This window comes from Netta rufina (assembly GCF_964035555.1).
Source record: "Netta rufina genome assembly, chromosome: 23".
Classification (NCBI taxonomy): Eukaryota; Metazoa; Chordata; class Aves; order Anseriformes; family Anatidae; genus Netta; species Netta rufina.
The window spans coordinates 7211820-7500177 of record NC_140147.1 but is presented as its reverse complement, the minus strand read 5'-3'; the positions used below and the strand labels follow the sequence as shown (position 1 = coordinate 7500177).

Genomic DNA, 288358 nt, shown 5'->3' with positions numbered 1-288358 from the left:
TTCTGACTTACAGACAGTTCCAGATACAGATGGACCCCAAGGTCCCCAGATATACTTGTGGTACTAACCACAAAGTATATACCAAATACTGTCCTGCAGAAGTCACCTTCCGACTTACTGGACAGTCCCAGATGACCGGTCTACCAGAAAACCAAACCAGAATAAAGAATATACTCACTTACAATGATGGGGTCCTTGTCTGCCTCCGCAGTGATCCGGTGAGTCGAGGAGTCCCTCCGGGAAATCCCGGGGGTACCCTAGGGAGTCCTGTTCCCAGCGGGTCCTGCGGTCCGGCAGAGAGGTTGTCCCATCTGGGGTGCCAGATTGATTCAAAGATCGAAGCCGAAATTCCTTTAAGTGGTATATTCTTTATTGCAGCGCTGGATGCACGGGGGATCTCTCCACCTATCGTGCATACCCAAAGCAAAAAGCAGTCTTGAATTTATACAATCAATCTATCAATATTCTACAAGCACCTATACATATGCATTACCTATCCCCGCCTTCCCTCGCTTCTCATGCTAATTAGCCTTTTGGCACCTTGCGCCTGCGTAGAGCCTTCCAAGAATTGTGGGCAGGGGTCTTTGGGACGTGGGCAGGGGTCTCTGGGAGGAAGACCCCGAGTCTTCCTCACAGTGTACTTTTCACCTTTGGTCAGGAATCTGCTGAATTGGCATGTTTCTTAATTGCGAGAGCTGGTTGTTGCCAATTCTTCCGTTTGTTGTATCTTTATAATGAATTCCAATGTCCAGTTTTGAGATTTATAGTCCTTACGTTTGTTTCTCTGTCCGTCTGCCGCTTCCTTATCATGAGTTTCAGTGTCTTGTTTCGAGATATACAGTCCATGTCTGGGGATTGTCCTTGCCTCCCCAATGCCTCCCCAATACCTCCTTAATCAAAACACAGAGAACCAGCATTCACTAGCCCTAACCCTAACCCCTAACTGTAACCCCAACCCTCACCCTAAACCCTAACCCTAGCCCCAGCCATAGCTCCTAACTCCAACCCTAGTTCCCGAGAACTTCATTACTCGGCATGCTCTGGGCACTCAACATGGCGTCCCGGAAGTCCGGAGTCCCAGAACTTCATTTCCCGGTATGCTCTGGGCACCCAACATGGCCTCTTCGAAGCATGGTGTCGGAAAACTACACCTACCAGCATTCCCTGGAGAGCTGGCACGGCCAATCAGAGAACCCTAGCCCTTACCGCCCTTACACAAAAAAGCCTCAAGCCCTAGCCCTAAAAATCCTCGAAACCCCTACAGACCTAACCCAAACTATTTACCACACTAAACCCCTGAAGACCTATGCCTAAAACCCGTAACCCAATAAATTAACACACTCAAATCCCAAACCCAAAAAAATAGGACGCTCAAAACCCAAACCCAAAAAATGAGGATGCTCCAAACACTAACCCAAAATATTAGGATGCTCCAAACCCTAACCCAAAACATTAGGACACTCAAAACCCAAACCCAACCCAAAAAAATAGGACACTCAAAACCCTAACCCTGGAGAACCTAACCTGAAAACAAAAATTAAGATCTTAAAACCCTAACCCTAAATAACTGACCAAAAATAAAACCCTAAGACCCTAACCCTAAAAAACCTATCAACACTACAACACAAAAAAAAACTCTAAAACCCTAACATGCTAACCCTGAAACCCTTAAAACCCTAACCCCCAAATCCCTAAAATCCTAACTGTTAAAACTCCAACCCTAAAAACCTTAAAATCCTAAACATAAACTCTGAGAACGCTTACCCTGAAACGCAACCCTAGTGCCCTATCTCTAAAACCTTAAAATCAATCATCAATCTGTAGCCAATAACATAGGCTCAGGAGAGGTCTCAGTACAGGAGCATTTTTATTCGAGATTACAATGGCGGGCATCCCGCAAGCAGGAGGGCGCCTACTAATTCCATACACGGTTTATATACTTTTTTTTTTCCTTCCCAAGGACCGGGACCCTCCCCTGTTTCCCCATTAACTGTGCAATCCAGGTTCATGCTCTATCTGGTGCTTCACAGAAAATACACAGCTGCTGGCCTGTTACAAGTCATATTTCTTTTGAGGCTTTTACTCTTTGAGGTGGTAATATTTCTTACACCATTATTTCCACCTAATGGCGGTAAGGATTCTGGTTGTCTGCATTTTACAAGGTTGTCTGTTGTAATAAATGACTAAGTCCCAAATAGGATTACAATCAAAGTTTACAATATTAAATGAATAGAGGTAAGCAAACAGCGCTGGGTGCGCCAGGAGTCTCTGCTCCACCAAGACGAACACAAGTTACATCAGGCAGCTGTTTTTTATGCTCCTAGGCTAATACATATTCATTACTACTTCTAGAAAAGGAGGGTTATTATAATTAGTTCCTGGAAATCCGAACCCGCCCACTGGCGCATGCGTTATCAGTCTCTGGTGGTCTCTCTGGGGGTCTCTCGTACTGAAGGCTCATAGTCTTCCTCCCAGGCTTTTCCCTTGTCCTTCTCCTTTGTCCATCTTGGCTGGATGTCAGAGGCTTGCATAGTGCCCCATGCAATAGTCATAACAGTTAGCAGTTATTCTGAAACCCCTTTGTTCTCTTATCCCCTATTGACCCGAATTGCTGGACCATTCCTTTGCAAGATGAGAAGAAGCAAAGAGAGCAGGAGGAACAGCAGCCCTGTTTTTGGTCTGGCTTAGTTCAACAGGGTGCAGCACAAGCAACCAGGCTGTTTCTCTTCAAAGACTTGCCTTAGCATTGGTGAAGCAAACTGAGTGGGCTGACAACCCTCTCACCTTTTTGCACCACTCTACAACATGGGGACTTCACCTCTCCAAGGCTGCATGAGGGAAGGGCGGAAACAAGAAAAAAAGCACATCCTGAGCCACCTCATAACCACAGCCTACCTACTGCAACACTTATATCTCTCTTCCCAGCTGCTTTACCTCTGCCGCTCTCCATCTCCAAACCACATTCTTTTTAACTGCCATGCAGAGTGGCAGTCCTCTGGGCACCATAGAGCAGCACCATATTTATTTTTTTATTATTATTATTTTTTAATTTCAAAACAGCAGTCCGCTTCCCTTTGGAGATGGACAGTAGGTCCAGCCAGTCACTGAGTTGCCAACACAGATCTTCACAGTTCCAGAAGGCACTCTTTCCTTTGACCGATTCCTTATAAATGTTATCTACCACTGGCAAAAGCAATAAACAGACTGCAAACATGCACTGCCATGTTTGACAAACTTTATGTTTTTAATTTTATTATTTCAAAAGAGCAGTCCACTTGCCTCTACACCTGTGAAGTAGATCAAACCAGTCACTAAGTTGCTGAACAAGAACTTGATGGTTCCAGAAAGCACTGTTTCCTTTGACCGGTTCCTCCTAATGTTTACCTACTGCTGGAAAAAAAGCAAAAAGACTCTGTGCCAGCTGCCCTCGAGTACTCGCCCAGAGCTTGAGTATTCGCCCACAGACAGACCAGATGTCTTTTCCAAAACAGTCAGGACAATGTATTATTGCACTGATGAAACACCACTTTAGCTACCATCACTAATTGCCAGGCAGGACAGCTCCAGGCCAAACACACACATAAAGAGGCACACTACAAACATCATGAATAAAACATGGGAAAAGAATTACTTATGCTATAAGAATTACTCACCTGAAGAAGAGCTGCATGCAATAAGGGCACCTACTACTACATAGATTAATTTACTTTAAATGATCCTACTACATGTCACCTTAAATAGATGTACTTATCTCTTTCAACTTGGAAACACATCAACCCGTAGACTTTGACCCACCACCAGGCAGGGACTAGGAATACTAAGTAGAGGAGAAAACGAGTGTTGTGAGCCTGAAGTGTGTACAACCATAGTAAAGACAGCTCCTGACAGGCTGGGGAAACAAAGAGAAAGCTGCTTACCTCTGAGAAGTTGTCCTTGATCTTTGTGCCATGGACATTTGTCTTGAATGCTCGGCGCATGAGTTTAGGGGTCCCCGTCCATTGAAGGCTTACCTCGGGGAAGTCCTACATGGCTCCACCCACATTACTGATTTTTTCTGCCAGCAGGCAGTGGCAGAAAATCCTGAGAAACGGCAGACACATCTTCCCAAACCATTTTCTCAATGACGAAAGCAGTGCGAACCACGCTGAAAACCACAAGTGAAAACAGCAGAAAAACACACCCCACGTTGTCTCAGGTAGGAAATAACTGCCCTGAGCAACATGCCCTTCCCATGGTGAACCCAATATACCCAAGGCCTTAGGGGGAAGGCAGAAAAGGAACCCAAGACTCTTAGTATGTCTCCTGAGAATCGCAATTTCCATTTACTCCATGTCTTCTGGTCTCACAGGATGAGGCAGAGGTATAATTAATTCCTTCTCCATCTCTCTGCAAAGAGCTTTTCTCATATCTGTGACAAAGGAGAAAAATGTTATGATTGTGGGAGTCATTCCACAAAGCTACACATGGTGAATTCACTACTACAGATAAGATCATTTTTAATCAAAAACACCTCAGCCACAACGTTACCACTGCAAACATAGCACTGCACAAAAATTCAACTCAAGATATAGGAAAAGGCGATCTAAGAAGACGAATGAAGTTGACCAAAAGCATCTGCAACAATCATCTGGTAGATGGTTGTCCACAGCCATCCGATTTCATGGTGGTCTTTCCTGACAAATGAATCCTGGAAGAACAGATAAGATACATAGCATGTCCACAACAACTTCTGAGGAGACTATTGAACAGAAAAAAAAAAAAAATAGAAACAGCAAGCATCAGTTTTGTTAACAAAGTAACATTAACATACTAAAAATTTCCACGTTCTATGTAGCCCCAAGGCGGTGCTGGGTACATCCACTGATATTATTGAGGTGGCACAATGTCAGAGATAGTTAACAGACAAGGTACACCCGAGGTGCACCCAGTTTGGATCAGCTTGCACATGAGTCTGCTGATACATCAGTACTGTTCTTCCAGAAGCAGACAGTTCATTCCTCGGTGGAGCTGAGGCTCTGTAAGGCTTTTCTTTTTTTCCCTTCCCTCACTCCCCCTCTATTTCCAAGCTTAAACTTACACCCAGCAGCAACCTGCACCTTCCGGCACGCACAGCCCAGCCCCAGCCTGGGGAAAGACTAGCCGCCACCCCCGCCTGGACTTGCCTTGCTCTGACCTCCTCAGCACCCTCTCCTGCCCTGGGGGGTCCAGCCAGTAACCCCCAGTCCCCCCACACACTTGCACAACCACAAGCAGCCCCGGCCACGCTCGCCCACTGCTGCACTCTGCCTGCACAGAGCAGCACCCCCCCGGGCCAGGGAGCAAAGACAGCACAGGCCTGCCCCCCGGTCCTGCAATAGGCAGCCCCCCACCCCACCCAGCAGGGCTGCCCCCACACTCCTAGTGGCCAGCAGCTGACAGACATGGGGACAACCCACCCCCCAGCCCCTGCCCCTGCCCCCTCCACACCCAGCCAGCTGCGGAACCTAGACCCACGGACACACGGCAACTCCCCTTCCCCTGGCAGGCAATGCATCAAGCGGTGTCCTTCTGCCTGTCCATCCATCCCTGCTTGAGAAATGGATGCTGGAAGTGGGCTTTTCACTATCGCTGCTGCTTTGGGTAGTTGTGGAGTAATTGCCTTAACCGTTTCCTCATTGATGGAAACGGTTAAGCCGACCAAAATTAGAACAAACGATGGGGATTCTCCCCTCTGAAGACAGGCCAAGAGAGCTGGAGTTGTTCACCATGGAGAAGAAAAAGCTCCAGGGAGAGCCGATTGCCGCCTTTCAGTGCCTAAAGGCAGCTAATAAAAAAAGTTGGAGAGCAACTTTTTGCTCAGACAGATAATGACAGGGCAAGGGAGTTTTTAAACTAAAAGAGGGGAGTTAGATTAGATGTCATGAGAACAGGGGAAAGGATAGAGGAAGACAGACACAGAGAAGGGCAGAGGAATCAAAAAGACCAAGAGACGAGTGGGACAGAGGAAGGAGTAACAGCGGTAGCTGGACAGAGGAATTGCAGGGAATGCTACTGCAGGCGTACAAACCTGGGTGCAGTGCTTTTGTCACTGATGGGCAGTACCAGTTGTGGTTGCAATGCTGTGCAGGTTCAGCACAAGCAGTTGTCACAAAGTCTCAGGAGAGCATCGAAGCACAAGAGGATTGTGGGGCATAATGGGTTTCTCAGGGTTTCAGAGTAGAGTGCAATGGTCCAAAATGGGTGAGTGAGGGTAACATGGCTACCCAGCAGACACCCAGATGCCTAGACAAGCCCTGTGTGCCACTATGTCAGCTCCTGAGGACCACACACATGCCAGCAGTCAACAAAGCATGCAGAGGCAAGTTAGCAGCAAGAAACGGATGCACAGGAGAGGATGTCCCCGTGCAGCCTGCACACATCCCTCTCCCTGCCCTGCCAGCATTTGCAGCATGGCACCATTCCACTCCCTCCCCACCCACCTTGACACTCCAACCACCCTGACCTATGGAGGGCTGCACTGAGCCCCCCACTGCAGCATGCACATGTGAGTTCACTTCTTCCAGTATGCAAAAGGAAGCATTTATTCAGGGCCTATTTTAAACTTCGAAGTAGAGGGATTACATTTCATATAAAACCCACGAGAAATAAATGTCTGGTAGATATAGATAACAATATTCACACTATACACACTTGCGCTATTTATCTACAGTTGTCAAAAATACAGAGAAATTAGATAAAAAAGGTTGCTTGGTCAAAACATTAATGAAATACGTGTTTCAAATGCATAGGGATCACAGAGCGATCAAAGACAGTAAGTGTCTTAAAGCTTTAGAGCTTTCAAGAGCTGCCATGATCACACGAGCAAAGAAAGGCTACCAAGTTTGTTCACCAAGACAGATGTTCAAAGTAAAGATAGGGAAAAAAAACTTACACTCTACCACCAGGCATCTTTGCTGGCGGGGAGCAAAGGGAGGAAAAGAATGCAGCATGTGTTTAAACTTCTCCTTATGGTATCTGTATGTTTTGAAGTAACCTCTCTGGCAAAAGCAAGGTCAGTTTGCTATCAGATGCTATCTAAGGAAACAGCAACAAATAATGTTTGTCACGGATAGGATCACTTCATATTCATTGTACTGCACAGTGACCAAGAACAATGCCCCCGGAGAGGAAAAACAAATCTCTCCCCACAGGGAGCACCCTGAAGCCCGAACGTCTTCAATAAACATTTTACCCCTGCGTTTTCTCAAAAAGTACTCAGTTGGTACTTCCCTGAGGCTCTCATGGGGGCACTTCATGCTCCCATGCTCTGAAAAGTCAGAAACAACATGATTGTCCCCTCTCAGTAACCTCTTTGTAGTGAAGAGTCCTTCAATTCCCACTGGTCCTCGTGCATGGATACGAGAAGTACTAACACCAACTTCAGTATCTGTAGAAAACACACAAGGTAAAGGTAGTTGATCCTCAGAAGATATTCAACTTTGCACTATAAAGCTCTGCATCTTTATGCAGAAGCAGTCATTCAGCATGACCTCCTTTCCTTCGCTCCTCCCCAGGTGTCAGAAGTGATTTTTATCTGTTCTAGAGGAAATTAACTATTATAAATTGCAGTGTTTATACTTCTGTCTTACAGCTTCACTTTTAAAGAGAAAAGTGAGCCAGAAAGGTACGCATGTCTTACATGTATCATGCATTCGTTTGAGGGTTTACCCTTTGAACCATAAGAACTTAATTAATCAAGATCGCAATCTTATGTCCTTCCCCCCCCATCTTTTTAAAAGGACCACTGCATGATCTTATAAAACCCTAATTACATTTTTTTTAGCACATAGAGCACTGCGTGTTCGAGCTTGCTACAGAGATTTCTAGTAGTTTCTCCCTCAGGAATTAATGTTTCCCTTGTCTTCTGCAATTCCTAGTACGTGCACCTGTTTACTTAGGTAACTGAAACTCAGTTTTGTTCCAGTCTTTCCTTCCTCTCACACTCCCAAACAGCTTTGTGATGCTTAGCTGCCTGCACACCACAGGCACTTACCGAGTCCAAATCTATATCCATCAGAGAATCAGGTACTGGCATTCCAGAAAACACAAGCACTGTCCACATGCTGGAGGAAGAACTCCGCTGTTTTCTCTGAAAAAGAGGCAGAGCAGAAAATAGGATACAGTACATACAGCATGATCATGCAGGCCAATAGGCACAGCCTCATACCCTGAACAGATGTAATAGCAGAACTTTCACCTGCAACATTATCAGACAGCATTTAACAGCCTGGATTAAAACATGTTCATGCACACCTTCTTCAGAGTACATTTAGCACATAGACACAGCTGTAAATATTACAAGGAGCTTGCGAAGACAAGAAGAAAGTGAAAAGATGTCCAATTCTTACTACAGTCTAGACCTCGCAAACAGGGATAGTCATATGACCGGGGAGAAGTGACAGCAGCCCCAAGCTACAGAAGTTCGCAGCATCAAAGAAGCAAGAAACTGGGAACTGAGATACACGCAGCTTTTACGCTACAGATGTGGAACTGGGAAGTAAAGGACTGGGAGAGATGGGGAAAAACGCTTATGGTCCTTGTTTGCAGGACTTAAAAGTGACATGAGAAGACAAAGCGTATATAGTCTGATCTTTCTCACAACCCATATTCCCTCTATAGAAGCTCACCTCTTCCTCCTTCAGAGGCCTAAAGATATCTCCAGGATTCAGGAGACGTCTCTGCAAAACTGTCTGATGTGGTAAGTCTGCACAACACAAGAACACAAAGCAGTCTGCCTGACAAGAGCATGCGTTGACTTGCCGTTGGCCAGTTGCTCAAACACAGGCCTTCACCTCCTGGAATAAGGGCACACAACATGTTTTCCTTCAATTAAACAGAACTATAGATAGATGTAGCTCCTAGGGTTCCGGTTGATTATGCTTACTACAGAACCAAGATAATTACTTGCAATGCAAGTAGTTATGCTAATAACAAGATCACACAGTGAAACCAAAGCAGAAGCTTAAGGGAACAGATTGGTCACAAACCATTCTCTGTGACAGTAACGTCCGTGTGAGAACTTCCGTACTTGTGGGTATGTTCAACAGCCTCTTGTACACTGTCCACAACCTCAGTGCAGCACTCCAGGTCCCCATATTCAGTGCGGAGAGATTTCACTTCTGAGGGGTTGAACGTCAAGTAAGCGGCCAACTTTGGGCCAGCATGAATCTTCATCTGCAATACCAGAAGTATTTTGTGCTGTAGATTTTACCAATGCTTAACTAACAGGTGAAAAGTGCAGCTTGTTGTTCTGGGCATAGCTAGGATGGAGTTTATTTCTTTCATAGCAGTCCCTATACTGCCACCTTTTGGATTTGTGCCTTAAACAAACCACTGCTTTGGCCGTTGCTAAACAGTGCTCACGCAGTTTCAAGGCTCTCTCTTTTCCCCCCACAGTGAGAAGGCCGAGGGTCTGCTAAAAGTTAGGAGGGGACATAACCACAACTGATTCAAACTTAACCAAAGGGATTGTCTATGCCATAAAAAAATATAGCCTCAGTATTCAGAGGCAGCAGATCGGTGAAGTAGCAATAAGGCACAATAGCTGAAATGCTACGTTGGCTATCTATCATGACATGCTCCTAGTTCAGGGTTCATTTTAAATTATTTAAAGCAATTATGTCATTTCAAGAAAGACATCTGGCTAGGAAACAGTACAACACTAGTAGTGGGAAAACAGCTACACACTGCACCTAGCCCTCGTAGCTATGTTTTTAGAAAGTATGTGGTCTGTAAGTAGTTGTAGCAAGCAACTTATTTCCAGGTCCCATCACTGGAATTCCCTTAGCAGCTTTCTGGATATTCCTGACTAGCTGGGATGAACCATGTGGAATGATTAGATCTATCAGCTTATCCAAACGGCAGAGATCTTCTACTTCCTCTCTTGTATTCACCTGCAAAAGTTGTGACACAAACAGTCAATCGCCTGAATTCTCAAGCTCTGCCTGTGCTTTTTATACATGCCACAGCTAAAAAGTTGTTGATTTAATTCTAGACACTTACAAGTTGCACTGCAACTTTGACTCCATGAATGGAGAGTGCTTCTTGGGTCAGACGATGAAGGATTTGATTGCTGTATGCAGCATCTTTCCCTCCTTTGAGTAGCAAGCCATTTCCACTAGCTATGGCCAAAGCAGACACCTGTCAGAACGGAATTAAAAAAAAAAAAAAACGATCTGACTCCTCTGTGAGGATAACATCTGCAAAATAGAGTAAGAACAGGATTTTGAATTCCGCTGACTTACTCAGTATTAATATACAGCACCAAGAAATTCTTCCAAGTCAGAACAAGTAACTCCAGAAATGAAGTAATCTTAACATTTCAGGAACAAACTTGAGCTTCAGGGTACTACTGGCAAAGGGAGACTGCAATGAGTAAGCCAAAGGAAACCCTGAGCATAGTCTCTGGCTCAAATTCGGTAGCTGTATAAAACTATTTCAGATACAAGAGCTCTTACCCCTCATCATCCTGGCCAGAATTAGCTAATAAGCTCTTCCTATGAAGAACATTTTTGTTGTGCTGGCTAGAATAGAAGCCTTTTATTTTATCACATTGATTTCATGTTTATAACCAGAAGGTGTCCTTGCCTATGGCAGGTGGGGGGGGGGGGGGGTTGATGACCTTTAAGTTCCTTTCCAGCCCAAACCATTCCATGATTCTACGACACCTCCCACTAGACCAGATTGCTCAAACCCCCGTCCAGCCTGGCCTTAAACACTTCCAGGGATGGGGCATCCACAACTTCCCCAGGCAGCCTTTTTCAGTGCCTCACCACCCTCATAAGAAAAGGATTTCTTCCTTTTATCTAATCTAAATCTACACTTTTTTAGTTTAAAGCCATTACTCATTGTCCTGTCACTACACTCCCTGACAAAAAGTCCCTCCCCAGCTTTCCCAAAGCCCGCTTTAGGTACTAGAGGGCCACTGTAAGGTCTCCTCAGAGCCCTCTCTAGGGTGAACCCCTGTTCTCTCAGCCTGTCTTGATAGGAGAGCTCCTCCAGCCCTCATCAACTTCGTGGCCCTCCTCTGGACCTGCTCTAACAGACTCAAACCCTAGAACTTCTACTTTGTGCTATTTTTTTTTTTTAGCATATATTCTTAACAGTTGCAATTTGTTATTAACAATCTATATTAAACATTTGATGTTGAATCGTAGCCTGCAGTTCAGCTGCATTTGGCATGGACAGCAAAGTGCTCATTGGTAGGAACCTTGTAAGTTGCAAGTTAAGCAGGGAACCTACCTTATAAGACACATGCAGAAACTGCACCACCTGAATGTAAGCTAACTCCTTCTCTATGTTGGGTATCAAAAACCAACCCTGAGTAATGCTCAGCATTGCAGAAGCAAGTCCCAAGAATGTGTCTGTAGAAAAAAAAAATTGGGATGACAACAAAATTAATTTCAGAAGAACACAAGCAAAAGTCTTTTGAGGCTAGACTTCCTGCAGCCTTCCAATAACTCGCCAATAGAAATACACTTTTGTTATCAAAGATCTCTCCGCCCTTCTCACGTACCTGTGGAAGACAGACAGGATGGGACTCAAAAAAAAATCACAAGAAGGACCCCAACAGGCACTGTCACTTGCTCCAACTCTAGATCTTTTGCTATTTGTGTTCTCCGAATTATGCAGCCGACGCTGCCCTGTGAAGATGCTGCAATCTGTCGTAGCTCAATAGCTAAGCTGTTCTGCTTTGATGTAGACAGACTTAGACGTTTCAACAAAGGAAGTGTCAATCTTCCTAGAAGAAAGAAAAAAATGTGCTCAAGATAGATTTATCCGTCTAGTTTCAAGAAAAAGTGACCTAAGGGTCAAACCGGGAAAAAAAAAATCAGCTGTTTCCCATACCACAGCAAGAAACCTACCTAAGATGAACAATGTAAAGCATCAAGTTTAGTAGCTACAATAAAACTGCGCAAATTTGACAATGATTTCACCTACCATCACATATACACTTAATATGATATAAATGATTTGCATATGAAGTAACATCCGCAAAGACAAAGTTTGTCCCATTTCTAGTACTGTTAAACAACCGTGTACCTTTTTTTCTCACCATGGATATCAAAGAATCTGTCTCCAACTGAAATGATACAGAACAAGTTTTGAAACAGAAGTAATGCGTCAAAAGGTGTAGGAAGCAATTCACTAAGGAGTTCCCCAGTAGCTCATGGATAAGCTATGTTTTCATTTTTAACTCTCTTGAAATTGTCTGTAGAACAGATGACTTGAATTGTGACTAATATGCCTGGACTTCTACTGAAGAACTGTCCTACAGAAACTGCCAGAGCAGGAATTCCCATGTTAAGGAAAATAACAGGAGGTATAGCGGGAAGTGTAAGAAAAGAACTAGCGGACACTTGATTAATAAGACTTAATTTAGGAGTGTTCAAAGAGCTTTTTAAAGGAAGGTCATACTTTATAAAGTAGATTGTATTTTCTTGTTCTTTGAAAGAAAGTGACACGTGGAAGGAGATAAGAGTTTATTTTACAAAAAGTTACCTGAATATTTAAATTGTGTTTTGGAAGATAGCAGACAAAGAAAGAATGGGAGTAACCACATTCCATGGTAGAGGAAGGGTCGCAGTAAAAGTTTCACATTTACTTTTGCTGTTCACCATATTTGTAGTTGTCTGAGAACTGGGACTAAAAGATGAAAAGCTTTATAACTGATGCAAAATTTACTGCAGTAGGACAAAGTGAAAACCGGCATCACCCATTTTCCTAGAAATGAAAATGACAGAAAAGGAGCTAAGTTTCCTGGTGGACACCAACCTGAACATGAAATAACAATGTGCCTTTGCTGCAAAAGCAGCTAATGGTACCCTGGGTGACATTAGATAAAATATTGCCAGCAGGTCAAGAAAGGTGATCCTCCCCCTCTAGTCAGGAATGGTGAGGCCACACCTGGAGTGCAGGGTCTGGGCCTCCCAGTACAAGAGAAACCTGGACACACTGGAAAGAGTCCAATGGAGGGCCACGAGGATGATAAGGGACTGAAGCACCTTTCCTATGAGGACAGGCTAGGAGAGCTGGGACTGTTCAGCCTGGAGAAGAGAAGGCTTGGAGGGGATCTCATTGATGTCTGTAAAAAAGGCAAAAACAGGCAAAAGGGGAAACCAGGCCTTGGTACTACACATAATCCTATGAAAATATCAATGCTCATCAGCATCGAATAGCAACTTACCTGTTTAAGCTTTTGGAAAAGGCCTAGGAAAGGCAACAAAAACCATCACCAATCTAATCAAAACTCAAAGTTAGCCTTGCTATCTCATAAACTGAAGGTTCATTTGCCTCTTGGATGCTACACAAAATTTTATTTTTGCCCATCTTAAAAAGGTCACAGTAGAATAAAAACAATTTCAGCCAAGAGAAACAGGGATTGCCAAACTTTTGGAACAGTTTCTGTAGAAAAGGACTAAGAAAAAAAGACGATGTCTCATATCATAGAAGTTGAACAGAGATCGATCACCCATGTGCTTTCCATACAGAAGGCAGGGGCATCAAAAGCTAGCAGGAAGCAAACTTCAACTCTCCTCCTGCCCACAAACAAACACAAAATTAGGGAAGCAGTTCTTCACATAGTGCTAGCTCCAGAGTTTACACACAATACCTAGTTAAGGCTCATGACTGCTGTGACCCATGGATGCAAAGTGTTTACAGGGGTTCAAAGGATATGGCCAATTTTTACAATAAATCCATTAAGTATTTTTATACTCCAAGGCATTTGCTTGTCTTAAAGTGCAAGTCACAAGTAGCACTCTACACTCCTTCTGTTCTGCTAGGATCACAGATCTTTGGTCTGACTTTCTGTGGCCATTGTTACATTGTCACAGCAACACAGAAGCAGGAAGACATTCCTACATAGAGTAACAAAAGACCAAGTCATAAAAAGAACTTACAATGAAGATAAAACTACACAGTATCTTAGTTCAGCAGTACATTCTACATGCAGGTTTTCACCCTGAATTCATCAATAATAGATGATAACCTCTAAGACTAAAAACACTACAAATTCTACTTAGTTCTTTGAATGCAAGTCTGATGCAGCAAGTCATCAGCTAGAAGGAACCCGAGCGGAGGATTCAAGATGTTCCCTTCCAACACTAAAAATTACCTTTCAAAAGCCATTTGTCAAGCATAGCATAGTTTCCCGTTTGTTGAACAGGCAGGCGTAGCCAAATTTCAACCCTAAACTTTCAGGAAATGTCTACAGCTCCCAATGCACGTTACTTCTGTACTCACCTGCAGGTTTACCTCTGAAAAAGAAGTTCCAACTTTCTTCCCTGCCACAATCTGCAATGACGTGACCTAAGTTCTTTGGGTGGATTCCATTTGCAATCACTACAGAGGTGCCTCCTTGGAGGGCCCACAGAGCTGCTTTCACCTACAATGAAGGATAGAGCCAGTTCCCGAAAATGCACTTGTTATTTGAATCCCCATTCTCAACAAGAATTCTTGCTCCACTTTGATCACTTATGTTGGAAAAGACCCTTAAGACCATCAAGTCCAACCATCAACCTAATGCTACCACTAAATCATATCCCTAAGTGCTATGTCTCTTAAATACTTTTAAGGATGGGGACTCTATCACTTCCCGTTTCTAATGTCTAACCACCCCTTCCATGAAGAAATGCTTCTTGATGTCCAACCTAAACCTCCCTTGGCACAACTTGAGGCCATTCCCTCACACCCTATCACTTGTCACTTGAGAAAAGAGACCAACACCTTGCTACAACCTCCTTTCAGTAGCTGTAGAGGTCAATGTCTCCTCCCCACTGCCACCTTCTTTCCAGACTTAAATCCCAGTTCCCTTAGCTGTTCCTCATGTCATTTTCTAGTTCCCTCACCAGCTTTGCTACTCTTCTCCGAGTGTATTCCCAGAAACTCACTATCTTTATTGTAGTGAGGTGTACTGGGTCTGTTAACTTTCCCTGCAGCAGCCCATACAGTGCTGTGCTCTGTTCTGCACTTGTAGCTAGAACAGCACTGGTACCACACCGATATCGTGTTTGCTGCTAAGCAATACTGGCACAGCATCAGGACTCCTTCTAACACCTCCCAGAGCTAGAAAGCAGGGGTGGGCAAAAGGTGAGGAAGGAACATCACCAGGGCAGCTGACCTAAACCAGCCAAAGAGATATTCCATACCATCTGATGTCACACTCGGCAATACAAGATGGGAAAAAGAAAAAGAGGGAGGGGAGGGGAGGGGTGGGTTCTCGTTGCGAAAACATCTGTCCTCCAGAACAACGGCCAAGTGTGTTGAGGCCCTGCTTCAAGGACGTGGTCAAGCATCGCTCGTTTGTGAGAAGCAGAGAGTAATTTCTTTCCTCTGCACTTCCACACAGCCTTTGCTTGTTTTTATTTTTCCCCTTTAGTCAAACTAAGTAATTAATAACTTTTCCTGAATAATTATTTTTTCCTTGAGTTAAATTGTCCTTATCTCAACCTGTGAGTTGTTTCTTTCCTTTTCTTCTTCCCCTTCTCTTCTGAGAGAGCAGTTGTGGTGGAGTTCAGCTGCCTAGCAAGGTAAAACCATCACACGAGGGGGACCAACACCGAGCACAGTACTCAAGGTGTGGTCTCACCAGTGCCAAGTACAGACGGACCATCACTTCCGTTGTACTGCTGGCCATGCTATTTCTGATACAAGCCAGGATGTTACTGGCCATCTTGGCCTCCTGGGCATACTGCTGGCTCCTGCTCAACAAGCTGTTGACCAACACAACACCCCCAAGTCCTTTTCTGCCAGGCAACTTTCTAGAATGATGCCTGTGACCAGCTGCCATCTGGATTGAACGCCAGAGACCTTTTGCACCCAGCCATATAACCACCAGTGCTGGTGAATACAGTTGTCCCTCCCAAGGGGTAAGGCTTGGCATTTCCCTCTACTGCACTTCAAAAGGTTCCTGCCTGCCCTCACCTGCAGCCTGTCCAGGTTCCTCTGAATTCGTCACCCCCGCCCCACACAAGGGCCATTTCCTCAGAAGCTGTTGACCACATGGCACCCCGACTGCCCACTGCCTCCTGGCCCAGCCCAGCCTGCCCCACCCCGGGGCAGCACCAACCACCAATGACCAACCTCCTTGCAGCACCACGCCTCGGCATCCCAGCCCCACCCGACAGCTTGCGCCCATAGTGGCAGCAAGTCACTATGGCAGACAAAACGTCTCTTCCGCCCTCAGGTTCCCAACCAATCAGCAAGGGTTTCCACCCTCAGTGAAGGCAAGCCCTGCCATCGCTTCCGCCCTGGGTTGCAAGCCAATCATAAAGTGCTTCTGCCCTAACTGAAGGCACACTTTATGTCACTTCCACCCTCGGTTCCCACTCAATCACGGAGTGCTTCTGCCCTCAGTGAAGGTTCACCCTACCAACACTACCGCCCTGGGTTCCCAGCCAATGATGGGTTGTTTCTGCCCTCAGCAAAGGTTTGGTGTGACACCACATCCGCCCTCAAGGTCCAGCCAGCCACAGAGCATCTTGGGCCCTCACTGAAGGCACACCCTGATGTCAGTTCCACCCTCAGTTCCCTGCCACTCACATAACCACTTCTGTCCTCAGTGGCTGCTGAGAAGACCTGAGAGCCAGCCTCCCCCTCCCCCCTTCCGAAAAAGAAAAAGAAAATAAGAGAAAATAAGAAAACAAAACAAAACAAAACAAAACAAAAAAAAAAGGGGGGTAGACCTGGTGGCATCTGTCCTGTAACCCTACAAAAATCACGAGGGACCTAGAACGACAAAGCAAACACACAAAATAACATTGACATCCTATCCATAAATGTGCAACAACAATTAATCACCTCCAAAGAGCTTCATGTAATAAATGCACATACTACTAGATTGGTTTCCTCTAAGAGATCCTACTAGACTCTGACCCACCAAAAAAACCCTGCATGTAGCTAACTGAAAAATAAACAAAGCACTGACCCCAAAGAGCAGACCAGGCAGAAGGAGCTCTCTGATAGCATGCCTAGGGCTCATATAACATTTGGCCCCAACCAGCATCCAAACCCAATGACCTGGAAAAGGGGAGGGGGTAAACCACAAGAAAGAGAGCAGGAGCAGCAGCAGCTGTGTTCTTTTATTTATTTATTTTTATTTTTTACCCTTCCCATAGTTTACAGCATGTGCAGTGCAGACAAAAGTACTGGGGTGTTTCTAGAAGCAAAAATCTAGTCAGTCCAGTGTAAAAAACTAGGAGGATATCAGGACCCGAGAAGCACAGAACAGATGCTGCAGAAGCAACACTACAGGACAGATGAACAGAAGGAAACTGTCCTGCCTGGCGCACGCACTCCCACTACAAAATAATCCCGCTTCTTCTATTAGCCTGGTGACCCAGCCACAAGCAGCCTGAACATGACCCAGCCTGAACCACCCTCACAGTGGCACCAAGTATCTTCAGCCATCTGGCTCCATGCTGCTCTGGCTCCCAGCTCCCATTAGCCACCCCAGATATGCAAATACCAGGTGCCCCCCAGTTTAGCTCTCAGATTGCTGGATGGTCACTTCCCTCCGCCTCAAGAAGTGCACAGGCACTGATTGTCATCTTACTCAATTGCCAGGCTCATCATCAGCTGCAAAAACAGAGTACCAGCATTCACTAGCAGGCCAGCCCTGATGCCCACCTTCTCCACAATGCTGACTACTACCGATGCAACATACGATTGTGCTCACCTGTTCCTCTCCGAGTCCAAGCTCCAACAGTGCAGCCAGTATCATCCACACTACCTGGGAAAACAAAGGGATTAAATGATCGTTGCATTCACAACACATCACCCAATGGTGTTTGGTTGTTGTTTTTAGTGTTTTTTTTTTTTTTTTTTTTTAAATCTGCTTTTTCTCAACAGAATGCAGAGTGCAGACAAGAGACCTGGGGTGTTTCTAGAAGCAGAAATCCCCATGCTTTTGCTGCAGCTTTGAATATTAAAAGGACAATACGACCTAGCAAGTAACTGGAACTTTCTTAACTGGAATTAGCTCAAACTTTTCTTTACATTGAAAGAAAAATCTAGGAGCAGAACAGATTATACACCAACAAAATCAATTCCACTCCACCCGCAGGAAAAAATCACGTACTCTCATCCCCTACTGTACCTCAGCCGCTCGCCTGCCCCACGTGGCAAATGCTTCCATCTGTTCTCTTTACCCTCTTATAGCACCTCTAAAAGGTAAACTGGAATTTTACTCTATTGGATGTAGGAAAATAACTGCAGTGACAACCACACCCCCAAAATTAACAGCTACATCTGCTCACCACACACCAGAGTCACTCCAGAGGCAGCTTGGGTCGAGACGTCCTGCACTGCGCAGTGCATTTCAGACTGAACAAAGGAGAAACACAGGCAGAAGATAAACATTCAGCTGACAGCAGTAGCACCCATCCCTCAACAACATAAGCGACCCCATCTTTAGTTTTATCCTTTCAAAACAGCAGGCCACTTGCCTCTGTACCTGCAAATTAGGTCCAAGCTTGAAAGGAGCAGCCAGCATCACCCACACTACCTGGGAACACAAAAGGACAAAATGACCACTGTGCTTGCAAGCACCCACCTGCCACACTGCTCCTCTATCCCAAAAAGCCTCACCTCGGACCCTCAGAGGGAAACACCTGAGCGTCTTCCCTTCGCTTTGGATAAGGGATGACCAGGCTGACAACACTCACCTTCCCTCAGAGCTTCGTGACATGAGGATTTCCCTTCCCTGTCCACGACTGCACAAAGCACCTGGAAAGACAAGAGAAAAGAACATTCTGAGGCACCTCACAGCCACAGCGTACCTGCTGCAGTACCTCTCTCTTCCCAGCTCCAGTACTTCAGCTGCTCACCAGCTCTAACTGAGATTCTTCGCTCACAGCGCCACAGCAAACTCTGCCCAGGCCAAACACCACACACTACACAAGCTACATTGCTCAAAACACAGGAGCTGAAACGTTCCTGCCCAACGATCAGTCGCATCGCACAGGAAGGATGCCGCACACTCCCAGAAACAAAACCTACCAGTCCTGAGCAGCTCCCCACCTCCTCCTGCCAACCATGCTCAGTACACACACTATTCGCCTCTCAAAAAAAAAAAAAAAAAAAGTTAGAACATAAACACACACAAAGAAAAACAACTGAGCTCCACAAAATCCAAAGAGACATGCACACAGCAGCCCCGGCAGGGGTAGTCACAGACTCACCCTTGGCAGATGAAAGAGGTGACTGATACAACCCTGCTCAGTCTCTTGGTAATGCTGCATCTATGCTGTTAAGCCACATGTACCATGCAATCAAGCTGGTTTTAGTCCCCTGGAGAGTTACACAAGTGGGTTGATCCATCTAGAGATTCTAGTATAGCTCAAAAACAGAAGAGTGTGAGAAACACTCCGTAGCCAATAACTTAGGCTCAGGCGAGGATCACAGTGAAGTAGTAATTTATTCGCGATTGCAATGGCGGGCGCCCCACAAGCAGGACAGAGCGCATCTACTAGTTCCAAAACACAGTTTATATACCTTTTGATGGCAGGACCCTCCCCTGTTTCCCCACTGAGTGGGTAATCCAGATTCACAATCTATCTGATGCTTCACAAACAATGCATGGCCTTCAGTCGCCGGCCTGTTAAATTTCAAATTTCTTTTGACATTTTTACTGCTTGAAGTGGTAATGTTTCTTCACTTATCTGACTTGACTTGACACCATGATTTTCACCTAATTGTCCTAAGGAGTCTGATTGTCTGCATTTTACAAGGTCGCCTGCTAAACTTTCTTATCACTGTAAGCATATCTCAGTACCACATTCCCTCCTTCTAAACAATGTAACTCTGCAAAAACAACATTTCTATTCCCACAAGAGTATCCCACCATCCCAAAAAACAGTGTTTTTTTGGGGTGTTTCTAGAAGCAACAATCCCCATGCTTTAGCTGCAGCTTTGAATGTTAAAAGGACAATACAACCAAGCAAGTAACTGAAATATTTTCAGTGGGAATTAGCTCAAACCTTTCATTTACATATGAAGAAAAATCTAGGAGCATAGGAAATTACACATCAAAAAAAAACAACGAAGTAACAAGTACTGCGCACCCGCGACGCCCGGCCGCCTGCAGTACCTCGTTCCCACCAGCAGTTGGCGGCAGAGGGCGCCGCGGGCGCCCGACCAGGGGACCCGGTGCCTGAGTCCCGGTATGAAATGGGGACCTGGGCCGGGGACCTGACCCCACCCGGGAACTTGGGCTGGGAACATGATCTGACCCTAGGAACCGGGGCCAGGGACCCGAACTGACCTGGGGATCTGGGACGGGGACCCGACCCGCGGACCTGTGGCCGGGACCTGACCTGAACCGGGGATCCTGGCCGGGAACCCGGTCTGGGTACCTGACCTGACCCTGTGATCCGGGTCTGGGATGCGAGCCAGGGATCCGGGCCAACCCAGGGACCCGGGCCAGGTACACGACACAGGCGGCGGACCCGGGCCGGGGTCCCGACCAGACCCGGGGACGTGCGCTGGTGATCCGACCCAACCCAGGGACCTGGGCTGGTGACCCAACCTGACCCGGGGACCTGAGCTGGGGTCCCGACCCGACCTGCGAACCTGGGCTGGGGACCCAACCCTCCCGGGGAACTGGGCCGGGGACCCGACCTGACCCGGGGACCTGAGCCAGGATCCCGACCCTACCCGGTGACCCAGGGTTGGAGACTCGACCCGACAAGGGGATCCGGGCTGGGGACCTGACCCGAACTGGGGACCGGGGCCAGGGACTCGACCCAAACCGGGGACCTTGGTCAGGGACATGACCCGACCCAGGGACCCGTGATGGGGACACAACCCAGGCCGGGGACCAGGGCCAGGGACACAACCCCACCCAGTGACCTGGGCTGGGAACCCAACCTGACCTGGGGACCTTAGGCCAGGGACCCAACCCGACCCGGCGACTCAGGCCGGGGACACGACCCGACCCAGGGACCTGGGCCATAGACCAGACCCAACCCGGGGACCCAGGCCCGGATACCCAACCCCACACGGGGACCTGGGGCCGGAGACCTGACCCGACAAGGGACCCGTGCTGGGGACCTGATCCAACCTGGGGACGTGTGCCGGGGAACTGACCTGACCCGGGGACCTGGGCCGGGGACACGACCCAGGCTGGGGACCCGGGCTAGGGACCCGACCTGCCCCGGGAACCTGGGCCGGGGACCCGACCTGACCCGGGGACCTGGGCCAGGGTCCCGACCTGACCTGGAGATCTGGGCCGGGGACACAACCCCAGATGGGGACCTGGGCCAGGGACCCGACCCGACCCGGGGACCCGGGGCCAAGGACCCGACCTGACCCGACCCGGGGCCGGGGACCCGACCCGACCCGGGGACCTGGGCCGGGGAGCCGACCTGACCAGGGGACCTGGGGCTGGGGACCCGACCCAACCCAGGGACCCGGGCGGGGAACAGACCAGACCTGTGGACCTGGTTGGGAGACCCGACCCGACCTGGGGACCCAGGGCTGGGGACCTGACCCGACCCGGGACCGTAGACCCAACTGGACCCGGGGACCTACCAGGCATACACCTATCTCTAAAATTGGCCCAATTTCTCGTGTCCCTACCCTGAAGGGCTTTGCAGCTGCTACCCAGAACTAAATGTCTCTCACGAAGAATCCCCAATGTTATAAGTTAGACCACACAATTTACTGGTCTATTGAAATTATTTTATTAATCAAGTAAGCAGACACAAGCAAAACAGCACTGGGCGGCTGGGGAGTCTCCGCTCCGCCACGGCACGCAACTTCCCCTTTCCAGTGTCGCTGTTTTATAGCATTGAAGTTCCGGCTTGTCGAGACCTGTTGACTTGTCGACTTGTCAAGACTTGTTCTGAGGCTGCGCAGTCTGTTGTTGGGGGTCATTATTCTTCCTCCAGTGATCACGCGTTGTGCTTGTGTTCAGGTGGGGGCAAAACAGGATGTCTTGCGGTGGGTGGGTGGTATCTTACAGAATCTTTGTTTTAACAAGGATGTTTACCCAACCCCCCCTTCCCCATTTGTCCCCATGTTACAATGCCGTGAGTTGTGAAACCTTATCTCTTCAGTAGATTCTTTATATTCTCAAGGACAATGAACAAACCCCTACTAATTTATCACACCCAACCTTTGCAGAAGCTTCCCTGGAGGAGGCAATGGTAGCTCCCAGGCCTGCAGCTACCTCCAAAGTAGGACCAAAATTCATAGAGACCTAACCCGTAGGGGTCTTCAGCTGCCACTGACCAGCAATTCTCTCTTTGCAGCTAAACACAATGTTTTATAAAACATGATTTGCTAAGGGAAGAGAAGGCACCAGTCAGGTACCGCCCTCCAAAGCTGGCCAAAGGTCTCGGGAGCCTAGCCTGAAGGGACTGCGCACTCAATCTCAATCTCTCTCTGGACGTGGCCAAACAATTTCACAAAGTATGCCTGGGAGGAGGCATGGGTAGCTACTGCGCTTGCACCTAATTCCCAATTTGGACAAAATTATCCTAGCTTCCCTCACCGGGCAAGATGCTTTGGACCAGAACTAAGGCAGGTATGCCTGAGTTTGAACTTAGTTTGAACTTTTTCCTAAGTACAAACTGCTGGCAGGAAAGGGAGCTCCCGAGCATACAGCAGGCTCCAAACTTGACTACAATTCTTGGGGACCTCCACTAGAGGTTTCCAAGTTTAGCATCCGCAATAGAAAAAATCTCTCTTGGAGGAAGCCCAAATTTTGGAAAGGCATGCCAAGGTGAGAAAGCAAGGGTAGCTACCAGGCATAAACCTCTCTCTACAATTGGCCCAACTTCTCATGTCCCTACCTTGAAGGGCTTTGCAGCTGCTACCCAGAACTAAATGTCTCTCACGAAGAATCCCCAACCTTTGCAGAAGCTTCCCTGGAGGAGGCAATGGTAGCTCCCAGGCCCGCAGCTACCTCCAAAGTAGGACCAAAATTCTTAGGGACCTAACCTGCAGGAGTCTTCAGCTGGTATTCACAAGCAATTCTTTATTTGGTGTTGTAGGTATGTGATGGAGTGGAAATAGGAGAGCAGAGTTTCAGAGAGATGAGGTGACATGATAGAAGATGAGATGAGGTGAGGGGAGCTGAGATGTTGTAGATGATAGGAGATGGAGTGGGATTAGGTGAGCAGATCTTTGGAGAGATGAGGCAAGGGGAGGGGAAGGGAGGGGATGGGAGATGATATTTGATAAAATAATCTGTTGAAGTGATACATGGTCAGTGAAGTTTAGGTAAGATAGATGTGTTCAGTTAAGGTGAGATGTGGTGTGGTGAGATTATGTGAGCTGAGTTTAGATGAGGTGGTATATATGAGCAGTGATTAGGAGAGATTGAGGAGTGAGATTAGGAGAGCAGAGTTTTGGAGAAACAAGGTGTTGGAATATAAGGTGAGGTGAGTTTACATGTGGTGAGGTGAGGTTTGTGAGATCATGTGAGATATGGGGAAGTTAATTTAGGTGACATGGTATGACATCAGCTTAACTGACCATAGGTACAGAGAGATTAGGTAAAGTGATGTGATGTGAACTGGCCTGAGGTGATCTGAAGGGAGTTGAGGTAAATTGATATAAAGTGTGGTAACATGAGGTGAGGCGAGAGGGGGAATGAGGTGAAGTGAGTTGATACGAGATAGATGAGGCGAGGTGAATTGAGCTGAGATGCCCAGAACTGAGGAGAGTATAGGTGAGGTGAGGTTACTTGAGGTAAAGTGAGATGATGTGAGATTGGTTGAGGTGAGGTAGATGAGGCAAACTGGAGTTAGATTAGGAGAGGTGAGGTGAGAGGAGATGTGACAAGGTATGGTGAGGTGATATAAGATGGTGTGAGGTTACATGAGCTGAGAAGGTGTCACATGTGGTGAGTTGTTGTAAGGTGAGGTGAGATGAGATTTGATGAAACAAGATCACATGAAGTAATGTGCATTCTGGTGACATGAACTGAGCTGAGCAGAGAGGAGGTGGTGTGACCTGAGATGAGGTGAGAAGAAATGAGGTTAAGTGATGTGACCTGAGCCAAGCCAATCAGAGGAAAGGAGAGATTAGCTGAGGTGAGACAAGGTTTGGTGAAAAGAATTGAGCTTCACCTGACCTCCCTTCCCCTCACCTCTCATCACTTCATCTCTCTTCACATCACTTCATCTCACATTAATCTTATCTCAGGCATCTGCACTGGATGGAGTTTTCCAGGACTGAGAAATGGACTGACAAAACCCTCATGATGCTCACCATGGAGAGATTGCAGAGCCCTTCCCCCTTGTTAGAAACAAACCCAGCATGAGGACATGCTGGGTGCACCCAGCATTGAAGTAAACTGGATGGAAGGGCCTTGCTGGGCAACAAGCTGACCATGAAGCAGTAATCCAATAGTAAAAGATAAATAGTATGGATCAAAGGCATCTCAAAGGGGATTCCTTGAGAAGTCATGGACAGATTACTACTTACAACCTGGGAAGTTTGGTGAAAGGCTGGAAATCGTGCTTTTGATTGTTGAGAGGATCAAGAACATGTCTGGACACACTGTAACCTGCACAGCAGGAAGGGATTGATCAGAACAGAGACACTCAATTTCACACCTTGCAGGCACTGGTGAACCCCAGAGATGGCCGAGAGACTGCTGTCACTTGTTGGTCAAGCTGTGTCCCAGGGGCAGCTGCTACCCCAGCATTACCATTACTGATCCAAGCCATTCTGTGAAAACATCAGCATCCAGTCAGCAGCAATGGGCGTGTGCTGAACTTGGGTTCAGCTCACGCACAGCACTGCTTGCAACTGGGAGTGGTCAAGGCAGGAAGGACATCCCAAGCAGTGCTGGTTGCCTCATGAGCCGGCAGACCCAGTCACTGCAGGGGAGAGCACCGCTGGGCAGCAGAGGGAAGGCACATTTGGATCATCAGCTGGGATCAGAGCAGCCCTGCCTAACCCTCTTGTTCTCTTTGATGACTGAGGATTCTCAGTGACAGCCTGTAGGCAGGAATGAGTTCAAGCTGCACATGCAGCTTGAGGCTGGACCCCTAACTTGAAGGCGGTTGAAAGGAAAAGCACTTAAGTCAGTCTTGGCTAATTTAGCTGTCCATTTCTAGTTGTGTTTCAAATGACTTGGCTGTGATTTCCCTCTTGTTTGGGGACTGCAGGCTCTTTCTGGCTGCTTGTGACTCTGTCCAGAATATGGTTCAAGAGTTTGCAGCTCAGCCCAACGTGTATCTGTTTCTCTTCCTGTGGGACACAGTCAGCATGATAGAATGGACGTGCTTCTCAGAAGAACTGTTCCTGCCTCTGAACTGGCTGCAGCTTTTTCTTGTCATCTTTGAAGGAAGGAATTGAGCATCATCTTGCAGTTTGCAAAAAATGCACTACATGCAATGTGAACCAGAAGATCTCCTGCAATCTTCTAGTCTCACATCATGACAGATTTTGCTGTCTGTGCTGGTAAACCACCAAGAGTCAAGCACTTAGATTTTTCTTTGTGAATGACATGTTGTTTGGAGTAGTGAGTAGCTCCCCATAAAGCCCAAGCTTTAGCTTCTAAATTTTAGGGATGTCTTTTGAGAAGCACTGTCTTCCAAAGATACCATCTTCCCAAAGAGGAGCAGTTACTTATAGTCACACTGTCCTGCTTTCTTTCTAAAGGGACAGACAGAGAGACTGTGCAGAAGGATGCGCTTTGGCAAGGAAGTGGTCACACACTACCAATCTCAGACAAAGGGACAGAGGCAATGCAGGCAAATGTCATACCAAGTAAAGGCTGTTTCTTAGTCATTCACTGTCACCAAGCAGAATCAGCATGCATGTGCAGGTTCTTGCCCTGGTACCTGCTCTTGCACAGAAGAGACAAAGACAGAAGATAATATAAATTGGCCTGAGAGGGGACGTTAGGGAAGGTACCAACATTAGGGAAGATACCACCATCAGGGGAGATATGGTCACGAGAGAATACACCATCCTGAGGACCTCCTGACTCGACGGGCTGAGCCTCTCTTCTCCTCCCTTCCCTCCCTCCCTCCCTCCCCTCCCCCCCCCCCACATTGGGATGCCTTTGGTTGAGATCTGAACACTTAGTTATACCATTTGTCTCTGAGGAAACTTAGAAACCTCTATAGAGTCTTTGTGCCTTTTAGCGCGTTGATTTCCAGGCTGCATACCTGTGTATTTCATGCATGCTACCTTGCTTTTGCAGACAGTAACTATCACCGGCAATCCAAAGAACCTGTGTACTTGTTGCTGGAATAAATTGCACTTAACTGCATTGTTCCTAGCCGTGATAGTTCTCATTGAATGCAACTAGAGTTAGGACAGTTATATGTTATTGGTGAATCTGTGACCATGGTAGTTCAATGCTCTGAATCCGACCAGACCCATATCGGTTAATGTGTTATTGGTGAATCTGTGATTGTGATAGTTCAGTACCCTCAATCTGACCAGACCCATAACAGTTAATTAGCTACACCCCTTAACGCGACAGTCTGAAATGCTGGAGGTCAGCCAGACTGTGCCCACCATACAGGGAATGCAGGGGAAGGGAGCTGGGGAGCAACAAAGCAGGAGCAGACAAAAGGGCTGTGAGCACAGCAGTGACCCTGCACAGTGCTCACCTGAGAACCCCCCTGTTCAAACTGGCTGTGCCACAGCCACACACAAGACCTTTCCCTTCCTGATCCTGGACAGAGCCCAGGCTCTGCAAAGCCAGCCTTCCTCAGGTCCTGATGATTCATGGAAGAACTCTACAAGTCAAAAGCAAATGAGTCATAGAGTAGGTATGTTATAAATGAAGTCTCAACTCAATTTGAATTTAGTAATATTTATAAAAGACAAGTAAACAGTGCTGGGTGCGCGGGGAGTCTACGCTCCACCAACATGCACACACAAACATCAGACATTCTAAATATACAGAACACTGCTTTTACATAGTAAACCCAAGTACACCTATACATATGTACAATCAGAAAAGGTAACAAACAATCTTTTAAGTCTATTACTATTAATGTCCATGTCTCAGGGAGCATAGTTGAAGTTGGTAATCCTGACAGAAGTGCTCCCATATCTTCCATGACTTAACAGTCTCCATTTTCCATTCATTTTCTTAATTAAAAACACCAGAGAATTCCAGGGCTAGTCGTGGGAGCAATATGTCTCACTTTAAGTTGTTAAGCAACTCAGTCTTCGGGCCTTATGTATCCTGATCTTCCCAGATTGAAGAAAAGCATATCCATCTCCTTTTCAAGGCCAATGAGGCCTGGGTCAAAAGGCATGTCCAGGTCAGCAGGGGGCGTAACAGCAAAAGCCTTCGATGGCTGTAGCAGCAGAGGGGCCCATGGTGTAGCAGTCAGATCAGTAAATGAGCCCGCAGCTCCCTCACTGTCTGGCAAACCACACATTTCTGACTGTGGTCCCACACGGCTCTTTAAGGCCTCAGAGACTGCTCGCCAGGTGCCGAGCAATCCCACTGCAACCTTGCCATTTTTAGTTGCAGAGTCCCACACCTTGACCTCAACTTGGTCCCATATTTCAGGCTCATAAACTGTACCTCTGCCTTCTCCACATCTGTTGTTACCTGTTCTCCTTCATTTGTCAGAGGCGATACACTCTCCTTGGTCTTTCTTTTGTGGTCAATGTACCTGTAGAACCCCTTCTTGGTATTCTTTGCATCCCTCATCAAGTTTAGTTCTGTCAGTGCCTTGGCTTTCCTGATCTTAACCCTGCACACTCGCATAGCATTTCTGTACTCTTCCCAGGGCACATGGCCCTGTTTCCACCGTCTGTGCATTTCCTTCTTTTGCTCAAGTTTAACCAGTAGGTCCTTGTTCAACCATGCCAGTTCCTACCTTCCCTGCTTGATTTATTACATATGGGAATAAAGAGCTCTTGTGCTCTAATGAAAATATCCTTAAAGAGTTGCCAGCTCTGATCATATCCTGTGTCCCCAAGGACCATGTTCCATGGGATCTCATCCACTCCTTCGAACAGTTGGAAGTTGGCTCTTCTGAAGGTCAGGGACCTAACTTTGTTCTTAGCCAAGCCCATATTCCTTGAGATTAGAAACTCAACCAGAGCGTGAATCTTGGGTAATTCCCTATTTTCATCAGTGTTCTGCCCGTCCTACCAAATAAATATTCAAGCTTGCATTTTAGATGTCATTTATATGAACTTCTCCATTGCGTTGTCCACATTCATGCTTTTGCCATAAAAACAACTGAAATGGTAGCCCAAGAGGTCAATTACACAAAAATGTCTGAAAAAAACTTTCTTAAACCTTCTGGTTTCACATAACTGATAAACTTCTTGTTACACCCACCTAAAAAATGAAGACTTTCTCATGTCATATTGATCAAATATATTTGCCTAAGAAGAAACACAGGAATTGTTTAGATTTACACTATGACTCATAAGTACATGCAGAGTTGCATTTAGCCATCTGATTTTTAAAATGACTTTTGTTTCTGCCAGTTGTCTTTTACTAATTCTTTAACTTTTGTTGTTAAAACCTTTACACTTTTCCACACATGGAATCATAGAATGGCCTGGGTTGGATGGGATGTTAAAGACCATTGTGGGAATAGAAATGTTGTTTTTGCAGAGTTACATTGTTTAGAAGGAGGGAATGTGGTACTGAGATATGCTTACAGTGATAAGAAAGTTTAGCAGGCGACCTTGTAAAATGCAGACAATCAGACTCCTTAGGACAATTAGGTGAAAATCATGGTGTCAAGTCAAGTCAGATAAGTGAAGAAACATTACCACTTCAAGCAGTAAAAATGTCAAAAGAAATTTGAAATTTAACAGGCCGGCGACTGAAGGCCATGCATTGTTTGTGAAGCATCAGATAGATTGTGAATCTGGATTACCCACTCAGTGGGGAAACAGGGGAGGGTCCTGCCATCAAAAGGTATATAAACTGTGTTTTGGAACTAGTAGATGCGCTCTGTCCTGCTTGTGGGGCGCCCGCCATTGCAATCGCGAATAAATTACTACTTCACTGTGATCCTCGCCTGAGCCTAAGTTATTGGCTACGGAGTGTTTCTCACACCATCAAGTTCCAAGCCCCCCTGACATAGGCAGAAACACCTCCCACTAGATCAGGTTGATCAAATCCCTACCCACCCTGGCCTTGTGCACATCCACAGCTTCTCTGAGCAACCTGTTCCAGTGCCTCACCACCCTCTGAGTAAAGAATTTCCTCTGAATATCTAATCTAAACCTACCTTCTTCTAGTTTAAACCTTTGCACCTTGTCCTATCACTACACTCTTTGATAAAGGGAGTCTTTCCTGTAGGCCCTCTTTAGGTACTGGAAGGCCACTATAAGGTTGCCCCAGAGCCTTCTCTCCTTTAGGCTGAACAACCCCAGCTCTTTCAGCCTGTCTTCGTAGGAATCATAGAATAATTAAGGTTTGAAGAGACCTTCAAGATCTGGTCCAACCATCATCCTACTACCAATGTCACCCACTAAACCATGTCCGTAAGCACCAGGTGCAACCTTTCCTTAAACACTCTCAGGGATTGTGATGCCATCACTTCCCTGGGAAACCCGTTCCAATGCCTGACTACTCTTTCTGAGAAGATATGTCTCCTAATTTCTAACTTAAACCTCCCTTGGCGCAACTTGAAGCCATTTCCTCTGGTCCTATCATGAGTTACCTGTGAGAAGAGGCTGACCCCGAGCTCCCCACACCTGCCTTTCAGGCAGTTGTAGAGAGCAATGAGGCCTCCCCTGAGCCTTCTCTTCTCCAAAATAAACAATCCCAGTTCCCTCAGCTGCTCTGCACAGGACTTGTGTTCCAGGCCCCTCATCAGCTTCATAGCCCTTCTCTGGACATGTACCAGGATCTCAATGTACTTTTTTACTGAGGGGCCCAAAGCTGTACACAGTACTCAGGGTGCAGCCTCACCAGAGCTAAGTACAAAAGGTGGAAATAATAGCTTTGACTCGAGCATTGGAACTTTCCAAAGGCAAGAAAATTAACATCTGGATAGACTCCAAATACGCTTTTGGGGTAGTCCATGATCATGGGGCTGTATGGAAGGAGAGAGGACTCTTATCTACTCAAGGGAAACATATAAAGCACACTGAAGAGATTCTAAAGCTCCTAGAAGCAGTACAGCTACCTGCAAAGATGGCTATAATATATTGCAAAGCTCACCAAAAGGGAAATACCGCTCAGGAGTTGGGCAATGCTATCACAGACCGGGAGGCCTAAAGAGTGGCTGAAAAAAATGACTTAGGAATACAGTCCTTGGTCCCAGATGGTAAGGTACATATTGATTGTGAACCCAGGTATTCCAAAGAAGATCAGAAATTAATTGAAAATCTAGGGGGAAAAATAGGGCAAGGTAGATGAGCAAAAACACCAGAGGATAAAATAATAATACCTTTTGCATTGTTATGGGCCATAGTTATGGCAGAGCATAGAAAATCCCATTGGGGAACAGAAGCCATATATAGGTATCTGAGCCAGTTGATATTTGCCCGGAATCTGTATACTACCATCAAGCAAGTAACAACAGTGTGAGGTTTGTTTACAGAATAATCCCAAATTGGGGCCTAAAGCCCAGTTTGGGCAAACAGGGAGAGGAAATTATCCAGGACAGCAATGGCAAATTGATTTATCAGAACTCCCATGAAAAGGGAGGTTTCAGTATCTGTTGGTCTTGATGGATACCTTTTCAGGGTGGCTGGGAGCATTCCCTTGCTGAACTAACAAGGCTAAGGAGGTACCCAAGGCATTGTTACAAGAAATAATACCGAGATTTGGTGTTCCTGTGGTAATTTCATCAGATCGAGGATCACACTTTGTTGCAAAGGTCATAAGCATCTGGGAATAGATTGGCAACTACATACCCCACATAACCTTCAATCCAGTGGTCAAGTAGAGAAAATGAACCACCTAATTCAGATATAGATTGCAAAATTAGGACAGGAGGCCCATTTGTCCTGGCCTCAATCATTGCCTTTAGCACTTCTGAGAACCAGGACTAAGTCCAGGACCAAGAAGGGGTCGAGTTCTTTTGAAATAGTGAACAGAAAGCCCTATATCGTACAGTTTGGAATATCAACTCAGACCAGCAGCAAGATATTGAGGGATTACATAATAAGCCTGCAGAAACAACTTCGGGAAGTCAAGAAGCTGGTCCTAGAACTAGGACCTGAGGTCTTGATGGGCCTGTGCACAATATTGAACCTGGTGATTATGTATACGTTAGATCTCTTTCAGATACACTTTTAGAATCAAAATGGGAAGGCCCATTCCAAGTGTTATTGACTACTTACACAGCAGTCAAGATTAAAGAACAGACATAATGGATACATCACACCAGAATAAAGAGGGCATCTAGACCACAATGGGAGTCAGCACCTACAGGACCGCTGAAACTCCAAATTCAGCAAAAAGATGGACAATGCTGGGTTTATTCAGCCTCCGGTTAGGTCCCACCCTCTCATGGGAAACCAATTATCACTTTAAATTGACACCTATGTGGGTCAATTTGACCAGAGCCAAAGACTGTTGGGTCTGCATGGCCATGCCAAGGGGAGACCTAGAAATACTACTATACAGAGTTATGACCTCAAATTGGACTTTTATCAATAATGCCACAGGTGTCAATATGTGGAAGGCTGGAAAAACGTCTGTTACAATGTAAATAAAATGTGACAAATGACATAAAGGGACCCAGATTTACCCTCCAGCTGGAGGAATATTCCTAGAGGGATGTAAGAATAAGTCAATGGGAACCTGCAGTTTTTCTCCTCAATCTGGAAGTATTAATCTGACCACTATAAATTGTACTATTACAAATCTGCAAGAAGAATCATCCATCCAAACAATATCTAAATTGGAGTTAAAGGTTTTGGATGTAACCCTCAAAGGAATTTACCTTAATCATACAGTTCAGGCAAAGAGTAAGGCCATGAGCACCATATTCATATGCCTAGCCCCTACCGGATTTTGGTGGTTATGTGGGGATGGGTGGGCCTGGAAAATATTGCCCAGATCCTGGAAGGGAACTCATACACTTGGAAGTATAATTTCCCAGCATAAAATTATTAATCAGACTCAGATACCTTGGGGGATCCTACAGAATCCCTGGGTATGAGCTAGGCAAAGTACCAACCCGTTGGTAGAAAGGCATACCTAATTCCATAATTTTGTCTGATGGTTTCTGCTTTGGAAAGGGGTTAGTGAATTAGAAAAGGCAATTGTAAATATTTCTGCCATGAAAGGATGATAGTTCTTGGGGATTTTCAGAACTTTGGGAAAAACTTACTCCTTGGATACCTAATTTTACATGGCTAAAGCAGCTCTCTATTGTAGTCATTATAATTATCATATTAGGATTATTAATATGTTGTATGTTTCAGTGTTTCATATGGATATGTAAACAAACTGTGAACTCATAAGAGGAATGGAAAAAGCATAAGTTGAGACAGAACACTGAAAGTGGCAAGTATTTCACCAAGACCCTCAAAGGGAATGGTGTTATATGGCAAAAGAATTTGCTTAGGATAAAGAAAAGGGGGAACTTGAGACAGGGAACAAGGGAAAGCACGTCAATTTTGCAGGTTTTAGCTAACACAGGGAGTATGTTGTATATCAACCACAATGACAGGACTGCAGTAGGGAGTACAAGGACAGGATGACCCTAAAAGACAAGGGAAGAAAAGACTTCATACACATAGACAATAGAACCAGCAAGAACAGGCTTGGACTGCTGAAGTCTGTAAAAGAAAGGAAGGGTCAAAAGTTTAGCAGCGAGAAAGACTACTAGTGTTCATCAAAAGACCACCAGAGTACACTGGACAACCACCCAAGGACTCTAGCACGCATGCAAATAGGGGCAGGAACCTATGTTAATGATTCTCTGGATACCTAATGAATATGCAAGAGACTTACAGAGGGGGGGTGAAAGGAATATGTATATATGCTATTAATATAAGCACCTTGGGAGTAACCCTTGGTGTGCATACCAGGAGGAGTGATCTCCCTAGCACCCAGCTGCCATAAACATGCCTGCTTCATAATTCTCCTCAAGTTGTGAAGCTTTATTTCCTTGCCTCGATTAGTCAGGCAGGACTTGCCTTCCACAAACCCACACTGGCTGGGCCTTATCCCCCTGGTTGTCCCACATATGCTGTGTGATTGCATCCAAGATGACCTGTTCCATTACCTTTCCTGGCACCACAGTCAGGCTGACAGGCCTGCAGTTCCCCGGGTCCTCCTTACAACCCTTCTTATAGATGGGCGTCACATTAGCAAATCTCCAGTCACCTGGGACCTCTCTGGTTGACCATGACTGCTGATAGATAACGGAAAGTGGCACAGCAATCACATCCTCCAACTCCCTCAGCACCCTCAGGTGGATCCCATCTGGCCCAATGGACTTGTGACAGTCCAGGTGGAGCAGCTGGTCTCTAACTGTTTCCACCTGAACTGTGGGGTATTCTTCTGCGCCTTGTCCCAGACTTCCAGGTCAGGAGGATGAGTACCCTGAGGATAAGTGAGAAAAATCTCAATAATTTTCTTAGTCAGGATATTCTGTGAAGTTATTTTATTCGCAATTGCAATGGCTGGCATCCTGCAAGCATTAGCGCACAGCGAAAGTTTATCATTACCATATATTCCCTATTACCTGACACCTGATTTCTCCCATTTCCTCATTGGCTGAGTACTAGAGGTTCACAACCTATTCAACACAATTCTATACCATATACGTACAATTTAATTTGACCAACTGTTAATTTCTCCTTTTCCTTTTTTTTCTTCTCTCGTGACTAGAGGGCCCATGATTTTTGTTTTTACTCATTTCGTACTGCTCATCCTGTTTTTCTTAGCTATCCTCCTTTTGACAGTGGGACCTTCCCCTTATCTGCTTAACATACTCCCCACTGCTATGCCACGCAAACACTTTTGAATATGCAAGGTTAATGGAATTTTCCCCTGCAAAGACACAACTCTTTCTCACATAAGTGGTCTGGCTAGTAAAGACAGACGCAAAGAAGGTGTTAAGAACCTCAGCCTTTTCCTTACCCTTAGCAGTCATGTTCCCCCCTGCGTCCAATAAAGAATGGAGATTCTCTTTGGCCCTCTTCTTGCCATTAATGTACGTATAAAAACTTTTTGTTACCTTTGACCATAGCAGCCAGGCTGAGCTTGTGCTTGGCTTTGGCCTTCCCGATTTTTTTCTCTGCATATTCTGGCAACTTCCTTGTACTCTCCACAAGCTGCCTGCTCCTTCTTCCACTGGCCATAAAATCTCTTTTTCTCCTGGACACTCATCAAAAGTTCCCTGTTGAGCCATGCCAGTCTTCTTCCCCACCAGCCCATCTGTGTTGTAAATGCCTGAAGTAACTAGGAAAATAAAACTAACATTCACATTTTTAAGGAAAAGGTACAGCATTGAAGAGGTTTTCAGGGTAGGGCATAACTGCATTATCTGAACATTCCCTAGGCTCCCAACCTTAGATGCTATCACGCTGGGGAAACTTGGTGTGCTAGCTCTAAGGAACAGCACGGAGCGTAGAGTGGAGTGGAGACACCACGGCTAGGCTCTGTAATCAGATGGGGCCTCGATTGTTCTTGTGCACAAAGCTGCACTTTTTGCCACCCTAAGCCAAAGGCCTGTCATGTTTTGACAAATGCTGTACCCTAGTGTACTTTTTGCTCATTATAATATCATTATAATACCAAAACACACCTCCATCCCAAAAGCTACCCGCCTCCAAGGTGCGACCACCCCTCACTGAGCATGCGCTCTGAATTCCTCGGAGCCTATTACTTTAAACGGAGACGGGAAAACTTTACACCAATCATAACTAAGATATGCTTGACTAGAGCCACTCAAGCTCCACCTAAAAGATAGAAAATAATATAAATTGGCCCAAGAGAAAGGGGATGTTAGGGAAGATACCACTGTCGGAGATACCATCCCGAGGACAACATCCTTAGGACCTCCTGACTCCTGGGATCAGTCGACAGGCTGAGCCTCTCTTCCCCCCCATTGGGACGCCTTTGGGTGAGATCTGAATACTTGCTTATAAACCTCTATAGAGTCTTTGATCCTTTTAACGCGTTTATTTCTAGGCTTTGCACCTGTAACATCTGTAACACCTGCAACACCTATAACCTCTGTAACACCAGTAACATCTATAACACCTGTAACACCTATAACACCTGTGTATTTTATGCATACTAGCTTGCTTTGCAGACAGTCCCTATCACCGGCAATCCAAAAGAACCTGATTATCTGTTGCTGTAATAAACCATACTTGATTGCATTGTGATAACTCTCATTAAGTGCAACGAGGGTGAGGGTGGTTATCCGTGATAGTTCAGTGTTCTGAATCTAACCAGACCCCCAGGTGGTTAATGCATTTTTGGTGAATGTCCGAACGGACCCCCAGATGGTTAATACGTTTTTGGTGATTGTCTGAACGGACCCCCAGGCCGTTAATGCGTTGATGGTGAATGTCTGACTGGACCCCCAGATGGTTAAGGTGTTTTTGGTGAATGTCCGACTGGTTCAGTACCCTGAATCTGACTGGGCCCGTAACGGTTAATCAGCTACACCCCTTAACGCGACACCATCTTACGGCACAGGGTGACAGCCTGCACCTATACCTTGAAGACTTCCTTTCTTCCTGAGAAACATCCAGCCTTTCTGAACCTCTCTGCTCTTCAGGACTGACTCTCAAGGGACCCTCTCTACCAGTGTCATGAACAATTCAAAGTCTGAAACCTCTGGAAGTCCAAGGTAGTAGCTTTACTAACTTCATCAAGAATAGACAGAGGTGCTCTGTCCCCCCTGGTCACCTTCATGGCCCTCCTCTGGACCTGCTCTAAGAGGTCCATGTCTTTCTTACACTGTAGGCCCCAGAGCTAAATGCAGTTCTCCAGGTGAGGTCTCAAGAGAGCAGAGCTGAAGTGGAGAATCACCTCCCTACTGGCTGCATGCGCTTCTTTTGATACAGCCCAGAATACGGTTGGCTTTTTGGGCTGCTAGTGCACATTTCTGGCTATTTTTGTCTAACTTGACGTTATTCCACAGTTACATGATTTCTCTGCTGTAAGGAAAAGCTTTAGGTAAAAACTATTTGGCATTCTTATTGTTCCTGGATATTGGCTGGGCATGAGACCCTCAAGGGATTTCCTAAATTCATCAGTTTTCTGCTTCCAGTCAAGTGCTTTTAAACAAGAATTAAAACAAATACAATCTAGATTAAAAATTTGGCTCTCACCATTGCCCGTTATTATCTTTCAGATAACCTTACCCTGGAATTACCTAACACTGGGTTTTCTGCTTGTGCTGACTCTGGGGCCAGCAGCAGACGTTTACAGCTTCTCTCTGCGACCTCGTCCCAAAACGCAGAGGAACGCCGGTGCCCACAGAGCTGCCAGCCTACAACGGGCTGGCGTTGCACCCCCGTTTCCAAGCGAGGGCAGAAGAAGCAACAGACGAAGGACAAGCCCCACGACGCGACGCTCCGCGACGCTCCGCTCCCTTCCCTTCCCTTCCCGCCGAGGCAGGCTCCCGTCGCGGCGCGTGACGTCACTCCACAGGAGGCATCCACCCTGCGCCTTATCGGTGTCTAGGTTTCAGATCACGTGGACGGCGAAGAGCGCGTCTTGTCACGTGCGCGTCACGTGACGCCGTCCCGGGACGATGAGGTCAGTGGATGCGGATCACGTGATCCTTGCCTACGCGCTGTGGGGCTGGGTGCAGATGGCGGACGCTGAGGCCGAGGCGGCTCCGCGGCCCGAGATGCAGCGGCTCGTGGCGGCGCTCCGCAACCGCCTCTGGCAGCTGCAGACGGAGCTCTGCGAGCAGGAGGTGTCGGAGGCTTCCTCCCGGGCCTACTGCCGGGGCTTCTGCCAGGTACGGGGCGCGGCGCGGTCTGCAGGCCGCTCGTGGGGCCGTGGGCCCGGGGGCTCCGCTCGTTTCCCTCGCAGCTGTCGCGGCGCAGCGCGGTGCCCGTGGCGGCGCGCGCTGCTGCTGCCCGGGGCCGTGCGCGGTGTGTCTGGCGGCGCCCCGCTGCTCCCGGGGCCGAGTTGGGCTGGTGGGCCGGGAGAGCGCCGCGGTTGGGCCCTGGCAGCGCTTTGGGCCTGGGCAGCATGTAGAGCCCTCGGGCGGTTCTTGCGAGTAAGCGAGCTCTCTCGGGCAGCTGGGCCACATGGCGTTTTCTCGTTATGAGTTTGCTCAGGATCTAGACCTCAGATTTTCTGCACTTTACCTAGCCTGGCATGAAAACTATCCAGGCTTGGCTGAGCACTGCTGTGGAGCAAGCAGCACTTAATGGCTTATGAAAGCCTGCGTTCAACTTAAATCGCTAAATATGTTTATGGGTTCCGGTGATCTTGCCTGCATTTATTTTTTTTTTTACTGTGACTGTGAATAGTGATGTGCAACCATCAGCAATTTCTGAATCAAGCCACTATCTTTAAGGAGAATAATTGCACCTGATTAAAGTATTAGTGATGGAGATGACTTACTCATAAATAAATAATTTAAATGGGCAATTAGTTATTGTTTCTCACACACCATCGTTTACTGTAAGCTCTAAGGTTAAATAATTAAGTTCTGTTAGAGAACCTTTCCTGTTGAAACTGGAGATATTATGTTCTTAAAAAAAAATCTAGTTTTCCCACACCTTAGTTGATACAGCTGTTTGACATCTCTTTCTGAATAGCAAATAGCAAAATCAGATGCTATTTGTGACCAACAGTTTTACTGCTGCATTAGAGAGTGATAGTGTTCCATTTTTACATCTATAGGCTGTATACTTTGCCATACTCTTCTTTTGGGAGAATGTTTAGCTTATTGCTTATCGTGCAACAGACAGGCTTGTTAGGTTTTGGAATTCTTGCTTTGCAAACTGCAGAGTGCTGCTTGTACCTACTGCTGTCTCCCCCATGTCATGTATACTTTTAAGACTTCTGACCTTGTATTTATATGGGACTTCTTAAATGTGTTACTTTTTCTTTGTTTCATGTTTTGCTAAAATTATCTTCAATGCTATTTATTACATGAGAGCATTGAAACAAATATTTGGCAAACATAGGGCACAGGCTGTCAAGATGATCAACACATATAGATACCTCGTCACCCAGATTAGATTGACTGGTGCAGATGAAGCTGTACAGACACTTGATCAATGGAATAAAACGATAATGCTGGCTTTTATAATTAAAAATACCTATAAAAAGTACATTTCTTTACGTCTTTGTACTATTATTGAATGGTAATCTAACTTCAGAACACCATTATAGTATAGATAAAAATGGAAAAGACTTATCCTTGGGTTGTCATCAGTTTTGATTATCATGATTGTACTTGTAAGAGATCCAGAGGAAAATATGAAATTTAGACCTGCCACACTTCAGTGAAGTGTGAATTTGTGATGTCATTGTGCAAACTGCTGTGGGCAGAGTATAATTTTACATCTTGGTTTCTCCTCATAACTGAGGATGCTTGTGGATGTTGTGTGGAGTTCTAATGGTAAAATTTTAAAAATAATCTAAGGTCTTCTCCCTCTAATTGAAACTTAATACAAAGTTAAGTTGAGCTTTTTAACAGCTTTCAGAGTACCATTGATACCATAAGTTTATCATGCTACAGCAGATCTTGCCTAGAAAGAAACTCACTTTCTTTGGTTTAAATATGATCTGGGAATGTAGCTGTGATGAGGGATTGAAAAGAAGTATTTTAGGACAACATGAGATTTTCCATCCTGTGCATACATTTGTGTCATGGTTCTGCAGGGTGCTGTGGAAGTTACTGAGGCTGTCAGAGCACGACACATAAATAGCTTTCTTATGCTTTGAGCTATATGGATACTGTGTTTTGTTACATAGAAATTTGCACAGTCGTGTGCTGCTTGCTTTCTGGGAGTGATATTGGATGATTGTTTCCTCGGATACCTGCTTTTTGAGCAAGAGACTAAGGTGTTACTGTTCAGGATAACACAACTAAGAAACTCATGAAGCCTAAGTAGTGGATTGGCTCCACAACTTTACGTATTACAAATGTGATGCATTGTATGTTCAGATTATAAAGAACATCTCTATTGCATGAGCTCCAGAACAGTCAGCTAATGTGAACAGTTTGTGTTTGAGGTTGCTCTGTCACAAATACGAAGAACGGTTATCAGTAAGACAGAGCTTATAGGTAGGATCTGAAAGAATCTCATCTGCACATATGCAGCACCTATTGGCTTTCCAAAATATTTAAAGCTGACATGGTTGAGGACTGTCAATTGTGATCAGGTATGTTTAAGAAGAGGTTGAATTCTTTTTGTTAAACAGATACTTAAAACAGTAACAAGAAGTTAGGCAACTTGGATATGTTTAAATTAGTTCTGAGCAAGAAATTGGATGCTACACAAGAAATGCAGATAAGCAGGTATTCTACCATTTGAGGACATGGGAATCAATGCAGTATTGAAGATGTAGGCTGGTCTGTGAATTTTGCTGTAGCTGGTTACGTGCAGCCCCTGTTTTTCTCACCTCTCTCCAGTTAGATGGACAATTGTCATTGAAGGAGAGAGCATAAAGTAGCTGTGCATTATTAACTGGACTTGAACGGTTTGAATAATCTCTTTGGATAATAAAATCAGGCTGCAAGGCAGTACCTGCTCTTAAAATTGTTACTTGACTATTTGTTAAGCAAGTGTGTATAGTAAATATTTGACAAGTTAAAACTTTTCCAATTCAATCTTGTGTGTGTACTGCTGGGAAGAGTCCCCAGTGGACTACTAAAATTTCTATTATCTGTGAAATGACAGAAGAACTTCTAAGGGCTGCTGTGATATAATTACTGCATTTTCCTTACTTATCAGTACACTAATAATAATGTTCAAAACTACGTGTCTTTGAATTTCAAACTATTTAGTAAGTCTTTTACCTTGAATATGACTTGATTAATGCTGGTTTCAGTGTATACCTATTCAGGGAGAGCTTTCTGGTAATTGGCTACTCAACTGCTAATTCTAGCTGATAAAGAGAAGATTGCAATTAAGGAAATGTACAGTGTGTTCTAGCAAAAAATATGTAATTTTTTGGAAACATTCTACCCAATTTTATTGTCTGCATATGATCTAAATGTCTATCACAACTTTCAAGTACTAAATTGAGTATTCTTTTAATGGATGTATTTTTAGGAAAGTGAAGAGATTGCTATGTTCTATCTCTGCAGTCACTATGATAGGCTTGCTATTGGGTTTACTAAATAGATGATTTTACGATAGCCATCAACTACTTGAGTATACTAAGGGATCATAGCTTGACTGCCTTTGTAATTTAATGCTTTATATATGTTTATATAACTTGTCATGTTACTAAATCCTTTACAAGTTTGTTAGTGAAGCACTTAGACTAGTAACAAACTACTAGTAGTTCGTTGCTTCTGTTAGTGAGCTTTATGCGGTGTTTAAGGATGGTTTCTGTAAACTTCCAGTCCTCCAACCCCCCACTTCTTTAAAATTTTTACTAATGTGGGTTTGGATAGTTTATACTTTTTATTCATTTAGGAGTTATATTACTGAATTCCAAGAGATTAATCTGCAAAACAGTCCTGATTTTTTTTTTTAAATTACTATCTAGTAATCATTGACTTTTTCATTAAAGATCACACATGGTTGTCCCAGTCATGTGGATGCCTGTGATTATTTTTTCTACCCTAGGACTAGTGCTGCATAGTTAGATCACTGACAGGCATTGGATAGTTGTTTTTTTTTTTTTTTTTTTTTTTTTTTTTTTAAAAAAAAAAAAAAGGCATGTAGCCAGCTGCTTATTTCTTGCTGCTTTGAAAGCAGTGGAGTACTCTGAACTTTTTCCATACAGTCTTGGCCCTAAGACTTACAAAAATAGTCTTTTTGCCTTTTTTTCTGCATTGCAGCTAGCCTTAATTTGCACCTTGTTTGAGTTAGGAAGGGTACAAGGTAAAAGATGAATTGTAATTGGTAAGAACATGAGCTAAATAGTCTGGAGTTAAAGGGTGGCATGCCTACAGGGAAAGGATGTTACTTGTGAAGCAGGCTATTAGTAGAGCTTTGCTGTCCTTGGTCCAGTGCAATGCCTGCTCTCAATATTACTTTATAACTGGTAAGAAAATAGCATGGTGGTGATCGAAATTTTAAAAAGATGGGGAAGTATCATCCCTCTGCTATTTTTTTTTTTAAGTTTGATTTTCTTGAAAATGGCTGGATTTCAGTTTGCTTATTCAAATATGCCTGGGTAGGGTAGTATTGCTATGGTCAAGTACTAAAATCAAGGATAGTCTTGTATTTGGAAAATGACTGTAACAGTATGATCTAGATTCCATATTTCTCTTCTAATACCTTCATGTTTGCTGTAAGAGTAATATATGTATCCTTAAAATGGTACATCTGAGGTCATGTTTTTAATTGCCTCTTTTCTTCTGGATTCTCATTAGTAATAAACAAGTAATGTAGTAGTAATAGTGAGTAGTTTACTACTCAGTAGTAAACAAGTAATAAACAAGTGTTCCAGATGTAGTTCTGTCTTCATGGCAGTTGTACAAAAGAAGCCCTCCTTTGCAGTATAAACTTCTCAGTTCTAAGTTCTTCCATTGTCTATTGTCGATTGCATATTGATGTTTGTATTTTAAATAAGTTTATTATGAGAACTTTTAATGATAACTCATTTTCTTTCAGACACTACTTCAGTATGCTGGCAGTCGGGGTGCATCGGAACACGTTTTACCTTTTTTGGAAGTATATCGAATCTCCATCCAAAGCTTTGCTAATGCACGACCTTACTTGACCACAGAATGTGAAGATGTTCTTTTGGTACTTGGCAGGCTAGTGCTGTAAGTGTTAAGTTGGTACACTAATGCTTTAAAAAAAAACTATATAACAGAACTGTACTTTACAAATGAATGGGCAAGTTAATAAAATATGGAATAATACTTAATTTGACAACTGTGTTTAAGATTTATTGTCTAGTAAATATCTTTAGTATTTTTAATCATTCTACAAAACTGTACCCAAGCATCTTGTAAACTAACCTGAACAAGTGGTAAGGCTTTGTTCTTCTGTACTTGGGTAAATATGATGGCATTGGAAAGACTCTGTCCCATTGTAAATGTTCTGAAAATTACTTTTTTAATAGAAAAGGCTTAGTCTAGTCCAATAAACAGAAGTTTTAATGTTAGAGTTTCATGCGTGTATTAATAAATTATAAACCTATATTGCTTGCTCTGCAGTTGCTTCCTGTGTGTGTCCTCTCACCTGTAATGCAAAGTAGTTCTGAGCAGGTCCCTTTCTGAAAACAGTAAGCTGTTTTGTATTTATGATAGACTAAGTTGGACATGTGGGCTGTTGCTGTGGGATAGCCAAATGTAATTTAACCTGAGTTCTCTGAGTGTCTGTAGACAGATGATTTAAAGCAGAATGATTCTTGGATCAAAGAGGAGAACTGTTTTACTTTCTTTTTTGCAGTCCATCAGCAGAGTTGGGGTATCTTGTACTTCCTCATAGCTCGTTTTAAATGTAGAGATGCTATTCGTGATTGTAAATAGTGTAGCATAAGGTCGTTCAAAAATCATCAGTTACAGCCCTTAGCCTTGTCAGACCTTCCTTGGTAAGATTTCATTCAAAGGCAGGAAGGTGAAGACGCAGAGCCTTGACTATAATGATAATAGCATAAGAGTAATTCTGTCAGTCTTTCAGTGAGTTAATTTTTCTCTTATCAGTAGCTGGTCTGCTTTGTGATTTGAAGTCCAGTGTTCTTTTTGAGAAGGAGTTTGCAATGAACTCCTTGATCATACACTTGTTTTGTAATATACTAACTTCATTTATGTCAGTATTTCATAACCAGGTATCTTCATATAATGCCTAGATCTTTTTATTATTTTTTTTTGGAGTTAAGAGAAGATGTGAACTAGGAGTGATTTGTTATTTGTGATTTTTATTTTTTATTTTTTTTCCTTCTGCCAATGAGAGAAAATGCATGAAATCAGAAAAAAATGGGATCTGGAGGCTTAAGCTGCCAAATCACTTGGCTGATACCCAATACGCATTTTTTGCAAAATACCTTGGTTGTTTTTGCAGACTGTCCCTTTATAGATAGTGTTTTTATCTTATTGTATTATTATTAATTAGCTTGTGTATTCTTTTGGTTCCAATTCTAATTTCAAAAGTTTGTCTTTTGCTATCTCTGTACATAGAGTAATTCATGCCGGAGTAGTTTCTACGTGGTGTTTGTGTGTTTGTTTGTTTTTTTTTGGGGGGGGGGAGGAGGAAGGTGGTATGTGGCAGGAGTCCTAGTTCTGTGTCAGAGCTGCTTAACAAAATTGCTTTTCTCTCATTGAGGAAAAGTCAGAACATTCTGCTTCTGCTGACATGGTTTCTTCCATCTTCCAGTGTAAGGTACTTGTTTATTGCGGCTTGTATATTGTGGTGGAAGAGAGTAGAGGCTGGAATTGTCCATGTTGTTGCTGTGATTATACTTGAGAGGAATCAAAAGAAACTCAATGAGCGAGATCACAGCTGGGTATGCCATTTACCTTGTTTTGAGCTCTCCTGTGGCATTTTTTTAATATAAATTTCTAAGGGAGTGAGAGAGAAGGTAGGGCAGATTAAAGACAAAAAATTAAGTTCCATGGAGGAGGAAGAATATTAACTAGTTAGGGATGTGAAAGCGTATTGTTCTGATCTAAGTAGGAGTTCTGGGAAGCAATTGGGATTAATCTCAGCTGTCACACACATTCTTTTCAGACTTGAACCCTGATAAGAAATAATACAAGTAAGCTTCCCATTTTAAAACAGTGCTCTACTTACTATTGAAATCTTCCTTCTATTCCAACATCCCTCCTGGGTGAGGGAAAGGAACATCTTCCTCCTGACATCCTTTTCAGCTGGGTGAGTCATCAGTGGCAAAACTCAGTATACTGTGGCTTTCTGTGCCACTTGACCAGCTCAGCTTTGTGTTCATAGTAAGTGATGGGGGGCTTCTATGTAATGTAGAAGCTATGCCCCCCATAAGAAAAACGATGCTGATGAAGTGTGAGAACTTCTTGGTCTATTGTCTAACCTTGGGATACACAAGGAAAGCTTGGAGTGGTGACTGCTCTTGTGATTTGCAAATGCGTTAAAGAATTGAGAAGGAATGTTTTTGGTCATGGCTGTGAAGGAACTTGACTCAAATATAACTCAGACTGCTTGTTTCCACTGCTGTAAAGAACAACATGTCTCTGCCCCTAACGTTCTCAAACACTGTAGCATACTCTACTGTTTTTTCATGATGGCTGTGAAGGCACTGGTTTGAAAGGGAGTTTACCATTTCCTCATCTTCAAAAAGGTGTTTTATATTTTTTTCTGTGCTCGAAGTAGTGAAATGGGAGTTGATTAGACCAGTGAGTTTAATACACATTGCTCCCAGAAGGAAAGTCTTTGCTTCTCATAATACCTCCATGAGGAATCACATATGATATTCATATCTTTGTATATTTAACAGAGCATTTGTAATAAACTGTTGTAATCGAACTAATTAACTCAAATTTATCACTCTGCTCTCTATCATTAAGAGTTAATTAAGCTCTCAACAAATGCAGGATAGCTTCTGGCTACAGGTGAACTAGTACTGCTGATAATCTGATGTATAATTAGTCATCTTTTTAACTCTAAGCAGCTTGAGATAAGAGAAGTTTTCTAATACAATTTAAAGATGAACACAATTTTGAAAGCTTCCAAAGTATTTTTTTTTAATTTATCTTTAAATTCTTTAAATTTAAATAAATGGATGAGGTATAAAAGTGGTTACAGAATAATTGTTTACATATAATGTGTTTTGTTTTTTTTTCCTAGTAAAAATACTAGGAATAGTATACAGAATAAAGAAAATGAAATCAAGGAGAGTTTTGACTTAAAAGATATTCTGAAGTTGAATGTTAGAGACGGATGCTTTGTTAATACCAGAAACATTCAGGCACACGTTAATGTTTATTTGCAATAATTATGATTAAAATTTGGAATTAATTTACATGTAGGTAGATAACTGTGGTGGTGCTCGCAGAGTAGGGTAGAAAGGTTTGACTTCATGAAGTGATCCTGGTATTTTGATTTGTGGTCTTAGTTATGATACCTTAATTCCATTGAGATGCATGTAGTGTGTTTACATGGCAGGGTTTTGGTGGCGGGGGGCTGCAGGGGTAACTTCTGTGAGAAGAATTCGGAAGCTGCCCCGTGGTAGATGGAGGCTAGTTTCCACTGGCTCCAATGGGTCCCTGTCCCCGCAGCTGGCCAGAGCTGAGTCAATAAGTGATGTTGTTTGCACCTCTGGGACAGCATATTTAAGAAAGAGAAAAAAACTGCTGCGCAGCAGCGAGGGGAGTTAGAAACAGCCCTGTAGACATCAAGGTCAGTGGAGATGCCCCTGGTGGAGCAGGCTGCCCCCTACAGCCCATCAGTCCCACATTGGAGTAGATCTCCATGCTGCAGCCCGTGGAGCAGGTGGATGTGGCCTGTGGAGGACCACTGCCAGAGCAGATTCCGGGCCGGATCTGTAGCCTGTGGAGAGGGGACCATGCCAGGAGCAGATGACTTAGCAGGAGTTGCTGCCCGTGGGGGACCTATGTTGGAGCAGTTTGCTCCTGATGGATGGACCCACATCTTGTGCAGTTCTTGAAGAGCTGCTGCCTGTGGGAAGCCCCTGCAGGATCAGTTCAGGAAGGACAGCATCCTGTGAGAGGTATCCCATGTGGAGCAGGAGCAGAGTGACTGAGAAGGAGCAGCGGAGATGTGCTGTAGAATGACCACAACCTCCACTCCCTGTTCCCCTGTGCTGCTCGAGCGGAGAAGGTTGAAGAGGGTGGATGGGTAGAAAGTGTTTCTAGTTTCTTTCCTTTGTTTCTCACTTCCCTAGCTTGCTAGTAATAGGCAATAAATTTTACAAATCTCCCTTCTCTGAGTCTGTTTTGCCCATCACAATAATTGTTGAGCAATCTTCCTGTCCTTATCTCAACCCTTGAGCCTTTTGCGTAGTATTTTCTCCCTCTTTCCGTTTGAGGAGGGGGAATGAGAAAGTAGTTGTCAAGGAGCTTGGCTGCCCACCTAAGTAAAATCTCCACAGTGCGTCACAGTAAAGATAGATACAGGATTTGGGGGAGAGAAGTGCACACTGAAGTACTGTATAACAAAAACCCTTTTTTACATTGTTGGTTAGAAAACACGAAGTTGAGGAGAACCCCCAAACCCTTGTTCTTTAAAAACGCAAAGGAAAAAGAAGGTATTTAACCTTTGGTAGAGTAACAAGATGATACCATGCCTTTGAATTGTAGAGTAATGTTAGCTCAAAAGAATGATGCTAGGTTCTTTCTAAAGCCAAAGCTGTTTTGTTCAGTAGCAGTTGATTTCTTCTTTGGGAAGAATGGATGAGAACACAGAAGAGGAGTTACCAAAAGGATTACTCTGAATGGCCATTCCTCACTCTTGCCACTAAGGAAGGCTGAATGGTCTCTTTCCAGTTGAATGAGAGTCAGTTTTTCTAACACAATATTAAGACAATCAACTTGATTTTCTTGGGGGGGGGGGAACAGAAATCTGTAATCAGAATATCCTGGACATTCTTGTGGTTCAGCTGTAAGCTGTTATATGTGGTAGTTGTACTCCTAGAGCTTCAGATTTCTCATGGAGTCACTTTTTTGCATATGTTAAAATAGAGTTCTAAAATAGAGCTCTTGTGAGGCTTGCTATTACTGTTTTTGACACTCAAGTAACAGCAACCTGGGTGTAACTGTCTGGACTGGTGAATGAACTCTTATTGCCAGGCTTGAGTACAGTGGAAAAGTAAGTCCCAATTATTTCATAATATTGAGACAAATGACCTTTAGAATACCTGGCAGTTCTGTTACCCACTTTTTCTTGGGCATGGAAATGACAGGGATTTTAGAGTCTGATTATTTGAATAATGACTGAATGGCCGTGGGGAAGGCTATTCTTTTTTTCTGCCTGTCTGAAAGTGTTTAGAACTTTTTGCAGGTTTAAACTATTATTTAAAGGAACAGTACTGGGGAACTGTGAAAGCAAGCTTCTGAAATGTAAAAAAGGTAAACAAGATGGTAATTAAGTATTTTTGCATTTGATTTTGTTTACCTTATATCATAGAATCAGAATGTCTTGGGTTGGAAGGGACCTTAAAGATCTTCTAACTCCAACCACCCTGCCATGGGCAGGGATGCCACACACTAGATCAAGTTGCCCAGGGCCTCATCTAACCTGGCTTTGAACACCTCCAGGGATGGGGCGGCCTGTTCCAGTGCCTCACCACCCTCTGAGTGAAGAATTTTCTCCTAACATCTAATCTAATGCTCCAGCCCTCTGATCATCTTTGATCAGGCCCTCCTCTGGACCTGCTCTAACAGCCCCACATCCTTCTTGTGCTGGTGGCCCTAGACTTGGCTGCGGTAGTTCAAGTGGGGCCTCACAAGGGCAGAGTAGAGGAGGACAATCACCTCCCTCCACCTGCTGGCCATTCCTCTTTTGATGCAGCCTAGAAGGCCAACTGCCTTCTGGGCTGCAAGTGTGCACTGCTGGCTCAAGTCGAGCTTTTTGTCCACTAGAAATCCCAAGTCTTTCTCTGCTGAGCAGCTCTCAATGAGTTTTTCTCCCATTCTGTACTCATGTCTGGGATTTCCCTGACCCAGGTGCAGCACCTTGCACTTTGACTTGTTGAACCTCATTAGGTCCATGTGCACCCACTTCTCAAGCTTGTCCAGGTTATATGACTGTAGAATGTGGCTGAAAGCTGCTAAGGTATAACATTTTGCAAGTAACTCTTTAATGTCTGTCAAAAGTCAGAGGAGAGGGGGAAAGTCATTGGTTTTGGGTAGTAACCATTTTTGAACTCATGTTTGCTTTGTGAACATCTCTACCTTTTCCCCTTCCTGAAGCTGAGCTCAGGAGTATGTGGGAAGAATGAATGTGTTGTCCTGTTATGTCTTATATGTCATATTTATTATTTGGGACTGGAGGTTTTGAACCAGAATTAGCGTGAGTTGGAACTATTTTACAATGCAGGTGTACCTTAGAAGTTATTCAGTGTATTTGTTATATTTGGAGTCTTAGATTGGTTTTATTTCTTAATGTTGCCATGAGTTGCAAGAACACTTTAGCTGTGTGTCCATCTTGTGGTATCTCTACACATAGTGTCATAGTTGATGCACTTAGTTTGAATAGGTCAAAGTGTTCTGTATGGCAGCTGGATTTTGGGTATTTCATATGCCCAGTACAAGGTTAGATTACTCCCCCGCCCATTCATGAACAGTATAGGCAATAGTCATCCCATTGCTTTCCCACGTAAAAAAGTGATCAGTGTTCTCAATGACATTCCCCTGAAATGAGGAGGATATACTAAATGCAAAGTTGTTTCTCTTTTGTTTCTTAAAAGGGATAGCATTAGCCTGATGGTTTAAATGAAGGAATGTTAAGTAGATCTCACTTCCTCTTTTTTCTGTTTTTGGAAGAGCAGAAATAGTACAACAATCCTGAGCTATATTGAACAGACATTATTTGGTTATAAGACTAGAAGTTATCCTATCCTAGCGAGACTGTGCACGGTAAAAAGGAGTACTCTTTACTATGGCACCTAATGCCTGATTCTGAGGTTGTTGCTGACTTAACTGATTTGTGCAGTCAAAAATATTTGCTGCTGTCACTTCTTATCTGAATGTCAAGTAACATGTGCCACAAATGTTATTTATCATAAAAACAGAATTTGTTCGGGTAGCTTGCTTACTTGCCTCTTACTTTTTCAGGAGTTGTTTTGAGCTACTGCTTTCAATTCCTGAAAGTGAATTGCCACACGAGGTGTGGCTAGGATTCCATCAGTCTATACAGGTAAGTGTTCTAGATTTTTTTCTATTTTATGTGTGTATGTATATGTATTTATGTATTTATTAGGTTTTTAGATCCATATTCAATCTTTATTCAAGTTTAGTATCAAATATTTTAAGAAGAAACACATACAGCACACTTATCTATGTTGATCCCGTTAAGCATGCAATCTGAGATGTATGTGGAAGTGTCCTTTGAAACTGAACGAATAGCTGACTACAATGAAATTTTTGGCAGGTGCTGACTCTGAGCCCAGTTGCCAGCTGATACACTGAAAAGTTCCAGTCCGGGAGCAGTAGTTAACGGGTGCCACAGAGACACTACTGGGGTGACTGATGAGGCTGTATGAGGCTGTACATACATATATGTTGACTGATTAACAGTCACCATGTGCAACATGAAAGGAGGTTCACTGAGATGATTGCCTGAGTTGACTGAAGTGACTGACTGCATTGATCTTCATACTTCAGTTAGAAATAAAAATCAAAGGGCTTTCTGAGATGGCCACTATTATCCTCAGTTGTTAGTGGACTTACACATGATAACATCATAGACAGTAAGACCTGAAACAAGGAAAGCTGTGAATTTTTAGGTCTGTGTTTTTAATAAAATCAGCTACTGTTTTGATGCTTCTCTTCTGCCACTTCCCCTGAATTCCACCTGTTCTACATTGTGCCTTTCTTGACAGCAAAAATCTAAATGGACAGTCTATTTGCAACAACAATATTAGCAGCCTTGGGCTGACTAGCAAATTTGTAACTACACAGCAGCAACTACAGCAAGAGAAGCATAGTAAATCTTGATTTGTTTAATGGTTTTTATGAGAGTACTAGATGGAGTAATGTAACAGCTCTGGAGTACTGTTCTGAAGACTAAAGACTCACAAAAGCCTTTTGTGAAGATCTGAGTAGTAAGTTAGTGTCCATACCTGATGTGAGATTAACATATTAGGATGTATCTGTAATTCAAGTGATTCTCAGTAATGTGTCTTCTAAGGTGGTGGTGAAACAAGCTAATTACTGTTCCTACACTGGAATGAAGATAGTTACAGTAGACGATGTAGGAGGAAGAGATGTTTTCAAGGCTTCGGTCTGAAAGTACTTAAGTGTCTGCAAGGACTTCAGCTCCTTATGGAGCTGAAAGATAGAAATCATAGAATGGCTTGGCTTGGAAGAAACCTCAAAGATCATCTAGTCCCAACCCCCCTGCCACGGGCAGGGATGCCACACACTAGATCAAGTTGCCCAGGGCCTTATCCAACCTGGTCTTGAACACCTCCAAGGATGGGGATCCATAGCTTCTCTAGGCAACCTGTTCCAGTGATGTATTAAGGCCTTCACCTTACAGTGAAGAATTTTCTCCTAACATCTAATCTAAATCTTCCCTCTTTTAGTTTAAAACCATTCCCCCTTGTCCTGTCATTATCTGACTAGGCAAGGAGTTGCTCTCCATCTTTTTTTGTAACTCCCCCTTTAAGTATTGAAATGCTGCATTAAGGTCACCCCAGAGCCTTCTCTTCTTCAGGCTGAACAGCCACAGCTCTCTCAGCCTTTTTTCGTAGAAGAGGTGCTCCAGCCCTCTGATCATCTTTGATCAGGCCCTCCTCTGGACCTGCTCTAACAGCCCCACATCCTTCTTGTGCTGGTGGCCCTAGACTTGGCTGCGGTAGTTCAAGTGGGGCCTCACAAGGGCAGAGTAGAGGAGGACAATCACCTCCCTCCACCTGCTGGCCATTCCTCTTTTGATGCAGCCTAGAAGGCCAACTGCCTTCTGGGCTGCAAGTGTGCACTGCTGGCTCAAGTCGAGCTTTTTGTCCACTAGAAATCCCAAGTCTTTCTCTGCAGGGCTGTTCTCAATTAGTTCTTCTCATTGCTATGTTTATACCAGCAGGTTCCAGGACCAGGTGTTGCTGCTAGTGTCTATTAATCCTAACTGATGAAATTAGAAGCTAGTATTGTCCATGAATACTTCTTCAGTTGGAAGTGAAATTAAACCTTGAAGCAGTCCTTGTGCAGACCTTATCACAAGACCTCTTGCCCCTATGACTGGATATTTACTTGGTCCTTGTGGCTGGGGTGCTGCTGCAGTAGTTCTGAAGATGCTGATGTAGAGATTATGAAGGAGCTTCTACTTGATATTTTAACTGCAGTCAGGGAAATCACAGGTGCAGTAACTCTTCAGTAGACTGAAGATGAATAAACCTGTTACTTCAAACTGAGAGAAACAGACTAGTAGAGCTGTGAAGTTTTGCCTGTAGCAGACAGAGGCGGAGGTGATCTGTGACTGGTGACTTTAGGTGTGGACAGAACTCCTTTTCCTGAAGTGCTATGGAATATTTACGGTCATGGCAACATTAAAAATAGTTGGTAGGGGCACAAACATAGTAGTAGAAAGAAGTGTGGTAGGTAGAGTTTAAATCCCAAGGCTTTATCAATGTTTATTAGCACTCAAAAGAGAAGACACCAATGCTTTAAATTGTGAGATTCTCCTACTGGCTGCTGTAGTTCATAGTGGACACACGTTGCAGCACCCCAAAAGTAATTTTGGAGGTATATCAGTTTATTTTGACAATAGAGTTATGCCATCTGTTATACTTAGTCCATAGTTATTAGCTGTGATGTTGCAGAGGATAGGTCTGTTCCCAGTCCATTTGCTTTTGGGGAGGCCATAAATAAGGTTGGTCAGCAGAGGTTTGTCTTACGTTAGGGCTGGTGGAAGAGGCTTGAAATTTACTATTTCCAACGTAACACTTTGCATCTGTAGAATCCTAGATTAGGGAAGTTGAGGAGCAAGCTTGCCATACACTAAAGTGAGCCTAATAAGTTTGTAAGTGGTGGTCTAGAATCGAAACAAGATGTACTCTTATATTCAGTGTGGGAGGGCAAATATAAGCTTTTCCCTGTTATAACAGAAGTTACTAGTCAAAAGTACTGATTTATATCAGTTTTAAGAATTGTGAGCTTTTGACTAGTAATTTTTAGAGGGAGGGATCTGCAAGAAAAATTTTTGTTTCCAAGCAGAGTAAGTTTTAAGGCGTATTCATGTGTGTTTTCAGATTTCTGACACAAGTGATCAATATTTCTGTCAACAGAAGGGAGACTGTTAGTCAGGACTTTCTTGAGGGTGAATATGTTGGAAGCAAACTATTAAATTCCAGGGGTAGGGTGATGCAAGATGAGATCTTTCATGTCAACTTTTAGAAGTAACAGAAAATTCAAGATGTGCGGCTACTAGGTGTGATAATATACTCGGCCTTTTTATTGAGTTTTTGAAACTGTGGCTTCAGAATTAAATGGTTGCCTAACGTTCCCATGGTTACGATAGTGGGCAACATTTGTGAAACATGTTAGTACTATTAAACCCAGACCTTGCTGAAGAAGTTTCTGCATTCTCACAAAAAGGTATTTGTAATGAAATTTTGAAGTAGCACTCCAGCAGAAACTTGAGAACAAGTACACCAAAAATCACTTTCAGCCTGTCACATTAGAACTTGTAGGGTCACAATCCATGACTGTGTACACGTGCTAATCTCTAGACAAATCCAGTAGCAAAGTAGCACAAAACTGACATGCTAGGACATGCCTCAGATCAGTATATGTTAATTTTCTTATTCTTTCCCTGACAAAAAGGGCAGGTGTGGCTGATGAGGGATGTAACTCCGAATCTTGCACCAGCTGGAGGACAGGTGTTTTCTTTGGATCTGACTGCAGTTACTGTTACAATCTGCACAGGTAGTGAGAGTGTGTGAAACTTTCTCAGGAGTGAAAAAGGTAAAGCCCTGGGTTTCAAAGCAGCAAGATGTAGGGGCTGTCTTCAAGCTGCAAATGGAAACAATGATGTCCAGACTAAAATGCTATCAAAAGTTTTATTTGGTGTCTGAACCTGTTCTTTCTTCCATTCTAAATAACAGCAGCTATGCCCTGCAGTCCCTCATGAGTCCAATTTCCCTTGCTTCTAGGAAAAATTAGAGGCAACCTGTGATTGGTAATGTATGAGCTTGCATAGCAGAAATCTCAACATGGATTTTAAATAGTGACAGCAGTCAAAAGGATGTGGACACAAATGTGCTTTAAAATAAGTCTAAAAAGATTGGAGAGTTGCAACAGGGCCATTGATGAAAGTAATCTGGAAGGGGATAGTGTGAGAAGTACTGTGGGGATGGATGTGATCTGACTAGTTGAGGAAGATAAAGTTAAGAAACTTAAATAATTTTCATAACTGAGATCTGCTAGCTCCATCTTGCATCCTGAAGCCCTCGTACAAGGGAAGAATTGCTGTTGAAAAAACTCTATTTACATTAGTTGTCTGAATCACAGATTGTCATAAATTGGATAGATAGCATTCTTTTCAGTAGTAGCACTTTACTTTTGTCCGAGTTGGTTATTGGGTTGTATGATACTTTTTGTCAACTACACCTTGCTCCAGAGGTGGTGGCAAATAAGTGTGGTATGTTCTTACTCTGAGACAGTGGCTTCTCGCTCATCTAGAATGTGAAACTTGATAACAGAGAGGAGCTTGGGATAAGTATAATTAAGAGACAGCAAATCTCAGCTACTATAATGCGATGTTCAAAAAATGTGCTTGCTTGCTTGCTCTTTGGCACTTGTTGGTTGGAAAGTGCTTGATGGATGTAAGCTTATCCTTAACTTATCCTTTCTCTTGTTTCAAGATAGAACTGTGAGGAACCTGGCACTGCTTGCCTTTTAATTAAAAAGTCATTTCTACCTCATTCCAAGGTCTTACACATGTTAAATGTCTTCATATAGTGCAGTAAAATCTTGCTGGGTTCAGTATACCTGGCAAAATTCAAAGTCATAGGCTGTTTTTTTTGTCTCTGACCTGATCAATGAGTGAACACTTGAGTGATAAAAGATAAAGCTGAAATATTAATATGTGAGATGGTAATGCAAAATGGATGCTATGACAACCTATTGTATAAGAATGCCATACAATAGTTCACCTGGAAAGGACCTTCAAAAAATCAGCTAGTTCAACTGCCTGATATTTTCAGGCTAACCAAAAGTTAAAGTGTATTAATGAGGGCATTTTCCAATTGCCGCTTAAACGCTGCCAGGCATGGGGCATCGGCCACCTCACTAGGAAGCCCGTTCCAGTGTTTGACCACCCTTGTGGTAAAGAAATTTTTCCTAATGTCCAGTCTGAACCTCTCCTGGTGCACCTTTGTGCTATTCCTGTGCATGCTGTGATCAGCTACTGGGGAGAAGAGACCGGCACCTCCTTCTACGTTTCCCTTCCCCAAGGAGTTGCAGAGAGCAAGTAGGTCACCTCTTGGCCAGCTCCTTGTTGCCCTCGTCTGGATGTATTTGAGTATCTTAATATCCTTTTTTAATTGTGGGGCTCAGAACTGCATACAGTATTCAAGGTAAGGCCACGCCAATGCTAGCTACAGCAGGAGAATCACCTCTTTTGACCAGCTGGCTATGCTGTGTTTAATGCACCCCAAAATCAAGTTGCTCTCTTGGCTGCCAGGGCACACTGCTGGCTCTCATTGAGCCTGCTGTCAGCCAGCACTCCCAGATCTCTTTCTGCTGAACTGCTTTCCAGTCACTCATCTGTGTCTGGCCTCACGCTTCCCCAGGTGCAGCACGCATCATTTTCCTTTGTTGAACTTCGTTCTGTTGATGATTGTCCAGTCTATATAGATCCCTGTGCAAGGCTGCCTATCCCTGAAGACAGAATCAACAGCATTTCCCAGGTTAGCAAACATGGTAAGGATGCATTTAACACTTGCGTCTAGATCGCCAATAAAAATGTTGAACAGAACTGGCTCTAGAATTAAGCCTTGGGGATTGTCATTGATGACTGGATGCCTGCCAGTTGTAGCCCATTTGCTATAAACATTTGAGCTTTGCCACTCAGCTGGTTCTTGACACAGTGTAGTATGAACCTGTTTGTCTCACAGTTGGACAGTTTGTCTAGAAGGATGCTGTGAGTTAAGGTATCAAAAGCCTTACTAAAGTCCAGGAAGATTACATCCAATGTCTTCCCTTCATCTGCTAAGCAGGTAGCCTTATCATAGAAGATCAAATTACTAAGGCAGGACTTTTCTTTGATTGATCCATGTTGACTGTGCCTGCCAACAGCTTTGTTATTTAAATATTCTCCGGGACAATGTTCTCTTTATCTTTTCCAGGGACTAAGGTATACACTAAATTTAAACCAAGAGGTCAGTGTTTTCCTGGGTCTTCTGTCATGCCCTTTTTGTAGATGTGTATAACATTGGCCAGTTTCCAGCCAGCAGGGACCTGCCCAGATTCCCAAGACCTTTGGTAAATTGCAGATAGGAGTCCAGGTATAATGTCTGCTAATTCCTTCACTCTGGGATGAACCCTGTCTGGCCACATAGACTTAAGGTGTTGAGCTGATACAACTGTTCCCTTACCAGTCCTGAGATATCCTTAATTGCCTGTAGAATAGCTCATCTGTGCAATCATCCTGGGTGGGTGCTCAATAGTAGACACCTGTGATGACATCTGCTTTTTATCCATCTCCTTAATCTTCACCCAGAGGCTCTCTACTGTGTCATCCCTAATAGCAAGGGATGTTCGGTCTCATCTATCCCTTACGTATTGAAGAGACTGCTTGATGACATACAGTGAGAAAGATGAAAAATGCAATCTTTCAAAACGTGCTTCTATTTGTTTTGTGGATAGGATGCAGGATTTACCTGCACATCTGTAATAGTTTTCTTAGTCACCAAAGTCTGACTCTACAGTGGTGTACACAGACTTCTTATGTTTGTGACTGCCACTTGCAGGAATTCTGGTCTGAGGTTACGCACTTCATAAATATGAATTCAGATCAGTTTGTTACTCACTTCTAAAGCTGCCCTGAGGTTTTAACTTGAACATCTTCTGGCATCAGGGCTGACTTAAGCATTAAATTTGTCATTTATCTATCTGAATCTACTAGCACGCTATCTAGCTGTGTTTATATAAGTGGGGAATTTGTCTTACATTAATTAAAAATAAATAACATCCTCCCTGTGGAGCTCTTTCTGATGAATTTGGTTTCCTGGTCCAAATAGTGCTGGAAAGAAAGACTTCAGAGGAAGAACAGCTGTGTGAGCATAATGATTGCTTTGGTAATGTTTTCATATGCTTAAACACATCCTGAAACCTCTGTGTGCTGTTGCTCTTTTTTAGGCTTAGTGGTGTTGGTTAAGAGCAGTTTGGGCTTTGGTTAGGAGCACACCAGTGGTGTTCCCCAGGGGTCAGTGTTGGGGCCCATCCTCTTTAATATCTTTATTAATGATTTGGATGAGGGAATTGAGTGCACCCTCAGTAAGTTTGCAGATGACACCAAGTTGGGGGGAAATGTCGATCTGCCAGAGAGTAGGAAGGCCCCGCAGAGGGACATGGACAGGTTGGGTCGATGGGCAGAGGCCAAGGGATGAGGTTCTATATGGTTAAGTGCCAAGTCCTGCACTTTGGTCACAACAACCCCATGCAGCACTACAGGCCTCGGGCAGGGTGACTGGAAAGCTGTGCAGAGAAAAAGGATCTGGGGGTGCTAATAGGTGCTCATCTGAACATGAGCTGGCCATGTGCCCAGGTGGCCAAGAAGGCCAATGACATCCTGGCTTGTGTCAGGAATAGTGCAGCCAGCAGGACAAGGAAGGGGATTGCCCCCCATACTCTGTGCTGGCGAGGCCACACCTCGAGTGTTGTGTTCAGCTTTGGGCGCCTCACTGCAAAAAGGACATCAAGGTTCTGGAGTGTGCCCAGAGAAGGGCTGTGAAGCTGGTGAAGGGCCTGGAACACAAGTCCTGTGAGGAGCAGCTGAGGGAACTGGGGCTGTTTAGTCTGGAGTAAGAGGAGGCTCAGGGGAGACCTCATTGCTCTCTACATCTGCCTGAAAGGAAGGTGTAGGGAGCTGGGAGTCAGTCTCTTCTCACAGGTAACTCGTGATAGGACCAAAGGGAATGGCCTCAAGTTGTACTGGGGGAGGTTTAAATTGGAAATCAGGAGATGTTTCTTCTCAGAGTAGTCAGGCATTGGAATGGCCTGCACAGGGAGGTGGTGGAGTCACCATCCCTGGGGATGTTCAAGGAAAGGTTGGACCTGGTGCTTAGGGACATGGTTTAGTGGATGATACTGGTGATATGGTGATGGTTGGACCAGATGACCTTGAAGGTCTCTTCCAACCTTTATGATTCTATTTTGCATTGTTTGCTCTAAGGGTTCACTGCCCATTGATCGTACAGACCCTAACGGCCAGTTGTGCCAAACTGGAATCTGTCCAGTTGGTCAGCAGCTTCTGTTGATGCTTGGTTCTGTGCGAGGTGCAACACTTGCATTTGTCTGTGTGGCACTTCATGAAATCCCTGTCAACTTGTTCCTGCAGCCTGTCAGAGGTCCTTCTCGATGGCTGCTCTGTCCTCCACTATGTCAGCTGTTCTCTAAGTGAGCTGTGGACCAACTGAGATCATGCTCTGTCAGTTATTCAGAACATGAATAAAGATGTGTCAGCCCAGTGTTCTGAGTCACACTGTTGTCTTTCTGGAAACTGCATTCAGCCACGTGAAGAGTCTGCTCCATGGTCTTGCTGGGGATGGTGCTTAATGTTGACTGGCCTGTAGTTCTCTAGAGTATACCTCTTGATCTTGGAAAACTAGTGTGGTGTTTTTTTTGTTTGTTTGTTTATTTTCCATGCACCAGAAACCTTCCCCCAGTGGTCATGACTTTTCAGAGGTAGTATTGGTCTTGCAGTGACATCAGTGAGCTCCATCAGATTTGCAGTGTTCAATGCCATGGACATATGACAAACAATTTAGGGCATACATATCTTGTCCTTGTGCTGCTTCATGGCCCCTAAATCTCTGACTAGGTATATAAGGGACCAGGAAGGCCAGAGGGCAGACCTTAACAGTAAAATCTGAGGCAAAATTATCAAGTACCCCAGCCTGTTCAGCATCCTTTGTCATTTGATGCACTGTTTTACTGATGTGGTCTCACATTTTCCTTGGCCTTCATTTTGCTTTCAGTCTTGCATTTTCCTCAACAAAGTGAAGAAAACCAGCTTGTGCCCCCTTCAGTGTAGTCCCCAGAGCCCTTTATTTACTTTTGATGTGCAGTGTCATTAGTGTGCATACATATGATCAGCAAGTAATGATAGTCTGAGGACAAGTCTTAGCAGCATCTCTGCAATATCTCAGATCCAAGCCAGTGTCAAGCATCAAACCTTATGAGACAATCTGACAGCTGAAGGTAGCCAGTACTTAGATGGGATTTTAACAGTGGTAACTGATTACTGTTAATTTGCTTTTTCTTCCTCCTTTCCTAATTTGCCTATTACATTAAAGATTGATTATAGGTGGAAAGTCTGTTTATTTAAAGGTTCATGGGGATATTGTTCCTTTATATGATGACTGCAGGTTAGGAAAGACGATTAGCCTAGCTCTGGAGTACAATGAATCTAAAGGCGTTAACTTGTGAAAAATCAGATTTTTTCTTAAAGAATAATTATTTTTAGTGCTTGTCCTGGTTTCAGGTAGGACAGTTAATTTTCATCCTAGTAGCTGGTAGGGTGCTGTGTTTGGGATTAGGATGAGAAGAGTGCTGATAACATGCTGATGTTTTAATTGTTGCAGAGCAGTGCTTACGCTAAGCACTAAGCCAAAGACTTTTGAGTTTCTCACTCTGTCCTGCCAAGAGGCAGGCTGGGGGTGCAGCAGGAGCTGGGAGGGGACAGACGCAGGACAGCTGACCCAAACTGGCCAAAGGGGTATTCCATACCATCTGAACAAGGTATGGAGGGGAGGGGAAGAGGGGCGGCTGCTAGGGGTTAGGCTGGGCATTGGTCAGTGGGTGGTAAGCAATTGCATTGTGCATCACTTGTTTTGTACACAGTATTAGTAGTAGTACTGTTATTGTTATTATTATTGTTGTTGTTATTGTTTTCCTGTCTTAATAAACTGTCTTTATCTCAACCCACAGGCTTCACTTTCCCATTTCTCTCTCTCATCCCAGAGAGGGAGGGGGAAGGGTGAGCAAATGGCTGTGTGGTGTTTAGCTGCCGGCCAGGTTAAACCACAACAGTGCTTTCTGCCTGAAATGAGTAGCATTGCTCAAAACTATTGTTTGAGGCTAGTTGGCTACCTCTTTGTTGTACTCACATAGTAAACTGTTCTTAGTTGTAGTCTCTGTAGTTAGGAATATGGAACAGTATAAACTTAATACTGGACACAGACTTTAGTGTTGAAAGAATGGAATACTTGTTTGTTCTGTACTCTATTAGTATGTGATGTTATGCTTTCAGTAGATGTGGATAACTAGGGAGTGGGTGGAAGGAAGCCTGTGGTAGCTCTGTTTCACTTTAATTTGGGTTTTATTAAGTAGCATATCTGGTAGTATAGCTTCGTGGTCATTAGAAGTCCTTTAAGAAGAAAGTTCTGAGACTTAATTATGATAGCTGTGTATCAACATAAATGAAACTTCACTGTGAGAATGTAATTTTCTGCTCTCAGTCCTTTATTAAGAATAAGGTTCCCTCCTTGATACATGGGTACATTGCCCAGCAGTTAAATTAGGGTTTTCCTGTTTAGAGGTTTATGGAATAGTTTGTTGCAGTATTAGAAAGGAATGTAAGAGCGTTAAAGTTGGTCTGAAAATAGCATCTGATCCTAGGGACTCTGCTGAACTTCAATATATTCTGTATTAAAGGGTATCTAACCATGAAATTCAAAGATGCCTTTTACTCTGTATGGTAGTCTTGTGTATTTTCATAGCAGATTTACTTTGTTATAGAAGATAACTCAGTAACTTGAAGAATGCATCTTGTATGTTACAATGTAGAAAGAAGTTCATTGTGTCTTGACAATCCATGGCACAAGACTCCTTGGTTACTCCAGTATTCTGAGTGGTCCTAATGTTAGCACAGTTTAATTCTGTAATCTGGAGAGGTGTAAAAGTAGAGAAGGAAGAGTTGAAGGAAAGTAAAGACTCTATTAATAATCTGTAATAATCACATAATTATGATAGATACAATATAATATATTACAATTATAATTATTAATAAAAGTGATCATATCTATTAGTTCAGAACATGGAACTAATTCCATTATAGATCGAGAATACGACAGGGTATTGGAAGGAAACCTGAGGTTAATAATAGCATTGTACGTAAGCCTATAGGGCCTGATGACATGGCATCCTAGGGCATGAGGGTTAATGTAGTTGCCAAGCCTCTCTCCATCATACTTGAAAAGTCATGGCAGTCAGGTAAAGTCTGCAGTGACTGGAAGAAGGGAAACATCACTCAAATTTTTAAAACATGATAGAAAGGAAGAGCAGAAACTGTAGACAGGCCTCACCTGTGTGCCTGGGAAGATCATGGAATAGATCATCCTTGAAGCTATGTTAAAGCATATGGAAGACAAGGAGGTTATTCAGACTGCGAACCAGGTATTCAGACAACCAAGGGCAAATCTGAACCATCTCCTGGTATTCTGTGGTGCAATAACTATATCAGTGGATAAGGGAAAAGCAATAGATGCATTTACCTGGAATTCTGTAAGGCCTTTGATATGGTCCCATACAGCAGCATCCTTGTCTCTCAATTGGAGAAGTATGGATTTGAGAATTGGGCTATTTCATGGATAAGGAATTAGCTGGATGGCTGCATCCAGAGAATATATCAATATCTCAACCAATATCTCAATGTTCACGTGGAGATCAGTGATATTGGTGGTATCTCTCAGGGGTTTGTATTAGGACTGGTACTTATTAGTATCTTTACTGATGTCATACTCAGTGGGATTGAGTGCATCCTCAGCAAGTTTGCAGATGACACCAAGCTGAGTGGTGACATGACAGAAGGGATGCAATCCAGAGGGACCCACACAAGCTTGAAAAGTGAGCTCACATGAATGTCATGAAGTTCAACGAAGCCAAGTGCAAGGCGCTGCACCTGGGTCAGGGTAATCCCAAACATCAGTACATCCTGGTGAATAAATGGATTGAGATCAGCCCTATGGAGAAGAACTTGGGGATGTTGGAGAAGGAGAAATTGTATGGGAGCCTGTTAGTTGGTGCAGATAGCCAACCATATCCTGGGCTGCACAAAAAGTAGTAGGACCAGGAGGTCCAGAGGGGAACAATTGGCTCCCTATTCTACCCTTGTGATATCCCACCTGGAGTACTGTGCCCAGCTGTGGGATGCCCAGCACAAGAAAAATGTGAATCTGTTGGGACCCTCCTCTGGACCTGATCTAAAGCTGATCAGAGGGCTGGAGCATCTATTCGGTGAAGAGAGGCAGAGAGAGCTGGGGTTGGTCAGCCTGGAGAAAAGAAAGCTCTGGGGAGACCTTGCAGTGGCCTTCTGGTAAATGGGGCATCTATGAAGATGGAGAGGGAGCATTTACAAAAACCTGTAGTTGTAGGCCAAGGAGTAATAGTTTTAAACGAAAAGAGGGTAAATTTAGATTAGAAGTTCTTTGTTGAGGTTGATGAGGTACTGGAACTGAAGTTATGGATGCCCTGTCCATGGAAGTATTCAAGGTTAGGTTGGATGGGGCTGCCCAAGGAAGTGGTGGAGTCACCATTCCTGGAGGTCTTTCAAAGAGGTTTAGATGTTGAACTTAGTGATGTGGTTTAGTGAAGGACTTGTTAGGTCAGAGTTTGGACTCGATGATCTTGAGGTCTCTTCCAACCTAGACAATTCTGTGATTTGAGCAGGTGATTCTTGAGGAAGGTGTCCCTGCCCATGTCAGGTGGGAGAAATGGACTTTAAAGGTCCCTTCCAACTCAAACTATTCTAAGGTTGTATGACTAAAAGTACTGCCAACTCTAAACACAGCTTGTTAGAACCAGTGGATATTGTCATGTATCAAATGCTCTCTCAAACTTAAAACATGACTGATGTCATGTATGACTGATGGAAGGAATGCTTTTACTACATGTGTAGTCACAAATTGACTACAGATAGTTAGGTAGCTTCAGTTTTGTCAGTTCTGGGGAGATCTTGCTCAGTGGTACTGTAACTTCTTCAGTGCAGGTCAACACCGTGTCAGTTTTCCTGCTAGAAACATTAAATGCTGGAATTCAATTCCAGTTAATTTTCTTGTGTGTTGACATAACCTTTTCCCGTGTTACTTCTATTATTCTTCCCTCAGATTTCCAGAATTAAAAATGGTAGGGCTTGATCTCCCTGAGGATAGTACAATGCAAACAGGTTTCATGGATGAACCTCTCTGTTGGAGACCTGCTCAGTGTGCTGTGTCTGAGTCAGTTTTCACAGCATCAAAACTATCAGGATTGGAAATACTTGGATCTTAATTTGTAAATGTGCTATGCATGGATTAGTTTCCAAGGGAGTGGTGTGTCTGTGTAAAGTAGAAATGAGTATTCATCTTGATTAAAGAAGTTGTTCATGATCCACTTTGGTCAGGATTGCAAGTGTTGTACAGCAGTCTCTGCTGTTTATGTTGTGCTCTGTTTTCTCTTTAAGTTCCCTGAGTCTTCTCACATGTGTAACCACCAGGAAATCTACATTTTCTTACGACCCCTCATCTGCCTCACCCTTTTGGCAGATGAGAGTCCTTTCTGAGCCCCTTCTGGTGCATGCTGTTCCTTCCTTAAAGATGTTTTTTTCCTCTCGCTTTTCTCAGACTACTGAGAGACAGCTGAATGCTGGCAGCTCCCCCTTCTTCTGCATTAAATTTTAGGATGATTTTTAATCATTGCTTCACTGTCCATCCAAATCAAATCAGCTAAAATTTGTGTGCTGCTCTCTCAGAACCCTTCTTCTGCAAGAAGGTGAAAACACTTGATGGCACTGGACTGCCCTGTCAGAGGGTACTGATCAGAAGAATGTAACTGTGAATTTGGACTTTGTACCAAACAGCATGCTTTAATATCTCTCAAAGAAATAAGTCTTCTCTCACTATTGCTTACAGTAAATATAAAGTCTGAGGCTCACAATGTTTTTTTATTCATTTTGAGAAGTAATTAGTCTTAATTCCAATTTCTCAGTTGGCATTATATGCTTTATTACAAAACCCTTCATCTTTTATGAAAAAAAAAATATATTTAAAAGCTAGAAAGTAGTGGTAGACTTAAAAATGAGGAAATTGTTACATGCATGCATGAAGAGACATGAAAATTGCAGAAGAGTTACAACTGCAGAACAGTTCTTTTTTTGAGCTGTCATTACAGCTAAGTTTCTTTATATGGCAATTGGGAAGCTTTATTGTAGCATTAGAGAAGCATATATGAGAAAGGATGTGTTGTGAAGACACCAATGCAAGCATGTCAGAACAGTAATGACTTAGAAGAATAGTGTAAAATTATCTGTCCTAGTATTTTATTATATTTTAATAAAATTTCATTAAAATGTTTAGCAAAGATTTCTAATGATTTATTTTTCATGTTGTAGGATTCACATGATGCTTTACTGGAATTTGGGAATAACAACCTCCAAATACTGGTGGATATCACAAGGGAAGGAGTGTGGAAAAATCCAGTTCTTCTTAAAATTCTATCCCAGCAACCCGTAGAAACAGAGGAAGGTAAGCATATGATTTTGGAGATGAGATGGGATTATTAAGAGAGAACTTGGTGCAATTTCGGTGAGGAAACTGATTAAAAGTCAGAAGGGAGTTGCAGTTTAAATTGCTTTGTGCAGTAGTATTCATAGGCTGCTAAATAATACTTATGATTGAAACTGTCTCACTAGCACACTGAATCCTCTCTAACATATCTCCACTTGGGCTATAGCACAAATATTTTAGTCTATTTTTTAAAAGAAGCATTTCTTTTTCATTATTAAAAAAAAAAAAAAAATTTTTACTCCCTAAGGTGCTTTGTTCTGCATAGCTGTGATTTTGAATGATTTCCTGAGTGGTTCACAGGAAGGAATAGTTAATGTCCACATCTTTCAAAGGCAAAGAAGATGCAAGTAAAGTGTGCATTTGAAGGGGAGACATGAGTTTAAAGGTTACCTTTTCTTAAGTTTTGGGCTGGGAATCTGATTGCAGTTAGACTATGGATGTAATATCTTGAATCAAAAAAAAAATGAGGTCAAAAAAAATAACTTTAGTGTAATTTCATGTAACTTTCTAATGTCTTCTCTTAAACTCTACATTTTAACTCACTGAATTTTTTCGTACCTATTAGTGGTATCGAGTACTTACAGATATTTCTTATAGTTGTTCCATTACGAGTACACAAGACCACAGTTTATCTTGGTGATATTCTAAATTAAATTAAAAATAACAGAGGGGGACAAGCTTAAAATATTTTCCTTAAAATTAAGGTACCATAAGCAAGGATTTTTAAATCAAGCTTTCTTCCATATCAGAATCCTTCTTCCTGGCTTTGGGTAGCCTCTCTTTGAGTTGTACTGTATTTGCCAGTCTTCACTTAAAGTATAGCAGAAGCACTCAAACTCCAAAGACTAGTTAATCCCATCTCTAACATGTTTTGAGGAGAATTATCTACCACTAATATTCTGCTTTGGAGCTTTTCATTACTAGTATTTTTAGGACATCCGGTTGCTGCTTTTAGTGGATTTCTGCTCAGACTTGCATTTCAAAATTTGTTCCTCTTACTGAAGATAATTACATCCTGAAAATCTTCAGCTGTTTTGTTCAACTGTTCAACAAGCTTTAGCTGTAGCAAGCCAAGATCTGTTCTGGTGGACTAATGTGAATTCACATGCTTCTGTGTGGACTCCTTTATAGATTTAATTGCATCTTATACACATGACTGATTTTATCAGTGGCTGCTACACTTCATTCCTTTGCAAGAGTACCTTGTTATTTCCTGTGATGTGGTTCAGAGTACCTCATGTCTTCAACAGTAACAGCGTAGTTCAGTCCTTTGTCTTTTAATTTGGAATAAAGTTTCAGCAGACAAGAAATGGATTGATTGACACATCTGTGACTGTTGAATTGGGCTGGGTGTAGGTCCCTCTTCCTGAGAAAGTGCAGCAACCTGGAATTTATTGATTTCATTGAGTTCTTTATTTAATGAATGTTTGTCTATTTAGCTGGAGCTGAATTTGTGGCCAAAAGAGGTGCTCTCATTTGAGTTTTTTTCATGTGATGCAAGCAGAGGCAACAGGACACTGGAGCTATTCTGGAAATTTTGTAGCTGCTGAGATGCATTTTCACATAGTCTAGAGTAGATGCAGACATGCTTAAACAATCTGAATATGACTTCTGAATCATTTTTTTTAGACCAGTCTATCAAAGCAAGGTTTCTCAAGTAAAACGTAAGGTTAAAGAGGTGGCGGTCAGAACTGCCATCTTAAAGGCCAGTTCTAAGAGCCCAAATATCTACCTAAAATGTCTATTCTCACTAGGTGTCTTTCTTCTGTGGTGATCTTGAAAACCTTATTTGTGGGTGGTGGTTTTTTTGTTTTTGTTGTTGTTGGGGGGAAGGGGGATGCTTGCTTGCTTTTGGAATATCTTAGAGTCAACAAAAACATCATCCTTGTGGCCTGTTACACACAACATAGCTTTTTAGACATATCTGAAAGGTCTTTCTACAAGCTTTCCGAACTTACTATCCTTGCATCCAAACAAGGTATTTCAGATACTGAGTGCTTTCAACAGACAATACGTGTAACAGTAAGTAGTAATAGAGCTTGTGTGAAAAGATAAGCACTGAAAAGGCAATGAGTGCTGTTGTCGACGGAAGGAAGACACAGACGCTCAATATGAGTGAACAATGAACTTCAACTTTAATGGATAGCTCAGTCGCCTTTTATCTAGTTTGAACATAATCAACTCATACATATTGCAAAAACTAAGCTCAGGATTGGCTAACATTTTCCCGCTCTTTTCAGGTAGTTTCTCCTTCTTTTAGCTACCTTCCCGCCTTAGGGACTTTCCCCATCGCTCAAGGGCATCATGTCCTTGAGCCTGATTGGCTCTCAGCCAGCTGCGTACGTGCCCAGACTCTTGTGAGTTGAGTACGGTACTTTACTAGCCCATTGCCTCTTAACTGCCCAACATCCTCGTGTCCTATTTCAGTTAACCATTCTTCCACAATTCCCCCGTTTTTATTTTGCGCTACGAACACCCTCTCTGTGAGTTGCTCTAGTCTCTCAGCTAGGCAGCCAAAGACCACACGTGCAACAATCACAATCACTACAATTATAAGTCAACTTGCTCCCAGGGACTGGAGAAAGCGAAGTCCCTCTTTAACTAACAAAACCCATCCACCCATGTTCCCAAAAACAGATTTAAGCCAACCTTCAAACCAACTATCTTGTAACGCAACCAGAATCCCTTGCGCCATTAGATCAGCCATGGTTGCTGTTATCCGTACTTGATGACTTTTCTTCAATGGCTGGTTTAACACATCGACTAGGCACCCAGGTTGGCCCTGTAGGGGAAGAGATACACACATAACCTCGCCCCATATAAATCACGTCAGCAGGCCCCAACCATTGTCCCGTTTTCATATCTCGGTACAGTACTCTCATAATACATTTATTATCATTTTCAGACTTAATGTAATGACGTGCCGCGGGTGGTTCCTCATCATCTCCAAATATACACAAATGATTGAGAACAAATAAAGTTTTATCCACCCTCTCTCTAACATCTGTAATGTCTTTAAACTTTTCCAAGTACTGCTTAACTGTTCCATTAGCCCTTTCTACTATAGCTTGACCAGTTGGTGAATGTGGAATACCAGTTATATGCTTAATGTCCCACAGTTCCATAAATCGCTTAAGTGGCCCACTAACATAGGCTGGACCATTATCTGTCTTTATAGTTTGTGGTACTCCCATTACTGCAAAACAACTGGCAAGATGACGTCGTACATCCCGAACTTTTTCCCCAGGCTGCGGTGTAGCCCAAATCATGTGACTATAAGTGTCTATCGTTACATGCAGATATCTCAATCTGCCAAATGCTGTGACATGAGTGACGTCCATTTGCCACACTTCGTTGGTTTTAATCCCTCTCGGGTTTGTTCCGATTCCGATTCCCACTCCCGAATTGTAATGACTACACGTTGGGCAAGCTTTTACTATCGCCTGCGCATCAGCTCTAGACAGTTTGTAAGCCCGTGCAAGTCCCTTAGCGTTCTGGTGAAAAATAGCATGAGCCTCCCGAGCTCTGCAAAAGGGTGACAGTGGTGCTTCAGTAGCTGTTGCGGCGACTAGTCGGTCCGCTCGAGCGTTGCCTTCTCCCAGGCCTTCTTCCCACTGATGACTCCTTATGTGTATTACTGCGTATGGTTCACTTCTTTGAGCTATGGCGATCTGTAGACTGATTATTAATTCTGACAGCCGTTCATTTTTTAAGTCTCTCAAGCCTGAGTCTTCTATGCGATTTGCTATGCCTACTACATATAAGGAATCAGATACCACATTTAACGGAATATCTTTCCATTTTATAAATGCCCATACTACTGCAAGAAGTTCTAGTGTCTGTAATGAGTCTTTATCTTGGGCTTGTAAAATTTGATGTTTCCAACCATGCTCATCCTTCCAAGTCACTGCAGCAGTTCGAGAACGTTTTCCTGCGTCAGTGAAAACTGTCACTGCATTCTTAAGTGGGATAGACGATCGTTTTGGCTTAGTTATCCATCCCTGGTTTTCCATCCATGTCAGAGCAGTTGATTGTAACGTTTTTGCTACTATAGTAGCGCCATCCTGCAGTAGTGCAGCTTGTAACTCTTCAGAATTTTGTATATACCATTCCAAATCGCCTGGCTTCATGGGTAACCAGATCATATTTGGAGGAACCCCATCCACCTGCAATATTCGATTCCTCCCTTTCTTTACTAATTCTGCTAATGTTGCAATTTTTTCTTGAATTGTTCGTCGAGGTTGTAACGGAGGAGCTATCCACTCTAATACCACAGTTTCTCCTCCCTTCTCCCCCGTTTTTATTTTTTGCTGTGTTATGGCACCCATCAGGTACTGTGAGCCACATAGAATGGTAAGATCGAGTGGCCTGTCAGATATACGTCGGTGCGTGACACTCGTTGTGATCAATGATGCGATTTGTTGTAATATTTCTTGTTGTTTTTCCGATAGTGTCACTTTTGAAGCAGGATCAGTTCCTTTTAATAACGGCCGAAAGGGATTTAATAGTTCATTCGGAATCCCGACTACTGGCCTGATCCATTGTAAATCTCCCAGCAGTTTTTGAACATCATTAAGAGTTTTGATGTCCGATTGGATTGTAAGTTTTTGAGGCTGAATGGTGGAATCTGTAATTTTCCAACCCAAAAACTTCCAGGGGCTTGTCTCCTGAACCTTTTCCGGTGCAAGTATGAGTCCCATTTGTTTTAAGGTCAGTGTTAAGTCATTTTTCTGTTGTAGAGAAAACGGTTCCTTCTGGGCTAACAAAATATCATCCATGTAATGATAGATTATTGTCTCTGGCCATTTTCGTCGAATTGGTTGCAGAGCTGCGTCAACATAAAGCTGACATAACATAGGTGAATTACGCATTCCCTGGGGTAATACAGTCCATTCAAATCTTTGATCCGGACCTTCACGATTTATTGCCGGGAGAGTAAAGGCAAACCTCTGTTTGTCATTTTCATGGAGGGCTATTGTGAAAAAACAGTCTTTCAGATCCACAATCAATAAATGCCAACCCTCTGGTATCATAGCAGGATTAGGTAGACCAGGTTGCAGTGCTCCCATGGCACACATTTGATTATTAACCGCTCGCAGGTCGTGAAGTAAACGATATTTCCCCGATTTCTTGGGAATCACAAAAATTGGAGTGTTCCAAGGGCTTGTTGACAGTCTTAGGTGCCCTTGTTGACACTGCTCTTGTACTAGTCCGTGAGCATGTATTAGACTTTCCCGTTTTAGCGGCCACTGCTCAACCCACACAGGTTCATCAGTTTTCCATTTTAGTGGGATTGGGAAAGTCCAAGCAATGGCCATACCTATAAATGGTGGTCTGACGTAAGAACCATTCCCATCTGAGCAAGAATGTCTCTCCCTATCAGTGCTTGTACTCCATCTGGCAACGGTAAGACAGATACACTGCATTTTACAACTTTGTCACCTATTGTCCATTGCAGTACTGGTGATCGACGAGCAATAGTCATACCTCCTACTCCTGCTACAGTGGTACTGGATTCGAATGTAGGCCAATGCGGTGGCCAAGTTTGCGCACTGATTATTGTCACATCTGCGCCAGTGTCCAACAATGCCTCAATTTGCAGTTTCTCATCCTTTAAGCATACTGTGATTTTCTGTCGTGGTCTCTGCTGCATGCCAAGCGTTAATAACGCTACTTTTCCTGTGGAGCCAAATGCTCCGAGTCCTCGGTCCTTATTGACCATCGGTGGTAGAGATGCCGCCAAGTGTGGCAACGGAATTAATTGAGCTATCTTTGTATCCTTTGGTACATGCATTGGAGGAAACATTGCAGAAACCATAATCTGTATTTCCCCAAAATAGTCTTTATCTATAAGTCCAACCAATATTTGTAATCCATTCAGGGTAGCAGACGATCTTCCGATCAATAAAGCTCCCACAGGATCACCATTAATAGTAACTGGTCCCATAACTCCTGTCTTTACCCTGGTGGGTTTAGAGTCCAATAGCATTACATCTACTGCTGTTGCCAAATCCAAGCCGAGGCTCCCTCTGGTGGCTGGTCGGCAGACATTGGTGACAGAGCCGTTCCGGCTGCTGTCGTAAATGCCGCTTTTTGTGTCGTCGCGGGGCGGTCCTTCCCGCTGCTCCAGCCGTTTCCCGACGCACCATGTCGACAGGTCGCTGTGTTATGCATATTGGATTGGCAGTTCTGACACCACACTGATTTCGTTTTGCACTCTCGTCTCATATGTCCCATGATCCCACAGCGAAAACAACGCGGTCGCGGAGGACGGCCTCCGGGCGTTTGCAAAGGAGCAAGGGCAGCGAGTGCTTGATTCTGCGTTTGCTGCACAGTCTCTCTTAATACCTGTGCCTGTTCTTTCATACTATCCCCTAGCTGTTTTATTACTTCTACCAACATAGCCTGCGGACCCACGGGTACCTGAGCCATCCTTTCTAAACCCTCCTCAATTGTCCAAGTTCCCGGTAACGTAGCTAATATACTACGAGTTGAAGGGTTGCAGTTTTGAATTGCACACTGCTTTAGAATAGTGCCCTTTAGATAATCAGGTACTCCAGCCGCTTGTATTGCGTTTGCTACTCGATCAATAAACAACCCAAATGGTTCCTCCCTTCCTTGCTTGATGCCCATATAGGATGGTATCCCCCCTGGCTCTCTAATTTGGTCCAAGGCTCTCCGAGCCAATCTCATTGATTCTTTAGCTTTGTCTGGACCCATCAATGCTTGTGCTTCTAATCTATAATATGGTCCGAGTCCCATCAATTCCTCCAACGTGACACCATGTAGCGGATCTCCAGGTGCCCTTATCGTAGCTACTGCCTCTTGACAAACACTTTGCCAATGCGCATTAAAAAGAAGCTGTTGATGTTGTGTTAGGATCAGCTTCATTATACTACGTATGTCCCCAGGGAGCAATATATTAGTTCCCCAAATATAATCTAACATTTGCCGAGTAGGTTCCCCCTTTAAGCCAGAATCATTTACAGTAGATCGTAATTGAGTTAATAGTTTCCAGTCTAAATTTGTCATATTAACCGTCACATTCCCCTGTGCATCTGGTGGCGAGTATACTACCGGAAAAGCTTGTGTTAACTGTGTTGCCGTTTCATAATTCCCTTCACGCAGTGCCTCATTTGCTATTTGCCTCCATAGACCTTCTCTCCCCTGCGCCCCCGTTGTGAAGGGATTTGTATTCGATAGAAATAGGCTAGCACTGGTCCTTCCACTTGCTCCTTCCTCACTTTCTATTGGAGCGGTTGGAGCTGCTGGTAGTGAAAGCTTCTCCTCTGCTACAGAGGACATTGTTACAGGCACCTCCGAATTTCCCGAGACCCCCTGTGTAATGGTAAAAGTTCTAACGGAAGGTGGCAACGGGCAATCTGTTCCTTCCATATTTATTTGCTGTGGATTAACCTTATTAACCCTTCCTGGTGGTCCTAACTGCTCTGTTGCAGCAGCGGCAATTCTTTGTTCATCTTTATGTATGCCTAATGCATTAGCCACTGCTCTCCATGGCTTCATTAAGGTTTTTAGCAGACTTAATATCTTTAATAACATCATCAAACAATTTGTCCCCAATTTACACCACTCTGTTTGTTCAAAAAACTGTATCAGGATTTGTAAAAACAACCCTGCGCTACTGCATATGCTAATATCCCTGATAATTCTTTTATCTAAAATGCTCCGCTTTTCTAAAAATCATCTGAGCAAATTATACGCCGCTTGTCTTTCATACCTTTATATATACAGTTGCAGCCTTTGCAAAGACCTCGGCGGCGCTTTTCCGGCGGGACCCTTTATAGGCTCATCCCGGGTGCGGGGACTCCCTTCCACCTTCCGAGCTGCGGGTGCGGGGACTCCTGTCCCTTTCACCTTTCCGACGCGGGTGCGGGGATTCTTGTCCCTTCCACCTCCTGGGCTGCGTTGCAGGACCGGTTCCTCCCTTATTCCGTCCCTCGCAGATTCAACTCCAGCGGAGTCCCTGTTCCCGTTCAGATAGGTCCCTGTTCGGGCGCCAATTGTTGTCGACGGAAGGAAGACACAGACGCTCAATATGAGTGAACAATGAACTTCAACTTTAATGGATAGCTCAGTCGCCTTTTATCTAGTTTGAACATAATCAACTCATACATATTGCAAAAACTAAGCTCAGGATTGGCTAACATTTTCCCGCTCTTTTCAGGTAGTTTCTCCTTCTTTTAGCTACCTTCCCGCCTTAGGGACTTTCCCCATCGCTCAAGGGCATCATGTCCTTGAGCCTGATTGGCTCTCAGCCAGCTGCGTACGTGCCCAGACTCTTGTGAGTTGAGTACGGTACTTTACTAGCCCATTGCCTCTTAACTGCCCAACATCCTCGTGTCCTATTTCAGTTAACCATTCTTCCACAGAGTGCCATGTGAGATCTCTCCTGTTCTTGCTGTTCTAGTTTGCAGCAAATATGCAAAACTGGTAGATGAAAGAAGTAGTGTTATTAGTAATGGAACTGGGAAAATAGTGACAGAGAGGCAATGAGGATATTTAATAACTACAGATACAATAGAGTAATACTGTGGTACTTTAATTATGTAATTCTGTGCGCTTATGTTATGGAGGAGACAGGTTTAAGTTTAGTTGCTTTTGTTAACTTCTTAGAGTATAAGCATGTTGAACAGGTGCTGCAAAGTTGCAGGTTTTTTTGAAGAGTATATAACTGTGGGAAAGACAACATAGGCCATAGGATTCTCCAGAAATTGTAACCAAATATTCAATAACATTTTAAAACAATTTCAGTTTTTTTATGTGTATATGTATATATATATATATGTATATATATATACACATAAAAAATAAATCATAGAGCTCTAAAATCCTATGGGGGGAAAAAAAAGAACTAGATTTGAAGGTATACATATACTTTACTTTTCATCTGAGAGATGAATGTGTCAGATTTGTATACCCAACACAGTGGAGCGAGACAAAATGAAAATTTAAAGAAATCTTGCTGTATGTGCCAATAAATTATGGTGAGGAAAATCTTTTTTAATCTCTTAGACTGTGCTGTTAACATATCTGGTATATCTTTTCATCATCAGACAAGTGTAATTCAGTGACTTCCACTGTTAATACTAAAATATCAACTGATCCATGAAGTTCTACGACACCATGCTTCATAGACTCTTGTCAGTTGTTTTTCACTTTGATTTCTTCCTTCAGTCCCTTCGTTTCTCTGCTTTAGGAGGTCAGATTCTGCTGTAATAGACTTTCTAGAAGTCAAATGATATCTAAGCTGGAATTATTCTTTTTGCCTTGTATAGGACATGATTGGAGCATAGATTAAACAATTATAAATTACCTAGGTATCTGCTGGATTACTTTAATCCATTTTTATCTTCACAATCATTATCAGGTCAACACCTGTATCTGTAATACAAGATGGAAATCACTGATCTGTTACAAATTTTTCTTTCTTCATTTAATTCTGTCACTCCTTTGATCTGTTTGATGTTCTTGTATGGAAACTTAGTATTTTCTGACTGCTGTCTTCTGTTTGATAGAGATAGTGGGAGTGAAAATACACTTCTTACAGGCCACAACAGGAATGACAGGTTTGAGTAAAGGTACAGAAGAAAGAGTTCTAGTACAATGGTTTTTCAGTTGTTTTTAACCATTTTATCCTCTAGTACAGCAGCAGTTTCACGGAATATCTTCTGAAGTGTTGTAAATAGATGCTACTTCAGTCATCTAAAATTAAATTTGTTTAAATACATCTGATTCTTAAGATCTCTGTGATTACATGCAGTGTAAGAACATATCGACTCCTCTTAATTTTCAAGGGTCTTTTGAAATATGTACATATCTGGAGACTGTCAAGGTGCCTTTGTATTAATGCTTTGTATTAATGTTTTTAAAGCTGGGAATAGCCCGTAGCTGTTGAGAAGCATACTGTTTCTTCAGCAAAGGCAAAATACATCTTAAGTACCTGGAAAGAATCAAACTAAATGGTGAGGTTTTCAACCAGATGTCTTGAACTAATATAAAAATGGCTTTAATTCTGAACTCAGCTTTTATTCGGTTTTAAACTTCATTAAATAAATTTTGCTAACCAATTACAAAAATAATTGAATTTCTAATATGGAATTATCTCACAGTCTCTTGTAATAATTAGTTGTTTGGTTGATCTAGAGTATAAGCCTAGCGTGTCTCAGATACTGTTCTTCAAAAGTACCATAAAAACAATATTTTCTCTCTGAAATTCATTCTGCATATTTTGGCAATGTGTTTAACAGATTAGGTGGAAAAGTCTTTGGTTGAAATATTTTTTTTTTTTACTTTTATCTTGTAATATGATGCTACAATTAAAAGTTGAAGACGCTGAATCTCAGCTTAACTAGTGGTATCTTGTTCAAAATACCATATAGTCTGATTAGTGTCCTTCCGTCACTGCCATGGCATAATTCTGTATTGCCTTGATGAATGCAATCATTTGATATGATTTCCACCCCCCATTTTCTATATCCCAGCATTCTGTCCCTACTTATTTGTTCTGAATGTGTGTGGGGAAAAAATACTACATTTATTGCTATGACTTCTTATCACACCCAGTGTTTTTAAGAAAGCTTATAAAAATTTGTAATAAAGTGTGAATGTAGTGAAACAATTTCAGTTAAGTGTTAGTTGTTATATGGTATATTCTCAAAGCTTTTTTTTCTTTTCATAGCTAATAAATTGATTACACGAGAAGGACCTTCCTTTCTGCAGATGCGAATAAAACATTTGATGAAGTCAAACTGCATCCCACAAGCTACTTCCTTGTCAAAATTGTGTGCAGATTCTCCTGAAATTGCAAATGTTTCATCTTTTCGCCAAGCCTACATCACATGTGTGTGTTCTATGCTGCCTAATGAAGACTCCATTAAGGAGGTTAGTAAATCCATAGTCCGTTTTAATGTGTATCTATTAAGTATCTTAGAATTTTGTTCTTTAACTTCAGTTCTCTGTATTGCAGACATAAAGTGTTGCAATGGAGTTGCAAAAGATAAAATGATCTATTAGAGACTGTAGTTGTAAAGAACATTTGTATCAACCGCTAGTGTAGTTATGAATTGTGTTACTTGTCTGTGAGGTTAGATGTATTTGAAGTCTTAAAATAAATCTTGTAACTTCAGTTCCCTTTGTAAGCAAAATACAAATGTAAAGCTGTCCTTTCTGACTCCTACCACTGGATTGTGTCTCTAAGTACCACATCCAGCCTTTTCTTAACCACCTTGTTGTAGTTTAACCCAGACAGCAGCTAAGCACCACACAGCCATTCTCCTACCCTCCATTTCTGGGATGGGGGAAAGAATCAGAAAAAGAAATGAAAGCCTATCAGTTGAGATAAAGACAGTTTATTAGGACAGAAAAGAAAGGAAAACAATGATAGTACTACTAATAGTAACATGTACAAAACAAGTGATGCACAATGCAGTTGCTTACCACCCATATGACAGATGTCCAACCTATTCCCAAGCAGCCAGCCCTCCCCATATTAATTGTTCAGCATGATGTCAGATGTTATGGAATACCCCTTTGGCCAGTTTGGGTCAGCTGTCCTGCGTCTGTCCCCTCCCAGCTCCTGCTGCACCCCCAGCCTGCCTCTTGGCAGGGCAGAGTGAGAAACTCAAAAGTCTTTGGCTTAGTGCTTAGCGTAAGCACTGCTCTGCAACAATTAAAACATCAGCATGTTATCAGCACTCTTCTCATCCTAATCCCAAACACAGCACCCTACCAGCTACTAGGAGGAAAATTAACTATCCTAGCCAAAACCAGGACACACACCCAGGACAGTGACAGTACCACCTCCCTGGGCATCCCATTTCAATGCCTAACCACTGTTTCTGAGAAGAATTTTCTCCTAATATCCAAACTGAACACAACTGGCACAACTTTCATAAACTGGGTTTATGAAAGGCAGATCCTGCTTGACGAACCTGATCTCCTTCTATGACAAAGTGACGCGCTGGGTGGATGAGGGAAAGGCTGTGGATGTGGTCTACCTTGACTTCAGCAAGGCTTTTGACACCGTCTCCCACAGTATTCTCCTCAAGAAACTGGCTGCTCTTGGCTTGGACTGGTGCACGCTTCGTTGGGTTAGAAACTGGCTGGATAGCCGGGCCCAAAGAGTCGTGGTGAATGGAGCCAAGTCCAGTTGGAGGCCAGTCACTAGTGGCGTCCCCCAGGGCTCAGTGCTGGGGCCAGTCCTCTTTAATATCTTCATCGATGATCTGGACGAGGGCATCGAGTGCACCTTCAGTAAGTTTGCAGATGACACCAAGTTAGGTGCGTGTGTCAATCTGCTTGAGGGTAGGAAGGCTCTGCAGGAGGATCTGGATAGGCTGCACCGATGGGCTGAGGTCAACTGCATGAAGTTCAACAAGGCCAAGTGCCGGGTCCTGCACCTGGGGCGCAATAACCCCAAGCAGAGCTACAGGCTGGGAGAAGAATGGTTGGAGAGCTGCCTGGCAGAGAAGGACCTGGGAGTGATGGTGGATAGTCAGCTGAATATGAGCCAGCAGTGTGCTCAGGTGGCCAAGAAGGCCAACGGCATCCTGGCTTGTATCAGGAACAGTGTGACCAGCAGGGCTAGGGAGGTGATCGTCCCCCTGTACTCGGCTCTGGTGAGGCCGCACCTCGAGTACTGTGTTCAGTTTTGGGCCCCTCGCTACAAGAAGGACATCGAGGCGCTTGAGCGGGTCCAGAGAAGGGCGACAAAGCTGGTGAGGGGCCTGGAGAACAAGTCCTACGAGGAGCGGCTGAGGGAGCTGGGCTTGTTCAGCCTGGAGAAGAGGAGGCTCAGGGGCGACCTTATCGCTCTCTATAGGTACCTCAAAGGAGCCTGTAGCGAGGTGGGGGTTGGTCTGTTCTCCCACGTGCCTGGTGACAGGACGAGGGGGAATGGGCTTAAGTTGAGCCAGGGGAGTTTTAGGTTGGATGTTAGGAAGAACTTCTTTACTGAAAGGGTTGTTAGACATTGGAACTGGCTGCCCAGGGAAGTGGTGGAGTCACCATCCCTGGAAGTCTTTAAAAGACGTTTAGATGTAGAGCTTAGGGATATGGTTTAGTGGGGACTGTTAGCGTTAGGTCAGAGGTTGGATTCGATGATCTTGAGGTCTCTTCCAACCTAGAAATTCTGTGATTCTGTAACTTGAGGCTATTCCCTTCTTGTTTTAAAATTATCCCCCTAATGTAATTTCTCTCTTATCCCTTATAACTTATCATAATGTTATATGATATTAAAAAAAAAAAGTGGAAGGCTTAGGTTAGTGGGAGGATGTTTTTTATGATGACATAGGTATTGAAATATCCTTGTAATGTTAAAGCTTCTTCAAACTAAAATGACGTGGTAGACAAAGTCAAGATAATTCTTACATGGTTGTATGTTCTGTATCACAGAATGTTAGAGATTGGAAGGGAACTGGAAAGGTCATCTAGTCCAGTCCCCCTGCCAGAGCAGGAACACCTATTTCAGGTCACACAGGAACACATCCAAGTGGGTTTTGAATGTCTAGAGAAGGAAACTCCACAACCCCCTGGACCAGTGTTCTGTCTGTTCCAGCCTGTTCCAGTGTTCTGTCACCCTTACTGTAAAAAAAAAAAAAAATTCTGTTTCCTATTTAAGCAGAACCTCCTATGTACCATCTTGCACCCATTGTCCTATCATTAGATGTCACTGAGAAGAACCTGGCTCTGTCCTCCTGACACTCCCCCTTTACTTTTTTTTAAATATTAATAAGGTCATCCCTCAGTCTCCTTCTCCAAGCTAAAGAGACCCAGCTCCCTCAGCCTTTCCTTGTAAGGGAGGTGCTCCACTCCCTTACTCCCTTAATCATCCTTGTGGCTCTGCGCTGGACTCTCTCAAGCAGTTCCCTGTCCTTCTTGAACTGAGAGGCCCAGAACTGGACACAGTATTCCAGATGTGGTCTTACTAGGGCAGAGTAGAGGGGGAGGAGAACCTCTCTTGACCTACTACCCACACCCCTTCTGATACACCCCAAATGCCATTGGCCTTCTTGGCCACAAGGGCACAGTTGCTGGCTCATGGTCAACTTGCTGTCCACCAGGACCCTCAGGTCCCTTTCCCCTACGCTGTTCTCCGACAGGTCAGTCCCCAACCTATACTGGTACCTGTTCTTGCCCGGATGCATGACTCTACACTTGCCCTCGTTATATTTTATTAAATTTCTCCCTGCCCAACTCTCCAGCCTGTTCAGATCTCACTGGATGGTAGCACAGCCTTCCAGTGTGTCAGCCGCTCTCAGTTTAGTGTCATCAGCAAACTTGTTAACAGTGCGCTCTATTCCTTTATCCAAGTCATTGATGAATATACTGAAATATATATATTAATATATATGAATATATTGAATGTATATGGGATTATTGGACTAGATGATGTTTGAAGGTCCCTTCCAATCCCTAACATTCTGTGATTGAATAGTACTGATCCCAGTACTGACCCTTGAGGAACTCCGCTAGATGCAGGCCTCCAAGTAGACTCTGTCCCACTGACCACAACTGTTTTCTTTTCACCAGCCAGTTCACAGTCCACCTCACTACCTGATTATCCGGATCCCACTTCCTTAGTTTAGCTGCAAGGATGCTGTGGAAGATGGTGTCAAATGTTTCACTGAAATGATGGTAGACCACATCCACTGCTTTTCCTGGCTCTGTCTTCATAAAAGGCTATCAGGTTGTTCAAACATGATTTTCCCCTTGCTAAAACTGTGTTGACTGCCCCTAATGACCCTTCTATCCTTGATACGACTAGAGACAATGCCACGGATAAGTTGTTCCATCACCTTTCCAGGGATGGAGGTGAGGCTGTCTGGTCTGCAGTTACTTGGGTCCTCCTTCTCGCCCTTTTTGAAGACTGGAGTGACATTTGCTTTCCTCTAGTCCTCAGGCACCTCTCCCGATGCCTTATCAAGGATGATGGAGAATGGCCTAGCACTGACTTCCACTAGCTCCCTCAGCACCTGCAGGTACATCCTATCAAGACCCATAGATTTATGGATGTCCAGATTGCTTAATTGCTCTTAATCCAGTTCTCATCAACTGAGGCAAATTCCTTTATCCTGACTTCCTCTGGGACCTCAGGGATATGGAGCTCCTCAGGACAGCCTCTGGTATTATAGACAGAGACAAAGTAACTTTGCCTTCTCTTTACCTTGTCTTTATCTTCTGTCACCAGGGCACCCACCTCATTCATCAGTGTGCCTACATTGCCTCTAGTGTTAGTTTTATCCACAGTGTATTTGAAGAAGCCCTTTCTGTTGTCCTTGACCCCTCTTGCAAAGTTTAATTCTAAGGAGGCCTTAGCTTTCCTAGTTGCCTCCCTACATCCTCTGACAATAGTCTTATATTCCTCCCAAGTGGCCAGCCCTTCCTTCAATGATTAGACTCTCCTCTTCCACTTGAGTTTGCCCAGCAGTTCCCTGTTTAACCATGAAGGTCTCCTGTCCCCCTTTCTTGACTTCATACCTGTTGGGATGCTCTGATCTTGGGCTTGGAGGAAGCAGTCCTTTTGAATACCAACTATCTTGGGCTCCTGTACCTTCAAGTACCCTGTCCTATGGAATTTCCCCTTTTTCAATTGCTTGAAAAGGCCATAGTTGTCCCTACTGAAGTCCAGTGTTCCGATTCTGCTTGGTATTCTGTTCCTGCCACACGAGATCCTGAACTCCACCATCTCACGGTCACTGCAACCCAGGCTGCCCTCAACCTTCACCACTTCAACAGCCCTTCCCTGTTAGTGAGGACAAGATTCAGCAGCACTTCTCTCCTAGTTGGCACATCTATCATGTGCATCAGGAAGTTATCATCAATACACTGAAGGAATCTCCTAGACTGCAGATGGCTGGCTGAGTAGGCCTTCCAGCAAATAACAGGGTATTTGAAATCCCCCCCCCCGATATCCAAGACCTGTGATTGCGGGGCTGCTATCAGCTGCTTGTAGAAGGCCTCGTCACTTTCTTCATCCTGATCTGACACCCACAACAGTATTCCCCATGCCAGCCTGCCCCTTAATTCTCACCCACAGACTCTCAACTTGCTCCTCATTTGCCCCTGGGCAATACTCAATACAATGTAGTTGCTCTCTCACATAAAGAGCAACTCCGCCACCTTGCCTTTCTAGCGTGTCTTTCCTGAGCAGGACATAACCATCCATGACCACATTCCAGCTATGTGAGCAGTCCTACCATGTCTCTGTTACTGCCACCAAATCATAATCTCCTGACCAAACCACAGATTTGTAACTCCTCCTGCTTATTCCCTTCACTGCATGCATAGGTAGGTGTACAGGCACTTCAGGGAGCGAGCTGAGCATGCCAATTTCACCCTAGGAAGGTGGGAGGCCTCTCAGTCTTCATGAATACTAGAGCACTGCCCCACTGGTTGAAGTCCAGCTACAACTCCATCCCCCTTCAAATCTAGTTTAAAGCTCTCCAAATACAGTAACTTAGACGAATAGCCTGGCATCCTTCTTTACAACAGAATACAGGAAAAATGACAGCATTTTTCAATAGGAGTAACTGATGGCCATTAAAAATGTGTTTTCTGGTGTACTGTAGCCTGATAAACAATAAGTAGGTTTTAAGTTTGTAGTTTTAAAAGTGGCAATGTGTTTTTCAAACTGCCTAAGTTGAGAGATTTGTTTATTTATGGGCTTTTTAGAAACTGAGCTTAGTCTCTCAAGTGATGCATATTCAAGCAGATCACAGGCAGTCATGTCATCTTCACATTTGTCGGAGCAACCTATTCCATATTTGCATGCACTGCCAATATCTGTTTTTCTAAAAATGAAGACCTGGAAGATCATTGATGTATCAGAACACTGCAACCTCTTGGCATTACTTCAGAATGTTTGCTGTGATACTGAGTGGTACAGTGGCAGTATATAATTGTGGAAATCATCAGAGATGAAAGTTGGGGTCATATAACTTCTTCCTAATTTGCATTACAAAATACGCTGATTGAATTTGTGATTTCTAAAGAATAAGAATAACTAAGTGAAGTCGCAAAAGAAGACTATGAGAAAATTGGAGTTATCCAATTGAGACACATTCAGTGACTTTCCAAATGAGCTGAAAATGTGTACCTGTGAGCACCTAACAAGCATGAGAACATAAAAAAGGGTATTGCTTGCAGAGATGAGAATTAAGGGGCTGCATTAACATAATCCCATACATCTTAAAGTACATAGTATATAACAGTTCTCTACAACAAACATGAGAGTGCTGATCAAAGACTAGAGCTGTATTTTTTCTTGAAGTCCTTTTTTCTGCCCTATAGGGCTACTCAGAGTTTTGAATGTAATCTTTTTCTTGGCATTCCTACTGGAAGGAGAAGCAGGGGTTTGGTATTACAATAAGGCAAGAGTCTGCAGTTTGCAATGTTTTTTTGTTTTGTTTTGTTTTGTTTTTTTCTTTCTTTTTTTCCCACTTGCTCTGTAATTGCAGTGTTAGCAGTCTAGGAGATGGCGTTGCTCTTAGCCCTTCAGTTAAGTGTACTTTTGAACAATACAACAAGAACTAAGCAAGGAGCAGTTTTCTGTAGCACTCCCAAGTTTAGGGCTTGGATATAGGACAGAAAATAAAGGGTAGGTTTGTGACTGTGGCTTCGTTAAAGAGAGGCTTGACTGAGAGAAGAGATTGACTCCTTTGAATAGGAGCATCTGTAAATCCAGAACTTCAGTGGGCTTTTCTCTCTCTAAACACTTAAATTTTTAACATCGTGTTTTGGAATGTGATTGTTCAGAATTAATGGTTATGGGCAAAGAGGGCAAGAGACTTGCTTTTTCAGATCTCTTGACCTTTTTAGACCTGGGTTTTAATTGTCAAGAGGAAAACAGAAATGTTTTCAGAGGCAGAGAAGTTGGGAGTTGAGGTAAAGTGTTGCCTTTACGTAAATATTTTGCTGAACTGTCTGAAATAGAAGATGGTCCTGAAGAAAAGTAAAGGATAAGAACTAACGTTTTATACTGTTCCATAGCTTAAAGATGTGTGAACTCTGTATTAAACAGAGACAGTGTTTTGTTCATTTGTGAGACCACTTCCTTTAATAGAGTAAACCTGCATTTCTTTTGTAAACATGTTCAGAAGTGCCTCTTCTACTTTTTTTCAGATTGCAAAGGTGGATTGCAAAGAAGTACTAGACATCATATGTAATCTAGAATCTGAAGGACAAGAAAACACTGCATTTATTCTTTGTACAACATATCTTACTCATCAGCTTCAAACAGCAAACGTGTATTGTTCTTGGTAAGTACTAAGTATTACTGACTTTTTAACTTAACTGTTCTTTTCTTCACTGCTTACTGTCTTTCATACAAAAGAATTGAGCTGGTCAAGTACAAAAAATATGTAGTGAAATGAATGTAAATTTATTTGAGAAGTTCATCAGACTGAAATACTTTCTAGATAACTTATGACAACATAAATAGCTCATCTTTAGCCTTGTTAAGTCATAGTTGCAGGAAGAGAGCAGTTTGTCACCAAATGGCTATCAGACAAAAGTAATGTCAAAATTGTTCAAAAATAAAACAGCACTTGTATTGTTGGCATTGGCAGTAATGTTTTGACAATGTAGTATCTCTGTAAGTAATTGTCGTGGTTTAACCCGGTCAGCAGCTAAACACCACACAGCTGTTCGCACACCCTCCCCCCTCCCTCTCTGGGACGGGGGAGAGAAATGGAAAGTGAAGCCCATGAGTTCAGATAAAGACAGTTTAATAAGACAGGAAAATAATAATAATAATAATAATAATAATAATAATAATAATAATAATAATAATAATAATAATAAATAAAAGTTATTATTATTATTGTTGTTGTTGTTATTATTTATTATTCAATGATGATAATAGTACTACTAATAATAATGTGTACAAACAAGTGATGCACAATGCAATTGCTCACCACCCGCTGACCGATGCCCAGCCTAGCCCCGAGCAGTCCTGCCCCCCTCCCCCGGCTAGCCACCTCTATATATTGTTTAACATGCCATCAGATGGTATGGAATATCCCTTTGGCTAGTTTGGGTCACCTGTCCCCTCTCAGCTCCTGCTGCACCCCCAGCCTGCCTATTGGCAGGACAGAGCAAGAAGCTGAGATGTCCTTGGCTTAGTATAAGCACTGCTCTGCAACAATTAAAACATCGGGGTGTTATCAGCACTCTTCTCATCCTAAGCCAAAACATAGCATTCTACCGGCTACTAGGAAGAAAATTATCTCTGTTCTAACTGAAACCAGGACAGTAATGCTGGAACAGTGCTGTCTGGATTAATATTACACACACAAACTTCGTGGTTCCACAAAGCATGTTGTAATTCAGTTCCATTCTTCACTCTTGAATAAACTCATAGGAGTTTGATACTTTTTTTTCACTTCTTCCACAGAGAGATAAGTAGTAGGAATTGTGAGTCTAAAACTTCTCTACTCCCTTCTCTTTCTAGAGATACAAAACATTTTTGCATCTGTTTCATCTGTGGCAAGCTGATAGAATTAAGTAGGGATGCTGTTTTCTGCCCCTTATAAAATGGGTTTGTAGCTTTGGCTTCTGAAGCATGGCTAAATGTGTTTTTCTCCTCATTAAATTATAATCTCGATAAAGTCTTGCATTATCAAACACCTCAAATGTATCTTGGATATCTGAATGCAGTGAGCTGTGGTATTGTTCATTCACTCACTTCATGTTTTAGAACTATTAAGAAAAGTTTGCATAGCACTTAACTGTGAGTGGGAACAGCTGTTTGTTCAGCCTAGTCCAATCATCTCTACAATAAAGGTAAGAGAGATTTCTGCTTCAGGCCAGAAATATCCATTAGAGCAAAAATCGTACCTTGAAGAGAACAACGTATTATTGGAAAACTCAAAAGAACAGAGAATCTACCACGCTTAGAAGCTCTAAAGGCTGACTGGTTTTTGCTACTTAAATGTGTCATTAGAGATGGCTAGAACAGGGAGCATGCCCAAAGGACGTTGTCATGATTCTCATTAAGCCAGCAGATACAAGGGTGAGATACATCACATGATCTGTTTTTCAAATAAACAAAATGAACATTCTTTCTTTGGACAATAGAACATTTCATCTGAGACTTACTGAACAGTTCTATCTAAAAGCTGCATTCCTAGGTGCAGATTAAGACTCCAGCTTCAGGTATAGCTGAGACTTGTAAACCCTTGCTACTGGAGAATAGACTTCAATGATGTACTGTTTAGAATAACATCCCTTCTTTGTGACAACAGTGTGAGTAGTTTTTTCTTGCAGTAACAAGTCTGAGCTGTAAGTAGCTAGAACTTGAATGAAACTTTTGGGTCCCCTAATTCTAATATACACTTTCTCTTGACTAGCAAGTCAGGAGAGAACACTGCAGACTTCTAATCTCCTTGCCAGTCAGGCCCATGATGGCCCTGACTAAAGATACGTCTACAGCTGTAACATACATACGTAATTCCACATCAGCTTTAAAGTGGTTTAGTCTAAGTGACAAGCAGTAAGTCATGAAGATACAAATATAAGTACAGTCTAGCCACACAAGTACATTCCTACTTAAAGAAGGTGTTAGGCAGCTTTCCTTTCTTGTGGTGAGGTCATATCACTATGTCTTCACTGGTGATAGTAGTTGTTAAAACAAAGGTGTTCTTAGATCCATCCGTTCCACAACTGCCCCTCTGCTGCTGACTGAACATAATCCTTAAGTTCCAGTTCCACCCACCCTTCTTCAGTGACCAGACAGGAGAATGAAAGTGCGCGTAATCTTCTGTGTAATACTGAAATTGTGCAAGGGTATACATTCAAACTGTATGTAGTACTGTGTACAAAAGAGTTGTGCACAACTGATGCAGTCCATACCCATTAAAGAGAAAAACTTCCAGGTTGCTGGAGCCAAGAGTGAAGAAGCCCACCTTCTGATGGACTTCTGTCTTTTGAAAGTGATGTAATGATTTTTGATCATCGTGATACTTTGACCTGCAGGTTGTACCTCTAAGCCCCATTTCAAAGTATGGTTGCATAAAAACACAGATGCTTTGCTGGTATACTGCTGTTGGATGGAGTGGCCTTTTATATTGGTCCCCACCCCATTCCCTTGCAGTATATGCAGATATAATGATTATTTTGACATAACATAGATGAATTCAACTTGCTGATATGGCGGAAAACTTCTAATTTAGATGACTACTTTTCTGTCAGATCAGGCAGCTGAACTGATTAGGGGTCAGACGACACACTATAGTTGTAGTGGATATTACGGCTCACAAACGTGAGGAGGCACTAGCTCCATACAGACTCTGGTGTGCACCAGAATAATTGCAGAGCTGATCTGAATTAGTGTCCTGGAACAGAGATAAGGTAATGTTGCTTTCTAATCGTTAGTAAATTGAATGAGCACAGTCAAAAGCATGCCAAATATCAGAGCTATCTGGAAGGACAGTGTACATTATATGATGCTGCTGTGATATGCATGTTTAGTCTAACTCTACAGCTCAAACTAATGTGGGGGAATGACTTACTAGAGTTTGCTTGCCAGACATTATATAGGCTCATGCATAGTAAAAAGATGCACTTAAAAATACTTGGTAAAAATGAATACATAAGCCGAGATACTCTTTTCTGTGACCAGCTGCTGTTTTCAGGGGGCAGCAATTGCTCAGGTAAATCACTTCAGAGAAGGTCCTGTCTGGTTCAAAAAGATAGGAGTGTAGTTGAAAGGTTATTTAACTCTCTGATGCCTGATCTACTGATGATTGGGACTCATACTTTTTCTATAACTGTCATTAACACCATGTGTATTTTCATTGTTAACAGTAAAATGTAATTTTTTTGTCACATGTATTTAATCATAATTGTGCATGATAGTGTTTCGAGTCAATAAACATTATAAGTTTTGATCAGTTTTCATAGCATATTTCCAGTGCATTATGCAATTTGATAGGACAGAACTGAGTGTTGGTACCTAAAACATTTAATAGATATCTTTGAGAGGGGAGCAGGGAATAAGGAGAGCAGAGGCCCTTTGATACAACATAGTTTTTGTTTCAGTGTTCCCTTTGTGTTGTTACAGATTCAGTCCAACAGATAAGCCCTAGTATATGGTCTTGAAAATGTCCCATGCATCTGTAGAAAATCTTGAAATAAAATTGTTGTTTCCTGCAGAATTTTCTGGAGCACTTCTTGATTTTACAAAGCACCAGCACACTGAAATATTTTCCACTGCCCTCTAGCTGGACTTGCACTGACACTGTAAGGCTTGTATTGCTGTCAAACAAAATCCTGTGTGCTGCCAGCAGCCCATTCCCATTGTCTTTATCCATATCTTGCTTTATGCAGTATGAGAGTGAACCAGCATAAGTGATGCAGATTGGCAGCATTCTGGTTTAGACAGAGGAAAAAAAGGATATGCTGACAGCTGTGAACAGCAGGAGGAAAGTGAGATTACTTTTGATGGTCTATTATTGTGGATGATACTGAGACAAGATTAGTAAACCGTGCATGTGTGTAAATTAATACTGGTAGTGTGAAGCTTCATTTCACAGCTGAAGATGAAGACAGACAGGTTTGTATATGGTCTCCATCATGAAAATTGGGAAATTTTGCAGTGATTGTTGCTGATGATCTTAGAATAATGTGTAATGCTACTTGATTGCTACAAGACACTTGATTTCCATTTCAGTTGGAGGTATCTACTGTGTTTGGAGCTTTGTAATTAATACTGCTGTGGGAAATAGTTCTGAGCTACTTGACTGCCTTATTCTCAAAGGAGTTGGGCAATTCATGAATCCATGAAATAACATAATCTTTAGTGTTAACATGAACAATATTCAATGTGAACTGCAGCTAAGCACAGTTTCAAAATTTTTTCTCTTCAGTCTGATATGCTAGCAAAATTTTATTCGTCAAAGTTCCTAGAGATACCTGTCTGCAGTTCTTTCTATTTCCTGTTGCTTCCCCCACCTCGAATAAATTTTGAAATAGAAAATTGCCCAAATACTGAGTTTTCTTTTTGTGCCTTTCATATATATGAGCTTTCATATATTTGAACACTGAGGAATATTCTAGGTCACCATTCTTAAGGACCCCTTCCAGCAGTCTGCTTTAGCTTTGCAGAAAGCAGGAGCAGGTGAGAAAAGGAAAAGGGCAAACACTGAAAACTTGTTCCTCTGACAGAAACTCTTAGGAGGGATTATCCAGAGTCAGTCCCGTCTTTCGGTATTCTCCCAGCTGAATAAATGCACAAAATGGTCTTTTGATAAAGCATTTCAAGTTGTTTTGTATCAGCTGTGGTAATGCCAAGGTTTTTTGTTGTTTTTGTTTTTGTTTTTGTTTTTGTTTTTGTTTTTTAATACTTTTATTGGATTCTGTGAGTTTCTCAGTCTGGCTTTCCTTCATACAGTTTCCTTCATAAGTTTCATGTAGTAAAAGTCAGTAGAAAAAGTTGCTGATATTTTGGGTGTCAAAACAATGTCTTTTTCTTCTCCAGTTCTGTTTTGGAATTTAGTTAAAACACCTTTAATTTTGCTGCTTACATGCTAGCTCCTTGTAGGCCTATCCATCTACTCTGTTCCCTTTCTAACAGAGAAAGGCTGTTAATGACATTTCTAAGCTTCCTTTTTTAAAAATCTGTGTTACTAGTAAATATTGTGTGATTGTATGCATTAAATATACCTCAGGTCAAATCACTAACAAGGCCTCATTCACTTTTGCTTGGCCTAGTGTTCTAGAGTACAATTGCAGAATTCAAAGAAAAACCCTTGCTAATATTCAAAGTTTGTGTGTGTCTTTGTAATCTTGTTTTGAACTGACCTTTTATCTAGAAACATTTATGTATAATTTGATGCATAGGGAGTTAATTTAGCAAAGGTGAAATTTGCTCCAGTGAAGAACCAGAATAAAAACTTTTTTCAAGTAGTATAAAAGATACAGCTCCTATCACTGTTTAATTTTCCATTTCTGTGGTGCCCATTGTGGTGGGAAAGCAACACAAAGTTGATTGCAATGTGCAAGTGCTGTTGCCTTGATTATAATAAACTGCATAAGAGAACAGCTCTGTCCTTGAATGGTGTGAGCAGTTACACACACAACTACTCAAAGACAGTAGACAAAGCCCTCATCTTAAATATTATCATTTATGTAACACTTCAAAGTGTGTTCTGCTAGAGGTGCCTTGAAGCACTGTATCAGAGTGGTGTCGCTGGAATGCACGTGTCAGCATCTAAGCCATTTGCCCAGTGGAAGAGAACTGGTTACGTTGCATTTCATCTTGCTTATTCTAAATTTCTATCTGGAAAGTTAAGACTTGCAAGTGTGGGTGGTTTGGTTGGTTGGTTGGTTGTTTTTTTTTGTTTTGTTTTGTGACTGAAAAGGGAATCTATGCAGCTGTAGATGTCTGTTAAGCAAGGTATATCCTCTTGTCTTTCCCCATTAGCAGGAGATACACTGTGCTTTGATCTGATGAATGTTTGGAAATAAAGCGTGGTAACTGTTACCATCAGTATTTCTAAGAAGTAGAGATGTGATTGAAGTGTGTACTGTTTTTTAATAACACTTGAACTACTGTGGTGTCAACTCTGAACTGCAGTGTATAGGCTATGGACAGATTGTGCATATCTGTAATGTGCTTATGTTTTGCTTTAAATTCTTTGCAGGGAGCTGACACTTTTCTGGAGCAAATTGCAAAGAAGAATAGATCCTTCTTTAGATTCCTTCTTGGAGAGATGTCGTCAATTTGGCATCATTGCCAAGACACTGCAGCATTTATTTTTCTTAATAAGAGTCATACAATCTGAAGTAAGTTTCAGTCCAGAGGATTTGGACGCAGCCAGAACTGTTTAGATGTATTTACTATTTTATTGATAATTCTGCTGAACTGCTATAAAAAAGAATCTTGTTTATTTTCAATGTTTTGGCTTTCTGCTTAGGTGCCTATTAGTTTTTTAATTAAAAAAAGCTTTCTGATAAAAAAAAAAAAAAATGTTGTCAGTTTAGCACATTGTTGAAGTGACCTTTGATAATTTCAGAATGATTATTACTAATTTGATTATTTTATAATTATAAAATTATTAATAAGTGTGATTTTAGAATGTTTATTACTCTAAAATTACAGTTTCATAGTATTTTGCAGACAAAGCATAACTATATTTTGATCTGATGCCTGTTGGTTGTTGTGCCTCACTCTTGATTTTTGCAGCATCTCTAAGAGATGAAGACTTGAATGAAATGTAACTTTCTTATTCTGAGAAAATATCCTCATCCTCAAAATCTGTGATGCAGTAATATCTGCAGTTCTACCGTCTGTTTTGATACCTATGTTTAGACAGTCACAGAAAGGTTCAACAGAGGTTTAACAGCAATTTTAAAAGCCTCACAAACTCTTTTTGAGAAGCAATGGAAAGACTTAAATTTCTACATCTAGCAGGAGGTCAATCCAGTATTACTGTTCATGAGCATAGTAGGGACAGATATGGTTGCTCAGGAGACTGTTTCTGTCTTCCTTTGGCTGCTCTGATGTTTGAACTGAACCTGCGGCTACTCGCTGTATGAGAGTAGTTTCAAGAGCAATTATGAATGAAAATTAATCAGGAATTTCTTAATATAAATGGAGGAAAAATAAGCCAGCTGGTTTTCAGGTTAAAAAATAAACTAGCTGGTAATACGTCTTTTATCCTTTTAGTAAAGGTATTATACAGATCTTAAATTAGATATGGGATTTTTCCCTTAGTAATGTCACTGTTTCCAAAAGATTTCAGATATTTCATCATGAAAAACAGCATAGCTTGGCACATGTACTGTAGAATTTGTCATGTGAACTTCAGTTGCACGAGTCCTTCAATTAACAATGCATTCCTAAATTTGCCTTAGCCTTTCATTTCCTCAGACTTTTTGCATTATTATGTGGTCATAAGTTAAGTCAGAGTTAAGGCATCAAAATGGATTATGGATAAAGCAGGCAAGGTTCCGTTTTCTAATTAAATTTGTTTGGCGTGAGGTTTGTTTGCCTTGGAGTCTCTTTCATTGACTAGAGTTACTCCTGTGAACCAAATGAGTTACCAAGTGAGATTTGATATGACAAACAAGTATCAAAGCCCTATTTTCGAGTCAAATGAAACAGAAGTCAGAAAGCTTGCATGATAGTCCTTCTGACAGAGCAGAGAGGAGAATATGGAACTCTCATTTGGCAAAGATTAATTCTATTCAGTTAATGAAAGTGCTTTGCACAGAGAAGTCTTTGTTCATAAAGTGGGCCTTTCACACACATTTTAAAAGCAGAGAAAGTGCAGTTATATAAAGTATACTTCATTGTAATACATACAACAGTTTTTCACCTCTTGAGTTTCCTTTTAAATATCGTTAGATTGGGAAAATAACTTTTTACTGCTGTCAAGCAAATAATGATGCTATTGAATTAAATTAGTATTGCATGACTATTGCAATACTATTAGTATTGCGTGCACTGCATAAGCAGTGCATGGTGAGGGTAAGACCTTGCTAATTATTTTCGCTAGTTCTTAACTTTTTTGGCATTTACCAAAGCTCTTTTGGCATTTACTATCTGAGTTGATGTAGGTGTAGTCATGTTAACCACTTGTCATCTCTACGCTATTCATAAATAAGTTTTGTACAATTAATAACTAATTACTTAATGCACTCAGACTTTGTTGTGTTGAAGAGCATGATTTTGTCAGCATTTGGAACAAAATGGCTTTCAATCTTGTCTATGCAGAATTTAAAGTTGTGTTTTTTGTTTTTTTCTTTTAAATCAGCATATGGGTACTGATTTTACATATCCTCCTAATAGTACTGAACAGTATTTCAAAGTTACATAGACTTCTTAGAAAATGTTTGAAGTTGAAATTCCAGTGAACTTCATCAGGAATTTTTTTTGCTCTCATACTGCTTATGCTGTTGAAGGCTGTTTTTTTTCAGGGTGCAAGTGTACATTAATTTCCTTATTACACGTTGACAGATATTGTGAATTAATATCCTGTGTGGATACTGCAGGAGTATCGTATGTGGTAGACTTACACCATTTTTTTAGGCATCTGCCTTCGATACAATTGAGAGACAGGGAGTGAAGAGAGGTATGAATTGTGATTGAGTCAGTCCATGAAGAGAGGCAGGAGTAAAAAAGACGTTTCACATCTAACACCCTGAATTAGTCAATGTGAGTTCTCCACAGAGTACACTAAAGGACGAATCCACTCACTTAAAAAACAGAAGAGGTCACTCACATAAAGTAACTTAAATTTTTTTAAAGCATGCTGAGGTGACTCAGGCACATAAGACTCAGAAACCTGAACATGTTTTGAATGTGCTCTAGTCTTTCATAGTTCTTTCAGAGAACAGTTCAGGAGAGAATGTACTTATCAAAGAAAGGTAACATTTGTGGCTGTTTTTGTTGTTTTTTTTAACAGGCAGAAGAAGCAGGACTTGCTGTGTCTGTTTTGTTGTGTGTGAGAGCCCTTCAGATCAGATCAAGTGGAAGTGATGAAATGAAGACATCAGTATGTAAAACTATTGCATGCCTTTTGCCAGAAGACCTTGAAGTTAGGAGAGCTTGTCAGCTTACTGAGTTCTTGCTTGAGCCAACATTGGGAGGATTTAATATGTTGGAAGAGCTCTATATGCAACCAGATCAGAAATTTGATGAAGAAAATGCACTGGTTCCAAACTCACTCCGTTGTGAGCTACTGCTAGCTTTAAAAGCATACTGGCCATTTGATCCTGAATTTTGGGACTGGAAGACTTTAAAGCGACATTGCCTTAAACTTTTAGGGAAAGTGGGCTCTGATTCTGAGGATGATGCAAGTTTTAATATGTCAATCAATGAAACCGACATGTTAGAAACTTTCTTGAGTGACTATGAAGAGGCAAAAGAACATAAATATTATGATGGAAAAGACACAATTAGCTACCATAAAGAAAAAGCAAGAGTAAAAAAACCTATTGGATCTTCAGAACGATACCAGAGATGGCTTCAGTACAAATTTTTTTGTGTGCTCTGCAAAAGGGAGTGTATAGAGGCTAGAATATTGCATCATTCTAAGATGCATATGGAAGATGGTATTTATACATGTCCTGTGTGTACTAAAAAGTTCAAGAGAAAGGAATTCTTTGTACCACATGTAATGGAACATGTTAAGATGCCACCTAGTAGAACACACAGACCAAAAAAGAAAATAATACTGAAAAAAGAGAGATCACTGCAAAAGACAACAGCCTCTAGCAGTCCCACTCCAGCACTTCAGGAAAAGTTGTATCAGCCAGAGCAGTCTGAAAAATTTGAAAATGATGCACATGAATACGTCACATTTAGCCAACTGGAAAATTGCCAACTACAAGACAGAGACATCTATCCATGTCCTGGAACAGATTGTTCTAGAGTATTTAAACAGTTCAAATACTTAAGTGTACATCTGAAAGCTGAGCATCAAAACAATGATGAGAATGCAAAACACTACTTGGATATGAAAAACAGGAGAGAGAAATGCGCTTTTTGTCGTCGACACTTTATGACATCCTTTCATTTACGGGAACATGAACGTGTGCACTGTGGTCCTCAACCATATATGTGTGTGTCAATGGATTGTTATGCTAGATTTGGGTCAGTTAATGAGCTTCTTAATCACAAACAAACACATGATGATCTGCGTTACAAATGCGAGCTAAACGGATGTAATATTGTTTTCAGTGATTTAGGGCAACTTTACCATCACGAGGCACAGCATTTCAGAGATGCATCATACACCTGCAACTTCTTTGGTTGCAAAAAGTTTTATTATTCAAAAACTGAATTTCAGAATCATCTTGCAGTGCATAATATTGCAGTGTCAAATGGGGAAGTGAAGCAAACAGTAAAACTTGAAGATTCAGTTTCAAAAGACAAATGCAGTTATCTTCCACAGTCTCAGTTGCTTGAACAATCTGAAAATTCCAATCAGAATGAAAACTTGGATCCCACGAGATCACAGGAAATTCCACAGATTAAGGAAGAAGTGCTCTCTGATAGTGAAGATTTAGATGATGAAAGTAATTGCAGTCTTCATTGTGAGAACCATAGTGCAGCTGCTTCAGTAAATCAAGGTCAGGTGTCTCCTTTACTTATGGAAACATTGGCTCACAGTCAAACAGTTCCAGGCTTTCTCATGTCCCAGGAAGGAGTCTTCCATTCAACAGATGTGAAGCAACAGTGTTCTGATGTGGCAGTTTGCTTTGGTGAAAAAAAATTTTCATGTGGTTTTGAAGGCTACTGTTCCACGCACAAGAACTCCAGAGGTATGCAAAAACACCTTCGCAGGACTCATCCATATAACTTCAAAGGTAAAAAAAAAATGGAGATGAAAACTAAAGACTTTTTTGATCTATTGAGTGATGCTCAGGACAGTAAATCCCCTACAGACAATACAGAGTTAGGTCATAGTTCAGACACAAATGCTGACTCTCCAGAAAGCTTGTATTGCAATATAAATGTTAAAGGGAACAGTGGCTTCAAGGAAGAAACTTGTCCTTCTTCTCCAGAAACATCTTTTTATGATAGTTCTAAAGATTCAAATATTGAAGATAACATGTTGGAACTAATGTTAGGCTTGAAACATCTAAGCTTAAAGAATTCTAACATGCAGAATTCTTCAAAAAGCAAGCATTTTTTGGGCTCTTTGCAGTCCTACTCATCTAGAGACGCCAAGTGCCCTGAGTCAGTAGTAGATGAAACTACCTCAAAATTTCAGTTTCAAGAGCAACACGAAAATTTACCCAGCCAGTACCTTACTCAGCTGGCAGCTAAACCATTTTTCTGTGAATGTCAAGGATGTACGTGTGAGTTTGTAACCAGAGAAGCTCTGTTAATGCATTATGTTAAAAAGCATAACTATTCAAAGGAAATGGTTCTTCAGTTAAATATGTTCCAGCATCGGTACTCACCATTTAAGTGTCATATTTGCCAAAGATCATTTACAAGAAAAACACACCTTAGAATTCACTATAGAAACAAACATCAAATTGGCTGTGAGAGGGTAACTCACAAATTTGAACATGTAGGCTTATGTACAGATGACATACATAAAAATAGCACTGTTCCAACACCTGTCTGTGCAACCAAGGTTGAATTCATTGAACATTCAGATCATTCTGAACAGCTGTGTCATCCTAAAAAGGAAGAGTGTAGTTCTGAGACAGACTTGGAATCCGGTGAAGAGACAGACAATGTAACAAGAAAATCATCTAAAATAGCATCTCTGGACAGCCATAGGGAAGAACTGGAAGCACGAGAGGGAAGAGGAAGTAAAAGAACAGTTGCTAAAGGAAACTTATGTTATATATTGCATAAGTACCACAAACCATTTCATTGTATACATAAAAGTTGCAACTCTGCATTTACCAACCAGAAAGGTTTGATTCGCCATTATAGGACTGTTCACCAGTATAATAAGGAACAGCTCTGCTTAGAAAAAGACAAAGCAAGAACGAAAAGGGAGCTTGTCAAATGTAAAAAAATATTTGCATGCAAACACAAAGAGTGTGGTAAGCGGTTTTTATGTTCTAAAGATCTTGCTAAGCATTGCAGTGACTTCCACAATGAACACTTAGAGGATCAAAAACTGCTTTCTGAAACTGAATCTGCAAGATTTGCTTGTAATCAAGCCCAGTGCCCTGCTGTATTTTATACCTTTAATAAGCTTAAACAGCATCTCATAGAAGAACATGCTAGTGAAGAAAAAATAAACAAAGATTTTGAAATCCATTGTGACCTTAATGGCTGTGATCGAGTTTTCACAAATTACAGTCACTACTCTCAACATGTGTATTTTCGACATAGTGAATATTATGATAGTCTCTTTGGAAATCAGAAAGAGGAAGAAGATAATCATAACAAAAATAAAAATGAACAAAGTTATCTGAAAGACACTTTTGACATAAACAAGCAGAATGGGAAGCAGTTGAAAGAAAAATCTAAGAGAGTTAGCAGAAGTAAAGAAAAGCATTTGATTAATCTCAAAACAAAAGAGGAAGCCCTACAAATGTGTAAAGAAAAGTCTAACCAGACCCAGTACCCTTGCATGGTTCAGGGATGTCTATCTGTTGTCAAATTGGAAAGCAGTATATTGAGGCACTATAAACGCACACATCAGATGACCAATATGTATATAGAGCAAAGGATTCAGAAACTTGTTGTTTGTGTTAAATGTGGCATAATGATTGAAAAACAGACCTCCTCTGAAACAGCTTTAGATTTGGATAAAAAAGGCATAAAGGTTAAAGACGAGGTATCAGCTAATCCTGAGTATGTGCAGGAAAGTGAAAAACTTCTTGTTCCAAATTCTGATTTTGAGCATCAAGATGTAAGCAATGAAGACCAAAAAAGAAATAGTGTAAGTTTTGATACAGGTGCCTTTATGTATTCAGGCACTTTAAAATATAACCACAGTTCAAAAACCAGCTCTTTTGAAGAGCACAATGTCAGGGAGTCAGTTATGTGTAAAACTGAAGATTTTTCTGAAAATAGTGAAAGAGAAAATAGTTCTTATTTCTCCAGTTTACAAATGGAATTGCCAAGAGAGAAAGACACAGAAGGATGTCAAAATAGTGCAGTTACTCAAAATGCAGAAAGAAATGTAGTTTTTGCTACAAAAGACAGATTGCAGAAGCCTTCAGTCTCCAGACCATTTGATTTAAAAACATATAAGCCAATGGGATTTGAGTCTTCATTTTTAAAATTTATTCAGGAAAGTGAGGAAAAAGATGACGACGATGATGATTTTGATGAGGTAGTGGAATGGGAGTCCCCTGAGCAGTTGTCAGTAGATAGAATCTTGCAAAAAGAGGGAGACAGTCAAAGGGATACACCAGTAAAAAGCTTTGTGGATGACAAAAACGTAATCATACCCCAAAATAATCGTGGGCAACTAACAGAAATCCAGCCCTTGTTGTCTGAATCATCGTCTGCCCCTTCTTTAGAAAATTTGAGGGCTATTTTGGACAAGGCATTAACAGACTGTGGAGACCTTGCCTTAAAACAACTTCATTACTTAAGACCAGTAGTTGTTCTTGAAAGATCAAAGTTTTCCAAGTCCCTTATAGACTTATTTCCAACAAAAAAGGCAGATGAGCTTTGTGTAGGAAGTACATAGTTTTGCTTAGAGCAGATTGCCTGCACTACTGCTATATGGGGAGAACTTCATTTAGAACAGTAATTGTTACAGTACACACTGTTTAGGTTAGTTTAGACTGTTTAATTACATGAATGTATAATATCTGTCAAAAGTATTGGCTAAGTTAATTTAGCTCCCTTTTTTTTTGTTTTTTTTTTTGGTTTTTTTTTCCTCAATGAACTATGCTGATTTTGGTGCTATTTAATACATCAGAATACTGGGGGCTTCCTCTCGCAGAGTAAATGTGCATGATTGTATATGGAACACATACTAGGGTACCAGGGTTTGGGGGGCAATGGAGTTATTACTTGACTTGAATGTGCACCCTAGGGTGCTTTGTGTAACATATTGTACACTACAGCATCTTATATTTTTTGAGTTATGAGTTTCAATAAATTACAGTTTTTCACCCATTTGCTTACTGTATAGTAAATCTGTAATGTGGGTTACTTGTGATTGAGTTTGGAACCATTCTGACTGCATTGGATAATGTTGTTTAAATTTTATGCATTTGTAGATTTACCAAACTGATGAACCGCTATACAGAAAGTAAAGTATTACATTTTATTTTACAATATTATCTGTCCTTTTTTCAGACTTAGTACATGTACAAATTAGTACAGGCAGAAAGCACTTGCCACTTAGAAAGATGAGAAACTCCTAGTTACCTTTCCTTTTAAAGGAAGAAGCTTCTGAGAGCATTACAACATGTTTGAAAATAATTGACAGGCTTCCATGAAATTTGCATCACAGTAAAGTTATGGATACATGTTTTGGGCTCCCTGCTTAACTCTTCAGATAACAAAACCTAACTGGAAGATTCACCAGAAAAGCCATGTTTTAAGATCTATTTCTTATCTTTTTGTCTAATTTCTTTGCCTACCTTTTGGATACATCATGAGGCCCAGTCTGTTTCCCGTGTAAGTGTTTTTTCTTGATCTCTATGAGGATGCTAACAAGTGAACAAACAGCCCCTTACTGATCAAGGACTGGGGTTTGATGGAGTGTTGCAGTTTTTATACTGTGACCTGGAAAAGTGGCAATGGAAAGAAAATGAAGCAAACTTTGCAAAGTGTTCTTTAAACAGACAATGATTATTGATTGGGTGCAGTGATGAAGAGGGCTGTTTAGAAAACTATATTAAAAAGTCTGGGGAACTGTTATGACCAAAGCTCAGTGTCTTCATGCTAACCACTTTAAAAAGTTATTTGGATGTCTTTAAAATAAAGGCTAGGTTAAAAGTCCTACTCCAAGCAGGAAAAGTGTAGTTTATTATACTTTTCCTGTCATCTCATTTTGCTAAAATATAAAAAAAAATATAAGCTTCTTGTGATGAAAGGATACGGTGCAAGAAGTTTCTCACTAGCTTTTAAAAAATAAAAGAGAGAGGCTCAAAATGTTAAATAGTACACCAGGGTCAGGCAAGTGAAATAGTGTGTTCCAAATGGTTTCAGCTCTTAAAAGTGTAGTCATGTTCAAACATGAATCATCAGGATCTCAGAACAAATGGGATTAACTGCAGGCAATAAATATGTGATGACTACATCAGATAATGGGCTTAGAGAGATACCAATACACTCAGGGTTTTTTGAGCATCTCACAAAGCAAATTATCCCCATTCATGCCTATATTATAGATCCTGGTGTGTAATATTTAAAAAATAATAAAATAAAAATTGTATAGATCCTGGCTACTAATGTTAGAGAAATTGTTGCTCTTTCTGTAGGCTTAAATATAATGCAGGACAAAATAGAGATGCAGACATTGTTTTTGCCTGTTAGGTATGAAGGCAGGCCCTGCAGTATTCTTCAGTTTAAGAACTATGTTTAGCAACTGCCAAGTCAGTTTTCCTCAGTGGTTGTACACAAGTGTCTTAGAGGTTTTTTCCTCTGGTGATCTGTAATCCTGTGCAACAGTGGGATTTTTATTGCTGTGGTCTCATCTTTGTAGTCATATTTCTGTTCAAAGGATGTCACACTGGACTGTCAGTTACTTCCTAGTTAGAAAAATAACTTCTTATCCATTTGATATACTGGCAGTATATTTCAGTCTTTGTACTTGGTCATCTATAATATATCATCCCATCTCAGTGAGGTAATAGACGTCACACCATGAAAACTGCATGGTTCCCATCTGCATCCTGATTCCCAATTTCTTCGTAGGCTGGTCTGTCTGATTTTTCCAGTTCCCTCATGTTGGTGGGTATAAAGGAAAGTCTGAAGTTAGGAATTTTCACTGCCATCGAGTAGGCCATCAGTTTTCCTTCCAAGTGCTACCAGTACTTGTTTTACAGTGAAGATTTAACATCCTATTGCTCCCAAACATACCTGATAAATGTCTTGATCTCTGGTAAAGGAATACCATTGTGCTGACTTCTTAACTTAATAAATAAATAAATAAAATTCCTACTGTAAACAGTAGATACCTGAGAAAATGGAGGTGCAAGTTCATAATCATGGTACATTGCTTTCGTTTTTTTTTAATTATTTTTTGTTCTGTGGTTTTTGTAGCAACAAAACATTTCCTTTGCTGCAAATTCCTGTCTTCCTTTTAAGTTCCCCAAGGCTATGGGCTTCCCTGTCATGTTCGATGGGTAATAACAAAAGAGTACTGTTATTAAGAGAGACCTGCTAGACTTCCATACTTCTTGCAGGACTCCCCGCAGAGTTAACAGTTTGGATCAGTGGTTTTCCTTGACTGTTATTTTGTGCCTGTTTCTTTGTTCATGCACGATCTTTAGATTTTATAATAGCAATGCAGTCTTATGAAACTGGATTTGGCTTGACCAGGAGGGGACAGTTACCTTGGATTCTTCCCTAGTTTGCAAAGTGAAAGTTCCAGCTTTCTGGGGATTCCCATGCAGCATATCTCTGTCTGCAATGAGGAGTCCCAGAACAAGAAGCTAAACAAATGAATTTATGAAACATGCTATGCCAGCCCGCTTTATTCTAAAAAGGACTTAACAGAGCTTACTTTAGTAGAATTTGAAGCAATGATACTGCATTGCAAGGAGAAAGAAAGCAGATATTAGGAGACTGTCAAGAGATGAAGAAAAATGGCCAAATACTAGATTAGTCAGTATTAAGTTTCATAATTCACTTATCCAAGTGAAAGGAATCCTTTCAAACAAGTACTGATAAGGTTTTGCCTGTATTATTGTGTGCAGCCTGCGTAACTTGTACTGAATAAAAATAACCTAAAAAACTTGTGTACAGACTGCAGTTCCTAAGGGATGAAAAGTCTGTGAATGATGGTTAAGAACGCTTAAATTGGGTAGCAAATGTATGCTGGAGAGGAGCGCCCCTTCTGTCCTCCCCTCACATAGTATGAGAAGCTGTGTGAGCTTACAGAGAGCATTGGCACAGAGCAAATCTGCAGGAACTCTGTGCTGGAAATCAGAGAAAGAAAAAAAAAGAAGTTACAAATTCTTAGAGCAGTCCTAGAAGGCCTTTTCTTTAGAAGTACCAAGAGAAAGAGACCTCTGTGATCTTGTTAAAGGACTGAATGGAGATGACTGGCTTCAGTATCAAAAATTGCGCCTCTGTAATAGCATAGGAATTTCCTTCAAGCTCTGTGCTAAAGTGTGATGGAGCAGCTCTCACCTGACATGGCATCATTCCTTTGTTATCTATATGTCTGGTCTATGATTCAGGGAAGAGCTGTCACAGCATTGTTCCTCTGTTATTTACAGAGTGTGGTGGAGCCTGATACTGCATCACACCCCCAGTTATCTATGTACTACATGCATGGGACGATCTGGCCTCCCTGACCATATCTAGAGTTCCTGTGATGTGACTAGCCAACAAAGGCACAATTACATGCTAAGGAGGGGTTGCACAACCTGAATCGTAGCCAAAATGGAAAAAGACCTGAATCATGGAAAAATGCTGACTAAAAAAAAGTTAATTGTCTAACAATCCTAACAAGGGGGAAATCCTTCAGTGCACAACTAACTTGAGAACCCTCTGATACCACGCGGTAAATCTAATCTGAACCTTGCCATTCTCAAAGCTTTGTCAAGTTGCTGTTCTAACTACATTTGCTATAGCACATCAAAAACTGGAGCTGTTAGGTATGACATAAATCCAACCTTGTAATCTACCCCCAGAGTGGCAATACATTTCAATCACTACTAAATCTGAGTTTGCCTGAGTAATCTTGCAACATAAAGTAATATTAACAAGCTGTGTGAAAGTCAGGAGTTTTACTCCTTTGCATTTCAGGTCATTAAGAAACTCCTTGTTTATACACGCAATCCTTCTAAGTTCTTACCTTTAGTGGAGGTCAGGGAGGGCAAGAGGGAAAACAAAAAAAAGAAGCAATATCTCATTTGGGAAAGTTAATTCAGCTCCAGCGTGTAAGTTCATCATGTGGAATGCTAGGAAGAATGGTAACAGGATGTTAACAGATGTAAACAGGAACAGACAAGGATTTTTGAGTAGCTAGCTGCAGTAGGAACCACCCAAAACTATCAAACAGCAAAGACTAGTGCTCAGCTTCTTGTCCACCAACACCCTTGGCTCCTCCTCAGGGCTGCTCAGAATCCATTCTCTGCCCAGCCTGTATTCGTGCTTGGGATTGTCCCAGCCTAGATGCAGAACCTTGTACTTGGCCTTGTTGCATCTCATGAGGTTTGCACAGGCATGCCTCTTAAGCATATCAAGGCCCCTCAGGGTAGCATCCCTTCCTTCCACACAACACAGCTTGGTGTCATCAGTAAACTTTCTGAGGGTGCCCTCAATCCCACTGTCCATGTCACCAACAAAGATGTTAAATAGTACTAGTCCAAGTACTTAACCATGAGGAACACCACTCGTCACCAGTCTCCACCTGGACACGGAGCTGTTGACCACAACTCTGAGTGTGATGGTCCAGCCAATCTCTTACCCACCAAGTAGTCCATCCATCAAATTCATGTCTCTCTAATTCGGAGACAAGCATGTTATGTGGGACAGCATCACATGCTTTGCAAAAGCACAAATAGGGTTTTGTATCAATTTCAGCATATGAGCTGTGCTTGAACGCGTATAATAGCCAGAAAAACCTGAATGGGGTAAGGGATTCCAGACCTGTAACTGTACGAGGAGCAAAATGAGGCAGTTAAGAAAATATACAGCTACTGTACACCTCTAGGCTGTGAAAAGCACAAATGGCTGCATGGCAGTGCTGGCAGAAACTGCCGCAGGAGTTCTTAGGAGCACAGCAGGATAAGCACTGCTAAACACTTTGCGCAGTAGCATGAGTTTTCTATGGAGCCTTGTGCACCCCTTCCTTCAGAATTGAGGGTGTTGAGTTGTTTCTTTCCAGAAATGCACAATGCTCCAGTCACTGAACTCACATCTCTAGGAAGGCAATGGCCCTGGTTTTGCTCAGCCTGTGTCCTTTGAGTTATAAGGGTTGTTCCAGGTCACCTGCTAAATCTTTGGGGCTGTGAGGAGAACCTGTTTATTTAACCTGATTAATGACTGTGCCCTGATACCAGGCCCAGAAGAAGAGCAGTTCCACCAACAGGTGTTTATTTTCCTTGATGCAAGGAAAGTGAATGTTTGTTTAACATTTTGTTCTTGGCTTTGGAGCAGATGCAAAAGGGATTAAGGGCTTTTAGGGCAACATTTTTGTTTTGGAATTCACTTGCCAGACCCGTGAGTACAGGCTGCACATGGTCACGCAATCACTTAGGTTACAACGAACTTCTTGAGATCATCTAGTCCACCTCATCCACCCTAACTTCTGCTCAAGCAGGGCCAGAGCCAGGACTTTGTCCAGTGGCGTTTTGAGTATCTCCAAGGATGGAGAATTCACAAATCTCTCTGTGCAACTCAACCCAGTGTTTTACCTCCTTCATAGTAAAACATATTTCTTTGTGTTTAGATGGGATTTCATGTATTTCACTTTGCACCTTCTCACTGGGCACCACCGGGAAGAGTTTGGCTCCCTTGTCTTCACTCCCTCCCATCAGATTTTTATGCATATTGATGAGATTCCCCCTGAGCTTTCTCTTCACAAGGTTGAACGTTCCCAGCAATCCCAACCTTTCCTTGTAGGAGAGATGCTCCAATCCCTTCGTCACCTTCATGGCCTTTCACTGGAGTAACTTCAGTAGCTCCATACCTTTCTTGTGCAGGTGAGCCCAGAACTTAACACAGGTCTCCAGGTGTGGCCTCGCCAGTACTGAGAGGAAGGATGACCTCCTTCCACCTGCTGGCAACAGACATCCCTTTAGATATAACTCCTTCACACTATGGATTGGGAACCCTCCTGTGTACGTGTACTAACAACTCCCCAGACATTTATGGGCTGACACCAAATTTTACTGCATTTTCTAAATTATCCTCAGTCCAAACCTTTTCATTGCCTTGGCCAACTCTTCAGCCAAATGTGCTGCTCCTACGGCTAGGGGCTGTTGTAGTCCTCCTGCCCAACCAGGAGCGACTCTGTGCCCTGTAGAACTGGTACCCAATACAGCTCCTCAGCACAAACTACAAGATCACTCTAAAGGTGATCTCACAGTGACTTAGCTCCATGTCAGGCAATGTGAATCCTCCTCACCAAACCTAGGTGGTCCCAAGTTAGAGCAGTTTGGGAAGCTAAGCCTTGACTTGCTCTGCCTTATGCATAGTGCCAGTCTGTGCTTTTGCATTTGGCAAAAACGTAAGAAAAGACATTTGATGGGGAAGGGATGACAGCTACCTCCCCCATGGAGAAACTGCAAGTGTTTACCTTTGATATCTGCTATGTGAGGTTCCTATGGACACTGTATGCTGCTACAGAGTGGTTGGGAAAGTTCAGATGTGTACTGACCTAGCTCCTCAGATTCACCTGAGGAGTGCATTGTTTGCCCTTGCCCAGCCAATTCTCCTCCATTGCTATCACATCACTCCTCTATGTCTTCCAGAGGTAGATTGGGTTAGTGCTCCACAAACTGGACCTGTTGGTGATCCTGTTGTGATTCAGAATCTATAACTGGTGGAGGTGCACAAAATTAGTGTCATCCTCCATCTTGGTCAAGCTGTGCCCTCATAGCTGGAGTCAGGTGGACAGAACTTTTTCTTGCCTGTACTCTTGCCTGTACACTGTGCAGGTAGGTCCTGGCCTGCTGTTCTGTATCTGTCTGTGTCACTGATTACATTTGGCTGAATCAGGCTGGAAGCTGGGCACCAGAATGGCTGCATAGATTAGACAGGTATTGTGCATGCTCTGGTACTACATCAATATCCTTTCCCCCTACCCTTGCAGCCCTGCCCAGCCTCCAGAATAAGTATTTGGATTTCTTTTGATCACACCTAAATTTGGGTTTTTGAGTGGGTGTCGAGTCTTGTTCTGGAGTGTGGGGAAACTTCAGCTTGCTCTGTTCTACAGCTCAATCCCTACATCTTTGCACCTGAGCACTGACAACAACTTTTATGCAGGGTAAGAAGTCCAGCACCAACATGCTGGTGCCGCTGACTCCCAATACCACCAGCAGTTCTTAAGAGCTTTTCTCTGCCCAGCTTTCTCAAAGCATCAAGAGCCGTAAAGCCCACCAGGCTGCCGCGGCGTCTCCTTGCCCGACCCCAAGAGCTGACGCGCCCTGTGGCGCACTCCCAAGCGCGTTCTGGCCAAGAAAGGCACACCGTCTGTACCGGCCGCGGGCCAGCCGCCCCCGCCGCAACCGCCGCGGCCCCTTAACGCCCCCCGCTGCTCTCTGAAGGAACGATCCCAGTGCACACCGCGCGGCCCCTCGGGCCCCCCCCGCCACGTTGCTTCGCGCGTCGGCCCGGCCCGGCCGCAGCTCCGCCGGGCGCCAGGTGGCGCCGCAGTGCGGGCGGCGGTGGCGGAAGGAGGAGGGAGGAAGCGCGAGGTCGGTGCGGAGCCATGGCGCTCCGCGGCGAGCTGTGGGCAGATCTGCCCGCAGAGAAGCGCATCTTCTGTTCCGTGCTGCTCTTCTCCTGGGCCGTCTACCTCTGGGAGGCCTTCCTGGCGCACCGGCAGGTCGGCGGGTGCTCCGGTGGCGGCAGGCTTCACCTGGGTAGAGGCTTGGCCGCAGCTCGGCCTGGCTTGGCCTCAGCCGCGGGGGCAGCGGGCGGGAGGGCGAGCGGAGCAGCTCTGCCGGGGGCCGGGGGTCGGGGCCGGGGCTGACGTCCGCCTGGGGAAAGCTCGGCCCTGTCTCGGCCGAGGTAGCGGGGCAAGGGCGCGGCGCTGCTGCCCGTGGCCTGCCGGGCAGAGCTCGTTCTCCGCGTGCAGTCACCGGTGAGGGGTGGAAGGGGTTCGTCGTGTCCGTCTGTGCGGCCCGCGTGGTAGGTTCCAGAGACAGGCGGCAATGTTAACGGCACTGGACGGAGAGCGCGGACCAGCCTCACGTGCTGCCGCTGTCTGCTCGTTCTTGCCTTTGCTCTGGAGCCTGGCCGGTCCTTTGCAAATGAACTGTGCTTGCTCGAATGATCGAAGGCACTGTGTCCTGCTTGTTCCAGAAATGTGATGGGACGCTCACTATCACATTGCTGTGTTATGTGAATTCATAGAAAGACTTAACAAGTGCAGGAGCATTGGAGTAGGGCTGGCTAGCAGCCAAACACCCACTCAGCTGCTCATGCCTCCTCCCAGGGCAGGGGCAAGAACAGGAAAAGCAAAATTAGAAAACTGAGGTCAGAGTACACACAGTTTAATAAGTGAAGAAAAAAAAAAAAAGAGCAACAAGTCCTGCAAATGCCATTGCTCACCACCTCCCACAAGTAGGCTGATGTTCAGCCAGTCTTCAAGCAACAGTTACCTTGGATTTCAAGCCCTTCCCAACGTCTTCTTCCTCCATCAATTTTTATTGCTGAGCATGATGTTATATGGTATGGAATATCCATTCGTCCTTTCTGACTTCTCTTCCAGTTTCTTGCCCACTCTGGCATCCATGCTGCAGGGTGGTGGGTAGAGAGATAGTGATGCTGTGCAAATACAAAGTACAGCACTGTAAGAGTGTGTTTTTCTTCTACTGTGGAGAAAGTTGACTCTATCTTGGCCAGACCCATCAGCGAGGGAGAATGTTGCTGGGAGGGGAGGAAGCAATGCTGCTTACACTTGTGAGCCGTTAGATTCAGCTGAGCTGTCAGTAACACTGCAGTCCAATACTTTAGTCAAAGGAATAGTGCACTTTGAAGTGACAGAGGGTAGGAGCTTTTCCTCTAAAAAAGGAATAAAAACATTCAAACAAGATAAGACAGTGAATAATGACTTTCAGACTTCTGAAATTTGCAAGTTGCTTTTTCTTCTATAGCTCCTCATTTATGCAGCCAAACTATAGGTGTGGTTTCTGGTTTCATGGAGGATCTGGTATTTAGTTTGAAACTCTGCTTAGTAGTAATCATGGCACAGTAAGTCTTATACTGTGGAAAAGCTACTTTGTATGATCTTTATGTAGTAAGTATTTATGTTATAAAGAAATAAGTAAGAAAGCAACTCAGCTTCTGATTGTAAGAATTACGCTTTTCTTTTTAATTTAGAACTTATAGAAAATGAGAATTTAGGAATATTTGTTGTCTTTTGCGGGGCAGGGTTAATAGCATTTTTTGTTGTTGTGGTCATTTTTTTCCCTATCTGTGGTGGCTGATGGGTACTTGCTGTGTGTAACTTTTCTCTCCTTTAAAAAAAAAAGATGCAGTTTTTAAGTTTCTTTTTCAATTTTTCAGAGACGAGTGTATAGAACAACAACACATGTACCACGGGAACTAGGACAGATCATGGATTCAGAAACATTTGAAAAATCTCGTCTGTATCAGCTGGACAAAAGTACTTTCAGCTTTTGGTCAGGCCTGTATTCGGAGGTTGAGGGCACTGTAAGTACCTGAGCTACTCTAGCATTCATACGATACTTTTCATGCAGTTAAAACTGTGAACTACTTTGATTTTTAGCGATCCTATGCAGCAGCACTGTTGGCACAGTGGCATCTCCCGTTAAACTGAAATTTGGAAGACTTAAGATTCTGTGTTTCTTGTTTGTGGCGTATTGGTTTTATAAAAAGAAGAAATTATTTAGACAGCACGTAATTTCTCTATGCAGTGCTGAGTACTGCACAAATACAGCATCAAATACAGCATACATTGTTATGTATTAGTGTCATGTCTGGCCTATTATGCTTTCCAAATAATTAAGGAGTATTAGAATTATTTTCAGCTGTTACAAATACAGATATTTTTCTGTGTTTGAAGGGAAAGGGAGGCAGCTACTTTCATTTTAAAATAAATTTTAAGTAGTACGTAGAAAAAAAATGAGAAGAGGAAGAGTACCAGTAGATTCTTCTTGACTATACAGATGTTACGCTTGGCAAGTAATGTTCAAAAATATGAAAAAATAGAGCTGAGAGTTAAAACAAAGTGTCTATATATATGATATGCAAACAATTGTAGAAGAAACTTTTTCTGACTTAACAGCTGAAATATATTGGTCGTTAGTAGCATGACTGGGTCAGAAATGAATCTTGAATTTCCTGGCATTGGCAAGAATATAATTACTATGTATTATCTACCACAGTAGTGAACTTAAGGATAAAAAGGTCAATTTATGAAAGATAATGAAAATAGCACTGTAAAACCATATAAATCATGTAACAAGAGTAAGAGGACTGGGAGCACTGGTGGACAAAAATGAGACATGAGCCAGCAGCGCAGAAAGCCAATCAAATTCCGGGCTGCATCAAAAGAAGCATGGCCAGCAGGTTGAGGGCTTGTGTCCTATCACTTGTCACCTAAGAAAAGAGACTGAGACACACCTCACTGCAGCTTCCTTTCAGGTAGTTGTACAGAGCGTTGAGGTCTTCCCTGAACCTCCTTTTCTCCAGACTAAACAACTGCAGTGCCCTTAGCTGCTCCTCATGTGTCTTGTTTTCGAGTCCCTTCACCAGCATTTTTGCTCTTCTCTGCACACACTCGAGCAACTTAGTGTTCTTCATATAGGGACAGGCCCAAAACTAAACACAGTACTCGAGGTGCGGCCTGAGTACAGGGTGACAGTCACTTCTGTAGTCCTGCTGGTCACACTGTTTCTGATGCAGGCCAGGATGCCATTGGCCTTCTTGGCCACCTGGGCACACTGCTGGCTCGTGTTCAGCTGGCTGTTGATCAACAGCCCCTGGTCTTTTTCTGCTGGGCAAGTTTCCAGCCACATTTCCCCAAGCCTGTACTGCTGCATGGGGTTGTTATCATCCAAATGCAGCACCTGACATTTAGTGTTCTTGAAGGCCATACAGCTGCCCATTGGCCCAGTCTATGCAGATCCCTCTGCAGAGTCTTCCTACCCTTGAGCAGAACAACATTCCCACTCAGCTTGGTGTCATCTGCAGATTTACTTAGGGTGCACTTGATCCCGTTATTGAGGTTGTTTATGTTAAAAAAAAAAAAAAAAAAGTTAAAACTTTTAAAAACACTGTTTTTTGGTATCTATTGCAGTTCTCTGCTTTTTATGTTGCAGTAAGACCAATGAACAAAAATCAAGGAACAAAAAACAGAAGATGGGAGGTAAAGCTCCCAGTTAATCAATCGAGCACTGTCCTAAATAGAGCAGGTCTCAGTAAGCTGAGATACAATCCCTATATTCTACTAGTATCTTCATTTTATTTCATCTTCTGAATAAGAAGTTAATGTTCCCGGTGGGGTTTGGTGGGTTGTGGTCTTGGCAGTCTGAATCCCAGAGCCTGAGTTTGGGATCAGAGTGTGCTGTCCCAGGAGGGTTGGTAATGGACCTGCAAGCTATTTGCTGTCTTTATTCTGAATGCCTTTCTGTCAGTAGGTGTATTTTAATGTTGGTAGGCAACTAGGCACCACACAGGCCAGCTCACTCCTCACCCCCCTCCACCTCCCATCTAGCAGGGAGGAAGGAAATCAAAAGGGCAAGCATTAGAAAATTCATGGGTTGAGATAAGGACATTTTATTAAGAAAGAAAGAAATGAAGAAAAAAAAACACCACATCCGAAGGAAAACAAAACAAAACACAAGGAATACATAATGCAATTGCTCACTAACAGCCATCTAATGCCTTTCCAGTCCCCAAATAATGTTAGCCCCATCCCCCAGCCAAATCCCCCATTTTGTTGTTCAGTATTTTCACTAGAAATCCAAAAACATAGCATCATATCAGCTACTATGACAAAAGTTAACTCTCTAACATCCAAACCAGCACAGTAAGGAATTCATGCAAGGTTGTTCCAGAACAGTCAAGTTGCTGAATCTTGGCATGCCCTTCATAAAGAGGGCATTTTTGTGTATTATACAACTGTAGGGCAAATGAATTTTAAGATCTTCTGAAAAACATATTTGGTCTGAGACAATATAGCAGCAAAATCTGTAGTTAATAGGCTTGTATATATATTAATATTTCACCGGCAAAACAAAAAAAAAACAACTGATCTCTACTTCAGTATAGTAAAAATGAACCATTGCAATCTGTTCCAGGCATTGTTTATGCAGTGTTATGCGTGTGTGTATTTGGGAGGGAGGGTGTCAAAAACTTAATCATAAAACAGTTCTGATTCATCCTTAAAAGCTGTTTATTTTGCTAACATTTTAGATGGATGGGATGATGTCCTGCTTCATATTGCCTCTGTGGTGTTTTTTGTTTTTTTTTCCCCAAAGATGATTCTGATCTGTGGTGGAATTCCTTTTCTCTGGGATCTCTCTGGTCAGATTTCCAGTCGCGCTGGGTTTGGACCAGAATATGAGGTAAGCAATCTTTAAGTGCTAGAGAAAATGTGTGGTCCCTAGAAGAAAGATGTCATTCAGTCATTAGGGGTTCTTTTTTACTCTTCTCCAAAAATTTGGCAGAAGGTGCAAAATATAGCTTGTTAGATTTAAAAGCTATTGCTTTTCAGACAGTCAGCCTCTGTTTTGTTCAAAAGTCAATGGTATATTGGAGGAGAACAAGGAGTTTTTCTAACCAGGTTTAATGAGTAGTTGTGACCTCTGTAATCTCCAGCTGCTTCGTAAGACATACAAGATGAGAAGCTATTCTAGATGTGTCCTGAAGTCAAGAAATACTGAACAATACTTAGTGATAAACTAACACTGTAGTGATAAAATGAACATAGGTGAACATACACTCTCTATATGTACTATGTGCTAAGGACAGGAAGAACTGTTTTTACAATTCAGCTTTATCTACTGCTTAATACAATTTCAAAGTTTTCAAGCATCAAACAAATCCTTTATGAAAATAGTGTGCTTTGGTTTAATGGAGGGTATTCCTATAATCAGTAATCTGATAATTGCAAATGTGATTTCTGTAAATTTATCTAGCTTTAACTTCTAACCAGTTTCAGTTAAACCACTGGTGTAAAATCCATTCTGACAGCAAGAATGTTAGTGTCAGTACAGGTTGGTAAATACTAGGTCTCTCTTTGTTTTTAGATTATTCAGTCACTGGTATTCCTGCTGCTTGCAACACTCTTCAGTGCATTGACCGGTCTCCCCTGGAGTTTATATAACACATTTGTCATAGAAGAAAAACATGGCTTCAATCAACAGGTATCATAGACAACGTGTATGCTGACTTAATGCCTTTGTTAGGTTTGGTAGGTTAGATGGACTGGCATGTCCACATCTGTGCCAAAGATTGTTATTTTTAGGAACATTTTTACATGCTCTACATAAAAATAAGAGCAATGACAGTTCATGACTGTTGCAGATGTCCTGTGCCACATCCATAATGTCTTTGAGTGAGGCTGTGCCCCTCAGCAGCTTTCTAGCAAAAAGTTTCTGTTATAGCAGTGGAACTAAGAACATTTCATACCTCAGCTGTTCATTCTTGGATGGATCATTCTTTGCTCTTCATATGCTCTTCCTGAGAAGCCTGGGTTGCTGCTCAGTAGGGGTACTTCTGAACACTGTACAGGTGAAACAAAAATAAGAAATTATTTTCCTCTTCATCTCACTCATTGATTTATTGATTTAGCCTTTATTAAATTAGAAATTTTGACTCTTTGCACTTCTGTTACTCACTTTCAGCACTGGCTTTCTTGACTTTCTCATCAACTTAGTTTAACCTGTTTCAGTATCAGTATCCCATGGGAACAGCCTTTCTTAATGGGAGAGAAACTTCAGTGTGGATGCATAGTACTAGAGTACTGTGTTCAGCTGTGGGATCCCCAAAACAAGAGGGACGTGGACCTATTAGAACCAGTCCAGAGGAGGGCCACAAAGATGATCAAAGAGACCATTACTGTGAAGACAGGCTGAGAGAGCTGGGGTTGTTCAGTCTGGAGGAGAGAAGACTCTGGGGAGACCTTACAGTAGCCTTTCATTACATAATAGGAGCCTACAGGAAAGCTGGGGAGGGACTCTGCTAGGGAGTGTAGTGATAGGGCAACGGTTTAAACTAAAAAGGGGTAGATTTAGATTAGATATTCAGAAGAAATTCTTTACTCAGAGAATGGTGAGGCACTGGAACAGGTTGCCCAGAGAGGCTGTGGCTGCCCCATCCCTGGAGGTGTTCAAGGCCAGGTTGGATGAGGCCCTGGGCAACCTGATCTGGTGGGTGGCATCCCTGCCCATGGCAGGGGTGTTGGAATCTTTGAGGTTCCTTCCAACCGAAGCCATTCCATGATTCTATTATAGGCAAAAATGTTTCCCTTTCACCAGCCTTGGTATGTGTCAGCACCTCATGAGGACATACTGCTAACTAGGACTGCCTAGGGAAGTTTTTTATTTTCCTTGGTTGCCAACAGGTCTTGCTACTTTTTATCCGGATTAGATGTATAGGTGGGGAAATTGTGGAAGAGCTGCATGCAGAGGTAAGCATACAGGTAGGCTAACTTCCTGCCCCTGTAAAGGGAGGAAGGAATGTTCCCATGTTTGCAGAACATGAGTCAATCATTTTTTTCTTCAGGCAAATACTTAACTAGAATATTTATTTAATACATTTATTTTCTCTCTGCCACTCTGTTCTTTAATCCTTAGAAACTGTAAATGCTGACTGTCCTAATTTTTGCAGTATGTTTGTATCCAGGTCTAGCCCTAGACATCTTTTTGACATTCAGAATCCTTGAATCCAAAGACATCTTTGATTGTCTCTCATGTTAATCCTCTGTAGTTGCATCAGACCTACTCTTTGTTTATTTCTCCTACTATAGTGGGGAGTAAGTTCCATCTTGGTGACAGAACTGGAAGTTCTTTGTGTCGAGGACATAAAAGTCCTAAGACTCAGTACTGGAGCTTGTAAAGCACTAGAGTTAGAGCAAACTGACAACGCAGCTGATGGGTGGAGAGCTTGACTTGAATATGTATAAACACTTTAAGATGCAGTGAGCTCAGAGCACTGATCAAGCCTTTCTTCTGTGCAGAAGTTGAGTGTCAAAAGCTAAACTTAGCAGCTCAGGTTTCTCCAAAACTGTCTTGAGACAGCTTGCAGAAGCCATGTAGTTTCTATGTATCCTTTAATGAGAGTGAGAATGATTGAGCTGTCTGCCTAATGTCTTTGTTTCTCCATAACGGTTCTCATGCCAAGAACTGAAGGCTGAGTCCAGCTCCAGTCCAATTTGAGACTCCAGTAATGTTAAATCTCTACATTTCATTTTAGACTAATGGGTTAGGCCCTTCCGTGAATGAGCTAAATTCACAACTGATTCCTGGAATTTATTGAAATGATTTTCAAAGGATTTTCAGGCAGACTCTTTTTTCCGTGGTAGTGACTTTCTGAAAATAATGATTTTTCTTGAGGTCACATATGCCTTAGAAAGCTGAGAAGTGGGGTAAAGACACAAGACACCATGCAATTTTATAGCTCTGTTCCTCCTAGATCATGGCACTGGCATTAAAAAAGAATTAAAATGAAAACTTGAGCTTAATTGTATTTTCAGATGGTGGTCCTAATGTCTTCATCCAGTAATATCTAATGTTTCGTCAAGTCCAGTGGAACCACTGCTAGCAGCACGATTCTGTTAAGAGTTCTTCCTTGTGACTGTTTAAGTGACTGTTTCTTCAGCCATTTACTAAGCTCAAAAAATGAAAAAGCTATACAACAGGCCTCTTTCCAGCTGAGCTGAGGAAAAAAATACATGGGAGTGCATGGATGTATGTACACTGTTTTTTCTCTCTCATGGCTTGTGCCAGTTCAAGAGTCTCAGTCAAACAGAAACAACTTTTCTTTTGTCCAGGACAAAGCTTACACAGATCTTTCATGCTTTTCCTTACAGTTTTCCTGTGGTGCTTTTCAGGAAAGAAGCACTGCTTAGTGTGACCAAGGCACACGTGCTTTTCTAATTACAGAATGGTTTTGCTGAACAGGTTCATGTTTACAGGCAAAAAACAGTATTGTCTGGAATGCTCCATTTGTGTGGACACATTTCTGTACAATTGTATTACTGCTGAAACTGATAATTGCTTAGCAAGAGTATATCATCAAAGTGCTCACTGTGTGACCACAGTGAATATGTGTACATAAACCCACAAATTTATATTATTCTCTGTCTGATTTGTGTTTATTACAGTCACGGAAGTCAGAGGCATCTATACAAACTCTTTCCCTAATCGTTATTTTTTTATTTAAACCTGTTTTACCAGTATGCTTTTTTCTTTCCAGACAAGAGTTCCATATGTTTTAACACAGTATGGGCTTTTTAACACAACCTTGTCAGAAGGGATCTTTACATAATAAACCCCTCACTTCTGTGCCTTGCAGATAGCTGTAAGTACTGAAGTAACAATTCCTGAAAGAGCTAGTTGGGTGTCTAATCATGTTGCAAAATCACTAGATCAGTTTGATTCAAGTACGGGTCTTTGAAACATCCATTAAACATCCATCCTAATAAAGTTATGCTAATTTTAGAAGCTGAGACAGCTACAGGAATAGAAACTACATATCAGTGGAAGCTAACTTGGAGTGAAATGACCAGTTTAAACCTAAAAGTCTTCAGTAGGACTTTTGTCCACTTTTCAGTTAAGACAATCAGCTTGGTAGCTGCTGAAGGTTGAGATTAATTGAGGCAACTGTTCAAAAACAAAATATTTTACAATAGTTTTGTTTCTTTCAGTTTACTACTTCTATAAAATCCCATGATACCTGGAATATTCGTTGCTAAAGGAATTAAGGGACAGATAAGCTTACATTTTTCTTTCTTCCTTTAGTTAAAGATATACATGCAATAAAGTAAGGGTTTGGGTCAGATCTTACTAATGAAGCATGCATCCACATGGGCCTCAAGTCTGGGTGGGTGTACAGACCCACAGCTATCTGGAGTGGAGCTGAAAAGGGTCTTCAGCCTTTTCTTACTGACTCTACTTTCCTTAGCGTGCACTGTTATTGCTACTTCATTATTTTGTGATTTGTCTTACTTTGTTTGTGCTTCCAGTGAAGGAATCAGTTCATTAACAAATATCACCTGTTAATATTTGTATTGTAAATATCACTGATATCCTTTCTTTACAGACACTGGGATTTTTTTTCAAGGATGCCATCAAGAAATTTATCGTGACTCAGTGTATTCTGTTGCCAGTGACATCCCTTCTGCTTTATATTATTAAAATAGGGGGTGACTACTTCTTCATCTATGCCTGGCTCTTCACATTAGTTGTTTCCTTGGTGAGTAAAAGAGTACGTGTGGGTTGCTTCCAAATGCTAGATACTTGCATGGCTCAGTATGCTGAGCTAAGTCTAGACACTCACAAGTCTAAACCTCGGGAGTTTTAGTGTCTGTAATGTTTAACACTTCATGGTATTCTCTGTGGACCTGTTCAGAAATAATAACTTGTATTAACTAACCACATTAGTTTGATATCTTATATTTTATCTATTACACTGGAGTGTTTTAATCAGTTGAAAAATAAACATTCAAAAAAACATGGAATGCTGGAATTAAAATGCTGTATGGTGATAGGCTTTCCTTTTTCTTAACTATAGAAAGGAAACCAAGACAACTAAAATTGGTTTGACAAGACTAGGCAAAAAATGTGCTTTGGGCACATTTATAAAGTTTCATGTATTTCCATTAGGTGTCTCTTCTAGTTAACCAAACACCAATTCTCAGTTGCATTGCTTTGTATTGAGACAAGTATTGATTTTTCCCTTTCTGGTTCAGCTCATGTAGCTTATTTTATATACTGAATTGGTAACTGACATTTTTAGGTCTTTTTTTAGAAGGATATTTTTGTATATATTGTAAGGATGTGATGTTTTTTATTTTTTATATACTTAGTGCTCTACTGTCATTTTTGTCTCGATATACTACCCATTGCTCACCCAAAGAAGAAATTAGAGAACTAGTGTTGTACATATTCATTTATTTTTAAATTAAAATACCGTAACACCTTAAGAACTGTAAGAATTACTAGATTACATTCATGTAATAAAGTGTGTCACGTTAGCCTAACAATAAAATTGTTTCAATCCCAGATTCTTGCGTCAGGTTCAGAATTTCTGATTGATCTGGGTTGTATCTTCAAGAAGTCTTTTAGGAAAACCTGGCAAGGAAATCATGATTGTTATTTTTCTTAAGCTTCTTTTTTTGTGATTTATATTAGGTAGTTATGTGTCTTTTGTTTTGTTTTTTCTTCATCTCACCACTGCTTTTAGATACAGCTTCTATATCTTTCTTGGACTTCTTTCAATTTGTCAGCTTCTGTTCTGGCCAGCCACGTGTATTGACTGGCCACATTTAGTGTAGCTAAAAATCCACAAAATTTTTAGCTACAAAAAATAGCTAGTGAATGCTTTAAGTTTTTAGGTTTAACAGCGTTAAAGACTTGCTTTTTCATAGATGGATTAAGCTGAAATTTTGAAAGAACTGGTAATTTCAGGACTGGAAGAAGGTAATCCCTGGAAAATGTATAGATACTTTAGAAACTGTGAAAACAGAGCCACCCTATCTTTTACTCAGCAAATGCTAGAAAATATGTGTCTTGTCAGAGAACTACAGATATCTGTACTGAAAAAAAAGGTAGCAAGACGGAGTGGCTCACTTTCTTTTTTTTTTTTCCCCTTTCTGGGACTAATTGCATGCCCCAGCAATTGGTGCTTTGCAGGTGTCTTGCTTTCACTGTGGCTTTACAGGGTGTTGATCATGGTTTCCCACCTTAGTGGGATTTTGAACAGTCTTTGACATACAAAATAAGTGTAGCAGCTGTTAAGAGTTACTCTTTAGAGTTCACTTTAGGGAGAAAAGTTCCAGTTGTAATCATGTTCCATAACATCGTAATTATGGTCAGTTGCATCCTTCTTCCAGTGTATAATCCCTGCTGATACCAAGGGATTACACAAAGATCAGAGATGAAAATTTATGATTAGTACACCCACATTTTAAATGGCCTGAGACACTTGTATGGACAGAAATAGTTGATTTCACTTCTATAAAATACGTTCCAACAATTTCTGCAAATCATCTGCAGTTTTAAACTCTTATTTTAACAGTTACAGTAACAAAAATAGGTTTTGTTTTTTAAGTGTTGTCTTATTCAAGCAGATAAGCGTGTCCATATAAGTCAGTTTCCTTAATTTCAGATATATTCTTACTTTTCAGTAGTGTGGATTCTTTTCAAAAGTCAACATATATGTTTTCAATGTGAAGAAAAAAACTGTTTATTTCTGTTTCCTTCTCATGCCTTGTTTCTTTTTACTAACCAAAATTAAAACTTATTCCCAGTTCAGTCCTTTTTCTTTTAAATAAATAAATAAATAGTTTTGTGTAGGTCAAGAGTGTGAAGGAAGGAAGTTCAGCTTTTCTTTCCATCAGAATGTTATTCCACTCCTGGCTTTCTCATTTGGGCTGCTTCTGGTGCAATTTTGAAGAGGTGCAAGTGCATCATAGTGAGGTTTGGGGATATGGCTGTTAATCACTTTGTAACACAGACATCAGTCTGTTCCTTAGCCCTGTGCACAACTGGAAAAAGGGGAAGAAAACAGGACAAGAAATCTCTCGCCTGTTCTAGACTATGGCTGTGCAAGTTAACAGGAGTTTGAAGAAGCAGAACTACCTCTTGGTTTGGTGGGCTCTGCTGCTCATTAGGAGACACTTGAGAACTTTCCAGTGTTGGTGAAGTAGGTGAAAGTGACAGCCTGTCGTTGATAAGATCACTGCTGCCAGCTATCGTAGTGGCTTTTTTTTCTGTGGTTTGAGGAACTCTCAGAGCAAAAGCACTGTTTTTAGTAATTTTGCTCAGGATTGTTTGGAGACCAACCTGCCCCCACCTCCATCTTGCTGTTGAATTGCTGATTGTCAACAGTCTAAGTCATTTTCTTTATAGATGGGATGACCCATGCAAAGCCTTGCTTTGCTATAGATCACAGTTTATACAGGATTCAGTTTATGAAGGTGTGTTTTTCTGAACTGTGCTCTCCCTGTCCCCTTTAAGCCATGCCTCATAGTTAGTACTAAACACATTTGTATGTTCTTTTTTTTTTTTTTAATATCCATATGTGTTTGCAGGTGCTTGTTACAATCTATGCAGACTACATTGCACCTTTATTTGATAAATTCATTCCACTTCCTGAGGGAGAGCTCAAGCAACAAATTGAAACAATGGCAAAGAGCATTGACTTCCCATTGACTAAGGTGTATGTTGTTGAAGGTGAGATTTTTTTGAATAAAGAGTCTGTAACTTTAAATTTGTGGATTTTTAGCTCTGATTTTGAATGTTATAGCAGGGGAGTTGTTTATGTTCAACAGCTATTGTGTTACTTGCCAAAGTCTGTGCTCTATTCCTTTTTTCTTTCTTTTTTTTTTTTTTTTTGACTTTGGGTGAGAAAAATGAAGCTTGAATATACAGCATTAACTGAGGATGTCCTTAACAGCCATTGCCATGACATGCGCTGTGACGTAGCGCAGTCAGAAACGGAAGCAGCTATTAAGTTTCCAATTCTAGAACTTAAGGCAGAAGGATTTTTTTTTTTTTTAACTTTTCTAGTCTTTTTTCAGTATTAATTGCGTTACAATGTCCTTAGTGAAGTACTTGAAAAAGCTATGAATGTTAAAAACACCTATTCCTCTTTAGAGTGTTCACGTGGACAGCTGATTATGGTGTGATTGAATAAACCCAGCCCTTCTACTTGAGATTGTCACTTTTTCACTTTGGAGTAGTAAATTGTGCATCCTCTTTTCTTAGCTTGTGGAATATAACATGGAGCATGCCAGCTACCTTGTCGTTTCCTCTCCAATTCTATCTTCATGGAGAATTTTACTCTTTAATGTTTCCACTGCTACTCATTTTGCTCCCTTTTGTATGTGATTTCAGGGACTTTCGCCAATTTAGTTTCTGTTTTGCCTCACCTGTGAGGATAGAACATGTTTCTAATGCCTTGGTGAAAGCAACTTGAAATGGAATAAAGAGCTGAAATGGTAGAATTTTACTGCAGTGGTAGAATTTTGCTTTAAAAGAGAGAAGATAATGAAGGTTTTTTTCTAGACTGGAGGTTGTGGCTTTTAAAACTTTGGGATGGCTAAATACAGCCACTACTCTACTTCGGTGCAGCCAGAAAAATCTACTGTTGATATACTTGGGACCCAAGAAATTTAAACTTTTAAACTTTATGGTGAAAGCCCTGTGAGCGAATTCTTAGTACACTGGCACCTCTGTGGTGTATCACTGCATTAGCTTCTTCAGCATGCCTGCATTTAGTGGCAATGATTTGCAGTGGAGAGAGGCTGCCAAATCCATATTTTCTTTTCCTGGCATCCTTCAGGCTGTTGAGCCAACAACGAACCCTGCTGACGTGGGGGGACTGATGCGTGAACATCTTTTTGCCAGTGTTCTGCTGCACTCTGCCTTGTCTCTTCCCACTCCAGAACTAACTTCTTAGTAACATGCAACAAAACCCTTACATTTCATGGTTTGTTCCGTAACAGGCAGATGATAAGGTTCATTCCCTATAAATGCTTTGGTAAAGGTTGAAGCTTCTTACAATAGACAGAGGGGATAACACTACCTAGTGGCTGGTCATCAGATTTTCTTGCTGAGAAGGGACTGGATGCTGAGGCTTCATACTCTGACCAGCCTCTTCCTCTGTTGGTCTATCTTGGTTTGGTGCTGAAATTACTATCACCACAACATGAGTTGGCTTGCAATGGAACAATGGATATTTTGTGCTCTGAGGAGTTGGTGTGGCTTATGCATGTACTGTGAGAGTCCACCTTCAGCTTGAAGTGCTTTATCTTTTGTTGGAAAAAACAGACAGATTTCACCTCTTCTCTCACAGAGACCTTGTTCAGTTCTTGCATTGCAACAGCTCCTGTCTATAGGCAAAATTAGGTAAATCTAACAGTTACTTTGATCTGGACAGTTTTGTTTTTGTTTTTTTAAATGAATTCAACAGTTTATTCTGCGGAAAGGCTGAAGTATATCAATAGTAGAAAGAATCCATGAGTCCACCATTCAGGTGACCTAGATGAAAGTAACTGCAAAAATTTGCCTATTTCAAATATAATAATTTTAAGGGCCTTGCATAGTTAAGCTGCAGTACACAGACTTATTCAGATCAAGGTCTCTAATGTAAATTTTTACTTAACAGGTTCTAAGCGTTCTTCTCATAGCAATGCTTACTTCTATGGATTCTTCAAGAATAAGCGGATAGTGCTGTTTGACACTCTCCTAGAAGATTATTCTGCACTGAACAAAGAGCCAGCAGAAGGAGAAGAGGGTGAGAATGAAGAGACAAAGTCTAAAACAAAAGTGAGTTTCTCTGTTCTATTCTATTCTGGCTTTATTTTTCACTGTTATTTACATTAACTTCTTGGTGGGATTGTCCCTTGTGTTTTCTGAATGTATTTTAAAGGTCCTAAATGAAATGCTAAAACCCAAACCAAATAATTCCATCACCAAAGCTCAAGGATATTGAGCTGCCGTTAAATGGAATATCTGGGGTTGTTAGTGAGTGGGTGCAGAAAACATCAAAGAAACCTCAGAAGTCCATGGGAGCTTTAGCTTTTTGTTTTCTTGCATGTAACAAATGTGTATTCCCTGTGACTGATCAAATGAGGAGCCTGTTCAGGTTTTTAGATTATGTTCCTTCTCTTGGGACTGCCACACCTAAGCTTCCCTTTGAATTGAATGCTTTTGACTATCAGTACATCATTTATGTGCCTTTTGTTGCAGGCAAGAATTTTGGTGCAAGGTGCGCATGTGTGTACATACACAGATTACATGTGCACCCTTCCCCACCCTGGTCAAGAACAGGATGATAGCCTTTCATTGTCCTTTGTATTATTGTGCAACTGCACATCTTCTGTACAGCTTTTGTGGTTTCAGGAGAGTTTTGGGGATGGATAGAATTGGCAGGATATTTCCAAAGAACCTGAAAGAGTAATTCTGAGAAGAATGAATTGCCTTACTCAGCCTAGGTGTAGGTCTATGTATTGATTTTTAAGAGGAGGTGATTCTGAGCTCACCTGCCCATCTTTCCTGATGATATTTTTAAAGCATATCATAGCATTTGTTGCAGATGATGGGAGTGTTGTCATTCAGTAATACCTTGGGAGGAAGGCTACATTCTGAGTATTGAAGGAAGTAGAGGGAGGACTTCACTCTGCTTTTGATTCTGCTTTAAGAGGTTGTGGCTCTGAATGTCAGCTTTCATTGTAATGCCTTTTCCTGAGTAAATAAACAATTAGATCAAGGGATGGCACGGGAGAGTTTGGAGGCAAGTTTTCTAGTGTTGTTCAGGTCTGTGTGGGAATGTCTGTATGCATAGAAATAAGATATCACCATCTCTTGGTAGAAGATTGTTGAACTTGCAAGTTTATTTTTTGTAAATATCTTCTCGAAGAAATCTCAATAAGAAGTTGGATGTGTGTATCTGCCAGTAGAAGGGACGAGCCTGCCCTTGGGAAACTTCCTGACGTAGGAAGACAAATTAATAAATAAGAAATTGATTCAGTTGTGTTCAGTTCAACTTCCTTATTCCCTCAGAGTAAGAAGCAAGGATGTAAAAATGAAGAAGTTCTGGCTGTCCTTGGTCATGAATTGGGTCACTGGAAACTAGGTCACACTGTCAAAAACATTATCATCAGTCAGGTAAGTTATGATATTGTTGGTTTTCATAGAGCATTCTGTAATTGTTTCCAATTGCTTGCTTCCAGATTTGTAAGTGTACAGTGAGCATGCAGTAGCCCTTCTGTCCCCACTTTGCCCCATCTGGCTAGTAGGGAGCATGAGCCATGAGTCTGAGAATAGGTATTTTCCTCCCTTCTTGGAGGGGTACGAAGGAATGTGATTGTGGATTATGAAATCTGACCCAGAGAGTATTTCTGAACTTATTTATATTGTTTTCTTCTACCTTTTGCATTAGTTGTTGGTAAATATGTTATTGTGCCTATATTATAATAGGTATATACATGTATGTAATATATATTATATATAATTTTATTTATTATATGTTACTGTGTGTAACCCCATTTGCAAGAATCCTTTGGGCCTGCCGCATCAGCCAATTGTTCACCCATCTTATTGTGCTTTTATCTAACTGTATTCTGGTCATTTTGTCCAGGAGGATACTGTGAGAGACAGTAGCAAAAGCTTTACTGAAATGCAGACAGATTGTATCAGCTGGCTTCCTTTGGTCATCTAAATGGGTGATCTTTTTGTAGAAGAAAATTACGTTTGTTAAATATGACCTTTCCTTTCTGAACCCATGTTTGCTCTGACCAATGACTGCATTGTCCTTTAGGTGTTTTTCAGTAACTCCAGAATAATCTCCATAATTTTACCAGGCACTTAAGTGAGACTTACAGGCCTGTAATTGCCAGGTTCTTCTTTCTTGCCCTTCTTGAAAATTGGGATCACAGTTGCCAGCCTCCAGTTAACTGGGACCGCTCCAGATTCTCAAGATCGTTGAAAAATAATAGAGAGAGATCCCGTGATGACATCAACCAGCTCTCTGGCTACTCTAGGATGAATCCCATCAATCCACATAATCGATACCTATCCAGGTGGAGCAGCAAATCCCACACAAGTTTGAGGTTGACTGGGAGTTTATCATTCCAGTGGTCACAGTCCTCCAACTTGGGGTCCCACAGCCCGTCACTGATGTTGAAAACAGAGGCAAAAATGCATTAAACATCTCTGCTTTATTTATGTGTCCCTGTTTGTTAGGTGACTGTCCCCATCAAGGACATGTTTGCTCTGGTCCTCCTTTTCCTGTTAACATACTTTAAAAAGCCTTTTTTATTGTTCTCCACACTGCTGGCCAGCTGCAACTCTAATTGAGCCTTGGCCGCATTAATTCTCTCCCTGTAAATGTAAGCAGCATCGCTTTAGTCCTCACATGTCACCTGACCTTGCTTCCAGCAACCATACAATTTCTTCTTCCACCTAAGCTCTTGAAGAAAATCACTGCTCAGCCAGTCTGGCCTTCTGCCCCTCCTTGCTTGCCCCTCCAGCATTTTGTATTTGCCTGTTCTGTGCTCTTAGGAGGTGGTACTTAAAAAAAAAAAAAAAAAAAAAAAAAGGCACTGTTGGACTCCATTGTCTTTAAAAGCAGTTTCTCAGGGGACTTCACTAACAAGTTTCCTGAGCAGTCTGAAGCGTGCTCTCACCGAGTCCAGTGTTGAAATTTTGGTGGTAGTTTTTCTCCTATCACCAAAAATTTTAAACTCGACTACTTCTTGGTCATTATGGCCAAGGCAGCCACCTATCACCATTTTACCCACCAGAGCCTCCCTGTTTACAGGCCTCCATCTAGGAGGGCTCCTTTCCTAGTCAGCTTTCTTAGTACCCGTACCAAGAAGTTCCTGTAAAGTCTGCCATATACTATGTAGATTTGTCTTGTTCTAGTTATCATGCATGCTTTTTTCCTCAAATTCCAGACTTTTTTGTCTCTTAGCTTATGACGGTGTGTTCAGAAATGCTTCTCTTTTTTTTTTTTTTTTTTTTTTTTTTTTTTTGTGCTAAGGCTATTCACTTTTTTTTCATTCTGGAACATCTCAAACTTTTAACTTAAGAAAATCTTTCTGATTCCATAGTACTTTTTCTTACCCATGCCACTGAACACGTCAGTAATGTCCTTTCTGCTTTGATTAACACAATTATATTCCAACTTCTGATGCTGATATTGATCCCTACTAATTAAAAAGCAACTGATATGTTTTTGCCATTCTGGTAACTCATGTAACTTTTGTCTTCGGATCTACTTTTTAGATACTATTATTTCACAGTAATAGGTAAACTTCCAGAAATTTTCAGAAATTCTTCTTCAACGTTTTTTGTACTTCTTGTATTAACTGTTTTCTGTCACAAATGTCCCTCTTCTTTCTGTTCTGTCTGTTGAAAAACAAGCATTATTCTGCCACATTTCACATTACTCCAAAAAGATTAAACAGCCACTTGAATGGATTGAAAAGGTACTAATAAAATTCTCTATAAAACATAATAAAGCATGGTAGTGCCCCTTGCCTCTGAAAGGCCAGCCAAGCAATGTGCAAATATGGTTAGATAGAAGCATGGGTTGTTTCCAGGAACAGAAATGTGACACAGCAAACGGTCGGTAATGCTTTGAAGAAGGGTTTTGGACACACATTGTTTGTTTTTAAATGTTTTGGAACCTATGCTTAATTCCAAGGAAATGGGTTGTCTCTTCTATTCCCCCCTTGTGTATCTTGTCTTGCCTTTTCATTTCCCTTTGCTACTTAAAACTTGTTTTTAGCACACTGACAGAAAATAATTAGAAAATCAGAGAAGGTTTTAGGTTGGAAGGAACCTCTGGAGGCCTTCTGGACCTTGAGCAGGTTGTCCAGGACCAGAAGAAATTATGTTTTTTTATTGCATGCACATACTGGAAACTGGTAAAGGTTAGCTGTTTGTTCTTCTTCATATATGAATTCTAAAGTAATCTATTTGGATTTCTTGTTTGCTTTTTTTTTTTTTTTTAACCCCTGGGGAGTTTCTATGCAAATCTGTGACATTTTAGGCCATATGTTTGACTTGGATGAAAAACCCATCTTAATCAAAAGTGTTGTTTCCTTTCTCTAGATGAACTCCTTCCTGTGTTTCTTCTTGTTTGCTGTGTTAATTGGTCGAAAAGAGCTCTTTGCTGCATTTGGTTTCTATGAGACTCAGCCTACCCTGATAGGCTTGATGATTATTTTCCAGTTCATTTTTTCACCTTACAATGAGGTAAATTGTTCAATTTGTCTTTGAGACATGGGTGCTGAAGTATCATTCTATTTAAACTATGATTTTATTTTGACTTTATTATTATTTTGGAGAAGAGATTGAAGTTTCTATGGGCTCTATCTGTTATCTACATTTAATAAGTAGAATTTGCGCTCTGTGTCAGAAGACTCCCTGTTTCAGATGTGGCCTGTATAAATCTTAATGAGATCATTCCTCAGTCACAGTAATGTGTGTGGGATGAGGAAAGGAAGATACTGTAGTGGGCATTTACTAATATTGTAAATAAAATGTGGATGGTTGAATTTTTAGATAATTATTAATATACTTCTCTCTTCACAGATTCTCTCTTTCTGCTTGACTGTATTAAGTCGACGATTTGAGTTTCAAGCAGATGCATTTGCCAAGGAACTTGGGAAGGCTAAAGACCTATATTCTGCTTTGATCAAACTAAACAAAGATAATTTAGGATTCCCTGTTTCTGACTGGATCTTCTCAATGTGGCATTATTCCCATCCACCCCTTTTAGAAAGACTTCAAGCCTTGAAAGATACAAAGCAAGAGTGACAGGAATCACTGTTAGTTCAAAGACAGTGTTTCCATCTCAGAGGCAAAGTTCAGAGCTGCTTTTTAAATTCTTTTTAAAAATGGATCGCTCCATCTGAGTGTGATATTAACAGCGCAACAAATCTGAGAATTCTGAAACAGGTATTTAATTATAAATTACTTTTTTAAACAAAAAAACTGTGGTACTTAATTTAGAAAAACATACTGGGTGAAGACCAAGACACCTTTCCCTCAAAACACTGGCTTTTATCTCCATATCATAGTATAGACTTGTAAGAGAAGACAAAATAATACTTCAAAGCACCTGTTTCTTCAGTTGAACATTGGTTTTGATCCTTTTCTCATTCTCAGTGTTCTGTGAACCTTCCCTTCCCATTCTCAGCCTTTATTCACAATGAAGAAATACTGAGTGACTTGGTTTCTTACATCATAACTGTATTAGCCTGTCACTGTTGGTGTTTAAAAAAAAAAAAAGTTTAATGCAAGTACAGGCCTTTCTGCTGGATTCCAGTTCATGTCTGTTGTAATTGAAAATGCTACTTAATAAAGCCTCCTTTTTCAGAAATGTGGGAATAAGGAAATGTACCATGGCTTCATTGAAAATGACTATTAGTCTGTATTCTGCAGCATTATAGTGATATTTTTCTCTTCTGCTCCACTGTGCTTCTGGGGATGTGGAAGAATGTTATGGAGAATCCAGACAGGACCCATGGAAGGACTCAGGAAAAAAGCTGCTAATTTATAGAATCATAGAATGACTTGGGTTGGAAGGGACCTTAAAGATCATCTAGTTCCAACCCCCCTCCCCTGCCATGGGCATAATTCTTTGTTCTCCCGTTTGCTTGTGAGCATAATAGTTAACAGCTTTTCCATACTTCAGTTTTTCCGTTTCTGTCAACCTTGGCCTCATTTTATTGTGTATATAGAAGTGGTCAGATCTGTGAACAGTGTGTCAGAATTTAACTTCCATTCTGAGGGCAGAGAGAGATCTGGAGGCTTTGTCCCCCACTCTGGGGAGGGTTTTTCCATTAATATGGATCCAACTGAAACAGTGTTAGAATACTTAGAAAATTTTCCTCCCCGTTTTGATACAAATAATACAAGATTTAGTTTATTCATGTAGATTAGAGAAAGGCAAATGGATAACCAGGGAAATCGCTTCTGCATCTGTTATCTCAGATGAGAGGAGCAATTAAATTTACTTTTGTTGAATAAAGATAGCAGTTAAATGTAGGATTGTATGTGTCATACAAATGTTTTGGACCATACTGAATGCAAATACTTCATATAAAAATCAGATTTTATACCTGTGGTAAGTTAAAAAGTTCTCTTTGAACAGAGATGAGCAGAACAAGTCAAAGCAAATTCTATCCTTTCAGGTGTCTGAGTGTTCTCAGAGACTTCACCGTTAATTAAATTAATTTTTGTGATCATAATGAAAAATGCCTTATAAGATAGGCATGATGATGTCTCAGGTGCAGCAAGATACCAGATGTTGCTGGAAACCATATGTATGCCTTATTCTATTTGTGTTTATACCCTAAAGCATGAGCATGTGAAGTTAAACTATAGATATGGACTTCAAAGACAGTTTTTAATTATATGGGGAGCCTATAGTTTGTCATGGTAATTGCATTGAATAAATGGCCTTGAAAATAAAAGAGCTAACTTGAATTTGTCAGTTCAGAAGAGTAAATAAACATGTTTCAAGTTGCAGAGATGTTTGTTGGTGTAAGCCTATGGAAAATATATGTATGTTACATGTGCTCTGAGAAAAGCATTCATGTCACCCTCTAGGTAAAACATACTCAAAACTGATTTTTGTGGTTATTTCAGAAAATTGGCAAAACACAAACCAAAATGGGACAATGAAGAAAATGCCAGTTACTGTGGAAGCATCTCAGACATGAAATATTTAGGCTATTAGGTGAAGATAGTACTGTTACAGAAATTTCCTGGTGCTTCCTTTTCTTCACTGTCACTGTTTGGAGGTTATCTCAGCACTGGCATCTTGTTTGTCAGTGTGTCCTGTAACCTTCTGCCTGTCCATGTACAGGCAGAATGGCAGATAACTGGAATGCATTACCTGCATGTTGCTGACCTGCAGCCTCTAGCTGTTTATTACGTTCTGGAGAATAGTCTAAATCACACTTGAGTCTTTCTATGCAGCACCTGCTGCTGCCTTCCCAGGTGTCCAGATCCTCCTACAGTGTCTATGCAGCCATGCAAGCAGTCATTCAAGAACAGCTTGATGACAGAGTTTGGCTACTAGAATCAGCCACACATCTATGTCCTTTTTAATTAATGACCAGTTTTGAGAAACAAGGGAAGAATATAAGCAACGTTTGGGGTTTTGTTTTCTGTTATCTTTAAGCTAATAATGCTCAAATACCTTGAGGTAAGGGAATGCAGAGCAAAACATCTTTGTCAGTACATACTACACAGGCAGCCGTAGGGCTTGTGGGCACTGATCAGTGGTGTCCTGCCCAACAGCTGATAGCTCCAGCTTTCCCTTCTCTGCCTCACCAGCTTTTTCAGGCTGAGAGAAGATATAAAAGGGAAAATGAAAAATCTAACCCAAACCTCACAAAGAGACTAAAGAATGACTAAAATTGGGATGCTTTATGGAAGAGAGAGATTTGCTGCCTGCCTGGGGCCCGTATTTGTGATTGAAGAGGCTACTGAGTTTGGTGGGTCCTAAAGACTATAACCCCCTCCTACTTTTTCAAGTTGAATCAAATGAAGCTGTAACAAGGAAACTTGAAATATCAAAAAGGAAAAATCCATGTCCCTTGGAAAGATGTTGAAGGGATTGGAAGCACAAGTAGTGTTCTCCTCTGTCCTTCCAGTTGGTGAATAGGACCCAAGAAGAAAGAGATGAAGGGGCCAAGTGAAAGACTGGCTGCGAGGCTGGTGTGGTGCCCAAGGTTTGGGGTTCTACAACCTTGGACGCAATTTTGAAAGACTGGGCATGCTGACTTCAGATGGGGTACAGCTGACCACATGGAACAAGAGTGTTCTGGTGGTAAGCTGGCTGGGCTTATCAGTAGGGTTTTATACTCTAGTTGGTAGGGGAAAGGGAAGCACCTCTGAGAAAAGAACACATACCTGAGAACAATATCACTCTATATAAGTATATATATATATAAGTATATATATATATAAGTATATATATAAGTAACAGCAGGGAAATACTTGTGAATTGTCCCAGTGCAATCAGAAAGGGTTCTGGAAATGTGATACAAGTGATTGCCCAGCCTCTGCACCAACACATGCAGCATGGGAAACAAGCAAGAGGAACTGGAAACCATGGTGCCATTAGACAGATATGACCTGATTGCTTCACCAAAATGTGGTGGGATGGATCATATAACTGGAACATTGGAATAAAGGGCTACAAACTCTTCAGAAGGGATAGACATGGAAGGAAGGGAGGGCGTGTTGTCCTCTACATGACGCAAGGGATCGATTGTGAAGAGATGCCTTTCAGAAGCAGCCACGGACAGGTTGAGAGCTTGCAGGTGAGAGTTAGACTGCACCAATAAAGGACAGCTTGTGGTTGGGGTCTACTGCAGGCTGCCTGATCAAGGGGAGCCTGTGGATGAGGCATTCTTGCTTCGACTACAAGAAGCATCACACTCGCATGCCCTCATCCTGAGGAGAGACTTCAACCACCTGGATTTCTGCTGGGGAAACTACACAGTAGGCTGTAAGCAGTCCAGAAGATTCCTGGAATACGTTGAGGATAACTTCCTGGTCCAGGTGTTAAACCAACCAGAGGAGAAGCGTTACTTGACCTGGTGCTCAGCAACACGGAAGAAAGAGCTCATGGAAGAGGTCAAGACTGGAGGCAGTCTGGGCTGCAGTGCCCACACCCTGGTTGAGTTTGTGATCTCAAGGAATATGGGCCTGGCAAAGAGCAAAGTCAGGACTCTGAACTTCTGAAGCGCAAACTTAAAGCTATTTAAAGACCTGGTAGATGAGATACCCTGGAACCCTGTCCTGAGGGACATAGGAGCTGAGCAGAGCTGGAGATGCTTTAAGGATGTTGTCCTTAGAGTGCAAAAACTCTCCATCCACTTACATAAAAAAGTGGGCGGGGAGGTCAGACAACCGGGATGGCTGAGCAAGGAACTGCTGGAAAAAATGAGGTGCAAGAAGGAAATGCACAGGCAATGGAAGCAGGGACATGTGCAAAAGTACAGGATGTCTGGACGTGCAGGGATGGGATCAGGAAAGCCAAGGCATGGATGGAACTGAGCTTGGCAAGGGATGCAAAGAATAACAGGAAGGGATTGCTCAGAAAAGAAAGGCCAAGGAGAGTTTCCCCACTCTTGATGGACCTCTGAGAAGGGTGAATTGGTAGGAACAGACATGGAGAAGGCTGAGGTACTCAACAACTTCTTTGCCTCAACCTTCACTGTCAGTCAGGCTTGTCAAGTCTTTTGTTCCCCTGAACCCATACATGGGGGCTAGGGGAGCAAAGTCCCACCCACCGTAAGCAAAGAGCAGGTATGAGACCAACTGATGAAACCGAACAAGCACAAGTTTATGAGCCCTGATGCCATGCATCCCAGGGTCCTGAAGGAAATGGCTGATGTAGTTGCCAATTCAGACTGATTGATGTCATCTACCTGGACTTCTATAAGGCCTTTGACACGGTCCCACATGACATCCTGATCTTCAAATTGGAGAGATGGATTTGATGGGTAGATCATTCAGTTGATAAAGAGTTGGCTTGAAGGTCACACCCAGAGAGTGGTGGTCAATGGCTCTATGTCTGGGTGGAGGCTGGTAGCGTGAGGTTGTCACGTTAAGGGGTGTAGCTGATTAACTGATAGGGGTCTGGTCAGATTCAGGGTACTGAACTGTTATGGTCACGGACTCAGCAGTAACATAGCATGCCCTCACTCTAGTCCCATTCAATGAGAACTATCACAGCCAGAAACAATGCAACTAAGTGCAATTTATTACAGCAACAGGTACACAGGTTCTTTGGATTGCCAGCAATAAATTCACTATCTGCAAAACCAAGTGTCGTGGTTTAACCCGGCCGGCAGCTAAACACCACACAGCCGTTCGCTCACCCTCCCCCCTCTCTGGGACAGGGGAGAGAAATGGAAAGTGAAGCCCGTGAGTTGAGATAAAGACAGTTTAATAAGACAGGATGATAATAATAATAATAATAATAATAATAATAATAATAATAATAATAATAATAATACAATGATGATAATAGTACTACTAATAATAATGTGTACAAACAAGTGATGCACAATGCAATTGCTCACCACCCGCTGACCGATGCCCAGCCTAACCCCGAGCAGTCCAGCCCCCCTCCCCCAGCTAGCCACCCCTATATATTGTTTAGCATGCTGTCAGATGGTATGGAATACCCCTTTGGCTAGTTTGGGTCACCTGTCCTTTGTCTGTCCCCTCCCAGCTCTTGCTGCACCCCCGGCCTGCCCGTTGGCAGGACAGAGCAAGAAGCTGAGATGTCCTTGGCTTGGTATAAGCACTGCTCTGCAACAATTAAAACATCGGGGTGTTATCAGCACTCTTCTCATCCTAAGCCAAAACATAGCATTCTACCAGCTACTAGGAAGAAAATTAACTCTGTTCTAACTGAAACCAGGACATCTATTCACCCCTTATTCCATACCATTTATGTCATGCTCAGGTTACACTCTTTTCCATACATTCTAATTAGTCACCATTTTCATCTAGGGTATATAGTAGTCATGGTAGTGATAACATACAGTATGATATAGTAATTAACATGGTACAATTCAATTCATGGGCTATTCTCACACTGTATTAAATCCCCTTGAGGTACACACTGGACCTCTCCGTTCTTTTGCATCACCCACCAAGTGTATCCAGGTCCCTGAGCAAAAGCAATTCCACGAATGGGTTTGCCTTTTCCTGAGGCAGGAGTAGCCCAGACTGTTTTACCCAGCATATTTCTTACATGCACTACAGGAACTTTATCCCCATCTACAGTACATAATAGGTTTGATTGTGATACACCCACTCAATACCATGCTCTTTGGCCCAAGTGTCTATAAGGTTGTTTCGGAAATGAGTTTCATTGTCTGACTCTATTCTTTCTGGGGTGCCATGTTGCCATAGGACTTGCTTTTCAAGGCCCAGGATAGTGTTCCGGGCGGTGGCATGAGGCACAGGATATGTTTCCAACCATCCGGTGGTTGCTTCCACCATTGTAAGTACGTGGCGCTTGCCATTGCGAGTTTGAGGGAGTGTGATGTAATCAATCTGCCAGGCCTCTCCATATTTATATTTCAGCCATCGTCCTCCATACCACAGAGGCTTTGACCGTTTGGCTTGCTTGATTGCAGCACATGTTTCACAGTCATGAATAACCTGAGCTACAGCGTCCATGGTCAGGTCCACCCCTCGATCACGAGCCCATCTCGTATGTTGCATCTCTACCTTGATGGCCTGAGGTGTCATGGGGCCATTGGGCTATAAATAATTCACCTTTATGCTGCCAATCCAGGTCCACCTGAGCTACTTCAATCTTAGCAGCCTGATCCACCTGCTGGTTGTTTTGATGTTCTTCAGTAGCCCGATTCTTGGGCACATGAGCATCTATGTGGTGTACCTTTACAGCCAGGTTCTCTACCCGAGCAGCAATATCTTGCCACAATGCAGCAGCCCAGATGGGTTTGCCCCTGCGCTGCCAGTCGTTTTGCTTCCATTGCTGTAACCATCCCCACAGGGCATTTGCTACCATCCGTGAATCAGTGTAGAGATAGAGAACTGGCCATTTTTCTCATTCAGCAATGTCTAAAGCCAGATGAATGGCCTTCACTTCTGCAAACTGACTCGATTCACCTTCTCCCTCAGCAGCTTCTGCAACTCGTCGTGTAGGACTCCATACAGCAGCCTTCCATCTCCAATGCTTCCCCACAATACGACAGGACCCATCAGTGAACAGGGCATATTTCTTCTCATTCTCTGGTAACTGGTTGTACAGTGGGGCTTCTTCAGCACGACCCACCTCCTCCTCTGATGATATCCCAAACTATTTGCCTTCTGGCCAGTCCATAATCACTTCCAATATTCCTGGGCGACTGGGGTTTCCTATTTGAGCCCACTGAGTAATCAGTGCAACCCACTTGCTCCATGTAGCATCAGTTGCATGATGTGTAGAGGAGACCCTTCCTTTGAACATCCAGCCTAGTACCGGCAATCGGGGTGCTAGGAGGAGCTGTGCTTCAGTACCGACCACCTCTGAAGCAGATCGAACTCCTTCATATGCTGCCAATATCTCCTTTTCAGTTGGAGTATAGCGGGCCTCAGATCCTCTGTATCCCCGACTCCATAACCCCAGCGGCCGACCTCGAGTTTCCCCAGGTTCTTTCTGCCAGAGGCTCCAGGTGGGGCCGTTCTCCCTGGCTGCAGTGTGGAGCACATTCTTTACATCTGGTCCTGTTTGGACTGGTCCAAGGGCTACTGCATGAACTATTTCCTGCTTGATTTGTTCAAAGGCTTGTCGTTGTTCAGGGCCCCATTCAAACTCATTCTTCTGGGTTATTTCATACGGGTTACTTGGTAGAGCGGGTTTACAATCAGACTGTAATTTGGGATGTGCATTCTCCAAAACCCCACAACACCTAGGAAAGTCTGTGTTTCTTTTTTGCTAGTTGGTGGAGACATAGCTGTTATTTTGTTGATCACATCCATTGGGATTTGACAACGTCCATCTTGCCATTTTATTCCTAAAAACTGGATCTCTCGTGCAGGTCCTTTGACTTTATTTTGTTTTATGGCAAAACCGGCTTTCAGAAGGATTTGGACTATTTTCTTTCCTTTCTCGAAAACTTCCTCTGCTGTGTCACCCCACACAATAATGTCATCGATGTACTGCAGGTGTTCAGGAGCTTCCCCCTGCTCTAGCGCAGACTGGATCAGCCCATGGCAAATGGTAGGGCTGTGTTTCCAGCCCTGGGGCAGCCGATTCCAAGTATATTGGACTCCCCTCCAAGTGAAGGCAAATTGTGGCCTGCACTCTGCTACTAGAGGGATGGAGAAAAATGCACTAGCGATATCAGTTGTGGCGTACCACTTGGCTGCCTTTGATTCAAGTTCGTACTGAAGTTCCAGCATGTCCGGCACTGCAGCACTCAGTGGTGGCGTCACTTCATTCAGGCCACGATAGTCCACTGTTAGTCTCCACTCGCCATTAGACTTTCGCACTGGCCATATGGGACTATTGAAAGGTGAATGAGTCTTGCTGATCACTCCTTGGCTCTCCAATTGACGAATTAGCTTATGGATGGGAATCAGGGAGTCTCGGTTGGTGTGATATTGCCGCCGGTGCACAGTTGTGGTAGCGATTGGCACTTGCTGTTCTTCGACCCTCAGCAACCCCACAACAGAGGGGTCCTCTGAGAGACCAGGCAAGGTAGATAATTGTTTAATGCCCTCTGTCTCTAAAGCAGCTATACCAAAAGCCCACCGGAACCCTTTTGGGTCCTTGCAATATCCTCTTCTAAGATAGTCTATGCCAAGGATACATGGAGCATCCGGGCCAGTCACAATGCGGTGCTTTTCCCACTCATTACCAGTCAGACTCACTTCAGCCTCCAATACAGTCAACTGCTGAGATCCCCCTGTCACTCCACAAATACAGATGGGCTCTGGCCCTTTATAGCTCGATGGCATTAAAGTACATTGTGCACCGGTATCTACTAAAGCCTTATACTTCTGTGTGTCTGACATGCCAGGCCATCAAATCCACACAGTCCAATAAACTCGATTGTCCCTTTCCTCCCCCTGGCTGGAGGTAGGGCCCCCCTAATCCTGGTCAGAATCTTCTTTGTTTCTGTGTTTGAAGGACTGTCTGCTGGAAGTTGGAGAAGCAAACTTTTCAGAGAATCCCTTTTTCCCGATTGTTTTCTTTTGCAACTCACGTACCCGTGCCTCTAGGGTCGCGGTAGATTTTCCATCCCATTTTCTCATGTCCTCTCCATGGTCTCGTAAGTAAAACCACAGGGTGGCACGGGGTAAGTACCCACCATATTGTCTTCCTTGTGTGGATGAACGCCTACCCCTGATAGCTGAGACACTGCTTTGTTCAGGTGCAGAGGAGAATAATCTCTCAAGTTGGTGAACCTTTTCAGAAAGTTTATCCCAAGTGTTCTCTTTTGGTCGGTGGACACTGGTTTGTTCAGGTGGGGAGGAAGATAGATTCTCTTTAAGTTGGTGAAACTCCAGAAAGTTTCTCCACAGCTGAGACACAGGCCTGTAAGAAAGAGGAGAGACTTTCTTCGTACTGCCGGAGTTGTTTAGCCACTTCATCCACTTTGAGTTCCTCATCCTCTTTCCAGGCCATTATTGCCAATGAGCTGGCATATGATGATGGTGCACTCCGTACAAACTTCCGCCACATGGGCTGTGTACAGCTGACTTCATCTGGATCTTTGGATGTTTGTCTGAGGTCTGGATCCTCATAAATCACTTCCCGTACGGCTAATTCCCTCAGGTACTGGATTCCCTTCTCTGTAGTGGTCCACTTGCCTGGTAGACATAAAAGTTCTTCCTTGAAGGGATACCTTTCCCTAACAGCTGAGAGGAGACGCCTCCAGAGGCTGTGAGATTGAGCTCCATCTGCAATTGCTTTGTCAATGCCTGCATCTCTAGCAAGGGATCCTGTGGAGGAATGGTTAAGTGAAATAGGACATGTGGATGTTGAGCAGTTAGGAGGCAATGGGCTAGTGAAGTACCGTACTCAACTCACATGAGTCTGGCACGTACGCAGCTGGCTGAGAGCCAATCAGGCTCAAGGACACGATGCCCTTGAGCGATGGGGAAAGTCCCTAAGGCGGGACGGTGGCTAAAAGAAGGAGGAACTACCTGAAAAGAGCGGGAAATGTTAGCCAATCCTGAGCTTAGTTTTTGCAATATGTATGAGTTGATTATGTTCGAACTAGATAAAAGGCGACTGAGCTATCCATTAAAGTTGAAGTTTATTGTTCACTCATATTGAGTGTCTGTGTCTTCCTTCCGTCGACAACAGGATCCCAGCCATCTGGCTTCCCTGCCATCTAATTCCACACAATTGGCTGCAGTGTCCCAGCACCGGAGCAGCCAGGTGACAAGCTGCTCACCTATACAGCGACCAAAATCTTTTCACACATCTTGTAGCTCATGCTCATATAGGTTTCGGGTAGTTACTGTTGATTTTTCGGCATCCTCATCTTCCTCCTCCTGAATCCCTGATGGCCCAGCATTGTCGTTTCTATACCTAGATTTGGCAGAAGACTCTCTGCATTCTAAACAACTTGAATCTCTATACCATTTTTTCACCTTCTCTACAGGGGCAACTTGCACTGCTACAGCTCATTTCTCTGACCCAGCTACAGGGTCTGCCACAGGGGTTGGAGTACCCTCTGCAGGGTCAACTTGCACTGCTACAGTTTGTTTCTCTGACCCCGTTACAGGGTCTGCCACAGGGGTTGGAAACTGAAACCAGGACACCAAGCTAGCATGCATGGCTATTAATGCGTTAAAAGGCACAAAGACTCTAGAGATTTCTAAGTTTCCTTGGAGATACCTGGTATAACCAAGTGTTCAAATCTTCCCCCTCAGCGCCCAAATGATGGGGGGAATGGGGGGAGGGAGAAGAGAGGCTCAGCTTGTTGACTGATCCCAAAAGTCAGAAGGTCCTCATGATAGTATCTTCCCTGACATCCCCTTTCTCTTAAGCCAATTTATATTTTCAATTTTTTAGGTAGAGCTTGAGTGACTGTAGTCATGCGTATCTTGGAAAGGTATAGGCTCTGAGAAATACAGAGCACATGCTCAGTGAGGGGTGGTCACACCTTGGAGGTGTGTTCTATTATTATAACAATATTATAAATGAGCAAAAGTTCACTAGAGTACAACATTTTGTCAAAAACATGACAAGTGGTTGGCTCAGGGTAGAAAATGTGCAGATTATTGGTCTCTGTGTGCACAAGAACAACCAAGTCCCCACCTGGTCACAGAGCCTAACCGCGGAGTCTCCTCTCTACACTCCATTCTGTTCCTTAGAGTCAGCATACCAGGTTCCCCCAGTGCAATACCATCTACAGTTGGAAGCCTATGGAACGCTTAGGTAATGCAGCTACACTCCATCCTGAAAGCTTCTTCAATGCTGTACATTTTCTTTAAAATGTGAATATTAGTTTAATTTTCCTGGCCACTTTAGGCAATTACTCCACAGTGGTGTCCCACAGGGATCTGTCTTGGGACCAGTACTGTTTAATATCTTATACAATGACATAGACAGTGGGACCAAGTGCACCCTCAGCAAATTTGTAGATGACACCAAGCTGAGTGGTGCAGTTGATATAACTGAAGAAAGAGATCCCATCCAAAGGGACCTGGACAAGCTTGAGAAGTGGGCTCATGTGAACCTAATGAGGTTCAACAAGTCAAAGTGCAAGGTGTTGCACCTGGGTCAGGGCAATCCCGGACATGAGTACAGACTGGGAGAAGAACTCATTGAGAGCTGCCCTGCAGAGAAGGACTTGGGGGATCTGGTGGATGAAAAGCTCAACATGAGCCAGGGCTGCACCAAAGGAGGAGTGGCCAGTGGGTTCAAGGTAGGTGATTGTCTCCCTCTACTCTGCCCTTGTGAGGCCCCACTTGGACTACTGCATCCAGGTCTGGGGCACCCAGCCCCAGGAGGATGTGGGGCTGTTAGAGTGGGTCCAGAGGAGGGCCACAAAGATGATCAAGGAGCTGGAGCACCTCTCCTATGAAGAAAGGCTGAGAGAGCAGGGGCTGTTCAGCCTACAGAAGAGAAGGCTCTGGGATGACCTCACTGTGACCTTTCAATACTTAAAGGGGACTTATAAAAAAGATGGAGAGTGACTCTTTGCTCAATCAGATAATGATAGAACGAGGAGGAATGGTTTTAAACTCAAAGAGGGGAGATTTAGATTAGATGTTAGGAGGAAATTCTTCACTTAGAGGGTGGTGAAGCACTGGAACTGGTTGCCTAGAGAGGCTGTGGCTGCCCCATCCCTGGAGGTGTTCAAGGCCAGGTTGGATGAGGCCCTGGGCAACCTGATCATGGAATCTTTGAGGTTCCTTCCAACCGAAGCCATTCCATGATTCTATTATAGGCAAAAATGTTTCCCTTTCCCCAGCCTTGGTATGTGTCAGCACCTCATGAGGACATACTGCTAACTAGGGCTGCCTAGGGAAGTTTTTTATTTTCCTTGGTTGCCAACAGGTCTTGCTACTTTTTATCCGGATTAGATGTATAGGTGGGGAAATTGTGGAAGAGCTGCATGCAGAGGTAAATTTACGGAATAGGCATAAAAGGGAATCAATAGGCATTGTTTCAGCTTGCTAAAGTAATTGGAGGTTTTTGTGAGACTTGCAGGACAGAGAACCAATAAGGAGCACTGCAGGGCCAGAGGAGTAACTGGGAATTCCCTTGGAATCTGCCCTAGAGGGGAATAGTTATTTGTGAATTCAAAGCAACCATTACATCTGTAGTAATGGCAAGGTACTGCCAGCAGCAAGATCAAGATGCAGGTTGGGCTGATAGTGTTGCTGGCAGCCTCCCTCTCAGCCGTCTCGTGCCAAGATCCCAGGAGACGCAGGGCTGAGGTGAGCTCTGGCACCCGACTTCCTCACTGCGTCCTTCCCGCGGGGCCGCTCGCCCCTGCACCACCTCACCCCGTCGCGGAGGCTACGTCAGCAGGCCGCGGACCGGAGGGCGAGGACGCCATTTCCGCATGCGCTGGCAGCCGCCCATACCGGAGGCCCGGCGCGCGCGTGCCACGCCCCGGAGGTGGCGTAAGGGGGCGGTGCCGGTGGTCCTCTCGCGGCCTCCTTTGTGCGGGGCGGCGCGGCACGGCTGGGGCGATGCTGTCCGGGGGGAAGAAGGCCGCGGAGGCGGCGGGGGCCGGCGGCGAGGGCGGGCCCGAGGCGCCGGTGCCTCCGTCCGGTGCCGCGGGAGCGCTGGGCTCCTCCGCCGAGGGCGGCGGGACGGCGGAGCGCACTCCTCGCAAGAAGGAGCCGCCGCGGGCCTCGCCCCCGGGCGGTCTGTCCGAGCCGCCCGCCGCCGGCGCCGCCCCGGCGCCCGGCGCTGAAACCACCGGCATCGCCGAGACCCCGGAGGGTCGCAGGACCAGCCGCCGCAAGCGGGCCAAAGTAGGTGGAGGGGCGGGGTAGGGGTAGGGGTAGGGGCCGGGGTCTGTCGTGTGCTGGGCGGTGCTGGACTGGGGAGGGACCTGCGAGTGCCCTGTGCGTCAGCTGCGCCTCAGCTTTCCGTAGGCGAGGTTGGAGAGTTGGGGCGACGTTTGGGTGGAGGTGAGGCTTAACTGTGAAATCTATACGTCTTACGTAGCTTCCAATAATTTAGGCTCCCGCTCTGCGATTTTTATGCTTTCCTGAGCGTAGGAGAACATTTCTTGTTCGTTAAACTTCTATTTGGAAACATTGTTGCAGAAGACTTTGAAGAATTTGGGCGTGCCCACAGCTGGTTGTTTTCGATATGGAAGCTGAAATCACTTCTTAGAGACTGTTGTGCTGTAGCATGGAATGTCTTGCTTTTCAGAATATTTACATGACGTGGTAGCCAGACTGGTCCTTTGCATGTAGAAACTGCCAAAAGAAGTTAAACTGGTACAGCCTCGGAGGTAGCATACCTGGATTTTCCTTACTTTCTAGTGCTCTGTTAGCAAGTAAGAATTCATTATTTGTGATTGTGTTTTGGTGATGCTTCTCTGCATTGACACTATCTGTTAACTAAGGACGTTAATCTCTTGTAGCATGGTATTCCCATAATCACTTCAAGTTAGCGCAAGGTGTCACTGTATTAATCAGTGTAAATGTTTCTGTTGTGAAATCACTTGAGGAGCTTTGCCAGCTTGATTGTTCTCTGAAAGCTGTGGGAGCTCAAGGAAGAAGGGAGACTTTAGAGGGCTTTGAGGCAGTTAGTTTCTGTTGGTTTCAGGTACCTGTGATGCTGTGAAAGAGAGCAGATAATTGAGTGTGTTAGTGTTTTACTGAACTTAGGCTTTGCTGTGCACACACTTTCCAATGTTGCTTTGATTTGTTCCCATTAATGCCCTTCCTTAATGATCAAACTCTGTAAAAGTGAAAGATTTGTTATTCTTGTGATGAGAAATGCAGTGTTCATCTCATGGTAGAAGCTGACCTGTAGGCTGTTGTAGGGACACTAGCAGATGTTTTCTGTTTAGTTTTCCAGTGACTGCATATTTTGATAATGACTTTTTTCTTTTCCAGTAACCAGGGAAATTTAGTAGCAACATACAAGACTTTTTTATTTTGAAAAACGGTTCTTGGAAAAAGCATCTGTTTTTGGGATTTCCACGTTCATTTTAGGTAGAGCAAGCTTTTTTCTGAAACTAGTAATGTTATTTCTTTTTACTGGAGAACAGAACAAAATATGTAGCTGAAGAAGGCAAGTGAGGGTTATCTTATCTGTTACCTGAATCTTCACTGTATGTGATCAGATGTTTACTCCATTATATCCTCAGAGGGTTATCATTTAATTATTTTGGCTCTTAGATTTAAACAAGAAGGCATGGGAGTAGAGAGGGAAGACATGATTGGAAGGCATGTAGTGGACTGAGATAGGCACAGTCCATCCCACGTGCCTGCAGTTACAACAACTCTCTTCATCAATGGAAGAGCCATGCAGTGGGGTGTGGATAGCTCTTAAACATAAGATTTGTGTTACCGAGTTTTTTCAGGCTGGTAGACAACTTTTTGGTAGCACTTCTTAATTTGCATTTTGTTTGAACTCTGCATGTTTAATATCTGCTCTGTGGTCAGGTACTCAGTAAGTTCAAAATTAATCCTGAATTATCATCAGTGATCCTGTTTCGCATTGTATCTTCTCCTTGGCACTCATTTTAGTTCTGTAAGTTATCTCTAGCAAAGCACTTAGACTAAATTTGCAGGTGTGAGTGGTGCTGTGGTAGTCTCTGATACCCCCTCTGAAGTATGACTCCTGCATCTTGAAGTCTTAGTTGAGAGGTGGCCAAATCCAACATACAGTTTTGAAGAGACACTGCAAAACTGGAGCACTGGAGAGAAATGTAGAGGTGCATTTTTCAGTATTTGATTTATGTGGGGACACTAATGAGAAAAGCTAGATGGCATTGTAAATTACAGCAGTAAAAGTATTGGAGAACCAGAATAAGAGAGATCAGATGAAGTCTGGTTGTGGGTTGTGTTTTTTTCTTTGTTTTTAAAGAGGAAGCAGAACTATAAAGCATCTGTGAGCTAGCCACAGCTTGTTCTAGCAAGTAAAAGCTCATCAGCTGAAAACAGGAGAGAGGTTTTTCTCTTGAGCCACCAGCGTGACCACTCTGGACAAGAGGCAAATGTGACCCTCTGTACCAGGGGAGGTTTTCCAGTAGATAGAATATGTGCGTAAGCTATGTTTCTGGGAACATGGCTTCTGTGGGAAGAACTGTGTATGGTTCTTATTAGCCTTGTCTGACAGATAAATTCAAATTATAGATGGGACTCATCCAATTTTTCACCCTTGAGTTTGACAGGGAGGTGAAGGTAGGAGAGAAAACTACAGAGGTTAAATCATGAAGCAGACTTAATGGATGCATACAGACTTGCCTAGATTTTAGGAAAAAACGCTTTCTGTTGGACAGTTGAGTGCTGAAGACAAGTTCTTTTAGTGGAGATGAAAACATGGAACCTGTTAAGCTGTCGAAGACCTGTATAACATGGTGCCTGAGATAAGACTCTGGACAAGGTAACTTAGGCCTTTTCTTTGAGTCTGTATGCAGCAAAATTGCTTACGGTGTTCATTTTATTATTGGACTTGCAGACATCTTCATTGTGTTTATAGTCTGTTGTGCTTTCTACAGGTGGAGTATAGAGAAATGGATGAAAGTCTTGCAAACCTATCAGAAGATGAGTATTATTCTGAAGAAGAGAGAAATGCTAAAGCTGAGAAAGAGAAAAAGCTGCCACCACCACCACCACCAGCTCCTGCAGAAGAAGAGAATGAAAGTGAGCCAGAAGAGCCATCTGGTAAGTAAAGAGAGACCTTCTCTTGTAGCACTATATATGTGTTTTGTTGCCAGAAATAAAGTGTGGCCATGTGCAGCGTGATGAATCCCATGTCTGGTTTTGATTGTTCTATGCTTTTTAGTTTTCTGTCCCCATGTGTGGAAGGAGGGTAAAAATGTGGAAGAGTAGCCTAAAGAAGATGGTAATGTGTGTAATATAATCCTAAACTAAGCTGAACCTCTCATACTGTATTCTTGTAAACCTTATTGATTTGACTTTAGAAGCTCATTGACCAGAATAGCTGCTTTGGCACTTATCTGCCGCACTGGCTCAAGTGCAAATGTTAATTTATTTGAGAGAAATAATGTTAGATTTATTAGGGAATTGTTGTTCAGGAGAGCTGATTTAATCCATAGAGATTTTTGTGGCTTTCAGTTATGGATCTAATGTTAATTTCTGGTTGGACACTGCATAAACTTCAGGACCTTCCTCATTACCTTTGACAGAGTTACAAAGCTTTGCTTTACACAGGAAAGGCTAGTCTTGTTAATGAAGCAGCTATTGTTTTTTATGGTATTAGCAGTACCCTATCCATTCTTTAACTCTGTTGTATTTACAGCTACCACCATTTGGACTCAAGTTGATGTATCATAGTAGTGTTCACAAAATCATGCTCTTGCGAAGTTTAGCTGTCAGTTTTCACAATATAATGTATGTACTCATTGGTTTTAGATGGTAGTTGAAATCTAATAGTTGAACTTTTGCTGGTTAATCACTGATGTGAATAATTGTTGGTCTTCTGTTCTGCTCTTAATGAGCTGCTTTTTGTCAGGCAGGTCTGAGCATGTAGACAATGTGACTGATGTCACTTTGGAGATACTTACCGACAGTTTCAAGAAATACATTAAAAATCACAATTGTTTTCTTTTGAAACTGAATTAACTAATTATTTATCCTAGACTTTGGGTTTAATTCATGAGATATAATATTATATCATTCTCCGTGTATTTCTCATGTGCCATTTTGTACCTAGAAGAATGATTGTTTAATTCAGTTTAAGGCATCATCAATGCGGGACTGCATTCTTCCTTGTGAAGGAGGAAACATAGGCAGTGATAGGCTCATGCTTCTTTGTACATACTACAGTCCGTTAAGCAGTTGTTCTGCAGGCACCATGTTTAGTCACCTATATGAAAATCAGTTTTAAATCAGGCCATATATAGATGGCTAGAAATAACACAGCTTCAGGTCATTATATCCTTGCTAGAAATCATGAACATATGCATGTTGGAGTGATGTAGGCCCAGTGTATGAAAGAAGACAAATTTTCAGTTGTCATTCTGTAGTTACTCTTAATGTGTTGTTGAAGGCTTTTGAAGGTGTGTGTGTTAGTGTTTTTGTCTATTTTCTAAAATGCAGGCATCAGAGCATCAGCTCATCTTACACTGGATGTTCAAGTATGTTGAAACTTGTTATTTAAACGTTAGCAAGAAAAGGCATATAATCTGCTGTGTATTCTCATAGAAACGATTATAAATGAGCTTTTCTCTCTGTCACTTCTTTGAAGCAAAAACAGAAGTGTTCAATAAGAAATAATAAATAGGATATTAATGCTAGGGCTGGGTTACATTTTGAAAATTACGCAAGATACAAAATATAGCTTGTATATTACTGTTCTTTTATTCTCAGTGCAGGCTGTAATAATTTAATTTGTGTATAAAGCCTGCCAAACTACAGGTAACGTGGTAAGGATGTAAAGCTCTTGTGTTTTGAGTTGTTACCTTTTGTGTTCTAAGTGCAACCATAAAAATGTAAATGTTAACAATAGCTGGTATTTCATTAGTCTGTACTCATAGTTCGCATAAGAAGCAAAGTTAAGTTTCACACTTCAGGTCATAGTGAAATGTTGGTCGTAGTGGGGTTGGGTTCCATTAATATGTTCAGCTTTGGTGAACTACAGATGTTTTGGTTATGCAGATTGTCATAGTCTGGATTTGCAAGATCTGCTACACATTAAACAGTATTTCATGATTAATATAAGTTAATTTACTTAAAATCTCTACTTTTTTGTTTGGGAAATATTCTCTGATAGTAAAAATAAAATAAAATCACTTCTGGTGCTGAATGACATTTGAGTTCTTGTTTGCCAGTAGCCCTTTTGAAATTGAGGAGTTTTCTCCTTTTTTTTTTTTTTTTTTCCTCTTCTAAGGATCTTTTGTTTGCCTCTACCAAATTGGATTTTCATTTTTGTCCCTCCTGAAGTTTTCCTTTACCAGCTCCTGTCTTAAGTTTTGTTAGTATTCTTACTTTCTAGTGATCTTGTTTCTAGCTGCTGTCTTCCAAAGAACTGTGAACCCAAATATGGTTCAGATTTGGTGGTGCTTTGTCTCTGCCTTTTCATCTGAATTGTCCATTTTCCTATTGAGATTTATTACTTGGTTTTAGCCATCCTTTGCTGCTATTCTTTATTTTCACGCAGTGGATGATTGTATGAAGTGGACTAAAACAAAGTAGACTCTTTTCCTGACCTTATTCCAGGTTACCGTTCAGTTCATGGTCCATTATTCTGTTGCCTTGCCTCTTTCAGCAGATTCTGTTCCTGCAAGTCATGCTCAACTGCAATAGTTTGGTGTTAAATGGATTAGTACTTTGCTTGCTGTTTTGTTCCTTTGCAGGTGGAATATGATTTTCTTAGTGGGAAGGAGGGAGAATCTGAGTGCTAGTGTGCCTTGTTTACATGTTTCCCTACTCAGACTGGATAGTGTTTAGAATTTTTGAAGCAAGCAGTAGTTAGTAATATTTTTTGACTTAATAACAGCTAAACAATTTTCTGTGTTAACACAAGAAAATATTGACTTCTTTTTGTAGTGATACTAAGCAATTTTGTCCCCTCTATTCACTGTCTGTGATAACAAATGCCACAGACTGATGTCTGCATCTTTGCAATTCCTTAACTTATGAAAGATGAAAGTGTAACTTTTAGTGTAATGTAATGGCTTATGCTGGAGTGTAAATATTGATGTTCGATTTATTTTCTTGCAAGAATGGAAGCAGGTCCTGTAATGCTGGAATAAGCTCCCTGCAAAGTAAAATACTAAAGATGTAAGTGAAGTTAGGAATTTGATCTTGCTGTTGCAGATGCATTAGTCTAGAGAATCCCGATTCTGACAGGAAAGCCTGTCAGAATGCAAATATTTGTCACAATCTCTTTTGTGAGTCTGAACTTTCCTGCTAGTAGGGTGTTGCTAATAAATTGCTTTTGTTCCTCTACTGTAACTTAGTGAAAATGGCCTCCTTGTTTCAGAGCCATATTAAGCAATATGGTAGACAATCTTTTTAAAGCTAATTAAGATTTTAGAAGCCCAGTTCTTGAAATTGTAGTGCCCTAAGGCACTCAGTATACTCAGTAAGTCTGTGGGGATCTTTACAGAATTATACTAAAACTGCTTGAAACCTTGTTTATTATTTTACTTGTAGACGTATAATGTTACAGCATGCTAGATGTGTATCTAGATTATCAAAGTATGAGAACATTTGGTTCATTAGCTTAGATTAAATTAAACCATTTTTATATTAAGTTAGGGTATCCCCTGAGAGCTTTGAATTATATTTGGCAAAATTGTTCTCCAATCCCTAGCTGTAGAGTAATCTTAATGATTGTGTATTCAGCCTCAGCTTAGAACTTGTCTTTATGTGTTTGAAGATGACACTTTGAGTGGTCATGGTCTAGGAAGTGACCGTTTGCTGCCTTGAGTTCAGAAAACACCCTGCTTCCTGCCTGTTAAAGCACTTGGTTTGAAGTAGCCTTAATAGAGGTGTAGATGGGTGAACAGTGCTCAGTGGGCTTGGTAGTGTTCCATGGCTTTCTGTTCTCTGGAGGTGATGATGTGACCAGTATTTGGTTGTAGAAATGAGTATCACTTATGAGCTAAACTGGGAGCTAGCTGCTTCTGTGAAGATTAGCAGCATGAAGAAGGCTATGTATATTAGCTTTGTTTCTGTAGACATCACAGCTGTTTTAGAAATACTCTGTTCTAAGTTGTGTTGGAGTCCTATCAAGGCTGCTGTTTAGGATTTACAGTCAGGCTAAGGTAATACAGAGGCTTGTTCAAATCTTTCAGATGAGTGCTTCGCCTTTCCTTGTGTCTCCAGCTCTGGATACATTGAAAGGCTGATGTCTTTCAGTGGTGGGTATTGATTACATTACTGATCTGTGGATCAGCAGTATTGACATATACTTGACTTAGAGGTTGTGTTTGTTAGAGTATTGCTGGTGTATCGAGGGCTCTGAAGCCAAGGTTCTGAACCTTTCATATAAAGTCCCTTCATCAACCTTCAAGGAAAGGTTTTGTAGCAAGGAAGGAAGAGGCTCTCTTCAAAGTAAGAGGCTTTTCAGAACGGTTTGAGCTATACCCTTGCATATGAGGAGATGCAGGAGTCTCAGGGGAAAGATTATCAAATTCTTATGGTTCTGATGGTATCCATCTACCCAATCTTGGCAGTAAGAAATGTAATCTTGTTATTCAAATCCTAGCCATTAATGAAGTTGATCCTAAGTATTTAGCCCCTAGGAATGCTACATATTGTGTACTTTTTTATTTCCCGAACAAGTCTGATGTGAAGGATCCAGTAACACGGATAACACCTTAGAAGACCACAGAGTTTGGTGCCCTGGACCTAGGTTCATGAAGATGGGATTCTCAGAAAATGGGTTTAGTTAGTTGGTGAAATTTAATACCTAAAACGCCAACTGCCGGGCCTTTATGTCCAGTATGGTTTAACTTATGGAGTAAGGTCCCTGAGTTCTCCTCTTTCCTTCCACAGGGCAAGCAGGAGGACTTCAAGACGACAATTCTGGAGGGTATGGAGACGGCCAAGCATCAGGTGAGGGTGGCATTTGATGCTTGCCACTTAGGAGCAAGAGCCGCCAAGCTAGGGAGTGATGCTTGCAAGTGCGCATGGGTGTGGGTGTCCAAAACTTAGCAAGAGGTGCAGGAGTTGTTTACTCACCTGTTCAAAAAAAAAAAAAAAAAACAAACAAACAAACAAAAAGTGAGGGGTATTTTTCAAAAAACAGTTGAGGTCTGTAGTGAATACAGAAAAGGACACTGACCTATGTTGAAATGTCTCAGGCCGATCTCTCATCCCTCCTTTCCTCTCCATGTTCAGAGGAGTCCAGACATACAAAACGATAATTCTTATTTAGACAGTTTTTAACAGAATATTTTAGAAAAGCCCCGGGCTTCAGCACAGTAGTCTCTTTTTTGAAGTTGCTGAAAAAACATAGTGAGCAGTACCTTTCTTTCCCTCTCTTTTTTTTTTTTTTTTTTTTTTTTTTTTTTTTTTTTTTTTAAGGGATTGAGTTTGATATGAATCCCAGCGTTTAGCCCAGGAGATCTATCTGTTGGGGAGGTCAGTAGTCTGCTTTTCAGTGGACTGGGTGGCAAATTGTGTTCAACATTTGATCTAAGTACTGATGTCAGCAGTATGCACTTGCTGTTTAATTCACATAATTGATATCCTTACTCTTAGGTACTTAGATTGCTGCTGAAAATCATCCTCCAGCTCTGCCACTTTCACTGTCACATGAGGAATGAGGATTAGGGTTTTAAGCAGAGGAGTTGAAGGCTCCAGAACCTTTTCTGTACCTTCAAGATGTTCTTTTTGAAGCAAATGCAAATTGAGAAAATTCATCTGTGTGTGCATCCTTGCTGTTTATGTAAAGGAATCTATGTTTTGGTTCTTACCATTCATACAGAATCACTCATCACTCACACAGAATTTCTGAATATTACAGATTGTGGACTTGAGGATGTGTTGCCTATTTCATTTTTAGGCAGGCACTCACTGCTTGGAAATTATGCATAATATGCATTACATACATACGTTGAGGGTTTGCTTTAGTAATTGACTGATTCATTAGCCAAATAACTTTCCTTTGGAGTGTTTTTCATCTGCAGATGTTTCAGTAAGTCTTTAAATGAGCAGTAGCCCTCAGGTTTTCTTCTGTGGGGGAGAAAGACTATCAAAATTTCAGTACACTGGTTGCTGATACTGAATGTCAGGAAGTGTTAAGTGTGTGTGTGAATGTGTGCAGAAGAGTTGTTAATTGAGTCTAGGCAGAGCCATTCCTACGCTCTTTAATAACTTGCCTGCCCCAAGGAAAGCATATGCAATTCTGAACTTGTACTCCTTTTACCATGTTGCTTTTGTGAAATGCAAAATAATAAGGGGGGGGCAGGACAGGGGGACTGTTTTATCTGCGTGAAAGTCATTTAACTTTGAGATGTATAGTTGCAAAATTAAATTCAAGGACATTTAGTTTTTAACATCTTCTGGTTGTTGGATAAATAAAGTGGTCTCTTTGCTCATGATACATAGGCTTTTCCTAAATTCGTGTGTCAAATCCTGTTTTGTTTTTTGTCTAAACTCTGAATACCAGCGCTCATCTTGAGCTGTTACTAAGATTTTTAGTTTTACAGTTTGGGTGTAGTCATAAAAGATGTGAATTTAAAACAAAGAAAAAAAAAGTAAAAAGAACCAGAGTTTTCTGCTATTTGGTCACTACATGGCAATCGATACATTTTAAAAAGTATCTTGAGAATGCCCATTCATTTTAGCATAAGCTTGTAGAGTGAGTCAGTTAGACATTTTCAGTATTCCTTTAATTGGCCATTCTCTAAAAAGTGTGCTGCTGAGCTTTTTGCTAACAATTCACGATCAGTTCATGATGCCTTAATATCTGTTATATTAAAAATACCAGAGAATGGTAAACTTTGGTTTGCATGTAATGTTATAGAGATAATGGTTCAGCATATACATTCATATGTAGGTATCTGCACATTTGGTACAATGTTAGACTGAAGGACAGATAAAGGGATGAGGATTGTCTGTTACTGGAGAAGCTGAAGCTAGCACTGCTATGCAGTTCTCTTCCATAGCTGAATGTTACTGTCCAGAAGCATTACTGGTGTGTCATCATTTCCTATTATTAATTTCAATTTACTTTCTTGCAGGGCTTTATAGCCTATGTTTTTAATTTCCTCTTGTCAAATTCCTATAAATAATTATAGACAGTTTTCTTTACCTTGGGCCATCACACAGCTAGTTCTTCTAATCTTTGTGAGTAAATTTTACTACCTTCACAAACATTTTCTTGCTTACTTTTTTTCTTCACCTTTGGGAAGTAAAAATGCTAATGGTGTGTATGGTTGCACCAGAACCAAAGGAAGAGAATTGCTGCATTTCCTCAGTACTGTGGCATGGGCATCTCTGCACTTCAGACTTTAAAACAGGTCTCTTGGTTAGTGGAATACACACTGTGAGCTTACATATTCTGTGACTACAATTTTCAACAATTCCAGTTTCAGCAAATGATCTTAACCTTGCTGCATTACTTGTGTTCTTTTCCCCCTCGGGATGTATTGGCTTATATCTTTCAAGACCTCTCTTCTGTCTGTCTTGATCTTAAGTTACTTCCTTGGACATCTGAGACTTACATAGTTCTTGCTGTATTTGACATCTCAGTATTTTGTTTTGCTCGCTGTGCCTGCAAGATTCGCTCTGTGCTCCATTTGTGCTGTAGCACTTTATGCAACTGTAGTGCTTTATGCCTTGGTTTGTTGCTTTATAACATTCTAATGAGATTGGAGCATGTAAGGTACATAACTGCATTATTAGTTCATAGCTAGTATTTTTGTTTGAATTATGAGGCATACAGGTTCCTTTATGAACAAAGTCTTTTGACATAAAATGTCTACTCTGTTTAACATTATTTTACACATGGAGCATTTAACATGAAAAGGTAGAAATCTGTTGCTGTTTGTAGGTAGTACTTGAGGAGGGGAGGGGTTCTAGGAATAGCACAAGTAGGTTTATATTTCATTGCAGTGCATGTTGTGCATATATATAAAAATGCAAAAGAAGAACCTAAGATGGATTCCTCTAGCTTGAGGAGAAGATCAGTGCAAATGAAACCCTTGGAAACCAGGTGAGAAGGGCTGTTGTGCTTGTATCTTATAGGTCTTTTGGTTTTGAATGGGCTCCAAAATGTTTTTCATACTCTGACAGAAACTAGAAACTACACAAATGAAGGACAGCATCTAAAACAGCTATGATTTATTGTTTTTTGCTGTCTTTGCGTTCTGCCGTCCCCTTTTACTTTTCAGGTTGTTTTTGCCATAGTATAGCTTTTTCATTAAGCCTAGACAATATCTGTAATTCAAAGAGTTGTTGATGTGGGAAGCAGCATGTCCTACAGAAACAAATAAAAGGATTAAGTGAAAGCATGTCATGAAATCAGCCACCATGTCACCTCATGGCTATTCTAGATACCTTAGCTAGGAAAGGTAGGGTAAAAAAATACTCACATAGCAGTTCCTTTGCAGTGCTTGTAGACAACTTGTCTTTTTATTGTAGGTGTGGAGGGCGCAGCTTTCCAGAGTAGACTTCCACATGACCGTATGACATCTCAAGAAGCAGCCTGCTTCCCTGATATAATCAGTGGGCCACAGCAGACACAGAAGGTGTTTCTGTACATCAGGAACCGCACCGTAAGTGTATTGTAAAAAGTATTGATGATAAAGGTATAGGGCATTTGTGTAGCATTGTACCTTGCAAAGAGTTTTTGGCAGTTACCATGTCTAATAATTAGTAGATGTTTGCGGTGATGGTGGTTCATTTCTGGCATCCTCTTAAGTTGTTAAAGAAGGTATTACCCAGTCCTCGATTAAGGCAGTGCTCTGAAACAGTGTAAGTAATCTACAGTGTATTTACAATATCCAAAACATGGTCATAATGACATCAAAACTATGTGATTGAGCTCCTACAACTTTTAAATAGCAAACAAATAGAGCATTCATACCAATTTTCTATTTTTGGTCACAGCTTATAGTTTCAGTAGGATACTTGTATTATTGCTTAGAATAAGGCAAAAAGTAAACCCTCTCAGCTTTTGCTTATTTTTTTTAACTAAGAATTCTGTTGCTGTACTCAGACATCAAGTCAGTTGTGTTGCTTATTCTCAGAATGGAATAGTTACTTTTCAGGTTGGATTTCATAAGAGTTGTCTCTGAACAAATGAAAGTCTGCTTCTGAATGTTTGTAGAATCTCTACTCGATATAAAACTTCCATGCTGCTTAAAAACAGAAGGAAGATACAATGTTAACATAATTAGTTGGAGAGTTTATTCAAGCAAGCTTGAAGTTTAAACCTTAATAAAACTTAAACAGTAATACTGTCTCTGAGGGTGATTCTTTTAAATTGTGACAGTGTTTTTAGATTCCTCAGTATGCAAACAAGATTCAGCACTTTCCCCTGTACTTAGTGTTTTAGAAAACACAATATTAGAAAAATCAATAGTAGGAAAGCAAAAAAAAAAAAAAAAAAAAAAAAAAAAACCTTTAAAATTTTTTTACTGGTACCATATTTAAGAGAGAAAACAACTTACAAACCACTTAATAAAGCCTCATGCTGAAAATCTTTGGAAAAGCAGCCTTTCTTGACCATAAGACAATGAAGTTTTTGTTTGTTCCCATACTTTTTTTTTTTTTTTTTTTTTTTTTTTTTACACACTTGAGATTGTGATGCCCCTTGACAGTCAGTTAATGACAGTAGCATCCAATTCTTGAAGAATTATTCAGTTGAAATTTAGGCATTGTGGACATCTTGCTCAGAGTGACTTCTGACTTTCCAGTGAAAGTTCTTCTAAGTTCTAGTTCTAACTGAAGTTGTAACTTTTGGAAGGGAAGTCATGAGACATGTTTGTGAAGACTACTTAAGAAGCAGAGTCATCAAAATTCTAGTAGCATTAAAACAGACTAAGGGAAGCCAAAAATTTTGAATAACAGTTTGCACAACGTGTACAGTGATAAATCCCTTTACAAACACATCAGAAACAGAAGCCTTCCGCTGACACTAAGAAATTACTAGGATTTAAAGGAATGCTTGGAAGGAGAATTTTCAGGGTTGCATTAGCAAAAATGTGTCATTAATCTTCCGACCTTAATTGCTATGGAGGTGATTAGAGAAGTTCCTAGGCAGGAATCCCTTTCTTGATTGGACTTGAGTGGATCTTCTCCAGTCAGGCTAGCAGAGGTCATAGAATAGCAGATCAAGTGAGTGGTAGTATAAACCCAGTGCCCAGCAGGTCTGTGGAAAAGCTATGAACTGCAGCATGCATCCTCTTGCTTATAGCTGGCACAGTACCAAGGAATTTGAAAATATTGACAAGGGCATGAGCACTCAGTTCCAAGGAGTTAGACTAGTGAGTCTGGTATTTCCAATGGTAACAAATGTAGAATCAAGTGAATGACCTGGTTGGTGAAAACATAATTTGGAATGCTAACGGTAGGCTTTGTAAAGGAAGGTCATGCTTTTATAATCCACCTGAGTTCTTTGAAGGATTCTATACGAAAGTGGGCGAAGGAGATCCAGTTAATGTGATCTTCTATATCCCCTGGAGCACCCCTCCCCCCATGCTGTGAAATCCCATGCTAAATTACTGTTTGTTGAAACAGATCAGAAATATTTTAAGGCCTGCACTGCTCAGCGTATTCATGAAGGTTTAGTTTTAAAAACTAGAACTTTTAAAAGAGATGGTCATTTGTCACACATACCAAGTTATTTTTAGGTCGTAAAATTTGCAGCTGCAAAAAAATGCTGAAGTCTCTTATGTGTAACTGCACATAAGTAATATAGCAATTGAAATCAATTTTAAATAAAAGTAAAGTTACATGGACAAGGGAAAGTAATTGTATATATACATAGCGATTTACATCTATAAATACAGGTTATGGTCTTTGAACTCTTTCAATTGAGAATGAAATCTTAGAGTTCTGGTATGTAATATTATGAAATAGATTCACAATCAAAAAGGAACATCATTAAATTACTTGGTAATAAGTAGAAGTTATATGCTGAAGATAAAATTTGCCACAGTTGGCCTCCCAAATTATATGGAAACTTTCCTCTTCATTATGTTTGTATCATCTCCATTTTGTGTTATCTATGAGAAGCTAAGAAGTTCACTAGTGTAATTGTAGAGAAATACCCAAAGAAGTAATCTTGGAATGTAAAATGGTGTGGATATGCTATGTATGACCTAGAGTTAAATACTGAACAGCTAAATATGCTTTCAGTGTCATGGAGTAGTTCTTAGGGAAATGAATTGTGACTAATTTTATGACTCTTTCTAGCATGAAATTACATTTATTTTGCACTGGCAGTTGTAATTCTATTTCTGCTTTATTTTGAAGTGTAACTGTCATCTAAAATTCAGTAGTGTCCTTAAGAGTATGTTTTAACTTTTGGTTAGCCCTGAAGCAGTCTGGCAGATGGTCTCAACGATCTTCATTAGATCCCTTTCAACTGAACCGTTCTATTCCCTGTATGTACATGGTCAATATATTCCATGCTGTTGTCTTATTTTTGGATGCTTAAAGATCTGAGATAAATTGACTTAATTAGATGACAGTTATTTCTGTAGCTTTTACAAAAATTTGAAATTCAATGCTGCAAAGTCAGATGCTGGTTAATATTGCTGGCTAATGTTGCCAGCCCAATTAAAGTATCACACAAAATACTGGCCATGCAAGTGGAAACACTCACAGAATCATAAAACAGTTTTGGTTGGAAGGGACCTCAAAGATCATTGGGCATGGACACCTTTCACTAGACCAGGTTGATCAAAGCCCCTTCCAGCCTGGCCTTGAATGCTTCCAGGGATGAGAGTACCCACAGCTTCTCTCGGCAACCTGTTCCAGTGCCTCACCACCCTCATAGTGAAGAATTTCTTCTTGATATCTAATCTAAACTTACCCTGTTTTTGTTTAAAGCTATTACCCCTTGTCCTATCACTGCCCTCCCTGACAAAGAGTCCCTCCCCAGTTTTTCTACAGCCCCGTTTAGGTACTGGAAGGCTGCTGTAAGGTCTCACCACAACTTTCTCTTCTCCAGACTGAATAACCCCAACTACCTTAGCCTGTCTTCATGTGAGAGGTGCTCTAGCCCCCTCATCATCTATGTGGTCCTCCTCTGGACTCATTCTAATAGCTCCATGTCCTTCTTGTGCTGGGAGCCCCAGAGCTGAATGCAGTACTCCAAGTTGGGGTCTCATGAGAGCAGAGGGGAAGAGTCCCTTCCCTCGCCTTGCTGGTCACGCTTCTTTTGTTGCAGCCCAGGATACGGTTGGCTTTCTGGGCTGCAAGCACACGTCTGGCTCACGTTGAGCTTCTTTGTCCACCAACACCCCCAAGTCCTTTTCATCAGGACTGCTCTAAATCCATTGTCTGCCCAGCCTGGTTTTGTGGTTAAGGTTGCCCTTACCCAGATGCAGCACCTTGCACTTGGCCTTGTTGAACTCTGAGGTTTGCACAGGCCTATGTCTTAAGCCTGTCAATGTCCTTAGAAGAAGGCTCCATGAAGCATTCTGGCTCTTATATTTGTGTTTTTTTTTTTGTTGTTGTTTTTTTTTTTTTCTTTTGGTATATGCTTTCTTTTACATGTGATTAGGAGGTTACTAACTTGATGTATTTACACCTGTTTAAAATGGTTTAGGTAAGTAAAATGGATTGTATTGTACATTAAAGAGCACTGGAAGGTAAGGCGCCCTGTAATTGGTGCATGTTGGATAGCATATCATCCCTTGTCAGGGTTTGGTTACAAATGTGTACGTGGAAAACACTTATTTTGTTGCTTAATAATGTGTCTTACAATTTGTTTAACAGCTTCAGCTCTGGTTGGATAACCCAAAGATCCAATTGACATTTGAGGCAACTATCCAACAACTAGAAGCACCTTATAATAGTAAGTCAAGCTTTTCACTGACAAAACTGTACTTTATATATTATTTCAATTTTTCAGATTTGGGAAAAAGCAGCTCAAAGTCAAGAGAGGACTTCAGATAGGTCCTTTTCTTAATGTGCAATGAACGCTTGGCGAGCGTTTGGCTACAGAATGAAATACTGTAATATGCTAATGTTTCAAAGTTTGTTCCTTTAGTAAGGAAAAATATCCATAGCGGAATTCACGAAAGCTGATAAGAGATGGGTTGTTACAGAAGCTTTTTGCAAGTAAATTCACATGCAGCTTTTAAATTTTGTTACAACTTAATGGTGGTTTGATGTTGTGAGTTTCTTGTTTGTAAGCTTTCTGGATGACATTCAGAAGTTGCATTAGTCTTGAACAGTGTGACCATAGAAAAGACAATGCAAGAGCAAGGAGCTACAGCCTGCAAATATAGGATCTCCCATCATTCTCAAAAAAGATTTTGATAAACTGGAAAAGAATGGAGGGCAGCTATAAAAAAAAAAAAAAGTAGTTAAAAGAAAGTAATGCTGAAATGAAAGCACATGCTATCGAGTATTGCAAAATAGTGAATTATCAGTGTTACTAAAAAGAGTTCAGTGCTGCCTGTTTTCCAAACAATATTTAAAACTACAGTATAGCATAGAAAACAATTCGTGGTTTCTAGAAAGTTTTTACCTCTGTCTTCTGTCAGGAATATGGATTCTTCAATAGAGCAGCTGGGGGTGCAGAAATGGATGCGTTCAGTGTGATTTTGCTGGGTTGCTGCTGTGATATGCTTGGTTGTGAATGTTTTTAGTTATGTGCTGCTGAGCATACAGTAATCTTAAAATGTTACAATTTTTTAGGTGATACGGTGCTAGTTCACAGAGTACACAGCTATCTGGAGCGGCATGGACTAATCAACTTTGGTATCTACAAAAGAGTGAAGCCCCTTCCAAGTAAGGAACTTGAAAGCTGTGTCTAGATGGAGTTTTGCTTGTATTAATCTTTAATCTGATTGGACAAATTTTGGAGCACCTTTTGGTCTATTTCTAGGATTGTGGTGCTGTGACAGCAATTAAGGCCTACAAGACATCTGGCTAGATCTTCACTGTCACTAGATCTTCACTGGAACAGGCTTTCCAGGGGGGCTGTGGAGTCTTCTTCTCTGGAGACATTCAAAATCCACTTGGATGCGTTCCTGTGTGACTTGATCTAGGTGTTCCTGCTCTGGCAGGGGGATTGGACTAGATGATCTTTCAAGGTCCATTCCAGTTCCTAACATCCTGTGTTTCTGTGATGTTCATGGTTTTCATTCTGGCACGGAGAAGCCTTGTGTTGCTAGGTTGAGCACTTTTAAGAGGGAAAAATCTTAGCAAACCTCCTGTAGATAGTTCTATGGCTGTTTAACTGTTTGAGTTATCCTATTCTGTCTAGTGAGTTACCCTATTCTCTCATTGGAAGAACTAGATAAAAATACCATATTGTACTTAATTCTCTTCTTTGTAAAATTCAAGCATATAAGCAGTTTCTGAACTTGGATGTCCTTAGAGCCAGTGAAAAGGTGGCTGATGAAAAATTCTTACCATGCACGAACAATTACTGTAATATTGGGACAGACTGTAAAAACTTTGGCATTACTTAGGCATACCAAAACTTAGCATTCCTATTCTGGTGTCATGTGTTTCAGCACCTGAGGTTTGAACTGGACCTGTTGGTCTCTGCAATACGTATTAAACCTGCTCTGTGTTTTCTGCACACGTGGTATAAAGCACAGTTCATTCTTGATACTCCATATTGTCTGTACAGTTGGTGTTCTTCTAATCAGTTATTGTATAATGGCAGTTTATTGGTAATGTTTAAAAAAAAAATCCAGTTTCATAGGCAAATTTTCTTAGGAAACTTTGGAAAATTGGTTTAACTTAAGCTGGCCTCTTCATAAGGAAAGGGGGTAGTTAAAGCTTGTAATGTAGCGACTGTCAGCTCACTGTTACCTGCCTTGGAGGTAAGATAATCCAAAACAGCATGGTGGGGTGGGGGTTGGATATCCTTTGGACAACAGAACCCCAACTTCATGAGGAACAAAATGCAGTAACTCCCAGCTAGTGTAGTCAGCATGGGTCTTTCAGAGCTGTTAGGTCAGTGTGTTTTTACTTGGCCTAAGCATATTCCTGTAGGGGATCTTTACCCCAGGTCTGATTCGTTTGTTCTCATCTATTGATGACAGATATCTAATAAATTAGCCTCATTTATAAAATTGATTTTTTTATTTTTAGGTGAGGACTTAGAAGACCAGCTTTCATAGCTGCTGGTGGTTGTTACTTCTCTGGAGACTTCTAGGAGTCTTTCTCTCTAATGTGTTTGTATATTGAATGATTTCAGTAGATCTTGTTTTCAATTTCTACTTCTTCATAAAGCAGTCACTGCATATAAAGTTTGAAGAAAGTTAAAGGGTAGTTGACAGGTGCAAAATGAATGACTGATGGAGAATGACCATGAAGTAAACTTAACCTGCATTAAAAGGAATTTAGATGTTAACAGTAGCTAATGTCTAACATTAACTAGACTAACAGTTATATAAAGTTTTATTCATTCAATGATAACTAACTTGAAATAAGCAGAAAATTCACAAGACACTGTGCTTAAGTGTTCCTGTAGGATAAGAGATGCTGATGAACACCTTGATTCAGCTCCAAAGCTTTCCAGGTTTTGTTGTACTGGGTCAGGAGGAAATACAGCTGTGATACTTTGTAGCAGAGAAATTAGTAAGAATCAGGTTCTTCAAATAGTTTTGTTTTTTTTTTTACTTGTTTTCTTTCTCATCATAGATGTGCTACTGACCAATTTCTCTTGTACTTGTCTAATGAAACAGATACAAGAACATTTTTGAAGTACTTTATTGTTACCATATTACTTACATATTTACCTCAGTTTTATTTCTGTGGTTAATCAGTTTGTTAAAAAGCTTTTACTGCATGAATTGCCAATGAGAAGAAAGCTGCTTTTCATTCCTGATGTCTCTTAGACACAACTTGAACTTAACTGCTTACACTGTAGTGATGCACATATATAGCCTATGACTTTTTTTTTTTCCTTTCTTTTTTTCTTTCCAGCCAAGAAGACAGGAAAGGTGATCATTATTGGTTCTGGAGTCTCGGGGTTGGCAGCAGCTCGCCAGTTGCAGAGTTTCGGGATGGATGTCACAGTTCTGGAAGCCAGGGTATAAATATCTGTGCTATTTTACTTTTATAATGAAATGTAAGCAGTAACTGCATTTGGCGCTACCATAAGACTAAGTATTCCAGCAGCATGACCAAAGATGGGTAAACTCATTTCTTGCAACCAGATGGAAAGTATGGGAGTACTAAACTTGTCTTACTAGAGAACAAGTGTATATGTTCTCATTAGGAGTTGACTAATGCTCTCTCAGGAGAGAACTGTATAGTCAGGTGCTAGTGCCATATGCTTACCACCAGTAATATCTGGAATCTTCTTCCTTTGGTGATTAACTGATTTTTTTCATTGGAAAGTAGAATACAAGTCTGTATTTCAAGAACTTAAATATGTAAAATACAATTATTTTCTGTAATTCCATTATGTAGTTAGGTGGGGTTATTTGTTGCACTGTTCAATTAATCATTTATTCATTCTTGTTTATTACTGCGTTCTTTTATAACCAGCTCTAAGTAGAATCTTGTTGACTTGATTTTTTTCATATCTAGTCAACTAGAAACAGTTTACTACTAATTTTAATTAATTGAAGCCATAGACTAATTACTTTGGAATTTATCTTTAGTTTACTTCCTGATTTCATTTTGTTAATATGCTTGCTTGGACACTTCTAGCACAGATTGTGTGAGGTTGTTTCTATTGAAGTAATGTGTCAGACTTCTCTTTTGCTAGCTACTGCTCTTATTCATAGGTAGTAAGAGCTGCAGGCTATGTGCTTCCCAGTTCACATACCACTAGAGCAAAGGAGAACACAACGATCTAACTGTTTAGATCTCTCTTGCACACCTGAATGCATTATGTTTTTTTATTTTGTTTCTTAAGATGGAAGTTAAGAATCCATGGTGTAATTTGGGTTTTGTTCTGTGCATCTGATGATGTTTTTTTATTATGACAAGTACATAAATTTGACAGAAAGATATTTTAGAATCTTAGAGTTTAGATTCTAGAGTTTTAGAATCTTAGAATTAGAATCTTTAGCATTATTTTTGCTTTTTTTTTTTTTTTTTTTAAGGCTGTTTGGTGTTTTCATTCATTAAGACTTCAATGATTTGGGGGTAACTTCCTTGTGTCCACTCGTTTTCTGAAACTTTCAGACTACCAGTAATGTTTACATGCTTCTGAATTTCTGATTTTATTACAAAAAAAAAAAATCAGAATTTACAGTATCATATGAATTAGTAGCTGTATGGGATATTTGCTCCTAGTTAATTGATTTTTGTCAGGTAACATCCTACAAGCTGGACTGAGTATAGGAAAATAAGGCCTTTTGCTTTTTTTTTCTAAGTTTACTATGGTAGGAACAGCAGAAGTGTCATTCTTTAGTCAGTGTGCCAAGAACAAAACCCTTTTTTTCCCCTGTTTCTAAAATGGTCTGTTGATACGTGGTTGTCGTCTTGATTTATAGTTGGCTCTTTGGCAGAAAATAAATATGAAAAATTGTGAGATGGTGTTCCTAACCCTTAAATTTAGTTGTTGGGCACACTTGAATCATTTCTAGGGTAGGTATTGGGATTTGTGGTAGGAAGTGGAGGGAGGTACATAACTTTAATAAGTGCATTGGCATTGAAAGACTTTTCTTAGAATCACAGTTAAGTCTAGCTGTACAAGTCAGTGTTAGACTTCTCTTAACTTTTTTAATGCAACTTCAGCATTTTATCCGTTAACTCAGGCAAATCAATTGAGGTCAAGTATTCATTTGCAGAGCTTCTTTAAAAAAAAAATCTGTTCTGTTTATTGAACCTTTGGCTATGAGAATGTTTAGTGCATGTTCTGTAGAAGGTTGTGATGATTTAAGATGAATATGCTGAATGTGTTACCAGGTTTTAATACATTGTGCTTTTTTAAAAGGACCGAGTAGGAGGAAGAGTTGCTACGTTTCGCAAAGGGAACTATGTAGCTGATCTAGGAGCAATGGTGGTAACAGGACTTGGTGAGTTTTTCAAAGTAACCAGGGGGGTGCAGAGGAAATCTGCAGGTCAAGATGCTACAAATCTGAATTATTACGCTGTTTCAATTACTAGCCAAAATAATTGTGTTTCTTAACACCAGAACTAGAGGTTCTTGTTTGACCTCTTTGGCAGTTAGAATTTTTCATCAGTGATTTTTCATAATAAATGTGAGCTCACGCCAGAAGTTGAGATTTTTATTTGGTGCCCTAGGTTTGATTGGTCGCTGAAGTTGTGCTGGTGCTTGTTATGTCATTGAGCTGTTGTAAAAGCATTTTACTTAGTTTGCTCATGCTTAGTGGAATTCTTTCCTCTTTCCTTGGCTTGCTATCCTTTTGTGTGTCTGTTCCTTTGCCTAGTTCCTATAAGATGGTATCTCCACGGGGTACACTGCACTTAATGGGCAAGTCTTTATAAAGCTGCTGTACTCAGCTGCCACTGGGCCTCTGAGCTGAGGTCCAAGGACTGAATCACTAGGTAACTTACCTGTCTTGTAGTTAAGTCTGTATTAAATTGCATATAGAAACTTTTTCCAGGGTATTGAATTCGCACACTCATGGTAAAACAGATTTAAGATTTCCTAGTGAAAGACTAATATTTTTATATTTAATTCATCATGAGTGTTTCCTTCCCCAAAAGAAGCTATCCTTAGTACTGAACTTGAATCAAATCTTGCTGTACTGAAGGAGATAGCAGATAGTTTGTACGGTAGCCTTCATGTTTCTGAATCTGGAAAGGAGGGATAACTACTGAAAAAGTTAAAATTCAAGAAGGTGAAAGACTGAAACTGTGGGGTATTTTCTGTTTTTGTTAGTTTTCTTTAGCAAGTAAACTGTGGAAAAACTATTTTTTGTAGTTCACCAAGTACCTTCTAGGTGATTGAATTTGAAACACTTGAATTTACTGAACCTACTTAAAAACATTGTTTTGCTTATTGGTTGCATCTCTAATGACAAGAAGATATTAGTGTGGCTTAAATTCCCTGTGGGTTGAACTAATGTTCCAGACTGGTCAGTTTGCAGAATCAGAGAACATTGCAAAGCTAACTTTGCAAAGCTTTTACCCAAGGTTTACTTTGTAATGTAAATCCATGTCACTTCTTCTCCCCTGTATGCCATTTCCTATTTGTGTCAGTGCTTTCCCTATCCTCTGCCATATTTACAGGTGCTTAGAGATTTCTGCCTTCCTTGTATTTCTACATGGAATCTTAGATCTTCTAATATTTTTATTTACACATCTTCCAGGTAGAGTTGGTGTGCATGGTTCATCTTCATACATTGTATTTACTAGTGTTGCTTGCTGTTGCTCCACTATGTTTTTAGGGACTGAATTCTTAATGTTACATGTCAGCAGACTCATAAAACTCCCAAATTTACTGTGCAATTGTAGAAACTTTCCTTTGTTCTTCAAACACCATGTGGACATTTTGAAAACATAGCTATAAACTCTTGATCTTGCTAAGGTTGCTGCCACTCACTTTTATAATCAACATTTTAACAATTGTTCCTTAAGCGTTGGTGGGCAGGTGTTGTTTTTTTGTTTTGTTTTGTTTTTAATTTAAAGTAGTTTATAGTGTGATTTTTGTATTTAATTGCAGACAGACTTTTCAGAAGTACTCTAACTGTACAAAATGTTTTCCAGGAGGAAATCCCATGGCTGTAGTCAGCAAACAAGTGAATATGGAATTGGCTAAGATCAAACAAAAATGCCCACTTTATGAAGCAAATGGACAAGCCGTAAGTCTGATACTATTTTCATAAATCTCTTAAAAAGAAATAGTATCTCAAATGTATGTTTTCTGCCTATTGATCAAGCATGAGTAGCTTCTAGGAAGAGGCAGGGGTAGTAATGAAAACATGTGCCTTCTTGAGGCAGTGTAGTAGTATTTTAGCATATCTGCACTTGTTTTTCTAAAAGCTGTTTTTTCAGGTGAGTTTTTAACTTTGAGATTTCAGAGATTTTGTGGAAACCAAACTCCTGTTTGTTTTTCCCTCCCAGTCCAATTACTTTTTTTCCTTATGCAATTGTCTGTCTCTCTCTTCTGTGAAAGAGTTGTCTGCTGTGCTGGGCCTCTACCTTTTCACAGAATCACGGTATTGTTTAGGTTAGAGTGAACTTCTAGAGGTCATCTGGTCCAACCCTTCTCAGGCAGGACCACTTAGAGCCACTTGACCAGAACCATGTCCAGACAACTTTTGAATATCTCCAAGGATGGAGGCTCTACAACCTCTCTGAGCAACGTTTTATGGTGCTCTATCACCTGCGCGGTATGGAAGTGTTCAGGCAAACTCTTGTGCTCCCTGGTTTGTGCCTATTGCCTCTTGTCCTGGTACTGGTCACCACTGAGACGAGCTTGGCTCTGTCCCCCTTGCACCTTCCTTTCTGGTATTTATAGACATCGATAAGATCTCCCCGAGCCTTTTCTTCGCTAGGCTGAACAGTTCCGGGTCTCTCAGCCTTTCCTGCCTTTCCTCATAGGAATCATAGAATGTCCCAAGTTGGAATGGACCCACAAGGATCATCAAGTCCAACTCCTGGATCTGCACAGGTCTACCCAAAAATTCAGACCATATGTCAGAGATCATAGTCCAAACACTTCTGAAACTGACAGGCGTGGTGTTGTGACTACATCTCCAGGGAGCCTGTTCAATTACGTGACCACCCTCTGGGTGAAGTGCCTTTTCCTAATATCCAAACTGAAACTACACTGTCACAGCTTGACTTCATTCCCTCAGGTTCTATCACTTGTTGCCAGAGAGAACAGATCGGCACCTGCCCCTCTGCTCCCCGTCATAAGGAAGCTGTAGACTGTGATGAGGTCTCCTTTCAGCCTCCTCTTTTTCAGGCTGAACAAGCCAAATGACCTCAGCTGTTCCTCGTAAGTCTTCCCCTCTAGGCCCTTCACCATCTCTGTAGACCTAGGATAGATTCTCTAGTCCTTTTAATCATCTTTGTAGCCATTCACTGGCCTCTGTCCAGTATCTCCATGTCTTTCTTGTACTGGGAGATCCAGAACAGGAACATACTACCTCCAGGTGAGGCCTCAGCAGTGCTGAATATGGCGTAACTTCCCTTGACGTGCTAGCAATGCCTTGGCTAGTGCAGCCCAGGTTGTTATATACAGATAGTCTTCTTTTTAATGCTGGCTTATGTTCAATTTGGTGTTCACCAGGAACCCCTGTGTTCTTTTCTGTCAAGCTGCTTTCCTGCTCAACAGACCCAAGCATGTCCTTGTACGTGGGGTTCATCCCTAAGTGCAGGACTTTGTAGACTTTGTACTTCTCCTTGTTGAACTTCGTGAGGTACCTATTAGCCCATTTTTCCAGCCTGTCAAGGACCTTCTGGATGGCAGCATGACTCTACAGTCTATCAGCCATCTTCTCAGTTTTGAATCATCAGAAAACTTGCTGAAGGTATGTATGTATGCTCTGCCCTATCATTAATGACAATTGAACATAACTGGACCCTCTAGTTACTAGCCTACAACTAGACTTCGAGCCACTGATCACAATGCTTTAGGCCTAGCCATTCAGCCAGTTTTTAACTCACATCCATGTCTGCCTGTCCAACCCACAGATCAACAGCTTGTGTATGAGGATATTATAGGAGATCTGAAGTGCGGGTAGGGACTAACCTCTGCTCTCCTTTCATCTATCAGGTTAGTCATTTCATTGTAGATTTTTATCAAGTTGGTCAGGTATAACCTCACCTTGGTGGATCCATGTTTGACTACTGGTATCATTCTTTGTGTGCCTGGAAATGGTTTCCAGGATTAACTACTGGGTGCCTCTATCTCACATTGTGATGACTCACTGTTTATACCTGATGGCCCTGTGTGGCTTAAGAGTTGGGTGGACCAGTTTCATTGTAGGCACATCTGGCTTCTCAGTGTTGGTGGTGGTGAACGTGTTTTGCACTTGTAAGCCCTTAGGTGGTGCAGGTGTCTTCCGTTTGGTGCCAAAAGTCAGCAGTTTCCATCCTTCATCTTCAGAGTTTATGCTTGCTTCAACAACGGGCACAACACTATCAGGGTCTTTCATGCAGCTGGGGTCACAGGCTTTTCAAGCAATAACAGAGAAGATCCTGTTTATTTATATTTATTTTCCTCTGAACACTGTGCAGCCTGTTTTCTTCCTCTGGGACATCTTTCTGCTTAACAGCGTAGCTTCACCAATATGGCATATCTTATGCAGGACAGGGCTATCTTTCCTTGCCTCAGAAAGAGGCCTCAGGGACCTGGAGGGCTGCATCTGCCATCTGAAGCTCTGTCTGTGTTGAAGTCTTCACCCTATCATGCATAGCTCCTCTAACACTTGTGAGTGGAAGAAGGGTCTGTACCATGTTACCACCATATCTGAAACCGCCAGAGATAGGTATTCAACTGTAGGCCCCGTTCTGCACAAGCTGCTGCATTTGCTGGCTGTTTCTGCACTTTTGTTGTTGCTGCTACTGTTTTTCCCTGAAATAAGTCCGTTCTGGCTGTTGTACTTATCTCTTGAATTATAAAGAAATGACTAACCACTGCCACCTGGTTGAATGCATGCAACAGTTCAGTAATAGTATTCTTGAACTGGGATTCACAATCTTAATTAGCTGTATTTCTGTCCTCTGTAATGTCTGGCTCCGTGAACTTGTATGTATCCGGCTTGCTTAAGTTGTCCCTAATTTGTTTTTTCTCTATTACTGATTGTACTTCTCCCTTCACACACTCTGTTGCTAGGAAGAGAGACTGAAGGCCTGGGAGCAGAACTTTACTCATGATGACTGAGACAGAGAAATTGAATACTTTAGTCTTCTCCACATCCATTACCACAAGATTCCTACTAGGTTCAGCAGTAGGTCTTTGTAGTCCTTGATAACTTTCTTTGTTTTTGCTGCTGCTATGTCAGCTCTTTTGCTTAACATCTCAGTTTTGACTCTGGATCATTTCTGTTTTTTTGTCATGCTATCTCTGCATGCTTGGGCAATGATTCCTCATTCCTCACAGATGGCATGTGTTGTTAAAATAGATACTTAAACTCAAACTTGGAAGATGGAGCTTTAAATGATCATCACAATTACCATCAGTTTCTTGAAACTGGGTCTCTAATTTTAAGTTTCAGTCTCAAAGAGAGTTGCCCGATGCCTCTTTACCCAGTAAGGGTATTATGAAAGAGACTGTTGCTGAACTCACCTTCCAACAAGAAAATCTTTGTGTGTCTATACATTGGTTTGATTTCATTGTAGAAGAGAAGTTGGTTATGGTAATCATTTGCCAGCTCTTCTTGTAGCTATTTGGTCAGACATCCTGGCAAAGTGCTTTTATGTTGTATAGACCTTGGTGTCTGGCCATCTGAGAGAGCTAAGGTTATTAAATTTATTTTTATAAGCGCTGTTTTGAGCCACTTCTTTGTTATATTCTTGAAGGTTCACCCTAGTTAAGGACAAGTCATACGTTCATACAGTGGTGCCAAGAAAAAAGGTATCTGCACCCAGCCTTGCTCATTCCCCTGATTTGAGGAACAGTAGCATTTTGAATTTTAGGTATGAGGTGGTGTGAATTTAGACTGTACTAGAGAAAGTAACATAATATTTCTGTGGTTTCTGTTAAAATGTTCACTACTACTGCAGCATCCTGTCTGAGACAGGCTGAGAGCTTTTGTGACCTATATTTTTCTCCTTACTTGTGAGTGGGTTATCACAAACTTTCTTCTTTGACTCCTAGGTTCCAAAAGAGAAAGATGAAATGGTGGAGCAAGAATTCAATCGTCTGTTGGAAGCCACCTCTTATCTCAGTCATCAGCTTGATTTTAATGTTCTCAATAATAAGCCTGTCTCCCTAGGTCAGGCTCTGGAGGTTGTCATACAGTAAGTGACTTTGTTCTTCACAGTAGAATTTTCTATTTTACAGAGGATTGTCCAAAAGAAATATGAAATAATTTGATGCTACTAGCTGTTTGGTTGCTTCTAGGTTCTTGTTCACCTGTTTCTTGTTTAAAGTAGCGAATATTTTGTTAGAAAGCTTCCTGACAGTCACTACTACAGTAACTGGTAGTGGATAATGACTTAATATGCATTGGCGTACTTACTACCTACTTACTAGGCCTGGAGTGTCTTCCCTTTGAGGAAAGACTGAGAGACCTGAGTATGTTCAGCCTTGAGAAAAGAAGACTGAGAGAGGATTTTATTAATGTTTACAAATATCTGAAGTGTGGGAGACAGAGGGACTTGGCCAACCTCTTTTCAGTGCTTTCTTGGGGGCAGGACAAGGGGCAGTGGGCAAAAAATGGAGCACAGAAAGTTCCGCACCAACATGTGAAAGAACTTCTTTACAGTAAGGGTGACAGAGCACTGGAACAGACTGCCCAGGGTGGTCGTGGAATCTCCTTCTCTGGAGATATTCAAGGCCTGTCTGGATGCCTACCTGGGCAACCTGCTCTAGGGAACCCCTGCTTTGGCAGAGGGGGGTGGACCCAATGATCTCTTGAGGTCTCTTCCAACCCCTATATTTCTGTGATTCTGTGATGCTCCAACTGAAAGGTAATGACACTTATAATATACTTTTTAATAACATCAGGCAACTTCAGGCTTGTGTTTTAGCCAGTCAAGTATCATTTATTTACAGAAATTTTTGTGAAATTTCTGGTTCCTATACTAGTATTTACTTAAAATATCTTATATGCTTGTATGCATTACACCAATGAGATTATAATAATGAGATTTCTTAATACTGCTGGGATTTTATACTGAGCTGACTCTCACTTTCTACCTGTTACAGATTGCAGGAGAAACATGTGAAAGATGAACAGATTGAACACTGGAAAAAAATTGTGAAAACACAGGAGGAATTGAAAGACCTTCTTAACAAGGTCAGGTTTTGTTCAGTGATGATGATTAGAACAGGAAGCTAGCTCTATCTTCCTCTAATGGCAAAATGTTCCAAAACAAACCTGAACAATAAAAAACAGGTGTTGTTAATGCTGTTCTTAAAAATACCTGTTCATTTAAGGCCTGCCAGGAAGCACTGTTATCGCAAAGGAGCACCAAAAACTTTTTAAATTCATGCTGCATTTCTAGTCTTCAATTTTTTTCTCTTCCCTTTCAGAAATAATTAGGGAAAGTACCTAACTTTTTACATAAAAGGGCAATAAGTGCTGCAAAAAAAAAAAACTTTTAAAGAAATTAATTTAAATAGAGAGCTAACATAAAAGTTGAGTAGTTTTCTCTTTGTGTGAGAGGATTTTGTCCCCATATGTAAAGTGGAGCACATGTTTGAGCAGAAGACTGTAAAATGTCAAGCTGGGAAAAGAAAGGGAGAAGACAGACGTGATCAAACAGTGTTGTGTCATAGCTTCTCTTAGACTTTTGATAATGACTAAGGCTCTTGGGGGGGTGGCAGGGGGAATAGTATTTTAAAATGTTGTGTTTGGTTACCAATGGGAATAACTGTGAAAACAGCTTGAAAATTAAGTGCTTTGAGGAGAGGATAATCGAATCTGTGATTTGTAGTGTAGAAACACTGTCTAGGCCATCTCTGGAGTCCTACTTAGGATGTTTTTAGTTGGAGTAAGTAGGATCTTCTCCACGGAAGTTTCTAAAATGAAATATGTCTGAGGACAGCTGATTTTGTTCTTCATTTGCAAAGTGTTTTGTTAGAAGTCAGTGATGTTGGGTTTAAGCATGTTATTTTGAGGCTGGTGGTATCTATTTTGGCTTTGTGGAGGTAGAATTGCATATAGGTAACATCCGGAAATCCCTGTTATAATGGCATACTTTGAGATGAATATCCATTTTACACAGTAACTCCTATGAAATCTACCTACTCTCCTTATTTTCTTTTTCCCTTTTCCTACTACACCTTAAAAAGATGGTGAATTTAAAAGAGAAGATTAAAGAACTCCATCAGCAGTATAAAGAAGCATCAGAAGTGAAGCCACCTCGGGATATTACAGCAGAGTTCCTTGTGAAAAGTAAACACAGAGATCTGACTGCGCTTTGCAAGGTAAAGGATGATATACATGTGGCATTTAATCATAGGATCAGAGTCATAGAATATCCTGAGTTGGAAGGGACCCACAAGGATCACTGAGTCCACCTCCTGGCTCCACACAGAATCAACCAGAAATCAAACTCTATGTCAGAGAGCATTGTCCAAATACTTCTTGAACTCTGACAGGCTTGGCACTGTGACCACTCCCTGGGGAGCCTGTGTTAGTGCCCAACCACCCTCTCAGTAAAGAACCTTTTCCTATTTCCTAATAACCAACCTGAACCTCCCCTGTCACAGCTCCATGCCGTTTGTTCCTTTGGGTCCTATTGCTGGTCACCAAAGAGAAGAGATCAGTGCCCGCCTATCCCCCCATCCTTGTGAGGGAACCATAGGCTGCATTGAGATCTGCTCTCAGTCTCCTCTCCTCTAAGCTGAGCAAATCAAGTGATTTCATCCACTCCTCATACATCTTGCCCTCTAGACCCTTCATCTTGGTAGCCCTCCTTTGGACGCTCTATCCAAAACTGAACACAGTACTCCAGGTGAGGCCACAACAGAGCAGAGCAGGACAATCCCTTCCCTTGACCTGCTAGCAATGCTGTGCCTGATGCTCCCCAGGATACAGTTGGCCCTTTCAGCTGTCAGAGCATGCTGCTGACTCAGATTTAACTTGCCATAAAGCAGAAACCTCAGATTCATTTCTGCAGGGCTGCTCTCCAGCCTCTTGTCCCCAAGTCTGCATGTGTAGCCAGGGGTTGCCCCTTCCCAGGTGGAAAATCAGCACTTGCTCTTGTTAAAATTCATGAGGTTAGTGATTGCTAGCCCTCTGACTTGTCAAAATCTCTCTGCAAGTGCTCTCTACCCTCAAGGGCATCAACAGCTCCTCCTAATTTAACGTTGTCTGAACCCTTAAGTCTATGGTCTTTGAAGACTTCAGCAACCAACTAACATTATCTGATATAAATGCTCACTCAAATACAGCACTCTCAGAGAATGTAATAGGGCATAACTCTGGGTTATAATACTGATAATAAGGCTGTATTTAATATCTTAGTTACCTGTCCTTTGTGTTCTTGATGGAGAGTATTAACATTTTGAAGGCTCAGTTTTATGTATCCATCTATGCTGGATCACATCTGAGAGTATTTAACATGTTGAAGGCTAAGTTTTAGGTCAAACTTGATTGTAAGTACTACTTGGTCCCACAATAGTCTGGAAATAAAATCTGTATTTGAAGAGAGATGCTCTTCCTCTAAGATGAAAAAGCTGGGTAGAGAGAAGACTTTTACTCAGGAAACCAAAGACTTTACACAGCTCTATCTTGACAAGCCAAGTGTGTGTGTGCCTTAAAAGGAAGCCCTAGAAACCCTTCTTTCTATGGTGAAGACATTCTATTAACCTAGGTAAGATGGAATCATAGATCATTTTTCAGCTGCTACTTCATTAGAAAATAAAAATCTACTTGGAGTCCAAATGTGTTTGGGCTATTCTAGTCTCATGGATATTTCTTTTCAAGTCTATTTTTTGTCAGCTAGAAGAGTATAGCAGATCTTTTCCAACTGGTAATACAATCCACAGCATTTATCAATGTCACATGATGCACTGAGAAGTCAAAATGGCTTCAATGGAAAAGAAGAAAATTCAGGTATTTACTGCGTTTTTAGTAAAGACCTCCCCCTTCTGTCCCTGCCCCACCCATGTCTGAGGCGATCTTTGCTGAGGCGATCGGCTCCGGGGCAGACGTGTTCTGCAGCGGAGCAGGGGACCGAGGCGGGCAGGGCTTTTTGTCCGGCATCGAGGCCACTCGGGGGAGCCGCCGGGACCCGGCTGTGCTCGCGAGGGAGGCTGACGAGGCGAGGGCGGAGCCAGCAACGTCAGTGGCGGGCTATTTAAATCAGGCGTTGCCACCGTTTTAGAGCCATTTGCTGAGGCGATCGGCTCCGGGGCAGACGTGTTCTGCAGCGGAGCAGGGGACCGAGGCGGGCAGGGCTTTTTGTCCGGCATCGAGGCCACTCGGGGGAGCCGCCGGGACCCGGCTGTGCTCGCGAGGGAGGCTGACGAGGCGAGGGCGGAGCCAGCAGCGCCCCCTCCCCGGCTGTTTAAAAGTTGCCCCTAGGGAGCGCGAGCGACCAGGAGCGCGGCGAACAGGACGGGCAAACAGGACGGGCAAACAGGGCGTGGCACGTCGAAGGGCGCGGCAGTTTGCGCGGGCAGGGCGAGCGGGGGGCCCATCGTCGCTCTTTTGCAGCTGCCTCTCCCTTCGGTGCTTGCAACCTGCTTGCGTAGAACCTGACCATGGTATCGACCAGGCAGAAAACCGTGGCCTCCGCATCTTGTGCGGCATCTCCAGCCACGGTCACCAGCGTGGCTACTCAGACGGAGGGCTCGGGGAAACACGCAGCCGTCCAGGTCCTGGGCTGCAGAGTGTGCCCCAGCCTTCTGTCGGTCTCCGACAGCAGTGGTGGGTATGCCTGTGGGAGGTGTGCCCAGGTTGAAGAACTGCTCAGCCAGGTAGCGGAGCTCCGGGAGGAGGTGAACAGGCTCAGGAGCATCAGGGAATCAGAGAGAGAAATTGACTGGTGGAGGTGCGCTCTACCCTCTTTGAGGCAGGCTCACGAGACTGCCACAGCACAGGCGTCTCCTGTTACGCAGAAGACGGAGGTTCCCTCCTCCTGCCAGGCAGCGGGAGGAGACCTAGATCAAGGGGGGGAATGGAGGCAGGTGCCTATTCGGGGTGGTAGGCGAGCCCTCTCTCTGCCCACCTCACCTTCTCATCTACCCTTAAATAATCGATATGAAGGACTAGAGCAAGACAATCTAAATGACAAAGTAGACAAACACCCGTCCCAGTTGGAGGGGGCGCCTAAGACAATGCGACCTACACGTCGCATTGCCACATCATCCTTCAAAAAAGAAAGAAGGGCTATTGTTATGGGGGGCTCCCTCCTGAAAGGGACAGAGGGACCGATATGCCGACCGGACCCAACCCGCAGAGAAGTCTGTTGCCTCCCTGGGGCTCGGGTGAGAGACTTTGCCAAGAAAGTCAAGCGCCTGGTACGGCCCACTGACTACTACCCGCTACTGGTCTTTCAGGCTGGTAGCGATGAAGTTGCAACAAGAAGTCCAAAGGCGATCAAAAGAGACTTTAGGGATTTGGGGCGACTACTTAGAGGATCAGGGGCGCAGGTGGTGTTTGCCTCTGTCCTTCCGATAGGGGGGATCGAAGCTGAAAGACGTACTGTTCACATAAACTCGTGGCTTCGTGACTGGTGTGACCGGCAGAATTTCGGTTTCTTTGATCATGGGAAGGTCTACGCTACACCGGGCCTGATGGCACCAGATGGGATGCGCCTCTCTCGGAGAGGGGTAAGGATCTTTGGTCAGGAGTTGGCAGGGCTGATAGATAGGGCTTTAAACTAGAGTCGAAGGGGGAAGGGGCTAAAACCAGGCGCGCCGGTGAAGACCTAAGGGATGGTACGCTAGAATCAGAGGGGCTGTGTGCCAGTGAGGTCCTTCGGTCAGCTCCACAAGGTGCTGAGTGTAAGGAGACGCACTTGAAATGCTTTTACACGAACGCACGCAGTATGAGGAATAAAATAGATGAGCTAGAAGTCCTGGCCCAGTCCCGCAACTACGACATCATCGGCATAAGCGAAACCTGGTGGGACGAGTCCTGTGACTGGGGTGTTGCGATAGATGGTTACAGGCTCTTCAGGAGGGACAGGCAGGGAAGGCGAGGTGGTGGGGTGGCGATGTATGTGAAGCAGGGGCTGGACTGTGTGGAACTTCAGGTCGGCGATGGCAAAGTTGAGAGCCTCTGGGTAAGGATCAAGGGACGAACGAATAAAGGGGATGTCGTTGTGGGAGTCTATTACAGACCGCCTGGCCAGGACGATAGCGCCGATAAATTATTCTTTACAGAACTAAGAGAGGCCTCGAGATTAACTCCCCTTGTCCTTATGGGGGACTTCAACTTGCCGGACGTTAACTGGGAGTGCCACACAGCTGACACAAGCAAGTCCAGGAGGTTCATGAAGCACCTAGATGATAACTTCTTGGTGCAGGTGCTAACGGAGCCAACTAGGAAAGGTGCCCTCCTAGACCTGTTGCTAGTAAACAGAGAGGGTCTGGTGGGAGATGTGGTGATTGGTGGCCGCCTCGGCCATAGCGACCATGAAGTGGTTGAGTTCAATATTTATGGTGACAGAAGGAAAAGTGCCACCAAAACCTCATCCCTAGATATGGGGAAAGCGGACTTCAGGCTGCTCAGGGAACTAGTCAGCAAGGTCCCCTGGGAAGCTGCTCTTGAAGGCCTCGATGTCCACCAGTGCTGGTCACTCTTTAAGCGATGCCTCCTAGAAGCACAAGATCAGGCAATTCCAAAATATCGCAAGTCAGGCAGGCGGGGAAGGAGGCCGGCGTGGCTGACCAGGAATGTTCTAATGGAGATTAGGCGGAAACAGAGAGTGTTTTGCTACTGGAAGGAGGGCCAGGCATCATGGAAAGAATACAGGGATGCTGTTCGTGTTTGTAGGGAGAAAGTTCGAGTGGCCAAAGCACAGCTAGAGTTGAAGCTGGCTGTGTCTGTGAGAGAAAATAAAAAGGGTTTTTTTAGATATGTAAATGGAAAAAGGAGAACTAAAGAATACATAGGGCCGCTCCTTGATAGGGAAGGTCTCCTCACAGACGATGACATAGGCAAAGCAGAGACGCTTAACGCCTTCTTTGCCTCTGTCTTCAATGCCGATGATGGGCTTCGGGACCGAGGGTGCCCTGAGCTGGAGGACCGGGACGGTGGGGATGACAAACTCCCAACTGACCCTGAACGTGTGCGGGATTTGCTACTCCACCTGGATCCCTACAAGTCCATGGGTCCGGATGGGATTCATCCCCGGGTGCTGAAAGAGCTGGCGGATGTCATCGCGGAACCTCTTTCAATTATTTTTCAACGATCCTGGGAATTTGGAGAGGTCCCGGTAGACTGGAAGCTGGCAAATGTTGTGCCAATTTTCAAGAAGGGTCAGAAAGAAGACCCTAGCAATTACAGGCCTGTCAGTCTCACGTCAGTGCCTGGTAAAATCATGGAGAAGTTGGTTCTCGGACTTATTGAGGCGCACCTGGGGGACAGAGCAGTCATTGGTCCCAGCCAGCATGGGTTTGTGAAGGGTAGGTCCTGCCTAACTAACCTGATTTCCTTTTATGATAAGATCACCCGTATGGTGGACCAAGGGAAACCAGCTGATGTGATTTTTTTGGACTTCAGCAAGGCTTTTGACACGGTTTCCCATAGGATCCTACTGGACAAAATGTCCACCATACAGCTAAATAAAAACATCATACGATGGGTGAGCAATTGGCTAACGGGCAGGGCCCAAAGGGTTATGGTAAATGGGGCTGCGTCAGGCTGGCGGGCGGTCACCAGTGGGGTCCCTCAAGGCTCCATTTTAGGGCCGGTACTTTTCAATATTTTTATAAACGATCTGGATGTAGGAATAGAGGGTATTTTGAGCAAGTTTGCTGATGACACCAAACTTGGAGGAGTTGTGGACTCAAATGAGGGCGTAAAGGCCTTACAGAGGGATCTGGACAGGTTGGAGAGCTGGGCGATCACCAACCGCATGAAGTTCAATAAGAGCAAGTGCCGGGTCCTGCACCTGGGACGGGGAAACCCTGGCTGCATGTACAGACTGGGCGATGAGACGCTGGAGAGCAGCCTGGAAGAGAGGGATCTGGGGGTCGTGGTAGACAGCAAGTTGAATATGAGCCAGCAGTGTGCCCTGGCAGCCAGGAGGGCCAACCGTGTCCTGGGGTGCATCAAGCATGGCATCGCTAGTAGGTCAAGGGAGGTGATTGTCCCGCTCTACTCTGCGCTGGTGCGGCCTCACCTCGAGTACTGTGTGCAGTTCTGGGCACCACAGTATAAAAAGGACATGAAACTGTTGGAAAGTGTCCAGAGGAGGGCTACGAAGATGGTGAAAGGCCTGGAGGGGAAGACGTACGAGGAACGGCTGAGGTCACTGGGCCTGTTCAGCCTGGAGAAGAGGAGACTGAGGGGAGACCTCATCACAGTCTACAACTTCCTCGTAAGGGGGTGTCGAGAGGCAGGAGACCTTTTCTCCATTAACACTAGTGACAGGACCCGCGGGAACGGGGTTAAGCTGAGGCAGGGGAAATTTAGGCTGGACGTCAGGAGGGGGTTCTTCACAGAGAGGGTGGTTGCACACTGGAACAGGCTCCCCAGGGAAGTGGTCACTGCACCGAGCCTGGCTGAATTTAAGAAGAGATTGGACTGTGCACTTAGTCACATGGTCTGAACTTTTGGGTAGACCTGTGCGGTGTCAAGAGTTGGACTTGATGATCCTTAAGGGTCCCTTCCAACTCAGGATATTCTATGTCAATAAAGAAAAGTACTAGTAAGTCTGTTGTTGTACAAGATTGGAATGTGTGTTTTTGTTTTCTCTTCTGGCTAGGCCCTGAATAAGTGGGGATCTAGGTTCTTATATAGTGAAATTGAGAGCAGACTTCTACACTCCTTCGCAGTTCTTTCATGATTAAAAAAAAAAAGTGTTGAAAGTATTGGTTTTATAATCTGGAAAAAGAGCTCAGTTTATAAAACAAAGTAAGATAGCACTAGTCTGTACTTCATCTGTAACCTCTGATCAGTATGCATACAATGTGTGTGTGGTCAAAATATATTTTTAATTACAAATAAGTACATCATTCCCCCCTGCCCCTTGCTCATTTTCATGCTTTCTTAGTGTTGAGTAGTGTGTCAACTATGTGAAAAGCAACAAAGTAAATAGCACCCTGTCCTGTTCTGAGAAAGTATACTTTTAATTAGTGAATCTCATTAAATATACTCATCCTACTGATTAACTATTCTTTCATCTTGCTATCACCAGCAAAGCTTATTACTGCATTTTGGTACTTCAAGTCTGTGTGGAGTAACCTATCTAGATTGTGTGGCCATACACCGTGGCTAGTAAGACTACATAAATCTAGGATGGAGTTTCTTGACCTTTTTTTTTTTGCTGTTGTTAAATGACTTATACAATACAAATATTTTAAAATAGGATTCATATCTTCTCCATATATGAATGAAAAGTTCTAGGCTTCCAAGTCAGCTATTCATCATGCTGCTTAAATATTTATTTTAGGCTGAGTGACATTTGTTCTTTCTCTTTTTAGCTAACAAAGGGAGATAAGATTTAAAAATTTAGCCAAGGAAACCTATTTTTTTAGTTGGATGTTGAGATTGTATAGCATAACAACAAGTAGATTAAAAGCACTACAAGAAACTGGAAGCAAGTTCTTTTTATGCTTCTTTTGCCCTCCCCCTCCTTTTTGTTTTTAGGAAAACATTTTTCTTTAGTTCTAGGATGTGTAAAATGACCCTAGCAAAAGGGCTCTTAAGAGAATGAATGTGTTCAAAGTAGGGAGCAAATACAAAAATCTTACTACCGTTTTTGCTTCCTTTGTTTTCTATTATCAAAAGGATTAAGCCAAATCCCACTCAAGGAATTTTAATACAAAAAAAAAATCTGTAGCCATTGACAGTAATTATTTTTGTATGTATTTTGAAGAAGTGTTCTGATGCAGGAAACAAAACCTTATCCATGCAGTAGCTGAAATATTTTGTATTTGGCTGTAGGATGTTCCACATAGATGTTCAGAAATGATAACCAGCCAGGTGTTCTGGCCTTCTTATCTATGTGGTCCTCCTCTGGACTCATTCTAATAGCTCCATGTCCTTCTTACGCTGGGGGCCCCAGAGCTAAACGTAGTACTCTAAGTGGGGTCTCATGAGAGCAGAGGGGAAGAGTCCCTTCCCTCGCCCTGCTGGTCACGCTTCTTTTGTTGCAGCCCAGGATACGGTTGGCTTTCTGGGCTGCAAGCACACATGTCTGGCTCACGTTGAGCTTCTTTGTCCACCAACACCCCCAAGTCCTTTTCATCAGGACTGCTCTCAATCCATTGTCTGCCCAGCCTGGTTTTGTGGTTAAGGTTGCCCTTACCCAGATGCAGCACCTTGCACTTGGCCTTGTTGAACTTCGAGGTTTTCACAAGCCAACCTCTCAGGCCTGTCCAGACCCCTCTGGATGGCATCCCTTCCCTCCAGCATGTCAACCGCACAACACAGCTTGCTGTCATCAGCAAGCTTGCTGAAGGTATACTCAGTTTAACTGTCCATGTCACCAACAAAGGTGTTAAATGTCACTGGTCCCAGTACTGACCCACTGGGGAGTATCACTTGTTACTTATCTCCACTTGGACATAGAGCCGTTGACCACAAATCCTTGAGTGCAACCGTCCAGCCAATTCCTTACCCACCAATTGGTCCATCCATCTAATCCACATCTCCCCAATTTGGAGATGAGTGTGTTGTGCAGGACAGTGTCAAATGTTTTACATATGTCTGGGTTGATGATGTCATTTGATCTTGCCCTATTCACCAATGCTGTAACCCCGTCATAGAAGGCCACCAGACTTGTCAGGCGTGATCTGCCCTTAGTGAAATAATTTTGGCTGTCACCAATCACCTCCTTTTCCATGTGTCTGAGCATAGTTTCCAGGATGATCTGCCCCATGATCTTGCCAAGCACAGCGGTGCAACTGACTGGCCTGTAGTTCTGCATGTCTCTTCCTTTTGTCCCCTTTTAAAAAATGGTGGTTATGGTTCCTCTCTTCCAGTCAGTGGGATCTTCACCAGACTGCCATGACTTCTCAAATATGATAGATGAGATTAAGGCAGGGAGATTGCTCAACAGTTGCTGTGATGAGTAAAACAGTGTCAGGGAAGATTAATTCAGTGCTAATTGATAACAGAGTAGGGCAGTGAGAAGTAAAAACATGTTCCCTGCACTCCACTTCTTCCCCAGCTCTGCCTGGACTCCTCTCCATTGGCTGCGGATCTGGCTTGGTAGTCTATTCCATTGGGTTGCAGGTGGACAACCTGCTCCACCATGGTCCTCTCCACAGGCTGCAGGGAAATTTCTGCTCTGGCAGCTGGAGCACCTTCTGCCCTCCTTCACAGAATCACAGAATTTCTAGGTTGGAAGAGACCTCAAGATCATCGAGTCCAACCTCTGACCTAACGCTAACAGTCCCCACTAAACCATATCCCTAAGCTCTACATCTAAACGTCTTTTAAAGACTTCCAGGGATGGTGACTCCACCACTTCCCTGGGCAGCCAGTTCCAATGTCTAACAACCCTTTCAGTAAAGAAGTTCTTCCTAACATCCAACCTAAAACTCCCCTGGCGCAACTTAAGCCCCTGTCACCAGGCACGTGGGAGAACAGACCAACCCCCACCTCGCTACAGGCTCCTTTGAGGTACCTGTAGAGAGCAATAAGGTCACCCCTGAGCCTCCTTTTCTCCAGGCCGAACAAGCCCAGCTCCCTCAGCCGCTCCTCGTAGGACTTGTTCTCCAGGTCCCTCACCAGCTTCATCGCCCTTCTCTGGACCCACTCAAGCACCTCGATGTCCTTGTAGCGAGGGGCCCAAAACTGAACACAGTACTTGAGGTGCGGCCTCACCAGAGCCGAGTACAGGGGGACGATCACCTCCCTAGCCCTGCTGGTCACACTCTTTCTTATGCAAGCCAGGATGCTGTTGGCCTTCTTGGCCACCTGAGCACACTGCTGACTCATATTCAGCTGACTATCAACCATCACTCCCAGGTCCTTCTCTGCCTGGCAGCTCTCCAACCACTCATCTCCCAGCCTGTAGCTCTGCTTGGGATTATTGCACCCCAGGTGCAGGACCCGGCACTTGGCCTTGTTGAACTTCGTGCAGTTGACCTCAGCCCATCGGTGCAGCCTATCCAGATCCTCCTGCAGAGCCTTCCTACCCTCAAGCAGGTTGACACACGCGCATAGCTTGGTGTCATCTGCAAACTTACTGAGGGCGCACTCAATGCCCTCGTCCAGATCATCGATGAAGATATTAAAGAGGACCGGCCCCAGCACTGAGCCCTGGGGAACGCCACTAGTGACTGGCCTCCAACTGGACTTGACTCCATTTACCACGACTCTTTGGGCCCAGCTATCCAGCCAGTTTCTAACCCAACAAAGCGTGCACCAGTCCAAGCCAAGAGCAGCCAGTTTCTTGAGGAGAATGCTGTGGGAAATGGTGTCAAAAGCCTTGCTGAAGTCAAGGTAGACCACATCCACAGCCTTTCCCTCATCCACCCAGCGTGTCACTTTGTCATAGAAGGAGATCAGGTTCGTCAAGCAGGACCTGCCTTTCATAAACCCATGCTGACTGGGCCTGATCGCCTGCTTGCCCTGCAAGTGCTGCGTGATGACTCTCAAGAGGATCTGCTCCGTGAGCTTCCCTGGTACTGAGGTCAAACTGACAGGCCTGTAGTTCCCCGGGTCAGTCCTCCAGCCCTTCTTGTAGATGGGTGTCACGTTTGCTAGCCGCCAGTCAACTGGGACCTCCCCCGATAGCCAGGACTGCTGATAAATGATGGATAGTGGCTTGGCCAGCTCCTCTGCCAGTTCTCTCAGTACCCTTGGGTGGATCCCATCCGGCCCCATCGACTTGTGCACATCCAAGTGCCGTACCAGGTCACCAAACAGTTCTTTGTGGATAGTGAGGGCCACATCCTGCTCCCCATCCCCTTCCACCAGCTCAGGGTACTGGGTATCCAGAGAACAACCAGTATTGCCGCTAAAGACTGAGGCGAAGAAGGCATTAAGCACCTCTGCCTTTTCCTCATCTCTTGTAACTAAGTTTCCCCCCGCATCCAGTAAAGGATGGAGATTCTCCTTAGTCCTCCTTTTTGTGTTGATGTATTTATAAAAACGTTTTTTGTTATCTTTAACGGAAGTAGCCAGACTGAGCTCCAGATGAGCTTTGGCCTTTCTAATTTTGTCCCTGCACAGCCTCGCTACATCCTTAAAGTCCTCCCTAGTGGCCTGCCCACTTTTCCAAAGATTATAAACCCTCTTTTTCCTCCTAAGCTCAAGCCACAATTCTCTGTTCAGCCAGGCTGGTCTTCTTCCCCGCCAGCTTGTCTTTGGGCACGTGGGGACAGACCATTCCTGCGCCATCAAGATTTCCCTCTTGAAGAGCACTCAGCCCTCCTGGACTCTTCTGCCCTTCAGAACCGCCTCCCAAGGGACTCTACCAACCAGTGTCCTGAGCAGCTCAAAGTCAGCCCTCCGGAAGTCCAATACAGCAGTTTTACTGGTCCCCTTCCTGGCCTCGCCAAGAATAGTGAACTCCACCATTTCGTGGTCACTCTGCCCAAGACAGCTCCTGACAATCACATCCTCCACCAGTCCTTCTCTGTTTGTGAAGAGAAGGTCTAGCGGGGCACCACCCCTGGTAGGTTCACTAACCAGCTGCATCAGGAAGCTATCTTCCACACTCTCCAGAAACCTCCTAGACTGCTTTCTCTGGGCTGTGTTGTGCTTCCAGGATATGTCAGGGAAGTTGAAGTCCCCCACGAGTACAAGCGCTGAAGATTTTGCAACTTCTGTCAGTTGCCTGTAGAACTCCTCATCCGTCTCCTCATCCTGGTTCGGCGGTCTATAACAGACCCCAGCCAGGACACTAGCCTTGTTGTTCCTGCCAATCCTAACCCAAAGGGACTCGACCTTGTCATTCCCAGCCTCGAGTTCTACAACCTCGAAAGACTCTCTAAAATAGAGAGCCACACCACCACCCCTTCTGTGCTGCGTGTCCCTTCTGAAGAGCTTATAGCCAGGCATTGCAGCACTCCAGTCATGAGACTGGTCCCACCATGTCTCCTTGGTGTCTGCAGGGCTGTTTCTCTCCATTTCTCATTCTTCTTTTCCAGATGCTGTTGTGCAGCAATTATTTCCTTTTGTAAATATTTTCTCTGAGACACAGCCAGTGTCTCTCAGTGGCTCAGCACTGGCCAGTGGAAGGTCCTTTTTGGAGCTGGCTGGAGTCTGTCTCTAACATGCAGTACCTTGTGGAACTCTTCTCACAGAGGCCATCTGTGCAGCCCCTTGAAACCAAGACCTTGGCGTGTAATCCCAATACAGAAAGAAAATGATTTTATACAGTTCTATTGTAGGTTTGTTTGATGGAATTCTGGAGGAAAATTGAACTAGATCATGTATTTGCTTTTTGTAAGGTTACATCTGCCTTGGAAAACTCTTCATTTAATATTAACTATAGTCTTTTAATAGAGAAATAAGAATAGAAATAATATTGTGTAGTATGAAAGAGCTTCCAGTACTGTAAGAAAATTCTGTAACTATTATGGATCTTCATGTTCTTCAGATGTGAGCATGCTAAAATGTCAGGAATCTAAACACTACTTTTTTTCTGCAGTGCGACGTAAGTTTCTGCATATCTGAACTGCAGAAGGGCAAAATAGGTGGATTAAATGTTGAGAAAATAAAGGACTTGATTTAGATTCCACTGAAGCTCATCAGTCTTCCACTTCCATCTCTTATAATTAATCCAGTTTGATGCTACATGTTTCTAAGTCCTTTCGAATATGAACTGATTTTAACGTTAGCTTTTAATCCTATGTAGGAGTATGATGAATTGTCAGAAACACAAGGAAAGCTGGAAGAGAAGCTACAAGAACTTGAAGCCAATCCACCAAGGTAAAGATATGAACTATAAAAATGAATACTTAGGAAAGCATGAAGATTTTTGCTTGTTTTACTTTCACAGTATATTAAAAAAAAAAGCCATGTTTTTCTTTTAATCATGGTAGTTTGCACAAACGTGAAGTATGAGTTCCCTCAGTTTTAGAACTTTTCTTTCTTGGTTGTAGAAGTCATAGAATTATAGAATATCTCGAGTTGAAAGGGACCTACAAGGATCATCAAGTCCAACTCCTGACACCACACAGGTCTACCCAGAAATTCAGACCACACGACTAAGAGCACAGTCCAAATGCTTAAACTCTGACAGGCTAGGTGCTGTGACTACCTCCCTTGAGAGCCTGTTTCAGTGCATGACAACCCTCTCAGTGAAGAACCTTTTCCTGATACCCAGCCTGAACCTCCCCTGTTGCAGCTTGACACCATTCCCTTGGGTCCTATCACTGGTCATTAAAGAGAATAGATTGGCGCCTGCCCCTCCAATCCCCTGTAGTCCACAATGAGGTCTCCCCTAAGCCTCCTGTTTTCCAGGCTAAACAGGCAAAGTGATATCAGCTGCTCACCATAAGTCTTCCCCTTTATGCACTTCACCGTCTTAGCAGCCCTCCTTTGGATGCTCTCCAACAGTTTTACATCCTTTTTGTACCGTGGTGCCCAGAACTGCACACAATACTCGAGGTGAGGCCTCACAGTGCAGAGTAGAGCGGGACAATCACCTCCCTCGACCAACCATTAATGCTATGCTTGATGCACCCCAGGATACAGTTGGCCCTCCTGGCTGCCAGGGCACACTGGTGGCTCATATTCAGCTTATCAACCAAAACCCTCAGATCCCTCTCTGTGGGGTTGTTCTCCAGTGTCTCATTGCACAGTACGTGTGACTCAGGCCAAAAGAGGGTGGTTCTTAGGATGTATTACAGCAGTAATCCTTGCTGTAACCAGTGCCTGATCTCAAGAAGCCTTTCAGATTTGAAATCCTTGTCAATGATAGCATACCTACTCTGCTTATTTTGACAAACGATGGCAGATCATAAGGATGTACATTGCTCTATTATGACTCTACTAGTTTTTTAGTCTTTTGTATTTATGCTACTTAACACGTGATTTATTTAACAGTCTTCATTTCTGAAGTTTTGTTTCCAGCTTCATTTAGTATGTTATATAAGAGTCCATCTTTGAAAATGTGATTTTGCTGTTTTTTGGCATTTTTAAAAATTTCTCCTCTAAGAAGGGACTGAAACAAATTTTCAAAAACAGTGCGTTTGCATTCTGCTCTGGCAAACTAAATGTCTTTTGTATTGCATTTTTTTTTCCAGTGATGTCTATCTGTCTTCAAGAGACAGGCAAATACTTGACTGGCATTTTGCAAACCTAGAATTTGCTAATGCTACGCCCCTCTCTACACTTTCACTGAAGCACTGGGACCAGGTAGCTAATTAATGTATTTGTTCAGTTATATACTAAAAACTTATGCTATATTTATTTCACTCTCATGGAAGTTCCTTTGTGTTAATGGGTCTAAACTCTTGAATGGTATCTGCTTTTATGTAGATACTGTTCTCTTACATGGCTGTTATTTGCTGATGATATTCCAGGAAGCTTTTTATTAGTGCTGAAACTTTCTATAATAATGCTGTCTCCTGAAAGCTTCTGTACTGATTACTTGACTAATAAAATAAGTTTTCAAATTCTTCAGATTTCCCTTTGAAAGTTTTTATTGAAAACATTTTGCTACTGTTCAGAGTTGCTGATTGTCTATTGAGTGATGTGATTTTGTTATAAATGCATGCTTTTACACATCTTTGTTTCAGGATGATGACTTTGAATTCACAGGCAGTCACTTGACTGTGAGGAATGGATATTCCTGTGTGCCTGTAGCCTTAGCAGAAGGGTTGGATATTAAATTAAACACAGCGGTTCGACAGGTTCGCTATACAGCTTCAGGTACATGAAACCACCTCTTGAAAGCTGCTCTGAGGAAGTATAATCACAGAAATGCAGTGCTTTTGTTTTGATCTTATAAAACCTTTCTATCATATTTTAGGTTGGAAAAAGCCACATTTCTTGTTCGTGTTTAATTGTGTAGGAAGCTTCTAGGGATTAATAAATCTTTGTTTCTTGCTTGTTTCTGTGGCTGCTCTGAATCTGTCCTTTTCAGCTGGATTTACTGATACATAGGTTCACTTCATTGGGATTGAAGATTTTGGAGTAAGAGGTCTTCGACTGCTTAAGGTACCGCAGGCTCTGGTATTAGGAGTGTAACTAGATATAAGATGGACTTGAATGGAAGGAATACACCTTTTCATTGTTCTTCAAAACACTGGGCTCAAGAAACTGTCAGCTGGGAGAGTAACTCAGTGATAGGCTCGTTCTCTACTTGGTATTTAGTTATACATATATTTAAATCTCATTTATTAGTGTAGATTAACCTTTTAGCCTAGTGTGGCCATCCTTGGATGCATTGTAAATTCTGCTTTTTGGTATTCAGCTATGTGGCCAGTAAGATTTAGTTGCCTAGAAGTTACATAAAGCTTGTGTAATGCTGTCTCTGTAACCTAAGTGTTTTCTGATGTGGATATGTTTTTATGGTGGTTTTATTTTTTTTTTAATTTTATGTTGAGGCCTTTATAAGGCCTTTTATTTCCCAGTCTATTAAATGACTTTTCCTCTCCTTTTTCCAGGCTGTGAAGTGATAGCTGTAAATACCCGATCTACTAGCCAGACGTTCATTTATAAATGTGATGCCGTGCTATGCACTCTTCCCTTGGGAGTATTGAAACAGCAGCCTCCGGCAGTACAGTTTGTGCCACCTCTTCCTGAGTGGAAAACTTCTGCAGTGCAGCGTATGGGATTTGGCAACCTCAACAAGGTCAATTGGTCATTGAGGGAACTGCAGGCAGACCAGGGCATGCAGCAGAAATGTTTATGGTGGATGAGAGGAAGGATGGATGAGAGGGAAGGATGTTTCTTCCACTCCTGTTTGCTAGACTTTGATGCTGAAAATTATTTGAAGAACTGTAAAGGACTTCTCTATATGCTATGTAATTTGTAAGCAGTAAAATTTGTCAAGTAGGTTGACATGGCACATATGTTGTAGCTTGCTAAACAGGTTATTAACTTATGAAACATGATAAAGGTGTAAGCTTTTATGTATTAAGCATGTGCACTACATATTCTCTAGATTTTCCTTCCTTGACATTTCCAGTGATGCAAATCAGTTGATCTCTTTATTTTTATTTTTTTCCCTGAGCTCCTAAGTCTTTTGGTTCTTTGTTTATAGGTTGTGTTGTGTTTTGATCGTGTCTTCTGGGATCCAAGTGTCAATTTGTTTGGTCATGTTGGTAGCACCACCGCAAGTAGAGGAGAACTTTTCCTGTTTTGGAACCTGTACAAAGGTAGCTCTGATGCATTTCTACTTTTGCCAGTGTCTTATTTGTATGGTTTCAGATCTAGAAAAGAGCAGTTCTTAAGATGTTGTTAGTGTTCACATATGGATATGAGAAGGTAATACTTCACAGAATCACAGGATAGTCTTTGTTTGAAAGGACCTTAAAGATCACAGAATATCCCAAGTTGGAAGGGACCCATAAGGATCATCAAGTCGAACTCCTGACACTACACAGGTCTGCCCAAAACTTTAGACCATGTCACTAAATGCATAGTCCACTTGCTTTTTAAATTCAGACAGGCTTGGTGCAGTAACTGTGTCCCTGGCAAACCTGTTCCAGTGTGCAACCACCCTCTTGGTGAAGAACCTCTTCCTGCTGTCCAGCCTAAATTTCCCCTGCCTCAGCTTAGCACCACTCCCATGGGTCCTATCACTGGTGTCTACAGAGAATAGGTCACCTGCCTCCCCATTCCCCCTCGCGAGGAAGTTGTAGACCACAATGAGGTCCCCTCTCAGCCTCCTTTTCCCTAGGCTGAACAGGCCCTGTGACCTCAGCCGCTCCTCATGTCTTCCTCTCTAGGCCCTTCACCATCTTCATCGCCCTCCTCTAGACATTCTCCAACAGTTTAATGTCCTTGTACTGTGGTGCCCAGAACTGCACACAGTACTTGAGGTGAGGCTGGACCAGCGCAGAGTAGAGCGGGACAGTCACCTCCCTCGACCAACCATTAATGCTGTGCTTGGTGCACCCCAGGATACGGTTGACCTTCCTGGCTGCCAGGGCACACTGCTGGCTCATATTCAACTTGCAGTCGACCACAACCCTCAGATCCCTCTCTGCGGGACTGCTTTCCAGTGGCTCATCGCCCAGTCTGTACATATAGCCAGGGTTGCCCTATCCCAGGTGCAGGACCCAGCACTTGCCTTTGTTAAACTTCATATGGTTGGTGATTGTCCAGATCTCTCTGCAAGGCCTTTCCACCCTCATCAGAGTTCACAACTCCTCCAGGTTTGGTGTCATTGGCAAATTTGCTCAAAACACCTACATCCAAATCATTTATAAAGACATTGAAGAGGACTGGCCTAAAATGGAGTCTAGAGGGACCCTACTAGTGACCGTCTGCCAGCCAGATGTGGCCCCATTTACCACAACCCTTTGAGCCCTGCCCGTCAGCCAATTGCTCACCCATCATATGTTTTTGCTAAGTTGTATGCTGGACATTCTGTCCAGTAGGATCCTATGGGAAACCATGTCAAAAGCCTTGCTGAAGTCCAAAAACATCACATCACCTGCTTTCCCTTGGTCAACTAGATGGGTGATCTTATCATAAAAGGATATCAAATTTGTTAGGCAGGACCAACCCCTCATGAACCCATGTTGGCTGGGACCAATGACTGCATTGTCCCCCAGGTGTGCCTCAATGTCAAGAATCATTTTCTCCATAATTTTACCAGGCACTGATGTGAGACTGGCAGGCCTGTAATTGCAAGGGTCTTCTTTCTTACCCTTCTTGAAAATCAGCATAACATTTGCCAGCTTCCAGTCTACTGGGACCTCTCCAGATTCCCAAGATCATTGAAAAACAATTGAGAGAGGTCCCACGATGACATCAGCCAGCTGATGAGATCATATAATTCCAACCCCCCTGCTGTGGGCAGTGACACCTTCCACTAGACCAGGTTACTCAAAGCCCCATCCAATGTGGCCTTGAACACATCTAGGGATGGGTCATCCACAACTTCCCTGGGCAACCTGTTGCAGTGCCTCACCACCCTCATACTGAAGAACTTCTTTCTGATGTGTAGTCTGAATCTGCCCTCTTTTCTTTTAAAGCCATTACCCCTAGTTCTATCATTATACTCTGAGGAGTTGTTGTCATCATCCTGCCCCCCCCTGCTTTGCTGTAGGCCTCCTTTAGTTACTGGAAGGCCACTGTAAGGTCTCCCTGGAGCCTTCTCTTTTCCAGGCTGAACAACCCCAACTCCCTCAGCCTGTCTTCATGTGAGTGGTGCTTCAGCCTCTTGGTCATCTTCATCACCTTCCTCTGGTCTCATTATAATAGCTCCATGCTCTCCTTGTGCTGGGGGCCACAGAGGTGAATGCAGTACTTGAGACGTGACCTACCAGGGCTGAATACAGGGGGACAATCACTTTCTTAGTCCTGCTGAATACACTATTCCTGATGCTAGACAGGATGCTGTTGGCCTTCTTCTCTACATGAGCATGCTGTTGGCTCATACTCAGCTGACTCTTCACCAATAGCCCCAGGTCCCTTTCCAAGTGGCAGCTTTGCAGCTACTCTTTCCCCAGCTGGTAACATTGAATAAGCGCCTGAAATGCAGGACCCAGCACTTGGCCTCATTGAACCTCATATAGTTAGCCTGGGCCCATCAGTCTAGCCTATCCAGATCCCTATGTAGGGTCTACCGACCCTCAAACACTCTCTCCTATCTTGGTGTCATCTGCAGACTTAATGAGGGTATACTTGATCCCCTTGTCCAGATCATTTATGAAGTTATTGAAGACAACTGGCCCCAATACTGAACCCTGGGGTCACCACTAGTTGACTGACCTCCATTCACCTCCTTAACTCCATTCACCACGACTCTTTGGGTCTAGCCACCTAGCCAGTTTTTAACCCAATGAAGAATATACCCTGTCCAAGCCTTGAGCAGCCAGCTTCTTCAGGAGAATGCTGCGGGAAATGGTGTCAAAAGCTGTACTGAAGTCTAGGTAGCAGCCTAGCCTTTCCCTTGCCCACTGAGCGCTTCACCTTGTTGTAGAAAGAGATCAGATTCAGGACATGCCTTTGATAAACCCATGCTGACTGGGCCTGATCATCTGGTTGTCCTGTCAGTGTTGCATGATGGTCCTCAAGATAATCTTCTCCATGAGCTTCCCTGGCACAGAGTTGAAACTGACAGGCCTGTAGTTCCCCAGATCCTTCTTCTGGCCCTTCTTGTAGATGGGCGTCACACTTGCTAGCTGCCAGCCAACTGGGACCTCCCCTGACAGCAAGGACTCTGCTGATAAATGATTGAAAGTGGCTTGGCGAGCACTTCTGGCACTTCCTTCACTACCCTCAGGTAGATCCCATCTAGCCCCATAGGATTGTGTACATCTAAGTGTAGTAGCAGGTCTCCAGCCATTTCCTTGTGGATTATGAGGGCTTCATTCTGCTCCCTGTCCTTTTCTACCAGCTCAGTGGTCTGAGTACCTAGGAAACAACTGGTCTTGCTGCTAAGGGCTGAGGCAAAGAAAGCATTAAGTATCTCTGCCTTTTCCTCATCTCTTGTCACTGTTTCCCCTCACATCCAGTAGAGGATGAAGATTGTCCTTAGTCCTTCTTTATTTGTTTGTGTATTTATAAAAACAGTTTTTGTCTTTGACAATAACAACCAGATTAAGATCCAGTTGGGCTTTGGCCCTTCTATAACTTTCTCCCTGTACAGCCTCACAACATCGTTATAGTCCTTCTGAGTGGCACACCCCTTCTTGTAAAGGTCATAAATCCTTTTTTTTCTTCCTGAGCTCTCGTCTCGACTCCCTGTTTATCCAGGACTGTGGGTCTTCCATGCCAACTCATTTTTTGGCATGTGGGGATGACCTGCTTCTATGTTTTAAGGTTTACGTACTTGAAGAGTGTCCAGCCGTCCTAGCTAGACTCCTTTGCACTTCAGGACTGCCTCCCAAGAGACTCTGCCAACCAGCATCCTGTTAAGGAGGCTCTTCCAAAGTCAAAGGTGGCAAGCCTGCTCTGCTCCCTCCTCAGCATCTTCTGAATCTAGAACTGCACCATTTCATGATGACTGCAGCCAAAGCTGTCCCTGAGTTTCACATTTCCCCCCCTAGCCTCTCAGAATGAGATCCAGCGTAGCACCTCTCTTCATTGGCTCTTCTATCATTTAGATAAGGAAGTTGCTATCAGTGTATTTCAGGAACCTCCTGAATTGACTTTGTCCTGCCGTGCGGTGTTCTTTCCAACAGATATAGGTGTGGCTGAAGTCACCCGTGAGAACCAGGGCTTGTAAATGTGAGGTTACATCTATCTGTCTATAGAGGGCCTCATCTGCTTGATCTTCCTGACCAGGTGGGTAGCAGATCCCCACTGCAATGTCACCTGTCCCTCTCCTCCCTTTTATCATGGCCCATAAACTCTCTGGCAGTTCCTCATCCATCTCCAGGCAGAGCTCCAGGCACCCTTCTCATCTCCCCAGCCTGTTCTTCCTAAAGAGCCTGTATCCTATCATAACACTCCAGTCGTAGGAGCCATCCCACCACATCTCTAGTGCCAATGAGGTCAGAGCCCTGCAGGCATGTGTATATCTCTTAACTTGTGTATATCTCTTGTTTATTTCCCATGGTACATGCACTAGGACCACATACACATCAGACTGTGAGGAACAGGATGGATTGAGGTTCCCCTCCCCTGGCAACCCTAGTTTAAAGCCCTTTTCACCAGCCTTGCAAGCCTATGACCGAACATGCTCTTTCCCATCTCTGATAGGTAAGCCCCATCAGCCCTCAGCAGACCAGGTTTCTCAAAGCGAGTCCCATGTTTTAGGTAGCTGAACCTGTCTTTAGCACCAGTCCTGCAGCCATCTTGATTTGCCAGATCTGACTGGCTCTTTCAATCCCCACCTGTTTGACTTGTGCTTCTGGGTCCATTACTGCTGCTCCTAGGGCTCTGTATTGTTTCTGGATGCTCCTCAGACTGCTCCTGGCTGCATCACTGGTGTCCATGTGAAACATTAGCAGGAGATAGTAGTCCTTAGGTTTTATGAGGCTTGACAGTCTCTTGGTGATATCCCTGATACAAACCCCTGGTAAGCAGCAGACTTCCCTCAAGAGTGGATGGGGTTGGTAGATGGGCATCTCTGTATCTCTCAGAAGAGTCTCCTACTAGTATCACCTCTCACCTTTTCTTAGTAGGACTAATTATTACATGAGGAGCAGAGTGGGCTTCCTTACTCAGCTCGACCTTCCCTTCAATGAGTCTTTCCTTTACAGCTTGCAGAAGGGTGTAGTGGTTCTGTAGGGGCATCTCAGGCTTAGGGGCAAGCCTCTCCCTCCAGCTGGTCCTTGTGGTTACGAGCTTCCACTTTGGAGTTATTTGCCCCCTTCCTTTCTGTGAAAGCCGATGATGGAGTTTTGGGCTGTTTGGCCATAGACTGTTGGTCCCCTGCAGTCTGTACTAGGAGCCAGCTTTTGAGTTCCTCATCAACCTCCCTGATACTATGCAGCCTTGTCACTGACTCCTGCAGCTCAGCCACCTGCTCCAGGAGGTCCTTCACCTGTTTTCCTGTAGGAAGACAAATGGAAGCAGAAAGCACCACTAACTTGCAAACGGTTGCCCGGTAAATTAGGGCAGAACGTGGTTTGCCAATGCTGTGAATTCCAGGCTATTTCTGTTAAATTGTATTACTTCCCATCAGGTCAGGTGGCTGAAGTGGGAAAAATCAATTACCCTTTCTTGTGGATAGGTAGGTGGTAGTTAACATGATTGCACTTTGAAATACTGTTGTAGAACTGACTGAATTTGTGTAGGTGTAGTCATTTATTTCTCTCATATTCTAAATTTCTGTAGCCATAGTGTTTTGGGCAGAGACTACTTAAACTGATAGAACAGATTAGAGAGCAATTGTTAATCCAGAAATGAACAAAAAAAAAAGCATAGAAGGCTCACAGCACATACGTTATTAGTTCTGTGGAAGTTCTTCAAAGGGCTTTTGTCAGAAGATCATTTGATAAAGGCTTAAAGACTGGGTGGATTTATGGCAGGAATGGAGAGAAATTCAGGTAAAATGATAGCATGAATTTGTGCTGCTGATGGGTCACCTGTTATAGCTTACTCAAGAATTCTTATGACAGTTTAAGTCTAGTTCAGGTTATGACCTCTCAGAAAACATGTAGCCTCAGGAATTCCGTACATGTCCTGGAGCAGATGGCCTCTTTTCTTGGTGACCCTTTTCTGCAGCATGCTGTTGGATATGTTGTAAGTGTATATACACACTTTGAGATGGAGGAGAGCCTGGTACAAACATCCAGACAGTATGGATCAGTGGAACTCTGGGCAGAAATGGTCAGTGTTTTCTGGAAGTGCAATGATGTTTCAGTCTGATTGTTTTCTTAACTAGTATTTCTGGTTTTCTGGGGACATTATGAAAGAGAAAGTGCCTCATCTTTTTCATCATCTCACAGTTGCTCACTGATTTTAGGCTAAGGCACGTTTTCTGCTTGATGTTTGCCGTCGAGGCTCATTGACTGCCATAAGGAGAAAACATTTTCTGGAGCAGTGGTGCATACTCATCATGCAGGAAGCTTTTCTGATCAACCCTTTGGTATTTTCAGCAAAATATTTCCTGTTCTTCTGCTATCGCTTTCTACTTTTCTGTCACAGTTCTAAATTAATCCAGGTGACCTCATAGCAACATTTCAGATCTGGTTAAATGCTTACAAGGTAGGATATTGTGCATTACAGTTTCCTTAAAGAAACAATTTTTGTCAAAATATTTTTGGGTTGTCTGAATCCAAATTTTCATGAACAAATTCGCTGGAAGATGCATTTTCAGCATGTAGTTGTTACAGCAAGAAAATAACTGACTAAACTGCTGAATAGGTCAGAGATCTCATGTCAGAATTGGCAGTGTAGGAAAATCTTTACTGCTGAACTGGCAAAAACATTTCCCAAAGCCTGTGGATGATATGAAACCATGTTTGTGGTTTTTTTTTTTTTTCCTTCAATAGAGTTAATCTCTAAGATGAACAATCCTATGTGTTTCTTCTCTAATGAACTGCTTCTAGTCCCCAGAGGTTGCAAGTTTTGAAGTGTCTTAATTGTAGCTTGATTAGTGCAATTTTCTTTGTAACAACAGCCTTACTAGTCTAGTTTCTTCAGAGTTTCAAATGTTTTTATTTCTAACAAAAAAATATTGGGTCTTCCAAACTGTATATCAGAACTGAACTTTTCTTTATGGAAGGGTAGCTTGATGGGAATGTGTACCAAGAGATCTCCGTATATACTGGGAGATGAGGAATTCACCAGTCATTTTGGAAACCTGTACAAAAGTTAAGTCCGTATTTTTAATAAGGACTTAACTTCCCACTTCAATATGCTTGACATCTGTTTTTAGGTGTAGTATTTCCTTTGCTAAACTTAGGAGAGTTTATAAGTGAGGAGAATGATCTGATGAGAACTGTGAGAGAGTTATTAACTGTGCTCACGTCTGTCATTTATTGTAAATGCATGTTTCTAGTTATTGGGTTGTTTTATTAGCTCTTTGATACTTCCTAAGATTTTCATTAAATTTGTGAATACCAAAAATGTAATCTTAATCTTAACAATAGCAAGCCAGAGATGATAATAGCCTCATCTATTCATTTGTTTGTATATTCTGTAATTATATTAACTCCCTTCACCACAGCATCACATGGGCAGCCAAGTTACTTGATATCTGTCCTTCTGACTTCTGAATTCTTCTCAAAATTGCTGCTTTTATGGATATTGTGATGCTTTTCATAGTTTTGGCTCAATTTAGATTATCTTGAATGTGCATTGGAAATCTAAATTTTTGATTGAACTACTTATCCTGAAAATTTCACTGCTGTGTTGATATTAATCATTGCTAAAATTAATCATAGATTTTCTGTTCTGTCAGATTGTTTGGTTGTTAAATCCTAGTGAAAATTTATGTAAAACTAGTGATGCTTTCCTAAAAGAAAATCTTTCTTCTGTGTGCTGTCTTTCCTAATAAGTGTGTTAATTTTTAATATATCGGTTGTCTTGATAATTCCAAATAGTACTGCAGTGTATATTCATTTATTTTCATCTGGATAAATTGACATGATGGGAGAAGATTGAGAACTGCTTTTGTTGTTTTTGTTGTTATTGGTTTTTTTTTGAACCTAGTAACTTAGCTGCAGATGATAATCAGACTTGGCTGATGAAAATGTTATATTTCAATCATTCTTTTTTCTTCTCCCCCACTCCGTCTTCCCTGATTAGCGCCAATTTTATTGGCCTTAGTAGCAGGAGAAGCTGCAGGGATTATGGAAAATATCAGCGATGATGTCATTGTTGGACGGTGTCTTGCCATCCTCAAAGGCATATTTGGCAGCAGCGCTGTGCCACAGGTTAGTACAGGTAGCTTTCCTTTACTGGGATTTTTATATACTACAGTAATATAAAAAGTATACAGTAACTTTTAATATATCAGTTGTTTTTGAGCATTTGGTTTGTCATAAGTTGGACTGCTTACTTATGCGTTTTTCATGTAAGGAGTAGATTCCCTTCATTTTCTTTATTGTAGAATAATTGAATGTGGCTTTATCATCAGAGGGTTGGAGCACCACTCTTACTAAGAAAGTCTGAGAGCTAGGGCTGTTCAGCCTATAGAAGAGAAGGCTCCAGAGTGACCTCATTTCAACTTCTGGAGTGTGCCCAGAGAAGGTCTGTGAAACTGGTGAAGGGCCTGGAACACAAGTCCTGTGAGGAGCAGCTGAGGGAACTGGGGCTGTTTAGTCTGGAGTAAGAGGATGCTCAGAGGAGACCTTATTACTCTCTACAGCTACCTGAAAGGAAGTTGTGGGGAGCTGGGGATTGGCCTCTTCTCACAGATAACTAGCAACAGGACTAGAGATAATGGCCTCAAGTTGCACCGGGGAGGTTCAGGTTGGAAATTAGGAGACATTTCTTCTGGTTAGGCAGAGTGGTTAGGCATTGGAACAGGTTGCCCAGGGAGGTGGTGGAGTCACTGTCCCTGGGGGTGTTTAAGGAAAGGTTGGACGTGGTGTTTAGAGACATGGTTCAGTGATAGTGGTGGTAGGGGGATGGTTGGACTAAATGACCTTGGAGGTGTTTTCCAACTGTAATGATTCTATGAGTCTGTAACTTTTCAGTACTTAAAGAGGACTTCTAAAAAAGATAGAGCGACTCTTTACTCAGATAATGACAGCACAAGGGGGATTTTAAACTAAAAGAGGGGAGATTTAGATTAGATGTTAGGAGGAAATTATTCAGAGGGTGGTGAGGCACTGGAACAGGTTGCCCAGAGAGGCTGTGGATGCCCCATCCGTGGAGGTGTTCAAGACCAGGTAAGATGAGGCCCTGAGTAATGTGATCTAGTGGGTGGCATACCTGCCCATGGCAGGGGGGTTGGAACTAGATGATCTTTGAGGTCCCTTCCAACCCAAGCCATTCTGTGATGATTCTATGATCCTCAGCCTTTTACTGCTTTATATATGGGCATCGAATCTTTCCAGCTAACTGTAAGCATGGATTCTTAGTGAATGAGTGGATCTCAGAAATCAACAGATTGAGCATTTCCAAATTATAAGTCTCAGACTGGAGAACGCAAAACAGAAAAACTTCAGGCTTGCCTTCCAGATAAATCCACAGCTCCTTCTCTGAACCCTCTATTGACAATTTCACTTCTTAATGAGATTTTTCTGTGACAGGAGCCAACAGTGAAGTGTTTTACAGCAGCTGCTTACTGGTAGGATTTTCAAATGGAAAAACAAACAACACTAACAAAGAGCAGAGAAATATAGGTTCTGCAGGGGATAAATATGAAGTTCAGAGACAAAGACATCTTCCATTAGATGAGGTTGCTCAAAGCCCATCGTGTCTGGCCTTGAACAATTCAAGGGATGACGGGGTATCACAACTTCCCTGGGCAGCCTGTTCTTCACCACCCTCATAGTAAAGAACTTTTTTCTGATATGTGATCTAAATCTACCCTCTTTTCATTTAAAGCCATTACCCCTAGTTGTATTACTACACTCTGAAGAGGAGTCCCTCCCCAGTTTTGATGTAGGCCAGTTTTAGGTACTAGAACTTCATGTTCAAGGTTCATGTTTTGATGCTTGAATTTTTACAGAGAGTGATTCCTGTTAAAGCTCAGTTACATATTTGAACAGAATCTGGGTTATTTGAAGGTTCTGACCCTTTGCTCTTCATGTTATGTTTGCAGGTTTATGAAGATGTCCTGTTTTTTCTTGACTACTGTTACTACCTTAGGGGGATACTGTTTTGAGTCCTGGTTATGTTCACACTTTTGTATCTTTTGGTGGAATATATTTCATCCTGGCTGTTACCATAGTAAACCAGATGGATTTGAGGAAAAACGCATTTTTGTGCAGATGCCACTTATGCAGTCTTTTTACCAGATAAGTTACGGACCTTGTACAGGTCTATGCCATATTTCAGTCAGGAGAGAGCTTCAAGAGAGTTGTGGCTGAAAGGATATAAATGAGTAGGAATTGTATATTGTCTTTATGTTGATAATGAGAAGAAACAGAGCATGGAGTACACAGTATGCATGTACTGCTGACTGCAAATTCTGAATTCCAGTGCAGAAGCAATTTGGAGCAGGTTCTGCTAATATATCTCAAAGTATTAAGGCTGCTGACACCAGAGACAAATTATTTACCATAGTATGAGTTACCATGAAATATAAATGTGGAGTTCCACAATTAACATTAGCTTAGGGATTTATCTTTTATTCTTCAATTTGCATCTTTTATATTTTGCACTAACTGTAGAACTTCCATTGTGTCAACAACTGAAGTTTCTCTTGTCTCAGCCCAAAGAGACTGTGGTGTCCCGTTGGCGTGCTGACCCGTGGGCCCGGGGATCATACTCGTATGTAGCAGCTGGATCTTCTGGAAATGACTATGACTTGATGGCTCAGCCGATTACTCCAGGACCAGCCATTCCAGGTGCTCCTCAGGTGAGAGATTTCTCAGTTCTTCACAGAAATACACCAGAATATGATGGTTTTGGTTTCTAAGGGTGAAGGCCAGAAGGAGAGGAACAGGAAGCAAAAAATCTCTCCCAATTTGTGATCCAGCACAAAATGAAGGCATAAGTCCTCTCCAGTTCCTTTTGAGAGGATGAAGTCTTGAAAGGAAAAAACAGAAGGATCTGTAGGACTTTGGTTTTATTAAGGTTGTTCTTATACACTGATGCAAGTCTCTAATGAACACAGCTATTGGTAAAGTGATTCTCTGCAGAATATAATATATGAAATTGTTTTCCTCATCTTTTTTATGGCACTGACAAATTGCTCATTTAAGTGAATTATTGAAGCGTTCTTTTGTTTGTATTGAACTAGAGTTCATGTCCCAGTGTCAGAAATCATCATTCATCTTAAACATACATGTAAGTTTTTGGTTGTAGGATTGTATATACAACTCTAAAATGTTTTTAAGTATACAACTTAGGAGGCTAATCTCCTTATCTGCTTCTTAAAGTATTGTTTTTGAAGTAGAGTTCTGTTATCTTTGTATCAAAGCAAATATATTAGCAAGTAATAGGAAAGTATTTCCTCACATTATTTATCACAAACATGAAATGCTTCTGTGAAATGAAAGGTATATAAAGATTTTCATGGTAATTTGTAGGATAGATTAAAATATTTTTAGTAGACTATTTTGTATGCACTACTTTGATGTTATGGGAACTGCAGTGTGATTAGAAGACACCAAAATACTTCATAATGTATATTTGTTACATGATCTGAAAGACTTTTTGAACTGAGTTTGTGCACAAGTCAATGGTGTTTTCTGTTCCTCTTTCAGCCTATTCCTCGCCTGTTTTTTGCGGGAGAGCATACCATTCGCAACTACCCTGCCACTGTTCATGGTGCTTTACTGAGTGGACTGAGAGAAGCAGGTCGCATTGCAGACCAGTTTCTTGGGGCCATGTATACTTTGCCTCGCCAGCCTACACCTGGGGTCCCCACACAACAAGCTACCAGCATATAAGAGAAGTTATCAGAAGAGGAGTAACAATGCCACAGAGCTGATGTTGTGATCCACTTTTTAGGATGAAGGCATATTCGTGTAGTCTGTAACAGTATCTGCTGAAAGGAGGTGGCCATGAGTTGCTGCATAATACTTTGTTAGAATGGCCTTACAAAAGCTTACCTGACACTGGGCTTTTGGCATCCCTTTACAAAATCTCTTACAGCTATTTGAACTGTCAGTGTACATGGAATCCTTTACTACTAGATTGGTCAGTGAGATTTTTTTTGACTGCAGATACTTTCTGAAAATGGAATTATAGCTGGAGTTTCTAAGGTTTTTATCTTACCTATTTGTGTATTTACAATTCAGTCATTGCAGAAAAGGCCCTTTAGAAATTGGTTGCTGTGAACAGTAGCTTAGTGTAGAATTTATGTAAACATTTTTGCTTAATTAGTTCTAAAGAATAGTATTTTTGACCAATTCTATTCCTACCTGGCATTTGAGAATTTGGTGCAACTGTTTCCCTACCAGTAACAGCAAATTAAAAGCAAATCACACCCCTGCAAGGTGGTCTGTTGGCTGCTACACCATGCACATCCTGTTTTAGAAAGAAAGCTGGTATTAGTAAAAGTGTGCTAATGATACTATTCTATTAAATACTTTCAACAAAATAAATTATCAGAACTGGATATTTTTAACTTTAAAAACTACGAAAATACTACTCATATTTGCATATGTAGAAACAGAGTTGCCTAGACAGTAAGCTAGCTGTAGACCTGATCTCTTGATTGTTGTATGTGGCAGTCAGGCACTGTGGGCTGTACCAGCTGTCTTTTTTTCCCTTTTGTCCAAAGCCCAGAGAAAAATGTGTTGTGTTTTTTTTTCTACTGGGTTGATGAGATGATGTTGCAGCTGATTCTGAAAATCATTTTGGTTTGGTTGCTTTTCCAGATATTTTCCTTCTTACCCCATGCACAGAGACTTGTTTTCATTGCGCAGAGCAGTCTTATTTAATCATTTAGGTTCTTTCTCCCTCTCCTGCTTTCCCTAGTTAACATTATGCTTTTTCTTTTTCCAACTTTTCTCACCTCCACGTTTCTACTATTTGTTTCCATCTCATCTACCTCTGGTCTTTTTTTCACAGTTATTTCTCCTTTCCCTTTTTATATTGTTTTTTTGTTCTCTACATGACCCTCTGTGTGTACATGTGCATGTCCCAGCTTCCATCTGCCTTTGTGCCTTCCATTCTGCTAGTGGACTAGTATCTGCTCTTGTTCCTGCCCTTCCCTCTGCAATTACATTGCCCATGCTTCTTCCTGAAGAAAATACATGTAAACATCGCTGCAGGCCCTAATTGTTTATAGCTATGTTAGTTCTGTTTACAGACTTTCTGTCTTGATTCATTGCTTCTACTGTTTTCTTGTGCCTCGTTTCTACTAGATCTTTCTTCTTCCTGACTGTTTATTTTCTTGTGGTGGTTGCTCTCTCATATTTTTAAATCTGTGAGTGGGCATCTCCGTAGGCAGTCCTGATACGCAGTGAGAAAGGAGAGGATTCTGTTGTGGCAGGGGTAATAGAAGAAATCAACACTAGTCATCCTTGCTGTCCTTCCAGGAGACAACATAAACTTTGTGATGCTTGGTCAAGAAAGCCCCACTGAAGTGGGACAGGAAACATCCAGCAGGGCTTGGAGGAGGAGTGTCCAGGGGAAGATTCAGAGTGCATCGGTTTATTTGAGTCTTAAAACTCCCTGGCTTCTGTTCAGGTAAAAGCCTGTTTGCAACACTACCAAGAGAAATCCTATTCCAAGATAAGCTGATTTAGTCTCTTGACTATTTTGACTGATGATGGAAAAAGGATCCGAGTGTTCAGTAACAGGGGTTTTCTGTTTTCCATACTTGTGGGGTGGTTTGCAGGGTTTAGTGATGCTGCTGTCTCTGGCCATGAGGACTGTCTTCCAACTTCCTATAGCACTGTCAAAAACTCAGAAAAGCACTTCTGGCCTACTGGAAACTAAATAGTTCTCAACTGAACATAGCCAAACTGTATTTTCCAGACAACTATCAAGCCACTTTTACATCAATGTGCTAATATTTTTCAGGGTTTCTGTTCTCCTGCTGTAGGTTCACTTTGACTGAGAGACTTAACAGATTATTCAGCTTGCTGAATTGTCAAACACACAGAGATTTGTCTGAGATGTTCAAATGTAAACAAACTTCCTTTTATACATTGCTGTTACTTTGAGCAGGGCTAATCTTTGACCCTTGACAGTCAGGCTTTCTTGTCTTCCTTTTTGAAAAAGATACCTGAAAACCATGGTAAGCACTGAAATAAGAAGGTGGAGATGAAGCCCTGGCAGTTCCCACTCTTTAAAAAGGTTTGTCAGGATTTGGTGGGTGTTAACTGGTGGTAACAATGGGCATGAGCAAAGGAGTGGTAATGCCAAAGGAATTCATTGGAAGATGAAGAGTGTGATCTGTGGCCTGTTACAACCTACCTTTCTGTAGCATCTCTGGGAACTCTTAAGCCTGATTCCTCAGCCAGTCCCTAATGACAAGCCCTTCTGGGTATTAGAGACTGAACAGCTCAGCATACTTTCAGCTTCTAGGAGTCTTTCAGTCTCTAGACTGACAGATAAAGCTCTGCAGCCGGTTGCTGGACACCCTAGAGCTCCTGTGTTGCAGCTCCTGCCCTGCATGGCCCACTTTCTAGTGGTTGATGGCACTGGTTGTACCCTAAGTAGAGGTGAACAGTGGTTGGATACAAAGGTCGAAGACCCTTTGTTCTGGTTGCATCCTGTAGGATTGCTGGGATGGAGAGGGGAGCTTAGGGGGAGAGCACTGTTAACCCTAGGCCAGCTGAAGTTTGTAGACATGGAAAAGGCAGCCTGGTTAAGGTTCAATCAACTTAGTGTTGGAGTTCAGCTCTGTCAGATCATGTGGGGGAGCTTCCATTGCTTGTTCAGCAGCAGGATAGTCTCATGCTTCTTGCTGCACTGCACTGATTTTCCTTGAGCAGCATTTAGCAGCTCTTTCCTTGCTGCATCTATATCTAGGGACAGTGTGCGGTGTATAGGAGCATGCTGCTCTGCTCTCTGTGCCAGTCTGTTAGATGGACCTTTGGCATGACCCATAATGGCTGTTTTGCACTGCCTCTGCAGCTTTCCTGTCACTGTGACCTGCTGAGGAGAAGAAAGCATTGCAAGTAAATGGGTCACCAGGTCCTCTTCATCTCAGCATCCTTCCTCATGGTGCAGCCATTTTTCCACTGCTGCTGTTTGCTTGACCTAACTTCCTGGTAAGACTCATCTGATCTGTTTCAACAGATTGTGAATGATCTCTCAGCACCCAGCAGCCTCAGATCTATGGCATCACAAAAACTTGCGATCAAGGCTGGTTGCACCCTTTGTAGCGTTTCCCACCTATTCTCAGGGACCTGTCACTTCTCACTCTACTCCATGGGTAGGTGAATTGTATTTCTGACAAAACTGATTGGTCTCACTTTTGGGGGAAAAAAATAGGTCCCTATCTAGTTGGACCTTCCCTTCTGTACTGAAGATGTACTGTTGGTGTTCAAGAAGTGTTTGAACAATGCTCTGAAGGTATATGATTTAACTGTTAGGTTGCCCTGAGTGGAGTCAGGAGCTGTACTTGATGTTCCTCATGGGTCTGATGCTCCTCATGGGTCCCTTCCAACTGAGGATATTCTGTGATTATAAGATGAAGGACCACAGTAACCTGCAATGGAGTTCTGGATCCTGAGTGAATGTATGTATTCACTAGTCAGGATTGTGCTTTCTGGATTGGCAAACGAGCAGGAAGACTTGCATTTTTCAGTTCTCTGGATGTCTGAGTTTTTGTCAGGTAATAGTATCTATTTTGCAATAAATTACTGTTAGCTCAGGGTATTTGTGTTCAGTCTCTGTATGGAATTGAATATTTGCTATGGTCTTGTCTGTAGAGGAAACTAATTGCAAAGCATGGGTTCTCTATCTTAATCTCTCTGTTCTGTTATCTTTAATTGACTGGATCATAAACATAGAAAAACAACTTTATTGGGTGTTTTTGGTTTCTTCTCTCATTATGAATCTTTTCAGCTGACTAGTTCAAATTCAGTGGAAGATACTGCAGACAGCAAGGTGCTCAGAGTGCATGTCGTCTTTAAGGCATGAAGTGGCTCTATAAAATGGGATGACTTAACTTGAATTAGACTTATTTGTAAATCACAGATTCTTTTTAAAGGTGATAATTCCACAAGTTACTCTTCTCAGAAATGGTTACCAAAAGAAAATTAGAAGCCATGGTGGTGTTTGTAAATTTGCTAGTTTCGCCAATGATTATTTCCAATTTCCAGTGCATCTAATTTCTGAAGGTGTATTTTTTTTTCTCTGAAGGGACATTGAAGCTTAGAGGAAATGCTTACACTGATAATTCTCCCAGAGTACCTAGATAGATATTAAAGATTTTCTTGAATGCTTCTAGACCTCATTTTTGGTGTATTAGCAAAATCACCTGAATAAACATGTTGGGGGAGGGATGGGAGGGACAAAACAAGTCATATTCGGAGAGTCAGTGGAGAATATAAGCATCTGTTTAATTACCTGTGCATATCATAGAATGCTGTTTTATCCAAAGAGCAAAATTGTCTTAGTTTTTTTCCAGCTTTACCAATATGTCTGCTAAAATCTGTTGCTTATCTACAGAGTTTGTTGGCTTATATTAGCAAAACTCCTGCAAAGCTTGTGGAGTCTTTGCCCAGTAGTTTTGACCTCTGGATCTTCTGGGCCAAAAGTCTAGATCTCTTTTTATTAAATTGTTTGTTGGGCCCCATCAAGTTTGCGTTAATTGCATTTTTTCTCTGAAGGGACTTCTCACTGTTATTCCAGTGTTCTTTAGATACTGTATCACCCCACCCCTATAACTTATAAGGGTGTTTTACTTGAGCAAGGGTAGACAACCTGTTTTCCTGACTCTTAACAAAACAGGTATCTTGGACAGCAAACCTACTGTGGATTGAAAGGTCTCTTTTTCATGAAGCTCCTGAAGGCATTCACCCTGATTGTGGATTGCATGTCTCTCTGCAAATACATTTGGATAACCGCTTGGTTTAGAGTGCAGTAACCTCATGTGGGTGTGATCTCCAGTCTTGGGCACTCATGGTTTAACAAAGGGTTCAGGTCTCAACCACGATTCTCTGCTACTGTTAGAGAACAGAAGTTTCTCCAACCCCAAGTTAGATGCAGAATTAGAACAGATGTTTGGACAACATATCCTTAGTAACTTCTTGCTCACAGAATTGTATCTTCAATTCTGAATAACAGGGCAAATAACCTCTCAAACTGCAGAATTTGAATGTTTTTTCCTGATTCACTTCAACTTGATGTTCTTAGGTAAGTGTGCAAAAGTATTACTTCCATTAAAGCAATTGCTATTTCTGTAACATTACTGAATAGCAACGGAACCAACAGAAAGTCATAGCAACAGAAGACAACTTTTTCTCTACCTGTCAATGGAGGATGTAATTTAGAATTTACAGTGTGACTGGAGTATTCCATGTAGTCTCTTTGCCTTTATTAATTCATGATGCCCTACCTGATCTTTTCACATGTGCCCCTTAGACCAGAGGTGCTGGAAATCTCACCATCTCCTCAGTTCCACATACCATATGTTTCTGTTATATTCCATTGTTAAATTTGGTTTGGGTCAGCACTGGAGGGGATATGCTCTTTGAGTGGATATGGATCTAGGACGTTATTTACGTCAGCTTCAAGTTGTTCTGATGGGTGGACCCCAGATGGTGACAGGACACATCTGGCATTCTCTCACAATTGAAGAGTCTTTGGGCTCCAGCCTATTTCAGCCAGTAGCTGAGATGCTGCAGCTTTTGAAGAAAACAAGATTGCCATTTATTGGCAACTTGTCACAGTTTTAGAGGTAGCTCATCCATTTGAGGAGACAGGATACCAAAGCTGCTGTTTTACAGACCTCCTTTTGGAGGTCCTGGAGTCTGGCCTGTAAAGGGGAATGGCTGCAGCAGGTAAGATCTGAAGGCAACTGGAAGAACTCCAGCTGAGAAGATAGGCCTAGGGCAGATGTTGTGTGAAGGAAACAGTAAGGAGGAATGATGTTGTGGTATCCACTTCCATCTGGTGGTTTGGTTCAGTCTACTTGCTTTATTTCATTAACTTTACCATGTAGAATCTCAGCTATGTTGGATGCAGCACAGAATTATCGTGTGTGGGATCTTGAAGTTAATGGCTTCAACTTTATGGCTAATCCATGCCTAATTGTCATTATTAGGAAGATAGAGTATTTTTTCCCCTCCTTGGTACCATAGCCAGGGTGATGAGTCCCAAGCAATGCAGAGCCATAACACACTGCACCTGAAAAGTAAGAGCAGTGCTGGGCTATAGTCTGTGTCACTAAGAGTTAAACGTCAAACATGTTCACTGACAACAAATACTGGGGCTTCCAGCTCATAAGGAAAATGACCTACGTTCATAATAACGTGGTGTTTAAAGAGAGAAGAAGAGAAAAAGCCCAGAGTGCCTGAGAAAGGATGTATCACTAAGGATGAAGTATTTGATGTGCCCCAGGAAAGCAGTTTGGCTGTGGCTGCCCTGTGAGGGAGCTGGAGGGAAATGTTTGCCTTCATGTTTGTGGTACAGGGAGGGGGTCATGGTCTATGGATAGGAGGCACATGATGCGCCCTAGACCAGGCTTTCAACTGGATAGTACACGTGTAACCTCGGAGTGCAGGGAGGCATAGGATTGAGTTGGGTGAGTCACCTAACTCTGCTCTGTAATGGCAAAACCACAGCATTAGGCTCCTGCTTGCTCATTTTATTATTTTCTGACCCACTTGCATTCTTCTTTGTGCCATGACTACTTCAATGGGAAGGCCAAAGGGTACCCCCTTTAACCTACTCCCCCCTCGATTTACCCTGGTCTGGGGAATGGCAGGTGTTGGCTTGAATCCTCAGCAGACTGAGAATGGAGATTTTCCTGGTGATATCTAGGCCACCAAGTGATACGAAATACCACTTTGGTGTTTTTGAATGGAAATAGCTGTGGCTGCTGTGCCTGACTTGGTGCTATCCATGTGCTTGGAGTCCAACAGAGCGGGATTGAAGGGTTTAGGTATCCTTAAACTTGTTTCCATAACCTTATGGCAGCTATAAGTCAGGACAACTGTATTTGTGTATCTGTGCAAATGCCAAAAAGCAAGGAAGAACAGGTTTCAGATGCCTTGAATTAAAAAGCATGTTGATAAAGATATTAACAAGGATAAGCACACTGAAGAGCTGATTGGAAGAAGCCCCTCAGTGGGAATGTGAGTAGCTGGGTAACAGCATACCCTGTGCTAGTGAAAAGTGATGCTGTACATTGAGGGTACAGAGTTCATTCAGTGGGACTGGCTCTAGGGGCAGGTATTCCTGGCCTAGCTGAGGATATAGCAGAGCATTAAGAGCATTTGCTGACTGGAATGACAATGGTGTTTTGGATTGGTTTGCAAGGATAGAAATGCAGTTAAGGGGAGCTGTCAGCTATGTCTGTAGCTTGGGTAAATGCTGCTTTGAATGTGATGCCAGAATTAAAACTTCAGACAGCGCTAACATCAGTGTGAGTGGCTGATGATGGACCCCAGGAGGAGAAAATGCCTGATCTAAGCATGGGCAGCACAAAGGATCTGGCTTAAAATGTTTCTGTTGAAGAGATGTTTTACATTAACTACCTTCTCAATAGGTCAGATAAAGCAAAGGTTTGAAGCTGGGATAATGGAAGTGCATGGTTGTTTGTAGACAGCAGTAAGACTACAGAAAACCAGCAGAGCTCATAGACGTGACTGATCAAAAAGAAAAGAGAAAGCAGTTAGTTTCAGGGCTAAGCAGCAATGGTATGGTGTAAGTCCATTAGTCAAGTACATTTACTATAATGTCCCCAGTGGTGAGCCTAGCCTTGAATCATGAACAAGGAAGAAGAACCATCCTGTGGTTATGAGCATGTGTTTTAGGGGAGAGACTTTAAGCAGCCATGGAAGCTACGAATAGTAACTCTGTACTATCAGTGATCTCTGCTCACTGGCAAGCCAGACACAGCAGCATGTCTGTTGTAGCTACTGTAATGCTTTAGAACAACCTCTTTAATAATGCTCAGTAGCTGTGTGTGTTAACTGGGAGAGAAGAGTACTCAGCCAAGCCAAAAGTCACTTCTTTTTTTGTAATGCCTAACAGAGGGAATGTTTGTAGCCTTCACCTGTAGTTAATTAGCTTTGCCTAGAGTAGCAGCTGAATGACAGCTATGAACAGCTCTTGAAATGTCACTAAACACTAGTAACATGTTTAATTATTCAGTTTCTGGAGCTGCATCCAGTTTTGCAGATTTATTCAAACAGAATAAACCAGATAGATCAGACAAAGCTCTTTTCCTTACAAACTGTGGTACGCAAGTTCTCCTAAAAATCAACACACTTCTTCCCTACTGATGTGGTTATTATGGGGGCCAGTTTTTTATATGACAGGTACTGTTGCAATGTCTAATTTTTTTTTTTTTTTTTTTTGTGGACTGTACCCACACATTGCACTAAACTAGGAACTGTAATGGAGACCTGTTCTGACTTCTATCCTCTCAGCTCTTCCAGAGGAAGGCAAACAGATTTTGATTTCATTACAGTCTATACTGGTTGAGTAAAGGAAATCTAATGAAGCAAGTGGCTTGTTTCCTTCTGTAAGAATGCTCTTCCTCAAACCTGCTCCCAGCAATGCAAGTCTAGGTCATCCAGTATAGGTGGGGAATGGTATTCAACTTCATTTTCCATGTGTAGGTACTGCCCATGCCTTTAAGTGCAGCCTAGGAATGGGTGTTTGAGATCTGTCTGGATATGTGTACAGGGCAAAAAAGTAAGAATGGAGTAGTCAGAATCAGCATTAACATACACTGCTGCAAGATGGAGCTGCCTCTGCACTTCAACAAGGGACATTAATACCTCTGATTAATGACCACTGTCAGTAGGGATTCAGATGGAGCTTTAAATACCACACCACAAACATATAAAAAGAGATTTTTATTGGTTATATACTGTAGAGCTGACAGCGTTTGAGTCAGGAGAGACATGCAGATAAAGTGTGTTTACATTTGGCATGCAGACTAAGAGCACTGTAACTAGTAAAAGGTGAGCACCATCTGTATCCACTGAATGGGCAGCCCGGGGAGGAAAGAGTTGGCTTCCCTCTGCTGAGCACACTGACAAAGACTCAGGTGGAACAGTGCTTGATAGCTCTACTGGACACAAAGTTTGCTTTAGGGAAACAAGCAATACTATAACCTGGAAAATTAACTTGGATGAGTGTGACTATGAAAAGATTTCCTGCTTTATTGTCTTCTAACTAAGCTGCCCCAGCCCAAGTATATGTCTACAAATACAAAAAAAAAATAGTTTTTCTCTTAAAAATACATTCCATGCAGCCTGGATTGCTGCTTCCACAAGGCAGGTGCCAGCACTGCATGTTGGGCAGCCTACAACAATTATCCTTTGGGTCCCTAGGTTACTGACCATAAGATGCATCTGCGAACAATGGCTTCACATTTCATCATGTATATAGCAGTCCACTGAAGGCTGACCTTGGCACAGTGCTTTGGCTGCCCCAGTGATGTGCAAGGGTGGCAGAGATGAGGTCAACTATGTTAGAGATAACACCAATGTGACTATTGCTTCAATCTGTAGCAAGAAATCGCTCATGTCAAGTGTCTTTTGAAACACCAAGTGCACCACCCTGGCCTGTGCTTCCTTCTGTTTTCCTTTCCTGGAGGTATTATCTGCAGGTGGACAGCAGTTCTCCCTTCATCAGTGTCCAGTAAGCTGCAGTTGAACATGAGGCACTGATGGTTGCACTGTGAAACTGTCCCTGCTCCATGCGACCTGAGTGGATGGAGAGGTGACGATCTGGAGGCTGCAGTGTCATTTCCAGACATGGAGGGGACCATTCCATGAAGCAGCAAGCTGCTAACCCCTCAAGCTGCCACTGGCCTTTTGAGGAAAAGCCACTGGTTCTCTAAAAAGGGACAATGTCTCCGTTTACTTGGAAGAAGCAAGCACTGACACACTTCTGTTGTACAGCAAACATGTTTACAATTTTGGAATTGTCTGAATGCTTGATACACAGCCTCTTGGTGTCACATCCGCTAAAAAGCCTGTTTTATTTATATGCTAAAATTACAAATATTTCTTCAGTGATGGCAATATTTACACATATTCTATTTTACAGCTGTTCAAAAAAAGTGTGCAATTTGAGTAAAATACACTGTGTTTCCTGAAGTCATTGCTATAATTTTAATAATACATCAGCTCCTATTGCACTCATGATTAACAGGGCATGGCCCCTTTCAAATTTACAGAGGGTTTTCTTTCAGATTTAATCCCAGTTGTGGTAAAAACAACCTGGTCTATACTCAGTGACATCTTTATTTACAAGCAGTTACACTGAGCAAGAGTTCAAGGTATGTGCTGTAAAATATTGAACAAATTAGTGAGGCTGACTTTAGCCATGGTAGCTGGAGAAAGGAGAGATGTAATTTGTGAGAAGCACCTGAGGAGCAGTGCCAGAAGACCTGTGTCTGTAGCTGGGGGACTCCTGCACAGTGTGATCTGGCTGAGCAGCAAGGACAGGTCCTCCAGGTGCTCTTGGATTAGGGAAAGCCAAGCCCTGGCTGACAGAAGGGGAGAAACCAACAAGTCTTGCTGTTGGTGCTTGTTCCTTTCTCATTCCAAACATGGAGTTGCATTATTGGGGTGAGCTGTAGAGCTGAAAAGACAACATACTAACTAGATTTTTGTGAGTTGGGTTAAGGGAAGCCTGTGTCAACCTGGAATGTCACATAGCAACGCAGAGCTCTGCTGGCCAGGAATGAAACTAGTTCCCCCAGACGGAGCACCAGAAGTACAATGGTAAACTGCAGCCATGCCAGGACTGTGTGGGAAGGAGAGGGCTTGTGGATGGGTGAGGGAACCTGAGCAGCCTATTAAAGACTAATGTCCTACAGCAGGATGGGGTTGTCACTGTGAGAAAAGCCATACATTAACTGCTCAAAGCAATCCTCATCCTCGTCAGTGTGTATGTGCTGTCCAGCTCTTTTAGTTGGTTGTTTTTAAACTAAACTGTGAGTCTCTGGCATCAGTGTCACAGGACAGACATCTTAAGTGTCACAGGTGACATCTTAACTATGAACTCTGCTTTATAGGACAGTACTGCAATGCCAAGCAGGTAGTCGGCAGCAGTCTTTCACAGCAACTCTAATTGTGTCTTATATGGCTGACCAGCTACTAAACAGGTTTGGGAATGTAAATTGGGGTAAATAATTACTGAGGATGTTTGAAGAGGTAGGTATATCCTCCTAAATGCAAATTGCAAGGTTCAAAAAATTGCTGCAGGAGATGTTTGGGTTGCTTTCTACAGACCAGCTGCACTGGCTTGGAGGGGTTTTTGAAGCACTGTCTCCCATGTAACCAACAGAGGACCTGTTAGGCATCTTATATGAGGCAGCATATTTTATTGAAGGGAATTATTTCTTTTAATATGAAAAGAAGGTGCAGAAAGCCAAAATGTGGCTTCATGAGGCTGACAAAGCATTGCAAGCCAGCCCTGTGAAAGCATAGGTGGGATGTGGCACAGCTGGGCAGGTTGCAATGCTGGCCATCAGCTGTGGAAAGCCTGCAAGATTGCATGAGAAGGCAAGGAAACTGAAAGCACTTGAGTAACAAATCCCAGTAATGCCAGGGGGAGAGGTTCCTGTCATACAGTCAATGTCTGAGCAAGGCAAAATGAACTTTCACAAACAAGTTATAAAGTCCATAGCGGTGTCAGATTACAAAACATGCACCCATTTTCAGCATTTCCTGACAAATACTGCAGGGGAGGGAGGAAAGAGGCATCTCAGAAATCCGAGTTTAATTGCAGAATTTCAGCTTCTTTACTTTTAGTTTGGATTTTGAGTTTGTGATGGTTTTTTTTTTGCTTTTTTAATACTTAATATTTATAAAGATCTTTTTTTTTTTTTTTTTAACTAGCACTGCCATGTCATGAAGTGATAAGAGATAGCAGCTGTTATAATTTATTTTAATATAATTTAATTTTAAGACTATTAAAGCTGCCACAGTACTAAGTTAAAAGCACTATCTTTTTGTCTTGTTATGCAACTTAACATGTATACATGTCATGAAATATAAAAGAATAAAATGGATTGCAAAAAATATAGATTTGGGAAAAACATCTAAAATTTATGAGGAAACTTTTTTCAAAAATAGTCTTTTTCCCCCTCCTCCAAACAAAACTTTATTAAAACAAAAGCAACAACAAAAAAAAAACAAACAACAACAAATAAACACATGTCATTGAAACATTTTCCTTATATGTGTTCATAGATATTTTCCAACCAGCTCCATTTTTTTTTTTTCCTTTTGCCTCTTAGAATTGAGGCATATAATTCCAAGATAAGGAGGTGATGCAGCATCCCATGTGCACATATGGATAGCTGTACATGTGCTGCTGTCGTAGCTGCTCACCTGGAAGGTAAGATGTAGGAATGACTGTGGAGGCAACTCAGGTATGGGAGCTGCTGAATGACAGTTGTTCACCCAGCACCTCCAAAACAATAGAGGTTTTCCCTTCTATATCATCCTCCTCATGCCTCTGTGGAAAGGGGCACCTGTTTCCGACAAGCAGAAGAAACCAGTGAGGGAAGTCAATGGTGGTTGTGTACAAGACTGGAAAGCCATGGGCCAACCCTGGAGGAATGTAAAGGAAGTAGTGGTAGAGCTACGGTGTGTGAACCAGGTACAATCTCCTTGCTTAGGGCAGATGCTGTTCCAACACCTGAGCACCTCTTGATGAATCCTCCAACTCTGATGCAGTCATTGGCCTGTGGGTCCTGACAAGGAGCTGTACCTCTGTAGTCTCTGACCATACTGCAGTCCCCAGACACAGCTGATGGGGGGGAGGGGGCATGTCCTGAAGAGGGGCACAGACAAAAGCTGCCTAAGTAGGCGTACTGGAGCTCAGTTTTCAGTCTAATCTTGCTGTTTTTCCCCATCTTTGGAAGGAACAAGGGCATTCTACTTCTCAAGCCAGAAGAAAAGCACTTGTTTCTTTGTTTCTTGGAGCTCAATGGTTTAGAGTGAGCAGCAGCAATGTTGCCTGCATGATGGAAGCAAAGTTTTGGGCAAAAGAGCACCCTAGTCCAAGCCTGGAGAAAGTTTTGCTGTTGTTTGACTGCTGTTGGTTTGGCTCAGTGGCTCACTTAGTGCAAGAGCTCAGCTGGTGATTAAGTGGGTCATACGAAGCTTATTGCAGAGAGAGTGAGCAATGGGGGAATAAACAGTTTTTAAACGTTTTCTGCTCTCCTTTCCTGTTTTGTGTAAAACCAGTGAATGTTTTTTTAATTTTCTTGCTTACAGACAGAGCACGCTAGGAACACAGGTACTGGGATGACCACAACCCAAGCCAACAAAGGTGTATTTAGGACAATGTGAGTGCTCACTGGAAACTGAAAGCTTTCAGTTGTGGAGCTGTGTAGGACAGCTTTCACAGGCTGGTGGACTGCATGCAGTGGAGGGATACTTCCTGCAGCTCATCTAAATGCAGGTGAATAATGAGAAGTTCTCTCTTGTCCAGGTCGTACCATCATTCTGGTTGAAAGAGTGGCTACGGCAAGTCAGTGTTCCCGTATGGAGACAGATCTACTGTTTTATGAAGAAGGTTAAGATTGCAGGTACAGAGATGAGAAGTGGGAGTCCCCTGAGCAAAGTCTGCAGCTGCCTCTTCAGCAATGAAGAAAAAAAATAAATCACTGGTAAAGTTCCTGTACCTCACAAATCACATTAGAAAACTGATTTCAAACTGGCTGAAGCCTCTGGAGAGGTTAAAAACAAGTGTGACACCTGTGAGCTTGGTACAAGCCTGTCTCTTGCTCCATTATCGTGCGTGTTCATGGGATGGAAGTACAACTCATCTCCTAGACGTTGTCCAGTAGACACGGGAGGCACCCTGTAAGAGAGAACCCCGCAGCATCACAGATTGGACAGGACCTGTGGATGCCTCTGGCAGCATTTTTGCTCTGGGGAAAAGTATTGTGATTGCCTTCAGGCAGTCATCCCATGCTAAACAGACTCATAGTCTAATGATAGGGCAGTGACAGGATCAGTTCGGAAGACAGTGACTGCCAGGCCTTACAGTGGAATGCTCAAAGCAGAATAACCCAGACCAGCTCCTCACAGGCTTTTACCATCTTTTTTTTTTTTTTTTTTTTTTAAATGCTATAGCATACTCAGCACCCATTTCCACGCTGGACACATGGATCTGGCAAGTGTGATGCATAACACCTGACAGCATGGATCATACTAAGCTGATTTAACATCAGGTGTCTGTAGAGCATGCCTCCAAGTGCAAGGTGTTCAGGCTTCTGTTAGTCAACACGGAAGCACCAACTGACAAATGTATGTTATGGTGATGACTTTACTCAAGTTTTCATTTAATGCTGTTTCAGTCTGTGCAGAGAAAGGGAGGCATTACTGCCTCAGGTAGATGTCTGCGTCTAACCAAATGAATGTCACTGTGGTTAACATCTTGGTGATCACAAGAGCGTAACTGTAGTGTACATAGTAGGACTGTATCCCCCTGTGCTCTCTGACTGTGTAGGGCTCTCAGTTGCCTCACACTCCTGCTGCTTGTGTATCAGGACTCAGCAACTTCTGTGCACCTCCAGTAAGATGCAATGAAGACCGGTTTGATAAAAATATTTATGCTGGGGCTGACACACAAAATGGAAAAAAACAGTTTTAACTCTTGCAGCCTGTGGTATGATTTTGTAGCACTGGCAGTCAAATCCTGTGAGGTTTGCATGCTGGATAAGCTCCAAACCACAGCCAACAAATATTTCAAGTTGCAATGTGATGAACGTTATTACAGTGCTGGAGCCACTGGCTGAGATGCCTAAACCCCTATAAAACCCCTCCATATTTTGTTAAAAGAAATTAGGATCCGCACTACCAATCCACTGAGCTCTGTACAGCTGCACAGCTGAAGAAAAAAATGCCAGGAGTAATTTCAGTCTTTCATACAGTCTTTTGTGGCTGTGCACCTAGGACTGAAAGTCCATCTGGACCACTGCCTCCTCCAAAGGTAGCCCCTTGTGAAGAGGCTGGGATATGCATGCTCTTCGTTTTTCTAGGAAGAAGTCATGATAGCCATAAGGTAGGCCATTTTCCACTTCTTTGTGTGGCCAGAAACGTGTGCTCGGCAGGCAGAGCAGCAGGTATGTAGCAGCAAACAAGCACCCTAGTGGTACAGCAGCAAGCTGAAGGAGGCAAGTCCATGGCTGATTTTGTCTCCCCATATCATCTCTGGTTGTGTCCAATATAAAACAGGTGGCCGGGGATGACTAGGTGTAGTGGCTTTTATTCCATGGAGGATGCCTTTAGCCATAGAGATAGTTAAAATTAATTTAATATAGAAAAATAAGGTTTTTTTTTGTTTTCTTACCAGTATAGGAAATACTAGTAATTTACTAAAGTGATGCAGACACTCCACCTCTGGGAAGCACTAATCTAAGACTGGATTTCTCCTGAGAGGTTTATCCTCATTTGGGCAAGCAGTTCACTGAGTTATGTTACTGACAGGTCAGTTCAGATGTTGGCTTCTGGCCTTCTAATTCTCTTTTATACATGGTCCTTGAACTTGCATACCTGTTCTTCTGATTGGAGACTCAGTGGTGGGTAGGGGTTGGAATCAGCATCCTGCAGTTCCAGCTTGGTGGGTGGCCTTTTCCCTGGTGTGTCAACCTGTGAAAGGTACTCAGAAGAGCCGAACTGTTTTCTTCTGGAACTGGGCACAAGATCTTTGTTTTCATCCTGTGGGAAGAAAAATAAGAGGATTTGGAATTGGGGGCTATAGCAAGGTCTGGAATAGCTCCAGGTTCCTGGTCCCAGGTTTGCAGTGTGAGGTTCTGGTTTGAGTACTTTTGGCAAGGAGGGTGCCCAGGCCACCCGACCAAGTCTAGGAAGTCTTTACATATATGCTCACAGAGAATTTTTTTAATCTATGCAATAATTTATATCATAAAGTTCTGGGTGCTGAGTCCTCTGTCCAGCTGTGAGCCTTTAGTGCTTGTGATCGATCCATGAGACTCAAGACTCAATCTCTTAAAAATATTAACTCTAAGTGTTATCTACCATGGGTGGGAGATGACCAGTAACCTGAATCTTTTATTTTCTTGGCAATGAGGATGTGATGTGGGATTTTCCTACACTGTTTTCCCAGTATAGGCATCCGAACAGTACTTTCAAACTCACTAATGATTTCTTGAATGTCTGCCAGGACCTCTATGGGATGGTCAGGCTGGCCACCCACCATGTGTCAGAGTGCCTCCTCAGACTGTACCACAGCTGGGTTGGTGTGGCTCAGCACAAGAGGCAATTGCATTATGAGAAAAATCAGCTATACACTGACAAGGATCTTGGAAGCTGCTCTGAACAGATAATAACACCAATGCCTCGCACCCTAGAATTCACACAGAACACACTCAAGTCCTTGGACAAAATTACTGAGTTATAAAGAAAGAAGAAGGAAAGAAATATGTAATATGTAATATGCAATAGTAATATGGCATGATTGGTTGCTTGAGCTGGAAGCTGATGTGGAGTCAGCAAGGATACAATGGTGATGGGTGCACCTTCTCTTAATCCTTGAGCAGAGGAGAGAAGAGAGCAAGCATCCCTGGATACTGTCAGGGAGGCTTCCATGAGACCTCCACCCCTCATGAGGTACATACGAAGAAAAGCCTACCTTTAGGTTTTTAATCTAACATCTGTGGCACACCACCCAGCTCCAAGGCAGTCACATTAATATCACAGCCATGAGGAAAAAAAAAAAAAAAAAAAAGCACGTATCTTGCACAGTTGCCGGCTTAATAACAATTGCCTGTTATTAACCTTTGCACTAAGTCAGACACTGCACATTTTCAGCAAATATCATGCCAGAGAAATACTTATTTAATTATCTGAAACACAGACCATCAGAATGACTGAAGTGCTGCATCTTCTCGTCTTTCATGAAAGCCTAAAGAAAATGCCTGTAAGCACTAGAGGGAGCAAGTCCTCAAGATGCAACGTCAGTGCCTACAGCTGATCCTACAGCACCTATCCAAAGCAGAGCTCCGAAGAGCTTCTGTAGTGCAGTGTTGCTCAAAGCTGAGCTTGTGTAGCTTGTTTGCTTACATCAGCAATAAAACAAACCGAAGATTTAATTTACACCTTGTGCCTGGCATCTCCTTACAAGAATTATTTCCATGTGCTCAGTTTGGATCTGACCCAAAAGACAGGATGAGAGGCAGGGGCTAAGCCTCCTGCTCTGCTGCAGCAAACGATCAGATACAATGAGTGTCTCACACAGAAAGACAGAACAATGTATTTTGACAAAACCAGCACCAACCCTGTGTTTTCAAAATAGGATTTTTAAGGCGATCTGAGACTGACTAGTGGAGCTGGAGTAGGGGTGGGAGGGTGGGTGGTGAGGTGACAGTGACGTCTTTACAGGAAAGCTGAATATGGAAAGCTGCTCCCAGTGTTATTTACCACTGAACAGTGCTGAGTCTTCCACCAATGAAATAGCAACATCTTTATCAGAAACACAGACCCCATCAGACTACTTGTGATATAAATCTCCAGATATCCTTCAAAGGCAAATACTTTTTTTTTTTTTTTTTCCAAGGGCATAAACAATATTTTGAACTGCCCAACATCTTTCAGGGTAACTTGACGCTGCTCATTTACAAGCTATTAATGTACTTACTTTATGACCATGAATTGAGAATACTGACTACATGGTATCTGGGTGATTTTATTTTTAGGTAAGATGCAGAGAGGGACATAGCACAACATTCAAAAGCCCTGCGTGAACTAACCACATGTCTGCTTTCCTGCCTACCTGTCACTCCACATATGGCCAAGGATGGAAGCCAGCTAGTTCATCAAAGATACTCAGACACATAGAGGTCAGGACGTCAGGACATTCTCTGTAAGGTACACTTCAGCTGCTGTCATAGGCATGCTTCATACAAGCAAATTTGAGCTAACTGACCTTGAGACCACCTGCAGACTGTACTGCAGACCTACACTCAGTCCTGGATGTACTTCTAGGGGAAATATGGGAGAAAAATATGCAAACGCCTGAAGTTTCACTTTTCTGGGAAATGTTCCTTAGCTAGCATGGTAGTCCATGGACACCCACATCATTGCCTACCCAAGTTGTGCTTTTTTTTGCATAAACTGTTTTGCAAAAACTGTTTGGGTAGCACTACACCGAACTACCATTCTCAGAAGAATGTTAAATAGGACAGTCAGATCTTCTGAGAGGAAAGGATCGTCTGTTCTCAGCTAAGCTGTTTGGACAACAAGGCAGATGTCTTCTCACCTTCTCTATGGGGCTCCATGACTAGCTGCATGATATCCAAGCTGCAAGGAAAGGCCTCTTCAGATGCAAGACTCATGTTTGTGGGTACCATGAATTCAAGCTCCTGGGCCAGTGGTAGGCCCAGGGCTGGCTCTCCCATTTCCTAAGCAACATTATGCAAAAAGAGACTGTCAGTTCTGCCTGGATTTATGGAAGAGAAGTACAGACTGCCTGTAACACACCAGTGACCATGGCCAGGGAGAGTATTGTCACTTGGACTCTCATAGCTACAGTTGTAACAGATGTAGGGTTGCACAGACCTTTCTCCCTATGATATCCATTCAAGCACATTGCCTGGGTGATCCCATTCCTCACCGTCCCCTTCAATACAGGAAATTTAGGTTTTTCACTGAGGTTTATGAATGCCAGCAATCATGCCTGATGCATTCTTAGTGTCCAAACACAGCTGGAAAGCCAACTTGCACATTTTAATTCTAGGCAATAGACTCTACAGAGCAAATGCAATGGTGCTAAGTGTTCTGTGCCTTTCATTGCCAGAGAAGTGGAATGATTTTGTACATCAGCACCATCTCATCTTTGTCAATGCCACAGTCATCTGGTTGTGAATTTGTCCCCTCTGTCAACAGTCCTATCAGATTACTCACCCAGGCTCCCCTAGGTGGCTGGAAATGGAGGTGGCTGCTTAGATCAGCTTTAAGTAAAGAGCAGAGGCAGCAGGTGCAGTGAGAATCAGCACATGGTTTAAAAGACTGGAGGGCCACTTGGTGCCAGTGGGTGGATTTAAAATATGCTGGTGTCTGCAAATCTATTGGCAAGTGCATCTCACCAGCTACTCTCTGCCCCCACTCAAGCAGACTCTTCATTGGTAACACCCAAAAGAACAGGAAAGAAGGAAAGCCATCCCTGCGGCTCTCACTTTTCAGATGGTATACTGATACAGACCAAGGAGGTAGCAACCCTCCCATGTAACCAGCCATCACTGGTCTGTTTAAGAGATGTCCAGGAAGCATTTCCAGACCAGAGTCCAGAAGCGGGCTCTGGTTTTGCATGCAGGAAATCATGCAGCCCTTACCAAACAGAGCTAAAGCTGCCCTGAGGCACAACCCTATGAAAGTCTAATTTGCCTCGTTTTTTGGTGGTTCTCCAAGCTGACTGTTCCATGCAAAGCCACTCTGAAAAACTTATCATATCCTACATACGCTGTGACTGTATCTTCTCCAATCTTGGAAAGACCAAATAGATTTCAGTTTGTAATTATTCAGTTTGTAATTATTCACATAGCATTAAAAGATCAGTGCAAGTGGATCTAATTTCAAGAAATCTAGCTTTCTTTACACATACTTTTTACAAGATACTCCACTGAGCTTGACAGGAGTTGGAAGAGGGCAGGAAATAAGCTGTAAGAATTCCAAATCAGGTGTCCTACAACTAACAGATAACTTTAAAACAAGTTGAAAGGCAAGAGCGCTTAATGTAACACACTTACAGGTAATGTACTTTGGTGCCATGTAGAAGCCACCGTAGGATCACTGGTGTAGCTCCTGCGCGTTAGCAGTTCTGGTGCGCTTAAGTTACTTTTGGTCCTTCGGGACCCCAGTTCAGGGGCATTCCAGGAATTAGTTGTGGCACTGGTTCTTGCTGAGGTCTGCTCCAAGGAGTTTGGTCGTATACTGTTCCCTTCCATTTCGGAGAGGTCCACTGAGGATGTGCACTTGTTTGTAGTACTGGAAGCTGCATTTTTCTCTATTTTTATTTGAGAGTCCTCCACAGAATGTAAGCCTTGTCTTGTTCTCCATGAACTTCTTAGAGTCACATGTTTTGTTTCAGATGAAACTGTATCTGAAGAGCCATGGCTCTTTGAGCTGATTGTATCTGAAGGCAATTCACTGTTCTTCTCTGAGAGTTCAGTAGTCTTTATTACAATGCTGCTTCTGGAGACCACTGTTTCTGCTCTACCTCTCAGAGCCACCTCTCCAATTCTGTCGGCCTCAGATAATTTCAGAGCACTTCTATTAACTGATACCTCGACAGGTGGGGAGAGACTGTTAGTTATTGGTGAGGGTTCATTCAGAGCAACTCTGATGTTGCTGGTGCTAACATGCTTTTCCTTTGCTGCTATGTCTGCAGTGGGCCTTGGAGCTGTTGGCTCAGAGGGGAAGATCGTGATGCTGCTTGTCATCTTATTAGTTACCGTTTTAAAACTGGACTTCTGTTTTTCTGACTCTGCCTCAGATATAGTCCCTCCCATGACTGCCTTCATGTCCTTTTCAACAATTGCAGGTTTAATGATGGCTTTTGATCTCAGAGCTTCTCTTGGGCTGAATGGCCTTCTGGATTTAAATCCTCCAGTGCTGGCATCTGATGGTTTTATACACTTGGTGGAGTCTTCATCATGTACAGTGTTTTTGTCATTTTCAAAGATAGATGCTCTAAAAACTCCCCTGGAATTGGAGAACTGCTTGGAATTAGCTTTCTTCCTTGTCTCAAAATCTGACTGAGTGTTTGTTTTTTTGCTTCTTCCTGTTTCTTCATCTGAATTAAGTTTGTCATGACTACTCTGGACAGTTTTGGAGTCTGTTTTTAAGCCAGCATTTACATGATCTGTTGCTGAAGTTGAAGACTGTTCTGTATCTTCTTTATCAGGACCTGTAAGAATCCGTAGAACGTCTTCTTGACTCCTTGAGTGATGTGAACGCTTTGTTGGTGAAGGTTTTGCATTTTCAAGTGACATGTCTGTGAATTCTCTTTCCTGGGAGATTGTTGCTCTTTTAGCCCTTCCCTCTAAGGGTTGCTTGTGTGATGCTGCAAAGGTGTTCATTGCTTCTGTTTTAGTGCCAATGCAATCTGATGCCAATGCGTGGGAGGAGAGGTGGTACCTGTATGCTGATGCCATGCCATTGGAAGAGGAATAATTACCCCTGGGGAGCACTGTGTCCCCCAGGAAGTCACTAACTTCTGCCTGGCTTGTTTTCAGCTTCTCAGCTAAAGAAGCCACTAATTCACCTTTGCTCAACTTGTCATCCCGTATGTCAGTGCTGGTTTGACAGTTGCCCCGGAGCGCCTGAGATGTCTTTTCAGCCTTGGATCTCAGGCCTGTGTCACCAACAGGTTTAGAAGGTGTTTTCCAAGATTTCTGCTCATGTGCAGCAGGAGGGTATCGACTGAGGACAGATGGCTGCTCCTTTGATCTCTTCACCTCATTCTGCATGATGGAGGCTTCCTTCTGACCAGATGAAAAAGTGGAAACTGAAGATTTCTCTTCCAGTCTTTTCATATCTGTTGCAGCAGCATCCACACTGGATGCTTTTCCTGCTTTTCTGTTCATTAAACTCGGACTGGGTACCTGCTTACCACCATGGCTGTAGCTGTCATTACTGAAGGAGAAATCTCTGTTCTTTACTCTTTCCCGGCGCTGCTGAGGTGAAACCTCCCTTGGCTTGTGCTTGATGGCTGTTAAATCTGTTGCAACACCTCTGTATTTAGGTCTGTCATGTTTTCCCCTGCTAGAAAAGCTCGTATCTTCATTTTCAACCTCTCCATTTTCCAGATCTTTCTGTTTCTTTATTTGCATTTTTATTTCTTCTAACTGACCAGTTAAGAGTTTGTTTTTATTCTGTTCACTCAAGTAACTGTCTTGCAGGTCATTGTTTTTGGCTCTCACTTTTTTCAATTCTTCTTCTAAAGATTCAAAATGTTTGATCTGAGTTTTAAGTTTCTCAATTTCTTGTGTGAGATCTTTCACTTTGTTGTCTTCCTGATTTTTATTCTTTTGGTTTTCTGATTTATTCCTGGTTTCATTTTCTACATGTTTTAGGTAATCCACACTTCCCTTCCTTCTGGTCTCTTTAGAAGGCAATGCAGAAGTCAAATCATCTTCAATTCTCAAATCATTTCTGTCAAGGAGATTATTTGATGACCTTTCTAGCAAGTTGGATGCATTTCTAGTTTGATCTGCCCTATTTAGTTTATTGTTTTGTTCTAGTTTCTGTGTTAGCTCCTGGATTATTTTCTCATTTTGCTTTTCTCTTTCATTAAAATGTTTTCTTTCACTGATAAAGGTTAGTGCTAAAGATTTCAATTTCTCTAACTCACCCGTTAAGCTTTGCTCAGTTTTATCCAGCCTGTCTTCAGATGCTTCAAGTTCTTTAACTTTCACTCGAAGTACTTCTAATTCTGTAGATATCTTTTTGGTCAAATTCTTTTCTTCATTGAGGCTAAGACACAGCTGTGTGCAGTCATTCTTGCTCCTACCAAAGGCCTCCTCCAGTTTCTCCAGCTCTGCCATTCTCCTCTGCAGGTGTTCAATTTCTGACTTCAGTTCTCGGGTGAGGCTCTCTTCCTCTTGAAGTTTTTCTTTCATTAACCGGCAAAGCTCTTCAGCTTTCTTAATTTCTTCATCCTTGCCTTCAATCTTTAGCACTCTTTTACGTAGGGCTTCAATGTCAGCTAGCATGCTGGAGTTGCTGCCTTCTGCCTGGATAACTTTGTCCTGGAGGTCAAGCAGCTCATCCTCTGCTTTCTGGAGATTTTTGGTTGCTTCCTCCAGTTCATCAAGGCGACGACTAAGACTCTGCAATTTGAATCGTAGATGCCGATTTGAGGTCTCCTTATAACCTGTAAATTCTGCCATGTTTACTTTTTATTCCTTTTAGGTAGAAGTTTTGCTCAGTCTGTGTGCTTAACACTTTGTGTATTCCTGTTATGTTATACTTTCTTTGGAGAGAGGCAACTCACCCTAAAAGAAAAAACACTTAAAATGAGTAGGGAAGCTCAGAATATACGTATTATATATGTGATATGCATATAGATACATATACAAATATTTATATGGTTTTTTTTTAATTAAACATGTTTCTCAGTGCTAAATTAGGAAAAAATAAACTGTAAAGAAGCACAGAATTTCCAAAAATAGCCTGTTACCAATAGCTGATGAAGGAAGTGTCCTCTGCTGTCTGCACAGGCAATGCTTGCTTACCCTGCAGCCCCCACAGCCAGGGTCAGCAGTTGATACAAGCCTGCCTTTACACAGGCTCCTGGGTCAGGCACATGCAGGAGCCAGGTCCCTACACAGGCATGTACCCATGCAACTAACAACTCTCATCTCAGCCATTCATGTCTTCTGAAGACTCCTTACAGATAGAGACTCGTGAACTATAAATAAGACCTGGAAACCAGAAAATACAGACCCCCAGACATCCAGTGGCTGCCAGCAAGTCGGGTTGGAAGGCCGAGCAGGCGGTTCTCAGTGCATGCAGGTCCCCCCCACTAGTTGTGCATGGCCTTGATTCACAGAGATGAGGGAAGTGAGAAGCTCCCTCATGTCTCTGCTAAGGGACTGCTGCCTGCAGCTTGCCTGGCTGCTCCAGCAAGAAACAGGGAGCTCCAGCATACCGGTGAAGGCTGAGACCTGCTGCCAGCCAGCACTGCCCATCACTTCCAGCATTTCTCCTGCAGCTGACGTTACTTGGCATCAGACTTTACCCAGGTTGTAATTATGTCCCAAGGACACTGTACCAATGGAGTTTCAAGTTTCTCCTCTCCTGTTTCAAAAGCTGTCAGTGCCATCAACTGTCATCCATTCACCCACCCAATAGAGGAGCAGTTGCAAATACTCATGCTTCTATTCCTTGTTGCCACTGATGATGAGCAGCAATTACAATATATGGGCAAGCTCCAACACACTAAATGTAGCTCTCTTCCCAGGTTGGAGATGGCAGGGCTTTTTTCATATGGCCTTTCTGTGCTCAGCATGGGGTAGCCAGGATGGAGGTGGGAGGATAAGATCTCCTCTGGTTCTCAACATCAGCATTGCCCTGTCCTGGGCTTCAGGTACATCCCACTCATGCAGTGAGTGTGCAAAGGCTAATGCAAGCATTTGGAAGGGGAGGTGACTGCAGCTCTTTGACCTGTGCCCTTGCTCAGGCTGTCTGTCTTGAAGCAGGATGTGGCCTCCAGCATTTCTGTCAGAGCTCTCTGCAGAGGAAACACTCAGGAGTTTCCTATTTCACAGTGCCAAGAGGTGAACAGCAGGATGTGGGGAGGAGACAGTGCTGGCAAAGGAGACTGCTGTGCCCCAGCACAAAGCCTTTGATCAAAGGTGATTCATTTCCTGATGGGCAAAGGGGACTGCAGTGCAAACAGGCACCAGTGGCACACACCAGGCAATTGCCATGCACACCAGGCACCCAGAGTGCACATCAGACACCCACAGCATGCATCAGGCACCCGCTGTGCATACCAGGAACCCTGTGGTCCCTCTTCTGCAGGATAACTCTCACCAACATATTTGCTCAGTCTCACACACACCAGGAAGCTGAAAGAAGCACTGTAAAGAGCAAATGAACAGGAGCCTTGAGCCCTGGGGTGTCTGGACTTGGCTGTACATGTGTCCACTCCCTCACTGTGGTGGTCACATCCCACGCCTGAACCACCCTCCCTTGCGCTGCCTACAGATCATAAAGGCCACGTAGGCCACAGCCCTGCTGAGTGGCCGACAGCTTTGGCTGCAAATAGGAAGGGCTGTTTGGTCCCAGGCAGGATCCCATCAAGAAACGTCACCAGAATGTCACAAGAAAGGGCAAAGCAACTTTGCAGCACCATGAAAAACAACACTGTTCCCAGCGTGCCATGGAGAAGGGAGTTAATGGTTAACTCAGCATCAGGCACTGGTCAGGAAGCACAATCAGGCCCAGCCTTCAGTAACAGCAGCTGCGTTTCAGACTGGCTGTCAGGATGCAATCCTGCAGGAGCTTCACATGGGCTCAAATGTGGGACTCTCTGCAGTGCTTGTACACAGCACTGACTTTCAGACCACCACTCTTGCAGGTTGCTTCTGCAGAAATCGGCAGGTGAGGGCTGTGTGCTGCCTGTGAGCACTGCACCAGGCTAGGGAACAGTTCTGATTTCCCAGTGCTCCTCACCATGGAAAGATCACAGTGGCTTTGCAAGCTATGTCAGTGAGACTGGCCTCACAATCCCCATCTTAAGAAAAGGTGGAAGATGAAGGCAGGTGCACAGAGGGGTCAGGGAGCTGGATCTCCCTCTCCTCCCTCTTATTCTATTCCTGCAGCATCAGCTGTCATCTAGGTAGAGTTGAATCTCTCCTCTCACACCCTTGGGGTTCTTAGGAAGCTGCATCACAAAGGGCAGTAGTGGCTCAAGTTCAGTGAGCTACTGTTTGCAAAGAGAGGCCCTTGCCCTCAAAGACAGGGGACTTCTGAGAAGAAATTATCTCCCTGGGCAGTGACCTGGCATGGTCTGATGGAATCTACAACAGGAAGAAAAGGGGTTATGGGCACAGATCCCTGGGAAGGGATGCACTATTGCAGGTAAACCACCCTTAAACTAACTCGTTGTTCCAACAAATCACCCTAACAAAGTTGGTTCCTGCAGATTTGGGACCATGAGTAGGTAATTATCTGCCCTTCTGTCTGTACCTGGTAACGCTTGGTGAAGAGCTTGGCAGGAATTAAGAGTCAAGAATTAGACCCTCACACTACACTGTCAGAGCCCATGGGTCACAAAGAGCAGGAGAGGGATGTTGAGACACTATCCCAAGAGTCACTGATGCCAGAGGCTGCTCAGAATCCCAGAGGAGAACCTGATTTCTACAGAAAATTCCAAATCTTTGAATGAAACTGAAAATTGAACTCAGTAATTAATTTTGAAAATGGTGAGGGAATGGTAGATCCCGTGGCAGAAGAATCCCAGAAAGATTCAAGGATTCAAGGTCAAAGGGACCTTCTAAGATGTTGCCTTCCCCATAAACCTTCTCATATGTCTGGAATTAAGTGCCCTCCCAAGACTCCACCTGCAGAGACCGCTTGTCTTTGCATCCTGTCTTCTGTGCCAAACTTACTGTTCACTCAACAGCAGCTTTGGGTCACTGGAGATCTCTCTCTCATAGGCTTCGAAGCCTCTCAACTATCTAAGTCTTCCTCTGTAGGAGACAATAACCAGGACTTACCTCATTGCCAGAGTACTCAGAGGCAGAGCAAACAACCTGCTCTGATGCGAGCACACCTTTGATTTCTATTTAGAATTAATGTTTCCAAAATCTAAAACAAACTGTGGCAGCTGGTTCCTCTGCCCTCTGGTTAACTGTCTGTTGCATAGGGAACATTTAAACCCAACAAATTAGAGATGATGGGCCCCCAGGAGCACCTCATGTCACATAAAACTCATTTTTCCCACAGTACATCCTCACCAGAAACATTTTGCAATGTACTCCACCTGGTTTCCTCAACAGCCAGACTGCCCTGATAAGTCGTCTTTTGAAGAGAGAGACCTAGTCTGTAACACCAAAAAGACAGTGGGATTCTCAGTGCTTGGGAGACTCCCAAAACAATCTCAGCTGATTATGGCACCAAATATCTGCTCCTTGGGTGTTGAAACATTTTTTCTCAAAACTTTTTAGGGGTATCCTATGTCCTGTATCTTATATGATGTCACTCAAGAGTAGTTATTTTATTTATTATATTTATTACCGCTCTGACAGGCATCAAATAGGGAACAGTTGAAAGATCTTGAAGCAAGGGATATGGGATAACTTCTAAGATAAAGACGTCCTATGATATGGTAACAAACATCTCCAGGATCTTCAGGACCCTTGAAGTCTACCTAAATCAGTGATAGGCTCTGTGTGGCTTGGCAGATCACACGCAACTGCCCTTTGGGATCTCCCATAAGCAGCTTGAACTCTGCAGAAGCCGTGTGGGAACATTCCTAGCCTCACTGAGCCCCGCAAGGACATCCTTTATACTCCATCCAAACAGCCAAATTGCTGCCACACACAGGTACAGATGTTCCCCCAGCCTAGAGTCGCTCAGACCTTGAGCTCCTTTTCTATCCAACCCAACCTTTCCTGTAGAAATGACTCATAACTAATGATTTCAGAAGTTAAAAAAAAAAAAAAAAACAAAAAAAACAGACAAAAACCAACTCACACATTGTGAGAACTGAGTCAAAGTTAAAGCCCTCTCTGTTTTCTTTTGCTAATATATCACAAGCCTTTTAATGAACAAATACAGTGATGGATAAACACTAAGAAAATCAACTTATTTTGGCCTTCTAAGAGAAAAGGTGGGATTTCTTCTCTGCTTTAAGTCACACTGCTACAAGGTTTATGTATCTGAGTTGGTCATATTCTCCAGACAATGGCATGGCATATTCAGAGGACATTCATTTTATTCTCAAAACAGATTCTAGAAGACCAGGTAATGTACCCTTCAACTCTCTCCATGGAAGGGGAATAAGCAGCTCAGTGATGGGAAATGAATCCCAAGTAAAGATTGATTTCTGGATATAAGAAGAATTCTAATTCATGAATGCTCTCAGTGCAGAGTTGCACATTTCTAAACAACCAAACTTGGGACAGATCTCTTGGATGAGATTTAATTAACATACTTCACAGTCATAAATCTGCAAATTTCAGATGAAGAAAACCCATCACACCTCCCTACATCTTGTACACCTTTATGAGTGATCTGGTGCTTTGTCTAGTGCTTTTGTATTCTTTAGAAGAGTTCCAAGCAGCATGCCATCCTTGGAGCAATCCCAGCCTCACAAGCCTCTTATCAATAGGGTGTTTTATTATCTTTATGCTACGCTACTTTCTTCTCTTAATATACTTTATTGTGGAGGAATCCCAAAGAACAAAGGGCTGCTACTGCCTTCCTAAGAAACACAGGCCATAGAGTTTCACCTACAAAACCCAACACTGAACTGTACAGAAGTACTCTTCAAAGTATGTGTGCAGCAAGACCTGCTTCAAAGCTATTTGAAAAGCAACGTGTCAAAAGATGTACTGACTCATAACACCCAAAAGGGAAGATGAGACACACATATATGTACTATGTGTTTGAGCTGTTGGTCAAGCTGTTGGTCAAACTGAGGCACAAGAGGGAAATACACAGGCAGTGGAAGCAGGGACATGTGGCCTGGCAAAAGTACAGGGATGCTGTCCAGATGTGCAGGGATGGGATCAGGAAAGCCAAGGCACGGATGGAACTGAGCTTGGCAAGGGATGAGAAGAATGGGAATGGGAAGGGATTCTAATAGGTACATTGCTCAGAAAAGAAAGGCCAAGGAGAGTTTTCCCACTCTGATGGACGAGAAGGGAGAACTAGTAGGAACAGACATGGAGAAGGCATACTCAACAACTTCTTTGCCTCAACCTTCACTGTCAGTCAGGTTTCCCACCTCTCTTGTTTCCCTGAACCCATAGACGGGGGCCGAGGGAGCAAAGTCCCACCCACCGTAAGCGAAGAGCAGGTATGAGAACAACTGATGAAACTGAACAAGCACAAGTCTATGAGCCCTGACGCCATGCATCCCAGGGTCCTGAAGGAATTGGCTGATGCAGTTTCCAAGACTCTCCATCATATTTGAAAAGCCCTGGCAGTCAGGCGAACTCCCTGGTGACTGGAAAAAGGGAAACGTTGCTCCCATTTTTAAAAAGGGTAGAAAAGCGGAGCCAAGGAATTACAGACCGGTGAGCACCACCTCTGTGCCTGGCAAGATCATGGAAAAGATCCTCCTGGAAGCAACGTCAAGTCACATGCAACACGAAGAGGTGATCTGAGACAGCCAGCATGGCTTCACCAAGGGTAAATCATGCCTGAGCAATCTGGTGGCCTTGTGTGATGGAGTGACTGCATCTGTTGACAAGGGAAGACTGATCGATGTCATCTACCTGGACTTCTATAAGGCCTTTGACACGGTCCCACATGACATCCTGATCTCCAAGTTGGAGAGAGATGGATTTGATGGGTCAACCATTCAGTGGACAAGGAATTGGTCACACCCAGAGAGTGGTGGTCAGTGGCTCTGCATCAGGGTGGAGACCGGTGATGACTAGCATCGCTCAGGGGCCTCTCCTGGGACTGGTACTGTTTATTATCTTTATCAACAACATAGACAGTGGAGTCAAGTGCACCCTCAGCAAGTTTGCAGATGACGCTAAGCTGAGTGGTGCAGTTGATACAACAGAAGGAAGGGATGCCATCCAAAAGGACCTGGACAAGCTGGAGAATTGGGCCCATGTGAACCTAATGAGGTTCAACAAGTCAAAGTGCAATGTGCTGCTCCTGGGTCAGGGCGATCTCAGACATGAGCACAGACTGGGAGAAGAAGTCATTGAGAGCTGCCCTGCAGAGAAGGACTTGGGGGTTCTGGTGGATGAAAAGCTCGGCATCAGCCAGTTGTGCGCACTTGTGGCCCAGAAGTCCAACCACATCCTGGGCTGAATCAAAAGAGGCATGGCCAGCAGGTTGAGGGAGGTGTTTGTCCCCCTTTGCTCTGCCCCTGTGAGGCCCCCCTTTGAGTCTTGCTTCTAGGTCTGGGGCCCCCCAGCATGCTGATCTGTTAGAGCAGGTCTAGAGGGCCACAAAAGCGATCAAGGAGCTGGAGCACCTCTCCTATGAAGAAAGGCTGAGAGAGCTGGGGCTGTTCAGCCTGAAGAAAAGAAGGCTCTAGGGTGACCTCATTGTGGCTTTTTAGTACTTAAAGGAGGCTTATAAAAAAGATGGAGAGTGACTTTTTTCTAAATCAGATGATGACAGGACAAGGGGGAATGTTTTTAAACAGGAAGAGAGCAGATTTAATTAGATATCTAGAAGAAATTCTTTATTATGAGGCTGGTGAGACACTGGAACAGTTTAGCCAGAGAGGCTGGGGATGCCCTATTCCTGGAGGTGTTCAAGGCCAGGTTAGTTGAGGCCTCAAGCAACCCGATCTAGTGGGTGGCATCCCTGCTCAGGTCAGGGGAGTTGGAACTTGGTTATCTTTGAGGTCCCTTCCAACCCAAGCCAATATGCAAATAAGCAACCAGCTGGATTTACAAGACAGTGTAGATCAAATCAACTGCAACTGAATTTAACTGACAGAATCATACCATGAAAATCTCATTCACTGCTTAATTATTTTCATAAATCTGGTCTCTGACAGATTGACATAATGATACCCCAAATGTGGGCAGTATGAAAGCACATAGAGCCATCCAAAGCAGGTAGACCTCATCCATAGAGCCAGGCTCTTGTCAGTGGTGCCCAATGCTAGGACAAGAAGCAATGGGCACAGACTGGAACACAAAAAGTTCTGATGTTCATCTGAACATCAGGAAGTACTTTCTTATGGTGAGGGTGACTGAGCACTGGCACAGGTTGCTCAGAGATGTTGTGGGGTCTCCCTCCTTGGAGGTATTCAAAAGCCATCTGGACATGGCCTGGGCAAGTGGCTCTAGGTGGCTCTGCTGGAGAAATGAGGTTGGACCAGATGGCCTACAGAGGTTCCTTCCAACCTAAACCAAATTAAAAGTAATTCAGATGTAACTCACCTTGTTCCATTGCAAGTTTGTGCATGAGAACTTGTCCTGGAGTAAGCATCTCTCTGAATGAGAAAATTTTTACCCTTAGTGCACAAATTCCACCTTCTCCTGTTTAAATGAACCAGCTTGAATGTCTTGAAAGATACGGCTAAGAAAATCTTTGAGCCATCTGGAAGTTTAGCATTATTTAAATACATTATAATGAACAAATTATTAGTGGTGTCCCTCAGGGGCTGATAATGTTTAATGTCTTTATTAATAACCTAGATGATGAGACAGAGTGTGATCTCAGAAAGTTCATGGATGATACCAGACTGGAAGGTGGGGGGAACATGGCTGATATGCTGGAGGGCAGGGCTATTATTCAGAAGGACCTTGATGGACTGGAGAAAGGAGTGGACAGGAGCCTCAGCAAAGAGAAGTCCGAATCTTGCTCGTGAGTCAGAATGCCCTAAGCACCAGCAGGGGCTGGGGCTGCCTAGTTAGAAAGCAGCTTCACAGAAAAGGACCTGGAGGTCCTGGAGGACTAAAGTTGAACAAAGTTAGGAGTCCTTGTGTCAAAGAAGGTTACCCATAAACTGGGCTACACCAGCAAAATTGAAGCCAGCAGGTTGAGACAGGTAAACCTCCTCTCTCTTTGGTACTTGCAAAGCCACATCTGGAGTGCAGTATTGCTTTTACTGGGGCTTCCCAGTAAAAGGAAGACACGGATATACTGGGGTGAGTCCAGCAGAGACCACCACAATGGCCATGGGCTGGAGCAGAGGACATGCAAGGAGACACTGAAGGGACTGGGTTTATTCAGCCCGAAGAAGAGAAGAAAAAGACATTTTACAGTTTGAAGCTGCCAGATAGGAGGATGTAGAGAAGACAGAGTATGGCTGGTTGAACAGTGAAAGGACAAGCAGCAAAGGACACAAGCTGCAAGAAGGAAAATTCCAAGTGGATATTAGCACAATTTATTTTTCACCACTAGCATGGTCAAACACTGGCACAGAGTCCAAGAGAAGCTGTGGAATCTCTGTTCTTTGAAAGTACTCAGAGTTCTACCAGACAAGGCCCTGGAACTCCCCAAGTGCTCCACAGCTGATGTGATTTATTACATACATCAGCAAATTTACTGAGGGTACACTTAATTTCACTGTCCATGTCACCAACAAAGATGTTAAATAGTGCTGGTGCCAGTACTGACCCCTGAAGAAAACCACTCATCACTGATCTCCACTTGGACATTGAGCCATTGACTGAAACTCTTTGAGAGCGACCATCCAGCAAGTTCCTTACCCACCAAGAGGCCCAACCATCAAATCCATGGCTCTCCAATTTAGATACAAAGGGTATCATGGGGGTCAGCGTCAAATGCTTTGTATATGTCCAGGTAGATGATGTCAGTTGATCTTTCCCAATCCACCAATGTTGTAACCCCATTGCAGAAGGCCACCAGATTTGTCAGGCATGATCTGCCCTTAGTGAAATCATTTTGGCTGTCGCCAATCACCTCCTTCTTTTCCATGTGCCTGAGCATAGTTTCCAGGATGATCTGCCCCATGATCTTGCCAGGCACAGCAGCAAGACTGACTGGGCTGTAGTTCCCCATGTCTCTTCCTTTTTAATCCTTTTTGAAAATGGAGGTTATGGCTTAGCAATTACATCTGCCAGATCTCTCTGGATCTGTCGATGTATCTCATCAGGTCCCATGGACTTGTGCAGCTTTAGGCTTCTTAGCTGGTGTTGAACCTGATCTCCTGCAGCGGGTGGTTCATAATTCTCACAGTTCCTGACTTTGCCTTCTGGGACTTGGGCTATATAGCTGGAGATCTTGCCAGTGAAGACTGAGGCAAAGAAGTCATTGATTACATCAGGCTTCTCTGCATCCCAGGTGACCAGATCTCCCATTTCCCTCCCAGAGAGGACACACCATTTCCCTAGTCTTACTTTTATCACCAATGTACCTATGAAAGCCTTTCTTGTTGCCCTTTGTGTCCCTGTCCAAATTTAATTCTAATAGGGCTTGGCTTTCTCAGCCTGATCCCTGTCTGCTTGAATAATGCCTTAGTATCCCTCCAGGATTATGTGTCCTTGCTTCCACCCTCTGCAGACCTTCTTTTTCTGCTTGAGTTTGGCTGGGCGCATCTTATTCATCTTTGCAAATTGTTACCCAACTTCCTGGTGTTTTTACCCAACTTTCTCTTTGTTGGGATACCTCACTCCTGTGTTCCTGTCCCTGAATATCAACCAGCCTTCTTGGGCTCCTCTTCCATCCAGCATTTTGTCACTTGCTTGGTTCATTACCAAGCAGATCCCTGAAGAGGGCAAAGCCTGCTCTCCTGAAGTTCAGGGTAGCGAGCTTGCTGTGCTCTCTCCTTGCTGTTCTCAGGATTCTAAACTGCACCAATGTCATGGTCAGTGCAGCCAAGGCTGCCCTTGAGCTTCACATTCCCCACCAGCTCCTCCTTGTTGTCGGGGATGAATTTAAGTTGGGCTGCAGATTAAGCTGACTTACTGGCTGTAGTGGCCAGAATTCTTTTGTACCGCTCTTCAGGTGCTCTCCTGCTGACCCATGACCTCTTTCCAGGCTCTGGACATCTATCACTGACACTGGCATCAGACTGTGAAGAGCAGGATGGATTGAGGTTCCCCTCCCCTGGCAATCCTAGCTTAAAGCCCTTTTCACCAGCCTTGCAAGCCTATCACAGAACATGCTCTTTCCCATCTCTGACAGGTGAACCCCATCAGCCAGCAGACCAGGTTTCTCAAAGTGAGTCCCACGGTGTAAGTAGCTGAACCCCTGCCTGTGGGTTTTACCAGAATTCACTATTTAAATGACTCATTCTAGCTCTACCTTTCCCCATGGATTTGCCATTTGGGCTTTCTGGTTTTCCCCATCAAGTATCTGCATTTCCTAACGCTCTTCTGAATTTACATTATCAATTTTATTCTCCCCTATTTAGCACAGATTGTGTTCCAGTGCTCTTGCAAGCCATAGTTTTGGCCAAGCCATCTTGTTAGACATTTGTGAGAATTTAGTATTCAAGACATTTACTAGAGTATTTTTACAACTCCCAATTGCTATGCTCTTAAATTTATATTTTTCTGCACACTCGGTTTTGCTCATCATTATCTACAGCTTTATCTACGTTTCTTTAGCGGCATCATTGGATATAACCTTCCACTAGGACTATATTAACTTGCCTGCACAAAACACACAGTCATTTCACACCTGTGGGAATGGAGACAAAAAGCTTTTAGCTAGAAACACTTGTGCTAGCTGAAACTCTTTATGAATCGGGAGATAACCATCTTTCCTTTCAGGCACTGTAATTAAACAACTACTACTTCAGACCTGTACAGATAATTTCTGTCAGAAGTCCTTAGGAGCATGACAGTGTTCCTCTCCAAACACACAGAAGCATCTTACTCTACATTTCCTCTTCCTTGGTTTGATTGCTTGTTGGTAATGGAGTCCCACAAACATGGACATCCCCAACATGCTCATGTGGGAATGACTGTTGGCACCTACTCTCACTATCCTCTCCACTAAACCAGGATAGACATGTTGCCAGCTGTACGTCTGCTAAGTAGTAGAGGACTTTGTTATCTTGCACAAACACATTTGGCACTTAATCTATCTTTTTACTTATGCTTTGATACTGCAACAACACTCCCTCACTATGATTGGTGGAACCCAGGCCCCCCTTGGTGGCACTGCTCGTCTTTTATGTTACCAATCATACACCAAGTTTCAGCCTAAGCCAATCCTAAAGATGAATGAGAATTATTAATGCTTTGGCCTACAGCCATTTTTTCCATTTATTTCTTCTCTTGAAGCTGTAGGGGTTTGCAGTAGTCTCTGGAGAGCAGCTCTCATCACAACCAACAGAAAGTTCATAGCTTAAAACAGTTATAATTAGAGTCAAGAATCGCAATTTGCCCCATTGCAATTGGATTCCTCAGGGTCCTCCACACTGTCAGATGCACACAGGCTGAGTTCTGCATTCCACAGCTGATGAGTGGTCTAGTTTCAGGGGAGAGACAGAGTAGGGTTATTGTCCATGCTCCTGTGGATGGGACATATACCTGATACTCCTCCCTCCTCCACCTCTCCAAATACTTAGGTAAGCTTAGATCCTCCCTGTTCTATTTTCTGCTAAACCATTACTCAGAATACCCGTGGGAAGTGTATTTTTGCACTGATCACAATGCTGGGAGTGTTTGCGCACACCTGGGGAATGGGAGCCTTAGGCAACATAGGTCACCAGCATATGTAGTCAATAATGCTAGGAGCCCGATAGTCACTTCAGGCACAAGGACTGCCCTAGAGACATACATCAGCAAAAGCTGGGGATTCCTTTTAGCAGTCTGGCCAAACAGGTTAGGGGGGAAAATCGATTAGACCACACTGGCACATTTCCACCCGAAATGTAGGTTAGGTGTGTTAGTTGGAATCTGCCCTGTGTGCATAAGCATCTGTAGTTTTAATTAAAAGGTTTCTGGTGTTGTGTACGTATGCAAGGGAGTGTGAACATGTCATGCTCAAAGGTGGTAATGCTACTGACAATTCATGTCTGCATCACAGTTCAACATGATGAGAGCATCAGTGGGATTTTTCTTTCCTGCCCCAGGGTGGAGCAGGCTGGGAGAAGTCTAGCATGTCATTTTCCATTTCTAAAGCAAAATTTTTCCGTCATTTATGCAGAAAAAGGACACAGGGGTCACCAGTTGTAGCAGGTAAGGATATTGTGATCAGAGCCTTCAGTCAATTAAAGACAGAAGGAAAGAAAATGTTTCTAATTTGCTTTTGCTTTTTATGAGCTCCTTCTGGCACCCCGTTCTTGATCCCATGCAATGATATGTAGTTGTGGGAACAGGAGAAAAATACTCCAGAAAAAAAAAAAAAAAAAAAGTATTAAAAAAAGATATTCAGACTAAGTAAGAGCCAAAGTCCACTAAGACTGGAATGTCATTAATCCTGCACACCAGCTGCAGACATCTAACAACGTCCCAGTGCAGCTGAAGAGAGGCAGATGATGTGTTTGCTTACACAGTGGGGAGAAGGGCACCCTGGCCCCACTGAACAAAAAGGCAAAATGCCAAGTGTCTTTTAGGGATGTCTGCACTTTGGGGGATAAACTGTCTCAGAAACATCTGCATCTGCTAGGAGAGGAAATTCTAAAAGTCAGAACAAGCTAAACAATCTGGAAATGGTTTGAATATTGACTAATACAATGCTAGACTAGAGACATGAAATGAGACTACAGCCGAAAACAACCACAGCGACCACAGCATTCATGGAGACTAAAACAAAAATACCAAACAATATCTACAGCAAGTGTGGGAGACTGCAGCAGGCTCTGCAGATACAGGAGAGGATCTGGTACGTCACCAAGTCACATGGACCCTACACAGACACTCCAATCACCCACTGAATTCTTCTGTGCTGCTCTGCTCCCAGCATTGTAAGAGAATATCCTCTACACTGGGACCTGAGCTAGGAGGGCCAATCTGAAAGTAGCAGAGCATAAGGCCACCCCCAGTTGCTCAGAGTTAGCAGGTGCTTGGAGCAGTGCTGGGGTTTGAACAGCTGCCATTGCTTTACCATGCCCGGCATAGAATTTGCCTTTCTCTGCAAACCTGCCACTCTCCTTTGGCTCCACTTCCTGCTTGCCTTGCACTGAACACATTCACAAGTGAAGGCTCACTGAGACCAAGCTTGAACATTCAGTCATTAGGTATAGCATCTTCCTTCCAACAACATACAATGGTGGTTATCCCCCACAAGAATCAGAGCTCTACAGCTGGTGACGTCCCCTCACTGGAAACAGTGGAGCAAGAAATTACCTTTGCTCTGGAGCTACTGATCAGAAATGTGGCAATACCTTTAAAGCCTCTCAACATGCTGTTCCTATCTGCCAGGTATCAAAAAATGACTTGCACATGCAGCAGACAAGTTATCTCTTTTGAGAAGATCTTCATTTACCCTATATTTGAATCTAGCAACACTTTTTTGTGGGCGGGAGAGCTGGGGATCTCGTTACAGAGACCTTTCTGCCTTCAAAGTTTCAAGAAAAATGTCCCAAACTGCACTCAAATCAAAGCTGAGGAAGATACTCTTCTTTGACTCAGTGTCCCATGCTGCTACTTGTCCTCAGATTTTAGTGTTATATTTGATTTCACAAACACTATGTGGGCATCCCTCCAGCAAGTCACAAACTTGGCAGCACCCTGCAGACAGCATGGGAAAAACAGCCCTAGCTCAGTGCTTCCTTTATGATTTTTTTTTGCACACTGAAGTCGTCCACTTCCTTCACCCCTCCATCCTTCCCTCCTGCCTCAGCCAGGCTCAGCACTGCCAGGAATTTAGGGACTACAGATGCCACCATCACTTCTGCTCACCCCCATAACAAGTTCTGGCCTTGATGCCAGAGGTGCAGCCTGGAACTGAACCACCCACAGGCTAACTGAAAGCCACAGGATAAACACCCTAGGAGGGCCTCACACTCTCTCTGAAGTTTCCTAACTGTCTGCCAGCTTTTTTGTTTGTTTCTGTTGTCTACTTTGTACCCAGTTGTCATTGTTTTTAATCTATAATTCTTCAGCATTGCCCCTTTCAATGAAAGAGGCTCCTCAGGGATACTCTGGTATTTATGAAGACATCCGTTCAATGTTAATAGCAGTACAAAAAAACAGAGTATTAGAAAAATAATGTAAACCAGGAGGGAAAAACACTACTCAGACTCCAGTTCTGTAGGCTTCTGTCTCACCCATCTCAGAAATGCTGTGTGTAAGGATGCTGCCCAGGTTCAGCCCCTTCAGTCTGAAACAGGGGCAGCTGATGGGGAAGGAGGTATAAATGCAGAGCTATAAAATCTGGAGAGTAGCACAGAGAGGTGCTCTTTGCTGCTGTTTGTAGAACACAAATCAATGGGCATCACCTAGAATGACTGCTGATGACTCCATGTTCCTTTTCCTCTATCCCATCACTTCAGTCTCCCTCTCCCCGTTTCTTAAAGCTCTGTTTTCCCTAGACAGTTAGCATATGGTGAAATCTCTTATAAGATCTATCTTCCACCTCCTTCTTAGGAATCCATTTCTAGCCACTGCTGTGGAGACAGGACACAGGACAGGTAAACCCTTGCTCTGATCCAGTAGATCTCCTGCCATCTTCTTGGGCTCTTTTCCTGTCCTGCCCCAAACACCTATCTGGGTCAGACAGGGTCAGTCCTGCCCTAATGGCAGGAATAACATTGCACATCTGACGAGCACCATACCACAGATGGGCTACAGTACCCAAAAACATAAACCCAAGCAATTTATCATCCAGCAGCATCTACAGAGCTGGGAAAGGCATCCCTGCTACCATATGCCTAATAAGATCAATATCAAGTACTCCACATCATTTTATTCACTAGACATGGGCAACTTTAACCTTCACATTCTTCAGCATTATACCCTAGCCACGCGTGCAATGAAGTATCTCTGTTGGCATGCAAATTACAGGGTATTCCACATTTTTCCACACCTCACCTGATACAGGGTATACTCCACTCTCCTGAATGAGTAGGGGAAGCACATCCAAGCCAGCACCTTTGCAGAACCACTCCTTTAGTTGCTCTGAGCTTTTCTGGCCAAAAGGCTTGCTCAGCAATCCAGGTGTTTCCTTCCACACATCCTACAAACCCTGCAGAAAAACGGAGATCACTCCAGAAGCCCAGCAACATGTGGCAAGGAGCAAAACTTCAGCAGTGAGTACCCAGCTCAGCCACAGCAGCGCAGTGTTACAGGTAGCTATGATGCCACTGAAAATCAAAGTGGAGCGGGGCAGTCTTTTGGCATCCCTCCCAGCTCTCTTATGCTAGGAAATCCGACCTCAAGTTCCTACCCAGCCTTACCTTTTTAGAGGTTGAGGAAAGAGTCTGGCTAAGCTCTCTGCTTGATCAGTTCATCTCCTTGGACAGTACCTGCATTCCCAAAGTCTACCCTTTTGTAGCTATGCATTCAATATAGGAGTCCAGATACTCTCCCTAGATTTAAAATAAATAAATAAATAAATAAAAATAAAAATAAAAATAAAAATAAAAATAAAAATAAAAATAAAAATAAAAAAGGAGGGGGAGAGTGGAGGGAAGGAAAATAAAAAAAGAGTAATCAGCACTGTCAGATAATTGTTCATCTGATCCTCTGATCCCAGGCTACTGCCTAAGGCTGCCTAGATGAATGGCCCCTTAGAGATGCCACTGTTATGCTGTTGACCACAGAGAGTGCTTAAGTCTATCAGCACATTAGCCTTGCTTCAATCTGTTCTCTGGCCCCAAGTCCGACTAGTATGAAATGAGAACCCCTGTCTGATCAAACATTATCAGCCTCTGAACAGGACAGTCCCTGTTGGTGCTAACTCCTGAGTCATTCCCAGCAATGACTGCCCCTTTGGGTCTGGAAAGGTGTGGGCCAACCCATGCCAAAGATGACACAAGCATAAAGCAGCACTGATGACGGTGATCATGAGTGTCCTCTTAAGTACTAATAGGGAAAACCCTTCGTGAAAAGCTGAGACAAGTGTCTAACCAAGCTACACTTTGGGAAATGAGTCCTATCTTCTCTATACAATTTGCCCCGTGCTTCCTTTAAGTCTGTGCATGCAGGAACTAGTTCTGAGCATCCCTGGAAGGCACCACACAGACCCTCAAATTGATATTATAGCACAAGGAAATGAAACATGAACTGAGTTACAAAAGGAATATGGAACATATTGTTTTGAGTGCAATCACACAGCATGTGCAGGACTACCTGGGGATCAGGCCCAAGTCAGCACAGGTTCATGAAAGGCAAGTCCTGCCTTACCAAACTCATCTTCACCTATGACCAGGTGACCCACCTCGTGGATGAAAGGCTGTTGATGTAGTCTACCTAGACTTCAGCAAGGCCTTTGACACAGTCTCCCACAGTATTCTCCTGAAGAAGCTGGCAGCCCATTGCTTGGACAGGTACACGCTTTGCTGAGTTGAAGACTGACTGGGCAGGCAGGCCCAGACAGTGGTAGTGAATGGAGTTAAGTCCAACTGGCATCCCATTACAAGTGGTGTTCCCCACAAGTCAGTGTTGAAGCTTATTCTCTTTAATATCTTTACTGAGGACTCGAATGAGGGAATTGAGTGCACCCTCAATAAGTTTGCAGATGACACCAAGTTGGGGGGAAACGTCGATCTGCCAGAGAGTAGGAAGGCCCTGGAGAGGGACCTGGACAGGTTGGGTCAATGGGCAGAGGCCAAGGGATGAGGTTCTATATGGCTAAGTGCCAGGTCCTGCACTTTGGTCACAACAACCCCATGCAGCACTACAGGCCTCGGGCAGGGTGGCTGTAAAGCTGTGCAGAGAAAAAGGATCTGGGACTGTTGGTTGATGCTCATCTGAACATGAGCCAGCAGTGTGCCCAAGTGGCCAAGAAGGCCAACAGCATCCTGGCTTGTGTCAGGAATAGTGCAGCCAGCAGGACTGTGGAGGTGATTGTCCCTCTGTGCTCAGCTTTAGTGAGGTCACACCTTGAGTGCTGTGTTCAGTTTTGGTCTCCACACTACAAGAAGGACATCAAGGCCCTGGAGCCTTGTCCAGAGAAAGGCTAAACTGCTGAAGGGCCTGGAACACAAGTCCTGCGAGGAGCAGCTAAGGGTACTGGGGTTGTTTAATCTGGAGAATAGGAGACTGAGGGGAGACCTCATTGCCCTCTACAACTTCCTGAAAGGAGGTTGTGGTGAGATGGGTTTCAGCCTCTTCTCGCAGGTAACCAGTGATGGGACAGAGGCAAATAGCCTCAAATTGTGCCAGGGAAGGTTTAGGTTGAAAACGAGGAGAAATTTCTTCTCAGGAAGAGTAGTCAGGCATTGGAAAAGGTTGCCCAGAAAGGTGGTGGAGTCACCGTCCCTGGGGGTGTTTAAAGAAAGGTTGGATGCAGTGCTTAGGGACGTGGTTTAGTGGGTGACATTGGTAGTAGGGGGATGGTTGGACCAGATGACCGTGGAGGTCTTTTCCGACCTTAATGATTCTGTGATTCTACAAAGTGATCATTCAGATTCAAAGATAGGTCTAGATTTTCATTTTTCCTTGATCTTTACTAATAGCTGTTTAATTCAATAACCTTCAATAATCCTTAACAGATATCTGGAATTAAACAGTCTGTTTAAATTCAGTACACACACATACTTGTGTGAGTGTTGAGAAAGACCACAGGTATATCTTTGAGAACCACCCATGTGTCCTCCTGCAATATCCCCAGAGCTAGATGCAACTACAGGCCAGAATAATTTTTAAAGAAAGCAGAATGACAACACAGCAAATTATTTATGGGAAAAAGATTACGGTCAATTTTAACTGCTCCTTTGTAGGCCCACCTTTATAAATCATTAACACTTTTATCCACCAAAGAAGAAGAACATTCCCTATATTAAACACGATCATCAGAATCCCAAAATACAGTAAAAGTTTTACCTCAGGTCCCTGTGAAGCTGCTGTTACTGTGCGGATCCCTCTTTGGGGCACACCACCATCTTCCTGGCTAGCTTGCAAGAAGCTTGCCCTAGCCTGGGTGGCATCTGATGCAGCCTCGCTGGTATAAATTCAATACTTGCCCTGCCTAGTGCAGATCCAGAACATACCGTTGCTGGCACCATTTCAGAACACTGCATTAGGATGTCTGGACAGCAGCACTTCTGCAGTCCTACTCAGTATCCTGCCCCGACATGCAATTGCAGCCAAAATGCATGGGGCTGGACTAAGGCTCAATTAGTAAGAGTACAGTGGTGAAAGGGTGCCTTGAAGAAACCAGTGAGGATGAACTAGGTTACAGGTGCAGTGGCTGTTACTCTCAGAGCAAACTAAGGTTTATGCTTGATTTGAACTGTAAACTTCCTGTGGTAAGGTTGTCTTTACCTACAGCACAGTGCACACACACATGCCAACTGTGGCAAAACTGCATCAGCTCACACATGTGTATGAGCCCAGCAGCACCAGAAACACTAAAGATTTTGAACAAGCATTTGTTAGAGCAGATAGAGACAAGCAGCACTCCTCAGCTCAGTGAGGAACACCAGGGGTGAACATTGCTACTATGAAGAGAGGAGAAGGAAGTGGTCCACCATTTGAAACCCCTCTGGCATGAAGGCTAGCCAGTTTAGGCTATGACTCTGCAGAATCACCTGTTCCAGCAGTATCCTTCAGCTGTTCAAAGGGAATCCTTCAGCAAAGTGAGAAGAGCTCTCTGCAGCGCCACCTCCCATCTGCTCTTTTTGCAATTCATAAAATCCACTTTGAAGGAAAATCTTGGATGTCAATATACCAAGACTCCATCACCTGATTAGGGCTTCTTTCAGAAGCACTTTCTGGGTGGCAGTGCTCCCAGCAAGACCTTCTCCATGCCATCCAGACACAGCACAACAGCAGCAGGCAAGACGAGGCATGACCAGCCACCACGAAGCCCAGCTGCTCCACTGAGCAGAAGCAGCAGATACCTCGCCCACCTGCAGGCACTGACTCAGACATGCAGCAAAGCAGTGATTCCTCCCTGAAGTCATCTGAACTAGGTGGACCTCAGACAAAGCATTTCACAACTTGTGAACAAAGTCTGATTGGTTAACACACTCATAATCTCCAAATCCTTCTTGGTCTCCCAAGTCAAACTCCTGGGAACCCTGTCCTCTAGTTGTATCACAAACATTGACTATGAGCTGGGACTTGCTTATAACAGACCTTTCTCTCCCAAAAACTCCCAGCCTGCAGCTTTAGAATATATCATTTTTGTTTACTGGCAAATGCAAAGTCAAAGGAGGTATTCAGTAGTTTACGTCACTCTGTTAAATGTGATTTATGCAACGAAGACAGCTGGGTAGACTGGAAGACCCTAACAGGAGTCTTTTGTATTCAATTTATTTCTGAAGATACCCTCAGGTAACAAAAACAATAATAATAACTTTTACAAACAGTTGACAGTCTGGATCTTTTTAAGGAGCTTTTTTATGCCTCTGTGAGAGCATACTCATAGCCATGGAGACAAACACATTAACCTCAAAACTGACATTCAAAGACTAATAAGACAGTGCGATGCTGTCTGCCTCACACTGCAAAGAACTCAGAAGAAAATACAGCACATGTACAAACCAAGCAGAGCAGCATTTCTGCAGGTGTGCTGGTATTTTTCCAAAGCAGCTCTTCTGCTGTGGGCATTGGTACCCAACACGTTTCCTATAATGTTAGGAGTCCCTGCCCCTCGTTGGAAGAGACACCTGCTGCAGCATGACATCCCACAGGCAGCCATGGAAAGGGAAAATCAGGAATGCAGTCCAGCTGCCACAGAACAGTGCAGGCAGCCAGGCCACGAGCCAGCCATACACCCTCTTGTCACCCTCCACAGACAACAGGAAGGCTCCAAAAGAAGCTGCCAGGATGATACAAGGCAATCAGGCCATTGAAAATGGCCAGCTCAAAATAAATCCTGGATGAATTCACGGACAGAACGTTTTCACCTGTAGGCTGAGTGTTGCAAAAGACTGATGGGTGTTTCATACAAGGCACGTTGCACCAGAGGCTGGGAAAACTGTCAAAAGAAGTGAGGGTCTTACTGTACTAGAAGGCAAAGACCAAACATGTTCACTGTGCTACAGCCTCTTTGCTGGTCTGAGAACAATGAGGTAAAAGGCTTGATGCTCTACCTGACTTTGAGGTCTGAGTTCTGATGACTGGACAAGGGATTCAGCAGCTGCTGTTGGGATTCTCCTTAATGTAGAAGAGGGCCAAAGGGCCACCTGATCCCTCTATCCAGAAAGGGATCTGAGTTGTTATCCTCCATAGCTTGCAGAAAGTGTTTCCTTTGACTAGGATTGCCACTGACTCTACAAAAGAAAAGCTGTAACTGCACAGTGGAAAGATGCTCCTTAATGTCCAGCTGCCTCCCTCAGCAAGCAGCTTAAAAGCTGTTTGTGGGTCAGAAGTGCAGGCCAGGATTTCCAGCAGAAGGTGCTGAGTGGTACTTCTTCCACAGGACCGAATACACTATTAACTTTGAAGTTCACCAAGCTCCTATGAGCCTCATGTCCACGAGGCCAAAGCTGAGAGGGTTCAAGATGCCTAAACAATTCAATACTACTACGGAAAAACTTTGTTTCAAATTCTCAGTTTCATGCTGATAGAAAACCTACAATCTAGATATAGCTTACTGGTAAGAAAGAAGCAGTGCTCAGGCACCCTGCATTTACATTTTTAAAGTCCACTGGCATCTGATGGACAATGGACAACAGGCACTCTGTACAGAAGATGGACAAATTCTGTTGTTCCTGAAGCACACGTGCTCCTGCAAGCATTACACAGGATGCTAATGAGGCTTAATGTCAAGCATTAATTTATCTGAACCCACTACTAAATGAAGATCAGAGCCAAGAGAAGATACATGCCTTTTTGACATGGCATTTAAGAAGTGGAGAGTGAAAAATTAAATGTAAGCCACAAATGGCAGCAGAGGGTCTCCCTCTAGCACTTTTCCAGGGCATGGCTGGCTAACCTCACTCACTTGTGTTGTTATTTTTGTGTCTTTTTCCCCCTTGTACTCTCTGGACTGAAGGAAGGAAGGATGTTTCAGAGGAAGGAAGAACAGGCTTGGCTGTGCTGAGACAGGACCACACAGCTTCCTGCCCAGTGCTGTTCCTTTCTACCAAGGAGGGAAGAAATGGGAAATCTACATATTGTGTCTCATGTAGGTTGCCACTAAGGTGATGAACTTAATTCCAAGTACCACAGAGCTTAGTCCAGCTCCTGCTCCAAAGGGGGCTGCATCAAAAGGTGCAGCAAGTTGTCCAGGTCTCCATCAAGTTGCGAAAATCTTCAAGGACTGGGACACCACAACCCCTGGGACCCTGTCCTATGTTTGACCAATCTCCATTCCTTGTCTCTCATCCTTTCACTGCACACCACTGACATGAGCTCAACCATTTCTTCTCCACAACCCACACCAGGAGGAAGGGGATCAGACACTCCATCTCGCCTCTTCCAGGAACCTCACTTCCTCACCTCCCACACCAAGTCCTCGAGCTCCCCAGCTGTATCAGCAACACTCCCTGACTGGACACTTCAGACCCAGGACATGACTCTTCAGACACCATCTCGCCAGCACTGAGCAGAGAACAACCGTCCTTCTCTGCCTGTCAGCTGTGCTGTTGCTCATGCAGCCCAGCACACGCTCAGCCCTCACAACTGCACTGCCCAGGCTTTACTGACTCCTGTCCAGGGGCTCTTTTGCAGACAGCCTGTGTGCCCCTGCCAGCTTACACACAGCACAGACAGGTTCAGAGGGAAGGACCATGCTGAGCCACACACACTCCAGCAGTCACAGCAGCCACCAAAGGCATGCAGGACAGAGATCTCAAGCCTTTCCAGTGAAACAAGCTTGAACCATAGACAATGGAGGCAAAACTGAAAGGTGAATGGTATGGATCTGTGGGTAGTGGCTTGGGAGCAAGTTCCTGTTTCCCTAAGACAGCTAGGGAAAGGGTGCTGCAGGACAGGGCTGGCTGCCACCACTGCTCTGGGGGATGTGGGGAAGATGACCCAGGCTCAAGGAGCATTGTGCTGCAGCCAAGGTGCCTTGCTGCTGATGCTGGGAGGACCTGTTGTCCCACCCCGGAGACAACCCATTCCCAATGACAGCAAGGCTTTCCAGGACTACAGAACAGCCAAAGCAGACAACAGGGTATGACTGTTTTTTTCTGCACACAGCAGTAGCTATTTTACCATGCCTGTGCCTAAAGCCAACCTTACATCTATCCCTAACCCAGCTGTCTGGAGCTCACCTTTGCTGTCTGCACTCTGCAGCATCCGAAGAGCTCAGCTTTCAGTTACTGCAGGAGAATGGTCCCCCCTGCCTCCCCAGCAGGTTATAGCATTGCTTCTGCATTCACCTTCAAAAACTCAGTTTCATAGCTTTTCCAAATCACTGATGATCATTTTGCACTCACTCTCTCCTGCACAGCATCTCTGACAATTTGTTTCAGATAAAAAGAAATGCCCTGTTCCAAACTGTGCCAGTCATTACTCTGCTCAATGCAAAAAAAAAAACAAAAACACAACTACTTAAATGCAACATCAAAAGAATTTAAGAGCTTCTACAGATACTGTATCACATTCTATAGCCAAATCTCAGAGAAACTTCAACATCCACATGTTATATAGGATACCTTTACGTTAAGACTTCAACAGCACATTCAACAACACTAAAAACAATCCCAAACAATAGATATACAGGATGTGATACAAACAATAGAGTGAGAAGCTCCATTAGGATTTCCCCACTGCTCTCAGTTAAAATTCTTACCACAATGCAGTACTAATAGTTACTTATCATCATACAGGAATCGTTGTTCTCCAGTAAAAACAAACGTATTTCCAAATGATTCACACTACCTGAGGAATTAATGTTTTTTTTCAGCTCTGTTCCAGATCCTAGGTCAGGAATCTCCTTTCTATTCTGGTAAATTCCACCAAGATATCACATGTAACAACAAGTTCTTGAAACAGTTTCATCAGATTTTCCCTTTAAGGTAACCCACCGCACTCCCAGGTGAGGCACAGACACCTCAAAGGCACAAGCAGCTGAAAGTACTGCAGCGGAATCAGATGATCAGCATAAGCTTAGAGCTTCTGCAGCCTCCTTTCAGCTTTAGAAACGTAGCCTGTGATTTTCAAAGTCACCCAGCAGGGAAGCCACAATCCAGTGCAGTAGTTTAAAGCCCGGATAACACATATAAAAGCAATTTATATAAAAACAATTTTGAGAGCAAATATGAAAACAAAATCTGACAGATGCTGCTTCAACATGTAACGAGGTTGCAGCACTGCAGCAAAATCTGTCATTCCCAGCTGTATAATGTTGCGCTGCATGCAGGCACAATGTGAAAGAGCTGACAATGCCAAGGAGTGCTACACTGCTGCAGAACCGTGAACAGTTTTACCCTTTTGCAAGCATCTGGATTGCATACTATAACAGAGCAAAATGTGTTAAGTGAAATAGCTGAGGTAAAGACAAATGGGTAAAGAGCTGCTTGAGCTTATGTTCATTTTAGCTAGTCATGTAGAAAGGCATGTTTTCAGCTTAGGATGAAGCTACCATCTAGAGTACAGATAAAATGCCCAGAGACTGAAACACAAACTTGAAAACTATTGACACAGGTGATATTGACACACAGTGTCAATGTTTTCTTGCTAGCCTCTATTCCACCTTTCCTACTATGGCACTTGTATTTCCAATTCAGCGCACTTGCTGCTGCCTACTCCTGTACCATTATATGCAAGTGCTGGGCTGACCTGCACATTGTCCGTGGGTTCCCAGAGCAGGAGAGGTGCCGTGCTGCAGCCATGGGAGCCTCCCTCAGCTGCCTGGCAGGATGACTGCTATGCTGTGACACAGGTTGGGTAACCCTCTCACATCACCTCCTACAGAAGCAGAAGCTTTTCTCTCCTACTGTGCAGCCTGACACATAAGCCTCAAGCTTCAGGGGCTTTGTAATATTAACCACCAAAGTTCATTCTTAACCAGGGCTAAGAAAGCCTCAGTTCTCATTTCCTCCTCCTGCTGCTCTGCTCTTTCAGAGACAGGCAGCACACACTCAAGGATCTGTCTGGTCTCATCCACAATGGTGTTTGCAGGGTGTCTGAAAGAAATCTGTTCCTTTCCTTCTGAGCAAGCGATCACAAATCCAACAAAGAAACAAGGGCTTTCACTGCAAAAAGTCATATTTATATTCACCAACCACCTCTCAGAGAACCATCAAGTTTGCAATTTAAAATTGCAAACCTCAAAAATGGCTAGGTGAACGAGTCAATTTGAAACTAAGTGAGGTCTAATACCCGGGTTATATAGGAGGTCAAACTATGACTTCATCTGTGATTTAAAAACCAATTAGCTAGGTAAATTCAGAACTATGTTTACACTCAGTGGCCAGTACACACAGAACAGATAAAAATCAAAGCCTACACTTTCCCTTCATGACATGAAGGAGGCAAAACCACCACACATTCCTCCCCAAGCCAGGGCAGATTGCGAGAGGGTGGTGAGGGAGCACAGGTCCTTTCCATCCCAGAGCACTGCATGTGAGAAGCAGGACTTGCCTGCAGCACCAGGCAGCCAGCCTGCTTCTGCCTTGAAGGGAGGAATGAGGGCTGTCACTGAGCACAGCCATGCTGCGGACTCCCAGCTCCCTGAGGCTGGGCAGCACTGGGAGAAGGCAGCACAGAACGGCCGGTGTCAAGTCACAGTGGGACGGGGAGCAGCAGAGGGAAGCCTTCCCCTTGCACAAGATACATGCTCTGGCACACAGGGCCAAAATTGTTTGGACTTAACTACAGTAACTTTTCCACTATAGTGCTCTAAATGTGAAGTCTGCACTACTGATGCTCAAGTGTGGACAGCACTTTATGTGAGCTGCAGCTTCCCAGACACAGAGTGTCCAAAGTCACCACAAAAGCAAAGTGATGGTGCAGATGCAAACAGGGGCATGCACGTGGCAATACTTAATACAAACAGGGAACATTAACATTGCAAAACTGATCTCACAGTGTGGATCAGAACAGATCCTCACACTGATGATTCAGTCATTTTTAGACAGGCCTGTCCTGTGCCTGGCACTACTTGTGCCTTCTACGCCCATGCTGCCCCGCTCCAGCCATACAAGTGTCCTTGGCTAGGACAGAAGTACGTAGGGTTAAAGGGGCTTGGGGGCAGCTAATTAACTTTCACCAGATCCACTGTACACTGCACCAGCTGGGGGAGAACTGGAAAGAGCACCCAGAGGAGAAAGCTGCCAGAGGAAGGGGAAAGGCAAACCCACCTCCTTCAACCACCATGCCCACCTGCACTGACCTAGCATTTCCCCAAACTGTGACTGGAGAAAATGTAAAAATCCCATTGTCTCCTCCAAGTTACAGCAGCGAGCATCAGCTCCCATTTGTTTGTCACACAGAAACAAACTTAGCAGCTGATGTCTCCCTATATTTTATAGCAGTGTATTTTGGCAACCTTGTTCCTAAGCAAATGCTCCATTTCATTCCCTGGGCTACTGGTATGGATCCTAATGGGTTCCACTGCTGGCACAACTCATCCAGCTCTCACTGCTACAGACACAATACTCACGGCAAAAAGCTGCATAGCAGGCTGAGTATCATATTTAAACTAATTTAAACTTTCTAAAAATCCTCCATCTTTTCAACCCTTCATTATAACAGTGCATTCAACTTTCTGTATCATGTTTCTACGAGAATCTCAAAAGTTCAGTAACATAAACACTAGATTTGCTGTACAACCCCTATGAGCAAGCACCAAAATAGTCTCAGCAATGTTTTACCAAGAAGGAAATAGAAACTGCTTGTGTATGGTGTTTGTGCTCCTGTGTCTACTGCCAGTGCACTTAGGTGCAACAAACAGCCTTGCCTATCTTACTCCACCCTGCTTGAGGGTTAAAGAACATAGAACTGAACTGTGCCTTACAACCCCTTATCTGTTGAGATGAGGGCCCCTACAGGGAAACATCGCTGTCAAAACCTACAGAGACACAAAAAGGGTAAGACCTAAGCTGGCACATTTTGTTGGCTAAAATTCAATGCCATACTTCATGCACTCTAATTTTCAGGCTGCTGAGACAACACAACTCCCACCAACTCCACTGGAACAGTACACACAGGTATCAGTCGCTCATGGGTTTTTCCATCAAAATGAATCTGTCACTAACTCCAAGTCCCCAAATCTAGACATATGACTGACCATCCAGTGTCTGCAATAGTTGACCTCAGTCACCAGATGGAGAAGTCTGCCTTTGGCTGTTCACCCAGGCAAGCAGCTGAGTCTGGGATAAGTGCAGTGAATCCCACACCTTTGGTGACCACTGACAGTAGAAGAGATCAAGTTAAAGTACTCAAAAACCTCAAAAAACATAGACTGTGAAAAACAAAGGGAATAATAGTATCAAAAGGTGAAGCAGAGCACCAGAGATGGAAGAAGTAATTGCAAGCAACACTTGCTCATCAGCTGTCACCAAGTATTTCAAAATGCGTGCTTTCTGTATCACATACACAAATCCAAATGTAACCTAAGAAAAAAGACCTTACAATGGTTTTAGACAAGTGCTCTCCTTCCAATATGTTTTAAGAGTTCCCATGACTTGCATTGCAGTAGTTAGTGCAAAACATGCTGCCGCTCCTGATCATCATGTCAATCTTCCAAAGCAAATGGTGTCCTAAACAAGAGTATTTGCTTCATTTGAGCTTAATATTTGCATCAAAATTGTTCCATTTTGTGATTTGGCTCAGTTACACCAACCAGACTTTTTGAAAAACTTCTGAAAATAATAAGGCATGTCTCATTTGTTTCCTTGCTGACCGCTGCCCTTGGTGGGAAGGAATGGCTTCACAGAGGATGAGCACAATCTCAGAGTACCTGTGTACAATACTAGGGTTAGATCATGCTCAAAGATTTAATCACCAGCTCATCCGAAAGAACAAAATAACTTGGCCTAAATTGTTAGTAAGGCACACTGTTATTTTTGTTTTGTTTTTAATTACCATCTCTGGTCACAGCCAGATGTGAGAGTACTCTTTATGCAAGAAGATCTATTTTTGTCTACGTTTACTAACTTATGTTAAATACATAAACTCAGTAGCTTATTTGCAGTTGGGCCAAATTTTCAGAGCACAGAGAAAGCCAGAGGAGCTAGTGAAGAGACTATGTTGCCATAACATATTTTGTCTTCCTATAAAGTAGAAATCTGACAGCTTGCCCTTAACTGGAATAAGAAAGTTTTACCATTTAAAGGATTAAGGGAAAGCTGAGGCTGAAGGGCCACTGGGACCAGAACAAAGGCAGGGAAGTTAGTTACCAAGGACCTGCCTACTCTTAAGTTATTCTATGCTTCTATATCTCCTTATCCTGATTTACTCCTGCCCTCAGGAATTTTTAGCCACATGTCCAAAAAAACACAGCAAACAGTTTTGCAAGCTTTCCTCCACTTCCAGGGCCTGGCCTGTTAGAGGGGGCTTAGGTGACCCAACCAGCCCCAGCTGCCAGGGCACAACCCCAGACAGGGGCTGTGCTCACCACAGCTGAGCAGGGTTCTGCTTCGCAGCCCTACGCATGGCCAGTGCTCCCCAGGGCCTTTTGGAGCCTTCTGGGAGCCCGTCCAGCTCAACAGCTTGGCAGGCAGCAAACACAGGAAGAGAGAGCAGATCCTTTTCTGCTGTATGAGCAAGCTTAATCAGTACTGGGAAGAGTTTGAGTACTGGAGCCAGTGCAGCCATCCTTACTGCTGTGGATCCAACACAATAGAGGAATTATGCTTCTGCAAGTACCACCGATGTGAAATGGCCATGTAGCACACTGCGCCTACTGAAACACATTGACTGGCCACAGGCTTTTATTAACTAACCAAAGCACATAATTGTTGGTTTTGTGCTCACACATGCAGTAGAAATGCAGAGGAATACTGTCCCTCTTCATTATCCAGTAGGCAAGGAAATACGTCTCTGCCACAAGACTGTAGGCATATGCTAAGTAACTGCATTTTATCTAAAGCTTGAATGCCGAAGAAAACTCCAGGGTTGTAAAATATTTCCCCTTTTACTATCGTCACTATGCATTGTCGCTTAGGAGAGATTCCGCCCAGGAAGCTCTCAGTTCAGCTAGAGACTTGATAAGAAACAACCTCAATGCATGCTGCAATTGCAAGCACTATTTTCAGTGACTTTGTGGAGAATTTTAATAGCATTTATGCACCTATTAAAATCTAATCCAACTGCACCTAATCAGAAGGTGCTGACTAGTTGGTATGGTCACTTTAACTTGGGTTTGATTGGTTTAAAGGCTTCAAGTGTAGCATTAGAAAATAAAATGCAAATTTGCAATGAAAGCATGGTCATCAAAGACAACCACCAAAGGTCCGCTACTTCACTTGCTCTACATACCAACAACTTGTGACACCTGGCAAAGCCAATTGCAGTATTTGAGTAAATTTAAGAGGAGAAAAAGGAGATTTTGTGATGTTAAATAAATGAATTCCCTCAAGACAAGGCAGCAAAGAAGGCTTAACCTGATTAACAAAGGCAGAGAGCATCAGAGAAGCTCACACATAACAGGGAGAACATTATTCATCATAAATAAGAGTGGATGGGCTGGGAAAAAAATCAGATAAATAAATAGCTGACAGGAAAGCAAGTAGATAGTTGCAGAAAGAAAGAAAAAAAAAAAAAAAAAAGCTGATGGCTATTCACAGGAACCCCATGCCTTAAGTGTGTAGAAACCTCAAGAAGGTCAACTACATGATAATCGTAGGACAGAACCCTACACCGAGTGTTTGACGTGCATTAGGCATTTAGTTATCTCCAAACCGTCGGTGAATTTCTGCGCGCCTTTGCAGAGTACCCGCAGCGCTCCAGCCTGGCATAAAGGCCGTGTGCCTTCCGGCCGGCCGCGCCGCGACCCCGCGGCCAGCCCCGGGCCCCGCTCCGTGCCCGCCGCCGGGTAAACGGCCGGTCCGGGAGCTCGGGAGATTCCTCGGAGGCGACCGAGCACAGCCCGAGCCGCCCGAGGGCGGCTCCCACCGGTGGCGGGGCAGCCCCGTGGGGCGCCGCACCGCTCTCGCCGAGCTCCCCGGAGCGACTGCCGCGGGCCGCGGGCGCGGGGCCAGTGCCGGAGCCCGCCAGGCCCCGGCGCGGCGGGGCAGGCCCGGCCTGGCCGCTCCCGGCAGCGCGGCCTCGCCGCGGTCGGGGTCTCGCCGCCGCCACGCCGCGGGCACCCCGGTCCCGCGGCACCCGCCCGGCGCGGGCGGCTGCAAGGCGGTCTGCCGGCAGCGCAGACAAAGCGGATGCCTCGAATTCCTCCCCACCCCGCCGGTCGGGCGGAGGCGGCGGCGTCGCGGGGCTCCGGACGGGGCCGCGGCACCCGCCCGCCCGCGGCCCTCCGCGGCGCCCACCTCTGCCTACCTGGGCGGCGGCAGCGCCCGCGCTCGGCCTCCGCCCGCGGCGCGCTCGGTCCGCTCGGGCAGCCGCCGGGCCGACCCGGGCCGGGGCAGCCGCGCCACGACTCGGGCAGCCGCAGCCCGCGGGGCTCGGGCTCGGGCTGCGGGTCCGGCCGCTGACAATGAGAGGCGGGCCGCGGCACCGGGCGGCGCCTGGCGTCACCGCGGGGGGAGCGGGGCCGGCAGGGCGAGGGGCGGGAGCGCGGCGCTGCCGGGCGGGGCGGGGCGGGGGTCCTGGGCCTCGGCCCCGCTCCTGCTCCGTGCTGCCCGGCCCGGCCGCGGCACCGCCTCGCGGCGCCCTCCGCCGGCGCCTGGGCCCAGGTCCTCCGGTTTCCTTCGCTTTCCCCGTGGTTGGGAGAAGCCGCTGAGGGAGCTTCGGCCATTTTGGGGGAAAGCCGGGCGTGGGGCTGCCGGGTCGGGCCTGGCCTCGCGCAGCCGGGCGGCCCTGCGCCTGCCGAGCCCTGCTGCCCGCCCGGCCGGTCCCGGGGCCGCGGCCGGAGCTGCCTTTATCTGAGTGCCCCCGCTGGAGCAGGTGGATGTGGCCTGGAGGAGGCTGCGGCCCACGGAGAGCCCCCGCAGGAGCAGGCCCCGGGCCAGAGCCGCAGCCCTTGGAGAGGAGCCCACGCAGGAGCAGGGGTTCTGGGGGGAGCTGCTGCCTGTGGGGGACCCGTGCTGGAGCAGTTTGCTTCTGGGGGATGGACCCCGTCGTACGGAGCCATGTGGAAGCAGTTCTTGAAGAGTTGCTGCCTGTGGGCAGCCCCCACAGGATCAGTTCGGGAAGGACGGCATCCCGTGGGAGGGGCCCCACGGGGAGCAGGGGCAGAGAGTGACCGAGAAGGAGCGGTGGAGAGGAAGTGCTGTAGACTGACCACAGCTCCCATTCCCTGTTCTCTTGCGCTGCACAGGGGGAGGACATAGAACATGGTTGATGGTGTGAAGATATTTTAGTTTCTCACTGCTCTAGCTTGTTAGTAATGGGCAATAAAATACCTTAATCTCCCTATGCTGAGACTGCTTGACACGTGAGGATAATTGTTGAGTGATTTCCCTGTCCTTATCTCAACCCTTGAGGCCTTTTCATCTTATTTTCTTCCCCTTTCCCTTTGAGGAGGGGGAGTGAGAGAGCAGTTGTGGTGGAGCTCAGCTGCCCAGATGAGTAAAACCACCACAGGTATGTGCAACCAAAAGATGTTAAGATGGAGCTGGAGACAAGAGACCTTCCAGCACCAAATGGGAAAAGCTGCTCAAAGTATTTTTCTGCTATTAAGCAAAACCCCAGGACTAGTGTAATGCAGAGCTTTTCCTAGAGGGTGGTGTGGTGATGGACACTGAGAGTGCTAGCTATCCATGCCTTTGTATAGCATTGGGCTAAACTGCCCAGCTGGGTCAAAGGAGGATCGGGTCAGCAGCTGGTGAGTGCTTCCAGCCCACAGGCAGACTTGAAAGTCTTATAATGCATTGTCCCCTTTTGCTAGTAGGTATGCTAGCTATAGTCCAATACTGTATATATATTTCAATACATTATGTATATATATTCCAATTTGTTCCAAATAAATTTTAGGCAATGCCAAAGGTAGATGCTTCAAGTGCTAGGTGATTCATCTTGTAAAGCTCTGGTAGAATATTGCGTGTGTTCACATGGAGTTGCAGGAATGCAATACCAAGAACACAACAGTGATATGATATATCTTGTTAGTACAAAGATTCACGTAAGACATTTAATTATATTGTTTTTTTTACATTTCATGGTGTGCCCTTATGACCAGGAAAACCATTTAGTGAACTGAACTGCTCCCCCAGGACAAGGAAAAACCAAAAAACAAGTGAAAAATGTGTGCTTTCTGCTCCCTGACAACGTGCCACCTGTTGGCTCCTGTGTTTTACTGGTGGGAGAAGCCTGGGGGATCCAGTCTGGGACGAGGGCTAGTCAAAGGGCCCATCTCTGCCACCAAGTTCAGCACCATCATTTTGGATGCCAGGTGTAGAAGGCTGCATGTAGTGAGTGGGACCCGCAGCAGAGCTGGGGTGACACCCCCAACAATTGGCTGGCAATGCTCATACTTACTGAAGACTCACCAAAATGCTTCATCATTCTAGCATATCCCAAAGGACCAGAGCTCACCTCATGGCCCCTGGCAGCACTATCAAGAGTTTCCCCAGGGTGGCAGAGGTTAGGCTTTGGAAATGGCAGCTAAGTCACAGCTCTTGAAGTCCCCCCTGGAGCCCAGGGATAAAAACACTGTTGTAGCACTGACCAGGGATGTTGAGACTCCTGTACCACAGTCTCCAGGAGGACAAGGTCAGTGATCTCCTCAAAACCCCATACCTCTGATATGCTGTGGAGGTATCTTTTTAGGGCAGAAGGGAGTGATTGGTCTGACAGTGTGCATTTACTACGCTTGTTCCCAGTTCAGCCCTCAACATTATGGAGGTTTGGGTGTTGGGATGGATAGAGGGGGACAACATTCAGGAGAGGATGAGAAGGGAAGGGCCGGAAAATAAGATGTGTCTCCCCACCGTAGGCTCTCTCCTTGGTGTATCCTTCAGTGTCATCTGTATGGATCGCACCTGCTTGTTGTTAGCAGTTGGCTGCAGTGGTCTGTTTGGGATCACTCCTGGCACCCAGGTAGGCTACTTAGCAGCCATTGATGGGTATCTGAGGAAGACAGGTTTCTAGTGGTAGTACTGGCATTCTGGTTTGAGTTTTGGGAAATCAGCACCCACCCTTTCAAGCCAAGAGATGGCTATTGTGCCCGTGCCCCAGGCCTTAGTGAGTCCTCATCATGCATCCAGTCTCTTCTCCCAAGCAACAAGCAAAAGGACAAGACAAAATGGCTTCAAGTTGCACTGGAGCAGTTTAGGTTGGATATTAGGACAAATTTCTTCACTGAAGGGGTTGTGAGGCATTGGAATGGACTGCCTGGGGAAGTAGTTGAGTCATCATCCCAAGAGGTATTTGAAAGACGTGTAGATGTGGTGCTTACAGACATGGTAGACATGACAGTCTAGGTTAATGGTTGGACCTGATGATCCTAGAGATCTTTTCCAACTTAAATGATTCTATGATTAATGCAATCTACACAGTCATGCTCATTATGGACTATGAAGAACGCTTCGCAGTCTCCTGTGCCACAATATGTCAGCAGTATTTGGACAATGAACTGCTGCTGGAAGGAAAGCACAAGGCAGAGTGTAATGACCTCACTACCCAGCTTGACTGATGGGAGGCAGTCAAGGGAGGTGTGAGGGAAATACTGAGGAACATGCTGAGCTCTAAGGAGAAATAAAGAAGAACAAAGAAGCCGGAAGGTTCAGATATCAATACTGTATCTGAACCAGCTTCCAGGTGGGGATTCCAGTGTGAGGAAGAAACAGTGACTGGAAAACCAGGGAATGTCAGTGTGTCAGACCTCTGGATCAGCATGGGAGTCACCCTACCCACTGTGGTGGAAAGTGGCATGGCTGCAGCTGACAATACCATGGATGCGGCAACAGGGCTGCAGCTGTCTGAGGAGATACACAAGCGAAAAAAGCTGTGTTGTAGAGTTAGAGAAAGTTTTCTCACAGAAAATGAAATGTGATGCATGACCTAAAGGAAATGAGGAGAAATAAGGAAGCTGTAGCTGTCCTGAGGGGAAGGAGTAATTTTTTTCCTTTCTTATTTGTGGGGACTTAGTGCATTCAATGGAAACATCAGAAATGACAGAAAGGGACAAGTGGGGATGTAAGAAGCACTGAAGGCAGATCTGGGCTCTGGGCTGGAGTGGGGTAGTGCTGAGCCAAAGTTTGGCAACAGAGGCAGCCTTTTGCCAAAAATTGGCAGAGGAGACAAGAACAAAGTCAGGGAGCCCAACTCAACCTGAAGAATAAAGGGAACGAGCAGTGGGGCAAGCTACATATGGGCTGGAACAGGAAGATGAAAGAGGATGCAGAGGCACAGGGCAAGGGAGGAGGAAATACAGCAGAGGTTATGCTGTTGGTGCTGCGTTTAGGGTGGGCTGGAGAAGCTCACTGTGCTTGTGTGCTTGATATGAATAGCAGAGTTGATAAGAATAGCAGAGAAAAGCAGCGATCTCTTTCCCCCGGGTCTCTTTCTTATCTCAAAGACTGTCACTGTGGTGTGGCAGCTTCCTCTTCTTATAGTACTTGGCAGAAAAGGTTGTGTATTCCAAAGGGTGCAGAGTGTAAATAATGTGACCAGAAGTGAGGTGGGGGGAGGGGAGATAATAAACACCCATAAAATCACAGATAGTATGGGGAAGCAACAGAAACTGTCAGCATGTCTGGCAACAGAAGGGTGTAGCAGGTTTAAACAAACAAAAGTAGCTCTTGCAGTTTAAACACTGCTTGATAGCATGAGAAAGTCATGACCACAGGATGCCACAAACACCAGAGGTATGAGTAGGAAAAGGGATTAGACAAGCTCACGGGTAACAGATTTCTCTGTAGCTATGAAAAATATCTAGTCATCTCCTAGTCTGTGAAGGGCCTGAAGTGACTTTTCAGATGCTCTTTCTATTCTGTACTTGCTGTTTCTATGGTGAATTTAAATGAGGTATGTAAGTTGATCTAACAGCTTGCTAATGATGATACATGCAGTTCTGTCCTGTCCTCCTGAAACTACTTTTGAGTCTGTGCTGCTTCTGTTGCACCACTTCTAGCATTTGTTCTGTTCATTACAGTGGCAGAAAATTAACAAGAAGTGAATACTTTTCACCAGTTTAGTGAGTTGAATCAGCCCACATCTTTATGAGCCAGTGGCATCCATCGAAACAAAATTTTTTGCTGTTCTCTGCAAGGAAGATAAGAAGTTTTTTTAATGGCAGTTGAAATTCTTACATTATTACTTGATTCCGGGGCTTCAACCTTTAAGTATTAACATCAGGGTCATGATAGGATCCCAATATTTATTGAATTGGCTTCTAAAAGCTTCTGACAGAGCTGGAGCCTTGGCTACACTAGGTGCCAGACAGACTTTAGGAATATGAATAAACACAGATAAGTGGGGGAAAAAAAAAAAAAAAAAAAAAAAAAAAGAAACATCTTATTATGACTCCTTTGTTATAGTTACAACATTCTACCATGATGTCCCCTGACAGCCCACAACCATATCAAGGTACATCAACAAAGGTACTGATCTCTGAGAAGCAAGCAGCAACATCAGAAATAGGACAATGTCATATTCAGTTCATACCATCTTCCTCCTGGTAACAAAGCATATGCTGTGGCATTACAGTGACAATGCCATGTCATCTTTAGACCAAGGCTCTTCATCTCTGTCTTCACCAGCATCATAAGACAGAATCTGACATATCTGGAGAACAGCATAATGGGTAGTGGTTGCTGTTGGCAGTAATAAACAGGATTTACATGCACTCAGAGCTAGGTTTGTCTGAATATGTTAGACAACTCTAGTACAGACTCAGTCTCATTTCAGTCTTTCTTCCTAGGCAGTGGAAATGTCGTTAAAGTCAACTGAGTTTAGGGGGTATTCACCCCTTCCTGGAGCAGACATCTTAAAAATATCAGCTGAATTAGGCATACACATGAGACCAGAAGGATGCCTTTTAGAGTGCCAGGGAAGCTGGCTAATGTCATTGCGAGACTGCTTTTTATCATTTTTTGAAAGGTCCTAGGGAAAGTTCTGGTAATTGAAAAAAAGACAGATGTCTTCTTCCTTAGTTGTTGAAATATTCTGCACTGAAATCTAATTGCAGGGTTCTGAAGTGAACACATAATGCTTTGACTTTTATTTATCTAATTCTTCTGTTTTGAATAAATTCTAATTTGTCATTGAAATAACTATCTGTTGGAACAACTACAAATTAAAAAAAAAAAAAGTGTTTTACTTTACCTTTGTGCTCAATATTACCAGAGTTTAACTGGAGAGACTCTTAGAAATCACGCAACTCTCATGTGCCTTCTTTGAAATGCATTTGTGTTCTCTTGACTGTGATCCACAGACGATTAATGACACAGTAAATATGGACATTGATCTCTGACATAACAGCCTCCTCCTTTCAGCTATGTGATGTTATTTATCTTTCATTTATGATCCTTAGTTAGTGTTTTCCTATGCTAGTGCCACATCATTTTTTTCCCAAATATGAATTCCTGAAGCATTATACCAAATATTTACCAGCATTGACAATGGTGTAATATTGGACCATATGCCTTTTTGAACTAGCCTATAATCAAAGAAAGGGGACAGTTTCTTTGCTCTTGAATTACACAGTGTCTTATAATTGCCCAAAGAACAGTAGTGGATCATGTAGTGGAAATATTCTATAATATTTTGCCATTCTGTTCATCGTTGGAAGTAGGCAAGACAGGGGAAGAACAAAAGTATAGTTGATCCAGATAAGGCAATGTGAATAGACCATCTAGCCTCTCAAAGGACCATTATCTGTGGTTTTATGATTCATGGAAGTCCTCACATTGGGTAGATGTGAGGTATTCCCAAAATACTCTCTGGGAAGTCTGTTTTTCATCAATGTCACTCCCCTGATACCAAAGGACAAAGTTCAGTTTTATCTCTAGAAGCAATTCAGTTGTGTATAAAAACCATCTACTACTTACTAGAGAACAGACTTGATCCTGGGTCTTCTACTTTCTAGGTGTGTTCTAAGTACTGACCTATCCAGGTCTGGCTCTCCTTTCCCTCTTCTGAGCATGACTTGTATACATGTATGTACAAAGAGGATAAAATTTTCTGGCTGGAAACTATCGTGGGGCTGGGGAAAGTCAAGCAGGTTGTGATCCAGCAGCCATGGGAAGGATGCTGGATAGGAAGGTTCCAGGTACTCTTCTGAACACTGGAGACACCTTTGGACAGACAAGGGTCCTTCATGAAGGGCAGGCTCAGAACATTGGTATGGAAGCAGAGATAATACCTCCCAAACCAAGGAGATTAGATGAAGAGGAAATTGCATTCTTCAAGGACTTCTTGCAGGATTCCCTAAGACATGGGTTTCCAAGTACCCTGCTTCAATTTCTCATTGATCTTTAATTAATTTAAGCTATCTTCTGCAGGCTGAACAACCCAAACTTTCTCAATCTTTCTTCATGAGAGGTGTGCCAGCCTCCTGATCATTTTTGTGGCCCTCCTCTGGACACACTCCAGCAGGTCCATGTCCTTGGATTGGGACCCCAGATCTGGAAACAATACTACAGGTGAGGTATCACTAGAGAGCAGAGGAGGAGAATGACCTCAGTTAACCTGCTGGCCATGCTTCTTTTTATGTAGCCGAGGATATGGTTAGTTTTGTGGGCTGCAATCACACATTGCCAGTTCATACCCATTTTTTCATCCACCAGTATCTCCAAGTCCTTCTCTGCAGGACTGCTCTCAATCAATTCATCATCTAGTCTGTATTGATATTGAAGATTGCCCCGACCCAGGTGTAGAACTTTGCTCTTGGCCTTGTTGTACTTCATGAGCTTTGCGTAGGCCCACTCCTCAAGTCTGTCAGGGTCCCACTGACATCCCTTGGCATCTCTTCCCTCTAGAATATCAACTGCATCACTCAGCTTAGTGTCATCTGCAAATTTGCTGAGCATGCACTCAATCTCACTATCTCTATCATTGATGTAGTATCAATGAATAGTATTTGTTCCAGCATGGACCCTTGAGGGATACCACTTATTTATTACTTATTTCCTCTTGGACAATGACTATTGCTCTGGGCACAGACATCCAGCCACATTTCTTTGTCCATCTAACAATCCATCCATCAAAACCATATCCCTCCGATTTAGTCTGAAGAATTGTATCAAAGGCCTTACAGAAATCCAAGCAGATGACATCAGTAGCTCTTCCCTTGTCCACTGATGTAGTCAGTCCATCATAGAAGGCCACTGGATTAGTCAGGCACGATTTGCCCTTAGTGAAGCCATATAGTCTATCTCTAATCACCTTCCTATCCTCCATATGTTTTGGCATGACATCCAGAAGGATCTGTTCCATGATCTTACTAGGCACCAAGGTGAGACTTAATGGTGGGTAGTTTCCAGGATCCTCCTTGTGACCCTTTTTAAAAAGGGATGCAGTACTCCCTTTACTCTAGTCACTGGGGACCTCTCCTGACAGCTAGGACTTTTCAAACATGATGTGGAGAATGGTTTAGCAACCACATCAACCAATTCCCTTAGGACCCTGGGATGCATCTTGTTGGGTCCCATAGTCTTGTGTACATTCAATATGGTTCGTGTCCCACCATGTTTCAGTGATAGTGATTAGGTCATAGCTTTTTAAGTGCACAGAGGCTTCCAACTTCTTCTGTCTGTTACCAAAGCTATGTGCATTAGTATAGAGACACTTCAGTTGGACTATCAACCCTGTCACCATTTTAGAGAAACATACTTTGAGGACTTTAACAGGTTTTTCACTATTGGTTCCTAATATATCAGTAGCTCCTGGCTCTTCTCTGTCCTCTTCACCCTCCCTTCAAGTACTTCTACACATTGATGAAATCTCCTCTAACCTTCCTCTTCTCCAGGATGAACAGTCCCAGCTTTCTGCGCCTTTCCTTGTAAGAGAGGTGCTCCAGTGTCTTGATCATCTCGGTGGCCCTCTGCTGGAAACTTGCCAGTCCATATAAGGACAATCTTCCAATATAAGGAAAATCTTTTTCACTGTGAGGACAGTCAAGTACTGAAACAAGTTACCTAAAGATGCCCAACATCCTCTTTCTTGGAAGGCTGAAAAAAACCCTCAGTAACCTCGTCTGATGTCACAACTGGCCCTGCTTTGAGCAGGACCTTAGATTACCAACCTCCAGAGGTCCCTTCCAAGTGAATTACTCTGGTAGTGTGTTGTGTGTCCTCATATCTGAGCAAGGACTGATACAATTGCTATCGTTGCCTCTATCAGTATTTCTAATTAAATGTTGGCATCAGCTACTCCAAGTCTTTGATTTCAAGTTTAGAACCAGGTATCAGGACACCTGAAGGACCCTGTAGAAGATGCTCCCTCAGTGAAATGCAGACCAAAATTCAGCATTACTTGGACAACCAAGTGGCAGCTTTGCTGCCAAGTTTTTTCAGGAACACTGTGACCTTAGGGCTCACTGCTAGCATGCTGCCTTGGAACATCAGGTAGGAACAGGATTAGTTGTTCTTAAGAGACCAGTCTGAAAGCAGCCCTGCCTTAGGGAACATGAAGTCATCAGACAATAAAAAAGGCTTTTTCAAGTTTGTCAACAGCAAGAGGTCAAAGGAAAATATGGACTGATATTTGAAGCAGATGGTCACCTAACAGCTAAGGATGAGGAGAAAATGGAAGTATTTAATGCCTTTTTTGCCTCAGCATTTAATAGTTTCGGCAGATCTTGGGCTGTCCGGTCCTCAGAGTTGGACGACCATGTCTGAGGGATCAGTGACTTTCCATCTGTCGTCACCAAAATTCTAAGGGAACTGTTTTATCAGCTCAGCATTCATAACTCCACGGGGCCTGACAGCCATTCATGCCAGAGTATTGAAGGAGTTAGCAGATGTTATAGCTGGCTCCTTTTCTGCAATTTATCAAAGGTCTGGTGAGCCTGAGGAAGTCCCTGCTGACTGTAAGTTGGCCAGTGTTACAACCACCAACAAAAAGGGCATGAGAGAAGACCTCTCATGGAGACAGGAAACTACAGACCTGTTGGTCAAACCTCAGTCCCTCAAAAAGTTATGGAGAAGATTGTAAGACATTTGAAGAACAAAGCTTGGTAATAACCAAGCATAGTAATTTTTTAGTAATTTGATCTCCTTTTATGATAAGGTCACCCACTTGGTGGATGAAGGGAAAAGGATGAACGTAATCTTCCAGGATTTTAGTAAGGTCTTTGATACTTTCCCTCACAGCATCCTTCTGGACAAATTGTCCAACTGTGAGACAAACAGCTGGGTAATGCTATGCTGGGTGATGAACTGACTCAATGGTAGGGCTCAAAAAGTCATAGTCAATCATGTTACATCTGGCTGGTAGCTGGTCACCAGCAGTGTTCCCCAAGGTTCAATTCTAGGACCAGTCCTGTTCAACATTTTTATCAATGATCTGGATGCAGAAGTGGAGTGCATCCTTAGTAAATTTGCTGGTGATACTAACCTGAGAGGTGCTGTTGACTCCCTAGAGGGACAAGACATCTTGCACAGGGATCTAGGTAGATTGGAGCACTGAACAATCATCAACAGAATGAAGTTCAACAAAGGCAAATGATGGGTGCTGCACCTGGGGAGGCGTGAGGACAGATACAGGTACAAATTAGGAGATGAGTGTCTGGAGAGCAGCTCAGCTGAAAGGGATCTGGGGGTGCCGGTTGACAGCAGGCTCAACAGGAGCCAGCAGTGTGCCCTGGCAGTCAAGAGGGCAAACCTGATTTTGGGGTGCATTAAACACAGCATAGCCAGCTGGTCAAAAGAGGTGATTCTCCTGTTACAGCTAGCATTGGTGTGGCCTCACCTTGAATATTTTACACAGTTCTGGGATCCAGAATAGAAATAGGATGTTAAGGTCCTTGAAAGCAACTAGAGGAGGGCAACAAAGGAGGTACAAGGGCTGGAAGGCATGTCTCATGAGGAGAGGCTGAGGACACATGGGTTATCTAGTCTAGAGAAAAGGAGGCCAAGAGGTGACCTCCTTGCTCTCTGCAACTCCCTGGGAAGGGGGAGCACAGAGGGAGATGCCGGTCTCTTCTCCCTGGGATCTGATCTCAGGATGCATGGGAATGGCACAGAGCTGCACCGGGAGATGTTCAGACTGGGCATGAGGAAAAATTTCATTACTGTGAGTGTGGTCAAACACTGGAACAGGCTTCCTAGTGAGGTGGTTGGTGCCCCATGCCTTGCAATGTTCAGGAGACATTTCAATAATGCCCTCAATAATATGCTTTAACTTTTGGCTAGCCTTAAAGAGGTCAGGCAGTTGGACCAGATGATCTTTGTAGGTCCCTTCCAACTGAACTGATTCTGTTCTGTTCTGTTCTATTCTATTCTATTCTATTCTATTCTATTCTATTCTATTCTATTCTATTCTATTCTATTCTATTCTATTCTATTCTGTGGCAAGCCAAGCCTGTAGCTCTCAGCAGATGCTGGTATAAAGCAGGACATGTCAGGATTATGCTGGCTGGATTGTGAGATGGGCTGCTGAAAAAACATATTTGACTCTCTCCTTGAAGTCCCTAAGGAACCAAGACCTTCACTCTGGCTTCCAGCTCTGACCCTGACTCTTGATTTACCTTTTATCCTCTTGCCCTAGTAGTATCTTTTGTTGTGGTTGTTGTTTGATTTTAGTTTTGTTTTGTTTTGTTTTCAAGCTGTAAAACAGGTAAGTTTGTGCAGTTAAAGCTGTGTACTTCACTTTCTGTACATCTCCTGGTATTTTCTGCTCTCTCTGTGTCCACAAGACTGTGCCAGATTGAACACAACCATCCAGAAAGCACACGATGCAGGCAGGATGGACAACACAGGAAGGGCATCTGTGGAAGAGGAGGGGAAGTTTAATCGTTACACAAATAAGCAGTGTCTTCATGACAGGAAACCTTTTCCTGTAGAGCAAAAAAAAAGTCTACACAGTCTGATACTGTGAATTCTGGGATTATACACACTTCAGGCTGTGACTATCATTGTGGGAGACTGGAAAGGACTCCTGAGGGAACGAGGGGATGTCATATCACAGACATTCTCATAGTAGTACTTATATGACTGCAGGAAACTTTCCAAGGTGCTCTTTGTTCTGGGGGTTAGCCACTGCTGGCAACATTGCTGGGTCATGTTAAAATGAATCTTGTCTTGCTGTGTTAATGCCAAATGGAAAGGCTCTTCCAAGCAGGGTGGCAATTAAACGCTTTGTGTGTAACTAGAGAGGACTGTAATTCTGCCATCTACATAACTGTACTGCCTGATCCTGCAGTATGTGGGTTGTTCCACTACGTTACTGTATGGTGCAGTTCTCATCTGAGGCACCACCAAGAAAAAGGCTGTGAAAGAAATGCAAAGGAGAGGCTGAATTGCTTTGATAGATGTGGCCTGTGGTGGAGTGTGTTGGGATGGCTAAGACAATGGATGATGGAGTTGAATTTGATCAGACTGAGAATTGGAACAGCTATCAGAAGGATGATGGGATAATTATTTCAAAGCAATGCATGCTACTGATATGCATTATGAGCATGGTATTTCTGCTATAACATGATCAGTGACGCTAAAAAGGTTAATGAAACATGGGCTGCAGCACTTAGTGTGATGTCCTTTCTGAGACTTCAACCAAGACCTGGAGCAATCCTCCATGTGCCAGCTTCCCACCTTCCAAAAACAGGAAATGATCCTAGAGACAGAGAAGTTACAGGGGACCTACTCCACTTCCACTGCCCCAGAGGAGAATCCTGACATCATGATTTCTGACAGAAGTTTATATGGCAAGTTCTCAAAGACTTACTGAAATAGTGACTTCATATCTAGTCCAACAACATTAATTTATAAGTAAGTTTTTCTTGACATTTCACTTAATTCTCTCCCTTCTACGTCCCTGTCTTCTTGTCTTACTTTCTATGAATATGGAGAACTGATTATTTCCTTCCTCTTAGCAGTTGTCCTTTACCTATCTAAACACTTCAGTCTTCAGTTGCCCACAACTTTCAATGTTTTCCCAGGGTTTCACATTTTCTACATATCATTTGAAGATTTTCAATTCTCACGAAGACTTACAAAAGTAGGTTTTTATTGTCTCACTCCTAAGCACTTAGTTGCTCCCTAAAGGAGTCTGCGTGCCCATGGATTAGACACAGTAATGTTCATCTTTCTTTGCTGAATTAGCGCTGCTTTGTTTTTCTGTGTGTATGGAATAAATATGTACTAGAACTGAGTAGTAAGACTTCTGGTTCCATTCTGATATCCCAGTCATTCTACACTGGTACTAAACATATTTTCTTGTTTCAGATCGGGTGTAGGGAAAAAAAAAAGATAAAAGAAAAAAGAAAAAAAAAAAGACATAAAATCAAGGTAATTTTCAATAATCTTCATGCTATTTATTTTGTAGTATTTCTGCACTGGCTATTCTACTCATGATAAAATGTGTAAAAATGCTTTCAAATAAACTGTCTTCTTTCTGCAGTTTACCAGAAGTGTAGCTTCAATGAATATGTTTGTGAAGTATCCACAGAACTTACATACTTGCTATGACTTTGTGCCTGCTGCTTACAGCCAGGCTGTGTCACATGTTTTCTGAAAAAGTTACTGGTTTTATCAATTTCAAATGGATAGGATACATGCTATAGAAAACATAGGCATCAGATCCTGTTCTCCAGAAACTTTCTCAGTCTACATAAATTGCTAATAATATACAGCAAAAATACTGAAGTCCTGCAAATATGCACATGTTTTGCTCCCATCAGGTTAGAAAGGTATGCCAGACTTGGTAGTATGTGCCATCTCATCAACAAAACTCAGCTTTCTGATTCACAGTCTTTCATTTGTTACAAACCTTACTTCATATGTTGATCTTACATATACAAATGATCACTGGAGAGACGAAAGTTCTCTTATGATACACAGAATTCCAGACAGAAAGAAGCAAATTGGCAAGAAGTTCCCAGCTACATGCACAGCACAGGGCAGCAGAGATGGCAGTTACTGCTCTATACCCTAGGAATCAAAGCACAGAAAATCTCACGGGAGGCTGCAAGATTGTACAAGAGTCAGTAACACAATAGGAGACAATCAAGACGAGCACTTTTTGAAATGTATTAGTTTTTGGAAAGCCTGTTTAAATTCTTCATTAAAAGCTGTATAAATGACTGGATTGATTAATGAGTTTAAGTAACCTAACCATGTAAAAAAGTCCAGTAGGATGGGATGAAACCAACATGCATCCTGACAGATTGGTAGGACAAGAGACATGACAAAAAATGGCAGCCAGCAGAAAATGAAAGCTCCCAGAATAATGCCTAACGTTTTGGTGGCTTTCCTTTCTCTTGCAGCAGAAATTCTTTTCCTTTCAAGGATACTATCTGTAAGTTTTATTTTAACATGATTGATAAGTATTGGGGATCCACTTGAATGGGAATGCCCTTCATGAAGGCCAGCATTAATGGAGCAGAGGGAAGACCCAGCAGAGCCAGTAATCAGGTGTGCAGTAGTAAATCGTTTCCCATATAATGATGGTGGCTTCAGAATCCTTGATCGAGCTGCTACATAAATTCTACCATACAAGATTAGGAGAAGCACAGTTGGGATGTAGAAAGCTCCACAGGTGGAATAAATTGTGTAGGAAATTTGATCTGTGTTCACTGTACATTTTGCAATTTCTTCATGAGCTTTCACTTGCCTCCAGAAAAATGGTGGCACAGAAATACTAATAGATATCATCCAGACCACAGCAATCATGAGCACTGCTCGGCCAGCAGTCCGGCGTTTGGCATATTCCAAAGCATCTGTGATAGCCCAGTATCTGTCCAGTGCAATAACACAGAGATGTAGGATTGAGGCTGTGCAGCATGTGATATCTGACGATAACCAGATATCACACAACACTTGGCCAAAGGCCCACGTGTGGGTGACAGTGTAAGCAATACTGATGGGCATCACTAGAACAGACACTAAAAGATCAGTCACTGCCAAGGAGCCAATGAGGTAATTTGCAGGTGTGTGGAGCTTTCTAGTCATAAAAATTGTAATAACAACAAAAACATTTGCAAGGATCGTTGCCAAAGTTATGACAGACAGAAGGACTGACAGGGATATCTTCAGCCCTAACAGTGTCCTTTCATCCAAAGCCAGTGGTGTTTCAGTAAAATTTAATGACTTATTTGCTGAGCTCTGGAGAGAGAACTCTGATGAAAGGTTATACTGAGTCATCCTCTGTACTGATTTCACTTTCCAATGTAATCTTTCTGAGACAATGAAGAAAAATGCTCACCTTTTTGCTGAAATAGAACTTTTCATACTTGCGTCCAACACTGAAGAAATATTAACTTGTTGAAAACATCAGATTGCACAGTAGACAAGGTACTCTCTTAAGGCAGATTTTCCATCTCATCTTATGTGATGCTATTGTTAAAGCAAAATGTTAACATAATCATCCAAACATGATTCTGCTGTTTAATACAAGAAGTACTGTAAGTTGAAATTCAAGCGTTTTTCATTTTCATCTTGAAATTTCTATGTATATGAAGGCAAAGTCATTCATTATGAACTTTGCACCTTCTCTCTGAACTTTTCTTCTACAAAGCTGCATGAATCAATATTGAAAAGTGGAGGCTGAAACAAAAATGTCTGGCATGTAATTGATGCCCTAGCGTTGGGGACAAAGCTATCCTCAAGAATATTTTCTCTTCCACTCTTAATATCTGAATGTCAGGCTTTTGATATTTATAAAGGACTCTACTGGTAGAGCACTCAAGATATAATACAACGCTGTCTGGATTCCTGCTGTAAACATAATTTCTGCTAGGTTTGTAAATTGGGACCTGTTTCTAAACAGTGCAAGGGTCTGTTTTCATTTATTCCTCCAGACCATTCTGATTTTCTTTTCAACACACATTCAGTCTTCAAATGCTGAAGTCAGGTGTTGGTTACCAGAATTCAATGCATTGGCGCTGAAGCTCAAAGAATGTTCCAAGTACTGAGATGTTCCTGATCATGCACACATGGTGAATGATTGTAATGACTTGTGGTGATTCCCTCAAAAGAGGAAGAATATGGCTGATTAAGGGGATCTGGAGAAAGAAAGTCAATGTTTTAGTCCAAAATGGTGATACAGGATTTGTGGAAGTTGAGGTATCTACGTATACAAACCACAGGCTTTCCATACGTTTCTTTAGATTCACTTAATGTAACCTGAAATCTTTACAGACCTTAAGAGAACATTCTAAGACAGATTTCGTTGAGATCTTTCAGTCAGACCCACTCACAAGTACAAGAATGTCACTTACATTATACTAACCCACACTTTCTTGAAAGAAATCCTGAATATGGATCATGAACAGCTTTGAAGCATGATCCGAAGGCTATTAGCAGAGATGCTGAACTTCTTCAAGAACATAACCATCAGGCTGGCTTCCTCCCAACCATGGACGTAAAATGCCTCTAACAACCATAACTAGTGCAGCTTCACAGCATCTGACAGAGAACTGAGATTCACTTGGTTAGGAATCTATGGAGCAAGAGCATCGTATATTCTACATGAAACACTAACATGCCAAACAGCCTCCCTCAAGCTCCTGAGTCCTATCATAATATACAATACTTTCTGGTTTTGTGTGTTTGTTGTTGTTTGTTTGTTTTGTTTGTTTGTTTTTAAATATCCACCTTCTGTCAGTCAGATTTATTTTTAGAGATGCTTTTTCTTTTTAGGTGTATTTTTTCATTAAGGGGACCCAGAAGAATCTCGTATTTAATGCTAAACTGTTACTCTCTGTTTGTTTTTTTTTTCCAAGAGGGCTCAACCCTCTTCATAATGTACATCGTTGTGACACTGAGCAAAAGCTCAGTGGATAAGAACTTTTAAACATAAGAATGGCCGTAGCAAACAAAGAAATCCAGTCATGTGTCTCCAACAAAAGCCCATGTGCTCAGCCCAGCTCTTGCCTTTTTCTCACACTTTTTCAACTCTGATACATTCTCTCTGAGACAGAGGGACCAGAATCACAGAGCTGAAGATGTGGTACACCACAGAATAATGATTCAGCATAATGATATTCCTGTTCTCTTCTCAATTCCTTTCCTAACAGTTCCTGAGATTTACTTTTTTAATCATCACAGACCATTCATCTGACATTTCCATTAAACAGCCCCAATTAATATAATTCCAAGGGCATGAACAGTAACATCAGGATTTCTTTCCTGTTTGCTCACTTTTTGCATCTCTCTGTACTGAGTCCCTTCTCCCACTTTTTAACCTAACATTTTTTGCAACTCTGAACAGTCAGTCCTTGTCTTTACTATGCTTGAAGAGCTTTGTCTCATCAGCAGATGTCATCACCTCAGTACTCACATACTTTCCAGATCACAGGTAGTCTAAGCCTCCTTTATTTACCTCCTTTTGCCTCTGGCAAAAGTCTCTTAAAAATCCAAGATATTATATGATTTGGACTTCAACCGATCCATACAAACATCAACTTTTCCTACTTATTTCAACAGTTTTGTGAGGCAAACTTACCTTTACAAAAGCCGTTTTGACTATTCCCCAAAACACTGTACACTATGTGTACAGTAATACTATTCTTTATGATAATTTCTGCAAACTGGCCAGGTACAGACATCAGGTTGGTAGACAGTTAGTCAGATCTCTTTGGAAAGTGTAGCTGTCTTGCAGTTGGAAAGTCCAAATGGACTTCTATGTATTTTAAGCAGAAGTTGAAAGCCCCTGCTTATACCATTGCACTTTGGATCTTGAGTTGCATTGAGCTCTTTGGCTGAGCATTATCTGGTCATGTAGATTTGTTACTGTTCATTTTGGCCAGAAATAAAAGTTCCACTTATAAATGTAAGTTTTCTTTATCTTCTCCACTTTTTTTTTTCTTTTTTTTTTTTTTCCATTTCACCTTTACCATCCCTCTGACTCTCTGACTCAGTAGTATGTCATATCACAGCTTACACTTTTAGAGTCTAAGAAAGCTCTTTACCTGAATGCTGGGCCGACCAGACATCCCACACAGGAGAAAACCTAAACCAAAGACATGAGACGGACTGATTAGCAACATTAAAGACAACGACCATATTACCTAAAGACTAAAGCCAAATACAATCTTGATTTCATTTACTGCAAAATGTAATATTGAGCTTTTCCCCATATATGCCAAGAAACAACCATTTTTATAAACATAAAACTAAGTGCATGCCATCCACTCACCAGTACATGAACAATACTATAAGAAGTCCTCTTGCTTCCAACAGTTATAAATCACTGGTGAGGGTGGGAGGGTGGGGGGGAAATTGCAAAGCATGGTGTTTCTACTCAAATGAACTAGTCTGAAGTTAAATTAATTATAAATCTTCAAAATACCAGTCAGACACCCTGACACTGGAAAAAAGGTCTAACAGAAACTAAGCAATGCCTGAAAGATAATGAATTACTGAATTCATTTTTATAAACATACAATGTTTTCAGTGGTATGTTCAACGGAAAAATTCTCCCAAGTCTGATAGTTATCACTTACTTAAAGTGCATTGGCTATTTCCTGTCCCATGAATAAGGCTAACATGACTGAAAGTCAATTTCAGAAGCTGTCCAGGTTAGGTTTCTATACCCTGTGACAGAGGAACAGCTTGCAGGATTTCACAGAATCATACAATGGTTTGGGTTGGAAACGATATTAAAGATCATCAGGTTCCAATCGCCCTGCCGTGGGCAGGGACACCTCCCATTAGATCAGGTTGCTCAAAGCTGCATCCAGCCTGGTCTTAATGGCCTCCAGGGATGGGGCATCCACAGCTTCTCTGGGCAACCTGTTCCAGTGCCTCACCACTCTGAATATACTGAAGAATTTCTTCTGAATATCTCACCTAAACTTACCCTTTTCTAGTTTAAAGACATTACTCCTTGTCCTATCAGTATACTCGCTGTCGAAGAGTCCCTCCACAGCTTTCTTTTAGGGCCCCTTTAGGTACTGGAAGGTCTCCCCAGAGCCTTCTCTTCTCCAGGTTGAATAACCCCAACTCCCTCAGCTTGTCTTCCCATGAGAGGTGCTCCAGCCCCTTGATCATCTTTGTGGCCCTTCTCTGGATTTGTTCTAATACTTCCATGTCCTTCTTGTGCTGGGGACCCCAGAGCTAAATGCAGTTTTCCAGGTGGAGTCTCACAGGAGCAGAGCAGAGAGGGAGAATCGCCTCCCTCACCCTGCTGCCCACACTGCTTTTGATGCAGCCCCAGAAATGGTTGGCTTTCTGGGCTGCAACTGCACATTGCCAGTTCATGTCAAGCTTCTTGTCCACCAAAACCCTCAGGCCTTTCCTCATCAGGGCTACTTTCAAACCATTGAAAATGGATTCTAATCCTTAGAAATGGAAAATGGAAATGACAAATGGAAAATGGATTCTAATCGCAGAAGTCCGTATCTACCTGGGTTCTCAATGCCCAAGGTATTTCTGAAAATATAAGTATCATATATTCTTAATTTTAATAAACTCCTGCACATGTGCATATAAATTATGTCTTCCAGTTGTGAATCTTTGACCAAGAAATATGTACAGCATGTTGAGTAGCTCTTACATGTTCTGACTGGCAGGGCAGCATCTATCAGATATCAATAATCCGGCAAGGCAGCTATTAAATATCATTCATTGGTTTCAGAATAAAATGGGAGATTTAGTTCCCTGAGCATTTTGAGAATGCTTGGGCCTGACAGAATTTTTATTCCCTACTTAGAACTTTATCTTGGGTATTCACTGTGCAGACATTAATATATATTACTTATATGCTAAATTATCACCTGGGACTTATGCAGAATAGTTAGTCAAAATTTTTTTCCCTTACAAGCAGTAAGGTACCTCTACACAATATAATGCATGGAACCACAAAATATATATGGAAAAGTATAAATAAATGAATAAAAGCTCACAGTGTAGTACTTAAACATAACCATAATACAGTTCCATTACTCTTGAGCTACTTGAATAAAACTGGCAGGCAGTTGCTCTGCCCGGAGATATGCAGATGGACATAAAATTCTCTTAAAACCTGTATCTCTGCTATTGTAAAGACACATTTTCTTAATGATTTAACTTCATATGCTATAAATAAATGTCAAATGTAGTGGATTGCTATGAAAACAAAGTTACATGCATACATAAGTGTTTAGGAATCAGGGGCTCTGGATCTACTTTTATAAGTTTCTTTGAATATACTTTCCTGCTTAAGAGACTTTCTTTCTTAATTTACAAGAGTTGGCAGTCACTACTGTTGATATAAAAAAATACTAATGGTGCTCCAGTTAAAATTAGTACTTTAGTATCATAGTATCACAGAATTATTAAGGTTGGAAAAGATCTCCAAGATCATCTGGTCCAACTGTCCCCCTACCACCACTATCATCCACTAAACCATGTCCCTAAGCACCGCATCCAACCTTTCTTCAAACACCCCCAGGGATGGTGACTCCACCACCTCCATGGGCAAACCTGCTGACTCATGTTCAGCTGAGCACTCATCAACACTTCTAGGACCCTTTCCTCTTCACAGTCTTCTAGCCACTCTGACCCTAGCCTGTAGCATTGCATGGGGTTGTTGTGACCAAAGTGCAGGACCCAGCACTTGACCTTGTTGAACCTCATCCCATTGGCCTCTGCCCATCAATCCAAACTTTCCAGTTCCCTCTGAAGGGCCACCCTACCCCTCAGCAGATCGACATTTCCCCCCAACTTGGTATCATCTGCAAACTTATTGAGGATGCACTCAATTCCCCCATCCAAGTCATCAATAAAGATATTAAAGAGGATGGGCCCCAACACTGACCCCTGGGGAACACCACCGGTGACCAGTCGCCAGCTGAATCTCAGTCTGTTCACCACTACTCTCTGGACCTGGCCGTCCAGCCAGTTTTCAACCCAGCAAAGTGTGTACCTGTCTAAGCCATGGGCTGCCGGCTTGTCCAGGAGAATACTATGGGAGACTGTGTCAAAGGCCTTGCTGAAGTCTAGGTAGACTACATGTACATCAACAAACATTGCTATCATCCACCAGGTGGGTCACCCAGTCACAGAAGGAGATGAGATTGGTCAGGCAGGACTGCCTTTCATGAACCCACACTGACTGGGCCTGATCCCCTGGCTATCCCGCAGATGCTGTATGATTGCATTCAAGATGACCCGTTCCATCACCTTTCCTGGCACCAAGGTCAGTCTGACAGGCCTCAAGTCTGACAGTCTGACAAGTTCCTTGTGTCCTCTTTATGACCCCTATATAGATGGGCATCACATTAGCAAGTCTCCAGTCATCTGGGACCTCTCTGGTTGACCATGACTACTGATAGATGATGGAAAGTGGCTCGGCAATCGCCTCCGTGAACTCCCTCAGCACCGTCAGGTGGATCGCATCTGGCCCCATGGACTTGTGACAGATCAGGTAGAGCAACAGGTCTCTGTTTCCACCTGAACTGTGGAGGGGTTATTATGCTACCTGTCCCAGACTTCTGGTTGAGGAGGCTGAGTACTCCGAAGATAAGTGTTCTGGCTAGTATGTAATTAACATTAGTTATTATCCAGCTAAAATGAATATCTTCCCAATAATTTGTTACTTTTATTTACTTTTATAATACTTTATTTTTATATATACTTAATATACTTTATATATACCTATATACAATATATATGTTTATAATACTTTTATTTATTAATACCTTTTATTTAACTAAGAAAAATCTTGAATAGAGACAAATGATTTTCCTGTTGAAAAATGGAGAAAGAAAAAAATTACTTTTCCTAATCTACACACATTGAATAAGAATCTAAAGCAACCTCTAAATTAAACTTATAGGTAAATACAAGGTGAGACCTGTAGCTACATAGTAAGGAAAGAAGAACACAAACATATTTACAAGGCATACACATCCTGAAATACTGTGAGCTCAAAAGGATGAAGAGGCATGTTCAGCTGAGGAGAATCTTCCAGTGGGATGTGTTGCCTAGACAGAGTTTAAATGATCTCTGGAACATGACACAAGCACTGAGTGAAAACTGAACTACCCTCTCTCAATGGTATGATTCTCTCAGTAGTATGATTGTCTTAACTATGTGCAATCTACAGTGTGGGTAACTGCAGGCCCTTAGCTGCAGTACCTGAAGTTATGTTTACAGTGCTGAAGCCATCAGGCCACGGTGCTCTTTCTGGTATGGTCTCTCTACCCGACAAGCCACTGTAGGTTTTCACCCACACTTCTCAAGACGGAAATCCTATCAGATGAGTTGGCTACATAAGCACTATCCTTGACTCCTCTTCTTGGGCTTCTCCAGGTGCCCTTGGCTATGGGATGTGGGTATTTTTTCAGTTCAAATTGCACAAAATAAATTGAATGCGATATTACAGCCTACCAGGATGAGGTTTTCATAGCAGAACACATGACATACAATGGATAGCTTGGAACAAACTCCAGGATTGTGTTGGATGATGGCAGGCAAGTCTTGCTCCATGAGCATTCCAGAATGGCACAGAGCAAAGGAGGCCAAACCTGTTTATCCACACTACTGTCCCCAAAATGGCATGCACATTTGGTGGTCAAGGGCAGATAAGGCAAACTTAGACCCATACAGTGAGGCTGAGGATAAAACAAGGTACAGAGTAATCCTGAAGTAAAACTCTTTCATAGTGATGGCACAACCTCAGCGAACAGCTCAGTCATAGTAGCCTCCTCTGCAGCCAGTGGGGTGAGAGTGGCATATCCCAAATGCAGGGCCACTACAGACGAGGACTGTGACTATCTCCCTCCTTCACCCAAGACATGGTCTGGGATGACTGTGTCCTTCATTTGTAAGTAAAGTACTGAAGGCTGCATAGGGGAAGGACCTTTAGATCGGGTCCTTTGTCTGCACATTCAGTGGTTCCTGGCTAAGTCCAGGATGTGTGTAATAATGCTTTGATATGCTGGAGAGATTGGATGAGTTCTCTTTAGTTCATCAAAAAGAAGAAAAGAGAACATCACCACAGGAAAACAATACTGAAATTAAGAGACAGTTTTAGACAGCGCACTGCTGTTTAACTGAGCAGAAAAATGGAAAGCACAGTTCATGGTATGCAAAGTGAAGCAAGGCACATATTCAATGTGAAATGAGAATACATTTTAGCTGTTGGTGATAACCACTGTTATCATCAATAATGTTAATAATGTTTTCATAGTTCAAGGTGCTTACCTAAAGCCAGGTACTTCTTTTGAAAAGTTGCTTTCTGTTTCAGTTCTATAGTTACAGTAACACTGTAGTGGGTTTACGTGGCAAGGTTTTGGTAGCAGGGGGTCATAGGGGTGGTTTCTGTGAGAAGGATCTAGAAGCTGCCCCATGTTTGGTAAGGGCCCCACTGTTTTCCAGAGCTGAGCCAATAAACGATGTTGTTTTGCACCTCTGTGAGAGCACATTTAAGACAGGGAAAAAAACGCTGCACCTCACAGCAGCTGGGAGAGTGAGAGGAGTGAGGAACAGCCTTGCAGGCATCAAGGTCAGTGCAGAAGGAGGGGGAGAGGTGCTCCAGGCGCCAGAGCAGAAGTCCCCTGCGGCCTGCGGTGAGGACCATGGTGAAGCAGGATGTCCCCCTGCAGCCCATGGAGTACCACGGTGGAGCAGGGTTCCACGCTGCAGCCCGTGGAGGAAACCACGGTGGAGCAGGTGGCCCTGCACCGACGGAGGCTGCCGCCTGTGGAAGATCCCTGCCGGAGCAGATTCCGGGCCGGACCTGTAGCCCGTGGAGAGGAGCCCACGCAGGAGCAGGTGATCTGGCAGGAGTTGCAGCCCGTAGGGGAGCCAGGTTGGAGCAGTTTTCTCCTGAGGGATGGACCCCGTGGTACGGACCCATATCTGGAGCAGTTCTGGAAGAGCTGCTGCCTGTGGGAAGCCCACGCCGGATCAGTTCATCAAGGACTGCATCCCGTGGGTGGGACCCCACAGCACAGGGGACGAGAGTGACCGAGAAGGAGCGGCAGAGAAGAAGTGCTGTAGACTGACCATAACCCCCATTCCCCCGTTCCCCTGCGCCGCTCGGGGGGAGGAGGTGGAAGAGGGTGGATTGGGGGGGGGGGGGGGAAGGTGCTTTTGGTTTCTTTGCTTTGTTTCTCACTTCTCTAGCTTGTTAGTAATGAGCAATAAATCTTACTATCTCCTTATGCTGAGTCTGTTTTGCCCGTTACAATAATTACTGCATGATTTTCTCGTCCTTATCTCAACCTTTGAGCCCTTTTCACATACTTTCTCCCCATTCCTCTTTGAGAAGGGGGAGTGAGAGAGCGGCTGTGGTGGAGCTCGGCTGCCCACTTGAGCGGAACCACGACAAACACAGAAAGGGAAAAGCAGGGAGGGAGAGATGTTGCTCCCTTTTAAACTCTGAAGTGTGACAAGGCAGGCACACTTGCAAACGTGAGGTTAATAGCACCAAAAGATAGTTAGACTGCCATCGTGTGGACAATGAGCATACTTAACGGCAGCCCGTGCACAGGAGACAGGAGAGATGCCCAAAATTTCCGAAGATACTTAGTCCACAGCATAAACTAAGTCAGGACACATTCCTGTCCCCTCTGGAGTACAGCTACCATTAGGATGATTTTTGAAGAAAGCAATTTTATGATGCAGCTGACAACACATTCTGACAGTGCTCAGGTGCAAAGAGAATGCTTTGGTGATCCCATGAATATCTGTGTTGGTGTGAGGTAAGCAGTATATACAGAAATAAATATATTGAAATGAAATTGCTCAGAATTTGCTCTTTCACTGAATAGAGCAGAAAAAAAAAGAGAGAACATGATGAAATATCTTTTAAGATATTGAAAATGTTTCTTTTAACTTCACACTGAAGTCAGAGGAATTAGAGAGTATATGCTCTACCTTGTAGCTGGGTAACAGCCAGGGATGGCTGAAAATGGTGCTAAATTTCAGGAAACCAATAAAAATCCATTTGCTTTCCTATTGTTTCGTAACTGGCTTTAATTTTTCATTTAAACATAGAATCCGCTATCTTGCCTAAATAAACTATGTATTCTGTCATGCTGAAACCTTGACCAGTAACAAAGACACACTCTGCGTGACCTAGCAAACAGCAGATGGCACTCCTAACAATACTCATATTTTTGAAGAAGACATTCATAGGAGAACTCAAAAGAGGGAGACGTTTCTAAGTTCTTGTATACTAGGGACAATGACTCAAGTACACAGCATTAGAGTGCTTGCAGAGTCCAACTTTGAGACCAGAACACAAACCAAAGACAAGACTTGCTCAAGAAGCTATAAAAATTTGCCAGTCCACAGAACATAGTCAAATCAAGACGCATCTTCCGGGAGAAAAACAAAGTAACATGACAGTGTATTGTACTGAAAAATTAGGACCACTGAAAATGCAGATTGTGTAGATGTCAAAAGGTGGTAAAATCAGTAAAATGGAATGTGACTAGGTTTGCATGCACATAATGCATGCACAATGTTCCAGTACGAAGAACTGGATATGCTGCAAAAGTAATCATAGTCCTAACTAGATTCCTGGCTTTGGATTAAGCTGTCTGAAACAGATACGGGAAGGAACAACATTTTGCAAAAGCTATAGATGAGATGGAATAAACTTGAAAAAAAATATACACATGTACCTTGCACAATAAAGTAGAATTAGGTAGCACCATGTACTGAAACGACTACCACATTATTATCATAAATGAACAAGAAAATATATTGGAGAGAAAGTTTAAGAACAGCAATGGTGATTATTTGTGGTTATTTGCTGTCCGTTACCCACAAGCTAATGAGCCATTTGAACTTACTGTTAGCAACCTGTTAGCAGAGTAATCTCAAATAGAAGTATCCTCATACGATGAGGAAATCATTTCAACACTGGGTACATAAACTAACCTAAGAGCAAAACACAGGGAATCTAAAAGACTGTCCTTGTTAGCTTGGGACAAGCTGCCCTGTCCCTAGGAAAGAGGAATGAGCACAACTGCAATTGCTCGTTTGTTTTTCACTAAAGCAATGACTGAGAGCTGGAAGTCACAGTTCTTGGGAAACGCCTAAAGCACTTGCAGGAAGCAGCAACCCTCAAAGCCACACTAATGTCACTCAGCACTTAAGGCAAGATCAATTCTTTGCTCCACTGTTCTCAACCCCACCGTGTGTGGCAGAGTGATGTTCCCCTCAGATGTCTTGTGCTCCTGCCTGGAGGACTTAGCATGGTTTTGCAGAGTACAATACCACCTTTGCTGGCAGGAGGGAGCAGACACTCTTCATGGTCTCAGCCTGTTGTCCTCCCTCTCCCATAGCCATGAAGTTGCACTGTGCACTCTGGGCACACAGCAGAGGGCCTTGTTTTGGCCAGTGTCCTGTGGGTGCCCCTCACAATGCAGCACAAAGGGTGGATCCCTCCTGCCTACACATCAGGCAGGTAGTGTAGGCACTTGCCTGTGTAGGCATCACATCTATACATGAACCCAGGTCTATCCACATGCGTCCTGATGTTTTTCACAGGATCCTGATTCCCTTTGTAGCAAGTATGTGCATTAGTAGAATAAATTATTAAAAATTCTTTAGACACTGAGCTGAATCAACAGGAGCACAAGTTTGCACCTGAATTTCTCATGGGGAGCAGCAAGACAACTGTGTTACTGGTTAGAATTGTTATTCTGATTATTCAAGACATTTCTGAGCTTTCACATAAGATCTCAGGTGTATCAACACCAAACAACTTTTTAATACTTGAACATATTTCCAGAAGCAGAGCTTTAATACTCCAGTCATAGCTATTTTGCACCTTCCTGACCTTTATTTGCTATGAGATGACTTCATAAGCATTTCTTAATTCAACACACTATTGCACTTCATCAATTATCTAACCAATGCGAAGAAATTACAAATCTCATATACCATACGTATAGATTAACTGTTGATTGATAGCATTATATTGCTAGTCAAATTAAAATGTGTATTTCCAAAGCTTATTATTATAAAACTTTATTTTCTTAGCTTTATTACATTAGGTCTACACTGATATATCAATTCTGTTTGCTATGGATATAATGTTATCTACTTATTATTATTAATTCAGTAATATGAACACTGTTTTCAGCATTCCTCTCCTTGTCCCCTACTTCAGTGATGTACCATGTGCAAATAACAAAGTTTAGGTGGGATTCATCACAGTCCACTTAGACATCTGAGAGTCAGAGCCAGTCAGCCGCTAAGACAGCTTGAATAACCTGCCCTTCAGGGAGAGCATCTCTCTTCCTTGACTGTAAGGGGAGCTGGTACAAAAGAGTTCATGTTTCCAGAGAAGTATACATGATATTTCACATGTTCACTCTAGCATGGTTCATGCAGCGCAATTAAATCTCTAATGCTAAGATTATTGTAACTATTTCAAAGTAAATCAGGTATGCTTATTTTGTTTCTTTGATACAGAGAAAAATAATCTAAGTGCTAAATTGTATAAAAAACATGTCCTATTTTAAAATAGAAACTATGGCAATTAGCAAGCAAGTACTGGCAATGTTTAGTACTTTCTCTTCCCCCTCCCCAGTTTCTATTTTTTTGCTCAGCTTTGAAGAAAATGCTGTTTATTTTCTCTCTCCTGTCTATATACATGGCCAGTGTGTAAGAGCTATCCAGTCCATTGCTAACTGCCAATCCACAGCTGCTGATATATCTTTTAACTAAATATGACTTCTGATGGGGCTTTGGGCAGCCTGATTTAGTGAAAGATGTCCCTGCCCATCACAGGGGAGCTGGACTAGATGATCTTTAAAGGCCCCTTCCAACCCAAACCATTCCATGATTCTATGATTATCAAAAAGAAAGGTTGGGATTTAGTGAGCAGTGATGCTGGTAGATGTTATAGCACAGCGTACGTTACCATGATTTCTTTGGAGGAAGGAGCTAGGGCACTTAGCTCTAGCATTACCTAAACTCCTTAACTCCATCAGCCTTACAGTGTCCAATGACAACCACGACAGACATCTCCGATGACTTGCTTTCCTCATGTTTCCTCTTCCATTATTATTCAATACCATACAATAAGTGGAATTATAAGGGCTGATCAGATATAGTGTGGTATGAGATTAAACACATCGGATGAGATTCATACAACTGAGCAGTACATATCAGATGTCAGTCAATGACCAACGTGTCAGTCAATCACCTGACCTAAGTTAACTACCAGGAAGGAAGATCATATTGTTGCTTACAATTTGATGAATCTCATCTCAAAAGGACTGATTTCTCTCCTCTGACTATAAAGAAAGTTTAGAAAATTAGCTCAAATGTAGGTGACTGACGTCTAGGCACATATGGGCAACTAAATGTCCCTGTGAAGCCCAGCAGATAGGCATGCAAAGATGAGGTTGCATGAGCCCATGCCCAAAAGTAGCCTTGTGCCAAGTCTTCCATCACACTGAAGGCCTCTCAGTGCCAGGTGACCTGTGCACAGCACAGACACAGAGTGAATTTGGGTTTGCAGACAAGCCCAGAGGTGCCTTTGTAACACAGCCATACCCAAGTTCTGCAAAGTGGGATTCAGGCCAAGTACAGTGATGCTGTTTCTGATCTGGACAGTCTTATTGCTGCAGAAGGCCTGACCTGGCATGTCTGTGTCCTGATTTTGCTTGGGATACAGTTAGCTTTCTTTCTAGTATCTGGTATGATGCTGTGTTTTGGATTTAGGATGAGAATAATGCTGACAACACACTGATGTGTGGCACTTTTATAATCAGCTGTAATCCATAATCATAGATGCTGGAAAGAGATACAAAGAAGGAAAAATACTTGCAGGTTCCAGCCAAACTAATTGCGCTCAGTTCAGCACTGCACTGTGCTCTGCTCTGCAGATCATCTGTTGATGCTTTATTCAACTTGGTTTCAAGGTATGCTGCCATTCCCGTGAGACTTCATCTCTGAGCAGTGGTCCATTAGTTTCTCAGGGCCATCCAAATGCATTAAGTTTCACTTTTAAGCTTTAGCCATTTTTTCTTTGCCTGCTTTCTTTTCCAGTCCAGAACTCCAGAAGAAATACAATTTTTCCATGTACAGCTTTGTAACATACAGTATCATACAGCTTTGCCTGTAAGGAATTTGGAAGGCATTGGTTGATGTGCTGATATTTGCACTGAAATAAACAGTCATGACTTAAAAATACAAGCTAGGATGTAGAATTGATCTGCCTAAATACATATGTTTAATCCGAGCACCCACATGCCCTTCATTCCCCATCTCCCCCCTTACTGACAATACAGGGAATGAGGTAGTTTCAGAGGGCAGGACAGTGACCATTCATGCAGTGCTTCCCCACCTAGTAAATAAAGTCAATATGCACATTTGCAGAAACATGGCCTTACACTTCCTGGAAAAAGCATTCATTTATCCTGCTCCTCCTTACCCTCTGTTCTGGACGCAATTCAGGAAGAAACTGGGAACAACCTTGGGCTGAATGACCTCATCCAGAACTGGCAGCTAGATGTGTCAGAGTATACACAGGAGTTTACCTACACACATGCAGAATGTAATTCTCCTGTGATGGGAACTAGAAGGCCCAGCAGCTGGTACTGCTTTCAGTAATGGCTTGGTTAATGAAGTGGATGGTAGGCTTCTTCCAGTGATGTAACACTGGATAGGTTTTAGCATACAAGAGAACAAAATTAAGAAGATCAAATTTGAGTATAAGAACAAGTACAAGGTATTTGTACTGCATGGCATCCAGGGGATCAGGCCCAGACAGCACAGGTTTATGAAATGCAAGTCCTGCCTGACCAACCTCATCTCCTTCTATGATCGGGTGACCAGACTGTTAGATGAGGGAAAGGATATTGACGTAGTCTACCTAGACTTCAGCAAGGCCTTTGACATGGTCTCCCACAGTAGGCTGCCCGTGGCCTGGACAGGTATACTCTTCTCTGGATAAAGAACTGGCTGGAGGGCCATGCCCAGAGAGTTGTCGTTAATGGAGTTAAGTCCAGCTGGCATCCCGTTACAAGCAGTGTCCCCCTGGGGGCGGTACTAGGACCTATCTTGTTTAATATCTTTATTGATGACCTAGATGAGGGGATTGAGTTTACCCTCAAAAAGTTTGCAGATGATACCAAGTTGGGGGGAAATGTCGATCTGCTGAGGGGTAGGGTGGCCCTTCAGAGGGAACTGGAAAGTTTGGATTGATGGGCAAAGGCCAATGGGATGAGGTTCAACAAGGTCAAGTGCTGGGTCCTGCACTTTGGTCACAACAACAGAATCGCAGAATTTCTAGGTTGGAAGAGACCTCAAGATCATCGAGTCCAACACCTGACCTAACACTAACAGTCCCCACTAAACCATATCCCTAAGCTCTACATCTAAACGTCTTTTAAAGACTTCCAGGGATGGTGACTCAACCACTTCCCTGGGCAGCCAGTTCCAATGTCTAACAACCCTTTCGGTAAAGAAGTTCTTCCTAACATCCAACCTAAAACTCCCCTGGCGCAACTTAAGCCCCTGTCACCAGGCACGTGGGAGAACAGACCAACCCCCACCTCGCTACAGGCTCCTTTGAGGTACCTGTAGAGAGCAATAAGGTCGCCCCTGAACCTCCTCTTCTCCAGGCTGAACAAGCCCAGCTCCCTCAGCCGCTCCTCGTAGGACTTGTTCTCCAGGCCCCTCACCAGCTTCGTCGCCCTTCTCTGGACCCGCTCGAGCACCTCGATGTCCTTGCAATGGACAATGCAACCCCATGCAATGCTACAGGCTAGGGTCAGAGTGGCTAGAAGACTGTGAAGAGGAAAGGGGCCTAGGAGTGTTGATGAATGCTCGGCTGAACATGAGTCAGCAGTGTGCCCAGGTGGCCAAGGAGGCAAACAGCATCCCGGCCTATATTAGAAATAGTGTAGCCAGCAGGAGCAGGGAGGTGATCATCCCCCTGTACTCAGCTTTAGTGAGGCCACACCTTGAGTGCTGTGTTCAGTTTTAGGCCCCTCACTACAAGAAGGACATTGAGGCCCTGGAACATGTCTAGAGAAGGGCTACAAAGCTGGTGAAGGGCCTGGAACACAAGTCCTGTGAGGAGTGGCTGAGGGAACTGGGATTGTTTAGTCTGGAGTCACCATCCCTGACAGTGTTCAAGAACCACTTGGACGAGGTGCTACAAGAGATGATTTAATAGCTTAGTGGGTAGTATTGGTGATAGGAGGACAGTTGGACTAGATGATCTTGTAGATCCTTTCCAACCTTGAGTTTCTATGATTCTATGATTTGTATTTAGTTCAGGTAGAAATAAGCAGCTGTGCTAGCATATGATGGAGTGTAACCAGCTAGATAACAGCTCTGCATAGTGTAGGACCAACATGTCATCAGCGTCAACAATATTGTACCCCTTTAAAGTGGCAAAGACTTTGGTAGATTTGTCCTATTCTTAAATAGGACCTCTGATAGATCTTAATCTGTTCATCTTGAACAAAGCCAAATGGAAGCCTTGTGTTCAGCCTTGGGCACTGTGTTCCCCAGATATGGACCACATAGGAAGAGGTCAAAGGAAAGCAGTGAGGATTTTCAGAAAAGTGAATCTATGAGAATAAACTGAATGAACAGGCATGTCTGGGCTAGAAAGGACTCAGCTGGAGATGTTCAACAGACTTTATATTCATGAAAGCCTGCTGCAGAACAGGAAGGAAAAGTCTGTTCCCCATGACTATGACTAATATCACTGAAAGGAGAGGGATTTAGCTGCACCAAGGAAAACTGAGCTGTTAAGAAAACCTTGCACATGGTAAGGGTAGTGAAGGTCTTAAAAGATTTGCTTGGAGAGACTGTGACATCTCTGTCATAGACATTTTTTAAGAATAGCTTAAACAATCTTTCTGAAACACGATTTCCAACAGCCCAGTACTGGGGAAGCAAAATAGATTAGAAAGGGCCTTTTGCCCTGTGAAAAACACTGCAAATACTATTTATATTTTTATTTATTTCAATACACTGCAAACTTAGCCAACTCAAAATGAACCAAAATCCAAGACAGTGCAAGCTTTGCAGGACACCATAGTTCAAATCTGAAACTGGCTCAGGACTCAGCTTTATGGTACTATGATGCACCAACTGGTAAGGAATGACACAACTGCTTATAACAACTTCTCACTGGGTGCCACTGGAGAACCAGGGCTCCCATTCTTCACCGTTTCAGAGCATGAACAGGAGGAAGGAACATTTCCGTGACTCTGCCAGGTAGGAACACTTTGCCACTGTTCTTTTGTTCTGCATTTAGGTGCGGACAGTGTACTGTCATCATGCTTACTCTCTGTAAAAGACACTGAAAGCAGCCAGGCCCATCACATCTTCCTGCATTTTGACATGTTTGAATTTAAAAATATACTTTGCAGAACTCTAAAAATGCTGTGAACCAGCATTGCTCACAGCACAGAGCAGATTTGATTTTTCTATTTTCTGATTCTCTGCCATTTACTCACACATGCCTGCATTACATGTGCTCAATTTCGATCTCCTTCTAGCCTACCAGAAGTGTGATATAGGGAGTGACCACTGGCTGCAAAGAAGACAGAACAATCTGTGATTTCAGGAGAAATAAGAGTGATGTCTAGTGATGATGCTATTCTGGGATAGCCAGGATCTGGGAGTAAACGGGAAAAATGTTACGGGCAACATGAAAAACAACAGATTGACAATATGTGTGATATTTGCTCATTTTAATATTTAAGAGGAGTGTATGATGCACAAGCTAAATTCTTTGTTATAATACTATCTTAACTTTGGGGTAAATACAAAAAACATCTGTCCTGAGAAACCTCATGGATCTCAACCATTGCTTCCTGGAATGACCTGTTTAACATACCATAGACATCAGTATAACAATAAAGCAATTACAATTTCTGGCAAAGGTACCTTTCCACTGCTCTGAAGGCAGCTGCCGACTTAGTTTTGTGAATGACGTTTCTTCCCTGGAGTTTATACCAATCTTACAACTGGGGAAGAGAAGGTCTCTCTGGGGAAACTTTATTCTCCTTTAAGCCCCTGTCGTGTCTCACATATTGGTGTCCACGGTATACTGGAACAATGATCACTGCCTGCCTCAAACCTTGTCACTGGCTGTTTTATAATTCTGCTGAACTCCTGCTCTTTGCTGTGGTACCAATACTTATCCCCAAAAGTATTTCACATCCACTGTTTGCAGCAACAAGCGACATACAATGACAGAACAAGGGCTCAAAGTGACAATTTTGAACTGGAAACCCCAGCTCACACCCAAGCAGGTACATGCACACAGAAAGAAAAAGATGACTCCAGGAGTATAACATTACAATGCGGGCTCTCGGCTTTATGCTAGCACCGCAATGGCAGTGACATTTGGTCGCCATCATACCTGAAGCAGGAGTGAGGAAGAAGCCAGACTGCTGGGTCACTCGTGGTACAAGTCAGGATGGCGTGGGATAACACTAGGACCAATCCAACATGACGGATCTCCAAAACACGGTTTTCCGTGTCTCAAAGCTTTCCCCAGATCATTTCACATAGAAATTACACTTTCGAAGCGGTTCACTTCATCTACCAAATATCACTGTATAAATGGGGAAGGACATCTGCAATATCAAAATATAAATCATTTAAAACTCCAAATTGCTTGTGAGCGCAATGCTTCCCTTAAAGATGAACTCGTACTCACGTCCACGGCCGGTGTTCCTCGGCTCCCACCTCTCCCCACTCACCCGCGGCTGGGGACCGCGCAGGCCCCCGCGGGCACACCAGTTCCCACTGGGCTGGGGGCGGCCGCCGCAGGCCCCGGCCTGCAAATTCCGCCCGCCCCGCGAGCCTCTCCGGCGGCGGCCTCCGACGCTGGGATGCAGGACGGCGGCCAGCTCGGCCCCGGAGCCGACGGGACGGCAGGGCGGTGGAAGGCGGCGCCGGTGGAGGAGCCCCACGGAGCGCTTCCCGCCCCCCCGAGGGGTCCCCCCCGGTCCCCGGTGGGCTCCCGCCGCAGCGGCCAGCTTCGACCGGGCACCGCGGGAGGACTCCCTCGCCCGGCCGGGCTAAACCACGGCGGCGGCGGCCGTCCCGTCGGCGCTGAGGCACCCGCCGGCGGCGCCCTGCAGCACGCCGGCGCCTCCCCGGCATCGCCCCGCGGCCGGCACTCACCTACCGTCCCCGCCGTCCCGCGCCCGCTCTGGCTGTGGCGGCGCCCGCCGTGCCCGCCCTAAATAGCGGCGGCCCCAGCTTGACTCGGCTGCGCCACCGCCACGCGTCGCGCGCCGCTCGGCTCTGCTCGGCTCCGCTCCGCTCCTCGGGCGGGCGCGGCGGCAGCGGCGGCGGCGCGGCTCACTCAGCCCCGGGGGCCGGGCTGGGGGAGCTCCGCCGCCCGCGCTGCCACAGCCCGTCCGGCTGCGCCGGGGTAGCGGGGAGGCAGGTGCTGCCGGCGACGGCGGTCCGCATGCGCCCCGTGGAGCGCCCACGTCTGCCCGCGAGGGGCAGCCCGGGCTGAGGGCTGGGGCACCGGGGCTGCTCTGCCCCGGGCGGCGGGGAGAGGGTAGGGTGGGCTTGTCTCCCTCCTCCGCGGTGGTCCCCACACTGGACCCACAGGCATTGCCTGCACCACCTGAGCCGTAGCCCGGGTGCTATGTCGCGAAGCGTTGCTCTGGCAGGCTGCAGCATCGTTGACCCTCGTAATTTCAGGTTATATTAGCAGGTTATTTCAGGAAACAGCATTGGCAAGATAATGGTGATGTCCCAAGGCAGTAGAGGCATAGCCCGTGGCCCAGAGGAGACACGGGTTTCAATGCTTCGCTGGATGGGCTTAAGTAGACGGCTGCAGTGGAAAATGCATCCGTGTGCTTCAGGCTGAGGACTCATTGCCCTGCTGTAGCAGTGCAGACCTCCTACATCCAAAGTCAAGAAGCCAAGAGTGTTAGTTCCAGCTCTTTTGAGAGATGCAGTTAAAGGTGTTTGTTTTTCTGCATTTGGTTTCTGCTGTCAAATAAAAGGTTTTGGTTGTTGTTTCTTTTTCGACAAGCAGTAACTTTGTTCATGCTAGACAAAGCATGTATATAAAAGCAATTCAGGTAGAGCCAAGGTATTAGAACAGCAATGATAAAGTCATAGCCCCTTTGCCATATCATTTGGTCTTAAACAGATTTTAAATTAGACGCTGCCAACCAGCTGTCTCCGTTTCCCTTTGACAGCTAATTTACATATTGGATTATTTTCAAAAAACAGCTAATTTCATGTTTTTGAACACTTACTACTATTGATAGCCAGGCTTTATCTACACCAGAGTGTCTCAATTTGACAGGCTGAAACTCATTCATACTCAGGAATTTTGTGATTCGGAATACAAGTCTGCTGTAGCTGCCCTGAGGTTAGACTCAGAAGGAATTTCATGGTGTCCAAAAGGTTTTGTCCCTACTTCAGCACCTCAGATAGCTGGCTATGCCCAGGAGCAGCAACATCTCATCTATTCTCCCCTGTAATTTAGGACTGAGAACACATTTTTAGCACTGAAGACTTATTTAAGTGTTGTTTAAGTCATAAAACTACAACCTTTCACCTGAAGTTTACACCTAGAGCTTTCACCTAGAATCAGCAAACTGCACTATCAATCAATCAATTAATAAATAAAAATCACTCCCTACAGCATCACTTCACTTCCAGAAAGGGAGAGTACATGAAGTGAATCTTTTGAGACTCCAAAATTTCCTAGAGACAGAACAAGACAAGTATAGCTACAATAACTTTTCTTTGAAAGTCTGGAGAAGATGCCTCTCAGTTTATTTTCCTTCCAAACAATGTGGGTGTTGTGAGTGGAAATGTGTTTGGAGTGATATGATATGCAAGGAAAGAGGTTGGTCTTTTACATCTCTGCCTGAAGAACAAATTCCACCCTCAGGCAAGAGATACTTCCAGGGGATCTTGCAGAACTTTGCAAGAGGGTGCAAGATGGTCACAGGTCCATGACCATCATGAGCTGTCTTGCTGCTGTCCTGTCAGTCACTCAATGGGAACAGGGAATGCTGTAAATCATTCTTTTCTTAGGCCAGTGCCTGTAGATGTTAGATGTTTTTCACAAGCATGAATTCCTGAAAAAAGTTCTGGCTGGTGACTTTTCTTAGACTGGCTTAGAAAATGAGACAGTTTTGAGGTGCAAGACGGTTTTCAGATATTTTCAAAAGAAGAGAAAAAATCAATTTTCTTTTCCCTCTGACTTTGATCACCCAGACACTTCCTTGTCTAACAACAGCTATAGCTTACTTCACTCGTAAGGTCAAAATCAGTGCTGTATTTAATATCCTGTGTTGAATGTCCTGCTTAGAAAAACAATACAACCATTCTTTGAGATATGTTATCTTTCAGGGAATGGAGGGGGGGGAGCTGGTGCACAGAGAGGGAATTTGTGCACATGCCCAGAGACTGTATGAATGTGCACCAGTAACACAAGCAGATTTACAGATAAAGAAGCCTTTGAAACAAGTCCATTCCTTAGTTTAACACTAGGAAAAAAATTATATCTGTATTGGCAAGGTTGGCAATCACAAAAGTGTAGTGGTGATGCCCAGTCTATAGACTCCTGTCTTAGTGCAGTTGTATCTGTACATCAGTTTAGCTCAGATACATTTGCAGTAATTTGGTGCTGCCTGATGGAGGACCTTAGGAGAAGATCTGGGCTTTTCCATGGTCTGTCAGACACACAAAAAATCTTTATTGAGTTTTCTCTTTGCCTCCATTTATTTGACTTTCACATGGCTTATTCCTTTTCACTTTGAACCTAGTTTTTGATGGTACAAAGCAGAAAGCTGAAGAGTTTCCAAAGGCATGTTTTTCTGAACATATTTCAGTTCATTTTGAAGCCAATATTTCATAGGAACCTAAATATCTGTTTTCAGGAGAAAATCGTGTCTGGAACATCATTTATTCAAAATATCAGTTCTGCTCCCTCTTCCTGAGATTAGAGATGTAACAATTCTTTTTTGGATGATTTTCTTTGTGTGCCTTTAACTATCTGCAAGTAGACTGCTAGCAGGTAGGTGATATACATGTACAGCTTCGAAGTATGAAGCAATTATTAATTGGCTAATGCATGCAAAGGAAAGCTGGGATATAGCAATCTGTTAGGCTAAGTAATGATCTGCTTGTCACCCTAATGCAACACTAAATAGTATTATCCAGCTATGCAGCCATCAGTTGACCTCTGCAGCTCACTAGAATGGACCCTAAGTTCAGCTGACACTGACCTGTCTGGATGTTCTCTTGATGTCTTATACCTTTCTCTGGTGATGTTTTATCAAACTGAAACCTTGTTCTTCATCTCAGCAGTCCTACCTCTCTAATTTTGTTTCCTGTCATGCATGACTCTAAGACTTTCTCAACCCTTTTTCTCACAACTTTCTAATTTCCTCATCTGTCTGAGCCAAGATTACGATGCAGCTGGTCCCTAGGTCCTTGGGACACAGGCAGATGGCTAGATTGTTGATTGCTATAAGGTGCAGCTCCTGGTTGTTTGACTCCAAATGGCTCAGATTTTTATTCTTTTGATGCAGAAGAAAGGCTAAAATCTTGAGTTTTTTACAGGGTGGGAAACTGTTTCCTTACTCAGTGTTAGCTGGAAGGCAAAGACAAAATGGATGCTTTCCTTCCCAACGGTAGCAGAGTATGGGCTGTCTGGTCTTAGGAGTCAGCCCTGCCATGACTACTGTGAATCGCCAGGGAATTATGAGATGCTGATTCAATATTTAACTTTACCAGACATGTTGGGTTTGTACTTGTTTGAGCTGAAAGGAGGAGTGGCAATAGGTAACAAATAGCTCTGAAACATTGTGCATATGCACAAATTTGGCTGGTTTTGATTTACTTAAATATTTCTGTGTAATACTGAACGAGTGTCACTCACAGAAGTTGAGACAAATAACAGAGGCTGTGCTGTGGTGTAACCACAGGCAGCTAAGTACCACACAACCATTCACTCACTCTCCCCCTCAGTGGGGTGGGGAGAGAGTCAAAAAAGGCAAAAATGCAAGAACTCATCAGCTGAGGACATAATAAATATAAATATAAATATAAATATAAATATAAATATAAATATAAATATAAATATAATAATAATAATAATAATAATAATAATAAACAGACAAGTGATGTACAATGCAATTGCAAACCACCAGCCAACCAATACCCAGACAGTCCCTGAGCAGCATCATCCCACCCTGGAACACCTCACAGTTTTCTTGTTCTGCATGATGCTGTAATGCGTCATGCCTTTGGCCAGTTTGGGTCAGCTGTTCTGGTTCTGTCCACTCCCAACTTCTTGTGCACCTCCAACCTTCTTTCTGGCAGGCAGCACAAGAAGCAGAAAAGTCCTTAACTCCGTGTAAGTGCTGCTCAGCAACAAGTAAAACATTGGTGTGTTATCAGCATTATTTCCCTCCTAAACACAAAACACAGCACCGTACCAGCTACTATGAAGAAAATTAACTATCCCAATCAAAAGCAGGACAGGCTGGAATTATTTTATTGCTCTGGTTGAAGAACTTGGAAAGTTAGGAACAGTCATGGACCTGTCTCTGCTGATGAACTGACATCATCCAACTAATGGGAGTGTCATCAGACAAAGCAATTGAAGTGAAGTGTAAAACAGTATGGAAGCCACCAACTGAACTCATCCTCTTCAGGAAAAGGGAAATGAGATTGAAGTAGCTATGGTCTGGATGGTGTCCAGGTAAAACTACCTCCTTCCTCATCAGTAGAGTGGCTCCCTCTGGATGTATCACAGTCATATTCATTTCCTTATGTGAACAGAGATAATGTTTTTTCCCTCTGTAATCCTTGTCAAACCTTATTTTTCTCACTGCTAGTTTACATTTATTTCTTCTGGGTCCTTTTTTGAGGTATACTCTTCTGAATAATCAATGTGTGCCTAAACTGTATTTTTCTAGTCAGCAAAATATACTGGCTTCTTGTCAAAGAAATTTACTTTGGTTTAGGAAAGCAGCCACATCAAGTGAGGTCCCTCCTTTTGCTCAGGAATTCTCTCTGACCTTTAACATTTGATATCACCCAACTTTTAACAATGAAAAAATGAACTGAAGATCTGGACATTCCAAAAAAAAACAACCAATCAAACAAACAAAAATCTTATGGTATTTACCTTTACTATATGAATTATTTTCCCCTGGAATCCACATTTTTGTCACATTACAAACCTCAGAAATGTTGGCATATGGAGAGTTCTTCGGGCATCATTTCTCTATAAAAGGAATATTTTGGCTTTACAAAGTTTTATTCTAAAGCATGTAAAGGACTATAGCCCAAATACTATTCTATGTTTCCTTCTCCTGAAATTCCCTACTTTCCTTTCTCTCTGCCAGGCAGATAAATGCTCAGAAATTAACACAGGATCAAAATCTAATTTATAATTGCTAAGGCAACTTGTATTACCAGCGCCAGGAACTTCTTTGCAGCTGCCTTCCCCATAGAGTAACATGAACCTATTTGAATGTTCTGATTGATTCAAAAGAATCATAGAGTCATAGAATGGCTTTGGTTGGAGGGCACCTTAAAGATCAATCATGTAGCTCCAACCCCCCCTGCCATGGACAGGGATACCACCCAGTGGATCAGGTTGCCCAGGGCCTTGTCCAACCTGGTTTTGAACACCTCCAAGACCTGTGTACTTGTGTGCAGTTTTGGGCACCACAATATAAGAAAGGTGATAAAGATGGTGAAGGGTCTAGAGGGGAAGACTTATCAGATCTGAAACATCAAAAGGGACTTTATGGCCCTTAGAAAGATGCTGAAGGGATCAGGAGCACAAGTAGTATTGTCCTCAGTCCTCCCAGTTGGAGACTGGGACCCAAGGAGGAGGTGGCATATGGATAAGGTGAATGACTGGCTGGTGTCAAGTTCAGGCTTTCGGGTTCTATGATCTTGGGCATGCTTCTGAAAGACCAGGCATGCTGACATAGGATGGGGTGCACCTGACCATGTGGGGCAAGAGCTGACCATTTTGGGCAGCAAGCTGGCTGGACTCATTAGCAGGGCTTTAAACTAGATTCAGTGGCAGATGGAGACATACCTGTAAGTGACTCAGAAGAACCACTGAATGCCAATACTTTAGAAAACATCAGGGAAACACTTGTGAATCATCTTATAGGAATTAGGAAGGAGCCCTCTAAAAAGGTGACTATGGCCCATAGCCCAGCAGAAGTGCCTCTACACTAATGCACGCAGAAGAAGCAGGAGGAGTTGGAAGCCAAGGTGCAATTACAAAACTATGATCTAATGACTATCACAGAAACAGGGTAGGACCAATCACACAGCTGGAACATTGGAATGGAAGGCTACAAGCTTTACAGGATAGGCAGGGAAGGAAGCACGGGGGCACTGCCCTCTATGTTAAGAAATTGATAGATTGTGAAGAGTTCCCTCTAAGAAACAGCCAAGAGCAGGCTGAGAGCCTGTGGGTAGAAATTAAGGACCAGACCAAGAAAGAACATCTTGTGGTTGGGGTCTACTACAGGCTTCCTGACCAAGAGACGTGGATGGCGCCTGTGGATGACACCTTCTTGCCCCAACTACAAGAAACAAAACGCTCAAGGGGTCTCATCCTCCTCAGGGGTTTCAACCACCTGGATGTTTGCTGGGAAAGCTACACGGCAGGCAGTAAACAATCCAGGAAACTCCTCGAGTCCACTGAGGAAAAAATCCTTGTCCAATTATTAGACAAACCAACCAGAGGAGAAGCATTACTGTACCTGGTGCTCACCTATGTGGAACAGCTCATTAAAGAGGTTAAGACTGGAGGAAGCCTGGGTTGCAGTGACCACACCCTGGTTGAGTTTGTGATCTCAATGGATATGGGCCTGGCTAAGAGCATGTCAGGACCCTGAACTTTAGAAAAGCCAGCTTCCAGCTGTTCAAAGAATTAGCGGATGAGATCCCATGAGACGTGGTCCTTAGGGACATAGGATCTGATCAGAGCTGGCAACAATTTAAGATATTTTCCTTAGAGCACTCTAATAGAGCTCTCTATTCCCATATGCAATAAATCAAGCAGGAAAGGTAGGAACTGGCATGGTTGAACAAGGACCTGCTGGTCAAACTTCTGCAAAAGAAGAAAATGCACAGATAGTGGAAACAGGACCATGTACCCTGGGAAGAGTACAGAAACGCTGTGCAGATGTGCAGGGACGCGATCAGGAAAGCCAAGGCACTAAACTTGGCAAGGGGTGCAAAGAATACCAAGAAGGGTTTCTACAGGTACATTGGCCACAAAAGAAAGACCAGAGAAGGCAGAGGTACTTAACAACTTATTTGCCTTGGTCTTCACTGGTGATCAGGCTTCCCTCATCTCTTGTGTCCCTGAACCTCTAGGCAGGGGCTGGAGGAGCAGTGTCCCTCCCACTGGAAGCAAAGAGCAAGTTCCGGACCTCTTGATGCAACTTAACAAGTACAAGTCTGTGGGCGCTGATTACATGCACCTCAGAGTCCTGAGGGAATTGGCTGATGTAGTTGCCAAGCCTCTCTCCATCATATTTGAAAAAACACATCAGTCAGAAGTCCGAGGTGACTGGAAAAATAGAAACATCATGTCCATTTTTAAAATGGTAGAAAGGAAGAGCTGGGGAACTGCAGACCAATGAGACTCACCTCTGTGCCTGGCGAGATCATGGAATGAATCCTCCTGGAGGCAATGTTAAGGCACATGCAGGACAAAGATGTGATCCTAGACAGCCAGCATGGCTTCACCAAGGGTAAATCATGCCTGACCAATCTGGTGACCTTTTATGATGGAATGACTGCATCAGTCAACAAGAGAAGACTAACTGATGTCATCTACTTGGACTTCTGTAGGTCTTTTGACATGGTCCCACATGACATCCTGATCTGTAAATTGGAAAGATATGGATTTGAAGGCTGGACCATCTGGTGGATAAGTAATTGGCTTGATCACGACACCCAGAGAGTGGTGGTCAATGGTTCTGTGTCCAAGTGAAGACCAGTGAGAAGCGGTGTCCCTCAGGGGTTTGTCTTGGGACCAGTGCTTTTCAATATCTTCATCGATGACATAGACTGTGCGATGGAGTGCACCCTCAGGAAGTTTACAGGCAACACTAAGCTGTGTGGTGCAGTTGATGACGAAGAAAGAAGGGATGCCATTCAAAGGGACCTGGAGAAGCCTGAAGAACTGAACTGTTCACAACCTATGTGAACTGAATGAGGTTCAACAAGTCAAAGTGCAAAGTACTGCACCTGGGTCAGGGCAATCCCAGACATGAGTGCAGACTGGGAGAAGAGCTCATTGGGAGCTGCTCTGCAGAGAGAGATTTGGGGGTTCTGGTGGTTGAGAAGCTTGACATGAGCCAGCAGTGCACGCTTGCATCCCAGAAGGCCAACTGTGTCCTGGGCTGCATCAAGAGAGGCATGGCCAGCAGGTGGAGGGAGGTGATTGTCTCTCTCTGCTCTGCCCTCATGAGGCCCCACCTGGAGTACTGTTTTGGGTCCCCAGCACAAGAAGAATGTGTACCTGTTAGGCAGAGGATGTCTACGAAGATGATCAGAGGGTTGGAACACCTTTCATACAAAGAAAGTTTGAGATAGCTGGACATGTTCAGTCTGGAGAAGAGAAGGCTCTGAGGAGAACTCATTGCAGCTTTTCAATACTTAAAGGGGCCTTATAAAGAGGATGAAGAAGGACTCTACTCGGGTAGGTAATGATAGGACAAAGGGAAATAGTCTTAAACTAAAAGAGTATAGATTTAGATTAGACATTAGGAAGAAATTCTTCACTGTAAGGGTAGTGAGGCACTGGAACAGGTTCCCCAGAGAAGCTGTGGATGTTCCATCCCTGGAGGTGTTCAAGACCAGGTTGGAGAGGGCCTTGACCAACCTGATCTAGTGGGTAGCATCCCTGCCTATGGAAGGGGGATTGGAACTAGATGATCTTTAAGGTCTCTTCCAACCCAAGCCATTCTATGATTCTGTGATTCTATGATTCCATGATGATCAGGAGAGGCTGAGGTCCTTTGGTTTGTTCAACCCAGAGAAAAGAAGGCTG

At 43.1% G+C, this 288358-nt stretch overlaps 6 protein-coding genes across 10 annotated transcripts; 3 read left to right on the top strand and 3 right to left on the bottom strand.

Annotated features, from left to right (window-relative positions):
* Positions 1 to 9731: 9731 nt before the first annotated feature.
* On the bottom strand, positions 9732 to 15691 carry LOC311218114 (delta-1-pyrroline-5-carboxylate synthase-like; the record flags this gene model as incomplete). Its single annotated transcript, XM_084300601.1, is given in 7 exon segments — positions 9732 to 9911; positions 10021 to 10158; positions 11534 to 11566; positions 11568 to 11758; positions 14263 to 14404; positions 15019 to 15084; positions 15608 to 15691. Coding segments are annotated over 7 exon segments (834 nt in total).
* Positions 15692 to 36659: 20968 nt separating this feature from the next.
* Positions 36660 to 96171, top strand: RLF (RLF zinc finger; the record flags this gene model as incomplete). The annotated part of the gene is made up of 8 exons (XM_084300687.1): positions 36660 to 36872; positions 41668 to 41822; positions 48768 to 48849; positions 63244 to 63376; positions 74118 to 74320; positions 81560 to 81696; positions 88081 to 88222; positions 90847 to 96171. The coding sequence occupies 8 exons, from the start codon at positions 36660 to 36662 to the stop codon at positions 95557 to 95559; spliced, it is 5778 nt and encodes a 1925-aa protein (XP_084156813.1). The 3' UTR covers positions 95560 to 96171.
* A 7230-nt stretch (positions 96172 to 103401) lies between these two features.
* On the top strand, positions 103402 to 124901 carry ZMPSTE24 (zinc metallopeptidase STE24). The gene is made up of 10 exons (XM_084300483.1): positions 103402 to 103551; positions 105237 to 105383; positions 108176 to 108262; positions 108947 to 109063; positions 112962 to 113114; positions 115954 to 116095; positions 118032 to 118192; positions 119429 to 119533; positions 122486 to 122629; positions 122969 to 124901. Exons 1-10 carry the CDS (start codon positions 103435 to 103437, stop codon positions 123191 to 123193), a joined length of 1398 nt encoding a protein of 465 aa, XP_084156609.1. The 5' UTR covers positions 103402 to 103434; the 3' UTR covers positions 123194 to 124901.
* Positions 124902 to 136046: 11145 nt separating this feature from the next.
* On the top strand, positions 136047 to 197398 carry KDM1A (lysine demethylase 1A). Of its 5 annotated transcripts, XM_084300691.1 has the most exons (20): positions 136047 to 136372; positions 139081 to 139246; positions 144050 to 144109; positions 147644 to 147777; positions 151952 to 152030; positions 152879 to 152971; positions 155126 to 155232; positions 157092 to 157173; positions 158831 to 158925; positions 162894 to 163036; positions 163947 to 164037; positions 165036 to 165170; positions 177680 to 177753; positions 179073 to 179184; positions 179568 to 179700; positions 180438 to 180625; positions 181037 to 181151; positions 189151 to 189278; positions 191729 to 191875; positions 192726 to 197398. In XM_084300691.1, exons 1-20 carry the CDS (start codon positions 136085 to 136087, stop codon positions 192909 to 192911), a joined length of 2556 nt encoding a protein of 851 aa, XP_084156817.1. In that variant the 5' UTR covers positions 136047 to 136084; the 3' UTR covers positions 192912 to 197398. The 5 variants fall into 5 exon arrangements, with proteins under 5 accessions (XP_084156817.1, XP_084156818.1, XP_084156821.1 ...); XM_084300692.1 differs by lacking the exon at positions 144050 to 144109; XM_084300695.1 differs by lacking the exons at positions 189151 to 189278; positions 191729 to 191875; positions 192726 to 197398 and adding an exon at positions 188131 to 188236.
* Positions 197399 to 197460: 62 nt separating this feature from the next.
* LUZP1 (leucine zipper protein 1) lies at positions 197461 to 245831 on the bottom strand. Its single transcript, XM_084300607.1, has 4 exons — positions 245675 to 245831; positions 212840 to 216088; positions 208629 to 208793; positions 197461 to 206931 (listed from the first exon to the last, which is right to left on the bottom strand). Exons 2-4 carry the CDS (start codon positions 215981 to 215983, stop codon positions 206893 to 206895), a joined length of 3348 nt encoding a protein of 1115 aa, XP_084156733.1. The 5' UTR covers positions 215984 to 216088; positions 245675 to 245831; the 3' UTR covers positions 197461 to 206892.
* Positions 245832 to 259404: 13573 nt separating this feature from the next.
* On the bottom strand, positions 259405 to 260541 carry HTR1D (5-hydroxytryptamine receptor 1D; the record flags this gene model as incomplete). Its single annotated transcript, XM_084300454.1, has 1 exon — positions 259405 to 260541. One exon carries the CDS (start codon positions 260539 to 260541, stop codon positions 259405 to 259407), a length of 1137 nt encoding a protein of 378 aa, XP_084156580.1.
* Between the last annotated feature and the right edge of the window lie 27817 nt (positions 260542 to 288358).

Excerpts from the sequence above, each read along its gene's own strand:
- ZMPSTE24 (XM_084300483.1), top strand. The coding sequence starts at position 103,435 with ATGGCGCTCCGCGGCGAGCTGTGGGCAGATCTGCCCGCAGAGAAGCGC. Across the intron at positions 108,263-108,946 it reads GGTTTGGACCAGAATATGAG|ATTATTCAGTCACTGGTATT; the intron begins GTAAGCAATCTT and ends CTTTGTTTTTAG. Across the intron at positions 119,534-122,485 it reads AAAACATTATCATCAGTCAG|ATGAACTCCTTCCTGTGTTT; the intron begins GTAAGTTATGAT and ends TCCTTTCTCTAG.
- KDM1A (XM_084300691.1), top strand. The coding sequence starts at position 136,085 with ATGCTGTCCGGGGGGAAGAAGGCCGCGGAGGCGGCGGGGGCCGGCGGC. Across the intron at positions 152,031-152,878 it reads ACTAGAAGCACCTTATAATA|GTGATACGGTGCTAGTTCAC; the intron begins GTAAGTCAAGCT and ends ACAATTTTTTAG. Across the intron at positions 165,171-177,679 it reads ATCTGACTGCGCTTTGCAAG|GAGTATGATGAATTGTCAGA; the intron begins GTAAAGGATGAT and ends AATCCTATGTAG.
- LUZP1 (XM_084300607.1), bottom strand. The coding sequence starts at position 215,983 with ATGGCAGAATTTACAGGTTATAAGGAGACCTCAAATCGGCATCTACGA. Across the intron at positions 208,794-212,839 it reads GGCACCAAAGTACATTACCT|GATGAAAACAAAGATCTTGT; the intron begins GTAAGTGTGTTA and ends TTCTTCCCACAG. Across the intron at positions 206,932-208,628 it reads GTCTCCAATCAGAAGAACAG|GGTGCCTCCCGTGTCTACTG; the intron begins GTATGCAAGTTC and ends TCTCTCTTACAG.